Source organism: Cervus elaphus, chromosome 24, assembly GCF_910594005.1.
Source record: "Cervus elaphus chromosome 24, mCerEla1.1, whole genome shotgun sequence".
Taxonomy (NCBI): Eukaryota; Metazoa; Chordata; class Mammalia; order Artiodactyla; family Cervidae; genus Cervus; species Cervus elaphus.
The window spans coordinates 25,342,661-25,631,018 of NC_057838.1; the positions used below are offsets into that span (position 1 = coordinate 25,342,661).

The 288,358-nt window shown below is 43.9% G+C and overlaps 2 protein-coding genes, 1 long non-coding RNA gene and 1 other non-coding gene across 7 annotated transcripts; 2 read left to right on the forward strand and 2 right to left on the reverse strand.

The window, feature by feature from the left end:
* The first annotated feature begins 21,670 nt into the window (after positions 1 to 21,670).
* Positions 21,671 to 239,182, forward strand: LOC122683080 (myosin VIIA and Rab interacting protein). Of its 4 annotated transcripts, none has more exons than XM_043886620.1 (17): positions 21,671 to 22,054; positions 50,847 to 50,990; positions 123,976 to 124,197; positions 160,714 to 160,850; positions 167,418 to 167,498; positions 171,296 to 171,393; positions 171,621 to 171,701; positions 172,752 to 172,895; positions 180,920 to 181,067; positions 182,802 to 183,430; positions 197,235 to 197,474; positions 217,624 to 217,818; positions 226,084 to 226,245; positions 232,212 to 232,316; positions 232,429 to 232,489; positions 233,871 to 233,989; positions 237,037 to 239,182. In XM_043886620.1, exons 2-17 carry the CDS (start codon positions 50,881 to 50,883, stop codon positions 237,067 to 237,069), a joined length of 2,565 nt encoding a protein of 854 aa, XP_043742555.1. In that variant the 5' UTR covers positions 21,671 to 22,054; positions 50,847 to 50,880; the 3' UTR covers positions 237,070 to 239,182. The 4 variants fall into 4 exon arrangements, with proteins under 4 accessions (XP_043742555.1, XP_043742558.1, XP_043742556.1 ...); XM_043886623.1 differs by lacking the exon at positions 21,671 to 22,054 and adding an exon at positions 22,331 to 22,397; XM_043886621.1 differs by lacking the exon at positions 21,671 to 22,054 and adding an exon at positions 29,530 to 29,631.
* Positions 95,084 to 95,156, reverse strand: TRNAE-UUC. The gene has a single exon. It is a non-coding gene; the product is annotated as a tRNA-Glu (tRNA).
* Positions 239,183 to 259,565: 20,383 nt separating the features above from the next.
* Positions 259,566 to 261,398, reverse strand: LOC122683071. The gene is made up of 3 exons (XR_006337604.1): positions 261,348 to 261,398; positions 261,117 to 261,205; positions 259,566 to 260,854 (listed from the first exon to the last, which is right to left on the reverse strand). It is a non-coding gene; the product is annotated as an uncharacterized LOC122683071 (long non-coding RNA).
* Positions 261,399 to 261,653: 255 nt separating this feature from the next.
* Positions 261,654 to 263,966, forward strand: EIF1B (eukaryotic translation initiation factor 1B). The gene is made up of 4 exons (XM_043886608.1): positions 261,654 to 261,792; positions 262,714 to 262,877; positions 263,094 to 263,195; positions 263,564 to 263,966. Exons 1-4 carry the CDS (start codon positions 261,762 to 261,764, stop codon positions 263,606 to 263,608), a joined length of 342 nt encoding a protein of 113 aa, XP_043742543.1. The 5' UTR covers positions 261,654 to 261,761; the 3' UTR covers positions 263,609 to 263,966.
* The last annotated feature ends 24,392 nt before the right edge of the window (positions 263,967 to 288,358 follow it).

The following is a 288,358-nucleotide window of genomic DNA, read 5'->3' on the forward strand; positions in this document are numbered from 1 at the left end:
GATTGAGCGACTGAACTGAACTGAACTACTGGGTTTAAAGTGAGGGTAGTAATAATGAAGAAACAGAAATTGAGGAAGAGAAGTGAAAGCCTCAAAAGCTTGAGAAGAATTGTGAAATAAAATTCATATTTATGGCAAAACAAGAAAAATTTAAACATCAAAATTCTTCTCTGCCCATTGCCCTCCCCTATCCCCACACGGTACATCACGTGTTCACATTATGCATGGACCACGCCGGTCCCACCAGCAGGAATACTTGCTCAATCATAAAGAGTAACATTCTCCCAGCACTCACAAGACAACTCCTTAAAAGATCACATTCCTTCTAGATGTTGGTGCTCAAATCTGGATGAAAGAAACTGTCAATAAGACATCATCTAATGTACAGCCCTCTGTCTCAAAAAACTTACATAAACTGTGTCTTGACTTCTAATGGGTGGAACAGAGCTTTCTGGGATGCTCTTCCTGAGTTATAATCCTCAAATTTGGATGAATAAAATTTTCCCATTCTTTCTTAGATGGACTGATTAATTTTTGTTGACAGGACAAATAAGTAGGAAGGGATGACACCTCTTCCACTGGCCTTGGTTTTCACTGTATTGAATTTGTAGACAGGGAAATAATTGAGCAGTAAAGATGAAACAGAGACACTTTACAGAATATTGATGATCAAACTCTTCTTGTAAAAGGACAGTCGCTTAACTTGGTTAAAACCTATTAAAGACCAAATTAGCCTTTTCTTTTCTTTTTTTTTTTAAAGAAGCCCTGCAGAGTCATTCTTTCTCTAGGCTCACATTTCCTTTGTCTAGAAGAATGCATGCTATGAATGTAAATGAACATTTTAGACTTAGTTACGAAGCGATTCCAGCCCTCTCTGTTAGCTGGGTTTCCTGGGGACTGTGTTGATCATTACTCCTCCCATGTCCAATCCAGTCTCCCCTGTGGTAGGGCTGCTGGAGGACAGGGAACGTGCGTGACTGTAGCCTGCACCCTGCCTAGTCTTAGCTAAAGTTTCTGTTCAAGACCTCTCCCTGTTTCCTTTCCCTGGTGAGAGGGGCTACAACTCTAGGACCCCTGCTTTTAACTTTCTTGACAGAGACCTAAAGCAGGTACAACTCCTGGCACTACTCACATCTTCTGGACCGAGGCAAACTCCAAACAGGAGGTACCATTAGAGCATATCAATCCCGGGAGAGAAACAGTGGCCATCAATACTCATCTTTACATTTCTAGAGCCACCAATAGTGCCTTCTAGTCATAGCTGTGCAGCAAACACTGGTTGCTTTGAACTTGGGCTCCTCTTCCCCATTTCAATTTCATCTTCAGGATCAGTGGCCAATTGTGAGTTTCTTTATGAAGCTACCATTAAAAAAAAAAATACTGTATTCCAATGCCTAGCACGTGATTTATTTATTTTTTTTTTTTTTAATTTTTTTATTAGTTGGAGGCTAATTACTTCACAACATTTCAGTGGGTTTTGTCATACATTGATATGAATCAGCCATAGATTTACACTTATTCCCCATCCCGATCCCCCCTCCCACCTCCCTCTCCACCCGATTCCTCTGGGTCTTCCCAGTGCACCAGGCCGGAGCACTTGTCTCATGCATCCCACCTGGGCTGGTGATCTGTTTCACCATAGATAGTATACATGCTGTTCTTTTGGAATATCCCACCCTCACCTTCTCCCACAGAGTTCAAAAGTCTGTTCTGTATTTCTGTGTCTCTTTTTCTGTTTTGCATATAGGGTTATCGTTACCATCTTTCTAAATTCCATATATATGTGTTAGTATGCTGTAATGTTCTTTATCTTTCTGGCTTACTTCACTCTGTATAAGGGGCTCCAGTTTCATCCATCTCATTAGGACTGGTTCAAATGAATTCCTTTTGACGGCTGAGTAAAATTCCATGGTGTGTATGTACCACAGCTTCCTTATCCATTCATCTGCTGATGGGCATCTAGGTTGCTTCCATGTCCTGGCTATTATAAACAGTCCTAGCACGTGATTTAATACAGGTTGGCAAAATTTTCAAAATGTAGATGCCTTAACTGCAAAAAAAAAAAAAAAAATTTTAGATGGTATGGTGTGTAATTCAGGATATAAAGTATGATAAGAAATAAGTAAGTTTAAAAATTATATAATTAGTTTGAAACTAGCAGGGGGCCTCCCTGGCGGCTCAGTGGTAAAAAAATCCACCTGCCAATGCAGGAGTCATGAGTTTGATCCCTGATCCCAGAAGCTCCCACATGCCTCAGAGCAACTAAGCCGGTGCCCCACAGCCATTGAGGCTGAGCTCTAGAGACATGTGCCCCAACTCCTGAAGCCCATTCCTCCTAGAGCCCATGCTCGGCAACAAAAGAAGCTACCACAATGAGAAGCTTGCACATTGCAACAAGAGAAAAGCCCCTGACAGCAACAAAGATCCAATATAGCCAAAATAAATAAATAAATACCTACTATGTAAAAATAAAAACTAGCAGTTACCAAAATGCCCTTCAATCGTTAAATGCATAAATAAATTGTGACATATTCCTGTCATGGAGTATTACTTAGCAACAAAAACAGTCTGCAGCTACACACAAAAATGTGAGCGGCTATCACAAAGATAATATTCAGGGAGTGAAGCCAAATACAAGTGGAGTATTTATAGAAAGTAAAAAAACAGGCTAAATTAATGTATGCTATTAGAAGTCATAATAATGGTTACCCTAGAGGCAGTGATTTTCAGCAGGGTATCATCTGACCCATAAGGGATATCTGGCAATGTCTGGAGAGGCACTTCTGGGTGTCTTACTGGGAAGGGTTGCTACTGGCAGCTAGGGGTAGAGCCCAGGGGTGCGGCCAAACACCCTGCAATGCACACGGCAGCCCCCCACAGCAAGCACTGTCCAGCCTGAAACCTCAGTAATACTGAGGCGAAGAAGCCCTACCCACCATAGGGGTAGTGCTAACATTCTGTTTTTTGATCGGCATGCTGTCCACACAAATGTGTGCAAGTGGAAAACTCATCAACTTACACACATATGGTATGTGTACTCGTCTACAGGTATACTGTCTCTTAACAAAAAGCTTAAAAAGTGTTAAAAAGCTACCTAAGATTTAGAAAAACTTGAGTTAACAAAAATACATGCTAGGACTCAATGAATCCTAGGACTCTACTAAATCTAGATTCAGTAGAAAAACAGAAAAAAAAAACCCCTGACATTTTACAGAAAGCCTTAAATTTTAATGATAAAACAATGTGACTATTTCACTCATCAAATCTTGTACTAAACATCAAGATTTAGAATGTACTCTAAAATGGCAACCACAACTTCAAAAAAAAAAAAAAAGCATCATGCACTAATAAAAAATGCATGAATGTTTTATTTACCAGAAAATCCTGGTGATCTGTAGATAGGAATCTGGCCAAGTCACTTAGAATCAGGATTTGTATTGTCAGCACCTGCAGAGACCAAAGAAGAAAACAGCTCCTTAAAGAACGCCTCCGGGCCTCTTACTGGGCCTTTCCCCGCAGCTTGCACATTGGCAGACTCTCCTGCTCTGTGATAGTTGGTTTGCAAACCGGGACCTGCATGCAAAGGGCAAGGAGGGACTGAAAAAGAGGAGGACCATTCTAGATCAGTAGTCGGCAGGTTTAACAAGCAAGGAAACTTACATAGGAGGCTTGTCTTGGCAGCTCAAGATAAGTAGATCTCAGATCTCATCTGCTCGCCAGAATGTTAAAAGTTTATATAGACCTTAACGGGGCTCAATCATGTAAACTATCCAGATGGTCTCAACACCTTATACTCTTAAGGCTGTATCCTTGAAACAGCTCCTGGTGTGGGCATGCTGGGCAGAACAAACATTCCAAGGTCAGGTCCAACTTGAGGCTCAATGCCACATCCACTCAATGGCTTTCTCCAACAATGATGGGGTCTTTTGCCCCCTTGAAATTGACAAAGTTTTTCACAGCATGAATTATCCTCCACATGGTATTTTGAATGAGAAAATCTATTTTGGTCATTTTGTCCACGTTTCACATTTGTGTGTTGGGTGTGTCTTTTTAATTCAATGGCCTCCAATCAAGGGAGGCCTCATGGCAGAATGGAGGTCCCCAGACTGTGGACCCCAATCCAGAGGGAAGTAGGTATTGGGAGGAGGTAAGTGTACTTTGCACAGGAAAAGGACATGAAAATTGTGACCAGACGATGGACACATGGATGGAGATTATTTATAAAATGGCCATAACGATTTCCCTCCCTATATCTAGGCCTCCATGTGATGCTTGATAGCTATTTCTACATAGAGATGAAGTTGATTTCTTCACTGCTCTAAATCTGGACTAGACTTGAGACTTGTTTTGACAACTAGAATGTGGCGGGGAGCGTGAGGCCATCCCAGTTGAGAGTCTAGTCTTCAAGAGGCCCTGCATGCTACTGGTCACTTTTCTGGAACCACGCCTCTGCCATGTGAATAAGTCTGGGCTAGTTCGCTGGATGATGTGAGGCCACTTGGACTGTCTAGTGGCCTTGTCTAGACACAAGCCATCCCCAGTGAGGCCATCCTAGCCCAGCCAGGCCCGGCTCATTCAGGGGCTGCCCATTCATGTGTGGAGTGAGTCCAGTCAAGACCAGAAAAACCATGTAGCTGAGTCCAGCTCACATTGTTGTTCAGTCAGTAAGTCATGTCCAACTCTTGTGACCCCATGAACTTCAGCAAGCCAGGCTCTCCTTCACTATCTCCCAAAGTTTGCTCCAACTCCTCCATTGAGTCAGTGATGCCATCCAACCATTTCATCCTCTGTTGCCGTCTTCTCCTCCTTCCCTTAATCTTTCCCAGAAATTCTGATGGGGTTTTTCCAACAGGTTGGCTCTTCACATCAGGTGGCCAAAGTATTGGAACTTTAGCACCAGCCCTTCCAATGAATATTCAGATTTGAATTCCTTTAGGGCTGACTGGCATGCTGTAGTCCATGGGGTCACAAAGAGTCGGACATTACTGAGCGACTGAACTGAACTGAGGGTTGACTGGTTTGATCTCTTTGCTGTTCAAGGGACTCTCAAGAGTCTTATCCAGCACCAAAGTTCAAAAGCATCAATTCTTTGGTGCTCAGCCTTCTTTATGGTCCAACTCTCACATCTGTACATGGCTACTGGAAAAACCATAGCTTTGACTATATGGACTTTTCTTGGAAAAGTGATGTCTCTGCTTTTTAATACTGTCTAGGTTTGTCATAGCTTTCCTTCCAAGAAGCTCACACTGGCAGCCCACAGAATCATGAAGTAAATACTTTGGAATGATTTCTTATGCAGCACATGCCTTTGTTCTCAGAAAGATGGCTGTAAGTAGCTCTGGCATTTATTCTATTCATGTCTGGTCTGGTTTTATTAATAGTCCCTCTTTTTCAATAGTGGAGTGAAAGTCCCTCAACTGAATATCAGTGATCTCGCCTGGGTAATTAGCTCTATCACTGTGGCCAAGGGGTAAAACATGTGGTGGCCATACCCGAGTCCTTCCTAGAGGACTGTGAGAAAGTGACAGTTGGCAAAACGTAAAAAATAATAATGCTCAATGCATGATATGCTCTGTATCTCACTGACTCTAATGTGAGGATTTGGCTGCTGTGATGTTTCCAACTGATTGATCATTCATTGCTTTGTAGATTCTGCCATCATCACGGCACCAGAGCAAATTCACTCATTACTTTATTCTACTTGCGTAATTTGAAACATAGAAGACCACGAGGAAAAAAAATCCATTAAGAACAAATTTTGTATTTTGGATGCTTTAGTATTTGTATTTCTGGATATCTCATCTCCTACCATATAATTAGTCCTGAAACATACCAGAGCTCTTCATGATTTCTCCCCAAAGTAAAGGAGGGATGTGTTGGCCAGTATTCTGCCCTCACATGTTATGGAATGAGATGCATCCATTTTTATATAACGTTGAAGGGCACTAAGGAAAATGTGAAGAAAGAAATGTTGCTAATCCTTGAATAAGTGTAGAAAGAATCAACAGATAATGGACAAAGAACTCTAGTTCATTTAATCTTACTAAGCCCTGTCTTCAAGCGTTTTGAATTTCTCTGGCTGACTTGCAGATGTGCTTGACTTGAATTCATTTACCTACAAAAATAATGAAGATTAGGAGGTGGACATGGTATGTGAGTGGAAAATCCAATGGACAAAACTAACAGGGTTTAATAATTTTTTAGCCGAGTAAGACTGTGTGGGTTCCTTCTGCTAAAACACTGGTCTTATGATGGGTAATTCACCAGATCATCCCCGTGAGTAAACCATTCTCATCCCCATGAGTAAACCAGGAATGAACCATAATATAGTCACAGGATGGGCTAGTCTACAACTGTTAAAGTAGTGTTTCTAAGGAATATTAATTGACATGGATAAGTGTACATAATTCTTTGCCGAGTGAAAAATATTTCTAGAAGTGTATTATGTCATATGTATGTATATGTATATGAAATGAAATATTACCACTGGAGTTTCTAAAGACAGATAATTTGAGCACATTTCTCCCTTTAATGCCTCTTTGTGTTTTACAGCCTCCCAATGTTATGAAGTGTTACTTTTGTAATTATGAAATATAAAAATGAAAATGCAAAATATGTCAATTAACTATTGTAGTACTACATAGAAAATCACGCTGTCAAAATATTTGCAACCAGAATAAAATAGTTCTCTAGCTCCACAAGATGTGTCCCTCTTGTATGAATTTTGAAATCAGCATTGCAGTCTGATGGTGATATTCTTCTGTGGACTGCCAGATCTAAGTGAAACTAAATCATTACTGACATCTACAGAATATCTCCTATATGCCAGACCTTGTTCTAAGTAGTTCACATGCTTAAATCCACGTGATACTCATAACATCCTATGAGGTAGTTAATATTATTACCACTTTATACATGAGAAAATTGAAGCACAGAGATTTAAGTTAAGATGGGGTGAAGTCAGACTCCAGAGTTCTTGCTCATGACAACTATTCTACAGTTCTGTCCCGTCTTGTGAGAGAGGACATTCCAGGTACTACTCATCTTGAAAAGGAAGGGCTTCTCAGAGAGAAAAGCAGAACTGTAAGTGCAGAGTTTAAGTAGTCATGAGAAGGCCTTGAACTCCTTCCCTTTGTCTATTCAAAGAGAAGCTCATCTTGAATTTTAAGGAGAGCTGAAGGGGGATGTGGAAAAGCAGAGACTCCAGAACAATCTCTGCCTTATGGGATCCCATTTGTAATAGTTGAGATACAGTGTGTGTGTTAATTGCTCAGTCACGTCTAACTCTTTGGGACCCCATGGACGGCAGCCTGCCAGACTCTTCTGTCCATGGAATTCTCCAGGCAAGATCCTGGAGTGGCTAGCTATTCCCTTCTCCAGGGGATCTTCCCGACTCAGGGATCGAAGCCAGGTATCCTGCATGGTGGGCAGATTCCTTACCATCTGAGCCACTAGGGAAGAACATACAATACAAGTATCCAAACTGATATCATAAGACATGCTGTCCATAGAATACTGGTTATATACTAAAATAAAAGAGTCTATGTTTTTGTAAACTTGAGAATCACTGGATGAGGAAAAGCTAGAGGTCTGTTATAGGACTTCTCAGCCTTTGTTATGCTCATGTTATGTTTTAGTATCTATGGAGTATGTATAGTATACACTATTTTCCAACTTTGTTCAACCACAAAGCATCTTTCTTGTGGAACATCCTCTAATAGTTCCCCAAGTTAATATTCTGTGGAACAAAATTTGGGAAACATTGGTCTCAAATAATAGTACTCTCTTTACTATAATTTCCATTTTCCTCTGATCTTTAATTAAAAAAAAAATCTTATATCAAGTGTCCTCTGGAGATAAGGCAAGGATTTGTATCCCTGTTTGGATATGTTTATTAGAGGAAGGGTAGCAATCTATTGAGGTCAACATGATAGATAGAGCCACGAGTGCCTACAGGAAATAAATTTTGACAGAATAGGAATGATGTCTAAAATGTCACCCAGTCCTCCAGGATCTCTCTCTCTCCTTGTACAGTAAACCCTGGGAGCCTTTTTGTTAATGAAGCAGTGTTTCCTTCCAGTAATATTAATTGAACTTGGGTCACTGAATTGTAGGACTTCCTTACTGATATACACAGTTATCATATGGAAGAGCTCATCATTAGAGACTTAAGTCAAAAGACTTGATGGCCAACTGTTCTTTATCCATTCCTCTGTTGGTGGACATTTAGGTTGCATCCATGTCCTGGCTATTGAAAATACTGTTGCAATAAGCATTGGGATGCATGTGTCTTTTGGAATTATGTTTTCTTCCAGGTATATGCTGAAGAGTGGGATTGCTGCATCATATATTACTTGTATGCGTAGGTTTTAAGGAACCTCTGCATTGCTCTCTACAGTGACTGTACCAATCCACATTCCCACCAACAGTGTAACAGGGTTCCCTTTTCTCCACACCCTCTCCAGCATTTATTGCTCATAAATTTTTTGAAGATGGCTATTCTGACTGATGTGTTGTAAAGCAACTATAATGCAATACAAATTTTAAAAAAAGACATGATGGCCATTATATAGGAATAATGCTACATTCTCATTTATCACATGGCAAAGAAATAAGAGAACTTCAAATAACTCAAACGTCAGTGTGGACAGCCCTTCCCAGAACCTGTCTCCTGCTCATCTTAAAAACTATTGTAGAGTCTGTAGTGTGTTTCAGTTTTAAGGTCATGCATAGAAAGATGTTGAAAATTCATGTTAGAGGGGACTGCCAGGTAAATTACAACTAGGAGCATCACTGTTATTAGCTGATAAATATTCAAAAATGATTTTATAATTGCCTTAAAATTGCAAACGTGGTTTATTTTCAGAATAGTGGAGAGAGAACAAGAACAGCAAAGGGAAAGCATAGAAAATCACTAAAATAACTGTCAAATGAGCTTAGTGAGTTAGGCCATCCTAGATCATCCAGCCATCAGTCAACCTACTTCCTGAATGGACCCAGCAATACAAGTTGAGCCAGCCCAATTCAAAGAACCACTCAGCCAACCCACAGAATGATGAACTAAATAAATGCTGTTTTAAGTTGCTAAATTCTGAGATGATTTGTTACACAACAACTAACTAATCAGTATTTGAGGCATGGTGAGGATCTGGGGTCTTTCCCTGGATGACTGAACCCCACTCTGGCTCTTAAGGTCATCACTGATCCTCTGAATTTCAGTCAAATCCTGCATCAGGTCCTGTGGTCCACCTCACATCCGCTGCAGCAGCATTGCCCAGTCCCTCCCAGCAGTGGCCTCTACAAGCTTGCTAGCTCTCAACTCCCAGTACCTTCCCTACTCTCTCACAGGGAGTATATAGAGATCTACGAATTCCTTCTCTCCTGGGTAAGGGCCAAGGGGGTACCAGGGTGCCACCTCCTGCTCTTTCTCCCCTTCAGTCTGCCACAGTCCATTTATATTTGGCAGCAGCTGCTCTGTGTTGCCAGATGGGATCCAAGGGAGGCTGTCTCTTTCTAGAATTCCAGATGGGGCTGTGGAAATAAGTTGAGACCATGTAAATAAGAATCCACCACCACCAGGGTTTGGTAGAATCAAGGCAAGCTGGAGTATAGAAAAGTGAAAGTGAAGTCGCTCAGCCATGCCTGACTCTCTGCAACCCCATGGACTGTAGCCTACCAGGCTCCTCAGTCCATGGAATTTTCCAGGCAAGAGTATTGGAGTGGGTTGCCATTTCCTTCTCCAGGGGATCTTCCCAACCCAGGGTTCAAACCCAGGTCTCCCGCACTATAAGCAGACGCTTTACTGTCTGAGCTACCAGGGAAGCCTGGAGTATAGAAAAGCTTCATGCTAAAAGAAAAAATGGAAAGCTTTAAGTATGTGCTGACTGAAGGTTTTCCTGGCATAGGAAATCTGGCTGCGGGCTAACTAGAAGTGGGGAATCTATGTGGTTGGTTTGGAAAGCATATTTGGCTTTCTCTGGTTGGTCCTCAGTTGGAAGCTTGAGCAAAAAATAGAAAAGTTGGCAATTATTAGCTTAGTGCTAATTGTTCTATGCCATTTGCTATAGAGTTTGTGTTGTTACTCCCTGAACTGGCTGCTGCAGAGGTTATGCGTCAATATTCTACTGTCCTATTTACTGCACCAGTCATCGTCTATTTGTATATTCACCCTCTCAGTCCCCCTTTTGGTCATCCTTTCACTTGCATGATGTTCAGACCAATTTCAGGAAAGGCTACATATCCAGAGTGTCACTGTTTGGCGATTGTTCAATTGTCTCCATGGTCAACTGTATTGTAAGATCATCCTGACCTTTCTGTTGTTGTAGCATCATGGTGATTTGCTGGCAAGAGAGCAATTTATCCAGTTATGATCCTGGATAAAATGCCTTAGGCCAGTATCATGATCTCTGACAAAGACAAGAATAACTAACAGTCGCTATAAGACAAGATGTCTTAGAACCAAGAACCCAACTGCCCAACCTAGGCCAAGAGAAAGAATCCCACTGGCCATGATAAAAGCCCAGTAGTTTTTTCCTGAAGGCACTAAATCGCCTGTTCTACTTTGCCTGTTTCATTAATCTCAAGAAGTGTTAGCAATGGCACAGATGCCTCCGTGACTAGCCAACAAGAAATCTAGAGCTGTGCAACCGTTCATCACTAACTTGTGCCAATGAGTTAAGATCCGTCTGGATTTCATTTAGGATGGAGATGGTGATGCTAATAACTTCTGCCAAAGTTAATAAGCTTTTTAGAGTACTTTCTACTTGAATGATTCACACCATTGGGAACATTGCTCTGATTGTTCACATAAACAATTAGTCAGTAATCTCCCCAGTTGGAATGCTTGAATCATCAAGGGTAGGCTCATTTGGGAACTTGCATCTGAACTGGAATTTTCTACGTTGGTGATATATTGAATTAGGGTCTTCCTGTATAGACAAGTCCTGAAGTGCTTGAGGTATTAGCCTGGGGAAAACAAGATCAGACATCCTGGTTGCAAGGGAAGTGGTACCCAGTAGGGGGCATGTGGAAATTCAGGAGAAAAGGAGCTGTTGGCAACCGGAGATCAGTGACTGAGTTACAGGTTTGGATCTCTATGAATCTCCTCCAGGTGACAAGTAGTTGGCTCATCATTCCATAAAGGTTGTTGAATGCAAATGTAGAACCAACGGTAACAATTGGTTCTTTTTCTTCAAGAGAGGACACTACCAAATTCACATGCTGATTTATTTAAGTTCATTTCATTATGTAGATGCAAAGGCCATTGGCCATGATTCCCTATGATCTTGCTCGATGAGACTGGAGTTGTCCAGAGGTTTTTATCATGATGATCATGGTGATGGATGAAATATACAGCAACCAGTAAGATTCAGGTTAGCGACAACTATTTGGGTGTTACAAAGTGTGCTTTGATCTAAAAATTGTAATAAAGAGGAGAGAAAAGGGGCCAGGAGGGATGGACAACAACCAGGTAGAAAATAAGAATAAACAAGTAGATGAATAACAAAATAGGAATTAGTCTGGGGTCTTAGCACCTATCTTGGGCAGAAGCTGTCTACTATCCTAGGTCCTCCGCAAATTCCAAAGGTCCTATGTCAACTGTTTACTTCCAAAGGTTGGCTGTGAGTAGAGGATTTCTGAGAATCCTAAATGTAAGGTCCCTTATTGGAACAGCCTGCCAGCTTGTCAGCTGTCTGGAATTCTGAATTAGGACTGACTCCCTGGAGTTTCACTGCTGTATTTGTTGTTACAGTACCTGATGAGGTCCTTTCCAATGAAGTTCAAGTAGGTTTTCTCTGACGTATCTTCTAATACGTGAAGTCTCCTGGTTTCAGATCATGAGGCAGCTGAGTGTGTAGGAAGATGTTGCAAGAAGATAGGTTTAACCTGTTGATGATAAGATTGAGTGCATGAGTCCCTTGCAACATTTTGCCATCTCTGCCCGACACAGGGTAGAACACCAAAGGTGAAATTTCTAAAGGCATGGGTCTTCCAGTTACCAGATCGTAGGGGGATAACTGGTATGTCCCAGAGGGAGCAGATTGTATGGCTATAATCTCTTAGTTTCATATTTTCTCTGTGTGCATGACTAAATTATCATCTAATTGAATTTTATTAAGAATGCTTTGGGTATGGCTCTTTTGCCCTAATTGGGGGGCCTCTTTTGACTCTTGAGTTTATTGTAAACAGAGGTATTCTGAAAATCCCTTTCTGCATTAGTTCAATCAGGTTTTGCCATCCAGGATTGAGCATATGAGATTTTAACCAACAGGTGTACAAGTTAACATAATTCAAGTAACCCTGAGACCTATGTATCCAAAGGAAGTCTAAATTCTACAAATAGCAGCTGGCCTTGTCTGGGTTAGGGAAATTCGGAATTATAACTGTTAATTCAGCTCAGGTCCAAGGCATACCTGACTAATGGGAGGGATGACGTTTTAGAAGCAATAGGTATATGGGGTTTTAGAAGAGTTGGTAAGAATAGGGAGGGGGTCTGGACAAGGGAATGAAGAGGGAGGAGTTGACAGACGTGTGGAGATCCGAAGGATAAGGGGGAGGTGGGAGAGTGGGATACAAGCAAGCAACTGGAGGACAGAGGGGAGATTTTATTCAGGAAACAAGTCTAGTTTGTTGTTGCTTAAGTTTGTCAGATTGCTTTTAGCTTTGGTCAAAGCATCTTTCAGTGAGGCAACTTTCGGATCAGAATTTCATTTGGAGGTCTCTGCATGAAAAAATGCTGCCCATTAAAACTGAGAAATCTTAGTCCTTTATTTTCTAAGATGTCTCTCAAATGAACAATTCTGTTCAAGCCAAGTGTTCCCAGGGTGGCTACTGAAGATTCAAAGCGTCATGAAGTCACGCTATTTAGAACAATAGGTATAAAAATTAGGACTGTAACAAGAGTTCAGCAGAAAGGAGGAGCATCTTCTGGAGGAGGGGGAGAGAATTGAGACTTCAGTGATCCTTTGAGAGCAGGCAACAGTGAATCCAAGCGATGCATGTGTACCTATGTGTTAGACCCCCTCACCCCTAACCCCTACCTGATGGTTGGCTGCCTTTGATCACAGGTGGAACACCAAAAAGAACATTCTCTTGTTTTAAATGCCAAGCTCACAGAAAAAAGCAAATGCTATAGAAGAACCACAACTAGTTTTATTTGTAACTTGGCAAATTTTGTTTAACTGGACTCTGGTTTGCTGAGAACCACAAATTTAAGTTTATAGGTCCTGTGTGTGTGTTCTACACTGTGATTCTCCTTCATACACTTGGGACACTTTTAGATGACACAACGCAAAATAGAACCACAAAAGAGAGCAACATGGGTTGGAGAAGAATGACCTGATTCCACCAAGGAAGCCAAACAAACGGGGACCACTAACAAAGCTAGGTACCAACGAACAAACATCTGAGGAATTCAACACAGAGATGGCAGCATTCAGACCCAGGGCTGTCTTGCAATTGGTGAGAACATGACAAGCCACAAGCAACCTCTGTGGGTACTGAGCCTGGCTGAAGGTTGGGGTCTATACTGATGAGCAATGCAGACTGTCTGGGTGGGACCTTTAGGAAAACTGTGGACCACCAAATGAGAACAAGTAGAAGTTTTTTATTTAAAGCTTGTGGTTGGGAGAAATTTAAAGACAAGTAGGGGACTAGGATGGAGAAGGCAATGGCACCCCACTCCAGTGTTCTTGCCTGGAGAATCCCAGGGACAGGGGAGCCTGGTGGGCTGCCGTCTATGGGGTCGCACAGAGTCAGACACGACTGAAGCGACTTAGCAGCAGCAGGGGACTAGGAAAGCTTTATAATGAGAAAAAGCAAAGTCTTCACTCTGATTAGTGGCTGTTGGCATGGGGAAGCTGAAAGTGGGTTAACTAGGAGCACAGCAGCCTGTATGATTTGTTTGAGTGCATATCTGGGTTTCTCTTAATTGGAAAGGTCAGTTTTCATTCCAATCCCAAGAAAGGCAATGCCAAAGAATGTTCAAACTACTGCACAATTGCACTCATCTCGCATGCTAGCTAAGTAACGCTCAAAATTCTCCAAACTAGTCTTTAACAGCACGTGAACTGAGAAATTCCAGATGTTCAAGCTGGATTTAGAAAAGGTAAAGGAACCAGAGATCAAATTGCCAACATCCATCAAATCATAGAAAAAGCAAGAGAATTCCAGAAAAACATCTGCTTCTGCTTCATTGACTACACTAAAGCCTTTGACTGTGTGGATCACAACAAACTGGAAAATTCTTCAAGAGATGGGAATACCAGACCACCTTGCCTCCCTCCTGAGAAATCTGGATGCAGGTCAAGAAGCAACAGTTAGAGGCGGACATGGGACAACAGACTGGTTCCAAATTGGGAAAGGAGTACGTCAAGGCTGTATATTGTCACCCTGCTTATTTACCTTAGATGCAGAATGCATCATGCGAATTGCTCGGCTGAATGAAGCACAAACTGGAATCAAAATTGCTGGGAAAAATATCAATAATCTCAGATATGCAGATGACACCACGCTTATGGCAGAAAGCAAAGAGGAATTAAAGTACCTCTTGATGAAAGTGAAAGAGGAGAGTGAAAAAGCTGGTTTAAAATTCAACATTTGAAAAGCTAAGATCATGGCATCTGGTCCCATCACTTCATGGCAAATAGATGGGGAAACAATGGAAACAGTGAGAGACTTTATTTTGGAGAGCTCCAAAATCACTGCAGATGGTGACTGCAGCCATGAAATTAAAAGATGCCTGCTCCTTGGAAAAAAGTTATGACAAACGTATATAGCATATTAAAAAGCAGAGACATCACTTTGCCGACAAAGGTCCATCTAGTTAAAGCTATGGCTTTTCCAGCAGTCATGTATGGATGTGAGAGTTGGACCACAGACAAAGCTGAGCACCAAAGAATTGTGCTGTGGTGTTGGAGAAGACTCTTGAGAGTCCCTTGGACTGCAAGGAGATCCAACTGGTCCATCCTAAAGGAAATCAATCCCAAATACTCATTGAAAGGACTGATGCTGAAGCTGAAGTTCCAATACTTTGGCCATCTGATGTGAAGAACTGACTCATTGGAAAAGACCCTGATGCTGGGAAAGATTGAAGGAAGGAGGAGAAGGGGATGACAGAGGATGAAATGGTTGGATGGCATCACCAACTTGATGAACATGAGTCTGAGCTCATTCCGGGAGTTGGTGATAGACAAGGAGGCCTGGCGTGCTGCAGTCCATGGGGTCACAAAGAATCAGACACAACTGAGTGACTGAACTGAACTAATTGGAAACAGGGGCTAAAAAATAAGAAAGCTGGTAGTCACTGACCAAGTTCACTGAGGACTGATTGCTACAGAAGTCGTGGTCTGTCGTCCTGCGCTGCTTGCTGGAAAAGTCAAGGGTCAGAGTCCTGTTATCATATGTGGTCTGGCTGTTGTCCATTTGTATTCAGTCTATCAGGGGTTCAGCTCTACTAGCTCCTTCTGCAGCATTTCATTTCCATTTTCTTACCACCCTCCCACATTTCTGACAGGACCAAGAAAAGATTTAGCCTGAGATCCTTGGGAGAGTCAAATAGTGTTTTTCCAGGGTATCCACATTCCTTCCAAATTACTCTCTTCCCCTTCTGCAAGAGGTGCTTCTTTTTTTCCTCTCTTCCTATGGAGTAGGAGCTCCCCCTACATTAAGTTCTCTTTTCCTTCACCCTTAGAAATGTTCCTGTTCCGAGTAGGATCCACTTTTCTGTCTCCTGGAGCCAGAAGCCTCTGGGCTCTTTCCTAAAGGTGGTGGTGATGCTGGTGGAAGGGGGAGTGCTGAGACCAGAAGCACCTTCCCGCACAGCAATCAGCCTACAGATTCGTCACTTCTGGAAGGAACTTTAAAATACATGAAAATTCAGGTCACCTGATTAACAGACATCGGTATGAATATTCAGCATGCACAGAAGTCTCTGAACAGTTTTGAATTGTGAATGCGGTGTAAATTTTCCCTGGCATCTTCATTCATTCAGTACATATTTATCCAGCACTTTCCTTGTGCTCGGCTCTGTCCAGGGCACTTGGAGATATTTGAGAACAAAGCAAAGAGCTCTGTCCTCCTGTAGCTTACATTCCAGAAGGGGAAGGCAAACAATAAACAGGAAACAGAAAAAGAAAGTTAATAGTGTGTTAAAGGGTGGCAAGTCCTATGGAATAAAGAAAATGCAGAGCAGGGTAGGGAGGATCAGGCAGAGGGAAAGAGGGTGGCTTCAGCTATCTCCTCTTCTTTGGAGATGCCTGCCTTTACCCTGTCAATAGCAACCTTATTGCTAAGTCTCAGTGAATAAGATCAAGACAATTAAACCAACCCTCAGGGTTTGAGCATTGTTATGAAGGAGATGCACGCTCATAAATTTGTGGGTATTGCTGCTAATTTTATTAATCCTTAGCTTAGCTGCAGGCTGAGTCAGCTGCCAAGGATCTGAACGGATTTGGGATTCAGAGAAATAGTGTATCTGATTTGGCTATAGAAGTTAAAACCAACTCTGGGCTTCATCTTAGGGACCCAATTTATAGTAAGAAAAATCCTAACAGGAGAGAATCACAAATCAAGACTTTGTGAGTCAGTAATCATCCATATGCCTGTAAAATAATACTGTTATTATCAGTACCTACCAGCAACAGGATCCCTTATTAGATGCCCTAGTCAGTGAATGATAAATTTTCTATTATTACATCTACATTGTTCTTCCAAGATAGAATCAACTTGACTACAGAAAGCAGCAAAGCTTTTTAAAAGCTGTTATTTAGTAGCAAACAAATAGCTGTATAATAAAACATTAATTGTTCTAAAAAAATGGAAATAGTTCTAAAAAAAAAAAATACTGTACTAGAAACAAATTCTTTTGTCTGCATTTCTACTTCTATTAGTCCAGTATGGAGCTGTTTCATAACTCAAGATATACATTTGGTCATGTTTTTTAATTTCTAATTCATCACTGAAGAGCAGAAAATTCAGTATTTCCAGTTTGAAGTTTTTCACCTACCTTGAGTTGTCAAAAGATGTGAGTGTATCCTTAGCCCAGTCAGGTCCATCTCGTTCCCTCATTCAACAAACAAACTAGATGTGTGTCAGGGTATTCTCCTCTCTTGCTATCTCAGGGTGGGGCTGTTGAGGGCTGGTCCTGTGTGGCTTGGTCTGTGTAAACTTCTGTGTGAATGTAAGTTTTCACTTTTCTAGGATAAATGCCCAAGGTGAAGGTACTGGGTTGTATAATAGGTCTGATTTTAGGTTGGTTTTTTCTTTGATAGGCAAGATGTAGATTTATTAACATAGGATGATTGTGAGATCAAGCCAGCAGGCAAGGGGGGCTCTAGCCCCAAGATTAAGTTGGCTGTGTGTGTGCATGGGTGCTCAGTCGTGTCTGACTCTTTGTGACCCCAAGGACTAACGCCCACTTGGCTCCTCTGTCCATGGGATTTCCCAGGCAAGAATACTAGAGTGGGTTGCCATTTCCTCCTCCACTAATTTTAGTTTTAAAACAAATAGCCAAACTCTTTTCCAGAGTGGTTGCACCATTTTACATTCCATCCAGCAATGCCTAAGTGATACGATTTCTCTGTCTTTGCCCCCAGCATTAGGTGTCACTGTTTTTTATCTTACCCATTCTGATAGGTGGGGCTTCCCTCATCGCTCAGTTGGTAAAGAATCCGCCTGCAATGCATGAGACTCTGGTTTGATTCCTGGGTTGGGAAGATCTCCTGGAGAAGGGAAAGGCTACCCACTCCAGCATTCTGGCCTGGAGAATTCCATGGACTATGCAGAGAGTCGGACATGACTGAGCAACTTTCACTTTCACTATTCTGATAGGTATGTAGTGATATCTTATTACAGTTCTACTTTACAGTTTCCTAATTGCTAATGATGTCAAGCATCTCTTCATGTGCTTATTTGCCAACTACATATACTAATATCTTGATGTCTTTTGCCCATTTTAAAATTGGATTATTTGGGGGTTTATATTGCCAAATGTTGAGAGTTCTTTACATATTCTAGATACAAGTCCTTTGTCAAATGTTATATGTCAAATGTTCTAGGTGCCCAGAGGAAACAAAGATGTGATGTGGTCCCAATCTCAATGCACTTCCAGTCTAGTTGGGAGACTGGAGATATACCCAGATAACTAATATTACATAACGTGGGCTAAGTGGCACTGAAGAGGGAGAGATACATTTTTTTGGGAAATCAGATAGCATGCTTTGGCTGGTAGGGAAGTAGTAGGTGAAAGTCTCTCCATTTCTATGCCAGAGAATGCCACAAAACAGCATAGAAATTTCCCTTATAAGCTAATTTTTACCCAGGTTAAAAATTACAATTTTTAGATAACTAACATATATTAAATCTCATTATGTGCAAAGCAATTTCATATACACTGTATCAATTAATAAAAATCTTATATCAATTAATAACAATCTTATATCAATTAATAACAATTAAGGGCACTGGAGAGGATTACAGCATACTTTACATGTAGAAATCTGGGATTCAGCAAAGTTAAGTAACTTGCCCAAGGTCACACTGTCAGGAAATAGCAAGGTCAGACTGGCATCCTGGTCTTGTGATTCTTTTAATTCTACCCAGAATCTTCCTGAGACATATCCTTTCCTGCCAGTATAAATTCATCAGTCTTATGGCTAAGAAATGGACTTTCTGATTCACATTGTAGAAGAAGATGCAACACATGTCCTTGGTGCACAAAAGTAAATGAGCTCTTCTTGATAAAGTAAGGATCCATTGAAACTCTTACAGTGGTCAAGATCATGCAGAAACTGGAAAAGCAGGCAAAACTGCTGAGCCATGAGAGGCAAAAGGAGAGACAGACAATGATGGAACTCCGTAAAGTTTTACTGGAAGACAGACCGCTCAGGATGGAGTCATCAAGGAGGTCGTATTCCAGGTCATCTTGTTACCAGTTCATTGTTCGCCAAATCATCTTCAAATGCCAAACCTTTCCTGGGGAATGCTTTTATTTTATTTTATTTTATTTTGGGGAATGCTTTTAAAAGATCAACAAGAGCTCTGCTCTGGTGAAGAACTAAAGCTATGCCTGTTTCTGACCTGAAAGTGAAAGCATTAGTTGCTCAGTACTATCTTTGCCTCTCCATGGGCTGTAGCCCAACAGGCTTCTCTGTCGGTGGAACTCTCCAGGCAAGAATACTGGAGTGGGTTGCTGTTCCCTTTTCCAGGGGATATTCCTGACCCGGGGATCAAACCTGGGTCTCCTGAAGGGAAGCAGATTGTTTCCCTTGTGGCTCAGCTGGTAAAGAATCCGCCTGCAATGCGGGAGACCTGGGTTCGATCCCTGGGTTGGGAAGATCCCCTGGAGAAGGGAAAGGCTACCTACTCCAGTATTCTGGCCTGGAGAATTCCATGGACTGTATAGTCCATGGGGTCAAAAAGAGTCAGACAAGACTGAGCGACTTTCACTATTTACCATCTGAGCCACCAGGGAAACCCCAAAGGACAACAAATAGGGAACTGGGCTCTTTCTCACTCTTAATGTCTCTGGATATCTATCTGTACTTTCTTCCTGTTTTATTTGTGACCTTGACCAAATCACTGAACTAGTCCATACTTATTTGTCTTTCTTTTAAAATGTTTATAACTTAGGGAAGACGTTAGGACCTTGATTCTGAAACAGTCTGTAAAGAGGTGAATTTAAATATTAGGTCAGTTGTGCAAACACCCGTATGACATCAAATAACCTTTGAAGCTAGCCCCCATTCTGTCATGACACAGCCACTGGCAGGCCATATGTAGAGAGTAATGCTTTCACATTCTACATGCTTAACTTTACCCTGCTGGCCTGGGATCCAGCTGCAGAAACAGAGGTCTTCACAAAGTCTGCACATAAATGAGAACGAGCATTAACGTTTAGCTTACCAGTGGCCAGTCATGAACCACCAGCAAACATATTGGGGAATTGACTCCCAACACAGTGTCCATCTCATTGTCTCTACCAACAGTCAGAATCCCCCAGGCAAACAAGCAAATACTCAAGTCCCAGACTATTCAAGGGGTAAAGCATGACTGAAACAGAGTCTTCGTGGGTGGTTTAATGTGCGCTCGGGAAAGAAAAGACTGCCTCCTTGAATTCTGACCACTGGGAAGAAAAGACTGAAGCTGTCAAGGGCCACCAAGGAGTGAGTAAGCTTAACAATGAAACCCACAGTGGAAAGCAGAGAGGAGGGAGAGAGGAATTAAGAGTAGGGGCTGAGATTCCAGTTCTACTTCTGACATCACTTGAGAGCCCCTGAATTCATCTGCACCTTAGTTAGACCTACCATTTTGTATAACAAAAGGTAAAAATAAGAACATTAGAGAAATACTCATGAAGAGAGTACTGACAGGAGGAGAAACTGAGAGGCTGGGAGATAAGGGTGACAGAGAGTCTTGTTAACTTTGTATTCATTTGCACAGTTAAATTTTCATACCACTGCCAATGCTAATTAAGCTCAGATAAGTAAAATTAAAATTGAATGCAAATAAAACAGAAACAAAACACAAACTTTCTTTCGCTTTACTAGTTTGTGGGTAAATAAAATCGGTTTGAGAGAGGAAACCAGATCTTTAGAGAAAACAACTCCTTTACCTTCCAAGTTCCCTTCTTACAGGTGTTTTGGGGGGGCTGTTGCACACAGGTCAGCAAGTGAGCCGTCCATTTCTACTGCGCAAATTTACATGGAGAGAACAGGCTCGACCCATGGTCCTGAGAAAAGATTCCCAGGGTTTTAGGAATCACGCATGTAGCTTTATTCTGATAAAGCTACTTTATCAGAATAAAGGTCTTTCGCTGCGACTTCCGTCCTGCAGCGAAAATTCATAATGTAACAGCCGAGTTGTTGGGGCTGAGGCAGTCCGTCTTAGAAAGATTCCGGGTCCAGTGCCCTAATGGATGCAAAAGCAACGAAGCCCTGGCCTGGGGAGGACCTTTAAACTCCCAGTCTTTCTTCCGGCATCTGGAACTCCAGGCAAGAGCCCAAATGCAGTCCTCACTGGCAGCAATCGCTGGGCATCCTTTGACAGTGCGAGCTCACCGACCCTGCGGTGCGCAGCTACGGGGCTCTGGGGCTTTTGGGAACGCAACCGCCTGGGGCTGCGAGCTCTCGAGTCAATCGTCAGACCAGTCAACGCGTGTTGAACGAAGGAGCGTCGCTAGCGCAGAAATTCAGGACAGAACGAAAGGAACCCAGACCAGGGGATGGGTCACCGCGGTGACTTTCAATACCCGGGCTCTGGGAAGTGAGGAAGAGCTGTCTCTGGAGACCCGCCGGCTCCGGTGAGGCTGGGAGGGGAGGGCGCCCGCAGTCTGGAAGCCACGCCGGGCCGGGATTCGGGTGACCAGTCACTCGGAGGTCAGGGAGGGTCTGGTCGCCCGGGGGTGCAGGGGCAGGAAAACTCTTATTTCACTGTTGGGAATGACCTGGGGTCTGTCGGGGAACTCTGTGGCCGAGGCCCCAACACCGCACTGAGCCGGTGAGCGAGGGGCGCGCGGCTCCGACCCCGGCGCGCAACCCGAGCCCCGCCTCCTGCTGCGCCCCGCCCCGCCCCTCCGGCGCGTGCCGCCTGCGTGCAGGGAGGGGGGCCTGAGCCGCCCGCTGGGCACCCCGGCCCCAGCGCAGGCGCGAGCACGCGCCCCTCCCGCCCGGTGCCCCGCACGCGCCCCGGCTCCCGGCGCCTCTGATTGGCCGTCGGCCCGGCCAGCAGGTGTCGGCTGGGGCTGCGGCCCCGCTGGCCCTGGTTGCCTGCGGCGCGGGCGCCTCCCTCGCACCCGCTACCTCCGCTGCGCTCCCGCCTCCCGCGCCTGCTCTGGGCTCCCGCTGCGGCTGCGGTTCTGGCAGCCGAGCCCCCGCGGCGGCGCTGCAGCTCAGATCTGCCGCGCCGACAGACCCGCGCCCCTGCCTGGCTGCTCGCAGCTTCCTAATCCACGCCGCGCGCTGCGGCAGGTGCCCCGGGCATCCCAAAGCGCCGTGGCCTGAGCCCGGAGGCCATCGATGACCCCGGTCACGTACCTACTCTAGCCCGGCCACCCCGTGTGAGTACCGTCCCCTCCTCTCTGGCAGCTTTGCGCCATTCTGCTCCTCATGTTGCCGCAACTTCGGGGGTGGGTGTATGGAGGTGTTTCTCGTCCCCGTACTACACCCCGTGCGTGTCCTGAGCCAGGGCCCCCGGGCACGGCCAGTCAGCCTCTGCGGAAGGGCATGGGGGGGGGGGCGCATCAAACTTGCTAGGGGGTCGTCACAGAATCGGGACCATCGTTTTCCTGCTGCCGGGTTGGAGCTCAGCTCTGCCTTTCCTTTGAGGTTTGCGATTCCACTGGCCACGTAGCTCTTGGGCTGCGGTTCACCGCTCACCCACTACGCTCCTTAAACCGTCAGGTAAGCGCCGGGAGCAGCCCAGTGTGGCCGACTTGATTCTTCCCACTCTTAATTTCTGTAAAATGGGACTAACTGGGGACTTGCTCAAGGTCATGGCCAGTGCACAGTCTAAGAACCGGAGTCGATAGGAATCTGGCAGGGTTCTCGGACTGCTTGGGGAGGGTTGGCTGTTGCAGGTCTGGGGGTGCTCACTTCAGCTTCACGGACCCCCTTCTCCTTCCTGCTCCCTCCCCTCCAACTCCGCCGCTTTTGGAGAAGTCTGGAGTCAATTCTAAGGTATTCTTCAGAGGTTAGGAGGTAGCCGAGGAGGGCCTACTGGGAGTGCAGAGCGGTCCCGTGTTGGAAACCCCAGGGACCTGCAGCATTCGCAGCATCCTCTCCGTTCCCTGCAACTTAATTTACTAACATCCCCGCAGAGTAGGGGTATTTGCTGGGTGCCTGAAAATTCCCCTGCTAGGGTCAGCCCTGTTCGGTTTCCTTCTCCCAAATAAACCCTATCCCCAGGGTAAGTATTTAAGAGACTCGGAACTGCACACACCAGTCTGGGTCCCGGGACTTCCTAAGAGAAGCTGTAGGTTCTACACTGGGCTCCCATCTGCTCTCGGAAAATGCTTTACGTCTAGATTATTTCTGCCCGCTTCACTCCCTACCCCTCGATCTGGATGTTTCCCACTTTCCCAGGGGAAGGCGGAGCCTAGTCTCAGAATGTATGTAAATATCGCTACACAGCTCCGGTGAGGCAGCGTGGGCGGTTCTCAGAGCCTTGGGTGGAGGAGAGGGTCGCGCCTTCTCTGTTGACATTATCACCCTGTCCCTCCAACTCAGTCTCCTTTGCCCCGCCTCAGGGAAAAGATCACCACGTAGGTAGCTTTGTGATATCTGACAAACATCTTGGAGCCTCAACTTTTAAAATCTAGACAATGGAATAATTCCGCCCCCCCTTCCCAAAGCCACTGGGGTTCAGGGTACCTGATAGATGTGAAAGTAAAAGGAAGACAGTCCAAGAAGATCTGAGCTGTAGATGGAAATAGGGGTGATTTAAATATATTTCACAGCAACTTTGGGACTGTATTCATAGGTCTAAAAATCCTTGTTTCCCGACAAATTCAGTTTAAGACTTTGAAAATACTACTTTCCATCTTCCTGTTGCTAATGCCTTGTCTGGCCATGGACAGCCCCCTCTTGCCTCATTAGGCACCCTCCCCACCCCTCCCCGCTATCCAGCACATCTGTGGTTTGTCTCTATGGACTGAAAGCTGGCTGCCCTCTGTGGGTCTGGGGGATGTGTCTGGAGTTGGGAGTTGAGTCTGGTGGTGGGGCAAAGCATGTGTGTGTGTGTGTGAGCGGGGCTGTTTCTGTGGAGATGGTGTGTATCTCTGTGGCAGGATTCTCTTTGTGGTCTAGGTGTTGCGTGTGGAGGCGGAGGGGGAATGGTCTGCTCCAGGATCTGAGAAAGTCAACTGTTAACCACCCTCAGCAATTTAAGCTAACAGTGGTATCGATTGTGTCCTGTCTCCTTCCTCCCTGTCCAGAGCTCGCCTGTGGCCATGGCCCTTAGAGCTATTGATACACAGACTGAAGTGCCTGGTGGAGAACTAGGCATGCCCCTCATTTTGCCTTCCTGGTTATTATTGTGTTTGTCTCAAAGGCCAGGTAAGGAGCGTTGACTGAATGGTCAGACCTTTCTGGGATGATAGTATCTGCACAGATCTGAAGATTTTCACAAACTGAACAGATTAAGACCTAGAATATTCCCAGCTTCAAGATTATCCCCTGCAGAAACTATCAGTTCCCTTCCCCTGAAGGTAACCACCATCCTGCTTAGTTTTGTCAGTCGGTTTTACTTTTTATTCCTATTATTATTTATCATTTTAGTTTCAAAGCCATCATTTTAATTTCAAAACCGCTTGATGGTTTTCACCTCCTTTTTTTTTTTTTTTTAATATATGCAAACAAAAGGTAATTATACCTAAGCTAGTCCAAAAAACTCAAAGGAAGCATTTGGCCTTAAGGTTTGGGTGGAATCTGATCTGGTTGTCCCCAATCTGATCATCAGTTCTTGGGTGAGGTAACAATCCCAACCCCACATATAACAGTGCTGACACTGAGGATGATTTATTCATAGAGCGTATTTGACTAATGCAGATCCAAAATAGTGATAATCAAATATGAATGAAGGAAAGATAGGAGTGAATTCATTTGACCTATGAAAATAGAAGTATTTTGAATTCCTCAAAGTTAAAAGTTGGTGAAGCAGCACCAAATTTGAAGACCGAGTGAATTATGAGCTGTTCGCGCTATTGCCACACGGTGGCGCCACATTGGCTGCATAACTATATACCCACCGTCCTTCTGAAACCCCCAGGAAGGAACCCCAGGAATAAAATCGAACAGCTCAGTATCTCCAAAAGTGATTTACAAATACTATGGTTTTTCCTGTATCTGGCAGACAGGCGGCCTCTCTGGTGCCTGCTACTAAGTCCTTTAATAGACCCCTATCCCAGCTTTTGAGAAGGGTGACTTGGGGGTTAGAGGCAGTTGTGTGTGGGAGGTGAGTGGACCTGAGACACTCTTGCCTTCTCTTTAATACTATGAAGCTGCGTTATGTCCTTGGAATTCTAAAGGGGTCAACCCAAAAGCTAACTTAAGTGCATTGTGATCCTTTTGGTCACATTTCACCCCAGAATTCTTCCAAGGGTGTGAGATAAGGAGTTCATCTTGAGTCAGGTCGCTGTCTTCACAGAGCACTGTCTGTGGTGAACTCGGAAGAATCAATAGGCCTGAGTGTAGCCAAACGGCTGCTAAAAGAAATGCCCTGTGTCCCACCGGGAGGGGGCCAAGTCACAGGGGAACCCCCCGGGTCTGGGCGTGTTGGGCCCCCGCTGTGGAGAGGCCTAAGTGGACCCGTTTAGCACCCTCCTCCCATCCACTGCCTTTTCACCATCATTATGACCGAGACTCTGTTCAGAAGACCTTGTTCATGTGATGGCTGCTGTGCCTTTGATTGCTAAGATGTTGAGTGTTTGCGTATGCTGGCCACTACGTATGTATTCACTTACTGTCCCAAACGGGAGGAGAGTGATGTTCTCATTCTATTGATGACGGTACCGGGCCTTGCCAGTTAAGCACTCTTCAGTTTTCACACTGTGTGAGCTAGGGTGAGGACGGACAGCCAGGCTCTCAGACAGCTTCCCTAGCTGAGTTGTACCGTCTGCAGGGTGAGAGGAGTCTTGCACAGTTCTCCTGATCTCTCTGGCACCTGATATAGCACGTTCTAACTTCTTGTTACAGCTTCTTGTAGTAGCTTCTTGAGTCCAAGTATGGGATTGCCATAAATAGAAACTCCTCTGCTGAGTGAGGGGGAAATCCACACAGTGAAGGATGGGGATTTGGAGCTGAGTCCATGCAGCCTGTAACACTGAGGCTAAGTGTGTGCCTGTCAGAATGTGTAGTCCCATTTTGTGTTTAAAATTTTATGTACATAGAAATAAGACTCGCAGATGTAAAAAACCAAACTTACAGTTACCAAAAGGGAAACTGTGAGGGGAGATAAATTAGGAATTTAGGATTAACAGATACATACTACTATATATAAAATAGATAAACAGCAAGGACCTACTACTGTATAGCACAGGGAACTATATTCAATACCTGTAATAACCTATAATGGAAAAGAATCTGGGAAAGAATATATGTGTGTGTGTGTGTGTGTGTGTGTGTGTGTGTGTATAACTGAATCACTCTGTTATACCCCTGAAATGAATACAACATTGTAAATCTACTATACTTCATTTATAAAAAAAGATGTTCTCAGAAGAACTCCATGTTTACCTGGAGGATTGAAGGTGGAAGGGAGAAATGCACAGAGGATTATTGATGTCTATCCTTTAATAAAATGGTGTATTAAAAATTAAAACAATAAACAGGGACTTTCTTGGATGCCTCAGGTCCAGTGGTTAAGACCCCGTGCTCCCAATGCAGGAGTCCTGGATTCGATCCCTGGTCAGGGAACTAGATCCTACATGCCACAACTAAAGATCCTATATGCCACAGCTAAAGATCCTGTGTGCCAGAGCTGGTGCAGCCAAACAAGTAAATAAATATAAATATAAAAAGCCACAAACAGATACATTATAAAAAAATTACAGGTTTCCTTGGTGGCTCAGTGGTAAAGAATCTGCCTGCCAATACGGGAGACACAGGTTCAGTCCCTGATCCCAGAAGCTCCCACATGCCACAGAGCAACTAAGCCTGTGCCCCACAACTACTGAGCCTGTGAGCCATGTGCCACAACCACTGAAGCCCGTGCATCTTAGAGCCCATGCTCTGCAGTAAGAGAAGCCACCTCAATGAGAAGCCTGCGTACCGCAGCTAGAGAGTAGCCATGCTTGCCACAACTTGAGAAAATCCCTTTTGCTATTGTAGAAAGTATTGCAGGCAATATTCTTGATAGGCTCTTGTAGAAATGCAAAGGAGTGTGTCTAAGGTATATATCCCTAGGAGCTGAGTAACTGGGTGATAGGATATACTTGCATAAGCTTCTTGCTGTTACTTCAGCCCTTTGAGGTTTTGCAAGTTGCCCTTTAGAGCCTCTGTATCACTTTACACTCCCACCAGCACTGTCCTGGAGTTCTTTGTATCCCTGTTTCTTTGGCTATGCCTGACATTAATTAGATGTTTCAACTTTGGTTAATTTGATAAGTATGCAATGTATTTCACTGCTTTTCTTTTGCATTTCCCTTAGAGAGCTTTTACAAATGTTTTGATTTCCAAGTTTCTTTTCTATGCATCACCATTTTTTAGTAAATAAAACTTTTAGATCTTAAAACTCATTTGACGTTTATATTTCTGTACTGTGTGAGGCAGGGATCTAATGTTTTCCATGTTGAAAACCATTACCACATTATCACTGAATATTTAACTATTTTCTCATTTATTTTGCTGCCACCTCTACCATATACCAATTTTGGTTACTTTTTTTTTTTCAGATCTTTTTCTTAACTCTGTTCTGTTCTATTAATCTTTCTGTGATTCCTGAGCTAATATCACTTTCATTTAATTACTAAAGTTTTACAGTAAATCTTCCCTTCTTAGCCTTTTTCTCCTAAATTGTCTTGGCTGTTCTTAATCCTCTAGGTTTCAAATGAGTTTTAGGATCTATCCTAAATATCACTTCCCATGAAAAATACTATTATCACAATTTGGTAAAATTGAAAATGAAAATGTGTTCTCTTGTTTCTTTTTCTTCAAATATAGTGCTAATCAAACTTTTTTATTTCTCATTATTTAGTCTGAAATTTTGGTCCCCATCTTAAGAGGGTTTACTTTAAGTAACTCCTCTGTGGTACCAAAGATCCTTGAATAATAAGGATCAGATGAATATAATTCTTTTAAACACAAATGAGAATTTTTTTTAACTCAACAAAATGTGAGCAGCATTAATGTCAATGATTATTCTTCTGTGTCATTATTTTTATCCTCTTAATAATCCATTTCATCTATGTACCGTAATTGAGTCAACAAAATCATTCTTTTAAAACATTAAGCACTTTATACTTTTTAATTATAGCCTAATCTTTGCATGCATTTTTTGTTTTCTTAGGATGAATTATTTCATCAAAATTTGCTTACTTTTCTTTAAATATTTGATACATATTGCCAAATGTCCCTCCAGGAAAGTGTATAAATTTGTATTGCTACTGGTAGTGTCTGAGTGGGCCAGATCCCTAGGCCTTGTTAGTGAGAGACATAATTATTCATCAGCTTTGTTAATTTCATAGGCAAAGGGAAAAAGAGAACCTTATTTTTACTTTTTCTTTTCTAGGGGGACAGAATATACTTTCATGTTTATTCATAGCCCACTTTGCTACAGAATTTTCCATAAGGGTGGTTTCTCTTTTACTTTCTGTGAAAGAATCTTGCATTATCACTTAGTGTTTTTGAGAGAACTATCAGATTGTTTTATACAGATTATGTTCATATTTTTTAACTGTTAAACATCATTCCATCGTATGAAAATACTGTATTTTATAAATCTGTCTCCTCCATGATGGATTTTAGCTTCTTTCTGTATTTCTTCTGTGGCTATGACACAGATGTGTGCAGTAAATATCTTTGAAATGTATTCATGCACATCAAAAGAAATTCATGAGAATGTATGCCCAAAAGTAGAACTATATTTATAATAGAAACTTACATATTTACATATGTAATATACATATATTACATGTTTATATATAAACATGACTATCTGGTGCCAAACTGCTCCCGAAATGGCTATACTCACTTAACATCCCTAGCAGTGTGTATGTTAGTATCTGTCACTTTAAGGAAATAATAATAATACTAGAGAAGTAGGAACAAAGATGCTAAACTGAAAAGTATGTATATGTGTTTGTAGTATATATAAATATCAAGTTCATTTAGAAATCTCAGAGTTCTTTTTTACCTTTTCATTTTGAATCCTGCATCATATAAATGATTAAGTATATAAGTCATAAACATCATGTAAATATTTACCTGGCTTAGGAGAACTGGTAAGAGTTTAAAAGGTGAGTGATTTTTATAGTGTCATTATTCAGGGCAATCTATAAAACGGGGTGAGCACTTGACAACCAGAAAAGCACCTCCACCCAGCTCTTTGCTTCTCCACCCAGGGCAGGAGTTCTAGCCTTCCTCTCCTCTTTTAAAATTTAGAAGACCTTGGTTGGTAAGCCTGAGATAATAATGTACCATTAACACCATGTTGTTAATGACCTTATGTGATTACTAGTTACTAGTGACCAGAACAGCCTGAAACCACCAGATGGTTCTTGAGGAAAAGGGTCAAAGACAGATTTATTTGGGGACGGGCTGATTACTTTACTGCTGGAAACCTCACTCACTCCAGACTTAACTCTGAGAATCGATTCGGTGTTTGTGTAGAGAGAGTCAAAAGAGTTTTATGAAACTGCCTAAAAGCTTTTTGAAAACCGCTTTTGGTGTTGTATTCAACCATGTGTTATTTGCCCCCGTTACCTTCCCTAGGTAAATATGAGTTAAATTTTTTGGTGTATGTTTATGTATCATCAGCTGAGAAAAGAAACCCACTCCATGGAAAGTCCTTCTGAGGCTATGATTTACAGCGTAATGCCACTGATGTGACAGATATGTGCTCTGCAGCTGGGATGCACAGATCCATCCTGTGGGCGGACAGTTTAATCTCACTTAGCAGACACGGGAGAAGAACAGGAAGGTGAGAGAGAGAGGAAGGGGGTTGCGTACAAGACAGAGGTCATGGCCCCCTCTAGATCCACGGTCCCAGGATCTAGTGTGGCTATTTGCCAAAGTCTCCAAATAATCCCACACTGACTCATGGCTCATGGTTCTCCCTTTTTGATATGTAATTTAACTACCAAAACTATAGCGGGTCATTTCCTAGGTTTGGAAGCCTGGATATTCCTGGAGAAAAGGAAAATGACCCAAACCCCTTTACATTATTATTTTTTTTTCCTGAAGATAGTCCAATCTGCATAAACAGTGCTTCCAGCTCCAAAGCTCTTCCTAGCCTCCCCATGAAAACCTTTGTCTCAGTCATCATTTTACTTTATCTGTGTAGCTCAGCCTCTGAGAATCTGGCAGGTTCTCTTTTTGTGTTTGTGTTATATAAATGTGGTTTTGTTGTTTTGCTTTCTTTGAAAAGCAATTTATTGATCATTAGGGACTTTGATTTACTAGAATGACATGTAAGCAGAGTATTTGAGATTCATCTCTTTCTTTTATGGCTAATTAGAAGAAAAGTTTTAAATGCTGTTTTTTGATGGAATCCTTGTTGAAAACCTACTAGAAATCCATCCATGGGTCTTTTCAGCTCCACCCACGGTTCAGTGAAGGTTGGGTGCCTCTCCCAGGACTGCAGATCTTGCAGTCTGAGTGCCTGCCACCCCCCACCCCCACCATCCTCCGTGCTCCCAGATCTGAATCCTTCCTCCCACAGCTTCCAGGCACCTGAGGCTTGTTCTTTCCACTGCCACCACCCCTGCTTTCTGCCTCAGTTCCCCTCACCTCAGACTGGCGCTGATGGTGGATGCTGAAGTAATGCTAATATTTCCCCTTCTCTTCCATAAATGATCTAAAAGCAACAAGGAAAAGGAGAGCACCAAACATCACTTTTGGCAAATTTGGGAGATGGTTGGAAGATGGAAGAGGTGCCAGAAAAAGTGAGATCAAGTTGGGGTGCATGGGGAGAGGCGCGGAGACGTGCCCTGCATGTTGTCAAGAACGCTCCTCGGGAAGGCGGGGGCTCTCTTGGGGCACCACACTCAAGTGCCTTCCAAGCCCCAGTGGGGTGATGCGGCCTGTAGAGGTGGCCAGCAGGTCCCTAACTCTTGGTCTGTCTCACCTGGCTTGTTACAGGCTCTTTTTACAAAGAAGGAACTTCTCACCTGTGTCATTATTTTTCATTTTATTTATTCTCTGTCCTCATCCTTATTTCCTTCCTTATACTTTCTTTGCTTTATTCTTTTTCTCATCTCTTAAATGTATATGATTACTCATTTAATTCCAACTTTTCTCCTTTTGCATGTATGCATTTAGCACAATAAATTTCCAAGTATTGCTTTAGCCGTATTTGTATTCCACATGTTTTGATACGCAGTGTTTTGTTACTGTTCACATATAGATTTTTAACATTTTCATGATGATTTTTTTCTTATTTGTAAGCTTTTATTTCAATTTATCTTTTAATTTCCAGAAACTTTTAACAATTATTTTTTCATTAATTCTATCTTTATTCTGGTTTGACATTTTTAATAATATCTACTTTAATTTTCTATTTTAGATAAAATATTTTAGTTTTTTTCTATTTTTTATTTTATTTTATTTTTATTTATTTATTTATTTATTTTATTAGTTGGAGGCTAATTACTTCACAACATTTCAGTGGGTTTTGTCATACATTGATATTTTTTTCTAGTTTAAATATTTTCTGTTTTAATAATGATTAGAGAATGTGATCTACTTGAGTCCAATTCTTTGAAATTTGTTGAGACTTGTTTTGTGGCCTGGTACATAGTTTTCACAAATGTTCTATATTTCCAAAGTTACTGGTTTGCAGTAATCCATATATGTTCATTAGCTTAAACTAGTTAATTGTGGTATTCAAATCTTCCATCTTCATTACTCGTTTATTTGAAGTTTGATTAATCAGTTACTGAGGGAGAAATATAGAGAATTTTTCAGTTTAATCTTAACGCTTTTTCAGTTTTTGCTTTGTATATTTTGAAATATTATGTTATTAGATGCATTATAGTTTAACTTTTTCCTGGTCAGTCAAGCATACGTCATTATGAAACAACCCTCTTAATCTCTAGCAATGTTCTTGTTTCTAGATCTGAGAAGAACAAATATCATATAATATCACTTATATGTGGAATCTAAAATAATGAAACAAATGAACCTATTTACAGAACAGAAATAGGCTCATATACATAGACAACAAACTTATGGTACCAAAGGGGATACTTGCAGGGGGGAGGATGAATTAGGACCTTTGGGATTAACAGATACACACTGCCGTATATAAAACAGGTAAACAATAAGGATCTACTGTGTATCACAGGCAACTATACTCAGTATCTTGTAATAAACCAGAACCTGAAAAAGAATATGTGTGTGTGTGCGTGTGTGTAAAACTGAATCACTTTCCTCTTTACCTGAAACACTGTAAATCAACTATACTTCAATAAAAAAATCATTAAAAATAGGCCTGTTTCTAATAGAACTATACCAATTTTCTTTTACTTAGTACTTGCCTTTCATATCATTTTATTATCCTTTCACCATCAACAGTTCTGTACATTTTTACTTCACTTGTGAAACAGTTATAAAGAGCATAAAGCAATAAAATTTGCTTTATTTTTCCAATCTGTAAGTTTTAATGTGAAAGTTATGTTCATTTACAATGTTACTATTAATATATTTGGATTTACCATTTTACTTTGATCTCTTGATCCCTGTCATTGTCCCACTTTTAATATACTTGGTTATTTTATCTAATTGCCTCTTGTATTAATTTAGATTCTCTTTCCTACTCCACATCACATTTCCCTCGTCTCCATATTCAAAAGCTGTACATTCTATTTCTATTTACTTGTATTTACTATATGATAATTTTAGCATATATATTTACCTTAACAAAATACAAACTGAATCAGTCATTCTGTCCTCCTGAGCAATTCAAGGACTTTATACTTAAAACTCTGATCACGCTGCACAATTTATATGTTAACATTGTCTGGTGTTTTAGTCAGACTTTTTAAAAACTCCATCTGTTTATTTTTTCCACATGGTAAGCATTTGTTGACAATATGATTCCACGTGTCCTCCAGTTTCATTGGTTCTTTTTAAGAATTTATCTAGTGATATGATTACTGTTATTTTGCAGTAATCTATCTTTTCATTATGGGTGATTCGAGTTCCTTTTCTGTGGTACTCATTTTGAGTTCCATGCTTCTTTTTAATTATCTCCCTCAGGATTTTCTGGACTTCACTCATGTGAGAATTGATGTCTAATTCATGTTCTGGAAAATTCTCAGTCATTATTTCTTTGAATATTGCTTTTCCTCATTCTCTACTCCTGGAACTCTAATTAGATATGCGGAATCTTTCTCCTATATCGTCTGTGTCTTTTAATCTCTGTTCCATGTTTTTCTTCCTTTCTCAGTGCTGCATTTGAGTTATTATTTCAGCCCTGTCCACCAGCTCACCTCTCTTCTCTGTTCTGAGGAATAGCCATAATTTTACCATAAAGTGGTGCCCCCATTGAGCCTACACAAATAAGACTTTTCAGTGGTGGGCCTGTTGGCATCTGTGCCAATTTTGCCATTCACGTGGCCTCACTATTTTGTTGTTATTCTTCAACTAAATGCCTGAAAATGTGTCTCAGGGGCCTTAATATTACTAACCTTAAATGTAGTCATTTTATTTCTGGGAATCTAGCTGAAGGGGGAAAAATCCTTAATGTGGAAAACACTTTATGCACAAAGATGTTTATTGTAGTTTTCTATGAAGTAGTCCAGAATTGAAATTAACCCAGAGGTACACCACTAGGAACAGGTCAACAGGTATATCCACTTGATACAATATAATGGAGCCATTAGGAGCAAGACTTGAAAGTGATCTTGCTACCATGAAAAAAAAATACTGGAGATAAAAGAGTTTAGCGGAAATGTATGCATAGCATACTTCCCTGTATGTGAAGTAGCTCGGTAGTGTCCGACTCTTTGCGACCCCGTGGACTGTAGCCTACGAGGCTCCTCCTTCCATGGGATTCTCCAGGCAAGAATAGTGGAGTGGGTTGCCATTTCCTTCTCCAGGGGATTGTATAATAAGATATAAATGACAAAAGTCCTTACAAAGAGTGGGGGAAATGAGACTTAAATGAACCAATGGGCTAGAACTAGTTGTACTTGCTTGATGATGTCAGGTGATTAATTTTCTTCTATGATATTATCATATCTTTCAAATGTCCATAAATGGGAATTTGAGGTACTGAAAACTACACAAAAGCTCTAGAGGAAAAAGAATGAGGTGGGCAGACAGCAGTTAGAGGTTCTTGCTGATGAGTGTCTGACTGGGATTATTCACCTTCAATAAGTGTTTTGCAGAAGTGAGGGTCCAGAAGCAAGAGACGGTAAAGAGATGGCTCAGGAAGAGGGCCCTGGCCAGACCAGGTTGAAGGAGTACATGTTGTTGGAGATCCCATGTCCCATCCCTGGCTGTGGAAATTCAGAGTAGGGCCACGTGCTTTATTTCTGGTTTCTGCTTTGGCATTTCTCTGGGTCCATATAGGCACCAAGCAGTGTTTGCTGACTTTAGAATCAGTGGGCAGACACTATAGCAAATTCCACTGGCCACATTATAGAATATTTCCACTATACTTTTAGTATGTTACCTTTGGATTTTTGAGAAAAAAATGAAGACAGTTTGGCTGGGAGGGTGTGGAGAGAAGGGAACCCTCTTATACTGTCGGTGGGAATGTAAATTGGTGTCTCCACTATGAAGAAGAGCATGGAGGTTTCTCAAAAAACTGAAGTTGGCATATGATCCAGCAATCCCACTTCTGGCCAAATATCCAGACAGAACTATAACTCAGAAAGATACACATACCTCTATGTTTATATCAGCACTGTTTACAGTGGCCAAGACATAGAAACAACCTAAATGTCCATCAATAGATGAATGGATAAAGATATGTGTGTGTGTGTGTGTGTGTGTGTGTGTGTGTGTGTGTGTGTGGGTGGGTGGGTGGGTGGGTGGTGAAATATTACTTGACCATGAAAAAGAATGAAATAATGCCATTTGCAGCAACATGGATGCACCTAGAGATGATCATACTAAGAGTAAATCAGAAAGACAAATACCGTATCACTTATATGAGGAATCTAACACATGACACAAATAAATTTATCTATGAAACAGACTCATAGACATGGAGAATAGATTTGTGATTGCCAAGGGGGATAAGGGGTAGAGGAGAGAAGGACTGGGAGTTTGTGACTAGCAAATGCAAACTGTGATGTATAGAATGGATAAACAAGGTCCTACTACATATACAAGGAAATATATTCACTATCCTGTGACAAACCATAATGGAAAAGAATATGAAAAAGAAGATATGTATAACTGAGTCACTTTGCTATACAACAGAAATTAATACAACATTGTAAATCAACTATACTTCAATAAAATTTTTAAAATTGAAGACAATTTGTTTTCCATTTCTATTCAATTTGAATTAAATACCCATGGGCTTTACTACTCAATGCTAAACTACCTTCCCTGACTTCTGTAAACCTTTTCAAATGCTGAACCACTTTATTTAAAATAAACCGGTAGCTTTTTGGTTATCTTCTGCTTTAGAGTTCTGTAATCTTGTCTGTAGATTTATAAAACACACCTTTAATTATCTTTGAAGTATCTAACTTTAATTAAAAAGAAGTATATGTCTCTGAACCTCCTGCGGATGGGAAGACATATTATTGAAGTATAGCAGGGTTGGTGAAATTTGCAGTGGAGCAGGTTAATGTTAAAGATCATTAAACAATTTCCCTCCTGCCATGGTGTTGAATTGTAGATTTCCTTTTTTTTTGCCCAGAGCAACTTTGCTCTCCTCTTTTTTAATCTATCCAATAGGACATTATCTAGGATCAAATCTCTTTTTAATGTTATTGCTTATATATCTTTGACTATAACCACAGTTTGAAAGGCCTACCAGCTGAACACAATATTTCATTGTAAGTGTTTCTATTTGAAACTATTTTCATTTTGAAAAATGTACACTGCAGTCCAGTTCAAACATTTATTTCAACTTTCACTATATTGAGGCTTCAAAAAAGAAGAAAGAAATCTATTTATTCCACTTGGGCCTTGGGTCACTGCAGACACCACAGCATCCAAAAAGATCAGATCAGAGAGGTGTTTTGAAGATCATCTAGTTCAGAGGTAGAAAACTGGTGAATCAAAAGTCATCAGGAGATCTTCCCTCGAGCTCACCAGGTGATGTGGTACATCAGTGAGATGCGTGAATTCCATGGATGTAAGTCCATGGCCAAACTTCATTTGCTGTAAATGAGTTTCTTGGTCAATCACAACATGCTGGGGAGGAGCTGTGACCCCCAAGTATTCTGTAAGTGATGGGTAAAGGTTCAGGCAGAGATGGGAAATGCATACATATGTATTCCAGGAAGGACTCTACCCACTCCATGATGGGAGGTCTAGTGTAGTCACTGCCACCAGGCCGTTGACTGGATTCCTCCCCTCCACATCCGGGGAGGGGCCCAGCACTGGTCTTCGCTGTCAGGAAGATGTGTCCCCAACATTGGTGACCGGTAGATTAGGCCTGCAAAGAGGAAGTCTGTGAAACTGTACCCTTGGGTAGCCACATTGTTGGACCCTCCTGCCATGTTCATTGTGTGCAAGGACTCACTGAACAAACACTGGGGAATAGCCTTCCTCACCTGATGGCTGAGAACTTCTGCAGAGACATTCAAATGACATCACACTCAGGTCCTCAGGAAGGTCTGCACACACCTTTTCCTCAGACCTCCTTGTCCCTGATCTCCCAATTCTGTTCTCTCCTATCCTGTTGTTCTGTTGGTTACTGTCCGTGAATTGATGTCAGGCCCATTCTTCCAGACATCTCGTGGTCCAGACAATGTGGAGGATCAATACACAGCTTGAAATCCTGCCCACCAGCAGGATGACCCTCACTGCTATCTTTCAGAGCCACCCAGAGTGGGGCTGTAATGCTACAGCTGTCCACTCTGGTTGGTGTCAATGATGCTTTATAGAATCATCCACGAATCCAGACTGAGGCTTTTCCTCTTACATTGGTTGATCATCAAGAACTTCCCATGAGGATGTAGGTGTGGACTAAGGGGGCGGCAACAAAGCAGAAGACACAGGAGATGGGGAGAAGTCTGAGTTACCCACTCATGCAACTTAAACCTTCTGGAATTGACTGGGTCTGATTTCTTATAGCATTCCCACTTGACAGTGGGTCCATACTGTTCATGCAGAGCCTAACAAGAGGCTCAAAGCTAGCTTCTCTTGGGCACATGGTCACTTGATGTCCTGTAGTTAGGCATTCAATAGCAGGGCCCGGTAGCCTGCAGGAGCTAATTCTCAAATGGGGACCTGTTACTTGTGGAGGAGGGTGGCACTCTGCTCTGACACCCTTGAAAGCCTTTGTGGTGCTCCTCCTAGAGCTTCCCTGAAGCCCTGGATGGCATCTCTGTTTGCTGTAGGCGCTTTGATGCCATTGGGTCTGTTGGGTCCTGCATAAACCAAGAGACAGCCTCTGGCAGTACTGCCTGGCCTTGCGACAGAGCCGTCTCTTGCTCTGGGCCCCTCTTGAAACTGGATGATAATAGTTTACTTAGTAAATGGCTGAGAGCAGCATACACATATATTTCCACATGTCATCTTCAAAATCCAAATTCTTTAAGATGCTATCTCCATTTCTTTGTCTTCCTTTCACATATTGAGGCCATTGTTCATTCATGTATAGACTATATCTCTGAGTTTCAAAGTCCTTTATTGAGTTTTAGACACGTAGGCATTTTGGATAATCTTAATCTGGCACAAAACAGCTGGCACTTACTAGCACCACTTGTGGCAGGACCTGGTGAGATTTGGCAAGGGTTCTTTTTGATAGGCTGCTCTCAGATCAATCTGAATGTTGAGTTTTAAGTCAACTAAGATCATGGCTTCTGGTCCCATCGCTTCATGGCAAATAGATGGGGAAAAGTGGATACAGTGGCAGATTTTATTTTCTTGGGCTCCAAAATCACTGCGAATGGTGAATGCAGCCACAAAATTAAAAGACGCTCCTTGGAAGAAAAGCTATGACAAACCTAGACAGTATATTTATAAGCGGCGACATTACTTTGCCAACAAAGGTCCTTATAGTCAAAGCTATGGTTTTTTCCAGTAGTCACATATGGATGTAAGAGTTGGACCACAAAAAAGGCTGAACGCCGAAGAAGTGATGCTTTCAAATTGTGCTGGAGAAGACTCTTTGGACTGTAAGGAGATCAAACCAGTCAGTCCTAAAGGAAATCAACCCTAAATATTCATTGGAAAGATTGCTGCTGAAGCTCCAATACTTTGGCCTCCTGATAGAAAGAGGTAAAGACCCTGATGCTGGGAAAGATTAAGGGCAGGAGAAGGGGGCGACAGAGGATGAAATGGTTAGATAGCATGACCAACTCAATGGACATGAGTTTGAGCAAATTCTGGGAGACAGTGAAAGACAGGGAAGCCTGGTGTGCTGCAGTTCATGGGGTCACAAAGAGTCAGACATGACTTAACAACTGAACAACAACAGATCAATCAACAAACCAAGGCCATCAACTCATGAGTAACCACCGAGCACGCCACTTGTGACAAAGGACAGAGAAGACCGGTCTCCCTTTAGATAGTTATAGTCCAGATGCCCGATGAACCCCCATGGCAGGGCCCAGCCTAGAAAGGCTGTGTGTACTGGTCTTTATTGCCAAGAGCAGTAAAGCCTGCCCCTCCTGCCAGATGCCATCTTGGGAAGGAGGGAGCGGGAAGGAGCTGCCCACTGGGAGTTGAACTTTGACCTGCCTGAATATTTTCCAAGAGGAAAAAGTTTAACTTGGGAGTAAATAGGCAGCTTTGAGTCATCGTCTCTGTTTTCTTCTCAACTTCGAGCTCCCACCTAGACCACTACAGTGGCTGCAGCTGCCTGCCTCTGTGCCTGTCCGTGTCCACCCCAGCTTCCCATCGCTACCTAAGTGACCCTGCTGCTGCTACTAAGTCAGTTCAGTCGTGTCCAACTCCATGTGACCCTGTGGACTGTAGCCCACCAGACTCCTCTCTTCCATGGGATTCTCCATGCAAGAGTACTGGAGTGGGTTGCCATGCCTTCCTCCAGGTGATCTTCCTGGTCCAGGGATCGAACTGGGTCTCCTGCCTTGAAGACAGATTCTTTACTGTTGAGCCCAAATGTTGGATCTCAGCTTGCTCACTTATTTAGGACTCTGCAGTGACTCCCAGGGCCCTCAGGAGAAGTTGGCGCTCTTTAACATGGCTTCACAGATGCCCTCTGCAACCCTGCAGCAGACATGCTGAACCAATGCATGCGTGTCACCAAGGGAAGTCTCTGCCTGTCCTCCTCCGTCAGCCTGGATACCGACCAACCCTTGCCGTCCTGGCCCCGGCCCAGGCAAGACCAACACCAGGAAGTTGCTCCATCTCTGGTTCCTGCCTTCTCTCTTTTCCCCAGTCCAGGGGCAGTGGCTCCCGGCTCATTCCTGTGGTAGCCCTCACCACTTTATGCCTGATTGTCCTTTATCTCTAGTTGTCCCAGCCTCTACTCAATGAAGGTGTACACAGTGCTCAACCCAGGTCCTGAGACTAAGTTCCAATGTTGCCCTCGGAGGTTTGCAAACTACAGACCCAGGCTCTGCAGCTGTTATTTGCTCTCACTGTAATTGTGCTGTTTAGATATACATTGATACTTCTAAGTAAGTACCTGGTAATAGTTTGCTCTCTTTAGAAGGTAAGTATTCTCCTTTTCTCACCTACTATTATTTTGTCTTAATCCCTTTGTTTTGAGAATAGTACATTTTAGCCTACGGTGTGATCACAAATTTGGAATTGATGAAGTCTGAATTAGTGAAGCTTTAATGTCCGTTTTTTCATAGTCTTATGTGGTCAAGTTTGAAATGCAGCCAGTTGCCAACTCCTATCTTGACACACTTTTATTACAGTCAGAAGAAATCTACCAGATTTTATATAACAGAGGAAGCAGAGAGCATCATTATCTAGTTGAAACTGAAGAGGAAATTCTTAGGGAGCTGAAGAGCTGTGTATTTTTATTGAGTGTTCATTAGCTGTCCTCTGTGCAGGGGATCAACGTGAAAACACCCAAAGGATGGGAAGCAAACAGAGGAAAAAGTCCAAAAGGCAAGAGAGGCATCACAGGGCTGCCACTGTGACCAAAGGCTCAGGAAACAAAAGGAGGGGACTGTAGGCACTGCTCTAACTCAAGATGGCAGAGAAACGCACTGAGCTCTTCTACAGACCTGTTAGTTTGGTCATTGCAGATGAGGACAGAAAAATGCAGTCAAGGTATATAAACCAGGTCATTTTATTTGCCAATAACATGTAATGTGTATATGTGTCCACATTCGCCAGAGTTTCCAGAAAAACAGAACCAATAGGATATGTGTGTCTATATGTGTGTGTGTGTACATAGGTATCAAATAAAAATATTTATTATAAGAAATTGGATCACATGATTATATAGGCTCACAAATCCAAAGAAAGAGAGCTGGAGACCCAGGAGAGGCGGTGATTTAGTTTCAGTCTGAGCTCGAAGCCTGAGAACCAGTGGTGTAATTTCAGTGTGCGGGCAATAGTGAAGTCCCCCGTGAACTCCGTGGAGCATTCCTGGGGCTACGGGGAAGCACACAGTAAGAGTCTGGCAGCTGGGCAGCTTTCAGTTTAGATCAGGTTTTCTCAACCTTGGCATTACTGACATTTTGGAATAGATAATTCTTTGTTGCCAAGAGCTGTCCTGTGGATCACTGGGTGTTTAGTAGCAACACCTGGCTGCTACCCAGTAGATGCCAGTAGCGTACTCCCACTAGAAACAACTAAAAATCTCCCCAGACCTTGCTAATGATCTCCTGGGAGGCAATATAGGGTACTCAGTTGAGAACTGCTGATTTAGACTTCCATTTTATGTCCCCTACCCCCTTCTCTCCTGCTAACTCCATCCACTCTGTGCTCAGCAGATGGGTAGGTATGTGCGTGTCCATCTAACACCATCTGAAACATCTCCCCATACCTGCTGCTAGCAGAGGCTATCGAAGTAGCTCCCCCACTTTTACCATACTTACTTCTGAAGAAGTTTCCATCAAGATCCAATAGGTAGAAAACACCATCAAATCTCAAATGGAGGGGGATAATGAGATCTTCCAACCTCCCACTAATTTTCAACTTCTAGAACTGCTCTCATTTGCCAGAAATAAAATTATAGTGTCAATTCTGTTTGATGGGGAAGGAAGTTTTGCCTAAAATAGCATGAACTTGGAGCCTCCATGAGGTGTCAGGAGGGTCAATGGTTCAGATGGAGCTTGTTGGGCTTATAGGAGCTGGTGCCTGGCAGTCTCAGAGTGATGGCATTCAGGCTACAGGAAGTCATGGGTTCCCTCTTACACTGCTGGTGGGAAAGTAAACTGGTACAGACACTATGTAGAACAGTATGAAGGTTCCTTAGAAAACTAAACACAGAACTACCACATGATCCGGCAATCCCATTCCTGGGAATATATCTGGAGAAAACCGTAATTTGAAAAGATACATGTTGATTTGTCAAAAACCACTACAATATTGTAAAGTAATTAGCCTCCAACTAATAAAAAGAAAAAAAAAAAAGAAAAGATGTGTTGATTTGTGTATATTGATCTTGTATCTTACAAGTTTGCTGATCTCAGTTTTTTGGTTTTAATTGGTTTTGTGTATGTGTATTCCTTTGAATTTTCTATATGGGACTATGTTTTCTCTAAATAGATATGGTCCCAATTTACTTCCTAATTTAGATGCTTTTTAATCCTTTTTCTTGCCTAATTGACCTGGCTAGAACCTCTAGTACTATACTGAAGAGAAGTGGTAAGAGTGACAATCTTGTATTCATGACATTTGACGGGAAAGCATCTATTCGTTCACATTAAGTATGATGTTGGCTGTGAGTTTTTTGTAGACAGCCTTAATCCAAGAAAGTTCCCTTCTATGAAGCAACTGGCAAGAGATTAATCTCCAAAATATACTGACAGCTCATGCAGTTCAATATAAAAAAAAAATCCAATCAAAAAAAGGGGTGGAAGATCTACATAGACATTTCTCCAAAGACATGCAGATGGCTACAAAGCACAGGGAAGGATGCTCAACATCACTAATTATTAAAGAAATGCACATCACAACTACAATGTATTACCTCACACCAGTCAGAACAGCCATCGTCTAAAAATCTGTGAACAATCAACACTGAAGAGGATGCAGAGAAAAGGGAACCCTCCTATACAGTTGGTGGGAATATAAGCTGGTGCAGACACTATGAAGGACATATGGAGGTTCCCTAGAAAACTAAACACAGAACTACCATATGACCCAGCAATCCCATTCCTAGGCATATATCTAGAGAAAACCATAATTCAAAAAGATACATGTACCCCAATGGTCACTGCGGCATTGTTTCCAATAGTCAGGACATAGAAGCAACCTAAATGTCCGTCGATGGAGGAGTGAATAGAGAAGGTGTGGTACATATATGCAATGGAATATTACTCACCTATAAAGAAGAATGAAATAACGCCATTTGCAGCAACATGCATGAACCTAGAGACTGTCATACTGAGTGAAGTAAGTCAGACAGGGAGAGCCAAATACCATATGATGTAGGTTATATGTGGAATCTAGAATAATGGAGCAAATGAGCTTATTTACAGAACAGAAATAGAGTCACAGATAGAGAAAACATACATATGGTTACCAAGGGGGAAAGGGATGGAGGAATAAATTGGGAGATTGGGATTTACATATACACACTACTGTACATAAAATAGATAATTAATAAGAACATGCCATGTATCACAGGGAACTCTACTCAGCGCTCTATAATGACCTGTATAGGAAAAGAATCTAAAGAAGAATGGATACAGGTATATGTATAACTGATTCACCTTGCTCCACAGCAGAAACTAGCACAACATTGTAACTCATCTATTTTCCAATAAAACTTAATTTAAAAAGAAAGCTCCCTTCTATTACTATATCAGAAAGTGTATTGGATATTATCAAACACTTTTCTGTGTTTATTAAGAAGATTCTGGGATCTTTGCCCTTTATATTCTATTAACATGCTACATTACACTGATTGAGTTTCACATGTTCAACCAACCTTGCATTCATGCCATAAATCCTTCTTTGTTATGGTGTACCTAATCCTTTTTTGTATGTTGCTGGATTTGGTTTGCTAATATGTTGTTGAGGATTTTTTCATCTGTATTCATAAGGGATTTGGGGTTATAGGTTTATTGTGATATCCTTGTTTGCTTTTCATATCAGGATAATACTGGTTTCTTAAAATGGATTAAGTATTTCCTCCTATTCTACTTTTGGGTGAAGGGTTGGTGTTAATTTTTCTTTTTTTAATGTTTGATTTTCTTTGTGGAAGCTTTTATCATTAATTCAATATCTTTACTAGTTATAGATCTATATATAATTTCTATTTCTTCTTGAGTCAGTTTTGGTGAGCTGTCTAGGATTTTTTTTTTTTTTTCATTTCATCTAGGTTATCTAATTTTCTGGCATACAACTGTTAAGTATTCCTTTATAACCCTTCTTGTTTTTGTAAGGTCAGTATTGATGGCTCTCTTTCATTCTTGGTTTTAGTAATTTGAATCTTATGTTTTTTTTTCTTGATCAGTCTTGCCAAAGATTTGTCAATTTTGTTGATCTTTTCAAAGAACTGACTTTGGATTTTATTTTCTCTGTATTGTTTTTCTATTCCATTGGTTTCCTCTCTTTATTATTGACTTCCTTCTGCTTACTTTGGTTCAGTTTGCTTTTCTTTTTTTTTTTTTAATCTTTTAAGGTAGAAGACGAGGTTATAGATTTGTCATGGTTCCTTTTTAATAAAGGCGTTTATATCTATAAATTTACCTTTAAGCACTACTTTAGCTGCATTCCATAAATTTTGGTATGTGTGTTTTCATTTTTATTTATCTCTAGATATTTTCTTATTTCTCTTGACCCTTTGGTTATTTACAGTACATTAATTTCCATATACATGTGAATATACCAAATGTCTTTGTTATTAATTTCTAATTTCCTTCCCTTGTAATTAGAGATATATTTTATATTATTCAATTCCTTTAAATGTATTAAGATTTATTTTATAGCCTAATGTATGGTCTATCTGCAGAATATTCCATGTGTACTTTAGAGTGTATGTTCTGCTGTCATGTAGAGTGTTCTGTAGATGTCTGTAAAAGCTACGTAAATTATAATATGGGTTAACTTTTCTATATCCTTGCTGATGTTTTGCTAATTGCTCTATTACTGGAGGTTGATATCAAAATCTCTATTATTGCTGAATTGTCCATTTCTTTTTTTTAATTCTGTCAGTCTTTGCTGAATAGACTTCCTTTAGTATTTCTTGTAAAGCAGGTCAGCTGATGGTAAAATCTCTGCATTTTCGCTTATCTGGAATGTCTTGTCTTAATTTATCCTTAATTTTTGAAGGATACTTTTCTGGATATAGAATTCTTGGATAATAATCCTTTTCTTTCAGTTCTTTGAATATATCATCTCTCTGCCTTTTGACCTCAATGATTCCTGATAAGAAGTCAGCAGTTGATCTTACTAAAGATCCTTTGTGTGTGATGAATCATTTTTCTCTTGTTACCATCAAGATTCTGTATTTTATTTGACTTCTGATTGGTTGACTATGATGTGTCTAGATGTGCATTCTTTGACTTTTTCCTACGTGGAACTTGGAGTTTCCCAGGTGGCTCAGTGGTAAAGAATCCGCCTGCACTGCAGGAGACACTGGTTTGACCCCTGGGCCGGGAAGACCCCTAGAGAAGGAAACGGCAACCTACTCCAGTATTCTTGCCTGAGAAATCCCACAGACAGAGGAGCCTGGCAGGCTATAGTTCATGGGGTTGCAAAAGAGTCTGACATGACTTAGGAACTAAACAACAACGAAGAGTTTGTGGAGCTTCTTGAATGAGAAGACTAACAACACTTTTCATCGAATTTGGAAAGTTATCCGCCATAATTTATTCGCTATTTTTCTATTCCTTTCTCTTCCTCCTGTTAATATCATTCCCAGGAGAGAGATGTAACACCCCTGGTCCAATCAACTATGCCTTGTTGGCATGACCATGTCTTCTCTGGGCCTTTGCTGTGTACAGGTAAAGAATGAGTCTTGGAGACGGGGCTATTCGTGGCAGGGACAACACCCTTGAAGGTGGAAGAATGAAAGTGAGTTCTACAGCCCAAGCACCACTTACTCCAAAGAAGTTGCAATGCAAGTACATCTCAGACCACTTGTGCTTTTCTTCCTTTCCTTCCCAGGCCAAGTTCTTTTTTTTTTTTTTTTTTAACCACCTGATAACAAGAATCTTAAATGGGACAGCCCTAACATTTTGATTCCTTTGTAGAAGTAAGAAATTTCTCTTCATCTCTAATCAAGATCTAGTTATGGTCAAAGAGGGAAGCCCCAGCAGTATTTATTTGCCCTTTATTGTCTTTAGGACTTTGGATATTCCAAGTTAATCTCTTTACCTCTTTCTGTGTATCAGACGCATCACACACACACACACACACACACACACACAGTGGATTTGTAAAGGTTCCATTAATGCATTTGTCCTTTATGCATCTGTTTTAGGTTCCTTTCTAGAATGTCACTTGTGTAAACCCTGACCCATCATGAAGAACTTCCCATTGTGTGTGTATTTCATATTCTTGGAATGTCTGGTTTTTTTTTTTGTTTTTTTTTTTCATTTGCAAGGTTTGTGCTACCTAGTTTCCTATAGAATCATCTATATCCTCCCTCTAGTTCTATTCAAGAACAGTATAAACAATTCTACCTTTATTTTGGTTTTCTATGTGTAAAGTTGTATCCATCTGCTTTCCTTTTTAAGTCATCAGCTTCTTCTAAATCTCAGATAACTCTGTAGCTTCCTATGATAATTGCATTTTAAAAACCTCAGCTAAATCAACTCAGTAATTATATTACAGTAGCTACTGTAGCTTGTCATCATGGGATGGACTTAACGGCAATAGTTCTCAAATAGTCATTTCTTTGGATGTGAAGAGGCAGTTGTTATTAAAGAAACAGGTATCTGCAGACACATGCATTTGACAAACACAGAGTTAAATGCAGACTGGCTCTTTAGTGACAGACTTCTTAGAGGCTCTGATAAGCTTATATGCCTGTGCATCCCCAAGAGGGCAATACAGTGTGAGGCATTCCTCTCTAGTTTATTTCATCTCTGAGCTCTCCTTTCTCAGAACACTCAGAACAGGAACAGTGACCCGAGAAACACTTGTTAGGGAAATGGTGGTGTAATTAAATCTTGAAGTTTATTAATTTTCTCATTACTAAATTTTAAAATGTATTCTCTCTGCTACCTTCTTATTTGAGTATAAACCAGAGAAATCCAGAAGTGGGAGCACCAAGTCTGAAAGTCAGAGCATCTGAACCAGTTTTGTGTCTGGGAAATCGTTTCCCTCTGGGCTTACACTCTCCCATCTGTAAATGAAAGAGTCAAACCTGTGTGACCTCTGACTCATGGACACTGAGGCTTTTCTAGCCCTACTGATGTCCTTTCTCCTATGATGCAGGAAATCTAATTGTGTTTACTGTAAAAAAGGGAAGACGCTTTTACTATTTCCCCCAAAGGGTTTCTCATTATTCTCTGTCTTATCCATTTACAGCTGCTTTATTTCTCTACAGAAACCATTTATGCCTCTTGAGTCCTGATCACTTAGATTTGATACGATCAAATTTGCCACTTCTGTCTCCTCCAAACTGGGCATCTTAGAATCTCACTTTGAATTCTCAGAACCCAAAAGCCAGTGAAGTGAAGGGGGCAGGCATATCACCTTCTGGGAAACTTCAAAGTGCCGTTATCACCTTTAATGAGGTGTTTTAAAGGGAGAAGTCAGTCTGCATTTTCTTCCTGCTCATCGGGAGACTAGAAGATGGCAGCTACGAAGCCTCCCATCTTGAGCAGCCCAGGGGTGGGGTCTTATTCCTGATTCACTTCCTCAGACCAGCAGGTGCTCCAGGCTCTCTTCCCACCCATATGTGATTATACCCAGCCAGATCTCTCTCCTTCACAGAGGGCCCTTTTTGTTCTGTATTGTTTTATCACATTCATTCTTAAATATATGTATTCTTGGTTTTCTGTGCTTTTGAACTTTATATAAAAATGAGTCATACAGTTTGCATGCTGTACATGCATATACATGTGGCTTGTCTGTCTCAATAGCATGTTTTATTAGAGATTCATGCATGTGGAATATACCTTTAGGATGTTCTTTTTCACTGCAGTGGAGTATTCCACTGGCATGAAACAAGCATACACTATTTGTTTGTCCTTCTTCCTGTTTATGGTTGTTTGAGATGGTTTACAGGTTTTACTTATTTATATTTTTTGCTCTTTTGAATGTTACTGTTACTAATGTTCTTCTCTTAGGATGAGCTATGTGAAATAGGAGTTTTTATAGGTCCCCATTTATTTCATATGATTCAACCCAATTCCCGTCTGTTGGTGCATATTTGCAAGATGATGTCTGAGAAATATACCTACAGAAATGCTGAGGTACATGCATCTTCAATTTTGAAAATGAGGCCTACTTGTGTTACAAAGAGACTGTACTAGTTTGTACTCACTATATCAAAATTGTCCCACCTCCTGGTAACACTGGATAAAGACAGTTTTGGTGTATATTAAATATGGTTTTAACTGCAATTCTATAACTACCAGTGAAATTAGCATCTTTGGATATGTGTATTTGCCATGTCTGTTTCTTCTTCTGTATAAAAATGTGGAAGTGACTTCAGAACTGGGTAAGGGTAGAGCGTGGAAGAGTTTTGAGCTGTATGTTAGAAAAAGTCTAGGTTTCCCTTAGGAGACTGTTAGTAGAAATATGAATGTTAAAGGTGATTATAGTGAGGACTTGGGAAGAAAAGAGGAGAGATGGAGAGAAAGCTTCTCTTATATTAGAGAACACACATATCATCATGAACAAAAAGTTGATAGAAATATGAATGTTAGAGGTGTCTGCTGAGGTTTCAGAAAGTAATGAGAAATATGTAATTGGAAACTGAAGGAAAGGCATTCTTATTTATAAAGTGGCAGAGAATTTGGTCTAATTGTGTTCCAGTGTTTTATGTAAAGTAGAATTTGTCAGTGACTATGGACTTGGATAGTTACCTGAGAATTCTAAAATAAGTATTAAAGACTGGCTTATGCTTGCTGCTATAATGAGACGTGAGAGGAGAGAGGTAAAGAAGACAGAATTGTTCCACAAAAGGATCCAGAACTTGCAGATTTGGAAAATTCTCAGTCTACTCATACTGCAAAAATGAGAAAGTCTGTGTAGAGAGAGCAATCAGGGTGTGACTGGACAACCGTTTGCTTATGAGATTAGACTGTGGCTCACAGATCCAGTCAACCGTTGCAGCAGAAATTGGAAACAGGGACGCTGTTACCCAGGACAGATCAGTAGAGGATCCTCTTGTCTGATGGCTTGGCCCCCTGAGAACTGCCTGGGAAGCTGACAAAGTTTTGGAGAATTTACATCGACAGAGACACTGCCAGCTTAAACTAAATAGAGACAGGATAACTGAGGGAAGGCTGCTGGACTTCTGAGAGGCTATAGGATGGGCCAGCAGAGATGTTTGGCTACCAACATGCATTATCTGTCAGGAAAAGGGAAGAATGATCCTGAAGACAAAACAGACGTCTGCGGGGGTGTCTCTGTCACATGGCCTGGGGAGGGCACTGTCCCTCCTCAGCTCCTGAGAGTGGGCCCCGCTGCTGTGGCTACACCCAGGGCCACGGGGGCGAGACCGCCGCCCTGCTGGACTGGGGGATAGAGCACGGAGCCAAAGAGAGTTATCCTTGAGCCTTAGACAAACGAAACAAGGAGACTCGTAGATACAGAGAACAAACTGGTGGTTGCTGAAGGAGAGGGGGTGGAGGGAGCAGATGAAATCGGCGAAGGGAATTATGAGGTGCAAACCTCCAATTATAAAATAAAGAAGTCACGGGAATGTAAAGTACACATAGGGATAAAAATATTAAAAATAAACAAATAGTAGATTATGCATGAAAAAAGTACACATGGGGAATATAGTCAATAATATTGTAACAACTTTGGATGGTAACTGGACTTGTTGCGGTGATTATTTCATAATGTATAAAAATATCGAATCACTGTGTGGTACAGCTGAAGCTAACATAGTATAGTATGTCAAGTATAACTTAATAAAAAAAACCTAATGGAATTTGCCCTGCTTTCAGACTTGCTTGAGACCTAAGCCTTCTTTCTCCTTTCCAACCCCTCCCCGCCAGAATGCAATGTCTCTCCAATGCCTGCCCCACTACACTACTCTGATAGCAGATAACTTGTTTGCTTCCACAGGTTCACAAGGGGGAAGGATTTTTGCCTTGGGATGAATCACCTATACCTAAGGTAGATGATAATGAGATGAGATTTTGGACTTCGAGTTGATGCTGGAATAGGTTAAGACTTTTGTGGCTGTTGGGATGAAGTGATTGAAATGTATATGTGAGAAGGATGTGCTATCTGGGGGTGGGGGGGTGCAAAGGGTGAAGAGTTACAGGCTGAGACAAATTCATGTGTTGGAGTCCTAACCTGAGCACCTCAGATTTTTACTGTATTTGGAGATAGAATATTTAAAGTGGCAGTTAAGTTAAAATGATGGTATTAGAGTGGACCCTAATCCAATGCAATTGGTAATCCTTATAAGAAGGAAAAATTAAGACATAGGTGTGCACAGGGGGAACTCCATGGGAAGATACAGGCAGAAAATGACCATCTGTAAATCATGGAGACGGACTGCAGGAGAAGTCAACTCTGCCAACATCCTGATCTCAGACTTCTAGCCTTCAAAACTGGGAGAAAATACATTTCTGTTATCTAAGCCACCTCATCTGTGATGCTCTGTTACTAGCCAGCCATTACACCTACGTGCATGCCAATACCACTCAGTCTTGACTAATGTAGCTTTATAATAAAGACATTCAGTATTGAGCAGAGGTGGTAAGAGTGGTCATTCTTGCCTGTTTCCTGATCTTAGGGGGAAACAGTCAGTCTTTCATCACTGAATTTGATGCTAATTGTAGGTTTTTGTTGTTTTTATTTTTTTAATGCCTTTTGTATGATGGAGGAAATATTCTCTAGTCTTAGTTTTCAGAGGGTTTCTATCATGAATGGGCACTGAAGTTTGTCAAATGCTTCTTCTGCATCTCTTGAAATAATCAGATGATTTTTCCCTTTTATTCTACTTATGTAGTGGGTTACTCTGATTTTTGAATGCTGAACCACCTTACATTGCTTAGATAAAACTCACTTGGTTATGGCATGTAATAATGCTTTTGAAATCTTGCTGCATTGGTTCCACAGATATTTTTGTGGAGAATGTTTGCATTTATGTTTGTGATGCCCTTCAATTCTGGGCACTTTTCTGGAATTATTTAATTTTACCACTGGGTGCAACCATTCACTAAAATTTTTTTTTTAATGTAGTTTCCCATAATTTTTAGGTATGCACCTCTGGGGAGGTGTTTCTTTGAAATATACTTTCTGGTGCTAAGAAAATATCTAAAAGTATTATTTTACTTTTTTTTTTGCAGAAGAGAGTTTATCAATTTCTAGTTTGTATTTCAGTCATGTGATAAAAACTTCAGGAGGTGTATAGGATATTTTTTTAAGTATGATTTTTTTTATCTTGCAATTATGTGTGATATTTACAATTTGAGACTTCAAATCACAGAACTTGAGAAGTTTTGGATATCGTTTTTTGGCGTTTTACAGAAATTTACAGCAGATCTCATGTACACCTCATTTTATTGAAAAGAATAATTTATCATTTTTTTTCTAATTTAAGAACAGGGATAAATAAGTATTGATGATCAGTTACCTTCTCTTTTTCTCTGCAGCCTTGCTGAAGTTGTCTCTAAATATTTGCTGAGTATGAGAGCAGAGCAGGAAACCACCTTATATAAACACTGTGTTTAATTCTATTTAATAACAACATTGGTTGATATTATCCGTGGAGAACTTTTTTCTTGCCCTCAATTTGTGGTCTCTCCTTTGATTTCTCAGGTCTTGTCCCACCGTCTGTGTTTGGTGTTAAATCATGGGGAGGAAGCTGGACCTGTCTGGTCTGACCGACGATGAAACGGAGCATGTCCTCCAGGTGGTCCAGCGAGACTTCAATCTCCGAAAAAAAGAGGAGGAGCGTCTCAGGTGAGATGCTCCTATTTTGCACCTGGGTACACTGAACCACGTGTGGACAAGTGAAACAGGCTTCCTGATGGTCCTTGCTGTCAGCCCTGTGTTCAAAGTGTTTATGTCACGTAAACACATGTAAGAAGAATGTCCTTCCCTCTGTAGTCAGGCGGACTAGCCTCACTGCTGGGCATCACGATGTCAGCTCAGAAATGTGACTATTCTCACTGGCAGTCAATGTTGTTGTTTGGCTGCTCCCCTGGTACATTGTTAGCTGTAGAATGGATGGAGTTTGTGATGACAGTCGCTGCTCTGAGCTTGCTCCTGGCTTTTATTTTCTTGTCCAGGTACTCTTGAAGAATAACCCAAGTGTTATATAAATGGGAGAATTAAACTCGTAGCTGTAAACTCTTCTGTTAGAGCTCTTGGCTACTCTGGCAAAGAAAGAGAGCTCTGAAGACCTGGTTCAAGGAGAGTGATCAGCAGGCTGGGATGAGAATACCTGGCTCAACCTTGCCCCCTCATTTTATAGAAGGGAAAACTGAGACCCAGAGAGGAGGGCTTGTGGCTCCTCTGCAGTTGATATTTTCTCATGGGATGTTCTTGGAAGTACTGTTGCTGCCTAAATTTGGAAGAAGAAGGAGTGATGGAAATGTGGTCAGTGCTGGGGTTTGTGTGTTAGAACCTGATGGCAAGTCCTCATGAGCTCCTGTCCTCCATAAACCTGTTTTTATGTTTGAATTTTTTTAATGTTTCTTTTTTTTTTTGTTTTAGTGTGGACCATTTTTTTTTAAGTCTTTATTGAATTTGTTACAATATTGTTTCTGTTTTATGTTTTGGGTTTCTTTTTTTTTTTTTGGCTGCAAGGCATGTGGGATCTTAGTTCCCCAACCAGGGATCAAACTTGTATGCCCTGCATTAGAAGGTGAAATCTTAAATACTGGCCTGCCAGGGAGATGCCCACAAACCTGTTATCCCTCGGGATTTCCCAGGTTTGTCATGGTACTGTCTCCTTCCTTGGCCATTGAGCTCAAAACCTGTCTTTATAATTCCTCCCTGACTTGGTTCTCACACGGGCTAGGGCCAGACCTTGTTATTTCTGCCTCCTCAGCATCTTTCATCCCAGTCATTGCAGTAACTTTCTCTATGATCCTCTCTACTTCTCCAGAGTGGCATCCCATTTCAGTTTGAACCATGCCCTTTCCCACTCTGCTTAAAATTGACATGGGTTGTTTTCTTTTGCCCTTGGAGTTTCTCAGTCTTTCTGTTTCTATAGAAGAGTAACCCCCATTTCTTGTAAGCACCCTCGTGTAATTAACTTTATTTCTACCATGTTTTTCCCCATATTGTATATATTCAATACATGCTTGTTAGATGGAAGATAAGAAATATGTTAGATAGTTAGTTGATTTAAAAATCATGTGCCACAGAAACAGACGTATGAATCAATGGAACAGAATAGAGAGCCAAGAAATAAACCCACAGACTTCTGGTTAATTAATATTTGACAAAGGAAGCAAGAATATACAATGGGGAAAAGAAAGTCTCTTCAGCAAGTAGTGTTGGGAAAGTTGGGTAGCCACATGTAAACTGAAATTGGAACATACCCTCACACTGTACACAAAATAAACTCAAAATGACTTAAAGACTTAAATATAAGATATGGTATCATAATAATTCCTAGAAGAGCTCATAGGCAAAACATTCTCTGACGTAAATCATACCAATGCTTTCTTAGGTCAGTCTCCCAAGGTAATAGAAATAAAGACAAAAATAAACAAATGGGACCTAATCAAACTTACAAGCTTTTCCACAGCAAAGGAAACCATAAACAAAATGAAGACAACCTACAGAATAGGAGAAAATATTTGCAAGTGGTGTGACTGACAGGTGTATATTTCCAAAATATACAAATAACTCATACAACAACAACAACAAAAAAAAACAACTCAATTGAAAAATGAGCAGAAGGCATTAATAGACATTTCTCTGAAGAAATAATATAAATGGCTAATAGGCACTTGAAAAGATGCTCAACATTGCTTATTATTAGAGAAACGCAAATCAAAACTACAGTGTGTATCACTTCACACTGGTCAGAACGACCATCATTAGAAAGTCTACAGATAACAAATGCTGGAGAAGATGTGGAAGAAAGGGAACTCTCTTACACTATTGGGGAATATAAGTTGTTCCAGCCACTGTGGAAAGTGGTATTCTCAGAAAACTGAGAATAGAATTAGCGTATGTCCAGCAATCCCACTCCTGGAATATATCCAGACAAAACTCAATCCAAAATGATACAAGCACCCCTGTGTTCCTAGCAATACTATTCAAAATAGCCAAGATATGCAAACAAGTGAAATGTCTATTGACGGATGAATGGATAAACACAATGTGGTACATATATATAATGTAATATAAAAAAATGAAATAATGCCATTTGCAGCAATGTGAATGCAACTAGAAATTATCATACTAAGTGAAGGAAGTCAGAAAGACAAATACCATATGATATCACTTAATATGTGGAATCTAAAATATGAGACAAATGAACCTATCTACAACACAGAAACAGACTCTCAAACTTACAGAACAGACTTGTGATTGCCCGGGGGGAGGGGGGTTGGGCGGGATGGTGTGGGACGGAAGGTTGGGGTTAGCAGGTGTAAACTCTTGTATATGGAATGGATAAACAAGGTCCTACTGTATAGCACAGAGAATTATATGCAATATACTATGATAAACCATAATAGAAAAGAATACTTAAAAAGGAAGATGTGTGTGTGTATAACTGAGTCACTTTGCTATGCAGCAGAAATTAACACAACATTGTAAATCAACTATACTTAAAAAGTTCCACATTCCAGGCACTGTTCTAGCTGTTGGGTACATAACAGTGAGCCAAACAAGCCTTCACCCCATGGAGTTTATATTTCAGCGCTATACCACCCATCCTATAGCCATCGACCACATATGGCTTTGTGCACTTATAATGGGGTGAGTCTGAATTGACATGCACTGTAAAATACACACCAGATCTCCAAATTTTAGTACCAAAAAATGTAAGCTATCTCTTTAATAATTTTGATGTTGACTACATTTTGAAACACCAATTTTTGGATACATGAGGTTAAAGAAGAAACAGTAAAATTAATCTTCCCTGCTTATGTTTACTTCTTTTTTAGTTTGGGTACTAGAAATTTTTAAATTAAACATGTCTCACGTTATATTTCAATTGTCTAGTGCTGCCCTAGACGGAGGACAGAGAGAGAGGGCGTAAATAAATAAAAATATACTTGTATGTATTAGGTGATGAGAGCCATGAAAAAGAATGAAGTGGGGAAATGGGGGCAGAGACTGGCCTGGGATGGGCAGGGGGCTCCCTAGTGCATGGGCAGCTCAGGGAAGGCCTCTGTGGTCTTGAAGGAGGTGAGGGAGGGGCTGGGCTGCTCTCTGGGGTGACCTCAAGCAGGGCGGAGGCAACAACAGATGTCAGCTTCTGATTCAGGAATGCGCCTTTATGTTTCCAGAGAAGCTGGGAGGGAGGGAGCCGGGGAGAGTGCAGTGGTAGAACAAAGTCCAAGCACTATCCTAAGTTCGAACCACTCGTAGTAAATCCAGACTCAAAACCACAGCAGTGGGCAAACCTTTCCTTGCCTCTCTGCGTTGCCTGGATTTAGGAGACGTGGACGAGTCTTGGAAGCTATGTTACAGAAGGCGTTTTTGAATTCTTTAATTTTTGTGGCAATAAGCATAAGATTCGGAATAGAATATTTTTATTATTATAAGATTTCAAATTGAATTGTGTTTATTTTCTCCTGGACAGCTGTTATTTACCTAGTTTCTCTGGTTAGGTTTTTGTAAGGGTAAGTCTCAGGTGTAGAGGTTACACAGTGTTTCTAATGATCTGTTCTTCAGTATTGACATAAAGTGTGGTAAATATATAGGTGGTGAAAGCGTGAATTAAATGCCCTCAGAACACATGATGGTAAGACAGAGCAGGCAGGGGCTGAAGCGTTCAACACAGTTAGGTCACTGAAATAAGTTCATGGAAAGCTAACTAGAAGAAGGGAAGCAGTCTGGGTGCACTGCACAGTTTTCATTATTATTTATTATTATTCCTCATTATTTCATTATTATTGATTCCTCGTAGAAGTTCCCATAAGGAGGATCCCCATGTACATGAAGGCACCAAGGCACAGACAGATTACAGAGCTTTCTCAGAAACACAGTTAATTGTGACAGAGCCAGGGTTCTGTTCCCCACATTCTCTGAATTCTATAGATTGGATCAAGCCTTTTCAAAACCGTCCTTCGGTGCAAGTAGAAGAGTCCTGTCTCCCACTCTCCACCACACCCTCTAATGAGCAGAGTCACACCACAAGTGCGTATATCAGCTCCTGCGTATATACACAGTCATAGGTCTTCCTATATAAAGTGACTCTGTGGGTCCCGTATCATTGAGACTATATGCTTGAAGCACTGAGGATGCGGTGTATCGAACATTTAATCCCATTAAAGACTATATGTATAGTAGGACAAGTTAGGGGGAAGACAGAGGACTGGGCAGGCCTGAGAACTGTGGGCATGCAGCAGCAGATAGAGGACAGGGTACTTACGTACAACTTCAATACAGTGTTGATTTCTAGGACACACCACAGTATTAAAGCTATGGATGGAGCACATCAGAGAACAAAAGACATATTGACCCTGCTCCTTCCTCCAGGTGCTTGGGGGTCTAGATGAATCAGGTAAATGTGTAGAAAATACACACTATGCTTGATTCATTTGATTCCTTGTCTTTCATCAGATGATTTCATGCAAATAGGAAAAAAACAAAATGGTAAAGAACACTTTAAGGTGAAAGGCACCAGCCCTCCGCTCCATGTTTAATCAGTTTTGTCCTTAATCCTGTAGTCCTCCTAGCCTTACCTCTGTAAATTTAAAATATGGGGGTATGTTGCTGTTTCTTGATGTATCAATATTAGGTAGTCTTTCATTTCTCTGCTCTGAATAGTGGGGACTTTGCTTACTTACTTAGAGTACTTTCCCTTTGGTTTCTTGCTTGTTATTATCTGTGGTTTGGTTTTCTATTGGTCATCTTTCAAATAGCACACAGAAACCTCTCGGTCTCGTTCCATGCGTGTTCACCCTCCTTCCTTGGTCTGGCAGCACAAGTATTCATATGATGTTCCTACCTTCTGTCCACCACCCCTTCCACTTTCTTCATCTCACATCTGTCCACGCGGTACCTTTATTCTTATGTATTCAAGGTTGAGGCCATCCAGGTGCTGTTCTGCAAACATAAATTTGAGCCTTTCTTGTTTTATTCAGAGGTTGACACTACTGTTGAAAATCAATAGTCATTATGATAGAAAATGGTGTTCGCTGCTTCCTCTTTCAGAACTTCACTGAAATCTGTAGGTGGCTGATTGGTCTCCTCCTCTTCTGTTTACTCTTATGAATCAATTACGTTTGTATTTCCTTGCTGTCATTTTAAATAAGTCTTGGGAAGGCGGAAAGGCCACCAAGTGTTAAGTCTGCCATCTGGAACTCACTGGCCACAGCAACTTCCTTGCTGGTCAGGGCCACAGAGGAGCCTGGGGAGGTGCAGACACAAAGGGCAGTCCCTGTGTGCAGCGTGGACCCAGAGCATGCTCTGGGGTCACACAGATGTGGACCTTAAAGGTCCTTCTACCGCTGTTTACCTCATCGTTAGCTGGAGGGAGCCTGACCTCCAAAACACTGGATGAGGGGGAGTTTCTGATGACCAGCAGGGGGCTTTGTGCTGGAAAGAAAGAAACTTTTGGTGGGATAAGTCACTGAGGCCTTGGGGTTTATTTGTTACAGCAGCATAGTCTAGTATGACTTTGACTAATACAGTTTCTGGGAGCTGAAAGGGACCTTGATTTTATGCCCCCACCCTTAACTTTATAGCTGTAGAAGGATTTGTGGGGTGAACACACTGTTAGTGGGTGGAGCCTGGCCTGGCCCCTCGGCTCCTGGTCTTCTGCCATCTCATATAGTATAAGACACCTGTGGAAATATCTCCTGACTTACAGTAGGAGCATAATTTATATTCTGTGATTTTATATTGTCAGGCACGTTTACAAAGTGGCTTTAAAAATAAGTGTTAATTGCATGGCACTCTGGTGTTCAGACTGAGATGTTTATGAGATAGCCACAGCGTTTAAAATTTCTCATTTAAAATGTGCTGGCCAGAAGCTAGTTAGCATCTGGATAACTTCCAAGGATTTGCTGCTGCTCTAATGGACTTGGTCTGTGGGGGAGCAGGGGTTAGATTTGATGAAATGGTTTCCCGTAATGTGACTGGCCATTAATTGGCAGGGTTTGCTGAACTGAGAGTGTGCTTCTACCTGCCAAGGACGGCTGGGCTCAGGCCAGGCCAGGCCAGGGGAAGGAAGGGAGGGGAGGGGAGGGGAGGGCAGCGTGAGTGGCAGGGCACTTCCCGTCTAGTCTTTCTTGGAGAGGCTCAGTGCCTGCAGCCCAGCAGCCACAGTATGTAAATTACTCCCCCTCTGGCCTCTGTTAAGAAGAGGATTAATACACTTGGAGACCGATTTCTGTTACTCAGTTGCTGACACAGCCTGCACCCTCTCTGCACCTTGGTGACAGGGTGTGAGGGCAACCGTCCATCCCCCAAAAGTCAGATCTCAGTGTTGTGAGAAAGTAACTAAAAGCTGCCAGGGGGTGTGGAAGGCCCACTGCAGGAAAGCAGAGCATCTCCCTCAATTTGAAATGCTTTGTGTTTCTAGTCTGTTATACAGAAACCCCTTTAAGGTTCAATTCTGATTTTATTAAATAGAAAGAACACAGAGCTTTTAATGAAATGGGTTAGTGATCTTTCTTCATTCAAAATTCAAACAAATTAAAATTTTATCACACGAATTTAATTTTTCAAGAAGTTTCTTTTTCAAAAAGTAAAATGCCTTCACTCTCAGGGTCCCTAGTTTGGACATTTAAATTTATGGAATGAATTAACAAACACTCCTGGTCATGCCCTTCTTTGAAGCTGGAGGTCAGATTGCCTCGTCTTCACTCAGTTGGAATACATAGGCCCTGTGGTTTATGAGATAACTATGTGTTCACAGAGTGCATCTGTCCTGCATTTCCTCACCGCCCCGTGTAGCCCCTGAGATGCTGCAGGAATGCTGTGGCATTCACCTGTCCAGGTGATGCATCTGCTGTCTCAGAGAGGGGGTGCTGCAAGGCCGGAGTTCCTTCCTCTGCACTGCTGGATCAGATTGACTGGCCAGTCGCCTGGTGGGGCTCCCAAATGATGGAGCCGAAAGCAGGCGCACTGTGTGGTGGAGTGGAAGGTCAGACACAGCTCTGTTTGAGCCCCCTTTTGACGGGGAAGGCCCAGCAACTCAGAGACAGCAGGAGCGGTCCTGGAGACTTGTGTAGGGCAGGTGTGGGGACCTCAGGAGTGGGACGTGAGTAGGATAAAGCGTATCAATCTCAAAGCTATCAGGGACCGCACAGATTTTTTAAATCGCCTTTTTACTTAGTACTGGTACTTTTAATAATGAAAAGGTCACATATATTAAATCAAAGCTATTGGATATTCATTCATTTGCTTCAAAATCATATACTGAATGTCAGGAGCCTCCTGGGGAAATGTGAGGGGGATGAAAGGGTAGGGGAGGGAGAGAAAGGTTCACAAAATTAGTAAGTGCCTTAACCCTTGAGGAAAAGTCCAGAAGGTGAACTAAGTCTGATATGAATAATTAGGATGCTATGCAGAGTGAGGAAAACAGACCCATGGGAATACTTTCATCTTGGAGGTGGGAGGCAGGAGAAAGGAAGGACTTCCTGAAGGAGAGGTGCATTTGATGTGATCCTGGAAGACAGACAGGATTTTTAAAGTGGATTGAGAAAAGGTCTGGGCAGCAGGGAGCATCCTGTGTATTACTCTGTCATGTCTGACTCTTTGCGACCCCATGGACTGTGGCCCGCCAGGCTCCTCTGTCCATGGGATTCTCCAGGCAGGAGTACTGGAGTGGGTTGCCATGCCCTCCTCCAGGGGATCTTCCTGACCCAGGGACCGAACCCAGGGCTCCCACATTGCAGGCAGGTTCTCTGCCATCTGAGCCTATTCCCTTTGCCAGGGAAGCCAACAGGACAGTAAGAAGGGCGTTTCCTCACTCCAATCAGGAGCCGTGGTCGGCAGCAGTGGGCGAAGCGACTGTGCTGCCAACAGTTCTTCGTGCACCACTGCTCACCACGTGGGATAGTGTGTGGTGTTCCAGGAACAGGACCTCTTCTCACTCCCAGCCAACTCTGGGAGAAGCACTCCGTCTACCCATTTCCAAAATGGGGACAGTGAGTGTCTAAAAAGAAATTAAAAACTGGCCCAGGTTGTACACAGTGAAAGATAGAATCAAACCTAGATAGTGCCACCCCAGAACCAGGACAGCACACTGCCTTGGTGCTGAAATCAAGGAGACCCAGGTGCCGGGGACAGAATGGGTAAAATTTGGGCTGTCTTAGAAACCTGGCACCTGTGCTTCCTAGAACCTGGGGTAACATCCCCAGGGAGGGGAACCCAGTAGGGCTTGAGTCAGGATATGGGGAAGTGTAGCTGGGACATCACATTAGTCATTAGCCATAGGTGCCACTGAGCACGTCAAATATGGCTTATCCAAGCATTAAGTGTAGTCTAGATGTGAAATACACTCTGGATTTCAAAGCTATAGTTTGAAAAAGAATGTAAACTGTCTCATTAATAATTTTATATTGAAAACACATTGAAATGAATCTAAAATTACATTTTAAGTAAAATGTATTGTTGTTATTCAGTCACTAAGTCGTGTCCGACTCTTTGAGACCCCATGGACTGCAGCACGCCAGGCTTCCCTATCCTTCACTATCTGTTGGAGTTTGCTCAAACTCAGGTCCACTGAGTCAGTGACATTATCCAACCATGTCATCCTCTGCCACCCCCTCCTCCTTTTGCTTTTGATCTTTCCTAGCATCAGGGTCTTTGCCAATAAGTCAGCTCTTTGCATCAGGTAGCCAAAGTATTGGAGCTTCAGCATCAGTCCTTCCAATGAATATCCAGGATTAATTTCCTTCAGGATTGTCTGGTTTGATCTCCTTGCTGTCCAAGGGACTCTCAAGAGTTCTCTCCAGCACCACAGTTCAAAAGCATTGGTTCTTCGGCACTCAGCCTACTTTATGGTCCAGCCCTCACATCCGTACATGACTACTGGAAAAATCATAGCTTTGACTATATGGACCTTTGTTAGCAAAGTGATATCGCTGCCTTTTATTTTTTTCCCCAAACTTTAAAGTTTTTGTCTCTGCTCTTTAATATGTTGTCTAGGTTTGTCATAGCTTTCCTTCCAAGGAGTAAGCGCCTTTTAATTTCATGGCTGCAGTCACCATCTGCAGTGATTTTGGAGCCCAAGTGAAATGTATAATAAAATTAAGTTCATCTGTTTCTTTTCTACTGTTTAAAACTATGATGACTAGAAGACCGTGTGTGTGTGTGTGTATAAAACCATATATATATATCTCTCACATTATATTTTTATTGGCCAACACTAGTTTGGAATGCCGTGTTAAGCAATTTGGAATTTATAGGAGTAGAAAGTAAGTTTTCTTCCCCAATTTTGTTTAAGGCTAGTCGTTTTCTTCATGAGGCTCATAGGTATCTCAAAGATCCAGTGAAAGTCTTCACTACCTCACTGTGCACTGGCCTTTGCTATGGAGAATTGTCACATCTGCTATGTGAAGGTGATCTCAGAATGATCGCCTGGTATTGGCTTTATTGTACAGTTTGAAAGGACAGCACATTGTGATCATGCCATATTCACCACGGAGGTTTGCACATCTCAGGAGAGAATAAATCCTTTGCTATTTCTTTGGAATTAATGGTTGATTTTTTTTTTAATTTTTTATTAGTTGGAGGCTAATTACTTCACAACATTTCAGTGGGTTTTGTCACACATTGATATGAATCAGCCATAGATTTACACGTATTCCCCATCCCGATTCCCCCTCCCACCTCCCTCTCCACCCGATTCCTCTGGGTCTTCCCAGTGCACCAGGCCCGAGCACTTGTCTCATGCATCCCACCTGGGCTGGGGGTCTGTTTCACCATAGATAGTATACATGCTGTTCTTTTGAAATATCCCACCCTCACATTCTCCCACAGAGTTCAATAGTCTGTTCTGTATCTCTTTTTCTGTTTTGCATATAGGGTTATCGTTACCATCTTTCTAAATTCCATATATATGCGTTAGTATGCTGTAATGTTCTTTATCTTTCTGGCTTACTTCACTCTGTATAAGGGGCTCCAGTTTCATCCATCTCATTAGGACTGGTTCAAATGAATTCTTTTTAACGGCTGAGTAATATTCCATGGTGTATATGTACCACAGCTTCCTTATCCATTCGTCTGCTGATGGGCATCTAGGTTGCTTCCATGTCCTGGCTATTATAAACAGTGCTGCAATGAACATTGGGGTGCACGTGTCTCTTTCAGATCTGGTTTCCTCAGTGTGTATGCCCAGAAGTGGGATTGCTGGGTCATATGGCAGTTCTATTTCCAGTTTTTTAAGAAATCTCCACACTGTTTTCCATAGCGGCTGTACTAGTTTGCATTCCCACCAACAGTGTAAGAGGGTTCCCTTTTCTCCACACCCTCTCCAGCATTTATTGCTTGACTAAGTAAGACTATATCATGACTTTTGAAATAATGAAGTGGCCTTAGGATGGCCTCATATACATGATTCATATAATGTCTCTGGCACCATAAAGCCATAGGTTATCACATATTTGCCTGTGGGGGCCTGCTTTTAAGAATGGCCAAGAGAGTTTAAGGAATCTTAACTTCTCTTGATGCTGCAGATATACTTATAGAAAAAGAATCGTCCTGATGCTCTTTTTAATTTGTCACCCTTCAAGATGTACAGTTACTAATTTGTCAATTCTGGATACTTCCTCCCTATAATCCCATGTTCTTTAACAACAATATTCTAGATTGTAACTCAAAGTTCCTGATATTATTTACTTTTCCACTCCCAATGTCAGAGGCTCAACTCTGCTGGGCTCTGATAAAGCTTTTGTGGTACAAATTCTTGGCTGGACTTTCATTCCTCAGATCTCTGGCTCCAGAAAGCATTTGTTTGGCATTTGGTGTGCACAGAATTCAGGACTTGGAAGAGAGTAAGAAGGAATGTTTCTGCAGTTATTGTGAAAGCAGCTTCCTTCGGCCATAGTAACTCAGGCATAGCCACAGGCACTTAGCCAGAAATGGCCTGAAATGCAGAGTTGGTGAACACAAATGGACTGTATGGAAATCAGAGTTTCACCTTCACCCGCTGCTATTGGAATAACAACTTCCTTGTCCCCATGACCTTCTTCAGTTCCTGGAAACAGGCCCCTGCCTTGGTGGCCTTGTCCCTTGCCTTCATCTCCTTACTCAGCTCCTGAAGAAAACAGGTCCATCTCAAACCCTCCTATACTGTTGGTAGAAATGTAAGTTGGTGCAGCTACTATGGAGAACAGTATGGAGGTTCCTCAGAAAACTAAAAGAAGAATTACCATATGATCCAGCAACCCCACTCCTGGGCACATACCCAGACAAAACTATAATTCAAAAAGACACATGCACCCGTGTTCATGGCAGCACTGTCCACAATAGCCAAGACGCAGAAGCCACCTAAATGTCCATCAGCATATGAATAGATAAAGGAGACGTGAACATGTATACAATGGAATACTACTCAGCCATAAAAAAGAACGAAATAATGCCATTTGCAGCAATATGGATAGACCTAGAGATTATCATATTAAGTGAAGTCACAGAGAAACATATGTATATGATATTGCTTATATGTGGGATCTAAAATATGACACAAATGAACTTATCTACAGAACAGAAACACTCTCAGATATAGAGAACAGATTTGTGGTTGTCAAGGGATTCAGAGGTTGGGGTCAGCAGATGCAAACTATTATATATAGAATGGATAAACAGCCAGGTCCTACTGTATAGCACAGAGAACCATATTCAATATCCTGTGATAAACTATAATGGAAAAGAATATTAAAAAACAGTATATATGTATGTGCCTATGTATGTGTGTGTGTGTGTGTGTGTGTGTGTGTGTATCCGAATCACTTTGCTGCTCAGCAGAAATTAACACAACATTGTATATCAACTATACTTCCAAAAAATAAATGTCAGGGAAGATAGAGGGGGAAAAAGAAAGAAAGTAGGCCCATCTCCTGGACCAGTTTCTAAGCTGATATGGTGAAGGAAATTCGTGAACCACTCTCTCTCTCAGAATAACTCTTAATGAGTGCCTTCTTTGAGATGGGCGATTTCTGCTCCAGCCTTGAGATTCCTTTGCTGGATATCTGACTGATGCCTGAAATTCCCAGAAGAGCTGGGCCCCAGGTGCCGCGTCAGTCCTAGCCCTCTGCAGTTCACCGCCCCCTGCTGGCTTGATTCATGGGCTCCTGTCGTGCATCAGCTATGCATGTGTGTGGGCCTAGGACCCAAGCCTCCTTCTCTGACTGATTCTTATCCCCTAGGCCTAAGGCTACTCAGAGTACCTGGTTCCTATGTATCTAGCTGGATCCTGGGTTTCCAGGTGTGGTGATCTTAGGAGGTTGGCAGGATCTGTGATTCCAGCCACCTCTGGAGTTAATACTAGAATGATGTATCCCTGGCCTCTGCCAGGTTCCCCCAAAAGTTCCTGTGTGTGTGGTCAGCCCCTGTAGCTGTGACAGTTACCCATAGTCAGCTCCCACCTTGCCCTGCTCAGCTTACCTTTTCCATCTTCCCGGCTAAGCGTCTCACATCCACCAGGGTCCATTCCCTGCACAGCCTGGGCTGTGACTTTGCCCCATTCCAGGTCAGGTATGTGTGTGCCCGGAGCCTGGGCTCCCTCACTTCCCAAGGTGGCCTGGTTGGAGGGACATGGTTTTGTGTTGCCTGCCAGATCCTACCTGCATGTCCCCTGCCCCACTTCCCTCCTTCCCAGAGCTGGAGCCTACCTGAGTGCTCCTGCCAGATCTCCTCCCTGCCTGGAATCAGACCTCCCATGGCTGTGGGTTGTCTGCCTCTCTGAGTCCCATTTCTGCAGGTCCTGGGCTTTTGCCATGCGGCCCTGCCCTTCTGACACTCCCCTTCCCTTCCTGCCTTCCCCTTTATTCTCTTGGGTAAGCTCCCTTGCCATCTAAATGAGAGGATCCTAAACCAGATCCTAAAAGCTTCTATTAATGTAAGAGTGTAAACAGCTTTGTGTGGTCCTGAATTAGACTCATAATATCCTACGCTGCCTGCTGTGCTTAGGGATATGCATGATAAGGAGGGGAGGAAAGTGAAAGCCAAAGTCGCTCAGTTGTGTCCGAATCTTTGTGACCCCATGAACTACACAGATCATGTAATTCTCCAGGCCGGAATACTGGAGTGGGTAGCCTTTCTCCAGGGGATCTTCCCAACCCAGGGATCAAACCCAGGTCTCCTGCATTGCAGGGGGATTCTTTACCAGCTGAGCCACAAGGGAAGTCCAAGAAGGGGGAGGAAACAGAGTCAATTCATTGTCAACTGTATTTTTAATCTTCCTTCCTTCATACAGTATTTCTTCGTTTTTATGTGAATCTCGGAGCAGAGGCACGGGAGTGGTTATTTAATGCTAGACACTCAGTGGCACTACTTATCTTGCTGAAGCATAGCTTCATTAACGATGATTTGTTTTGTAACCAGAGGAAATGACGTGTGACCTCAGGCACATCCCTTAGTCTTTTTGTGCCTCTGGTTTTCCCACTATGTGATGAGGATGATGAGGGTACCTGCCTGGACTGTGGTGGTGATGGTTTAGTTGCTAATTCATGTCTGACTGTTTTGTGACCCGCATGGACTGTAGCCCGCCAGGCTCCTCTGTCCGTGGGATTTCCCAGGCAAGCGTACTGGAGTGGGTTGCCATTTCCTTCTCCAGGGGATCTTTCTGACCCAGGGATTGAACCCAAGTCTTCTGAGTTGGCAGGCGGATTCTTTACCAGCTGAGCCACAAAGGAAGCCCATATCTGCCTGGAATGTGGGGAGGTTCAATGAATTAGTAGATGGGAAGCCCCATGGACAGTCCCAGGGGACATGGTAAAGACTCATGAGAACTCAGGGTGAGGTCTGTTTGTGCCTTTTTCTAGGCTGGTGTATCTGGTTCACCGATTAAATAAAGTTCTCTTTAAATATTCATATCTATTTAGTAAATTCAAATGGTTTTTATGGTTTAGCTTTTCCTAAAGCAAGATACTTTCCCCCCTTTTTTTTGCTATTAGATGATTTTCTACAGGCAGAATAGAAATGCTTGTTTGTTTTGCAGCTGATGCTTAATTATTTAGACCTTTGATGTCTCTCTTCATTTGTACATTCACTTGTGTGTTGACCTGCTGTGGCCAGAGAAGACTCTTGGCTGACAGGATGGTTTTTTTTTTTTTTTCTTTAGACTCAGAAACTCTGATGCCTTTTATTTGGGGTGGTGGTTCTGTGCATTTCTGTTTCCCCGCAGGCTTTCTGTAGGAACTGTTCAGGGTTTCTGTTTCTTTCTGATTACAGAAACAAGGCATTTCTGTATGAAGCAGAAAACAGGCCAGTGGGCAGATGGGTGAGTTTTGAGAAAGTCACACTTTTCTGCTTTGACAGAATGAACACAAAGGGGAAACTTTTAAATAGAGGTAAAAGTTCTGAACATACACAGCCACCCTAGCAGGACTAACTGACCTTAGATGCAGCCACTCAGAGTGTTTGCTTTCTCCTGGAGACACGTTTCTGCCATGAAAGTGGCTTCCAAAGTCTTGTGTGTTGCAGACCCATTGTATGGTGGGCCTCCCTCCTGGACTGCTGCTTCATGAATCACATAGGCCAGTGCCTACCCCTGAGCTCTTTCACTCTGACCCAATCTGTCATGAAAGGCCGTAGTGTTGTTGACGTGCTCACGGTATCACCCAACACAAAGGAGATTCTGCTGAACTGCTGCCGTTACTGAGAATGGCGGAGGATGCCTCTGGTCAGAAAAACTTGATCTGTTCTTCATGCCTCCCCTTTAACTATGGGAACCCTGTCCTAGAACTGACATTATCAAACTTTGAAGTTGAGAAAGAATATCCCGGGATAGATGATGGAATTTTAGAGCTAAAGTGAAACTTAAAATTCAGTCCTGAATTCAAGTATAACCTGCTTGTTTTATCAACAAAGCATTAAGTCTCCAGGAGTTAAGCATGTTAGATAAAGCAACACAGCAAATGAACACTGGCAGTCTCATCCTGTTTCCTCAATTGTGACAGTGTGTCTCTTGTTTAGGTTTTGTTTTCCAGTGTAGTTAAATATTCAGTTAAATGTCAGGAGATCTACACCTTCCCTCCCCTCCACAATTAGTTTCACAGGAATATTTAAACTCACTGCATTGCTTAAATGCAATTCATCATCATTTAAAATAATCCAGATGACATGATATTATACATTGAAAATCCAAAATATACTATCAGAAAACTACTAGAGCTCATCAATGAATTCAGTAAAGTTGAAGGATACAAAATTAATACACAAAAATCTCTTGCATTTCTATACACTAACAACAAAAGATCAGAAAGAGGTCCTTGGCTAAGAGAAGACTCTGCCTTGGGCCCGCCGGTGTAATAAACTGCACTCCACTATCTGCATTGTCCTTCTGAGTGAGTTTGTTTCCTGGAAAGCGTGGCTATAACATTTGGTGCATTGGCCGGGAAACTCCTCACTTTGAGGAGACAGGTCTCATTTGAGGCCACCCCGAGGCTTTGTAGCTTGAATCTCCTAGAGGGGGGAAGGCGCCTCGCCCCTCTGGAAGGATTCTGCTTCTCAACGCCCGGACCTTTCACGTCAGCAGGTAGTGGACGGCAGCAGGGGAACTGAGCGCTCAGGTGAGGAGGAGCCCACCCGGCAGGGTGGAAGAGGGGGCCTGATCACCCCCCTGGGAGGGACTAGAAGGAGCGGGGACCCACAGGAGCCTGGAATAGGCAGGCGGTGATTGCTTGGTACACAGGTCGATAAGTGTGCTAGGGTTTAGGAAGGAAATTTGTGAAGGTCATTTAGGAGGTGTGTCCACGCCGTCTCGGGGAAAATTATTACCAAGCGATCGCCAGGGGATTTTTACGATAGGAAACTGGTCCTTGTATGCTCGTATTCTGCCCTCCCCCAGGAGGTGTCCTGTCTGCTGTGAAATTCTTGACCCCCTCGGAATTGTTAGGCTAGAAGGAGGGGGATACAGAAGTGAGTATGAATTGGCTTTTCCGGAGATGGCCTGGGACATGGGATATTTAACCATGTTTTCATTCGCACCTGATCAAGCCCACCAAGGCAGAATGGACTTTAAGGGAGAAACAGTCTTGGACCATGTGATGTTCTGGTTCAGCTATGCTGACTGGCAGGTGAAGACACGCTGATCCCCCTTCTCCCTCTGGGGTCTGGCAGGTAAGGCTGTTCTCACCCCAATTAGGAAGGAGGCAGAATGGCAATTTAAGTGTCACTGAGTGGAAATATCAGAAGTACATAGGGTACTGAGAACTTCGTAGACAGAACGAAAAGGAAAAGTAGAAGAAGGTCCGAGAAGGTAAGCAAGATGGGGGAAAGTGAATCTAAGGCAACTGTATTGGAGTGCATGATTAAAAATTTAAAGAAGGGATTAGGAGACTATGGGGTGAAGATGAAGCCTGAGGGGGAAAAAAAAGAGAAAAAAAAAAGAGAGAGAGAAAAAAAAAAAGATCAGAAAGAGGAATTAAGGAAACAATCACATTTATCATCACATAGAAAAAGAATACCTAGAAATACACCTACCTAAGGAGACAATGGACTTGTCCTCTGAAAATTGTAAGATGCTGATGAAAGAAATTGAAGATGACACAGATGGAAAGATATACCATGTTCTTGGATTAGAAGAATCACTATTGTCAAAATGACTATACTACCCAAGGCAATCTACAGATTCTATGTAATCCCTATTAAATTATCAATGGCATTTTTCACAAAACTAGTACAAAATAATTTTTAAATTTGTATGGAAACACAAAAGAATAGCCAAACCCTGAATAGTCAAAGCAATCCTGAGAAAGAGTCAGGAATCAGTTGGAGGAATCAGGGCCCCCAACTTTAGAATACACTGCAAAACTACAATCATCAAAACACTGTGGTACTGGCACAAAAACAGAAATAAACATCAGTGGAACAGGATACAAAGCCCAGAAATGAACCAATGTACCTGTGATCAGTTAATCTACAACAAAGGGGGCAAGAATATACAGTGGAGAAAAGACACTCTCTTCAATAAGTGGTGCTGGGAAAACTGAACAGGTACATGTAAAAGAATGAAATTAGAACATTCTCTAACACCATACACAGAAATAAACTCAAAATGGGTTAAAGATTTAAATGTAAGACTAGAATCTATAAAACTCTTAGAGGAAAACATAGGCAGAACACTGTTTGACAAACTGCAGCATATCTTTTTGGATCTACCTCCTAGAGTAATGAATAAAAACAAAAATAAACAAACAGGACCTCATTAAACTTAAAAACTTTTGCACAGCCAAGAAAATCATAAACTTAAAAGACAACTCACAGAATGGGAGAAAATATTTTAAGTGGAGCAACTGACAAGGGGTTAATCTTCAAAATATATAAGCAGCTTATGCAGTTCAGTATAAACAGAAAACCAGCCTAGTCAAAAATGGGTTGAAGATGTAAATAGGTTTTTCTCCAAAGATGACATACAGGTGACCAAAAAAAAAAAAAAAAAAAAAAGCACATGAAAAGATGCTTAATATCACTAATTATTAGAGAAATGCAAATCAAAATTACAGTAAGGTATCAATTCACACTAGTCAGAATGGCCATCATCAATAAGTCTACAAACAATAAATGCTGGAGAGGGTATGGAGAAAAGGTAACCCTCCTACACCGTTGGTGGGAATGTAAACTCTTATAGCCACAATGGAGAACACTATAGAGGTTCCTTAAGAAACTGAATCTAGAACGGCCATATGATCCACCAATCCCACTCTTGGGCATATATCTAGAGAAAACCACAATTCACAAAGATTAAGATGTTAGCATTTTGCACAAGGCCAAAGAGTAAAATGTAAAGGAGAAACTAGTCTTGTAGTTCCTTCTGTCAAATTTTCTTGACTTTCACCATTAAGAAGGAACAGTGTAGCTTAAGGGATCAACATATAATTTGAAAAGGTCATCACAGATCAGACTGTTCTTTGTTCTTGCCCTTTCCTTTGCCGGTCACTGCTTGGCGTGACAACCATGGCTGGGTTCTGGTCCACTCATACTGAGGCTTCCTTTTTCAGCCACAGTTTAAATCCAGTGCATGAACCTATCTGCTTCCCTAATAACAGCAGCCTGACTCTGGTGTGTTAGTCTTCCACAGACAGAGCTGCCTTCAGCATTCTTGGGGCAAGATGCCAGGACAACAGAAAGGGCGTCCTTATGACTGGAATATTATCCCTATTGAAAAACAATCTTCTTTTCTTACAAGTCAGGGTCTTAGACACTTTCTCTTCACCAGGGTTTCCAGGCAGGGATTCAATGCATTTTGCTCACATCTTTGTCTCCAAACTTTCAAGAAGTAAGGGTGTGTGAACACCCAGAGTGCCTTTTCTGTGCCAGGCATCCCCTTAACAGCATCTCAGGCCAGGGTGAAGCCCCTGGATTGGGGTTCAGACACACTTCTGCTCTTTATCCTCAGAGACACACCTGTCTCTGTGATGTGGTCCACTTGGCGCTTCTGTGTTCCAGGCCTGCCAACTATCAGAGGAATCGGAGGTACACAAGAACCAGGGGAGAGAAGGATGGAAAACAAAACAGAAAAGTACTCTGGCAGTTTAGTGTGAGAGGTGCTGTTACGAGGGAAATGTAGCCTTATGAAATGTGTGCACGTGTACATCCAGTAGACAGAGCTTTATAAAGCAAACTGGCATTCCATGTACATAGTTTCCTCCTGCTTGATATTATATTAAGCAATGTCCTATGTCATTATATAAGGCTATTTTATACCATGAAGTGAAAGTCACTTAGTCGTGTCTGACTCTTTGCAACCCCATGGACTGTAGCCCACCAGGCTCCTCTGTCCATGGAATTCTCCAGGCAGGAATACTGGAGTGGGCGGGCAGCCATTCCCTTCTCCAGGGGATCTTCCTAACCCAGGGATCAAACGCAGGTCTCCCACATTGCAGGCGGATTCTTTACCATCTGAGCCACCAGGAAAGCCCAACTATATAGTAATATCACATCATTTCATATCACATCATGTAAAATCATATGAATGGGTCTTAATCTAGTTAACCATGCCTTGATTACTGCATATTTGGCTTGTTTATGATTTTTATAATATAAAGAATTGGCACAGGGAGCATCTTTGTATTTTGTGAAATTTTGTCATCCTCTCCAGTCTTTTTATCCTTAAACATCTATCCCTAAAAATAGGATGGCCAACTTCAATATGTGAAATAAAACCTTCCCAGGCCGCTAAGCCACACCATTGAGCTAGTTTCCAGAGGGTCGCACCAGTTTTGTTTGCTCACTTGTGGTACGTTTCATGTTTGCTCCTGAAACTTGTGGACAGCATCCAAGTGAATGCGCCCCACGTTGAGATCTTTATGGCAAGCACTGTTTGGCAAAGGATCTCTGTTTATAGTCAATTAAGCAAATAGACAGCTGAGTTCCACGTCAGACCTAACAATGTTAACAGCTCAATGGACTTAGTACCTCTCTGAGCTTTCAGAATAGGAAACCTGTGTTAAGTACCGGTCAGAGTAACAGAAGAGAGCCACATTACTCGAGTTTCCTTTAAACTCGCTGTGTGTCAGGACTGAAAGGCAGAAGGGACCACCACGGACCTTCTAAGAAACAACAAGCTCTTGAGACTTGGTGCCAGAATGAAAAATGTGCTCTCTGAACCCTGCTGAAAGCCTCGCGTGATACATATCTCTGAGGAATTAGTGTTGTTCATTTTAGGCCTGACATGCCAGATGTCTGGATTTTATAGAAATAGGAATTAGATAATTTGTTTTGTATCTTAGGTATATCAATGTAATCAACAAAGACAAATCATCTTTTGAAAATTAAATGAGGTACTTGTTTGCTCTGGAGGTTTCCTGCTGTGGACATGATGATGGAGCTGGTATGAACAGACTTTTTGTTCTAATGACCCTGACTCTTGTGTTCTAAAAGATATCTAGGGCACCCCTGACTGAGACTGTGTTTAAAGATAAGAAGCAGTCTTAATGCTCTAGGAATTTGGATGGGATTTATCCAGATTTGGATGACATAAACTTATTAAACTTGGGACATAATTGTTTGATGGCTGACCACAATGTATGACATCCTCCTTTGGTCTACACTTTTTTTTTTTTTCTTAATAAATCCTGTCCTTCTGTTTAATATTATAAAAGTTTTGTGGTGGCCCCATCCAGTGAGGAAAAACAAATGGAAACACCTCATCACGGTTTCGTGTTCCTTTCCCCTGGTGTGGAGGTCCTGTTCTTGGAGCAGGTCTTTAGGGTTGGAGTGGAAGTGAGCATCCTTTCCTTGTTGGGAGGAAATTCTCAGCTAAGGATGGCTGCCCCGGGGGTGGGCTCTGGGCAGCATGACTCTGTGTATTGTGGGGCTTCTGCCTAGTGCTTGAAGTCCTGTAGCTGGTCTCCTGGCTCCTTTCCTTAAGTTACCCAGTAGAAGAGCATTGCCCTCCGAGATCTGTACATTCCCCTGGAATTACCTCTTAATTAACTTTTCTGGTGCTTAATCATCATAAGCCCTATTTAATATCTAGGCAGTGTAGGAAAGTGCCAGATGGGATTTCTTTTATTAGCAATAAGATAAGGTCCCCCGGAGCCTGTTAGATCAATTCTCATTAGACATTGACTCACAGGACCAAGAGTTCACCGTTCTCTCTTGCTCTTACAATGCAGTTTAGCATTTAGATGGGCTTTGTAGAGACACTCAAACGTAATGGATCCTGGTCATTTCAGTATGTCTAAATCTGCGAATCTTTATAGCAACAGTGTGCGTTTGTTGTATTCATGTGCTTTGGGGAAAAGAAAGTGAAAGTTGCTCAGTCATGTCTGACTCTTTACAACCCCATGGACTATATAGTCCATGAAATTCTCCAGGAAAAGAGAACCAGTATCATTTAGGACGAAAACCATAACTCATCTGACTCATACTCCCATTCCAAATAACCCCACAAAACCAAACCAAAACAAATTGGGGATAGGCATTTGAAACTACCATGTAACATGCTTTGAAACTATTAAAAATCTTGCTCTAATAGGCTAATATATTCCTGGGTTGGAGCATAAATTATTTCCTTTATGGAGAGCAACATGGCTGTAACTCTCATAATTACAAATGTGTATAGCCTGTGGCCTAGTGATTTCATTTCTAAGAATTATCCTAGAGATACACTTCATACACATTTGAAGTGACGTATGTTTGTGTTATAACTGTAACATTACTTGAAATATACACCAATAAGTTACTGAGAAAATAAATCATGGTATATCCCAACAATGGAATATGCTAGTTGTTATTAAAAAAAAAAAAAAAGACTGAGGAAGCATTTATACTAATGTACAAAGATCTCCAAGATACATTAAGTGAAAAATAAGCCTCAGGAAAATGGAATAATACAGTTTCAATACAATAATACAATTTAAAAGGGACAAAATTTTTTAAAAAAGCAAAAAAAAACCCAGAATAAAGACAGAGAGAAATAGGGAAAGAAGAGAAAAGGAGGGGAAGGGAAGGAGAGGTATTCTGTATATGTATGAAATATCTTTGGAAGGATACACAGCTTTGAGAGGATGGAAATTGGGTAGTAAAAAACAGAATTGAGTAAATTTTTATATATTTTCTAAATTTTGAACCATGTCAATATAAAACCTAGTGAGACATTTTTAAGTGGATCCTAAAAACCATTCGTAAGTGTCATAATTGCTTGTTTGATGCTGCTGAATGAATACTGAGGGTTCATCAAAAGTATATTTCCTTTTCCTGACACTCGAAAATAATGTGATTGTATATATATGTGAATGAAATATTGTTTATGAGTTTCCACCTTTTCTTCTAAGCAGGGCACTGAGAGTAATATTTATGTTTGTATTTATTGTCTATCACTATGTAACCCTATGTAATCACTGCAGATGGTGACTGCAGCCATGAAATTAAAAGATGCTTACTCTTTGGAAGGAAAGTTATGACCAACCTAGAGAGCATATTAAAAAGCAGAGACATTACTTTGCCAACAAAGGTCCGTCTAGTCAAGGCTATGGTTTTTCCAGTGGTCATGTATGGATGTGAGAGTTGGACTGTGAAGAAAGCTGAGTGCCAAAGAATTGATGCTTTTGAACTGTGGTGTTGGGGAAGACTCTTGAGAGTCCCTTGGACTGCAAGGAGATCCAACCAGTCCATCCTAAAGGAGATCAGTCCTGGGTGTTCTTTGGAAGGACTGATACTGAAGCTGAAACTCCAATACTTTGGCCACCTGATGCGAAGAGCTGATTCATTGGAAGAGACCCTGATGCTGGGAAAGATTGAGGGCAGGAGGAGAAGGGGACGGCAGAGGATGAGATGGTTAGATGGCATCACTGACTCAATGGACATGGGTTTGGGTGGACTCTGGGAGTTGGTGATGGACAGGAAGGCGTGGTGTGCTGCGGTTCATGGGGTCGCAAAGAGTTGGACATGACTGAGCGACTGAACTGAACTATGTAACCCTGAAACTTTAAACATATAGTAGACTTCATTAATATTTTGCTGGAAATTAATTCTTCTGCTTTTATGGTGTTCATTAAATATTGGTACTTCTATGAGCTTTATAAAGTCTTGACTAGAACACCTGGGAAAGTGTCTGAGGAGGTCTGGATGAGCCTCCTTCCTATCCATAAGGAAGAAGAGCCCAGAGAAGTTAATGGATGTGTGTAAGGCAGGGATCACTGGTGGTTTTTATGTTTTCTTTGGCTACCTTAAGAATATGTCTTTGGCTCAAGAAATCACAAGTATCCATATGCATTTAACCTCCTTCCAAATGCCTGTTGAAATAATAGCTATTCCATCAACAAACCTGAAACTCAGGGGTAGGGGGTGCACCTTCCAGTCTCAAACCAAAGGACTTCTCTGACATTCAAGAATTCAAAATTACTTTAAAATTGTTCAGACAATGAGGAAATTCATCAAACCTCAGATTAAGGGAAAATGAAATATAAAATAAATGGTGAGTGATTAAACCTTTAAAATTTAAGTTAATGTTAAATAATTGTTCTTATGATTGTACAACTTAATGTGACATAAGAAATAATTCTTAAGCAAGAAAAAAGTATATAAAGCATTAATAATCAGAATATAAAGGTTACGATTCTTTTACTTGATGGGGGACAAAAAGAGGAGAGAAAGCCACATGGACATATCTTTAGATTCTGTTTTATTCTTTATGGGGATAGGGACAGGAATATTAAATGGTTTAAAAATAGCAAGTCATTGCTTAAAAGTTTTGAGAGACTACATATTACTTCTGGATGACCACAGAAAGCAAGAAAAAAATCAAAGTTTTGATCCCTAAAGAAAAAGATATTGGGCTGGAGGGGAGGGACAATGCAGCTGCAAGAAGCACAAGATAAAATGACACAAGAAGATCACATTTATTATCACAGTCAATGTGAATTTGTTAGACTCACTTATTGAAACATAAAGGCCCTCAAACTTAATAATCAAAAAAAAGTTAAGTGCAATCACTTTGAGAATACAGCTGACCAGCACTTTGCTTTCAGCCTTATGAGACCCTAAGAAGAGGCCTCAGCTAAAACACTCAGATTCCTGACCCACAGAAACTGAGATAATAAATTTAGCAGCAAAGCAGTGTTGTTACCAAAGTTAAAGAATGGGTTAGAGGCAACATTTGAAGAGATGAAAAGCTCCAATCAAGATATTCATGAAGCCCAGCATTCCCAAGCAGGATACCAAAAATAAATCTATACCTTGACTCATTTAGCGAAACTGTAGACCAACAAAGACCAACAGAAGATCTCAAAAGTAGCCACAGGTAAAAGGTATACTTCAGAAGACTAACAACCAAACTGACTCTTGATTGTCAGCAGCAGTGGAATGATACCTTACATGTGTGGAGAGCTATTTCAATATAAAATTGGCAGGTTTTGGTGATGGACTGACCACGAGATCATGGAGGAAACTTTTCAAGAGTAACTATCAAGTTCCCAGAATGCACACAATACCTTCACTGAGAAAGGGAATAAAGAAAGTCAGGTTTGTGTAGAGACATTCATGAATTAGCTTTTGGATGAGTTTGAGGTGCTTTGAGACATCCAAAAGAAGATACAGTTCCTTTCTGTCCATCTGTCTTGTCTGAAAACATATGATTTGACTTCCCTGGTGGCTCAGTGGTTATGAATCTGCCTGCCAGTGCAGGGGACATGAGTTCAATCCCAAGTCTGGGAAGATTCCCCATGCCAGGGGAACTTAGGGGCAGCTAAGCCCATGCACCACGACTGCTGAGTCCATACTCTAGAGCCCATGAGCTGCAGCTCCTGAGCCTGTGCACCCTAGAGCCCACGCTCTGCAACAAGAAAAGCTGCCTCAATGAGAAGTCCTCACACCACAACTAGAGAGTAGCCCCACTCACTGCAACCAGAGAAAGCCCGCATGCAGCAATGAAGACCCAGTGTGGCCAAAAATAAAACAAATAAATATAAAAATAAATTTTAAAATAACACATGAAAAAGAACTTGGTCAAATGTCTTTAACCTTTTTTCCCAATGCTCTTTAGCCATCTATTTCATTAGCTGTCTTTCTAGAATTTTAGCAGGCATTGGTCTCAAGCTTTATATTTAAACAGAATCCACCTTCTTCTCTTACTTGAAGAGTAGAGTCATATTTACTTGATTCAGAGCTTTTGGTGCCTGTCCTCAGAGACTACTGACAGTGGTTGGTTTGCAAGCTCTTTCTGGACCCCGGTTTGTGATTTGGCTCCTGAAGGTGAGCAACTTGAAGTCAGCGTAAATAAGGCACCTGTGTGATTTTTTTTTTTTTCATTTTAACTAATTTTATCTCTTGTCTGGGGTTCCAGTTTCTTATTTTAACTGGAAAATAGTATCTTCAGTGGAGAAGATGGAAGAAAAAAAGATGTTGAAGAGTTCTGAATTTCCCACTAGCATCTGCTAAATTGCAATATACCATCTGCTCCAAGAAATACCACATTTTGTTTCTTATTTCTATTGCCCTGGAACATAATTTTAGACACCATTTCTTTTGAATGTCTTAGCTCATTCTGAACTTTTCTGTAAATATACTTATAATCCCTGGCCATTAAAAAACTTTTAGTATATGCTTTTCAAAAATATGGGGTCTTCCACTTTTAGCTTATACTTTAAAAAATATGACCTCATTAGAGTATAACACTTTGCCCATGGCCAATTTTCCATGTTTGTTTGTTTGTGTGAATGAGTTCAGTTCAGTTCAGTTGCTCAGTCGTGACCAACTCTTTGCAATCCCATGGACTGCCAGGCTTCCCTGTCCATCACCAATGCCTGGAGCTTACTTAAACTTGGGTCCATTCAGTCGGTGATACCATCCAGTCATCTCATCCTGTCATGTCCTTCTCCTCCTACCTTCAATCTTTTCCAGCATCAGGGTCTTTTCCAATGAGTCAGTTCTTTGCAGCAGGTGGCCAAAGTACTGGAGCTTCAGCTTCAGCATCAGTCCTTCCAATGAATATTCAGGACTGATTTCCTTTAGGATGGACTGGTTGAATCTCCTTGCAAGGGACTCTCAAGAGTCTTCTCCAACACCACAGTTCAAAAGCATTAATTCTTCAGCACTCAGCTTTCTTTATGGTCCAACTCTCACATCCATACATGACTACTAGAAAATCCATAGCTTTGACTAGATGGACCTTTGCTGGCAATTTGTGTGTGTGTGTGTGAATGAGTAGATGAAAGAATGAACCAGAGAATTTTTCATAGAGCCACATTGGTTAAGATTTCTTCTCCTTTCCTCCTTATAAAGGTTATTCATAATTATCAGTTTTCATTTCTATATTCTGTGCCTTTTTGAGTTGTAGTCATTCCATCATGGGCTTCACCTTTTTATAATATATTTTTTCACAGTGTTTTAGAAAAATATACTTTCCTGAGATTCTTTTATGCATTTAACTGTTCTCATTTCTTTGGGCTTCCCTGGTAGCTCAGATGGTAAAGAGTTCAGTCCCTAGGTTGGGAGAAGGGAACAGCTACCCACTCCAGTATTCTTGCCTGGAGAATTCCATGGATAGAGGAGCTGGCAGGTTACAGTCCATGGAGTCTCAAAGAGTTGGACACGACTAAATGACTATCACTTTCATTTTTCATTTCTTCACTGTTATGAATTTCAAGATGACACAATTGTTTTATTTCACCTTTCTGTCACTTCAGTATCATGGCTGGTTTCAGCTGGGATGCCTAAGCTTCTTACTCCTATTTGGTCTTTCATCCTGAGCTTCTTTAGAGTGGGGGAGTCTCAGGATTTTAAGGAAAGCATGAGTAGAAGCTGCAAAGCTCTTGAAATAAAAGATCAAGGTTAGACTAATAGACTCCCAACTCTAATTTTTTAATTTGAAGTACAGTTGGTTTACAATGTTGCATTAGCTACTGGTGTACAGCAAAGTGATTCAGTTATATATATGTGTGTGTATACATATATACACATTCTTTTCCATATTCTTTTCCATTGTGGTTTATCACAGGATATTGAATATAGTTCCCTGTGCTCTACCATAGGGCCTTGTGGTTTACTTTATCTATAGTAGTTTCTATCTGCTAATTCCAAATTGCTAATTTATCCCTCCTCCACCCCCTTTTCCCTTTGGTAACCAGAACTTTGTTTTTAGACTGAGTTTGTTTCTGTTTTGTAAGTAAGCTCATTTATATCTTTTCTTAGACTTACAAGTGCTATCATATGATATTTGTCTTTCTCTGATTTGCTTCAGTTAGTATGCTAATCTCTAGGTCCATCTATGTTGCTACAAAAGGTATTATTTCACTCTTTTTATGGCTGAGTAGTATTCCATTGTGTCTGTGGTGTGTATACACACACATGCCATATCTTCTTTATCCAGTCATCTGTAGATGGACACTGCGGTTGCGTCCATGTTTTGGCCATGGTGAACAGTGCTGCTATGAACACTGGGGTGCATGTCTCTTTTCAAATTAGAGTTTTCTCCTGCTATGTGTCCAGGAGTGGAATTGCTGAATTACATGCTAACTCCAGTAGACTCAACTCTTAATGAAAGTACATGTAGAAAACTGGTGACCATATTTACCGTCTATGCTATTCGTCACGCATTTCACTTATTTTCTCAATAGCTGTTGACTATATTGGGCTACATGACGTAAATCTAAAATGAGTAAAAGCAGTGGAGTCATCAAAATCTTGCCATTCTATTATACCATTTCCAATTATACCTTTTCAGGCTTAGTGCTCTTAGCAGAAATCCTCCTTCTAGAAATGCTTTGGCATAGAGAGACTGGTTATTAGTGATAAACCTTTAATGTACTTTGGAAATATTGATTGAGGAACAGTGACCATATTGGTCTCCTTTCTTCAGGTGACAGAAGAACAAGGTGGTTTTGTCACAGATAGCCCCATTTAATCTGCCAGTGGTTTAGATTTATATCCCTGATCGAAAGCTCTTTTATTTACTAACTTTAAAAACTTGATGTGACTTCAGTGTGCATGTGTGCTAAGTTGCTTTAGTCGTGTCTGACTCTGTGTGACCCCATGGACTGTAGCCTGCCAGGCTCCTCTGTCCATGGTATTCTCCAGGCAACAATACTGGAATGGGTTGCCATTTCCTACTCCAGGGGATCTTCCTGACCCAAGGATCAAACCCAGGTCTCTTATGTCTCCTGCATTGGCAGGCAGGTTCTTTACCACTAGCGCCACCTGGGAAGTCCAGTGTATTAAAATAAAACTCCAGCCCCCTCATCTTAGCTTTATGGATGATCTAGAACAGTAATCTTGAGTCCCAGTGAAACATTAAAATCACCTAGAGAGCTTTGCAAAAACCACACTGTCCCAAGATTGTCATGTTATTGGTCGGGGGAAGGGGAGGGAAGCTGGTGGATGGTCAGTCTGTTTACAGTGTTCCTCTCCTGCCTCCACTCTTTCTTGCACTCCCCATCTTGCTACCAAAAGCCCATCGTATCAAAAGTGGGAATCGGTTCTCACTGAGCACTTATTCCCGAGCCCCTCTTGTAAAAGGCATGAACCCTGATAATAAAGCAATTATTTAATGTTACTTAGGGAGGCAAAGGTTAGTGATAGCATTTCCTTTATTTCCCTAATCATACGTAGTTCATTAAGTGGTTGACTTGCTTTCCTTCCTTCGTCCACCAAACAGAATTTTTAAGAAATCCATCCAGCTTTGCAAAGGAGCAATAGCTTATGTCTCAGTGTGTGTATTGGCACCACACACACTTGTGTTTCTTTTGGCAAAATTATAACTTAAAAAACTTGAGTATTCTGGGGCACCATGTGGTGGTTTAGCCATAACAGGTTGCAAGCGAGGGAATCAAGACAGAGGCTGACGTTGCCTTAAATGTGAGCTTACATAAGTCACATTCGTCAGCACTGGTTTCTAACAATTGCATTTCTTAGGAAGCCAGTGGTGGATTGTATCTTCCTTCTGGAAAGTGATGCCTTCCCCCTCGTGAGGGGTAGGCTGTGCAGGCAGGAACCTCCTGGTGAGGAGAGGTGTCACTTTGATTGTTGCTGTGCTTTTAATGTCACGCTGAGTGCAATCTCTCATCCACAGCAGTTTCCCCTTCTCATTCAAATCCAAGCATACAAACATTTCCCTAACTACTGTTTCAGACCATAATGTTTATCTGGCAGACCTGTGCAAGTTGAATTCTGGAAGGAAACCTAGCTTTAAAAAAAAAAAACCTTAGAACATTGTGTTCAGGACTGAAATCAAGGATCTAGTTTCCCACATGTGTTGTTTTCCAGACAGTTTTTCTCAAGGTTTTTTTTTTTTTTTTTTTCCCCCCATGAAGAACCTAGAATGGTTCTTGTAGAACCATTGTAGAGCGGAAATGATACCAGGAGACCCAGAGAGCAAAGGAATCCATACACATCTCCCTGACGGTAACTATTCTATTCATTTACACGTCAGTCTCACTTCAGGAAGGATTTGAAATGGCTTACTGATGTCACCACAGTCCCTCCAGAAGAGTTGGCAAAGGGAAATAACGGTGGAAACACAAGAGGGGTTCAGCTGACATTACTCTCAAGGGAGTCACTGGAGATTCCTGCCTCTCCAGCCCATTCTCCTCTGGGCTTCTGGGAGTCCAGGCAGGAAAGGGAAGTGTTGCATCTGGACGGTTGAGGGTCCAAGGGTCAGACACTGGCATTGGAGGACAAGACCAGCCACAATGCCCTTGTTTCCTGGCCTCACTCTCTAGAGGATTACAGAGGTGGGCTTTGAATGAACCCTTCCATTTCTAGCAGAGGTGTGTAGTGTCAGAGGGTCACAAAGCTCTATCTTTCAGTCCTATTGCATCATGCCTAGTTTTTGAATTAGCTCCTTCAGTCAGACACACTTTCCTATTCTGCTGGGAGATACTTAATTTTCCTTATAGTAATCAGCCACATGTCTTGTAGTAGGCCTGTTAGATCAGAAAGTGGGGCATTAAAAGGAACTAAAGGCAAACATTCCAGATAGGCCCAAGGCATAAGGGCATTTGGATGGAGTATCAGGGTTTAAATGTTCATTGTGTGATTCTGTTTCATGAATGGAGAATGCACAGATTTTCTTGGAAGATTTCATGAGGCTAGTTATGAGCGGGGTAGTAGAGCATGTACATGATGTCTAAGCTCCTTATTCATCAGGGTTCAAACTCTATAGATTCACCATTTTTTAGTTATATGGCCTTAAACAAGTAACTTCATTTCTCAGAGCCTCAGTTTACCCATCTGTAAGATGACTGTAATAATGCCAATCTCAGAGTGGTTTTGAGAGTCAAGCAGGATTATGCACATGAAAACTTTAGGCATCACTGACGTGTGGTCATTCCTGGTTAATGCCAGTGGTTATTGTGTATGAAATCCTGAACCTCTGGTTGCTGTTGTCACACTGTAACTCTACATTTTCATTGTTTAGGAACTGACTAGTAAAAGGAATAAAATTGCCTGTCAATCTGCTGGAAAACAGAGGTGGGAAGAACCCAGAAACACTAACTGTGTTTGTGTTCTCTGAGTGAGAGCTTTTTCACTTGTTCAGTGAAGGGATGGGAATGAAGCACCTATAAAGCCCTTTCTAACGTGGATGAAGGGATGCTGTGTGCTTATAAAGAGACACATCTTCCCTAAGAAGGGCCTCAACTGTCCTCCAAAAGGAGGGGTCAGGGGGTCAGATACAGGTACCTCTGCAGGAGACACACTCCCAGAGCACTCCCCTACCCAGGACATCCCAGTCCCGGGAGGAGGGACCAAAAGCATTCCTAAGTCTTGGATCAGGCCTCATGTTTTAAAACCCTAAAATTGTTGACTGTGGCCGTGACTTAGACTCACTGTGTAGGAAGATGGAAGCGTGTCTGCCAGCCATTTCTGGCTAAGATGCTCAGTTATAGAAGCCAAAATCATTTGCCTTAGAAACAACTTCTGTGTTAGAATGGTAGAATTCTGGAGGATTGGTTTTTTTCAATTTAGTTTCATATTATAAAGTTATACTTCAGTCTTCTAAGAGGACATATGCATAAGATGAGCCAAGGTATATTAATACAGTTATGTACAAATACTTAGATAAACCCTTATAGAAAGAGACCTCATAGCTTCTCAATGCCGTACAAATGTGAACAGAAAAAGCATATACTTTGTGTTAGAAAAGGCCTGGATTTGAACTCAGTTTCAGCACGTTCTGAGCGCCAGTGCCCGCGTATGTCATTCCTGAGAATGTCAGTCTCCTTATCTGTTAAAGGCGTGGTATTTGCCTGATTCGCCAGTTGTGCAGACCATATGAGACCACACATTTGAACTGCCTGGCAAAGTCAGTTTTCACCGCCTCGCTCCAGCCAGGGTTGGGAAAGGTGTAGGGGTTGCTTGATGTGAGGGGTGAGCTTTGGACAATTCATCAAGACTACTGTAGAAGTACGAGAGTGGAAAATGGGGGGAGAATTTTCACTTTTTTTTTTTCCATTTATTTTTATTAGTTGGAGGCTAATTACTTTACAATATTGTAGTGGTTTTTGCCATACATTTACATGAATCAGCCATGGGTATACATGTATTCCCCATCCCTATCCCCTCTCCCACCTCCCTCCCCACCCCATTCCTCTGGGTCTTCCCAGTGCACCAGGCCCGAGCACTTGTCTCATGCATCCAACCTGGGCTAGTGATCTGTTTCACCCTTGATAATATGCATGTTTTGATGCTGTTCTCTCAAAACATCCCACCCTCGCCTTCTCCCACAGAGTCCAAAAGTCTGGTTTGTACATCTGTGTCTCTTTTTCTGTTTTGCATATAGGGTTGTCGTTACCATCTTTCTAAATTCCATATATATGTGTTAGTATACTGTATCGGTCTTTATCTTTCTGGCTTACTTCACTCTGTATAAGGGGCTCCAGTTTCATCCATCTCATTAGAACTGATTCAAATGAATTCTTTTTAATGGCTGAGTAATATTCCATAGTGTATATGTGCCACAGCTTCCTTATCCATTCGTCTGCTGATGGGCATCTAGGTTGCTTCCATGTCCTGGCTATTATAAACAGTGCTGCGATGAACATTGGGGTGCACGTGTCTCTTTCAGATCTGGTTTCCTCAGTGTGTATGCCCAGAAGTGGGATTGCTGGGTCATATGGCAGTTCTATTTCCAGTTTTTTAAGAAATCTCCACACTGTTTTCCATAGCCGCTGTACTGGTTTGCATTCCCACCAACAGTGTAAGAGGGTTCCCTTTTCTCCACACCCTCGCCAGCATTTATTGCTTGTAGACTTTTGGATAGCAGCCATCCTGACTGGTGTGTAATGGTACCTCATTGTGGTTTTGATTTGCATTTCTCTGATAATGAGTGATGTTGAGCACCTTTCCATGTGTTTGTTAGCCATCTGTATGTCTTCTTTGGAGAAATGTCTGTTTAGTTCTTTGGCCCATTTTTTGATTGGGTCATTTATTTTTCTGGAATTGAGCTGCAGGAGTTGCTTGTATATTTTTGAGATTAATCCTTTGTCTGTTGCTTCGTTTGCTATTATTTTCTCCCATTCTGAGGGCTGTCTTTTCACCTTACTTATAGTTTCCTTTGTAGTGCAAAAGGTTTTAGGTTTCATTAGGCCCCATTTGTTTATTTTTGCTTTTATTTCCAATATTCTGGGAGGTGGGTCATAGAGGATCCTGCTGTGATTTATGTCGGAGAGTGTTTTGCCTATGTTCTCCTCTAGGAGTTTTATAGTTTCTGGTCTTACATTTAGATCTTTAATCCATTTTGAGTTTATTTTTGTGTATGGTGTTAGAAAGTGTTCTAGTTTCATTCTTTTACAAGTGGTTGACCAGTTTTCCCAGCACCACTTGTTAAAGAGGTTGTCTTTTTTCCATTGTATATCCTTGCCTCCTTTGTCAAAGATAAGGTGTCCATAGGTCCGTGGATTTATCTCTGGGCTTTCTATTCTGTTCCATTGATCTATATTTCTGTCTTTGTGCCAGTACCATACTGTCTTGATGACTGTGCCTTTGTAGTAGAGTCTGAAGTCAGGCAGGTTGATTCCTCCAGTTCCATTCTTCCTTCTCAAGATTACTTTGGCTAGTCGAGGTTTTTTGTATTTCCATACAAATTGTGAAATTCTTTGGTCTAGTTCTGTGAAAAATAACATTGGTAGCTTGATAGGGATTGCATTGAATCTATAGATTGCTTTGGGTAGTATAGTCATTTTGACAATATTGATTCTTCCAATCCATGAACACGGTATGTTTCTCCATCTGTTTGTGTCCTCTTTGATTTCTTTCATCAGTGTTTTATAGTTTTCTATGTACAGGTCTTTTGTTTCTTTAGGTAGATATACTCCTAAGTATTTTATTCTTTTTGTTGTAATGGTGAATGGTATTGTTTCCTTAATTTCTCTTTCTGTTTTCTTCACTTCATTTTCAGTTAGGCATGTCAGGTCTCTTTTTATCCATCCTCCTTATTTAGTCATACATTTGTGCATTAATTCATTCATCCAGCCATTTTTCTATTGAGTATCTTGCAGTGTGCAAGATACTGTTGAGACAGAGATGAATGAAAGAGCTGAGGTTTTGGGGGGAACTTTTTGGAATTAAATTGATTACATGAATGCAGAGATGGCACCTTGCTTCCTTAAGTGCTATCTTGTGTGTTGGTGTTTAGGTATAAAAACATGACAACATTAAAAACATAAAGCTTAGCTGTAGAATCAAAGACACTAGAAGTTTGTTGTTCTATATATGTCCATAATTTAGTGTGTATGTGTGTATATAAAAGACCCTGATGCTGGGCAAGATGGGGGGCAGGAGGAGGAAGGGTTGACAGAGAAATGAAATGGTTGGATAACATCACCGATGCAATGGACATGAGTTTGAGCAAACTCTGGGAGATAGTGAAGGACAGAGGAGCCTGACGCACTGCAGTTTATGGGATAACAAAGAGTCAGACACGACTTAGTGACTGAACAACAAATATTAAAATTAAAAAGCACTGTTTTCCCCTGTGATCTCATTTGTTCATTGTTAACTGCTTATTTTTACCAATCAATCCTCATATTGTGTACTGAAAACCTACATCTTCCTATTATGTACTAGCAATATACATCTTCAAAGATCAGTTATTTTATGTTTGTTTAAGATTGAGAGTAAATCCAGAAAGATTATATGTCTAGCCAATTACATGCTAGTCCTAATTTTAAAATGTGGTATTAAAATACTTTGCCATCTTCCATCTGGGGCAGTATGTGGTGCTGAGCAGCTCTCATTGTTATAGATTTCTTCTTTAGCTGTGCATTTAAATTCCTTTCTTGTGCCAGAGCCTGACATTTCACCTGAGTGTGCCACCTGGCACGTTCAAAATGGCAAAATATTAATTTTCATCCTCCTATAGCTGACTTCTCCCTGATGAATTTGTAGCTCTTAACTACCATTATGAACAATTTGGGTTCTGTTCTGTTTGTTTCACTTTAAGAGAGGAAAAAAAAAAAACTGTTTCCAGAGTATTTTAAGTAGTATGAAGAGTTTTTCAGTGGTATACGTAAGATGTGTGGTGGTGGTTTAGTTACTAAGTCGTCTTCAACTCTTTGTGACCCCATGGACTGTAGCCCACCAGGCTTCTCTGTCCATGGCATTTCCCAGGCAAAAATACTGGAGTGGCTTGCCATTTCCTTCTCCAGGGGATTTTCCTGACCTAGGGACTGAACTTGCATCTCTTGCATTGGCAGGCGGATTTTTTTTTTTTTTTTTTTTTTTTACCACTGAACCACCATAGCAGCTAAGAAATTGCTGGTGTGAATTCCAAATGAAATGATAAAAGATCTTATGCAGTGGACCATTTAACAAAGACTTTGCAGCATGGGGCTACTCACAACTGCATTTGTTATTCTAGCTTGAAAGTAATACGTGTAAATCTATGGCTGATTCATATCAATGTATGACAAAACCCACTGAAAAAATAAAGAAAGAAAGAAAAAAAAAAAAACTAAAAAAAAAAAGAAAGTGAGACGAGACAACTTTTCTGTTCTCTGAGTCTTTTCTGTTATTAACAACTATTAAGTTGTAGATAATTCAAAGTCTTCGGCTCCCCACTTTAAAACTGGATGCAGGTTGAATTTTGCTCTTGGCAAAGTCTTGTTTGGATGTTAAACTAATGACAGGATTACTCCGAGGCCTGACTGGGGTCCTGGGGTGCTTATGAAACCCTTGCTTCAGGGTAAGGCTGCAGGTAAAAAACATCGTCCAGAAGAGCTTCTGTTTTTTCAAGAAACTGTCATGAAACTGGCCCAAGAATAACTTGGAATTGTGTACTTTTTTGGAGGACACTTTAGACTGCTGTAGAATTTCATCATAGTTTTTATGGGAGATGACAATGTGTGAATAAGCTTAAATTTTTCTTATAATTTTCATTTACTCTGTATATATCTGATCAGTATAACTGCTTGGAGAATCATGCCAAGAATGAGTATTTTCAAGTCATTTTGATACAGGGATATTTTTAGTTTTGCGAAAAAGAGGACTGGTATACTTGCTAGATGTGGTAATAAAAAGTCAGTTTGCAAACTCAGTGTTTTAATACCATATCCTTTGAGACACTCTAGCTTTATAATAAAACTCATACTTTCAGCTACTTTGAGGTGCAGGGTAACAATTTGGCATTTTATATATGAATTTAGTGGAAATTATTCTTCATAATATTTTCTTCATGTCTTCCCATAAGTCCCTCAAATGAACATGTTGCATATTAAATTTTGTTCTTTTGAATTGATTAGTATTATGACTCAATTGGATTTAACCCTCTTTATATACACAGTTTGGATCCCAGTAGCCTCTCAGTTCAGTTCAGTTCACTCACTCAGTCGTGTCTGACTCTTTGAGACCCCATGGACAGCAGCATGCCAGGCCTCCCTATCCATCACCAACTCCTGGAATTTACCCAAACTCATGTCCATTGAGTCAGTGATGCCATCCAACCATCTCATCCTCTGTCGTCCCCTTCTCCTCTTGCCCTGAATCTTTCCCAGCATCAGGGTCTTTTCACATGAGTCAGATCTTTGCATCAGGTGGCCAAAGTATTGGAGTTTCAGCTTTAGCATCAGTCCTTCCAAAGAACACCCAGGACTGATCTCCTTTAGGATGGACTGGTTGGATCTCCTTGCAGTCCAAGGGACTCTCAAGATTCTTCTCCAACACCACAGTTCAAAAGCATCAATTCTTCGGCGCTCAGCTTTCTTCACAGTCCAACTCTCACATCCATACATGACCACTGGAAAAACCATAGCCTTGACTAGACGGACCTTTGTTGGCAAAGTAATGTCTCTGCTTTTTAATATGCTGTCTAGGTTGGTCATAACCTTCCTTCCAAGGAGTAAGTGTCTTTTAATTTCATGGCTGCAATCACCATCTGCAGTGATTTTGGAACCCAAAAAAATAAAGTCAGCCACTGTTTTCCCATCTATTTGCCATGAAGTGATGGGACTGGATGCCATGATCTTAGTTTTCTGAATGTTGAGCTTTAAGCCAACTTTTTCACTCTCCTCTTTCACTTCCATCAAGAGGCTTTTTAGTTCCTCTTCACTTTCTGCCATAAGGGTGGTGTCATCTGCATATCTGAGGTTATTGATATTTCTCCCAGCAATCTTGATTCCAGCTTGTGCTTCTTCCAGCTCAGTGTTTCTCATGATGTACTCTGCATATAAGTTAAATAAGCAGGGTGACAATATACATCCTTGATGTACTCCTTTTCCTATTTGGAACCAGTCTGTTGTTCCATGTCCAGTTCTAACTGTTGCTTCCTGACCTATATACAGGTTTCTCAAGAGACAGGTCAGGTGGTCTGATATTCCCATCTCTTTCAGAATTTTCCACAGTTTATTGTGATCCACACAAAGGCTTTGGCACAGTCAATAAAGCAAAAATAGATATTTTTCTGGAACTCTCTTGCTTTTTCGATGATCCAGTGGATGTTGGCAATTTGATCTCTGGTTTCTCTGCCTTTTCTAAAACCAGCTTGAGCATCTGGAAGTTCATGGTTCATGTATTGCTGAAGCCTGGCTTGGAGAATTTTGAGTGTTACTTTACTAGCGTGTGAGATGAGTGCAATTGTGTCGTAGTTTGAGCATTCTTTGGCATTGCCTTTCTTTGGGATTGGAATGAACTTATTTTGAAAGAATTCTTATACATTCCTTAAGACCATTTTATAAATGCCACATAACTCTGAATTTAAAGTGCATAAGGCATTTTATGAACTAAATGTGATTTCTGTTAATTTAAACTGCAATTTTCCAATTCGGAGCACTTTGTGATTTGCTATTTTGTCCCCTCCTCCCTCTTCCCTGAATCAACTTTTTATTTACTTAATTATAGCAATTAAGAATAGTTTTAGAATCTCAACTCTTTACTCTTCCTAGTAGATATTTTATCAGTCAGGGTCAGTTGGAGAAACAGTAACAATAGGGGATATATATTTATTGCAAAGACCTAGAACATGATTGCAAGAGCTGGATAGGCAAGTCTAAAACCCATATGGTGGATCATCATGAAGGGCAGGCTGAAACTCTCAGGCCTGAGCTGAACCTCGTGTCCATAGGCAGAATTTCTCCTTTCTCAGGGAAGCTTCAGTTCTGCTGCTAAGGCCTTTCAACCGATTGAATTAAGTTCACCCCAGATTATCTAAGATAATCTCCCTTACTTAAAGTCAACTGATTACTGGACTTACATCTACAAAATACCTTCACAGTGACAACTAGATTAATGTTTGAATAACTAGAGACTGTTGCCTCACCAAGTTGACATGTAATTAACATGGACCATCATAACATGTAAAGACAAAACATTTCAAATTCAAGAAGACTGATACCGATTTATGTGCTATTGTATTTGGTTGGTATCAGTCGAATCCAGTTTTGTTCCTTTAGTGTTGCAGTGAAATGCACACTTGTAAAAGTAAAAATTCAGGTCCCTCCTGTGTTGGCTGAGAGAATAGGGCTGTAGAGAGGTGATGTGGGTGGTTGTCACAGAGACTCTCTGCCCTGCAGACACAGCAGGCTGGCAGTTGGACAATCACAGGATTTCGAGGTAAGTTCACCCCAGAGTGCTCTGCTTTCTCTCTAGCTCCTCAGAACTAGCCTTTCCGAAGAACTCTATCTAATAAGAGAGCTTTCCTTGGCTGTTCAGAGTGTGTCTGTGGCTGACTGATTATCCAAAACAACCAGGCTTAAGCCTAGAAACTTTGGAAACCAGGGGAAGGCACTCTGAATTTTAGCAAGAATACCTGTGAAGTTGCCCCCAAAAGTGGGGGATACAGGTATTGAGCTTTTGAAAACACTAAATGACTACTAAATTTGTTTTCATCTGCTCTACGTCTCTCCCTGGAGAAGAAAGTGGTGACCCACTCCAGTATCCTTGCCTGGGAAATCTCACGGACAGAGGAGCCTGGCGGGCTGCAGCCCACGGGGTCATGAAGAGTCAGACATGACTGAGTGACTGCGCATGCTCTAACTCTCAGAAAAAAAGTTTCTTGAAGACACAGACTCTTCATTCTCAGAGCTTGTGAATCGTATAGGTGTCACTTTGGATCCCAGGAGGAAACAGTGCGTTCAAATTAGGACACTTTGAGGAAGGGTTAACAAAAAGGCCTATTTATAAAGGACTGAGCTCTAGGGAAACCCCAAATGACATTACATAGTACCCAATCACCACTGTGGGTGGTCCCCAGTCTGGGATTAAGGGAAGAGAGATACTGGAAGTCTGAAGGCAAGCCTGGAATGAGAGGATACCCTCATAGGTACTGTGACTCCTGGTTAGGCGATGAAACCAGTCCTCAGGAGAAGGAGCTGGGGGACAGGAATCTTCTGACCCTGAAAATATACCTGTCTCCCTCTGTCACCTGTGTGGGTTCCCCATCAACTGAACCCATCAAAAGTCAGAGGGCCATGGAGTCTTCTAATGTGGTCCCTCCAAATTAGTTACCTGGTGGTTACAGTGAAGGGTAGATCCAGAGGGGCAAGCCCTCTGTTAATGTTATAAACAGCTTCAAGTGCATGAACATGAACAAGAGGTATAATTTCTCTGAGTCTCAGTTTTCTCATTTTAAATAGGGTAATTATAATTAGCTGGCTAAGTTAGTTTAGGGACAGATAGTACATGTAAATTTCCTTTAACAATAGGTGGCATTTAATGTAATAGCTGCTATTGTTTATTATAATTGACACCATTACTGTCATTGTTACAGGCAGGAGGTTCACAAGCCAGTAGGGAAAGAGATAAGATATTCAAGGAGCATTTTAAGCTGTTTTAGAATAACTATAGCACCTTACATACAGTATATATTTATATACACTGTGTACTTTAACCTGGGCTTCCCTCGTGGCTCAGACAGTGAAGAATATGCCTGCAACGCAGGACACCTGGGTCTGACCTAAACTCTGATAAGAAAAAATTCCCGTCTCCCCTAGGTGCTCCTGATGACCACACATTTTCACTTTTCCCTACCTATCTGCCTGGAATAGAAAAGAACATTGGTAAACTACCCCGATTTGAATTCCTTTCCCCTCCTACCTACCTCATGGTGGAGAATTTAGAGACAAAGAAAATGGTTCCCAAATTTGGCATCAGTGGGGAGAAACGGAGACTAACGCACATTATCTGACTTTGCTGTTGCTACCTTTTGAAGTGATTTCATAAAACCATGAGTATTAGGCAGGTAATAATAGCATTGGGATATAATAAATGTGCCCACGTATGTAATTTCTCTTCTCTATGGTATTTAGGATTATAAAAGAGGATATATAGATAGAATAGTACAGATAGTAGCACATCTATAGATAGTATAGATTACTATGCTTTGTATGTCAGTATGATTTAGATCATGAGTCAAATAGAAAGCCACATGGAAACATCTTAAAAATTCATCTCAGAGGAAGTTCAAAGGGAATCCATCGTCTTTACAAGAAAGATCTGGATCATCAAGGTTCTGGGGACACCAGCAATAGCATACTGATTTTGAAAAGAAATTCTTACTCATTCCTTATGGGAAGCATTCTGTGCTGTCTGCATGGATGAAGCTCCCGGCTGTGAATAAAACCAGGTCGGAGGTTCGGCAACAGTTTATCATATTACACCTATGAATAATTCACGAGTCATCTGTTGACCATAAAGCCCGCTAAGGAATTCTAATAAATGCATGATTTCTACTTCCTGGGGTAAAGCAGCATTGGCATTTACAGCCTTTCTGAACAATAAAATGCTGGTAAAAATGTGACTGACAGTTATGGGTCTTTGCTATTCCTAAGCATTAATCACCTCGAAGGACAACATCAGCTATCTGCATTTCTGGGATTGTTAGTTACAAAATGCTAGCAACATGTTAAACCTCAGTTACTTCTTATAGTATCTTATGTTCACATGAGCAAGACTTAATGACTCACAAGACAGTTTGAAATAAATATGGATATGCACCCTGGAATTTTCTCTTTCAATGGCAATAATTACTAACAACACTAGTTTCGGAGGTAGTAATTTTTGGCAGTTTAGTTCTTATTCAGAGTGTACTGAAGATGTGATTATTATTAGTACCACTGTCTTTCCCAGCATATAATTATTCCCATATTAATTTAACTTCTTTGTTATTGGGTGAAAATAGCACCATATTGGCAGAGGGATATGATGTTAAAGTATCACTGATACAAAATGATTTTAACATAGAGTTAAACTTTGTGATGATTCTGAGTTACCTCACAAAATCATGAGTACTGCCTTTTATGACATCCTGATCATGCTGGGGAAAAAAATAAGAAAATAAATACATTTTTTAAAAGTATCAAACCTGAATCAGATTTTTGTTATTCTGATATTTTAGTTTTGAATATCCTGTCTACTTTTTGGACATAGGAATGTGCTCTGATTACCCTTTCAAAAAAGAAATTGAAGCTCACCTGAATGGATTAGGAAACAAAGATGTGTGTTGTGCAAACCTCAGGGCTTGTCACTAGCCTTCCAGTCATTTCTCTTTCCTCCCCTGTTTTTCCTTCGGACATGGCAGAATGGTATACTTAAAATGGATAACCAACAAGGACCTACTGTATAGCACAGGGAACTCTGCTCAATGTTATGTGGCCGCCTGGATGGGAGGGCAGTTTGCAGGAGAATGGATACATGTATATGGATATGACTCAGTCGCTCTGCTGTCCATCTGAAACTATCACAACACTGTTAATTGGCTATACTCCAATATAAAATAAAAGGTTAAAAACACACACACACACACACACACACACAGAAAGAGGGAAAAGAAATGGAAGAATGGACCCTTCCCTTCACAAAGGCAGTAGAGCTCTATTCCACTGGTGAGACATCTCCTTTGGACCAGAAGAAAAAAGTTCATGCTCTGCAAGTCTTGATTTTATCTCTCATTTCAACTAAGGAGTAATGTGACTGTTGGACTGTCTTGATATTTTGAAAGTAAAGATAACCAAATGCATATGTAGCAAGGCTTTGGTTTTATAAATAGAGAATGTCTATATATATGTGTGTGTGTGATTTTTGTGTTGATTTGAGAAGTTCTGAAGGAAATATTGCTAAATATTGAAAATGATTATCTCCAGGTTTGATTTTGCCGAGATAAGGGTGCTGGTGTAAAGGCACCGAAGAGGCAGCATTTCAGTTTGATACAATGTTATAAGTGGATGATGAGGTCTGTGGCTCTGGGAGTACCTGCACTGTGAGGTTGGCTGAAGTCGCACACAGCACTCTGTCTTACGTGCCTGCCATTAGGCGGCCTTGGGGCTTTGCAAAGTGAGCTGCAGCCCTCTCTGACTAAATAGATCTTGTCTCTCTCAGGTTGTAAAAATTACTGTGGGCTCTGTGTTCCACCTAGGATTTATGATTTCTCAATGCTACATGTTTGTGTTGACATAAATAGTCTTCCCAGAAATTTGGCAGAAGTCTGGCCATGTGCTGATTCTTTAGAGATCACCAAGAAATCAATTCCAGCTCCAGCTTGATCACATCATTGTATTTGAGTTTAGCCTCTAATCTTTAAGTGGGTACTCCATAATCCTGTCAAAGGCATTAATTTGAAAGAAAAAAATGCTTTATAGGTTATCTTTGTGTTTTATTGAACTCTATTGATTTTTTAAAAATGTTACCAGAATCCTCACATATGTTACCTGGAGATTTCTCCAGCCTCTTTTATGTCCTAAGTTGTAGCATTTTGGGCTTTCCCGGTGGCTCAGCTGGTAAAGAATCCTCCTGCAATGCGGGAGACCTGGGTTCGATCCCTGGGTTAGGAAGATTCCCTGGAGAAGGGAATGGCTACCCACTCCAGTATTCTGGCCTGGAGAATTCTCCATGCAGAAGTCCATAGGGTTGCAAAGAGTCGGACATGACTGAGCAACTTTCATTTTTACTTTGTAGCATTTCCCACTTTTGACATGATGTTTGATGCAGGAGTTGCTTATTACCCCATTTTTTAAAAGGTGTAAAATAGGAGCAAGTTACACAGGGGGAGAGAAAGGCTCTTTACAGAAATGCCCATAGGTTCATTTGACATTAGTGTTGACTGATGTACGAAAACAAACTCAATAGCTATCCAGTACTTAAACTCTAAATTTTTCATATACCGTTTGTGGTGAGCTCAACCCAGATTTTTAATGAGTTTGTCCCTTTTGGGATTTTCAGGATTTAGTAATTAATACTAAGTAACTAGCTTGCCCAATATGGTCAGATGAACCACCTTTTGCCACACATTCTACTGGAAGATGAAGGCAACATTTGATTTCATGGCATTTAATAGGTAATTTTTAAATGGCAAGTAAATGGGCAATTGATTATATTTTTCCAGTGAACACAACCACCACTAAAATACTTTGTCTCCTCTAATTAGCATCAGTGCCATATTTTCATAATGAAAATTATGTCAGTGGTGAAAAAGATTCTCACAAGATCTGTGTAAAGCTTTTGGTGGATGAAGATCACTGTGGCTGGTGCTGAGGAAACAAAAGTGAACAAAGATCCTCCAATTAAAAATAAAATTAAAATTAAAAAAAGTTGTAGTCTTAATTTCCAGTATTTTGACTAAATCACAAATAAATTTTATAGAAAAATAGAGACAAAAACATTTGACAGAAGAGATAAAGAACGTCAAACCTGTGAACAGTATTCAACTCACCACACACAAAATAAATATAAGTTGAAACAGAAAAAAAAAAAGTGAACACAGGAGTTCGCAGTCCAGTGGGAAGGCAGAAATCAGGCAAATAACCACAGAAGGGAGTGTAAAATTACGACTGTGGCACAGGTTATGGAGGAGAAGGGTCATTATGCTGCTTAAGACCAGTTCTCTAGAAGCAGAGCCTGAGGCAGGGATTTCAAGGCCCCTGATTTGTTGGGAGGAAGGGGTGCTCTTGGAAGAAGCGGATGTCCAGATCAGGCTGAGGCATGGAAGAGTGAGGACTCAGCTGGACTGGGTGTCAGCCTGATCCCATGGGAGTTCTGGAGCATGAGCTGCCCCAGAGGTGCCTCATTTTGAGGCACAAGGCTGGCATCTTGCAATCTCCTCAACCTCATGCTAGTCAGACACGAACCAGGGTCTGACCTGGGTTCAGTGAGTACGGCTCCTGGGCAAAGCGACTTCTGTAAGGCCAAGGGCAGTGTTCCAGAGAAGAAAGGCAGTAACTAAGAGAATGTGTACATTGAGTCATGGGCCGGGGGGCGGGAGGCACTACAGATTCTGAGAGAACATATGATGCAATGTTCTTCTTTGTTCGGAACCCACTGGTGGCTTCCCATCTCAGAAAATCTCTTGGCAAAGACTCTCAAGGCCCATGGGCACTGGTACCCACTCTGACCTCACTTCATGAATGTCCTTGAGTCAATACTTGTTGTTCGACATGATATTCATTGTTACTCTGGTTAACCTGGCTCTGGCTGGGTTTTTGGTTGCCTTTTTTAAATAAATTTATTTATTTTAATTGGAGGCTAATTACTTTACAATATTGTGGTGATTTTTGCCATACATTGACATGAATCAGCCACAGGTGTTGAAACAGCAGTGCATATTTTGGGCATTACTTTGCACTTCATTACTGTGTGCTGAGGCTTCCAGGTGGGTGTCATACATTTTTATTCCAAAGACTATAAGTGCCCTAGAATTTTAAGTTAAAACTTTTAACATACAGTATGGCTTTTCTGACTCCAGAGAAATCTCTTCTCCCAAACCAAACATGATCACATTACTATCTCCGTTTGAAATTGGCCCAGGCTTGAAGATAGAATAATAGAGAATCTTTAAGGTCAAATTCTGTGTATACAGGTGGGGTGGGGGAGGGGTGTCTTAGTTCCCCAACCAGGGATTGAACCTGGGCCTTCCACAGTGAAAGTGTCGAGTCCTAACCCCTGGACCATCAGGGAGTTTCCTCAAAACTTGCTTTTGATCTCACACAAAAAGATGACTGGATACCGGGGGATTCCTTATCTGGGACCTAACTTCTGCCTTTATTTGTCTCTAACATCTCTGCTGTCTTGGCTTTTTTCAGAACCTTTTCCATATTCATACTTTATTATTTGGTATCAATTTTTTTCCTCCTTGCATTCTTCACTTTTCTGAGTTCTATTTTTAGTTTCCATAATCAAGGGAGGTTTGGGAAATCTGGTTCTTTGTCAAAATAAAATGCTGCCTCCCAGCTGTTTCTGTTGTTAGGGTCAGGGTGCAGAGATGCCTCTTTTGATGACACTGTGATCTGATTCTCTTTGAGATGTTTTGAATCATTTTCAGGAACAGCCCAGAGGCTAGGTCTGAAACACTGCCAAGTTCCTGAAGAGACAATTTTATCCGACAGTTTTCCCTCAATCACAGGAATGTATATTGCTTACAAGACATACATCTAATGACTGATTTGACACTGGATGCTACCACATATCAGCAAACGGATGTGTTCTGCTTGTGGGACCCAGTATCTGCCAGCCAGGGGCTGGGGTAGGAGACTTTAGCACATAGGAGGAGCTTGGGAAAATATACCTAGGTTGAATAAAAGTGAACTAGCTAGGGTGGAGAACACAAGGATAAACAAACACATGATTATAATTACATGCCTCAGTTAACTCATCTCTAAACTAGGGGCCAGACCTATCTTTGGAGAGTGTTAAATGAAAGGTTGCATATAAAATGCTTAACAGAACAACAGACTTAATGATATCAGAACACTACTTAGGAAAGTTATATACAGCACAGGGTGAAAGTAATCAATTCTGTAGAGAGTAGTGTGGACAAGAGTATCTGAGAAAACTTAGTAGGCTGGTCTTGAGAATTGAACAAGATTTTGTGGGTCTGTCACGTCCATCACATCTGTGTTGGCAACAACACCCATGTCTGTTGGTGGTGTCATATACATTTGTGTAGGACGAGAAATTGGACCCTGGACCCTCTAGATAGGGTTGGGGCTTCCCAGGTGACTCAGTGGGTAAAGAATCTGCCTTCAATGCAGGAGATGTGAGTTTGATCCCTGGGTTGAGAAGAACCCCCTGGAAGAGGGCATGGCAGCCCATTCTAGTTTTCTTGCCTGGAGAATCCCATGGACAGAGGAGCCTGGTGGGCTACAGTCCATGGGATCCTGAAGAGTTGGACACGACTGAGCGACTACACTTTCACTTTTCACTTTCATGCATTGGAGAAGGGAATGGCAATCCACTCCAGTGTTCTTGCCTGGAGAATCCCAGGGATGGCAGAGCCTGGTGGGCTGCCGTCTATGGGGTCGCACAGAGTCGGACACGACTGAAGCGACTTAGCAGCAGCAGCAGCTAGGTACTAAATTTTTTCAGTTTTTCAGTAACTTCAGCTCCACTTTTTTGTTGCTTAAATGATGATCCTAATTACTAGACCTTGTTTCCTCTGATAATGGAATCTTAAAACCATTTTCTAGCTTTTGAAGGAAAAATATAAAGTGGTATATTGGCAAAAACTCCTCAGGATTATTTACCAAGTAATGTCAAACTCATAGTTCCATTTTTCATAAGTTTGAGTTGCCTAGAGTAGTATGAAAGAGCACTATTGTGTGATGAATGGGTAGCAAGTGTTTAACCAAAGATTAGAAATATTTAAAATCTAAAGCAATCGCAGAAACTTATTTCTTCAGCAATCTTTTTGAAATTTTACTTTAGACAAGGCTTAATCCATAGCCAAATAACATTGCTAAATATAAACCTGAAATACAGGTTTCTCATATTTGAAAAGGTGGGCCTGGATTACATTTCAGTCTTTGCATGATCCAGTTTCTTTATCCCTCCCAGTGCCCATGCAGTATATGGCGCACTTAACTAAACATCATCAGGAAAATGTGAAATAGTCCTGCAATAGAAGAAAATCTAAAACAAACAAAAGGTAATCTTGGTTTCCTTGGTAAAAAATGTCTCCTTCGGCATATGTGTATATATTTATACCTCTTTGCTGTATAACATGATTTTTAATCCTAAAGTTTCAGTAATATGAGTTACTGATTAGGAATATTTTCTGTCACAAATTATTCAGTTTATTATGCTTGACTATTTTGACTCTACTAATTTTAGTTCCTAAAATTAGTTCCTCTCCTGCTATGATCACCATGATGCTTGACCCATTCCAATTATCTGTTTAATCAACAAATAGCCAACAGCCTGCTATTGAACTCTGTGGGAGGGCTGGGCCCTGCCCTTCTGGAGGTTATGTTCTAGTGGAGCAGACAATTAGCAAGTAAACACAGGAATAGATATGCAAAGTCATTTGTTACAGATTGTGATAAAGGATGGGAAAGAAAGAAATAGAGCTCCCTGATGGACATGAATGAGGACATGTTCTTTACAAAATGTTTGAGGACATGAACCTTTATGTCACTTGATTCCCTAATATGAACAACCCATGAGAAATTTAATTTAGAATTAGGTGCCAGGAAATGCTGCCTTATGTATGTCTATGATGTAAGGCCACGTCCCATGACCAAAGAAACGTTGAAAAACTGAAACATTGCTGAAAGCTTTCAGGGTGTCTTGTTATTCATTCTGATTGTTCTAGTCATCATGGCCCAATAGATGACAGTCAGATTGCTAGGTGGTAGACCTTTCCCCATTTCTAAGTGCAGGGCTGCCCTCTAGTGGACTCTGAATAAATGTTGCTTGAGGATAATAGGTTATAAAAGACAAAACTTGCCGCCAAATGGCAAACTGTATGAAGACTGGTCTGTCTAAGCTTCAGTCTGAACAAGCTTCTAAAGACAAACTCCTGTAACCAGTTGTCCTCAGGATATATGTCCCTATTACCTTGAGGCTTGGGTTTTAAAGCCAGTTGGAAACTTAGTTCTCTGCTCCTACTTCTCATTTCTAGAGAAGAAACTCAGAATTCAGAGAGGTGAAATGACCTGGTCACTGTCCCAAGGTGAATGAGAACTAAACTGTAAACATGATTCTTTCTCTGTAAATATCTCTCATTTGTTTGATCAAATTTATTTAACTATTTTACTATCTCCTACCTCTGTCCCCTTCACTCACTTTTCCCTGGGCACCTTGTCCTCTGATTGTTCCCCCAGCACATCACGCAAGGCTTCCCACACTCAGATCTTTGCACTGGGTGTTTCCTCTGCCTACCGTGTTCTTCCCTCTACTGCCGTCAAGTCTTTGCTCAAACGTCACCTTCTCACTCTGACCACCCTAGTTAATACACAGGCTCCCACCAGCACTCCAGATCTCTCTTTTCCCTGGTCTACTTTTTCTTTTTTTCCATAGTAGTTATCACCATCGACCTATAATTTATGTATTCATCATGTAAGATAATGAATATAAGTGCCTAACAGTGGTAATCTGTCTCTTTTGCTCTTTTGTCACATGGACAGAGTCCATGTGCCTGGAATAGTGCGTAGCACACAAAAGGGACTTAGTAAATGTGTGTCAGATTAACCTTTCAAAAGAGATATGTCACCTAATGGAAGGGCCACTCGCTCCAGCAGGGAAGTTCAACTCTACATGACGGCTGAGAGAAGCTGAGCAAATTTCCTATGCCTCATGAAAGACCAGGCCATTGTTGCCTAACTCTACCTACCACCCACCATTGCCACCACGATTAGCCCAAGAGACCAGTTTAGACCTTCTGATTCTCTCTCCCCAAAGAGGTCTCCAGGACCCATCCCATCAAGCCTCTCATCACCCTATATCCTCCTCATGTTCATGTCCATGTTCATGTTCATGTGCAAAGCCTCCTCGGTCTGTGGAATTTCTCCCCATGCAGTGGAGTTCAGTCTCTTTTCTGCCTCCATCCCTACCACCCCAGCTCTGCCCCCATCATCAGCAGAGCCAGCCTGTCCCCAGCCTCTGAAAGCTGCCATGGCTCTTGGTCTGAAGTCTGCCCCTCCCCCAGAGCCACCGCTACCCCAAAGCTGTTTTCAAATTGTGGCTGTTTCCTTCCTTCCCCATTGTAATTCTGGGACTGCTCCAGACCAGAACCTTGGGTCCTTTGAAGCACTTGCCATGTGAATGTAATACCCACCACCCTTCCTTGTTCCAGCCATGTGTCAGTCTTATGGCCAGTCCCCCTCATTCACAGAACATTTTATTACCTGGACATCCATCTTAGTCTCACAATATTCCCGTGACCCCTCTACTTCTCTTTGGTGATTTCAGCACCCGTTCAGTGACCCAGGCAGCATCTTAGTCTCTCAATTCTCTGCCTTCCATTCATCTACCCGTCCCTGGCCCTTCCCTAGTCCTCATCATCCTCATCATCGCCCAGACTTCAAATTCTTGACCTCAAGCATCCTAGTCTCCAAACACTGCTTTCTGTCTTGTCGTGACCCCTTGCCCATAATTCTTCATCCCTGGCATCTAGTGACTTCTATCTTTTCATTGTTGAGGCCCCCTCCTGTCCTGACTTCACCTTTACTTAGCTTGGACTCCACGAGTTAATCCTTTTCTTTGCATTCACCTTCAGTTCTTTTGCTTCTGTTCCTTCCCCTGTTCTCACTGGTTAACCTCCAGTTTCCCTCTGAACCTCCCCTTGCACCTGAGTAGCTGGCAGTGGATGGAGGGAAAAGGTACCACTATGCTCATCCTCCCATCATTTCCCTAGTCAGTCTCCACTCTCAAAGATCCCAGTTATTCATACCTCGTCATCACTCTACCCCTCCTCACCCATCACCTCCTCACTCTCAGCTAATTAAACCTTTTCTTTTTTGGTCTGATGACAAACATTATTTATTTATTTTGACCTAAGAAATAAAGCTAATGTTTTATTAATAGAGGAGCCCCATCCCTCCCAGACATGGTTACTTATTAATAATAATGAACCAGTAATTGAAATTTCAACTGGAAGTAAATTGGCCCTAAGAGAAAAGTCAGCCAGCCACCACTCAAAGTTTTCTTCCTTTACTGATTGTTTTAATAGAGAATTTAAGGCTTAAGTCACATTAGTCTAATCTTTGCCCCTCTTTGAAGATGAGCAACTTCCACTTTAAAGAGAATGGGGGGCTACTTGCTAACCAAAGAAAAACACTGTTAACATTTTGATCTGTATTATTCCAATGGTTTTTTAAAATTAAATCTTTTCTTAATCCAGTAAGAAAACAATTGAGAGCAAATGACTTCCTCTTTCCACCAAATCTGCTCTATCTTCCCACTAACAGCAGATGAGCAGACATTAAGTGTGGGGGACGATAAAGCATCTATAGGCAGATGCAGTAACCCCAGCCTTTCAGGGCATGAGAGGGGTGGGTGCAACAGGCCTGGTCCCTTGGGTCATAAGATTTTTATTCTACTTAGTGCTAAATTGACTTAGTCTTCAAAGACTCAACCTTCCAGTTACTTCCTCTACCATGATTTCAGTTAAATCATGACATCATCTTGGGTACTAGGAAAACTGGACAGCGACATGTAAATGAAATTAGAACATTGTTTAACATCATACACCAAAATAAACTCAAAATGGATTAAAGACCTAATGTAAGATCTGATACTATAAAACTCTTAGAGTAAAACATAAGCAGAACACTGACATAAATAGCAGCAATATCTTTTTCGATCCATCTCCTAAAGTAATGGAACTAAAAACAAAAATAAACAAATAAGACCCAATTAAACTCAAAAGCCTTTGCACAGCAAAGGAAACCATAGACAAAATGAAAAGACAACCCACAAAATGGGAGAAAATATTTGCAAATGATGTGACCAACAAGGGATTAATTTTCAAAGTTTACAAACAGCTCATGCAACTCAATATTTAAAAAAAAAAACAATTAAAAAGAAAAAAAAAAGAGCTGAAGAACTAAATAGACATTTCAACAAAGAAGATGTACAGATGATCAACAGCACATGAAAAGATGCTCAACATTGCTGATTATTAGAGAAATGCAAATAAAAACTACTGTGAGGTATCACAACACCAATGAGAATGGCCATCATCAAAAAGTATAATAAATGCTAGAGAGGATGTGGAGAAAAGGGAATCCTCCTACATTGTTGGTGAGAATGTAAATTGGCACAGCCACTATGAAGAATGATATGGAGTTTCTTAAATAAAACTGAACTACCATGTGACTGAGCAATCTCACTTCTGTACATAAAATGATACGTGCATCCTAATGTTCATTGCAACAGGCAAGACATGGAAGCAATCCTACATGTCCATCAACAGATTGAATAAAGATGTGGTACATATATACAATGGAATATTATTCAGCCACTAAAAAGAATGAAAGCAACATGGATGGACCTAGAGATTATCATACTAAGTGAAGTCAGTCAGAAAAACGAATGTCCTGTGACATTGCTTATATGCAGAATCTAAAGAAAAAAAAATGATACAAATGAGCTTATTTACAAAGCAGGAACAGAACCACAGGCTTAGGAAACAAATTTAGGGTTACCAAAGGGGAAAGGGGAAAGGGATAAATTGCGAATTTGGGATTGACATATATACACTACTATATTTAAAGTAGATGACCAACAAGGACCTACTGTATAGCACAGGGAACTCTGCTCAATATTCTGTAACAATTTGAAAAACAGTAGACACGTGTATATGTATAGCTGAAGCACTTTGCTATACTCCTGAAACTAATACAATATTGTTTATCAACTGTACTCCAATATAAAATAATAATGACATAATTTTGAATCCTGAATCTGCCTTTTAACTTAATAATTGAAAAGATGATTTTGAATGTAACTTAAAGCATAAACACTTCTTTTATAACTGTTTTTAACCAAGTATAAATTTAACTGACTTGACTTCAAGTATGAACAAAGTGGAATGTCAAAGACTCAGAATTTTAAAAAGCAAAATGAACTTACAGGTGTAAACTTATAAACGTTATAAATAACTGTGTACCACTTGCTTACTGCAATCTGAAATATTATCACCCATAAAGATGATTCTGAGTGTTTCCAAGTAAATTGCTATTGACATTTCACTGTAGAGGCTATGCCACAAACAACATCTGTGCTTCCCAGAAAAGGCTCCTTCCTTCTCAGGGCGTGGCTGACTTGTGTCTTAAGTTCCAAAGTCAGAGAGTCAAGTAGAAAACCCATTCAGATGGCCCCTGGATCTCTCCAATCATGCATAAAACTGGTCCCCAGGCCATGTCACGGGAAGTCTCAGTGTATCCTTACACACACACTCACCCTGGAGATACATACCTGTGGGACTTGAACTTGATGGTTTGTGTGTTGCTTTCTTTTCCTTAATTTTTTGTAAGTCTTAATTTTGTGGGGTAAAAACCAGATTATAAACCAAGAAACCTGATAAGACTGTCATACTGTCTCCCTTGTGTGGCCGGTCACCCCCACAGATGGCCATGGGCAGGCCACAGCCGTGATGACAGGTATCTGCAAGTATTCCAGGTAGACATTATACACGCCTGCTCATTTTTTCTAACGGTGCTCTGAGATTAGAAACATGGAAGGTTACCACCTTCTTCCTCCTACCCTGGTTCTGAACACCTGGGAAACATTAGAAGCTTCTGCATGTCAGTCATATTTTTTGTAAATTTCTTGTAGGAGCCTTTCCCAAAGTACATAGCATGTGGACTGTGTCTGGTAGTCCAGATGAATGTGGGTGGTGTGGGACTAAACACTGTTTATATTAATAGTTATGTTTGTTTTAATGTATATTATAAAAAAATTAAAATACATATCTAGTCCAGTATTTCATGGATATAAATACTAAGAATTTATAATATGAGAATTATATCATATTTAAGATTTTGTAGGTGAGGTGCTCAAAAGAAAATTATTAAATATTAAATAGTACTAAAGTTGACACAGACTTTTGACAAAAATTGTGAAAGCGGTTGCCTGTAGACTCACAACGAGAAAGCGATGTATGCTTAATGGACAGAGGCCTTCAGACACAGTTTCTTAAATGGTAAAGGATGTGGAAACTGTTTGAGACAGTTCCATAAAACAGTAATAACTTGGCATAATCCCATATTGAGAGATTTTCTTCTCACTCAAGTTTCTCCCTCTGGAGAAGTGCAGCTGCCAGTGATGTTATCCACTTAGAGTGGAGGTTACTTTGCTGTTCTTACCGGGTTCTTGTCTCATAAAGAAATGGTAGGAAACATTGAGTTCTTTCACATTTGGAGTGAGAGAATAACCTCATGATAACTACAGCTGAATTCCTTCAGTCAGTCTTTCAACTAACACTGCTCAGCACCTTTCTGTGTCAGGCTCTGGGCCGGGTGCTGGGTTTAGAGGAGAAGGCCAGACATCATGAGATTTTAAGGCTGGGAGTGACTTACCATATCAGCATATCTGAAAGACCATCCTGGCTGTCCCCATGCCAGGCAGCAGAGCTGGCACAGACTCACAAGAGGTGATTGCGGTAGGTGACGTGGACCAGCATGGTGGCACTGGCTCTCCAGTGCAGATCCAAGGGGTATTTCAGGGTCGATCCAAAAGGTGATGATGACTGACTGGACATCACGGATCAGAGAGAGAGGGGAGCTGGGGAGAGTGCTAGGTTTTTGGCTTTGGGTGTCCCATGGAAGGCGATCCCAGGCCCTCAGAGCTTACACATCACACACTTCTGGGGGTGCGGTAATATACCATCTAGGAAATACCGCAGTTTGTGGCCACTGTATGTGTTCTTCCTCACAGGGACAAGTGGTACCTTATTCTTATGGCATGAGGCCAAGCACATCAAAGGCATTGGATCAGTGTTGACAAAAAGACACATTAAGAATTTGCAGCATGAGAATAAAAGGGTGGTTGACTTATGGTGTAGAGTGCTCCCCTCTGCCCCATTTAAAATTTCATTTTAAGGAAATGATTTTGAAACTGGACTCCATTATTACCCTGCCACTATAAAGACCTATAAGCAAAGGCAACAGAAGCCATACACTTCTGCCTCAGGGACATAAGAATGTGCTTCATGACAGGCAGAGCTGAGACAAGGCGAGCAGAAGGATTGTGTGTGTGTGAGTCACTCGGTCATGTCCAACTCTGCGACCCCATGGGCTGGAGCCTGCCAGGCTCCTCTGCCCATGGGATTCTCCAGGCAAGAATGCTGTAGTGGATTGCCATTTCCTTCTCCAGATGGTTCCTACCCAGCGGTCGAACCCCTGTCTCCTGAATTGCAGGCAGACTCTTTACCATCTGAGCCATCAGGGAAGCCCATAGAGGGAAATTAAAGCCACTCCAGGCTATATGTTAAAGCCAATCAATAGCCATAAATGATTAAAAGAAATATCTATATTTACATGTATATATGTATTTATATCCATATATCAATGCAACCTCAGTCAGTCGTGTCCAATTCTTTGTGACCCTATGGACCATAGCCTGCCAGGCTCCTCAATCCATGGAATTTTCCAGGCAAGAATACTGGAGTGGGTTGCCATTCCCTTCTCCAGGGAATCTTCCTGACCCAGGGATTGAACCCAGGTCTGCTGCACTGCAGGCAGATTTTTACCACCTGAACCACCAGGGAAGCCCTTTAGATAGATATTTCTTTCATTAGCACCATGAAACTAAACTCTAGCAATTACTAGCTGATAAAATGTCACCTCAGTTTTCTAGTTAATCCATGTAAGTCATCCAACTGACTTAATTGACAAGAATCTTAACTGATATATAGTCAGTTCAGGCAGGCAAATGGTATTTGGAAGCTAAAGAATGTGCAGCAAGAGTAGAATCAGAAAGAGGATGACAAACTGGAACAAGGCAGAGAAGGTGAGAAAGAAGCAATGTCCAAAGTAACAGTGGAGAACAACCCATTAGGATGAAATAAGGCAGCAATCTGTACCAGTGTGTTTGTCTTGCTCTGCGTGGAAACGGGTGATCTCTCTCTTGAGTGGCAGCCTGCGAGGCATCTTCAAGAACTGTACGGAGAGTGGACACCTCCAGATGACAGTGGGACCAAAGGAAGAAAACAAGCTTATGAATGAGAACCTCTTGGGGCATCCCCAGAAATAACAGGGGCACTGAAGACCTGCTTGTGCATGGGTTGAAACTCTTGACGCAGGGTTTCACTGATTCAGAACAGCTTTAGAGCTGGAGACCAGACTTAAGAAATTGGTCTGCTTGAGGCATTGAGTCCTTAACACACTGACTTACAGTGATCACTGTGGGTAAAGCATGGCGGCCTGGCCTCCCTAGTGCACTTTTCTCCATTCCAACACTGTTTAGAAATTCTTTACATTCGTTGCTTGCTCTTACATGCCCTTTCTCCTCACATCTTTGGCATGCCCTGATGTGAATGAAGATGCCTCCCCCACCAAGACAGGACCACACTCATTTAGTGCTGGGAATCTTGTATTTTTGCTTCTTCTGTCTCTGAAAAGCTCACACCTCACACCTCTGGCCACAAGGTATAATTCATACTGCTTTTCTGATGCCCACCACAGCTAAGGCTTGGAGGGGTTTGCACTTGAATAATTCGCCCAGGGCCAGGTAAGCACGGCATAGCTGATGCAGCTGAAATCTGACTGTGATGTTTATGAACTCCCTCCTCTTCCCATCTGCCGTCTTTCCCTTTGGACATGTTTTATTATTATGCAAAAATTCCCAGACAATGTCAGAGAGCTTACAGCTCTCCTAGAGCTCTGCCTCTTGAAACCCCTTAGGTGTCCATGAGCATGATTCAGCCCAGTGGATTTCAGAGCAGGCATGTCTGGCTCTGAGTTCCTAAACTTTCTGCTGCACCGCCCTGATGCCGTCTCTTCCGAACTCTTAAAGTACTATCCTCTTTAACCTTTACCTGAGGGTCTTACACTAGTCAAAGGAACCAGCGAAATGTTAGAAAGTGTCTATTTGATAGAACTTTGAGCCACAAAGCAGAAGCCTTGCCAGAAAGAAATCTGCAATGCCCAGGAGGGTTTCCACCCTCTGTCCATGATGCTGGGACAAGATGAAAGGGGTCTGTGCTATAGGGCAATGGTCCCCAGCCTTATTTGGCACCAGGACCAATTCCATGACTGGAGGTGGGGGAGATGATTTCAGGCACAATAAATGTAATGTGCTTGAATCACCCTGAAACCATCTCCCCCAATTTACTTCTCATCTAATGCCACCGCTGATCTGACAGCAGATACTGGGTTGCAGCCTGGAGGTAGGGGACCCCTGCTGGAGGGTCAGAGCTCCACTGTGGGCTATCCGCCCCATGTTGGGCTCAGGCCAGGTCATCCACATCCTGCTTCTTCCTACTCCCTCCCTTGTTTTGGGTCTTCCCTGTTCATCTGTTCCTGTACATCACCGGCGCCTGTCTTACTAGGCTACCTCTGTGACCCACAGTACCTGACATGGTGCTATGAGAAAGTCAGTGTCAAGTCAATACTTATTCAATGCATGAAATAACACTTGTTTATATCTCAGACCTCATTTTACCATCAGGAGTTATTTCTATAATTAAGTATGTTCATTCTCTGGCCTCACTGGCCAGTACACCCTCTCTTTCTTCATGGCTCCAAAGTCAAAGCAGATGTATGAAATTAATAAGCCAGAACAATCACGGTTTTCAAAATGATACAGATGAGAGTATTAAAATGCAGAAAGCAGGCTTCATAGCCAAGTGATTTGAAGCAATATGATTTGACTTCATGGGCATCAAAATGAAATATTTCGTGATGGGAGCATAGCAGTGTAGCTCCTCATGCCTAATGGCCCAGGTTTAAGCATGCTGCTTGTGTTGGACACACGTCGTGCTCATCTGCTGAGTATCTTCACTATATTTTGCAACACAGTATGTGTAATATCATGTAATACTTTCCAAATCTCCTTTGCAATTGAGTCTATAGTGGTGAAACAAACAAAATATACTAAAATATAATGCACATACATACACTTATACTTAGAAATTGTGAAATGTCTTCTGTCAAGGAGAAAAGTGCTATGAGAGAGAGTTACAATAAGACTTAGTTTACTCTGAAGGATAAGGGAAGGCCTTCAATGGGGAAATGGCAGAGAATGAATGGACTTGGGCTGAGTGAACACTGAGGAGAAGGAGCTTTCAAAATGAGAGATCATATGGAAACGCCTCAGAAAAGGCAAGACCAAGGCATTTTCAAAGAACAGCCAGAAATTGAACAGGTGGTGTGTTTAGAGCATCAGGGGAGGGGGTGTGTTTGGAGGCACACGGGCCATGTGGGCTCCTATTATATCTTGAGAAAAAACTGAAATCTGTGAACATATGCTAAGCAGGTGGGTGACCCAATCAGATTTTCATTTTTAAAAGGTCCTCCTTTGCTGTAGTTCAGAGATGGAGATCAGGGGAAGATTAGGAAGTGTCTTCAGTTCAGAAACAGGCTGTTGCCCTGGTCCCAGGGGAGATGAGACTGGGTTGGACTGGGCGTGGGTGGTGACGGCAAAGATGGAGACAAGAAGAGAGATGTCAGATTATTTTCAGCTTATGATCTTGAATGTGTAGAACCTTGGCCGGCTATTTTATGTAAGGAGAAGCCAGATCAAGATCTCTCTGGCTTTAGCAGTTGGGGAAGACGGAGGAGACCTTCAGTGAGCTCAGCAAGCCTGGGGTGAGAGCAGCTTTGCAGGGACAGAGCAACAACCTGAAACTGGTTAAATCTGAGGTCCCCATGAGGTGACATCCATGAACTCACCTGAAGGAGATGTGACTGAGCACCCACCCTTCCTAGAAGGTTTCCTGTTAAACATTCATCACGCTACACCATCAGTTTGAAGAGTCATACATGTGCAGTGGGCACTGTCTAACATCTGCACTCACTGTGGGTTCTGAGTCATGAGGACAGCTGTGTGGTTGAGTGGAAAATCACCATGGTGGTTTCCCTTACGTACAAAATACAAATGGAGTGGGGAACGAGAGCCAGTTTCTCCTCTGCATGTGTGTATGGTCTCAGCACATGTTTCAGGAAAATCTGTTTGCTTTGGAGAAATAACTCATACTGGTGTAGGCTTCTGGGTCACTTGGAGACAGCGGCAGCCTCTATTTTTGGCAGAATTCTGTCTCAAGCTAATGCATCCAGCCATGGAGAAAGCAGTTTCAAAATAGACCTGATCAGCTGTCAGGGGACAGTTCATCTTGAGATAATAGTCCTGAGGCCTTGGCCGGCCAGCATTCCTCTATGAGCTACTGAGCAGGCTGTCCTCTGATTCTGCATTTGTTTAAATGTTTCAGAAACATGCACAGAGAGCCATTTTTAAAACAGGGGATCCTCAAGGGAGGGAAAGGATGGAGAGGCAAAGGTACAGGAATTCTCCCCGCCTAGCCCAGGTGTCCTGTTCACTTTAGTGCTCCTGACCGGGGTTCAAACCCTCTCTCAACCCCTCATTGACTCCGAGTCGAGAGAAGGTCAAGTCAACCTGCATGGACCTTGGTTTCTCCTTCTGCTCATGCTGGTAAGCTGCATAGGAAGCCTCACACGACTCCTTTCTGTAGCAGGATGGGTTCTCCAGAGGAACAGGACCAGAATGATGTGTAGTGGGTGCTGTGTGTGTGTGTAAAGAAAGAGAGATTTTAAGGAAGAGACTCACATAACTATAGCAGCTTGGTAAATAGAAAATCTGCAGGGTGGGCTGGCAGGCTGGCGATCCAGGGAAGAGTTACAGCTCAAGTCCAAAGGCAGTCTACTAGCAGAACTCCCTCTCCTTCACAAAAGGTCAGTCTTTTTGTTAAAAATCCAACTGATTACCTGTTTTATATATAATAGTGGGTATACATTAATCAACAAGGACCTACTGATTGGCACAGGGAACTCTACTCAATACTCTGTGATAACCTACAAGGGAAAAGAATCTGAAGAATAGATATATGTATATGAATAACTGAATCACTTTGCTGGACATCTGAAACTAACACAACATAGTAAATCAACTATACACCAGTGTAAAATAAAAATTAAAAATAAATCCAACCAACTAGATGAGGCCTACCCCCCCCCCTTACATTATGGAATCTACATTACCCAAAGGCTACTGATTCAGATGTTCTAAAAAGTACTTTGATAGTGACATCAAGACGTGTTTTACCAAGTATCCAGGTACCCTGTGACCCAGCAAGTTGCCATCTAAGATTAACCATCACGCAGGTCCTCAGAAATGCCATTTTAGACTTTTCCAGCTCTCCTTGCTCAGTTTCACCCTCAGAAGGACCTTCAAGTAGAGTTCTCTTGCTCCCTATTATCTACCTCATGATTCTCTCCTTTTATGTCTGAATCACCTTGCATTTAGGATAGTATATGGTACCTGGTAGCATCTCCAGGTATGCTTAATAAAGAGCCACATAAATTATGTAAGATTCATTTATAAAAGCAAAGGATAGAAATGTCAACAAGGGAAGAGCTTATTCAGTAAAAAATTAAAGTAATGGATGCATTTAGATGTAGGCTTCAGGACACACATTTTATCATATTATTGAAACAGAAATGTGTACCTGAAGGCTCTGCAGGCCATGAAACTAATACTGTCCTTCTTTCCCAAATGATCTTTTGTGTATTCAATCTCAGACCCTGTTCTCTGGCTTAGCCAGGCTTTGAGTCCCCACTTTGTCCCCAGTTTTCTCTGTAGATAAACAGGGGAGTGCGGTAGGAAGGGGTTGTGGGTTAGGTAGGGAATGGACTGTCACTGTGACTCCAGAATGAAGAGGCGGCTCAGACACAAAGGTGCGTGGGTTGGAAGCTGAGCTGGGGAGAGCGCTCTTCAGCGGTGTTGGTAATTACAGCCGGGCCCTGCAGGACACCCGACATCACAGCTCTCCATGCGAACACTCAACCTCAGGAGGTCTGACAGTTCCACAGCCAGAAAACACACTTATTCCAATCAACACCCGCCCCCCGCAGTATTATTAAGGGAATGAGCAGTGGACAGAATTTCGGATTCTCTGTGCTCGGTTTTGCATCACATCTTATCATTTCCCTGTGCTCAGATAGACCTGGCAGCCTTCGGGGGTGCAGACGTGGGCAGATGTCTCTGGCGGAGACTCCGCCCAGTGAGTCTGCTTCCTGAGCCTTTTCTGTCTCCTTGCTGGAAGCTCCTGCTGCCCGCCCTGGCACCAGGATGGGGAGTGGGGTGGCAGGACTCACTAGGGAGAGCCAAGGCTATGGAAGGGTGGGATGGAAGGGGAAGTAGCAGCACAGGGGCTCCTTGCTGGGGTGAAGCCTCCAGCAGAGTCACGAGCTGTGGTGTCACGCAGATGGGGAGCTCAGCCCCCATGTGGAGCCAGCTGGACCCTTGTCTTGGGCAAGGTCACCACGGTGGAGGATGGCCCAGGGCTTCCTGAGCAGCCCTGCTGAGATGCAATCTGAGATGGGCTTCAAGGGGACAGAGGTCTTCTGGATGGACAGGACTGTCTCCTGAGGTCAGAAATCCCTCACATCACTGGAGATGCCCTGTCCTAGAAAAATTGCCTTTCTCAGGGGTTCTATTAAGAGGTCATACTGATGCTACAAATATCATTACAGTGATTTTAAAAAATAGCAAGTGATTTTATCACATGCCCATGATGTACAGGTGCTATGAATGTGTATTTCTAATCTTTGCAACAGTTCTGTGAGGTGAACATTATTGGCCCCATGGTACAGATGAGTAACACCGAGGTCAGAGAGCTGAAATACTGGCTCAGGATTCTCTCCTGGGCTTCCCGATGCCAGGCCTGTGCTCTTCACATGGCACCTTCTCATTAAAGATGATTTTCCTTTCTTCATCCAAGGGAGGATGAGCATAGGAAAGGGAACATTATCCTGGCAACTAGGAAGGAAAGACAGCAAAGGAGAAGAGTCCTGGGAAGACTGCCAGCCAGTCAAGGGAGCTGTATATCCAGGCAGGGAGACGCAAGTGAGAATGGGACAGAGTCGGTTGTTTTGAAGAACAGAGACAGGGACTTTCTGGGAATGCTGCTGGACAGCAAGGCCAAGGAGAAAAAGGAGTGCCAAGATGTGAGGAGTTTGGCCACCAGGGACTCATGGGAAGCTGGCCTCAGGAAGTGGCTGCAAGATGATGGTGGAGATCCCTCTGGCACCCAGTGCCTGGAGGGGAGGAGAATCAGGGCAGAGGAACCTGGCCACCCTGCCCATCCTAGGAGTGAGTCAGAGAGGTGACAAGGAGCAGTGACCAGCGACAGACCCCACAGGCCCAGGAAGTGATGGTCCTGATGGACAGGCCGCCATGCTTCCCTCTAGTTCCAGGAGGAGGACACAGCAGCCCCTTGTGAACGGTGAGCTAGGAGATATCAGAGGCTCTTGCCAACAAAGCTGCCTGTCTGTCTGGGTCACTTTTAGACCATCCTCACACCCAGCCCCACGCGGCGGTGGGTTTGGCCTGTTTCTACATACAACACTGTACTTTGTCTTGGGTCCCCAGCCCAGTGGGGTAACTTCAAGCTGACATCCTTCCCCTGGCCCTGCCACCACTGTGGGGATGCGTGGTCTTCGCTATGGACTTGCGTCATCCTGCTTTCCTTTTCATTCCGACCCGCCCAGAGTCCTGCCAGTCTCAGCCTCATCACCCAGCCTCCCCTCCCCGTTCCTACCTGGCCCTGCCCTCCTTTCTCAGAGTCAGGCCAATCTGTCTATGAGAGAAAAACCCAAAAGATCAATAGATACAGTAATGAAACGGTATTTCTTTCTCCCATAGAAGAAATGCAGGGCTGGGGTTCAGAACTAGTGTGGTGGCTCCCCCCACATCATGAGGACCCAAGAGCCTTTGGTTTTGATCCACACAGGTTCCCAAGGTCAAATCACAGATGGAGTTGGCGGCGAGAGCTCGTGCCATCATGAACACAGAGTGAGATGGGGAGGAATAGCGGAAAACCGGAAAGAGACCCCTCCTGGCTGAGTGAGCGCCAAGTGCCCTGTGTACCACACGTCCTTCCACTTTATCTCATGGGCCAGAACTTGGCCACACAGTCCCGTGTAGCTGCCAGGGGTGCTGGGAAGCCTGGTCTCGATTCTAGGAGGCGGTGGCTCAGCTCAAAGTCAGTGTTCTATCAGTGAGGAAGGAGAGAAGGGTGGTTATCTTCCCTTACCTCCTTCTGTCCCTCCTCTGCAGTGTCCACGCTCGCCATCAATCATGGTTTGGGTTTGTTTGTTTTTTTTCTGAGCTCAGTGTCTTAGACTGCTGAGAATGGGAGAAAATTAACACATGTCTGACCTTAATGTAGCCCCAAGATCATAGCCAGGCCGTGATCTTACCCCCCGCCTCCTTGCAGGGGCAGTGTCGCCCCCACCGTGCGTGCCCAGGCCTCCTGTGTGGACCCAGACACCTGCCTGTGATTACGCCCAGGGGAGGCAAAGCGCTGCAGCAGCTGAAGGCAGTTGCAGTTTCTGTCTCAAGTGTTCTCCCTTTTTTGTTTAATGAACCAACCTTTACTGACAGAACTAAAAGCAAGAAAGTAGAAATTCTGGGGCATAGAGAAGATAAACAATCCCCGCTCCAATGTTAGAAGTGCTTTTAGGCAAAAAAACAATTAAGTACATAAAATGAGAAATCTCAAAAGCTACAGCCTTAAGCATCCTCATGCAGTGACTTAAAATCTAAGTAAAAGGAACCATCTGAAAAATAAAACCTCAGGCTAGTTCCTAATATGTAAAGATATAAAAGTGGCTTTTTATTTCCATAAACTTCACATTCAGATGTATAAATATTTACTTATGAAGCCCATGAGTTAATGAAATGAAGCCATATTAATGAGTGAAACGATCTGAAATCAGGACTTCTAGATGTGGTCTAGTAATGATGTTAATAGCCTATTTACTTTGTACATATTTCTCATACATACTTCATAATATGATGAGATCTGGAGATACCTGGATTGGCACTTAGACGCGGTCACCCTATTTCCAGTCTGTCTCACTTCAGTTATGCTCCTCTGTCCAGTGTAAACAGCAGGTGCAGCTAGCTTGTGAATCTGCCCAGCACACGGCGGTCAGTGAGCCTGGATAGGTCAGGTTAACCTACCAATGGCTTCAAAAATACTAAAATATGGTACATACTGTTACCAAAAGTGGAATTCAACAGCTTACCACTCAAAAGCCAATAAAGAGGCAGAGTTGTTGGAAAGGGAAGTTTGCTTTCTTTTGGAGGCCAGCAAACGGGCTGGCGGGGTGCTGGGCCAGGGTGCGGACTCGCGTGGCAGCTTATGTCACGGCTACAGCCTGGTGATCACGTACTGCACTTCTTCCACTGGTGGGGGCTTCGGTATCCACAGCACAGCTCGGAGGACATGACTTAGACTGTTATCTACAGCCTGGTGATCCGTACTGCACTTCTTCCACTGGTGGGGGTTTCGGTATCCACAGCACAGCTCAGAGGACATGACTTAGACTGTTATCTACAGCTTGGTGATCACGTACTGCACTTCTTCCACTGGTGGGGGCTTCAGTGTCCACAGCACAGCTCGGAGGACATGACTTAGACTGTTATCTACAGCCTGGTGATCACGTACTGCACTTCTTCCACTGGTGGGGGTTTCGGTATCCACAGCACAGCTCGGAGGACATGACTTAGACTGTTATCTACAGCCTTTGAGAAGGAACTAAAGGCTCCTAACTTTGCTTAATGACTAAGCTATTATTACTGAATCTTGACCGCTTTGCTTTGGTTTTGCGTTTTCTCACTTCTCTGATTAAACTTATTCTTTGGCTTAAGTGTTTCCATAGACAAAAGGCAAGCGGAGAACATGGAGGGGAAGGACCATAGGGTCCCGCTCCATTTCAAACCCACCTTTTCTTTGATACTCCTCAGTCTTGAGGAGGGACAGGTGCAGAACCAGAAAGGGAATAAAGCATTGGATAGAGAGGTTAATCATAAACTTTGCAGAGGAACTTGGTGTTAGTCCAGGACTGTTCCAGTTTTCCCCAAATCTTTGAGGGAACAGGACAACAACTGCTGTGGCTCCTTCCTGCCAAAGTGGGGCACAGTCCTGCTTAAATTGGGGAATGGACACAGAGTTGGAAATAATCTTGAGTTTCAAGCTTATCATCAGTATTTTGTATTATGAAAACATCTCTCTGACTACTTTGTCATCGTACCTGGACAAACATGTGAAAATTAGTAGACATATTACAATGAGGGTAATAATCAAAACGCAGCTGTGGATTATTCTCTGAATGTGTTATTTCCCCCATAGTGGTTAAAGCAGATAAACAATTTATGGTTAATAGGCCACAAACAGCCTGTTTTGGTTAGCCTAAATGTCACATTAAATCATATATAAGCCAGGATGATTTCCCCATGCCTCAACATGTGAAAATTTCTTTCATCATTTTCCCCTTTTAATAGCACATCTTTCCATAACAAGCATTGGTAATCAATATATTTTTTCAACGTTGCCAGAGTGGTTCAGTTGCCTGCTCTGAGTCTGTTCATGTCCCTCGGTGCTAGGCCTACTGTTTATTTTATCTATTGACTTAGTTATTCACATTGGGAGAAAACTGATCAGATGTAACAAACCAGTACAGAGGTATGCTGATGGGGAAACATTTGATAGCCTATACGTTTTATCAGTTATACCCAATTGTCATACACACGTTGTACATGTGCTTCAAGCAGTAGACTTAACGCCAACAGTGCTACACATAAGTGGTTAAGTTATATTCTATGACAACTTCACTAGACAATTTGTAACTAGAAATATGATTGACAACATAATACCAGAACATATTCAAATTTTAGAAACATCATATAACTTCTAGAACACTTATATTAATGATATTTACCCATACAGTATAATCTAAGAATGTTTATCATTATTTGACCATGTTTTCCATATAATTTAATATGCCAAATAATCCTCATTTAGAAAACCTTTATTCTCTTAACAGAGAGAAACCCAAACTCAGTCTTGTATCAATTTAGTAATAGCAAAATTGATTTATCTAATTAAATTCAATCTACCTTTATCTTAAAGTGCAGTTCTTTTTCTCAGTTTTTTTTTATATATAAATCTTTTATCACTTTCTCCATATTAATTTGTCCCTTTTCTTCTCATCCAGAACAACCAGCTGAAGCTAAAATTATTGTTTTATCCCTCAGCAAAAACACTTCAGTTTTTTTATACCTTCTCTCACCAACACATAGCCTATACCTTCTCTCACCAACACATGGCCTACTTGCTTTACACTAAAATGCTTCCCTTATTATTTTTACATATTACAATTTTTAACCTTTAAAATATCTTAACAAAACCAAGAAACAAGTCATTGAACTATGTGTTATATCGGCATTCTCTGATGGGCAAACTTAAGAACATATTCCATAACCTATAACATACATTTTTCTCATAGCACAATTTCTCTTCAATATGGTATAAAATGTGGGTATATGAACCCAAACATCTTTTAAAGTTCTACTAATTAACCCAAGACCAAAGTCTTGGGCAGAGTGGGCTGTGTCTGTATCTCAAGGACATGATAAGAGTTAACATCAAGCTTTCTCGTAGGCATATTTTTGTTTTCTCGGGTCAGAATTATGAAAACAGTGTTTTATCAAACTAGCTGTCTCTAACTACATATGCAAAAAGAACCAGTATTAGAATTTCAAAAAGGGTTTTATCTTAACCAATTTTCTCTGGAGTGTGAACAATACTGCTGGCCACACAATGTTTTTCGTTCGTTTGTTTTAAACCTTTCTTTTTCTTAGTCATAGTTGCATAGGTAAACTTTTCTTAATGAATTGAACCTGAATTTCCCAGTTTACAAAAGGCAACGAGAATGCCAATCACATAAATGGAATACACACACACCAGAAGACAGGACTGTCACAAATCCCCTAAAATAATGACCAACATGGAGTCCCAAATAAACACTTCCCCACAACACAAAGGGTCCTCAAGGTAGACATGTCAGAACCAACTGACAAAAACACCCAGATAGTATCTCATAGTCACAAACCAAGGGCAGACACAAGTCAGAACCAATGGGCAAAAAGCCCAAATAGCACCCCGTCCTCACAAACGGCCCTCACCATCCAACGCACGGCAGAACCAACCGGCAGAAATGCCCAAAGGACACTCAGTGCTCACAAACAGGCTTCAACATCAGATACACGTCGGAACCAGCTGGCAGAAAGCCCAGATAGCACTTGATGCTCAAAAGAGAAGTTGGCCAGGAGCACACCGGTGGACTTACTTGGTCCTGGAGCTCGTCAGCTTGTCCAGAGGCGTCTTTCCATTCCACCCAGGATAAGCTCACGTCCCGTTGGCAGTCAGTGCCCCGCATGGGAGAAACAGGGAGAATCCCTGAATCGGTTTCGGCCGCTGTGAGGAATGTCCCCCCAAATCCTTCTCCTGGGGTCAGCGAACCGTGAGCAGGGGGCTTCTCACGGCCGCCCCAAGGGCATCATGATGGCAGCGGCTCTACTAAGGAAAACTCCCGGGAGCCAGATATCACGAGAGCGTAACCTCACGTTGGGGCCAAGCTGTTAGTGAAAGTGGGCCCAGGCGGCTCTAAAGCCAATAAAGAGGCAAGTTTGGTGGAAAGGAAAGCTTGCTCTATTTTCTTTTATTTACTTTGTACTAATATCTAGAACATTCTCTGTCAGCCTCCCTGATTCTCAGCCCCTTCCTGGGCCAAGGCTTGAGAGAAGTCATTCATAGCTATTAATCGGAGGGTCTCTTCTGTTTCATGCACAATGGCTGATTTGAGGAGGTGGAAAGTCTGATTGCCCTCCCTGCTTTCCTGAGTTGTGAAGATAATGAGTGAAAAACCCAGGAGGGTCCTGCCCCAAGCCATCATGAGGTTTAGGAAGGCAGACACAGCTGGGGCTGTTTGGAGGTGAGGGGACAATCCTGGAATGTAAGTGAGCTGGGACAATAAGCAGCTTCAGGTGGGGATGTTTCTCCCAGACATTTCCCATCTGATCTGACAAGCCTACCACACATCTCCATAAAGAGGTGTGACCCCTCTTGCAAGCTAGATGCCCTTTGGGTTTCCTTTTTCACATGTTCCCAGCCAGCCTCGGTTTGTAATGAAACTCTAATATACTGTGATATTGATGTGAGTCCAGAGTGTGAAGGTCTCAGCTTCTCTGGTGACCTGGCCATTCTTCTTTTCGAGAAAAGAATTATAATGCCCCCAGGGTGCCTTCATTTGTTTTTCTGCTCAAGGTCAGGATGGATGTGTGTCTGATTTCACCATCTTCCCTCCAAATTGCAAATGAAAGTCAGCAAGTGTCTTCCATAGTCTATTTTGAAACTGGGGGGATGTGGGAATTCCCTCATTTTATGAAACATAGAGCTTACTGTCTGTTTCCATTCTTTTTACTTACATTAGTGAATTCAACAGAGATGGTTTATATAAATGTGCATTCATTTGACAATGTTTTTTCTGAATTGTGATGGTAAATTCCTTCATAGATTATAGGCTAAATATGATAAACTATGACTCTTTTCAGTAACCCCACATTTTTCAATATCTTTATTTTTTTTATATGGTGATGGTAACCAGCAAAAATGTGTCAAGATACAGGAAGGTTTTAACCATCCCAACCCTCACCATCTTGGGAGACTAAAAAAAAATTAAAAATCACTAGTTCTTTTTAAAAGTGACTGGAGACATTAATTTTTGTCTAAACCATACTTTAAAACAAATTATCTAGTTTCCTAACCTGGTATGGGCTAACTGATTTCTAAAAAATGGCCTTTAGTCAAATATTCTGGAAGATAGGACTTCCCTGTGGTCCAATGGCTAAGAGTCTGCCCTTCCAAATGTAGGAGGTCGGGTTTGATCCCTGGTCAGGGAACTAGATCCTACATGCCACAACTAAAGATATTGAATGCTGCAATTAAAAAAAGAAAGAAAGAAAGAACCTGAGTGCTACAACTAAAATCAGGTGCAACCAAATAAATATTTTTTTAAAAAAAACAACAAATACTCCAGAAGATCCAGTGGGGAAGTAGGAGCCTTTTCTAAGCACCTGCTGTGGGGCAGAAGCTTAGCTGGTTTGAACTGAAATAATACCAGGCTTCTGTGGAGTCACATTTATTTTTTAGGCACCTGCTGGTCAACTCAGTTACATTTTTCTCATTAACTTCTGCAACAGACATTTCAGGATACTGCTGCTATCCTTCTTTGACAAAAAAGAAAGAAAGGAACAGGTTTAGAAGAGCTGAGTAACTTGTAGCCATTAGGGGAAGAGTCGCCACCATTTACTAAGCTGCCTGCAGAAATTCAGGTTGCTGGGACTCCCACAACTCCTTACAGACAATGCTTATATGAAACGTGATGCTCTGGTTTATGGGGCTAAAGGGACCACCGAAAGTTCCGGTTTAAAACGGTCTGCTTCCTTGCAGAGCTGGTAATCACCATGTACCTGGTGTGTGTCTATTAACTACCATCCAGAGGGAATCTTTAAGTGTTTATTTTCTGTACTGCTATACACTGAACTCTATTAACCTTGAATGAATTTTGATAACACCATCAGGGGGCAGCAGAATGATTCTGCCTGAAATTACACAGTGAGATCACCCATGACAGATTAAAAGCAAAACATACTTTTAAATGACCATGACTGTTATTATCCTATCAATTGGGTTCACCCGCTGGAGCCTGGCTCTTAAAAGCTTTTATGATATTCCTGGCAGAGGTATTCAGTGACTGATCCACTGCTTCACCTCCTGTTCACTCTGCAGTCCATGACAATGACTCCTGCCCTATCCCCACACCACTCCATGCCCCGCAGTGAAATTGCTTTTGTCGGGGCCACCCTTGACCTCCATGTCGCCAGATCCAGTGGACCCTCCTCTACCCTCATGGCAGACACAGTCGGCCATTCCGTCTCTGAAACGTCTTCCTTTGGTGTCTTTCTCAGTCTCTTTGTCAGGCTTCACCTCGTCAAGGTTTCAGCCTGAATTTAAACATTTGGGGTGTCCCTGCTTGTTTCTAGGCCCTCTTGTTTTCCGCTTGATGTCCTGTCTCCCCTAGGGTGGCTCATCCATTCCCGTCTTTATGGAGATGTGTGTGAAGATGATTCCCAAACTTACACAGCTGGCCCAGATCCATCCTCTGAGATGCACAAATACCTATCAGTTGTCCACGTGGCAAACCCCTTTAAATGCCTCACAGTTTTCACTTAAACATGCTTCCATCATCGTCATCTCCCCTTGATCCATAAATGGCTTCACTTGCTGCAAAAGCTGGAACCCTGAGACTGGTTCTTGGTTCATTCTCTCCCTCCACCTCTGCATCAGATCCTTGGGCAGGTGTGCCATGCGTCTGTCCAACCCTCTCTGTCTCCTATCCCGGTCCAGACCTCACCCGTCTACCTAGATCACTGCACTGCCCTCCAGGCTTCCTCGCATGGCTGTCGAGAAGTCCACCTTAAGGTAACAGCAGGTGCTATTACAATGAAGAGTGGATCCTGCTCTTGTTCCTGCTCACCAGCCTCATTGACCTCCCACTGTACGTAGGATAAAATCCAGACACTTTTCCAGGGCCTGTGTCTTATCTTCCCTCCCCTTTCTCCAACATTAAGTTCTTTTCCTTTGCTGTTTTTTTTTTTTCTCTTGGCTCAGCCCCTTCTCAACCTGTAGCCTCCACTAAACTGTCACCTCCCCAGAGAGGACTTCTGTCAGCACCCAGTCTAAAGTAGGTTGCCATGTCGTCCTCAGTCTGTGTCCTGCCTATTCTGTTATTGAATGTCTTACAACTTATAATTGTTTTATATTTTCTTTAGTTTTTAATCATTTGAATCCCTACTTTAATACATGTTTCATGAAAGGGAGGGACCTATGTCTTTTTATCCCTAGTGCCTAGAATAGTATTATGGGTGTCCCCAGTGACTGTGCCATAAAGAATCTGCCTGCAATGTAGGAGTCACAAGAGATGCAGGTCCAATCCCTGGGTCGGGAAGATCCCCTGGATAAGGGCATGGCAACCCACTCCAGTATTCTCACCTGGAGAATCCCATGCACAGAGGAGCCTGGCGGGCTACAGACCACAGGGTCACAAAGAGTCGGAAGCAACTGAAGCGACTTGGCATGCACACACGCTAGAATAGTATTATAGCTACTCAGTGAGTGTGAACTGAGTGAATAGTTGGCAATCTAGATAACAGTGCCTGTAACATGGAGACTTGTAGCTATGGGCTAGAATTACTGTCTTTTTGATAGCAAGCAAGTGACATATAGGCCATCACTTCTCCCTGCTGTGCCCACGGCGGATGCTGCTAAGTTATGGCACTCTAGCCCTACTGAGCCTGCATGCAGTCTCAGCACGTGGTGAGAATCAGAATTGGCATGTGGACCCAGAAACCGTGAAATGTTGATAGCTTTTCATAGAGAACAGGCTAGGGTCTTCCCTGGCAGTCCTGTGGTTACGACTCCACGTTTTCACTGCAGGGGGTGCGGGTTTGATTCCTAGTTGGGGATCTAAGATCTCACATGCTAAAAAGTAAAACAAACAAAAAAACCCGAAACCACAGTTAAGATACTACTTCACAACCACACTCAGTGCTCAAGCAACAAATACATATTGAGCCTTCCTGCCCAGATACTATCACAAAGCCTTCTTCACTAAAACATCCGGCAACTCCGTGAAGTAGGAATTACTATTGCTGCTCAAAAGGTAGAGAGGCTCAGAAAGGTTGGAAGGGTCTTTGGTAGTAACAGCTCAGCTGTGCACCCTCACCTGTGATGAAACCCATCACTCTTTCCCGCATGGCTGACCATTTGGGGGCCTGGCCCCTCCCAGGACATTTCGGTGCAGGTACCGGTCTTGTGTGACTCTTGGTTGATCCTGCAGTCAGTCACTATAGTTTATCCTATACAATTCTCTTTAAGGACTTCTGCCAGGAGGTCCTATAGAGTAGTAAAATCTGAGAAGGGAGAGATGATCCAGAAGAAGGGCATTCTTATTTCCTCCTCCAAGTCTGTGATTAAAAATCCTCGATTTGCTTGGGACAAACTTTGGAGGAGTTGGTAAATTTTATTATTAGACTCTCAGTGATTTTTTTAAAATGCCAATTGGCATTTTGTATATCAGGAAACAAAACTCATAAAGCTCAAGTGATCTTGTGCTTGAGTTCACGGAGTTTTTTCCTTTTGATCCCCAAAGACTTTCTTTCCTGGATGTTTTATCCCATTTAATTTAGTGTCTTTGGAATGTCAGTAGAAGAAAGTCAGTTGCTGAGGCTGTTCTTATATTGTTTACAGAGGTCAGAGTGTTGATAACTTAGCTCATCTTCTGTTTTAAATCTGAGGGACTGGGTAACCTACATCATCATGCCTTAAGGAAAAACCTTCTGTCCTATTTCCCTGTAAATATTTTATTCAGCCAACACTGTGCACTAAGTCGCTTCAGTTGTGTCCGACTCTTTTATGACCCCATGGACTGTAGCCCACCAGGCTCCACTGTCCTTGGGATTTTCCAGGGAAGACTATGGGACTGGGTTGCCATGCCCTCCTCCAGGAGATCTTTCCAACTCGGCTTGAACCGAGGTCTCCCGCATCTCCTGCATTGGCAGCAGAATTCTTTACCACTGAGCCACCTGGGAAGCCCACATTCAGCCAAGTATACATATATAATATTTTACCCTGTAGAATTATCAGCAGGCCTGATATAGTCTCTCTCCCCTTCCAATGCTCAAGCTACAAATGAGTATTGGACACTGCAATGCATAGCAGTAAGCCTGGGCATGTATTGGCAGCTGTGTAAGCCGGCCCAGGGCACCTGAAAGCTAAAGCTGTAAATACTCTTTGAATTTTCATGGAAAGATGTTTACGGTGTTTTGTTGTTAAGTGAAAAATTAGAATATAAAACCATACATAGATTTCCAATTCTAGTAGCAGGTTGCGATGAGCTAGCACAGCCCTTCTTTGTACTAAAAACACCTGAAAATCCTAATGAAATATACAGTTTAATATAATAAAGGGAAAATACTTGCAAGTCATATATCTGATATTGGACTTGTATCCAGGATATATAAAGAACTCTTATAACACAACAATGAAAAAGACAAATATTCTAATTTTAAAATGGGTGAAAGATTCGAGTAGACTTTTCTCCAAAGAATATGTGCAAGTGGCCAGTAAGTACATGAAGAGATGCTTAATATTATTCCTCATTGGGGAAATACAAATCAGAAGCACAATCAGATACCACTTCAAACCTCCTAGGATGGCTGTCATAAAAAAGGCGGACAGTAACAAGTGTTGATGAGGATACAGAAAAATCAGAACCCTCATGGGTTGCCAGTAGGATGTAAGAAGGAGTAGCCAAACTACCAAACTGTCTGGTAGTTTCTTTAAAGTTTAATCATTTAATATTACCATTTGACCCAGTAATTCTACTCCTGGGATTGAAATTATATGTCCACACAAAAACTTGCCCATGAATGTTGATAGCAGTATTCAAAATAGCCAAAAAGTAGAAACAACCCCAATGTCTATTAGTCGATGAATAGATAAGTAAAATATGGTATATCTGTAAATAGAATATTACCTGACAGTAAAAAAAGGAATGAAATTCTGATACACACTATAGCATGGATGAACTTTGAACACATATGGTATAGTTCCATTTATATTAAATAGCCGGAATAGGCAAATTTGTAGAAATAGAAAGTAGATAAGTGGTTGGTAGAGGGTGGGAGATGTAATAAGCAAGATGTAAAATTTAGAAGCCGTAGAAGAAAAGACTGACAGATTTAACTATAGAAAAATTAAACACTTCTAAATGATGAGATGCATTATATGAAAAGTTGGAAAAACAATTGCAAAATGAAGGAAAATATTTGCTACATACATCACATCATATTTCAGCAGGAGCTAGTAATAGAGAACCTGCCTGCCAATGCAGGAGATGTAAGAGATATGGGTTTGATCCCTTGGTCAGGAATATCCCCTGGAGGAGGAGATGGCAATCCACTCCTGAAGGAGCCTGAAGGGCTATAGTCTGTGGGGTTGCAAAAGAGTCAGACATGACTGAAGCGACTTAGCATGACGCACGTACATCATAGATTCATCTGGGATGAACTGTGTGATCATAAAATGCATATGGAAAAATATAATTATTTTCTGTTCCTGCTTGGGGGTGTCCATATTTGAAAAGAAAAAAACAAATTCAAAACCTTTCAAGTCAGAATAACTTAGTTACTTCCGGTCAGTTTTATCCTGGGTATCTCAGTGTGTTTGGGGGATTCCTTATCTCTCAAGGTTTCTCCCTTGCTTCTAAGAGTATAGAGAAAACAGTGCATGCAGTTTTGCATAAATATGACCAGTTGTGTGCCCAGAATACCCATGAGCTCTTTGGAAAAAGGGGAGTTAACTTTTATCCAGCTCTCGAGTCACCAGTGTTTAGGATTAGCCCATCACCCAGAGAATCTTTATTGACTTACATTGATTTGAAAGCTTTTAAAATCCTCGGTGCTTGTTTCCAGGGATATTGAGGGCCAGGACTGCATTTATCATATTCCCAGCAGGGCTGTTGTGAGGATTAATGTTTTAACATAAATGATCTTCTGCTCCTTTAAAAAGGCATTAATTAAGCTAAAGGGTTCTTTTTTAATGTGCTTAGTTTTACAATAATTTATATTTCAATCTGGTGTCTGAAATATAAGTAGTAAGGTTTTGTGCTTTCTTATAGAAAACATGACATATGGAAGAACATACAATTAATCCACCATTAGGGTTCCTCTCTGGATAGTATGTCAAGCCACTGGACTTCCTGAGTTGTATTGTTTTACAGGAAGATCCTACCTGGTAGCTTGGCAGACGGGGGGCCAGGGTGGGCCTCTTTAGGGAGGGAGCCCCCTGAGCTGATGTGCTGTTTTCTCTTCTCCTCACCCTCTCCCCCCACCACCCTCCGGCTCCCAGTGAGATGAAGCAGAAGCTGGATGAGGAAGGCAGCAAGTGCAGCATCCTCTCCAAGCACCAGAAATTTGTGGAGCACTGCTGTATGCGTTGCTGCTCGCCCTTCACCTTCCTTGTCAACACCAAGCGCCGGTGTGGGGACTGTAAGTTCAACGTCTGCAAGAGTTGCTGCTCCTACCAGAAGCACGAGAAGGTGTGGATCTGCTGTGTCTGCCAGCAGGCAAGGTAAGTGGCCGAGTGCACCCTTAGGGTCTCAGCTCACCAGTGACACCATCTTCCTTCAACCAAGTGGGGCCACCAGTGGTTGATTGGTCAGCATTATTTCTTAAGAAAAGGGAGGGTTACTGAGGAGTTTTCTACATTTGGTGTGCCTAATGCAGATAGAACACACCCAAACTTGTTTAATCAGAGCATGAAGGAAGATGATGTTAGGGAGAAGTTGGGAATTTTGCTGGGTTAATCTTATAATGATGTCTTTCTTGTGGGGATATCTCCAAGAGTCTTGGGATTAATATTGTCCAAAATCACAAAAGATGGAAAAGCTGAGCTCATTTCCTGTTTTTCCATATTATTCAAGTCCATCATTGGAACCAGTCCAGGAAAGAAGTCCAAGATTCATGGGGAAGGTTTCGCTTCTTGAAATTTTTCTAAGGCGCAATTTGGTAGAGAAGTCAGAGTGCCTCAGGTGCATATGGCCTGTGGGCTGACAGTCTTTTACATTTTGAAGGTTGCCCTAGAAGAGTTTATTTATGTGTCAGTAGTAACAAGCTGTATAACCCCTCAGCCTGATACAAGATGCACTGCCAAACTCATCATGGGCAACATTTAGGAATATTCTGACTTGAATCAAATGTGAAAAATTTCAGGTGAATAACAATTTTTAAAACCTGCCCAGTTTCTTGAAACAAAAACAGTTAATTTACAATGGACTGTTTAGGCTTTAAATACCTGGCAAAAACTGGTGTTTTACTGAGAGATTGTATTTGTGCTGCATCCACTTTGATCATCAGCTTCTCTGCCTCTCATGCAATCTGAAATTCACCTCTTGGTTTAGAAATGATTTACTTAGGGTATTACTGGGATATTCTTTCAGCATGTTCATAATCAAGCAATTAGATTTTAAAACACTGTATATGTCAAATTACGTGAAGAACACCTGTATGTATATTATGTGAAATCCCAATAAAACAGTGGATAACAGCTCTGTGAAGCTGTGGCGATGACCACTTTTTAGACCCATAGTTTACTCCCACTGCCCATGACATACTTTTTCTTTCCTGCGTAAATTAATCCCATTTTGGGTGCATTGGTTTAATTTCTAGCTGTTTATCCAGTAGCTACCATAGGCATATGGTTCTTGAGATACTATGGAGCCATGAATAATTATAACAGTAAAAAGTCCTGCTCTCAGAAAATTTAGGCGCTAGGAATTGAGAGTGTACCTTTGTGTGGTAATATTAACCGACTACATCAGAAGTGAATGACTGTCTCAAGCACCGAGGCCTGTCTATGGTGTGGTTCTACAGGTGTGACTCAAAATGTAGGTTAGTTTAAAATGTTTAGCTTTGGGAGATTAATAACAATGAATGATGGCTTACTTATTTTAGAAGTTATATAGCTAATAGGATACTATGGAATCATTTTCTTTGTCATTTTCTAATTATATATAAATTTCTCTTCTTGACTATTTATTGCAGAGATGCAGTCAAACATTATAAATAAGGACACATAATGGTTGCATTTAAGATCCTCTGCAGGGAAACCAAACTTTCTGAGTGAGCCTAGAAGCACAGGACAGCCATTATCATTTGGTGTCGAATTGATTCAAGAATCTAATGAGATTAGATCCTACTTTCCTTGGAAACAAGTCAACCTCTTAGTTCTTTGCTTCATTATAAAAAATATTCTCTCTGATTTTTGTTGTTTTGTGCTATTACCTTTAATGCAGACCAACTGGGGAGATTGTTTTCAGGGAATGAGAGAGAAAAATTACTGTTGGAACTGAAATCAAAACATATGTCCTTATTACCCGTGTGGCATTGGCTTTGGTTTTTCTGAGACAACTTAAGCCTTCATTTCTTTTCACCTTCTGTCGAATACCCTTTACTTCTATCTGATCACTTAATGTTTGATGTTCACACAATCCACATGATTCATAAATCAGCATGCTGCCCTTTTAGTATAAACTCCACAGTATGTTTTAGAGATATCCCAATGGGTTTGCAATATCCCTACAGGAGATAAGATATTAAAAAATTATCACTATGAGATGAGGACATTCGCAGGTTAACAATTATATGCGGAAATGTTCAACCTCAGTAGAAAGCAAGGGAATAGATATTTATACTTCAAGTAGCTTTTTTTCTTATTAATGTTTGTTTTCCTGCATTCTCCTCAGTGTTGACAAGGGTGGATTGCAAAAGGCACTCTCATCCATCGCTGGTGAAGTCAAAATGGGCATAACCTTTTACCAACATATATCAATAGCCATTAGCATGTTCAAGTCCTTTATCCTGTAATTTCTAAAACCTTTACCTAAAAAGGCAATGGAATGTTTTTAATACAAAAATTTTTCAGTGAAAAATGAGACATCCTGAATTACTAATAATCTACATGTCCAACAATAGAACAGAAGAAGTAAATTAGGTCACATTCTACTTGAGAGAATATGATGAGACATTTAAAATCATGTGTATTATCATGGGTACATTCTTATATTAAAAATTATATATGCAGTGGTTTCTTAGTGAAAGAAGTATTTCACTTTTTTGAACTGAGAGCATTTATCCTATATGTACACGTTGTGGAATATTTGTGACAAAGGAACCTGAATGCAATGGAATTATTTGTGTTGGCAGCACCGTGTGCCAATGTCATGTAGTTCATTTTGAATAAGGAGCTCTTGCAATGTCATCACACGCTATGATGCAGCAAGTCAAAGAAAGCTACTGTGTACTTAGAAAATCCCATCTTACCCAGGGCTGTTCAGTGAAAAAGTTGTACAGTTGACATAGCTCTTGACTAGACTGAAAAAATTAAAGGAAAAAAAAAAATTGAGGAGTGTTGGTGATTAAGTTCCAATCATGTACTGTGAGAGAGAGTCTACCCTTCCAGATTTCAGAATAAATCTCATCTTGAGGAAACATAAAAGTCACACTGAGCGGTATTATGCAAAATAACTGGCCTGAAGTCTTCAAAATGTTGATGTCATGAAAGAAAAAAGAAACTGAGGAAATGTTTAAAGACTAACAAGAAATGATAACCAAGTGGCATGCCTAACCCTTTGCAACCCTTGAGATGAGGAAAGTAGCCGTAGAGGATACTGGGACAGTTGACACCGTTTGGATAATGGTAGAACAGTATTGAGTTCATGTTAAATTTCCTGAAATTGATTACTTTACATGGTTATGTAAGAGAGTGTCTCCTTGTTCCTGGAAATGACACAGACACATCTCGCGGTAAATGAAGTATTTTTCATTTATTTCCTCCATAAATGCTTACTGGGTTCAGCCCACACAGGAGGCCTGTGCTAAAGCAATCAACTCTTTACCATCCGTCACTGATTTTCTGAAGAACTGTTTGTTCACATGTCCACTTTCGGTGTTTGTCGTATAATTTTTTGGTACAAGTTCTTGGTATTCCTTTTGTTTGTAAAGTTCCTTTTTTCTTTTCTTCCTGAAGCCTCCTTGCATAAGTTGCAGGACAGTTATTATGGGGAAGAGGCCAGCCTGAAATTTTGATCTTTTGGCATTATTTCTTTCTTTCTTTTTGTTTGTTTTTGACTGCAGCTTGCAGGATCTCAAGTTCCTTGACCAGGGGTTGAACCCACGCCATGGTAGGGCAGTGAAAGTGCTGAATCTTAGGCAGAAATTTTTACCTTTCTGAAATTTCTCTGATAAGCAGAGGCACTGGTTCTTTACATCAGCAAGCGCCCAGGCCTGTGTTAATGGCCAAGGTTAAAGAGTCACACAGATCTCAGCACCACATGAGCAGCCCTGAGTGGACAGTGCTCTACTGGAGGCCGTGAGGTCCTCGGGGGGACTGTGGTTAGAGCAGCAGCGGGACAGTATCCCAAGGGGAGGGTTGCCTGAGCTGGGCTTTCACGGGGTAGGAGTTCGGCAGGGGAGGACGAGGAAGCAAAGGCAGGCTGGGCAAAGGCAAGGGGGAGCGGTGGGCAGGCTGGAAAGCTTGGGCAAGGTAAGGCTGAATCTAGGCTGCAGGCAGTAGAGAGTGGATTTCCAGAAAAGAACATTAATTAGATGCCAGCACTCTCCCCTTTATGGTCCAACAAGGTGAATAGTACCTCCTGTTAAAGTTGTAGATGCTGAGCTTACCAAGGCATCTTACTGTTCCAATAAGGGTGGGAGCAGGATCCAAAACCAAATCTTTGACTCCAAGGTGTGCATTCTTGACAGGACTATGCCCCCCAACCACGAGGGAAGAGGGAATCTTGCTCTTTTTATTTATAAATCACAGATATGCATAGAGTACATGCACAAGCCTCGGATAAACCTGCATACTCAGTCACTCAGTTGTGTCTGACCCTTTGCAACCCCATGGACTGTGGCCCATCCTCTGTCCATAGGATTTTTCAGACAAGAATACTGGAGCGGGTTGCCATTTCCTCTTTCAGGGGATCTTCCCAACCCAGGGATCTATCTTCCCCACCTACTGCTGTGTCTCCTGCATTGGCAGATAGATTCTTTAACACCGAGCTACCTGGAAAGCCCAGGATAAGCCTAGTGATTAAAAATGTGAAGTTCCCTCAAAACAGTCCACAGAAAATCAATTTAAGAAGTGAAAAGAAGGATTTGATACCATAGCATAAGAGGGGGATAGACAGTGAAGAACATCTGTTTCACTTTACAAAAATCTTACAAAATGTAAATCCTTCTAAAGATCCTAGAAAACCAAGCCCTAAAATTTGGACAAAGCAGTATTCAGTATGAAGACAGTTAAGTTTAGCAGGAACCAATTTAGAAGATGATGCTGTATTCATTTCTGAAGACTGCAAACAGTTCTTAAAATCAAGACCAAAAGCAACTGCTGCTAAATTTCTGGAGTTCTCATTTGAGAGCAGGAACAAGTGGCCTAAGGAAGGCAAACTAATTCAGCATCCCCTGATGGGAGGGCCAATACATTTACCATATAAATGGGCTGCTTCACCCTGGAATGTGTAAGCTGTATTGTCATAAATGTTCTTAGGAATCCTGCCTGAGGTGTGAATTGCTCTCGGAATCACTGTAAAAGCATCAGAGAATATTATGGTCTCTGTAATTCAAAGGCAGCCCTGTCAGGGGAGTATTTAGAAATTCATTGGTAAGGAAAGAACTGAAGAGGCTTATAGTTTACACCCGTAGAAGTGAGAGTATGAGATAATTAAGAAAAGAGGATTTCATTTTTTTTTCTAAAGAATTGTTCTGGGGGCAGCATCCCCCAACTCCCCAATCAAGTAGCTTCCAGCGCCTCATCAGAATTAAACCCCATAAAGACATCTGCATTTTCTGGGACTCTGTGTCCTTCAGGTGATTTGCTTAACCTCTAAATTGAGATTCAAGAGACATCTTGGAATGGCCTTGTAAACTGAGGAAGTGTAACGAATTCTAAATAAACTGAGTACCTTTAAGAAATCTTTGTCAGCTGTGCCTTTTAGTTACAATCATAAAGCACTAACATTTTTGCATTGCTTCTAATCAATTTAGCTTTTATTTCTTAACTTTTGGGAAAAGACGACACCATTCAGTAGGTCTCATATGTCGTGATCATTAGGTCATTATCAAATAGAAGTAATTTGCTTCTTACCTTTAAAAAATGTCCTGTGTATTAAATTGTGTCCTGTATGTTTAAAAATGGCCTTCAGGAAAAAATAAAATCTGTTGTATATTCTCATATAAATAAAGTGTGTGTACAGTAGGTTTACTTATTTAGAATTTATGTCCCCATCAATTTACAATTCTGTTAGCTTGCCAGAAAGAAAAGGGAAGGCTTCATTTAAGCAGGGATTTGAAAGAAGGATGGAATTTGGCAGAGAGGAAGGGTAAAGCACTGAAGGGTCATGAAACAGTGTATCTTTGGGGACAGCAGAACTGGTATGGCTGAGGCAGGAAGTGCATTATTTAGGTCAAGTAGGGTAGTTGGTGGTTGATGTTGGGAATTTGAATGTGTAGAGCAACACAGAAATTGTGCGGAGGTATGAGGGTGTATTTCCCTGTATGTGTTTCCTGAAGAGGGAAAACTGATCCCCTCTCACCTCACTTCCAAGGTTTCAATGGGAAGGAATTAAAAACTGCTTGGAGAAAACTTTACAAATTTACTCAGACCTCTTCCTATTTAAGTCAGTAAGATTCTCCTTCCTAAATCACCTATGGCTAAAAATAAGGGAAGCATAATTGCTATAGCAAAAGCGAACAAATAAAATAGAACAAAACTGCAACCACTTGCTACATGATGGAACTGGGGCAAGGGGTGTCTCCATTGACTTTGTGAGAGTGTGTATGTCCAGAAAACACGTGCACAAAGATACTCACAGCAGCGTTCTTTGTAATGCCTCCAAACTAGAAACCACCCCAAAGTCTTATCAGCAGAGAGTGAATATAAAAATTGTGATGTAGTCATGTAATAAAATACTACACAGCAATGAAAAAGAAGAACTATTGATACACGCAGCACCATGGATGAACACCATGTGATGCTGAGCCAAAGAAGACAGATACAGGTGGCACGTACTATATGATTCCATGCATGTAGAGCTCTGAAATGGCCAAAGTGACCTATGATGGCGATGGCCCCTGGGGTAGGAGGGGTTGCTGAATGGGAGAGGACCCAGCAAGCCATCTGGAGTGATTATTAATACAATGTTCTGCATGTTGACTAAGTGGTCTTATGTGTGTACACACATATGTAAACATTCTCTGTGACACTTAAGATTAGTGTACTTTACTACAGGTGAGCCATGCTGCCTAAAATAATTTTTAAAATGTATTGGCACATTTACACCGGCTCTGGAACTTAACAGCTGTGTGGCTATTAGCCAGTTGCTAATAGCTTCTTTGAGCATCATTTTCCTCATCTGAAAAATGGGAATTTATGACACTGGGCTTAGCAGGTTGCTAAGGGATTAGAGAGAGGATGATTTGTGCCCACCATGGTGTCTGTCCCGTGGTTAGGAGGCTCTGGTGATAAGAACTTTTCATTTCTTTTCCTTTAAGCATCTGCGGTCCCCAGCCCCTGCCTCTCATCGTTCCGGCTCTGACGGCTCAGCTGGGAAGCCGTGCTGGGTCCCGGTGGGTATGCCAGAGGATGGCGCCTCCTGTGACAGGGACATCACTTCTCATCACACTCATAAAAGTATTCCAGCTACACTTTTTATTGCAGTAGAGGGTTTTTGTAAGCATGAGTAGAGAAAATTAGAAGCTGCTGGATAAGGCTTGTGGGTGGTACTCCAGGGAAATAAAAACCAAATAAATTCACCGGCTGATTTTGAGGAGAAAAGGTCATTCTCTGAGAATATTGCCAGAAGATGTCCTTGAAGCCCCCCCCCCCAAAAAAAACACATGACTTGGAAAACCAAATACATTCAGATCCACACACATAAAAATCAAACTTTTAAAAACTAAAGAAAAAAATTTAAATCTTGAAAGCAGCCAGGGATAAACAATATATTTTTTATAAGGGAAGATCAATTCAGGTGACAACAGATTTCTCAACGGAAACCATGGAGGTCAGAAAATTTTTAAATAAAAATTAAAAAGGTCCAATCAAACCAGGGTGTCCACCACAACACAGAAGGGATGAATGTGTTTCCCTAGTTACCTGAACAGGCTTCCCAGGTGGCGCTAGTGGTAAAGAGCCTGTCTGCCAATGCGTGAGACTTAAGACACACAGGTTCCATCCTTGGGTCGGGAAGATCCCCTGGAGGAGGTCACAGCAACCCATTCCGGTCTTCTTGCCTGGAGAATCCCATGGACAGAGGAGCCTGGAGGGCTATAGTCCATGGGGTTGCAAAGAGTTGGACATGACTGAAGCAACTTAGCACACACACACTTGGTCACGTGAACTGCCCTTGACTTAGCGACCACCTTTAAACAGAGTTAACCACTTGCTTCTCACTGAGTGGAGGCTACCTTTCGGGGGACAAGAACTATGTGGCCGTGGGGATTTCATGCCCTGGGCAGGCTCTCCCCAGCCCAGGACAGGGTATAGCTCAACCTACAGTATGGTCCCACTCTCCAGGCCCTGGGACGGGAGGAGGAGCTGCAGGGCCCGTCTAGAGGGTTACCAGGGCAGGGCCTGCGCTCTGTGGGCCAGGGGCTGGGAGGTGGCAGTGGAAATTGAATCCCGTATGTAGGGTATAGTCCCGGCAAGGCAGAAAAGGAAAGACGACCTCAACAGAAGTAGGTTACCTTTATTCAGGCAAGGAGGGGCAACAGTCGGCCTGACGACCAGGCTGAGCGCCGAGAGGGATCAGGGAGGCTTCATACTTATAGGGAGGTTTGTGGAAGCGATAAGGGAAACATTAATCAGGTGGGATATTTTGAGTATTCTTTTGTTGAGATGACATTTGTAGTTGGGCAGGGGGTGATAAGTCTTCTGGGCAGGTGTAGGGGGTGGAAGGTTTCTGGACAGGGGTTGATAAGTCCCAGATAGATGCAACCGGCCTGGAGCATCAGGGTGGAACTAAAATTCTGTTTTGTTTTCTCCGAAGTTAGATGATTCAGCAAGGGGCCTTTGAGATTGTTGTTCTCTTTTCTAGGCCCCAAAGACTCCTTCACCCAGGCCATCCAGAGGCCTGTGCCCTGCCTTACGCTCAGGATCTCTGGTGTTATGGAAAGAATGCCAGCCCTAGGGCTTCCCTGTTGGTCTTCCCAGTGGCTAAGACCCCTCGCTCCCAATGCAGGGGCCTAGGTTTGATCCCTGGTCAGGGAACTCGATCCTACATGCCACAACTAAGAGTGTGCGTGTCACAACACAACTAAAGATCTCACATGCCACAACAAAGGCTCATGTGCCACAACTAAGGCCTGACACAGCCAAATAAATAAAATATATTTTTTTAAATGCCATCATACACGCCTGACTGAAACTCTGGCTTGGTCCTTTCTTAGCTCTCCATTCCCTGGTCTGCTATCCATCAAATCAAGCTTTCGCTGGTGCAGGGAAGTGCTGGGAGTAATAAACGAGGCAGCCCTATGCCCACTGCAGTGGATCCCCAGTGAATGTTCCCAAGGCCAGGTTCAGAGAAGTGATGTGGACAGCTGTGGCCCCTGGGAGCCTCAATCCAGAGTGAAGAATGTAGCAGGGTGGGCTCTGAGGCTGGTTGACATTCAGAGGCCCCCCTACGGTGGGGACCAGGGAGCCAGCCCCACTCCCCCAGCCAGGGATGAAACTGGGGCCTGTTAGGAAAATCATAAGGGGCCGCAGAGCATAATCAACAAGATCTCTTCATATCATTGCCACATGGGTGAAAATAGAACCACGGTGACTAGTGCTGGACATGCACAGGGATGTGACCGTGGGGAGAGGGGCCATGGGAGGCTGGCAGGGCAAGTGACCCAGCGTGGCTGTGACCGGGGCGGGGGACATGGCCAAGGCGGCCTGGGTTCTGAGGCTGGCCCCACCTACCCATGGACAAGGCTCCAAAGCCTCGCTTTCCTCCTGAGTCAGATGAGTGTAACACGGTGCCAGCCTCACAGCCTCACAGCCCCGTGGACAGGACTCACTGAGAGGCATCTGCCCGCAGCCAGCCCAGAGTAAGTCCCAGGAGATGTTAGCTCTGATTGCAGTGGTTATTGCTGCCATCACTGGGGAACAAGCCAGGCAAGTAGATCATAGAACTGAGAGTACGTATGTTTCAAGAAGGGAGGGTGTAGGGACTTCCCCGGTGCTCCGGTGGCTAAGAATCTGTATCTCCAATGCCGGGGGCCCAGGTTCAATCCCTGGTCAGGGAACTAGATCCCACATGCTGCAACTAGGCCCTGACACAGCCAAATAAATAAATACTTGTTTTTTAAATGGACGGTGTCATGACACAGTAGATTTTGGTTCTGTTGTAGAGAGTGTTTGTCCAGCATGAATGTGTCAAGTTAAAAGGATGAGGTGAGGGCACTGGCTAGGGGTCAGTAGTATCCTGGTAAGTTTTTGACAGGTGGCTCTCCAGGGATAAAAAGAAAAAGAGCTTGATTTGTAGCACTTGTCAATTTCCACAGTGTAAATATCCCCACCATGTGTGTTTTTGAGCTACCAACAGATTACCAGTGAATGCTGAGTGAGGGAGAGGGGCCCACAGTCAGCTCCCCACAGCTGGAACAAGCCTGCCCAGCATAGCACCGGCTGGAGTGGAGAAGGCTGTCTCCAAGAACAACAGGAAGAGGCCCCCGCCCTGTAGGAGCTCAGAGTCTAACGCAGAAGACAGGAAGGTCCCAACCACAACCATACAGAGCTGGGCCTGGTGCTGAGACAGTACCCAGAGGCGGTGCAAAGGCCCTGAGGTGTGAGCTAGGGGCCCAGAGGGCACCCTGTGGCTCATCCTGTGGCTGAGAGCAGCTTGATGCCTGAACCCAAACTAGAGTCCAGGTCATCAAGAAGGATGCAGCCAGACCTTATTAAATTTGAGAAGCATTTTTTGCTTGCATTATGCTATGTTAATCTCTCAGCCATCCATGAGGTATGTGGAGCCAGTATTCCAATTTTGTAGCTGAAGAAACTCACGTTTGCAGAAGTTGTTGTTACAACATCGTCCTTTTTCATCGGAAGCTCAATGAAAGCCATCTCTGAGCTTAGTAGCTCTCCATGCAGGTTCTTAAGACTCAGAGATGCTCCTGGGCCTGAGACTAGGTGTATTCACATAGCAGGAAAATTTTAGTCCTCGTTTATACTAGTACATGTGTGCTTAGTCGCTCAGTTGTGTCCGACTCTTTGCGACCTCATGGACTGTTGCCCGCTAGGCTCCTCTGCCCTGGAGATTCTCTGGCAAGAATACTAGAGTGGTTAGCCATTCCCTTCTCCAGGGGATCTTCCTGACCCAGGGATCAAACCCAGGTCTCCTGCATTGCAGGCCAATTCTTTATCATCTGAACCACCAGGGAAGCCCTTCGATATACTAGGAGTATGCCAAAATACTAGATGTGGTTATTAGACTTGTTTGTGGCTAAAAAAAAAAAAGAAAAAAAAAAGTCAACCCTAACAAGAGCTAAAGACAAACAAACTGAAAGGAGCTGTGAGACAGAATTTTTACGAGAGTTTCAGGAATGCACATAATCATGAAGCTTTTATACCTTAGTTCCAAAGGAAATGCTTCTCTCTCTGTTGGATGTTTATGGGCTTATTGTATTACAGAGACCTTGGCAGCATTTACGCAGACGTGCACTTGCTTTGCTAAAAACCACTTTCTCTCAATTTCTATTTTCTTCTCTAAAATTATATTCAGGATCTTCAGTCCAAGGAGTGTGTGAGAGCCTGTGAATCTGTTTCCATGGGACAAGGTCAAGGAAAGTCACTTCTGACACCGTGTGCACCTCTGATGATAATATTAAAGTGCTCTCTCCACACTTTTATTTTTGACCTTGGGACAATCTCTCTCTCTCTCTCTCTCTCTCTCTGGGCTTTATTAATAAGTACCTCGTATGGTGTTACTGGATGCTGAAAAATGTGCCCTGAATGCTTGTTGCATTCAAAACTTCATCAAGAAAAAGCAATATACTCAGCTTTATTTCTAATCAGACTGTTTTCTTGCTTGGCAAGCTTTGAAACCTTGTGCAAAATCCCTGACCTTTTCTGGGCCCCTCCTGAGCGGTTGACAGGGATTCAGGACCTCTGCAACACTTCCTCAGAGTGCCCAGGGATGGAGCTGGCCAGATGCTCGGTGCTGAAATTTGCTAGTGTAGTGAAGGAAGGTGATTATGTTCAGGCAGCATTTTGAGCCTGGACTCAGAGGGCAGTGTAACTCCCCAAGATGGCTGGGGAAACGAGGAATCTGCCTTTGCATATGACAAGTTCGTACCTGGGTGGGGCATGAGGCTGAAGGTGGTGGAACGAGCCCATTCTCCTTATAGACCAGCCAGACTTGTCCTGTCACCATATCTGCTGAAGGGGGGTTTCTAGTCTCCAGGACCAAGTCATCTATGACAGTGTAGGCTTCCAAGTTTAGGAGATGAAAATCTAACTCAGCTGACCAGCTTCATTCATTTTTAACTCATCACCTATCAAACCTGCTGGCGTACACACTTCTCTGCCCAGAGCCACTTCAGAAATGAAAGGCCACAGGGTGACATCTATGTGGCACAGGTACCTATGCCTTCCATTGCTTAGTGGCAGCATCTCACCTCCCTTATGTAGGCTTCCTGTCTGATGTCTGTGGAGGACGTGCAGTGTTGAGTTGTATTCTAGCATGGTGGGTCTCTGGAGGTTTACGCAGGTGCCACGTCAATGCTCAGACACTCAGGTGGAGAAGAGATGAGCCTTCTGGAAGCACTAAAGAGGGCTCCTCTTTTTCCTTTCAGTCATGGCTTCCCAGGTGTGAAGTTCAGGTAAGCCAAAGGGCTCCCAAGTAAGCTAGTGCACGTGGCACCTGCCCCGCGGAGTCGGGTGGTCCTTCCCAGGAACTGATCCAGTCGAAGTTCCCCTCTGTGTTCACCTCCCCTTTGCAGCTCTGGAGCCTTCATCCAAGTCGTGGTGAGGCCCTCTGGCCAGGTCTCCAGGAGATCTCCCCAACTGGGCCGCTGAAGGGGGCAGCCACTAACAGAGAGACCGGGTTAGAGGAGGGTCTGTCTATTAAGGTGAGACCCCAGAGTTCAGGCTTCCTAGTCCAGATGCTTCATTGTGGTAAAGCCTTTCCTTCTGGTGCAAGCCACTTTTTTTTTTTTTTTTTTTGACTGTGCTGGGTCTTCATCAAGCACGTGGGTTTTTCTCTAGTTGTGGTGTATGGGCTTCTCATTGTGGTACATGGGCTTCTCTACTTGCAATGTGCAGGCTTAATTACCCTGCAGCATGTGGGATCTTAGTTCACCACCAGGGATCAAACTCATGTCTCCTGTATTGGAAAGCGGATTCTTAAACACTGGACCACCAGGGAAATCCCCCCAACCCCTTTTTAGAGTGAAAGAATATAGTATTTCTCTGAAACTGTGCTTTTCATGGCCATGTGACAACTCAAGGACAACCCATGTTTAAGTCACTAGGAGTGTATTTTAGCAGACAGTCACTAAGTATGTTCTTAGTGAGCATGTATTTTCTCTGAAATAATAGACAGGGATGGTTTAATGAGTATTAGCATCATGGCACGGGGCATTTCGGTTGTCACTTCTAATTCTCACATCTAATAACATGCTTGATCTACAAATTAGACTGCAGGATTCTGAGTGGTATCGAGGGCTGAGTAGAGGAGAGGGAATTCAGACAAGATAAAGGCTCCGTCTTGATTGTTTCTCCTCTTCCCAGAACCTCCCAGAAGGAAGATTTCATGCCGACATTGCGCAGGGAATTCTGTACCTTGCAGTCTCACCCTGGTAACAGGCCAAGGATTGAATTTGCCTGGAAAGAGATGGCGTTGCAAAGGGACATGGTAAAATGCATGTCCAAAGCTATCAGTGGCTCATCTGAGACTCTGTAGGCCTTGGCGTGGACTCTCTTCTTGCCATCTCTCTTGCGCCCTTCACGTCCCCTCTCCCCGCCTGCCAGCCTCCGCTGTTCTGAGGATGTGGCGCAGCCACTGGGCGACTGCACAAGGGGGTTCCTCGGGGCACCAGGCCTCCTTTTTGTGAAGTTTTGAAACTACCACCAACTCTTCTGTTGGTGTAGTTGTTGTTTTTATTTATATTTACTTATTTTTATTGACCCCCCCCCATAGCTGATTTACAATATTGTGTTAGTTTCAGGTGTACCACAAAGTGACTCAGTTATACACATACATATGTATTTTTCAGATTCTTTTCCATTATGCATTATTACAAGACACTGAATAAAGTTCCCTGTGCTATATAGTAGGTCCTTGTTGTTTATCTATTTTATATATAGTAATGTGTATCTTTTTTATCACATGAGCCACCAGGGAAGCCCCTACACACACACATACACACACACACACATGTATTTGTTGTTGTTTAGTCACTCAGTCATGTCTGACTTTTTTGCGACCCAATGTACTGTAGCCCACCAGGCTCCTCCATCCATAGGATTGTCCAGGCAAGAATAGTGGAGTGGGTAGCCATTTCCTTCTCCCCGGGATCTTCCTGACCCAGGGATTGAACAGTGTCTCCTGCATTGGCAGGCAGATTATTTATCACTGAGCCACCAGGGAAGCCTATATATGTGTGTGTGTGTGTGTGTGTATTCAAAGTAAAAAATCACACACACACACATATCCAGCTTTTAGGGGCTTCCTAGGTGGTGCAGTGGTAAAGAATCCACTTGCCAGTGCAGAAGATACAGGAGATGTGGGTTCAGTCCCTGGGTCAGGAAGACCCCCTGGAGTAGGAAATGGCAGCCCAGTCCAGTATTGTTGCCTGGAGAATCCCCGGGACAGACAGAATCGGACACAACTGAGCATCCATGCATGGTGTTGTCTTTTAACCTCGAAGTCCTAAATCATCTCTCCCCCACCTCCCCTTTGGTAACCAGAGGTTTGTTTTCTAAGTCTGTCTGTTTCTGTTTTACAGATAAGTTCATAGTATCATGTCTTAGGCTCCGCAGTAAGTGAAATCATATGATGTCTGTCTTTCTCCGTCTAACTCGCCTCTCTCAGTATGATCTAGGTCCGTCCATGTTGCTGCAAATGCTCACGGCCACTAACTGTTGATTCAGAGACCCTGAATGGGGCCTTTGCTGCCCGGCCATGTTCAGCACCCCCGAAGCCTCCAAAGGTGTCCTCCCCACCTAGATGCTTTGCACCCCTCCTGGGCTCTCTTTTGTCTCCCCCTTGATCACAGCCAGCTGCCAGGAAAGACTGAAAGGAGTTCACCACATGCCATCTGGGGTGGGCATATCTCCTGACCCCTCTCCCAGGGGAGTTTTATTTACATAGGTAAGTCCTTACAGCAACTCAGATGTTCTACCCTGGGATGCTTTCAGCAGCACCTGGGGCAGTCCTGGATCTGTCTTGTCACATGTGGCTCAGGCTGGTCACCCAGATTCCCAGGAAGGACTGGAGAAGAGAAGTGAAAGTCGTGGCCCACTTCCTGACCGGGAGGCAGGTTGTCTGCCTTAAATTCACAGATCCCCAGAAAGCCTCCATGGCAGGCCTGAGCCTTGGTTTACAAGGTAGGAGGGACTTCCCTGGTGGTCCAGTGGCGAAGACTCCACGCTCCCAATGCAGGGAGCTCAGGTTCAATCCCTGGTCGGGGAAATAGATCTTACATGCCTTAACTAAGAGTGTGTATGCTGTAACTAAAGATCTCTCATGCCAAAATGAAGATTGAAGGTCCCAGGTGCTGCAACTGACACTTGGCAGAACCAAATAAATAATTAAAATAAACATTCTTTTTTTAAGAAGTCTGTACAGGGTAGGAGATGGGCTGAGAGACTTGCTCAAAGTCATGTGATTGACAAGGCACTGAGCCTGGATTGGGAACCCAGCTTATTTTATTTTGAAGCCCAGCATCGTTCCACTGTCCCACTCTCTTACCTGGGAGCAGAGGACACCACCTCCAGCTCCCAGAGGCAAGTCTGGGCATCTAAGGATGCCCCGGCAGGAAGCTTAGTCTGCTTAATGGGCTTCATGCCCCAGGAAGTCCGGGCCCCTTGATGCATCGCTTTTGTAGTTAGTGATGACTCCCCACCATGGAATGGAGTCCTGAGCCTGGGCCCTCTGGCCCTCCCAGGGGACAGTAGAAGCAAGTCTGCAGTTCCTCACTGGCAGCTCCTGCCCAGGCTGGGGATAACACTGCTGTTGCTCCCTCCCTTGCCATCACAACATTGCTTTAATGCAGGTGACATGCCCTGAGCTTAGCACAGGTTGCTTCTCTCCTAATCTGTATTTTCAACTTGGCCATAACAGCATTGCATGCGTGTGTGCTCAGTCACTTCATTGTGTCCGACTTTTTGCAACCCTGTGGACTGCCAGGCTCCTCTGTCTGTGGGATTCTCCAGAAAAGAATACTGGAGTGGGTTGCTGTGCTCTCCTCCATCCCTTCTTGACCCAGGAATCGAACCCACACCTCTTATGTCTCTTGCATTGGCAGGAAGGTTCTTTACGACTAGTGCCACCTGGGAAGCCCAACAACATTGCAATTGAACGCAAAATCAGTGCAGTAATTTGCTTTGAACTCCTAATTAGCCAGAAGCAGCTCATCCATGTTTTCTTTTGCTCTTAAGATAAAGACAAAACTAAGCATCCCACAGAGGCCCACAGGGTTGGCGCCACCTGCTCTCCCACCTCCCACCTCCTTCCCTTCCTCTCTCTTCGTAATGGGGGTCTCTCTCCACCTGGAATGCTGCCCTCCTATTCTGCTTCCAGACCTCCCCTCACAGTCCACAGATGGTCATCAAGAGACGTTTGTGTCTGTTGATATTCCTCTCCCATCCATGCCCTCCCCTGTCCTGCTCACTCGTTCTAGGCTCTTGTATTGTCTGTTTGTTTTGACTATGCTGGGTCTTCGGTGCTGCCTGGACACGTTTGTCTCTAGCTGAAGTAAGCGGGGGCTACTCTTCATTGCGGTGCATGGGCCTCTCATTGTGGAGGCTTCTCTTGTTGCGGAGCATGGGCTCTAGGCTCACAGGCTCAAGAGTTGGCGGCTGCCAGGCTTAGTTGCTCTGCTGCATGTGAGATCTTCCTGCACCAGGGATCGAATTCATGTTCTCTGCCTTGGCAGGTGGGTTCTTAACTACTGGGCCACCAGGGAAATCGGTAGGCTCTTGTTTGGATGCTTCCCCCACTGGAATATACGCTCCCTCTCTGTTTGGCCCACCGTATTGTCCACAGTTTCTGGCACATAATAGGTGCTCAACAAATATGTCCTGAATAGCTGGTTAAATGTCTTAATAAGACTCCCCCTCTTGCAGGTGAATAAATGGAGGCTTGGAGAGGTGGTGTTGGAATTCAGGTCTCAGTCCTTCCATCTCTAAAGCTGGTGTTTGTTACCCAGTGACAACCCCATGTCCCGACTCCTCTGTCCCCCACTGGCCTTCCCATCTCGGCTCTGGAGGAGGCTGTCAGCTCCTCTCCTTGGAGGCACATGGATATGTGTCGCTAGGGTGCTGGCTTGTCCAGACATCTGCCCTCCCAAGTGACTGAGCGCCCCCAGGGACAGAAGCCTCGGGCTGCGTCACTTCCTCCCCCAGCGCCGGTCACTGTTCCTGCCCAGTACACTGTGGAGTCTCAGCAGGGGGCTGGGAATCCCATTCCTCTCTGTGTCAGCCATGGGTCACCAGTGATAGAAAACCCAACTCAGCTTCAAGAAAAGGGAATGTATCTGCTACGTAATCAGAGATGTTCAAGGTAGGGAAATGTGGCTTTGGGTACTGCTGGATCCAGAGCTTAAACTGTACCTTCAGGACTGTCTCTTTCCTTTCCATTGCTTTCTGCTGGTGGGCTGCAGTTTCGCACTTGTCACAAGCACAAGATGACAGCCGGAACTCTAACCCTTCTCGTCTCTCCATCACATGTCCTTAGAAACCACCCCTCTTGAGAGTGTTGAACAAAGTCCGAGGCGTGGCTCACACTGGCCTGATGCGTGTTCACCTGTCCCTCTCCAATCTAATCACTGTGGCTGGGAGCAGCGGAAGACGCCTGATTCAAGCCAGACCCACTCCTGGGGCCAAGGTCAACTCTATGAAAAGGAGTGGGGAGAGGCAGTTCTCCAAATATTTGGGGTACTGTTTTATCAGGAAGAGGATGAATGGATGCCAGACTCTGAAAAGGAAGATTTCCACTATGGGCTCTTTTCACGATTTCCCAAACTGACCTCGCACCTCCTCCAAACTGGAGTAGTCCTCACGAGGATAGAGTCCGACTCCTCCTTCCTCACATCCCTTCTGGGATGACGTCGCCAGGCCTGGAGCTGTAAACAGAGCCTGGCATCCTCATTCTCTGGGCGGAGAGGGTGAGCCAGCTTCTAGCTGCTGCCTACACAGGCTGTGCTGCTCTGAGGCACCCCAGGACGATTGTTTTCCCAGTGGGGATTGTTTTCCCAGCGCAGAGCCAGACTTTCAGGTACCCAGGTCCAGAAATCAGGCCCTGATGAGAGAAGCGGGCCCCTGAGGGGCCTCCTGATCCTCTGTCCTCAGACTGAGAGAATCCAGCCTTGCTCTGGAGCCAGTTGGAGAAGGAATTCCCCAAAGACCCTGACAGAGCTTCTCTGGGGACCTTGGGGAGGTTTTTGGGAACTGTGTAGGCAGGAGCTGTGTGTACAGTCCAGCCACTGATCAAGTTGCCACACATGTGCGCGCACACACACACACACAACTCCTCTCTTCCTTGTTCTCCGTCTCTCCCCATTCCCTTTTCCTCACACGCACTTGCAATATGCTCTTGAATTCTTCACAGTCCCTCCTCCTCTTTCCCTGCCCTCTTCTCTCCCCAGCTTCCTTCCCTCACGCACAGAGTGACATCCAGTGTCTCTCCCTGGGTCTTTGACGTGTACACTTTCCCCCTTTTCTCTCACACACATAGAGGCTGTACAACACAACACCTCACCCCTCTCCCTCTTCCCCAGCCCCCCAACACACACACACACACACACACACACACACACAGACTCCAACCCTTGGACAACATCTGTGACCACTGACCCTTCAAATGTTGGCCCCCACGTGTTTTATCCACGGGATAAACTGTATCTGTGTATCCTTTGGATACACCCCACATGGCAGTCAAACCCTAAACGCATGTCTCAACTTGAAGGTGGGGCTCATGCACCCATGGAGTGTCTCAGATAAAAAAACTAATATCAGAAGAGGGACGTGATCTGAGCCTGGTCACACAGCCACTGCGTGACAGAGGGGGACAGGGAACCCGGCTCTCCGGACCTCAAGGCTGGTATCTTTCCCATGTCTCTCTTCTGACTTAGGATGTGTCTCTTAGGCCTGAATCCTCCCAGGAATAAGGGGGACTCTGCTCGTGGTAAAGAACTCACCTCTCAATACAGGAGATGTAACAGACGTGGGTTCGATCCCTGGGTTGGGAAGATCCCCTGGAAGAGGGAATGCTGACCCACGCCAGTATGTTTGCCTGGAGAATCCTGTGGCCAGAGGAGCCTGGCGGGTGACCGTCCATGAGGTCACAGAGTCAGACACGACTGAAGCATCTTAGCAAGCAAGCAATGTGAGGATGAAGTCACATGACAAAGGCAGCGTGATAAACCAGTGGGAAGGTCTCTGTAAGTCCCTCTGAGTCTGTAAGTTCTGCTCCCCTCCAACAAAACCCTCAAATGAGTGACCAACAGAATCAAAGATTGTACCGTGTCTGCGTCACCTCTGGCCACAGGGGTGGCCAGCCCAGGCCACAATTTCTGTGTGATTTCATGGCAAGAACTGAATTAGAGGGCTGTCTGGACCAGCCTGAGGTGAGCTGCTGTGTAGGCAGCCTGGGAAGTGGGGTGCAGCCCAGCAGATTCTCCCAGAGCCCCCACCTCAGAGCAGTGGGGCTGAGGGTACGAGGCAGAAGACATCAGTATCTTTGAAAGATAAAAGCTCTCTTTGCCAGGCAAAACGACAACTGTGAGAAAAATCCGGGCGCTCTGAGAGGCGGCATCTGTGCTGCTTGGCAAGGCCCCCTGTGTACTGCTTGGGTAGAGCAAGGCACTCCAGCCATCGTCCTGACTCCTTGTTTTCCACATCACTGTGACTTGGTATCAGTGGCCTTGCCAGAACCCAGAAAAAAGGCTTCATCTGTTGCCATGGAGGCTCTCAGCTTCTTCAGAGGCTGGGCCTTGAATCACTGCCTCTGCAAACAGATCCCACAAGCACCACCAAAATAAGCCTGTGGAAAAGGGAGATTATTTTTCTGTATAAGAGCTAGCATTGAAAGCGAAAGTGAAGTAGCTCAGTCGTGTCTGACTCTTCGTGACTCCATGCACTATAGCCTACCACGCTCCTCCATCCATGGGATTTTCCAGGCAAGAGTACTGGAGTGGGTTGCCATTTTCTTCTCCAGAGGATCTTCCCAACCTAGGGATCAAACCCGGGTCTCCTACATGTTAGGCAGATGCTTTACCATCTGAACCACCAGGGAAGCATTATTGAGAGCTTATCTTTCTTTAAAGATTTTTAAAAACTTTTTTTTTTTTTGTACTGGTGCATAGCCAATTAACAATGTGATAGATTCAGGTGGGCAGTGAATTAGCCATACATACACATGTGTTCATTCTCCCCCAAACGCCCCTCCCATCCAGGTGCCACATAACATTGCGCAGAGTTTCATGTGTTACACAAGAGGTCGTTGTTGGCTATCCATTATAAATAAAGCAGTGTGTACATGCAAGCTAAGTTCCTTCTCTAAGTCTGTGAGTCTCTTTCTGTTATATACATTTATTTGTATCATTTTTTAAAGTTTTTTTTTAACGTGGACCATTTTTTGAAGTGTTTATTGAATTTGTTACAGTATTGCCTCTCTTCCACATCCTGACTTTTTTGGCCATGAGACATGTGGCATCCAAGCCCCCGACCAGGGATCAAACCTGCACCCTCTGCACTGGAAGGCAAAGTCCCAGCCACTGGGCCGCCAGGGAAGTCTCGAGAGAGCTTATTCTGTGCTAAATTACTGTGCCGAGCACTCAGTCCTCATAACGCCAGAAGGCAGATACATTGCACCCATTTTACAGATGCAGAAACTAGGGAAAGGGAGGTCAGGGAACTTAGCCAGCACTTGCTAGGAAGTGGAGGAGTCAGGAGTTATACCAGGCAGGCTGGCTCCACAGCCTATCCTCTGTACTATGATGCTCTCCAGAACTCAAAAATCTGCTGCATTCTGCGGCGCTTAGTTGAATCCTGGTCAGTGGTTTCAGTTCTGAGGAGAATTTTGTTGAAAGCCCCCTCGAAAGGCAATTTATGAAATGTATTCACGGCATCTCTGGAGAGATATTTTTGGCTCTTTTTAAATGGAGGAGCTCTGAAGTCCACCATCGTGGATAATGCTAAGATAAAATATCCCCCTCCCCACCACCTACACGTGCAAGATCTTTGGCCAGGCTCCCACCCTGGAGGTGGGGATTGGTAGCAACTGGGCATAATTCCCACTCCGGAAGGGTGCATCCTGCAGCGTGGCACCCGGAGCCTCCTGAGTGTCCCTGTTGAGAGAAATCTGCAGAGGCCGGGGCACACCACAGAACCCACGTGGAGGTCCCTTCTGCTCACACTGGGACGCTGGAAAGGGGATTAGGGATGCCTGTCGACAGCATGGACAGTGCTAGTGCTGCCGACCTTGTCCAAGCTTGTCAACTCAAGGAGAAGGGAAATGCGGCTGGAGGAACTCAGTCACGATTGCGAGAGAACCCCGCGGTTCCCCCCTGCTCTCATCTCTCCCAGCAGCCCTGCCAACTCTGATCTGAGCTCACGATGGTGCTCCCTTCAAGTCAGAATTCCTCGCACTTTCACCCCCCAATGACCAGTCTCAAGAACTGGGCGGGTCAGATGGCTTACATCTGGCCCCATCAGAAACCACTGTATGATTCCAACATACTTTTCAAGTCAAAGGACAACAGCAGCCTTTTTTTTTTTTTTTTTTTGAGATTTACATTTGAATTAACTTAAAGTACATTAACTTCTTTGATTTGCTGAATATAAATGTGTTTCCATTTTTGTAAGAGGTGGCCATCGATTTTTCCATGAAAAAGAGTGGGTGCGGCTTGTGCCTTTTCAAAGTTTGCATTTATGCCTCAGGTATATGGAGAGAACCCATTTCTGATGCAGTTCATTCCAGGAGAGTGTAAACAGAATGTTGTGCACTTGCATTTGTCTGGAAGAAAGACACACACCCACAGGCTGCAGTTATTTGGCAGTGGGCAAAAGAGAACCAGTTTCTTCCCTTCCTCAGCACCCCTGGTTTATCTGTAGATCCTTTTCTAAGTAAGTGCTTTATCAACAGTGGTGCGCTGTAAGCAGAGTGCCCTGCGTCCTCATGAATATGATGAAGCATGCACTCACACACAGATGGGAGCTGGTATGATGATCTGCCTAATAGTCTGCCTACCACTTCACAGTAAGGGGGTAGCACATCCTTCAAAATCCTGCCTAGACCCTTTAGAAGGAAGATTCCCCAGTTTTTTCCTAACAAACGTTCTGCTCCCTTCGTGTGTGTGTGTGTGTGTGTGTGTGTGTGTGTGTGTGTGAAGGCCATTCTCTGCCACACTGATGTAAAAGCAAATTAGGAAATATTTTAAATGCCAATCAGTTGGGCACAGGTAAAATATGCCTGCTAAGTTGCTTCAGTCGTGTCCAACTCTGTGCGAGCCTGTGGACAGTAGCCGGGCAGGCTCCTCTGTCCGTGGGATTCTCCAGGCAAGAATACTGGAGTGGGTTGCCATGCCCTCCTCCAGAGGATCTTCCTGACCCAGGGATCAACCCAGGTCTCATACGTCTCCTGCATCGGCAAGCAGGTTTCTTTACCACTAGCACCACCTGGAAAGCCCCAAATAAGATACAGTGAAAGTGAAAGTGGACTCTTTGCAACCCCATGGATATACAGTCCATGGAATTCTCCAGGCCAGAATACTGGAGTGGGTAGCCTTTCCCTTCTCCAGGGGATCTTCCCAACCCAGGGATCGAACCCAGGTCTCCTGCTTTGCAAGTGGACTCTTTACCACCTGAGCCACAAGGGTAGCCCAAGAATACTGGAGAGGGTAACCTATCCCTTCTCCAGCGGATCTTCCCAACCCAGGAATCGAACCAGGGTCTCCTGTGTTGCAGGCGGATTCTTTACCAACTGAGCTATCAGGGAAGCCAAATAAAATATAGTACACCCCGAAACAGGAGTAAGGAGGCTTTATGTTTATGATACGGGATGATCACCAGATGTGTTCCTCTGGAACAGTGCAAAGAGGTACTATACTACCATCTGTACAGAAAAAAAGCAGGGGTGAATATTTTAGGGAGTATTGTCTTATGTGTGCCTAGGTGATAAGAAACTGATAGCATTGTCTGCCTCTGAACTGGATGGATGGTGACCATGGTGAGCAGGAGATACATTTCAAACTCTGTGACACATCTATTCAATTTTTTTACTTAAGGAAAATTAACAAGCAAAAAACAAGAGAGCATATTGGCTTCACTGTTGACCAGCTATCTAGCCTTTGTTTTCGCAAAAGAATACTTGTCTCATCATTTAATTTTGAGGACTAAAAGGACCTGGCCGCATGCCAGGTGTGTGGTAGGCACTCAACAAGTGAGGGATCCTGTCAAGTATGTGGCAGCCCCAGCAGCTACGATCCACTGTAAACAAACAGTGACGTTTTACATTATCTTTAACCATCCATTTAATATAACAAAGTCCTTGCCTTTTCATTTTCATAGTAGTACATTGTGTGTTTATTACAGCTAAGTCCAGAATTGGTTAATATAAACAGTAAGCAGATCATCTTCCTGTCCCAACAACCAGCTTGGAACTTAAGGACACCTCACTATATGACACAATGTTACATAGGTGGTAAGTCGCTCAGTTGTGTCCAACTCTGCGACCCCGAGGACTGTAGCCCGCCAAGCTCCTCTGTCCATGGGGATTCTCCAGGCAAGAATACGGGAGTGGGTTGCCACGCCCTCCTCCAGGGGATCTTCCTGACCCGGGAATCGAGCCCACATCCCTTGTGTCTCCTGCGTTGACAGTCAGATTCTTTACCGCTAGCACCACCTGGGGAGCCCAAAAGCAATGTGTCATTTCCTTTTTTTGGCTTATTCATCAGTTTGAGTGATGGCAACATTATGTTAACAATAAGCCAAAAAGGAAATTACACACTTTTTTTTAAATACAAATGTGAAGATGTTATCAGAGCAAAGCTGGCATACCTCATTGTGTCAGGATGTGGGAGGTGAGGCGAGATACTATGCAACTGTGCGTCCCTGAAAGTTTGGCTGAAGGAAGCTGTGATCATTTGTATTCTGAGGTGAGATGCAGAAAGACAAACATGTCTTCCAGACCACACATAGAGTGACATGACTGGGGCAAGAATCCACGTGTGCTGACTGCCTTTTCTCTGCTGTCTTGGTCCCTAGTTCACGCAAAGTAGCACCAGACGAATGTGAGATTTCCCTTCTGGGCCCGCACAGTTCAGAGTGCAGATTTCTGTAGCTAGAGCCAGAGCAGTGGCTCTTCAAATAAATGCAGTTAAATTCTCTTACTTCAGGTTGATTCTGACAAGTGAAAGATGTTTAAGTCCCAATCAGCTTTACAATTAAGAAGGCAAAAGAAAAGCCGTATTCCAATGACATTTATTCCTGCCTCCAAACAGCCAACGCTAAAAGAAACCATTTCGTTCCCCACCACCCAGGCTTAATAACTGCCTGATTGAGTATCATTCCGACTCGCTGAACCAGAGAGGAATGAATCAAGCGTAAGGGTGGAGCAGAGAGCCACGGAGATGCCGGAGAGATGGAAGAGTGCAGGGCCAGGTCAGTGCCAGTGGCATCAAGTCTGGGGAGGGCTTCCTGAGGGACAGGTAGGGACAGACGGTTGGGAGGCCAGAGTGGCTGCAAAGCAGAGGCACTGTGCCCAAGACCCATGAATGACAGCTGGGAAGTCCTGGAAGGACAGAGCATGCCCTGACACTTCCGCCTCCAGACCATCTCAGAAATGTCTTCTTATTTAGACCTTCCCAGGCTTCCCTGGTTCTGATAGTACAGAATCCACCTGCAATGCAGGAGACCCGGGTTGGATCCCTGGGTCAGGAAGATCCCCTGGAGAAGGGAATGACTCCAGTATTCTTGCCTGGAGAATTCCATGGACAGAGGAGCCTGGTGGGCTACACATTCCACGAGGTTCCAAAGAGTTGGACGCGACTGAGCAACTAATACTTACTTACTTGGGTGATGGAGCTTCATTGGTTGTTTTTTTTTTTTTTTTTTTTTTTGTTGGAGGCTAATTATTAATGCAGGACCCCAGCCTCCTCCAAAACTCCTCCCCCCATCCCACACCTATGGATTCACGGGAATCTCTTAAGGGCACAAGTCTCAACAACTAGCCCGTGACATCCATGGATGTTTTTCCACTTTCTCCCCAGCTGTTCCTCATCCTTAGTGTATTCTGGGCACTGCATTCATCACCACACTCCCCTGGGTACCATCACTGTACTCTCCGGCCACCACCTTCTCCCCCTGGGGTCATCTGCTTTACTGGGCAGCTTTTCCCCCTGCCAGGGGCACAGCTGTGTCCCCCCAGGCACTCACCTGCCACCACGGAACCTACTGTCAAAGTGCCAACATGCGGCTGCCTTCTCAGGGCCAAGTTAGGGTGTGGCAAGCAAGGCACTCACCTTGGGTGCAAAATTTAAGGGAGCGACCAAAGCCAAATAGTTAAGGCAAATATTTAAATGACAGTATGTTTAAAAAGCAAAATTAATGCAAAAATTCACAAAGAATAAAATATAAGTGTTGTCACTGAAGTATAGTTAATATACAATATGATAGAAGTTACAGGTGTACCATATAGTCATTCACAATTTTTAAAGGTTATATACCATTTATAGTTATTACAAAATATTTGCTGTCAAAATGCAAACATTTTGACTAAAGACAGGGTCTATTAATAGTGAATACCTCTGACTGGAGACTGAGACAAAAGGAAATAATTATCCCCGTATGTAATATTCTTATATATTTTAATGATAATTTTTCTAGCATATTAAAGTATCTGAAAAAAATAGTGAAAAGTTGAAAAGCATGTATATATTATTTTAAGTTTAAATATTTTATTTAAAAAGCACAACTATTTATAATTTTACTTTCCAGCCTTAATGGAAGCACTCTCATCAATAATATTTTCAAGGTACCATCTCATAGCAGTTGAAACGGCCATTATTAGAAAGTCTACCAGACTTGTCTAGTGGTACAGTGGATTGGAATCCGCCTGATAATGCAGGGGATATGGGTTCAATCCCTGGTTCTGGAAGTTTCCACATGCCGTGGAGCAACTACGCCTGTATTCCACAGCTACTGAGCCTGGGTGCCAAAACTACTAAAGCTTGTGCGCCTAGAGCCCATGCTCCGAAACAAGAGAAGCCACTGCATCAAGAAGTCCTTGCATCACAACAAAGAGTAGCCCTGCTCGCCACAACTAGACAAAGCCCACAAGCAGCAACAAAGACCCAGTGCAACAAAAAAATAAACAAGTAAATAGTTTTTTTTTTTAAAAAAGGCTGCAATTAACAAATGCTGGAGAGGGTGTGGAGAAAAGGGAACCCTCCTACACTGTTGTTGGGAGTGTAAGTTGGTGCAGCCAATGAGGAAAACAGTATGGAAGTTCCTCAGAAATCGAAAAATAGAATTACCATATGATCCAGCAATCCCACTCCTGGGCACATATTTAGACAAAACTATAAATCAGAACAAATTCATGCACCCCCATGTTCATAGCAGCACTATTCACAATAGCCGAGACATGAAACCAACCTAAATGTCCATCGACTGATGCATGGATAAGGAAGATGTGGTACATATGTACAATGGAATGCTATTCTGCCATAAAAAGAATGAGATAATGCCATTGGCAGCAACACGGATGCAACTAGAGATTATGATACTTAATGAGGTGAGTCAGAAAGAGAAAGACAGGGCTTCCTTGGTGGCTCATCAGTAAAGAATAATTGTCTGCCAATGCAGGAGACACAGGTTTGATCCCTGATCCGGGAAGATCCCACAAGCTGAGGAGCAGCTAAGCCCTTGCACCATAACTACTGAGCCTGTGCTCTAGAGTCTGGGAGCTGCAGTTATTGAAGCCCGAGTGTCCTAGAGCCTGTGCTCCACAACAAGAGACGCCACTGCAATGAGAAGCCCGTGAACTGCAACTAGAGAGTAGCCCCTGATCACCACATCTAGACTCAGCACAGCCAAAAATAAATAAATATAATTAAAAAAAAATAAAGACAAATACCACATGATATCACCTACACGTGGAATCTAAAATATGACACAAGTGAATGTATCTACAAAACAGAAACAGACTCACGGACACAGATAAACAGACTCACAGAGACTTGTGGTCGCTAAAGGGGAAGGCATTGGGGGAGGGATGGGCTGGGATATTGGGGTTATCAGATGTAAGCTTTTGTGTATAGAATGGATAAAGAGCAAGGCCCTGCTTCCCAGCACAGAAAACGATATTCAATATCTTATGATAAACCATAATGGAAAAGAATATTTTTAAAAAGAATGTATATAAATGGATCACTGAACTATTTTGCAGAAATTAACACAACATTGTAAGTCAACTATAGTTCAGTAAAAAATATTAAAACTGAAAAAAAAATCTTCAAAATCCACCCCTTTATTCTCTCCTTCAGCCCGTTTCCTCTTCCATCTCCCGTTAGCCATGGTGCGACCTGGAGAAGTTGTGCAGAGAGGGCCCAGGGGCAGCTGTGGGGCGTCACCCACAGACACACAGCCTCACTGCTCTCCCAGGCTTTCCCTGCGGCTGTCTGTCGACTCCAGCTTCCCACCCTCAGCAGGATACTTCACATTAATGGCAATTGTCACGAATCAACTGAACATGACACTTGCAGCCTCCAGGCCACGACCGTCTGCAGATCCCCAGTGACATGCTCAGGGTTCCCAGTGTGAGGGCTGCCCCTCTCCATTTAGTCTCTCAGCGTCTCTTGACTTCTCGAAACTGACAGCCCTGACTCCGCGCTCAAGGGCCTCCGTGCTGTCAGGGCTGAAGGAGTCTTATTTTCCAAACACCTGCCTGTCATTCTGTTGTTTTCCCCATGGCTTGGAATCAGTAATATCGTCCTGTGTTCTTTACAACATGCCAGATCTAGCCTCAGGCTCAGTGATTCTCAAAGTGTGGACTGCGGAGCAGCAGCCTCACATCACCTGCATGTCGTCAGGAATGCTCATAGTTGGGGCCCGCCCAGACCAAACAAATCAGAACCTCTGAAGTCGGGCCCAGCAAGCTGGGTTTTAAGTTTAAGAACTGCTAAAGGTTAAGAACCACCTTAACCCTAAAGTCTAACCTTTCACTTAATATGAAATGTAAAAATTGAACGCATTTCCTGACAAGTCTATTTTTACTCTTTATCTATTGATTATACTCACATCCTGCCAAAAAAAAAGATGCAGGGGGCTTAAAATAATAATATTGATGATAATAATAATAATAATAAAAGCACATCCTGAAGATTTACACAGGGCAGGATACTGTGACAGGTGCCTCTCATGTATTATATCATTTAATCTTTAGAAAAATCTGATGAAATATTATCTCCTCTGCATCTGGGAGGGGAAAAAACCTCTGTTAGGTTAAATAGCCAAGGATTAGATTTGGGGGAGACAAAAGGTTTGTTTGTTCAGTGGGGTTTTTGTTTTGCTTTTCTAGTAAGTTGGGTATCATACTTTGAATTTATCTTAGGGACATTGTATCCAAGGAGTTACGTAGAAATCATGATTCCTAAGAGTTGAGTCTCACTCAGCAGAGGAGAGGGGCTTCCCCGGGGGCTCAGTGGACACAGGAGACCCGGGTTTGATCCCTGGGTTGAGAATATCACCTGGAGAAGGGGAATGGCCACCCACTCCAGTATTCTTGCCTGGAGAATCCTATGGACAAAGGAGCCTGGCGGTCTACAGTTCATGGGGACGCAAAGAGTTGGACATGACTGAGCGACACACACATAGCAGAGGGGGTCTGAGTGATTCTGGCGGCAAAACTTTCTCTTGTCCTTTCCTCATTACACGTGCTCCCTGAGGGGAGCGGCCATCAGCAGGGTGACAGACCTGGCTGCAAAGTTCTGGGCTCCCCGGGCCTCTGTCGGCAGGAGTAAGAGGGCACACTGTCATTCAGGGAAGTCTGTCCCCGGACAGCTGCTGTCTCATGTGACAAGCAGCCGAGGTCCACGCTGATGTCAGTTACCGGTCCTGATCCTATATTGTGGTCTACACAGGAGGAGGGGTGGCTCTCCGATTTTTACTTCCTTAGAGTTTTCTCTAATGGTCTTCTTATAATAGAACTTAGTTTAATGACTATTTCCTCACTCCCTGAAAGGCTGGGAGGAAGAGAGAAGATAGTGCATCAGTTTCTCTGCCTCGGGCAGCATCTGCAGCAGCCGCATCTCCTTTGTGGCCCCACCTCCTGGCTCCAGGATGCTCCTTCCAGCAATGCCACCTCCTCCCTGGCCCCTCTGGCCCTGGGGTGGTGGCAGCTTCCCCGCGGCTAGCCTCTGGATGCCTCACCGTCCTCTCATGGGAGTCTCAGTGGTTTCGTCCTCTATGTAACCAATTGCCTGTGTTAGAGTCGATCTGTTTGAAAGACCTGGAGTTTTCTCTCTTTTATGTCCGTTCAGTGTGTTGTTGGTGCTGAATCTTCTCATTCTGTGTTCTGTGAGGCAGAGCTCACCGATCATGGTTGTGCTTACAGTTTTTAGGAGAGATGCTTTGTTATCCATACATCATCAGGGTCCTCTTGAGTTGGTCATGGAGTTTAATTGCTGTGCTTCTTAATTCTTACCAACAAAGTAATGTTAGTTCATCATTATTAATTTAGTCTGCTGTAGACTGTTTGGGAAACTTTGCTTTATATAATGATTTGAACTTGGCTCATCAGTATTTTTGGCATTTTATTTAATCATTTATTTCTGTAATGGAAGCACATGAAATTGGAACTACCACTGTAATTATTCTATTCCTCTTCCAAACATTTTTTATCAGCCAGTTTAGTTCTTTTTCCTTGGAAAGCAGGAGAAGCAAGTGAAAGTGTTAGCCACTCAGTCATGTCTGACTCTTTGTGATCCCATGGACTGTAACCCACCAGGTTCCTCTGTCCATGAAATTCTCCAGGCAAGAATACTGGAGTGGATTGCCTTGCCTTCCTCCAGGGGATCTTCCCAACTCCGGGATCAAGCCCGGGTCTCCTGCATTGCAGGTGGATTCTTGACTGCCTGAACCACCAGGGAAGCCCAGGAAAACAGGAAGGAGGGAGGCAAGTCAACTGTTGAGAGAGACAACTTGTCCTACCTAAGTAGATTGTGGTCTAAATTAACAACTAAACAAAAACCATATGTGAACTCAGAAAACACCCAGCTAATTTCACTGGGCCAGTGCTTATTAAGCTTTGATGGACCTAGTAACCACCTGGGAATCTTGCTAAAGTGCCGTTTGATTCCGCCGGTCTCAGGGTGAGAGCAGAGGGCTGGGATTGCCATTTTTGTCGAGGCTCCGTACGGTGCCCACACAGCTGGTCCGAGGACTGCGCAGGAGGCCGGGGGATACATAGACTGTCCCCCGTCTGTGTGCATGGCGCCTGCCGTGTCGGACCTGAGGGCCACGGCGGCCTTGCTTCACCACCAGCAGCAGGATCTGAGCAGTTCTGGCGTAGGCAGTTCCTTCCTCTTCACAATCCTGTTATTTTGTCTAATGAGCTGAAATCAGTCTGGCATTCCTGGGATTGTAATTTCAGTGCTGCTCTTGTGATGTAATTTCCAGTCTGTCTTCTGATGAGAATGCACCATGTTTGTAAGTTTATTCATGTCACAGACAAAAAATTAGCAAACTGCTTATACAAACAAGTGACTTGAAGTGTTTAGTATCCACAGAATGATAAGTAGGTTGTTTGGGGGGAAATGATACAATGATTTGACATTTCCTTCTGAATTCTTGATCCCTGGGGCTTTCTATTTGCTTACACTTTGAAGCAAAAGCCATCATTTGCAGTAAGAACGCTAACTAGAGGTTCTGGAAGGAAAATAAGCTGAGCGGATGTCAAGGCGCTGACCCAAGGATGAAGTCTACAGTCTGTTCCCTGATTTGCTCTTAGTTCAGTCAGTGACTAGCAAATTACTTGTCTCCATTTTCCCTGTAAACTAGAGATAATGATTATTTTTACCTCCCTTAACCCCAATTTTTGGTTTCAGTGCTACCTGTGGACCAAAGACCACCAAATCCATTTTTCTAGTTCAGATTTCTATCTACAGACTAGTACATCCAATGAGCACCAGGTATTGCCACCTGAGGATGTGGGGGGCAGCCCAAATACAGGTGTCCTGACTGAACTTACCACCTTCCCTCCAAACCTGATCCTCTTCCTGTATTCCCTCGTTGGGTGACCATCATTTTACAGACAAACCAACGGTAGTTCCAAGGACTAAATGTCATCAGTTCCGACTATGTTGTGATTGGTGAATTTCGAAGGCTTGGCTGTTGACTTTTTTAAAGCTTTAGTGTTGAAAGAAATTATCATGGTTGGATTGTGAAACCACCCAGGACTAAGAACCTTTGTATGGGCATCCTTAGGGACAAATTGGGATCATTTACAAAATAAGCCAGAGAAATAAAGCAGGGTCCCTCTGTACAGTTCCAACTTGGAAAGTTTTTCACCGTAAGTCTCATCATCAGCACCATGGCTCCCTGTCCTTCCTAAGGCACCTCTCCTATGTGTTTACTGCAGTGAGAAGGGGCAGTTTGGGTGTCATTAAAGAAAATGCCTGGTATATCTGGGAAAGATGAAAACTCTAATTCAAAAAGATACATGCACCCCAGCGTTCATAGCAGCCCTATCCACAACAGGCAAGACATGGAAGCAACCTAAATGCCCATCAACAGATGGACGGATAAAAAAGATGCGGTCTGTGTCGGAAGGTGTGGAACAATGGAATACTGCTTAGTCATAAAAAAGAATGAAGCAATGCCATTAGGAGCAACATGCGTGGACCTAGAGATTATCATACTAAGTGAAGTAAGTCAGACAGAGCAAGACAAATATCATATGTTGTAGCTTATTTGTGAAATCTAAAATGTGATACAAATGAACTTATTAAAAAAAAAACAGAAACAGGCTCATAGACATAGAAAACAAACATGGTTACCAAAGGGGAAAGGAGAGGGAGAGGAATATATTAGGAACTTGGGATTAACAGATACTCATGAATACATATAAAATAGATAAACAACAAGGATCTACTGTATAGGACAGGGAACTGTTCTGAATATTTGGTAATAAATCATAGTGAAAAAGAATCTAAAAAATAATATGCATATATATATTTATATGTGTGTGTGTGTTTACCACTGAAACACTTTGCTGTACATCTGAAACTAACACACTGTTATTCATCAACTACACTTCAAGGTTTTAGGTCCAGAAAATAATGCCCGAGCCATAAATCAGGACGGACTCTGTTCTCACACCTCTGTGGGAATGATACAGAATCCAAAGCCTGTCAGCCATCCTGGAGATGCCTTTGGCTTGACTTCTGGTTCCATGGCATGATGCCTCTGGAACTGAGGCATCTGGAACTAAACTGAAGAGACTAGTCTGACAGCACCGCTGGGTACGAGCTTTGTTGGTTTTGTCGCCACCCATACCTGGCGGCATGTGGCAGCACAGTGCCTGCACGAGAAGCACTCAATAAACAGTGAGGAGTGAAAGAATGAGTGAGTGGACACATGAAGGAATTCACGCACAGACGCATCTTGTCCCAGTGGGACACGACATGGGGCTCTTTCCTCCTCATCTACGCTTGCCTGAAGCTGCCTCTACTCGGGAGGCGGCTGGAGATGTGAGGGCGGGCTGGGAACCCTGCAGCACTCAGCCAGTCCATCCTGGGTGTGGCCGTGCCCACAGCCTTCTTCCCACACCTCTGCCCTACAAACCGTACGTATCCTGTGAGTTTCCTCTGAGCTGTGAGTTTTAAAATAAGTGAAACAAAAGCAGTAATAGCAAATGAAGGTAATCATGACTGAGCATTCCCTGGGGCTTCCAGAGACGCTCTCCACATTAACGCGAAGTCAAAACATAATCTAAAATGCATCGGTTCTACGGAAAAGCTTTCTAGTCTCCAAATGAGGCTGCAGGTTTGCTGGTCATTCTCTAAGGATTCAGTATCTCTCATCCTGCCACCTTCCAGCAGCCCAGGCAGAGCCCTGATTCCCCTCTCTGACTTGAGCAAGCAGAGGCATTTGAGTTTCCATGTCATCAAAGTGTTTCTAAATGCCATAGAGTTTTGGTATAACCAGGGAAGGGAGAGCTCATCCTATGATGCACTTGAAGTATAGTAAATCCCCTATGTAAGAACAAGTTCCAATCTGAGAGTGTGTTCATAACTCCAGTTTGTTCCAAGTCCAACAAAGTTAGCCTAGGTACAACTAACACAATTGGCTATAATAGTACTGGACTGTAGTAGGTTTATAATACTCTTCACCCAAGGGACTTCCCTGGTGGGCCAATGGTTAAGAATCTGCCTTGCAATGCAGGGGACGCAGGTTTGGTCCCTGGTCTGGGAACTAAGATCCCACATGCCATGAAGCAACAAAGGCTGCGTGCCACAACTACTGAGCCTGTGCATCACAACTAGAGAGTCTATGCACCGCAATGAAAGATCCTCCAGGACGCAGTGAAGATCTCACGTGTCGCAACTAAGACCCAATGCAGCCAAATAAATTTTTAATCAAGAAAGAAAAAAAATAATTTCATACAAGTACATTAAAAAAATAAGCACAGAAAATAAAGAAAATATTGTTAGTATTACAGTATAGGGCATCACCAACTCAATGGACATGAGTTTGAGCAAACTCTGGGAGATAGTGAAGGACAGGGAAGCCTGGCGTGCTGCGGTCCATGGGGTCACAAATAGTCGAACACAACTGGACGACGACAACCACCTTGAAAAGTACAGTCGCACAGAACAACACCTGGCAGACAGGGGCTGGCATCCAGTGAACAGGCAAGAACAGTTACTGCGTGGAGATGGGATGGTGGAGCTGAAGGATCCCATGAGGCTTAGGGGATTAAGTAGTTTGCTCACAAGCAATGGGCAATACATGTTGGGGTCTGGGCCCATCCAGCCTGCTCCAGCACCCATGAGAATTTCATAATGATTCAAGGGAAGTTTTTGGCACAGTGCCCAACATAGAGCAAGCACTCACATAATGGTGTTCATTTTGTTAATAGTAATGATACTGATGATACAGTGCAGTTTTATGTAAAAGGATGACACCTTTGGTACATTCTGCCATTTACAGCTGCTTTCCTCCCTCAGGGAAGACAAGCCTCTATTTGCTATCTTGTCTACCAAGCCAGAGTGGAGGGGATGATGCTTGTTCTCTGCCCTTTTGTCTTGCTTCCTGTGCTTTACTTGGGGTTCAGACATGGGCTTTTCCATGGAAAAACTGGCCACTCCATCGGGGGTTTCTTGGGGTTCACATCTCACCCCAATTTGAGGACTTCAAAATCTCACACTGCGGATGAAGAGGGACATTGGTACAAACTTTCTGAAAGACCGACATGTTTGAACCGAGCAATTATACTTCGAGAACCCACAACTGTAGATATGTTGATCATTTAGCTGCCAACATATGCATCACAGAATTGCTTTTGATAGTAAATGAAATGGGCAAATTCAATGTCCAGAGACAAGAGACTAGTGACATAAAACATGCTATGTTCATACTATGGTGAATTCTGGGGCTACTAAAAATGCTGTGGGGAAGACTGTTCAACAACATTAAAGTCCATCAGGAATATTAAGTGAAAAAAATAGATTTAAAGCTGTGTCCATCCGTCACTAGATTTTATTGTCTATTATGTACACTGCAGTGGGGGAAAAAACCTGTTTTCCATGAGCATATGTTCCATTGGAAATAGAAAATAGATAATAAACAACTTAATAATTATTAATTAGAATATTAATGTACTGATTGTCTTATAAATAATAATTATATAAAATTAAACATCAGGTACAGAGAAGCACCCTAGAAATTTGGGGAGAGAAAATGGGAGGAAGAGGATAGATGTGTTGGCATGGTGGTGGTGGTTTTTAGGGGGGTCAGGGAGGGCCTCCCAAGGAGGGGACATTGGTGCAGAGAGCTCCGAGTTTGTGGAGCTGGCAGGCTTGACTCTGGGGTACATGGACAGAGTCTGGCAGGCCGGCAGGTGGGGCTCCCTCAGTGCTGAACAAGGAGGGCTTTACCACCAGGTGGTAACCCCGGTACTGAAGTCTTAATCCTCCTCAAGCAGATCGTTCAATTTTATTAGAGAACTGCTTTCTATTTTTGACTAGAGCCAAGCATCTTTGGACCAACTGTCAGTTTGGGAACAAGGATGGGGGCCCAGAGGCCTCACTGTCATCAACACAGTTACTAAACTAGCTTTGTGAGGACCATCTCATAATCCAGTCCTGCTCTCTGCACCAAACAACTTTGTTTTTTCTATGAGTCAGCTAGCTTCTTTTTTGTTTTGCTCACTAGTTTGTTGTCCTTTTTTTGCTTCCACATATAAGTGATATCACACAGCATTTGTCTTTCTCTGTCTGACTTACTTCCCTCAACATGATGCCCTCCAAGTCCATCCATACTGCTGTGGGCATGTGTGCCTAGATGCTCAGTCTTGTCTGACGCTTTGCGACCATATAAACTGTAGCCCACCAGGCTCCTCTGTCCATGGGATCCCCCAGGCAAGAATCCTGGAGTGGGTTGCCATGCCCTCCTCCAGGGGATCTTCCTGACTCAGGGATCGAACGCGCGTCTATTATGTCTCCTGTATTGGCAGGCCATATTGTGCAGATTTCATTCTTTTTTACCAATGAGTATCACCATTCAACATTAAATTTGACCTCCCGGTCTGTGAGTCCCAGTCCTTCTGACTGTTTTGCAGGACAACATTCTCCGTTACCTTTATGCTATCGCTCACTTAGAACTTTCCAGAAATCTGTCAGAATCTCTGATTCTCCTCCATGCTCCACTCTTCATTTCTACAAATTTCTTTCCCTTTGGACAACTCACATTTCACTGGCATCTGGGGAAGAAGGGCAGCGAAACATGTGCTTGTTCCTCCACTGAATTAGAAGCATTTATATTCATCTTGCTTCTCTGAACTTTTAAAATGAGTTTATGCATTATTTCCATCCATAACAAGAAAAATAACAAAAGCTATTCTTAAAATGGGAGGGGTTTAGCAACTTGTTCTCATCAGGCAATAAAGAGAAGAATCGCATCAGTGTTTCATACCAAGTGTGATAGCGCTGACCAGGAAACCTCTTTCCCGCGGTACTTCAGGCTGAATGAGTAAGAGGCTGCAGAATTTTGCCATAGAGCCCGGGGTCTCACTTGTGCTCTTCTGTCTTCCCAAGCTGAATTAGAAATGCTGTTAATGTAGTAAGACTACCAACTATAAAGCCTGAGAGCTACTAAACAGATGTGTCAGCTAGTAGCTTCAAATAGCTACATTTATCAGCTTGCTCTTCGGATGGACTCGGATGCACGGTTCTTCTGCTTGTCTCACTTATGCTCACTCATGCATCTCCAGTCAGCCAGCAGTCAGTGGCCTCGCTCTCCTGTCCAGGGGTTGGCTGGCTATTGGCTGGGGCAAGAAGGGTGATCAGGCCGAGTGTCTCTCGTCATCCCAAAGGCTATTTTGGGCTTGTTCACATGGCAGTGAGTTGCAGGGCGTCCAGGAGCAGCAAGAGAGGAAGCTGGCAGGCTCTGGACTTGCACAGCATTGCTTCCACCAGTCTCGGTGGTCAGAGCAAGTCACAGGGCCAGCCCAGATCCATGGAGCAGAGAAAAAAGCTCTGTGTCTTGACAGAAGGAGCTTGCAAAGCATTGTGGCAGCTTTTGCAATTCCTTGTTTCCTAATTCTCTCCTTTAGTTCTGATTTTCTGTTTCCTACTTCTATGTTGTCCTCAGGGTTCTCAGGACCCAGTCTCTGGAATGGTTCTACAATAACGTGAAGAGTCGCTTCAAACGCTTTGGCAGCGCCAAGGTCTTAAAGAACTTGTACAGGAAACATCGGCTGGAGACCGGGGTCTGCTTTGACATCGTGGGTACGCTGGCTGCCTGCCACCCTGGGGGTCCTTGGGGGGCTGGTGGGATAGAAGGAGGCCTGCCTTGGAGGTCCCATACACTATGACCTACTCACATGGGACACAGAAAGTGGCTTAAATACTTGACTGTAGTAAGGAGCGGAAATACGAGGGCATGTACCAAAGATTCTGAGTTTTTAAAAAATATTTATTTGTTTGACTGTGTCGGTCTTAGTTGTGGCATGTTTCAGCACTCAAGCTCCAGAGCACAAGGACGCATAGTTCAGGCACACGGTCTTCGTTTCCCCAACCAGGTATTGAACCCATGTACCCTGCATTGGAAGGTGGATTCTTTTTTTAATTAATTAATTAATTTTAATTGGAGGATCATTACTTTACAATATTGTGATGGTTTGGAAGGCTGATTCTTAATCACTGGACCACCAGGGAAGTCTCATAGTTTCCAAGTTTTAAGTCCTGTGATTCTGGCATCTCCACTGGGCTGGCTATGTTAGCAGCTGGGAGAACCAAAGTGTTTCTGCATACTGTGGACATTTGAATTCCAAATTCCTAGAAATGAAAGATCCCTGACCATTTCCCCCTAAAGATTAAAACACTGGAAAGTCATCTTTGTTTGGTCATGTAGACTAGGTCTGTTCTCAGAGGATATGCGCCCCATCCCCGCTTCCTTCCTACCCCAAAATTTTGTACCAACCAGGCCCAGAATTTGATGTCATGGGACAGTCAGAAAAGTCTCAGCTTCCTCCCAGGAAGGACGGACAACTTGGAAGGAAGGACAAATAGGATAAACAGACAAATAGGATTTATTTATTCCTAATAGACCAGCCAGTGGAAAGAAATGGTTGTCAGAATATGAACAGTATGTCTTCCCCAAAGAAGGCTGTTTTTTCTGTCTTGAAGCAGATTTTTCCTTAACTTTGCTGACACAGGTAAATGCTTTTTCTCCGTGAGAAAGAGGGAAGAAAAATATCGCTTCCATCTCATTTGGAGCTTTTTCATCATCATTATTTTACATTGCTGTGTTGTCAGTAAAGTCTTTGGTTGTGTCTTATCTAAAAATATGAGATGAGCCACTGAGATGAGCGGGAAACAGAGTGGAAGCATTAAACACGGAGAATCATTAGGGCCTTTTGCGGCAGCTGTTAGAATCTCTGTCTTTCAAACCACTCAGGAAGCCTGTAGCTAAGACAGCAGGGCCGAAGACTTCCACATACTATTTTTAATCTTCTCTTTGCTGATTTTTCTAAAAACATTTCTCAAGGAACAAAGACCAAAAGAAAAGAAAAGCAATGAAGCTTAAAAGTAATCATGTTAACAGGTTTTCAACCCAAAGAGATACGTCAAGAAAGTTCCAGAGTTGCATTGTCTCATCATTTGCATCCCATTTTTCTTTCTTGTTCATCCTCAGGTCAGCTCCATGATCTGTCTTACATGTCACCACATTCAAATCTCAAGGGTGTTCTCTACTGCTTCATGCAAAATGAGCAGAAGGGGCGGAGCCAACACATTTGGAGAATCCTATAAACAGAGCACAACTGCGATCTCTTTCTCTTTCTCCCCTGGGCCCCGCAGATGGAGCAGGGAAACGTGAATTCCAAGTGGGCCAGCCAGAGGCTTTGAAATGTTCAAGTGCTATTTTCAAAGGCAAATCATTTGCTGGGAATAACTCTGCCACTATTGAAGCAGATTTAGGTCCTGGAGCCTCTGTGATTCGCCACTTCTTTCATCTGGGCCTTAATCACCCCGCTTACCACGTTGCATTCAGGGGGATGGTTTACAAAGCTGCTCTCCTGCTGGACCTGGCAGAGGCTATAGCTTCTTTATCTCTGTGTTTCAAAAGTGTGGTCCGGTGGCTGATACCTTTTAGGTCCTCAGTATTGCACAATTCAGGCTTGAAAGCACTTTGTAGGTACCAGGACACTTCACAGAAGTACTGGCATCAGTTACTTTGATTTGATCTGTATCTCCATTTAAACTAAGATTTCCTTTTGATCAACATGAAGACAAGCGGGCAGGAGATAGTTTATGAGACGGTACTGAAATCTGTAAAGTCGTGATCATAAAACAGTGAGGTTGGTTCTACCTACCACCTAGAAAATTGAGTTACATATACCTCAAGTTTGGAGAAATCTCCCAGTGTGTGAGTGGCTTCCTGGTTATATTAGATGACTGTGGAGTCATCAGCATTAGCTCCTACCTACCACCCAACACCTTAATGTGGTTGTCATCTGCCATCCTCAAGCCTGACTACACTTTAGAATCACCTCAGGAACTGAAAAAAAACTCACAGCACCAGAGTCATTTTCCACCCCCAGCCAATTACTTCCAAATCTCTGGAGGTGGGCCCAGCACAGATATTTTTTAAAAAGCTCTCCAGGTTATTTTAAGATGCAGCCAAGACTTGAGAACCTCAGCTGGAGGTTCTGAATAAGATGTTTCCATCTTCAACTCCACCTGAGGGTATTTAGAATATTGATTGTCAGAACATAATCTACAGGGTGCAAGACCGGTGCTCTGTTCCAGGACTCTCAGCAGAAAATTCTTTTTATCTATGGAATAGCGCCACTGCATGGACCAGTGTGCTGCTGCTGCTGCTAAGTCGCTTCAGTCGTGTCCGGCTCTGTGTGACCCCATAGATGGCAGCCCACCAGGCTCCTCCATCCCTGGGATTCTCCAGGCAAGAGCACTGGAGTGGGTTGCCATTTCCTTCTCCAGTGCATGAAAGTGAAAAGTGAAAGGGAAGTCACTGAGTCGCGTCCGACTCTTAGCGACCCCATGAATTGCAGCCCACCAGGCTCCTCCATCCACGGGATTTTCCAGGCAAGAGTACTGGAGTGGGGTGCCATTGCCTTCTCGATGAACCAATGTAGTTTGCCATAAAACCAATTAGTCCATTGAAAATTCATTGAGTTCACAGAATCTTACAGACCACCCATCATATGCACCCTTGCATGACCATCTGTCGCAAGCCCTGGTGACCAGATTAGGCCTAACTGACAACACATTTGTTTTATCAGATAAATCCTAGTTGTATTCATTCCTTCAGTAAACATTTTTAGAGGGCCGCAAGGTATGTGGGACCTTAGCTCTCCAACCAGGGATGAAACCTGAGCCCTCTACATTGAAAGCATGGAGTCTTAATCACCGGACCTCCAAGGAAGTCCAGTAAACTTTTAGTGAGTGCCTGGTGGGCAAAACCTGTCCATCTCAGAGCCAACTTTGCAGTGGAGAGGTCAGAGAAATAAGCAAATAGATTTATAAAAAATATAATGTCCAATGGGAATGCGTGCTCAATGTGATTTATCTGATAGATTAATCATGACATTTTTTTTAAGTTTTTTTTAATGTGGACCATTTTTAAAGTCTTTATCGAATTTGCTAAAACACTGTTTTTGTTTTATGTTTTGGTTTTTTGGCTGTGATGCATGTGAGATCTTAGCTCCCCAACCAGGGATCAAACCCACACCCCCTGCATTGGAAGACAGTCTAACCCACTGGGCCACCAGGGAAGTCCCTCAGCATGATATCTTTAACATTTATTCTTGAGAGTTCCCCAGTGGTCAACTGCACACTCTCGCTGCCAAGGAGATCATGCATGCCTGAGATCCTTCATGCTGTGCAACCAAAAGGGAAAAACAAACAAACAAACAAAAAAAACAGCTATTCTAAGATGAAAGTAGCCCTTATGAATATACTCAATCCCTAGACAACTTGATAAATATATATGTTTATTTAGTTGTTGTTGTTTAGTTGCTAAGTGGTGTCTGACACTTTTGTGGCCCCATAGCTCACCAGGCTCTTCTGTCCGTGGAATTTCCCAGGCAAGAATACTGGAGTGGGTTGCTAGTTCCTCCTCCAGGGGATCTTCTTGATCCAGGAATCGAACCCACGTCTTCTGCGTCCCCTGCACTGGCAGGCGGATGCTTTACCACTGAGCCACCAGGGAAGCTCATTTATTTAGTTTTAGATAAGTAAAATGGGGAAAACAAATCCTACTTCTATTTATTAGTATGATATATCTATTTTTGATATGATTCTGGGAAGGGTCTATGACATCCTTCACCTGGGATTTGAGTGACAAACACTGACTCTTACAAACACTGAGCTGTGTGAAGTCGGAGGTTCCTCCGGCTCACGGAAGCTCTGACTTGGTACCTGGCTACCGGTCTCAGTTTCCAGAACAGTTCAGTCACTTTCTGCCCTTGGAAAAACCCCATCATCCTAAATGACGCACAGAAGCTCCCACCTATGACTGTAAAGGGACCCAGGGAGTGTCGTTGTGCAAGAAGGTTTATAATAATGCAAAATCAGAGCCTGTCCTGGTTGGCGCAGGCTCCCAAGGATGCTGTCAGATCTGCCCCTTCCTCACACTCCCCACCGCCCTCCGTGTTGTCTCGGGACACAGCCTCGCCGCCTCCTTCGCGGGGCAGGCCCTGTACACCTCCACATCTAACTCTGTCACTTTCCACGAAGGGCTCAAGGTCACTCAGCCCTTCCATCTTGCCTTTCAGCCTCTCCCTTAACTGGTTCCTCCCTATTGATCTGAGATCACGCCAGTCTCTCCTGTCTCCTAAGCCCTTCCTGGACTGCACATTCTCCTCTGCTTCCGCCCTGCCACCCTCTTTCTCATCACGGGGACACTCCAGAGGGCGGGCCGCACTCCCCACTTCCTCTCTAGAAACCCACCCTCTCCCTCTTCCAAGCTGTCCTCCACACAGCAGCCGGCGTGCACCTTTAGAAGCATACACCTGGCCAGATCATCCCTCTGTGGCCTTCACTGGCTTCAGGTGACTTCAAGTTGGGACAAAGATCAGAACACTGCATGGCTTGCCCCCAACCCATCTCACCCCAGGCTGTCACACAGCCTCTGCTTTAGGGCTCAGGTGCGCCCTGCTGTCCCTACTGCCTGTCCCCATGCAAGCTGTGTGCTCTGCCCCGGGACTCCTTCCCACCCCCACACCCCTTTGCCTGGTCTCTCACCATCTAGGTCAATCTTCCCTACTGAACACCCGCCCTATTCTGTGAACCACCCAGGCACAGCATTCAACGTATCTATAGCTTTCTATTTATTTATATAAATCTTTGGTTATTGAATTCTCATCCACTACACTGACAAGTTGTCGGGGCAGCGAGGTCTTCTGGCTTTGCTCACCAATCACTCTAACATCCAGCCCAGGGCCAAGCATCTACTAGGTCCCAATGGAATATTTGCTTGATGAATGAATGGATGCTGGATGCAACCAAGCCAAACTGAAATATTTGCACTTAGCTGTGTAGTCTGAGAACTGAGGTGATGACTTATCCTAAAGGCTTATTTTATAAATGAGGAGATAGAGACATAGGCAGATAAAGTCACTTCCTACGGTCACAGAGCTAGAGTAAGTGACTTCGGGTCTTTTGAAAGGCTGGTCAAAAAACACAAATACAGACAATGGTACATGGTCAGACAGAGTCACTGCAGCAGGCACACACTAATGTCGTGTCTCATAAAGGTCACATCCCACTGGCCCCGAGGCAGGAACCTATGGCAGTCACCCTCAGAGTTTCCACACCAGAGCCGCATGCAGCCCATCCAGGGAAGCGCAGGCTCTATTATTTGTATCAAAGGTCTACTGCTTAGTTTGACTTGGAATCAGTAGCATTTCCCCCTTTTGAGCTAAGACATGTAGACCCACGTTTATTCTCTTGCTTCTATCAGTGTTTTCCACCAGCATCCAATTCAAGAATTTTTCTTGAGCTCCTGCTATCACCATGCTGCCATGGGCACTGGGAATACAATATAGTAATTTTAAAAGGAAAGAGCCATGACACACACCTCACACCTTCAAAGATCTCATTTGATGAATTAATGTGTGAATACGGATGGTAAACCACCAACTGAAAAAGGGCTTAGCCAACTGCACTTTCCAGCCTGGAACTAAGGCACTAGGGTGTGCATTCAACTGACCGGAGACCAGAGAAGAGGCAGTAGGCCTTAAAAGATCAAATGCTGAGGCTTACTTTGTTTTGCTCTGGGTTTGTTTCCCCGAACTGCTAATGACAGTTAATTCACTGGCTAAAGGCAACTGTTTGGATTGATGCCATGAACAGTAGCTAAAGACCAGGCGTTCAGTGTCTCATCACTCATCACGAGGAGAATTCTGTCATTATCACAGCTTTTCTAGTAAGGAGACCCAAGTGTTTGAGTGGTTAAGTAACTTGATCAAGGTTACACAACTGGTCATTTGCAGATCCAGGAAATGACCTCATAGCTCTCAGACTTCAATCTTTTGTTCCATGTTTGATTCCATACTACTTCCAAAGAAGGCTCTGGAAGAAAGTTGGGGGTGGAAGCGATGCTACATGAGAAATTAATATGAGAAAGAAAAAATGTGACTGGTCAAAATCTGTAGCTTATTGTGGAACCCAGTAATTCCCTAAATTTATTGCCTAAAAACCCAGGAATTCCCTAAACTTATTTGCAAGGCAAATAATCAAAGTGGGTAATGGTGGTCTGCCAATTTAGTAGCACAGTGCGCCAGGCTCACTGAACACCTTGGATAATCTTATATCCTCTCTCTCTCTCAGGAGGAAACTTCTTTGAGGCAAACCTGGAGAATGAAGGAAGTGTTTCAGGCAGTGACTCAACATTTTATAGGCAGTCAGAAGGTAAGGTTGCTTATGGGTTTACACCTAATGGGAGATTGGAGGACTGGAAACTCCTTCAGATCGTCAGGTCCCTCATTGCATTGGGACCACTGATGGAACTCTGTTATTGTGTATGAGCATCTCCCTGGGTCTTCTTTAATTGCCATTTGTGTGAATGCATCATCAAAATAGTTGAATATATCTAAGGTGTAACCTAGAGAAGTGCATTCATTCCCTACCAACCACTAGATACTTAACGATCAACTAGTGTGTGTTTTGGGCTTCTCTGGTGGCCCAGACAGTAAAGAATCTGCCTGCGATGCAAGAGACCTGAGTTCAGTCCCTGGGTTGGGAAGATCCTCTGGAGAAGGGAGTGGCAACCCACCCCAATATTCTTGCCTGGAGAATTCCATGAACAGAGGAGGCTGGCTGGCTACAGTCTATGGTGTTGCAAAGAGTTGGGCAGGACTGAGCAACTTTCACTTCACTTTTAGAATATGTGTTTTTCTGGAGTTAGAATATAATAATCAACAAACTCACTTGTGCAATTCATATTGAAATACTCCTAGAAAGAACGTACCATTTATGGATTGACTTTGACTTTTTATACCAATATAATCGTTCCTTTAGAACAGAGATCAAAAGCAAAACAAACTTCTAATTACAAATAAAACCTCCTCCAACACTGCACTCCTTCCCTGAAGTGCTGGGTGTTGGAACAGGTGCTTCCTAGTCCCCCTGGTTCTCTGGTGTGCCCACCACCCACAGCTTCTGCACTCACCCTGTTCTCTCCTTAGACACCTTCGAATGAAAGTCTGGTCCTCTCTCATCCTTCCTTTTTGAATCTTCTCCCTGGGTTGACACGTGACCATGGTGCACCTCCGTCTGAATGCCTAGCTCTCACTTCAGCCCGAGGTCTAGACTCAGAGTTCTGATGCTTGACCATCAGGAGCTGTAGCTCCTCCAGGGATCTTGAGTAGCTGTAGCCCCTCAGCGTGTCCTAATCAAGCTCCTCAGCCACTTAAGCCCACCATCAAGACTTAACCTTTCCCTCAATCCCTGTCCCCACTTCCACCCAGTCTCCCAAGTTCCTATCGGTTCTGTTTGCAATCCTGTTCTTTTCTTTCTATTCCAAGAGAAATTTTCTTTTTCTTTCCAATAGAAAGTTGCACTTTTCCTTTCCAATAGAAAGTTCTTTTCTTTTTCTATTCTATTCTATGGCCTGAGCACCTTCCTGCTCTTAACATTCCTATATTAATATTAATTTCAGTGACCATTTAAATCAGCCAGGGTTCTCCAGAGTAACAAAACCAATAGGATATGTACACATAACACACATGCACACATACAAAGGACTTCATTTCAAGGACTTGGGTCACACAGTTTTGGGGCCTGGCATGCCCAAAATCTATAGAATAGGTCAGCAGGCTAGAAACTCTTTAGGAGTTGATCCTCAAGTCTTAAGGCAGGATTTCTTCTCTGGGAAACCTCTGTTTTTGCCCTTAAGGCCTTTCAAGTGATGGGATGGGACCTACTGATATTTTCAAGGGTAATATCCTTTACCCAAAGTCAACTAACCACAAGTAACCACAATGTGAACCACACCTACAGAAACCTTCATAGCCACACCTGGGTTAGTGTTGGATTGAACAGCTGCTGCAAATGGCAACCCACTCCAGTGTTCTTGCCTGGAGAATCCCAAGGACAGGGGAGCCTGGTGGGCTGCCATCTATGGGGTTGCACAGAGTCGGACACAACTGAAGCCACTTAGCAGCAGCAGCAGTTATAGCTTTACCAAGTTGACACACAAAAGTAACCATCCCTCTACCTAACTGGTCCTCTAAACTTCGGCCACTCTGCCCCTGCCCTCTTATCCCCCCCTCCACCCCCCAGCAGTTATCTCTGAAGCTGACTCAAGCCTTCACTTTCGGACCACACATCTTCAGCGCTCCAGTCCACCTTGTGCCAAAGTCTTAAATGTGGCCTCCAGAGCCTTTCTGATGTCTCCACGCTCCTTCTTTCCAGGGCTCTATGGAAGCTGGTGACTGGCCCCGTCACAGGATCTCCACGCGCTTCTTAGCTGTTACATATGTGTCTGATCACCCGATGGCTTGGAAAGCCCATGAGCGTGTGGACTCAGCTGCTGTTTACTGGGGCATCACTGGGGCCCTCGGAGCCTAGTTCTGGGGAGGTCATGGTGCACTTTGAATCAACAAGAATTTGTAGGGCACTACTTCTGTGAAAAACACATTGCCTGGCCTCTTAAAGAAGAGAGATGGGAGATACGGTGTCTGTCTCCAGAGAGCACTGAGTGTGGTGACAACTTAAATTTAATACTCTTCTGATAGAGACACCGGGGAAAGCGTGTGCTCACTCAGCCACACCTGAGGGGTGCTGAACCCTAGGCATGTCTCTGTCAGGACTCACAGCCAGCCTGCAATGTCCTCATCAGCTGCCTGGCTAGATGGCTTTGACTTTAACTGGGTTGGTTTGGGCTTCCCAGGTGGTGCTGATGGTAAAGAACCTGCCTGCTAATGCAGAGACATAAGAGATGCTGGTTCGATCCCTGGGTTGGGAAGATGCCCTGGAGTTTAAGGGAACGGCAACCCACCCCAGTACTCTTGCCTGGAGAATCCCACGGACAGAGGAGTCTGGCGGGCTATAGTCTGTGGGGTCACAAAGAGTCAGACATGACTGAGGTGACTTAGCATGCATAGCACATATGCTCGGGTTGGTTTGGGAGATTTTATTATATTTGCCAAATGCCACTTTCTGTCCACATGTGTGTCTTCAGGAGCCTAAGAAGCTTGAATTAAGTATTTTAATTTAGGGGTTGATTAATTAATGAATTGATATATTTACACCTTATCTCATTCTACAAAGAACCCGAGGCAGCTTTCAGGAGATTTGCATGTGTTCAATAATGCATGACTAGCAGATTATAGATGGAAACAGGAGGTTGAGAAGGGGAGGAGGAGACGTAGGCAACCAGCCCCTGCAGACCTCTGATCTCATTCCTGATGTGAGTTGGGCTTCTGGGGTGAACTAAGAGGAATGATAGAAATTCTCACTTTCAAGTAAGAGGTAAACATCTAGTACCTCCAGGAAACAGAACTCTTCCAAGCACTTGACTCCGAAGAGAATTCTGTCACCTGTGGAAGTCCTTTGGCTTAAGGACACTTCCTCCTGTTTGTTGCCATATGCAAAAAATACATTCACTAGATACATGATAGACTTATTTTTAAAAATCATGTTAGTTTGTATTTATCTCACTTTTGTGGTTAAAATTGGAGACAGAGAGTCCTGAATTCGAATCTCAGCTCTAACAATGTTATGTGGCAGCCTGGGTGGTATACGTATGGCTGAGTCCCTTCGCTGTTCATCTGCAACTCTATGTTGTTAAACCAAGATACTTGGTCTGTGGCCCAGTAGGTGGTTGAGCTGGGCAAGGTCGGCCAACGCTATTGACAGTATGGGTTTAGAATCTAAAAAATTCTTTTGTGGGTTTTGTATTTGCATTAAACCATGAGCACAGCCCTTAGAAGATTTCACAGTTTTCCTGCCTATCATTACAAATGATACAGTACATGCACAAAATAAAGCATCATCTCTGTCTGAGAAGGTAGATGAAGTACTGCTGTATTAAGTCCCTTTGTCCAGTCGTCTTGAAGCCACTTTGCATGTTCGGAGCTGTGCGTAGTGCCGGGCACAAGAGGACGATGGCCTAGCCTCGTCCTAGTCAGCTCATGACTTTGACACAAGGACCTTTCACTTGTCCTTGCCTTTTCGAAGTGGTCTGTGTTCTGTTTCCTGTCCAGGACACAGCATGATGGACACCTTGGCTGTCGCCCTACGGGTGGCTGAAGAGGCCATCGAGGAAGCCATCTCCAAAGCAGAAGCCTATGGGGACAGCCTGGTATGCCACCCGCACCCCCGCCCTGCAATGTCTGTCTGGAAGGTGGTGTGGGTGGGGTCCTGGCTGCCAAGAGAAAGTGCATCTTGTGGGGACGCCATCATCATATAACCATCCTTGAACTGAGCCCACCCTCCCCCTGCATTTCTTGGTCAGGGCTCCCAAGAAATCGATTGCCAAGTCCCCCAAATACACCCACAGCTCACGCCCTTCTCTTCTTCCCACTGCAGGACAAGCAGAATGAGGCCAGTTACCTGCGGGACCACAAGGAGGAGCTGGCCGAGGAGCTGGCCACAACCATCCTGCAGAAGGTAGGTGCGCCCTGGCAACCACACGGCGGCAGTGGGCCAGCCTGGCCTGGACCAGGGCCTTCGGTCAGCAGAAGCGCCGCCGTGGGTACCACTGTTGTCTCGGGCGTCGTTTGTCTTGTTTCTTCTCACTTTTGCCATTGTACTCCGGGGCTAAGGCAGAGGCGTTGCATTGCCCTGTGACAACTAGGCAGTGTGAACCTGCTTGCCCTTAGGGATTGAGCCCGTGGGGGAGGAGCCAGGAACTGGGCCCAGAGACCTCTGTACAAAGGGACTTATTAAACCCAAGTGGCCATGCCCAACATAGCAAGCGGCACAGACAAGCTGAAGCCTTCCTTCATGACATTTGGTATCTGCCCCCTCCTTAGGGCTTTCAGACCCTTCCTAAAGTCAGGGTGTACAGCCGGAGACTCTGGGTTTGAGATCCAGCTCCACTGTTGATGAGCTGTGTGCCCTTAACTGATGACCTCTGAGTTTAATTCTGCATCTGTAAAATAGGGGGAGTTATAGTAGGTAGCTCTGAGAGTTATTCTGAGAATTAAATGAGGTAAAGCATATATGGTGTCAAGCAGAGAGCATATATGGTATCAAGCAACCCCATGGACTGCAGCCGGCCAGCCTCCTCTGTCCATGGAATTCTCTAGGCAAGAACATTGGAGTGGGTTTCTATTTCCTTCTCCAGTGGATCTTCCTGACCCAGGGATTGAACCTGCCCTCCTGCACTGCAGGCAAATTCTTTACCATCTGAGCCACCAGGGAAGCCCTTGTATTATATGGTGTCAGGCACAGAGACTGGCACACAGTAGGCACTTAATTAATAGAAAAGGTTGTCAGCATCACAAAAGGACTACTTTTAAACTGTAAAGTGCTGTAGAATGTTCAACGCTTTGGTTGTGCTGCTTTATCACAAGGCAGGTCTGAAACTGGCTGGTATTCTGTGGAAGCTAAGCTCTTCCATGACTAAAAATTTCCCAAAGATGATCCCAGTTACACCACATAGCGCTGGAAGTCTCTCCAATAACGTGTCCCCTTTCTCACCTGCCTCCTCCCCAGATCATAAGGAAACAGAAGAGCAAAAGTGAGCAGCGCGTGGAAGATGATCCGGAGTGGCCGCAGCCCCAGAGCTGCAGGGCAAAGGCAGCTGACGAGGGGACCACAGCCTCCCCGGGGGGCCCCCAAGCTTCCACCACCTTCTGGGTGAGCCCCCATGCCGCGCTGGCCCACCCCGACAGGGACCCTGCTGTGTGCAGCTCAGAACCGCTCTCCCCATAGAAATGGGGCCGCCACACCTAGCATCTGTAGTCTGCACATGTGCCCGCCAGACAGCGTGGAGTGGGGGCCAGGAGGCTGTTCTCTTACACGTGGAGGTGGGTTTTTACGCAGAGACCAATTTAGGAAAAATAACACTGTCAACAAGCTTTTGAAAATTCTTCCTGAAAAGAGTTGTACTGAGTCCCGTGGGGAGAATGGCTTTCTTAGGGCCATGTGTATTCCTACAACCCGAGCACTTGCCTTACCGAGACTGAGAAGGACAGTGAAGGAATGACCGCTGCCTTCTGAGGTCACAGTGGCACGTGCATGGGGCATCGGGATGTGGAGAGACCTTTTTGTTCCTTCTCCCCGGTCACAAAGCACAGTGTTCGTCCAGTGACCAGAGGGCCCGGGCCTGTCATGTCTGGGGAGGGTCACCGAGCCCGTAAAGTCCTTTGGTGTGTGTTCCTCCGTCCCCAGAGAGGGCGTGTGTGGGGAAGAGGATAGAGGCTGGGTCCTGGGTGTGGAAACTCAGCCAGAAAAGGAGCAGAACTGGCCGGCAGGACTTGTGTTCTGTCAGCTGCAGGGACCCACAGTCATAGCAGTGGGGAGAGGATGGGGCAACACATAGGTGCAACTTAAAACTGGAAAGGCAGAATAAAGGAGAATGAAATCATGCCATCTGCAGCAATGTGGATGGACCTAGAAATGATCATACTTGGTGAAGTAAGTCAGACAGAAAAAGACAAATTATAGGACATCAATTATGTGTGGAACCTAAAAAAGAATACAAATGAACTAATGTGCAAAACAGGAATAGACTCACAGTCATATAAGATGAACTATGATTGCTGAAGAAGAAAGGGAAGCTTGGCGGTGTGTGTGGGGAGGCGGGAGATAAATTAGGAGTATGGAATTAACAGATACACACCACTATATATGAAATAACATATAAACTACAAGGATTTAGTGTGTAGGGAACTATATTCAATATCTTATAATAACCTCTAATGGAAAATAATCTGAAAAACTACATATATGTAACTGAATCACTTTGCAGTACACTTGAAACTAATACAATATTGTAAATCACGTCCAACTCTTTGCGACCCTGTGGACGATAGCCCACCAGCCTCCTCTGTCCATGGGATTTCCCAGGCAAGGATACTGGAGTGGGTTGCCATTTCCTCCTCCGGGGGATCTTCCCGACCCGGGGATCGAACTCTCGTCTCCTGCATTGGCAGCAGGGTTCTTTACCACTAGCACCACCTGTGAAATGCCATTGCATCAACTGTACATCAAAAAAAAAAAAAAAAAACTGGACAGGCAGACAGGAAAATCACCCCATCACATTATTTCTTTGACTCTCCACCAAAAGGTACAGGTATTACTGGGCCCATTTTATAGGTGAAGAAGCTGAGGCTTAAGCTGTAGGATAATTTGCCTAAGCTCCCATAGCTAGTTATCAGTGGGGTTGAGAGTTGAATGCCTTTTTCCTGCTCCATAGCTTTTGATGTGGCTTCTTCCTGTAAACAATGAGATCAATGGACTCGATCCCTAAGGCCCCTTTCATCCCAGAGATTCCAGGTCTGCACTGTCCAATATGGTGGCCATAAGACACAAGTGACAGTTTAAAGCTAAATTCATTAAAATTACATTTATTATCCAGTTCTTCAGTCACACTGGCCATATTTGAGGTCCTCCCCAGCCCCTGGAGCCAGTGGCTACGTTATAAATTGGACAGTGCAGTTACAGACCATTTCCACCCTCCCTGAAAGTCTTCTGACACAGCTCTGGTCTAGGGAGCAAGATAAACAGAAGGAGAAGGAGAGACAGAAGGCAGAAAAAGTGGAAGTGCTTCAGGACACAGGCCAGAACCTGGATATGAAAGAGCAGGCCCAGCCTTGGGTCTTGGGGACTTCGAGGCAGGTGGCTCTCCCTCTTTCCCATGAGCCGCCCTCACCCCGGACTCTCATCTTCATCACCTGTTGGCGCCCCATTCAGGGGCGCTGACTCACGGGGTCTGGAGCAGAACCTGGGCATCTGTGAAAGTGAAAGTCACTCGGTCCTGTCCGACTCTTTGTGACCCCGTGGACTGCCAGGCTCCTCTGTCCACGGGGATTCTCCAGGCAAAGATACTGGAGTGGGTTAGCCATTTCCTTCTCCAAGAGACCTTCCCGACCCAGGAATTGGACTGGGGTCTGCTGTATTGCAGGTGGATTCTTTACCAGCTGAGCTGGCAGGGAACATTGACCCAAAGCTGGTGGGGGGGTGGGCACAGGCTGGGGGCTGAAAGATGGCCTTTTCGTGGCATCTTGAGGCGGGACCCGGACCTGCAGACCCTGGAGGCCCTGGACCACTGGCCTCCTGACAGTGCTCCCTCCTGTGTCCTCAGTCCTCCAGGGATGTGGATACTCTGGCTCCGGGGGTAACTATGCAGAACCCCATAACCCTGTAGGACTCCATCCTTGGTCTTAACTGCAAAACCAAGCTTAATCCATCTCCAGTCAGACAGGACTTCTCATCTGTTCTCTTGAAAGAAAATTCAGTGTGATCGTCCCTCTTTTTAATTTCCTCTCTGATTGTGTGGCTCTCCGCCAGGAAGGAGGTCAGTGCAGTCTGATTTTCAAAGCCTTAAGATGCAGTATCCTAACAGGCACCAGCGAGGGGCTTATCATTCATTTAGTGCCTGTCTCCTTGGGCGCGTGTATGTAAAAAGTCACCTCTGTATTAATGTGGTGATCCTAATGATAACAATGATGATAGCAGAGGGTGGGCATGCAATGTGCCCAGCAACTGAGGTGTGTCTCTGTCTAACCTTCTCTGTCTCTTCTCCATCCTTTTCTGTTTTCCTCAGCCAGTTCTCTTTGTGTTTTTGTCATTTTCCTCCCTCACATTTGCTCTCTCCTTTAAATGACTATAGTACAGACCTGAAGTATTTTTCATTACTGTTGCAATTATTGGATTGAATTTAATGGCTGTGCCTGACCCCAGAAATACAAAGCAAAGCTATGTCTCAGCTGTTATTCATTCAAACACTGTTGCTGACCCCTTTGCCCACAAACCCTTGATACTAAAAACTTTCACTCTCTGTTCACCCCTGATGTAGGCTCCTTGAGAGCAGAGACTATTTTGAAGCCATGATCAGTGCCCCAGGGAGTCTGCCCTGTTGGCGATGATGGTAATCATTGCAGTCATAGCAACAATATCCCATCCCAAGAGATACAAGGAGGGTGGGATGCTGCGGCCCACACAGAGGACCAGCGACTGCAGAGGAAGCTTTAACAAAAGTAACTGATAATCACCCTGTGAGTTTTGTCTAAAGCTTCAGAACCAGCTGGTTTGGATGGCATGTCCTGCTGGGCTGAGGCCTGTTAGCCAGGAGTGCGTTGTCCCCAGGCTTTCAGGAAAGGGTGTCAGGTGCAGCACCAAGAGGCCACAGCAGAGCATCAGCTTGGAGCCAGATAGACCCAAGGTCGAGCCCTGCCTCCGCCCCTCACCAACCATGTGCGTGGGCAAGTTGGTCCAAGCTGCCGCAGGTCACCCGCGTGTCCCCAGCCGGACAGAGTGAGGGAATGGAGGTGTTGCCCTGGCTTGGTGGCAGAGCTTAATAAATGCTGCTATTTTGACTGATACTTACGGAGTGCACTCTGTGTGCTTGGCATGGCATTGATCCCTGAGGCTTAGAATCAAAGTGTTAGTCGCTCAGTCATGTCCAACTCTGTGCGACCCCATGGGCTGCAGCCCACCAGGCTCCTCTGTCCATGGGATTCTCCAGGTAAGAATACCGGAGTGGGTTGCCATTTCCTCCTCCAGGGGGGATCTTCCTGATCCAGGGATCAAACCAGAGTCTCCAGCACTGCAGGCGAATTATTTACCTTCTGAGCCACCAGGGAAGCCCAGGAAGAGGAGCTGGCACGGGACCCCTTACCCAACATTCTACACTTTCATGCCCAAGAGTTAAGAGGTGGGGCCGGCTTGAAATTCTCAGTCCATCTTTGCAAGGCCTTGCTGTCATGATAACACTCCTGGACCCGTGGGCTCCACCCACCACGCCCAGCCTCCCAGCATAGATGTGCAGACACTGTAACTCAGGCCGGCCCTTGCTGACAAGGCCAGCCTTGTTTCTTCCATGGACCCTAGGGTGGGTAAGAGGAAGGAAAACAGACGCTGTGGATGGGAGTGGAAGGATGGGCACAGAGTGCCCAGCCAGGATAATAAAGCAAATAAATCAACCGAGTGATCCCATCACTTCCCAAGAGCGAGGAGGTGGAACCGACTGGCAAGTAAAAATGTCGTGGTGGCGCCATCTTCTGGGCCATATGTTTATTGCAATGAACTTGTGGCAAAGCTGGGTCTCGGTCTCAAAACTGGGGCTTTTCCACCCTGGCCGGAGACCACAGACCAGCAGTGTCCTGAGATGTGCTGGAGGCAGCTCTCTAGGGATTTTTGTGATTGTCAGGATGTAGTTTTTTCCCCTAGTGTGAAACAGTGGCTTTCCTGAAATAGGTTATGAAAGCCTGGCATCCTTAGCTCATGAAAAACACAGATCTCATCTTCCCTTTGGGACCAGAGAAGGGCTTTTCCTGTTTTGATCTTGGCTTTTATAAGTAAGTGAACCTTTTTGTCCTATAGAAGTGGAACCCAGCCACCTCTTACAGACACACACATACAGAAATAAAATATTGTTTGAGCCACTGCAAAATGAAATACTATCATTTCCTCTCTCTTTTAAACATGTATTTTTTGATTTATAGTGTGACATTTTGAAGACAGAAAAATAAAGACCAGGATATAGAAAACAGCTCAGGGGAGGCTGCAGGAATACTGCGCCTGGCAACAGGCTATCAGCTCCTTAGAATCAGACCGTGTTATAATCCTACAAATTGAGTCACAAACGTGGGACTGAGGGTCACACCCAGAAGACTGTCTTCAAGGAGCTCACAGTCCGTGGAAGAGACGACAAGTTGGAATATGACTGTAGCAGAGACAGGAAGATCTGTGTGATTACAGGAAGGGGGGGTTCTTGCCAGTCCAAGGTGGGAGGCATGTCAAGGCTATGTCCCCCTAGGACTTCCCTGGTAGTCCAGTGGCTAAGACTCCACGCTCCCAGTGCAGGGTACATGGGTTCAATCCCTGGCCAGGGATTTAGATCCTACATGCCCCAACTAAGACATGGCACAGCCAGATTTTAAAAAGAAGGGTGTATCCCCCTGAATATATGGCAGTTTGACATGGATGGATTTTTTTGCTTCATTTTTAATAACTTCACCTGCCAACAGACTGTCAGCCTTGATCTCTCCTCTATGATCGCCACTCATCATCTGTCAAGGATTTCCCAAAATTGTAGATGGCTCCCTGAATACCCAACCCCAAGAAAACCTTCGTTGTTGCCAAGTATCAGAGCTGTTCAGGGCACTAGAAACAGGATCAGTGCTTGCCATGCCCTTGGAATGACGCAACTGACCCTGGGCCAAAAATCCACTGGATGAGTGTGTTAGCCTGGCTCTCCTCCAAGTAAGACGTTGCCCTCCATGATATGAGTGAGGATGACAGCGGGCTTCTTCTTTGTTTCTCTTGCTCCCCAGTGTCACCCAAGAAGTTAGGAAGGTCATCACCATCAACAGGCACTTCTGAAAAGCTATCCTGTGCCCTACCTCAAGTGACATCCACTCCACAGTAAACATTCATTGATCCCCGGTTCTATACAAGTTACTGCGCCAGGAGCTGTCACCATTAACCGTCCTTTAACTGCCCTCAGTTGATTGCAGACTAGTGGGGACACCAGCAGAAAAACAGATGTTGCAATAGAGTGTCATATAACAGAGTATTAAAGCAGCAGGACTCTCAGCCCAGCTTGAGGAACGGGGTTTCCCACAGGCCACCACCTGTTTGAACTGAACGCACACAGACTCTTATCCGATCAATAAGAGAGGGAGAGCTCCTCCGCGCCTGGGCTGCATTAACCTGTGACTGCTGCATCGAGGCCCGTCCTACTCTCCTCTGTAATCAAAGAGGAGTCGGGTCGTGACCCTTGGCACACAGCTTAGAGGGCTCTGTATTGGTTCTGCAGATGCATCTTCCTCCTGGATCGGCCTCAGGGTCTTGTGAGGGAAAGTAGAAGAGGCTTCCTACGACTCTTTCGGGGCCAGAACGGGCTGCACCACCCTTTCCAGCAGAGCGTGCAGACGCCCGGTGTCGGAGGGCTGTGGGCCTGTGATTAGGGGATACTGGGCCCCAGTCCTCAGCCCTCTTTTCTCAGACTGGTTAGCCATCCTTCTGGGTGAGGCTACAGAGTGCATTGTCCTCTCCCCAAACCCTAGGCATGATGCTCAGTTTTTCCACCCAGATACTCTGCAGCTGGTGGTTGCTATTCTCCTTTGTTATTCTCAAACGGCTTTTTAAAGCTCCCACTTAGTATACATTTACTGTGCGCAGAGCAAAGCTCTGTGTGTGTGTATGCACTTAGTCGCTCACGTAGTGGTGTTCAACTCTTTGCAACACCAAGGACTGCAGCCCGCCAGGCTCCTCTGTCCATGGAACTTCCCCAGGCAAGAATACTGGAGTGGGATGCCATTCCCTTATCCAGGGGAGCCTCCCAACCCAAAGATCAAATCCGCGTCTCCTACACTGGCGGGTGGATTCTTGACCACGGCGCCACCTGGGAAGCTAGAACAAGATTAGGTTTCTGCTTCTCAGGAAATTCAGTCACTCAGTCAAGGTGTTGCACCAGAAGTGATCTTGGAGCCCAGGTTCAGATGACCTGGGCTCATCTGAACTCAGATGACCGAGTCCAGCCTCAGCTGCCTGGGGGCCCTGCCCACAACTCTCCAAACACGCTCCCCGTTTGCCTCCTACTCTCAGCATCTGTGGTGGGAAAGGAGGAAAGCCCATTCGTTTCTCCCAGGGAGAGAAGGCAGTAGGCCTGTTAGTGTTGATGTTGACCAGCAGGTGGCGCCAAACTGCCTAAGGCCGAAGTCAGAGATCAATACTTTGCTTCATATCACAGAGATGCTTTCTGTGGCTTGGCCCTTTCCTTCCTCCATTTCACCCATATAAAAAGAGCAAAGTAAATCCCCAAGAGAAGAGAATTCTCTCATTAAATGACAATGGAAAAAATTGGTCTCTTTCTGTTTGATGGAATTCCCTGTATAGAACAGGGAGCTACAAATTCTCGAAATTACATTTGTAACATACAGAAATGATACAGTTCTAACATGTTTCTTGTCAGTCATTTCTACCACTTGTCCTTAGGTTAGAGTTTATTTTAACTAAATGGGAATGTGTTGCAGAGTCTCTGGGATTGTGGACTGACCGTCATGGCTCACTTATCTATCTCAGCACTTACATTGTACTACAATTTTCTACTTACACTCCTGCAATGCTCAGGTTTGGAGGTCTCTGAAGGGATATGCTCTTATTTTCATCACACACAATTGGCCCTAAGAAATCTCAGCTGGAAGAATGACTGGGTAAGTAGGAGCCTTGTAAGAACCAGCTCTGTTGGATTCTGCTACATCTCTGATGCTTTCTGGGAGGCCTGGCCACTTGCAGTGGAATAAATGGGGAACCACTTGTGCCATTATATGGCATGATGTAGCATCCCTGGTGGCTGAGACGATAAAGAATCTGCTTGCAATGCAGGAGACCTGGGTTCAATCCCTGGGTCAGAAAAGATCCCCTTGAGAAGGACCTGGCTACCCACTCCAGTATTCTTGCCTGGAGAATTCCACGGACAGAGAAGCCTGGCGGGCTACAGTCCATGGGATCACAAAGAGACAGACACGACTGAGCAGCTAATACTTTCCCAGCAGGAGGTACTGATTTGAAGCTTCTGAACCTCAAGATGAGAAAAGCCATTACCGTCAGCTGCGTCATCTCCATGCGGTGGGGTACCTGCGGATCGGAAGGCAGTCCCCCTGGGAACTGTGCCTGACGAGGTCACCCCTCCCCCTCTTTTCTTTGCACAGCGGTCGCAGTCTGCGTTCTCACTCAGCAGAGAAGATGCCCTGAGGACCCCTTCGCTGGAGGCTGCCCCAAGGCAGCCAAGGGGCCAGCAGCCGAGGGAGGAGGAGGCGTTGCCCAGCTGGAAGAGCGTGGACAGGCTGGACCAGACAAGTAACTGTTCTGCGGGGTTCAGAAATGCTGTCGGGAGGCGGCTCAGCCCCTCCTACCATCAGTCTGAGTGGGGGGTGTGCCCATCTGGGACAGCTGGGCCATCAGGTCATGGGGTCTCTCGCACAGCACACTGTATATAAGGCGGGCATGCTTCCCATGTGGGTGGTTTGCTTGCTGAGACCTTCGAGACAGTGGGCAGGTGGGTTCAGATCACTTGGCTGCACAGCCCCACTTCAGCTGCCTGTTCTGTGTGGACAGGAGCAGGTGTCTTATTAGATGTAGGCCAGGGACACCAGGGCTTCCCAGATAGCTCAGCTGGTAAAGAATCCGCCTGCAGTGCAGGAGACCCCGCTTCAATTCCTGGGTGGGGAAGATCCACTGGGGAAGGGAAAGGCTACCCACTCTAGTATTCTGGCCTGGAGAATTCCATGGACTCTATAGTCCATGGGGTCACAAAGAGTCAGACACGACTGAGACACTTTCACTTTCACAGGAACACCAATCCAACCCAGCAGGCATTCATTTCAGTGTTCAAGCTAATGTGACCCAAGCGTCAGAACTCAACTATGCATGTTAACAAGTGTCTCCGCAGTAAACAAATAACAAAGAAAGAGCATTTCAAAATTTAAACGAAGAAATTGACCAACTTAGGAGGTTTTATAATAAGCACTTCTAGCAGACAGTACATTTCACAAAACAGTTCCTGCTGGGTTAGGAGCATTCCAAATAAATTTGCAAAGGATCTTGGTTTTCAAAACATGTTTTGTGCCTAAATTGCTCTAAACTAAGGCACCTATGTGTAATTTTATCATTGCGTAGAAACAAAAACTTAGCTCGACAACACCACACACAAAAAAGATTTCATACTCAGCTCAAAACTCCATGCACCTCTCAGGATGGAGCCTTAAAGAACAGAAAGCACTTGTGTAGAAAACAGCTGGTTTTTCTGAGGACCACTCGGCCCTTGACATGCTAAGCTGTCCAGACTAACCCCAGAGGTCTTGAAAGATGTCTGATCTGTTTCGCAGGAAGCAGGTTACTCCTTGGGGGCACCTCTCCATCTCAGCAGAGCAAAAGTGTAGAACAAAGGAGGTACAGAGGTCATCCCAGAAGGTTAATGTCCATGGACTATTTTCAGAAGTTCTGTTTATGCCTCCGGGAAAGGGCCGGCTCTGGGGCCTGTTGGTCCATGGCTGAGGTCAACTGTAGGGACGCTGAGTAAACCCACCTTCAGTCTTCAGTCTTGACAGTGCCTTCAACACATTCATATCCCCCCAGACACACTCTCACTTCCCAGACCTTGACTGAGCGTCTGCCGTATTCACACGTGCTCGGTGCGGGGAAATAAAGATCTGAGGACAGTCCCTGCTCTCGAGTTTCTCGGTGTGAGCTGGAGGTGGGTTTACTCAGCCCACAGCATCCCTACAGTTGACTTCCCAGCCTCTGCTCTTTCCTCCGCACGAGCTATCTTGGGAACACTTCAGGATGACTGAGACCCAGCCCCTGCCGCAGGGCCCCTGTCACCAGGCCGGGTCAGCCAGAAGCCAGGATGGATACTGGAGTGAACCAGAAAGGCTGTCACAGCAACTCAGGGAAGCAGGAGCCCACGGCTGGGTGGGGAGACCAGAAAGAGCTCTAGGAAGAGGGGGGCAGAGGACGAGGGCTGTCTGAGGGGCCCCTCGCTCTGAGGCGCTGACGGTCCCTCTCTGGCTTCTCTCTCCCTCCTGCCCACAGTTGTGGCCCCAGTTCTGCAGAGCCCTGATGGGAATTGGATGGCCCTGAAGGATGGGGCTCTGCCCCCAACCTGCCTGCTGGCCAAACCTAAGAGCGGCACGTTTCAGGCCCTGGAGGCAGCCTCCAGCGTGGCATCCGCCTACGATGAGCTGGGCTCCGACAGCGAGGAGGACTTTGACTGGAGGGAGGCCCTGAGCACGCTGTGCCTGCAGCCCCGGGCTCTGCCCAGGGAACCCCAGACTCAGCCCGCACAGGTTCCGGGCTCAGACCAAGGCCCCTCTGCCTCCTCTGGGCCCTCGCCCAACCCCGAGGCCATGTGGTCCGACTCGGAGACCTCCTCGGTGGGCTCATCCCGGGAAGCTGGGCACCGGGCCAGGCTGTCCTGGTTGCAGAGGAAGGCCCCCCGGAACCCCGCAGCCGAGAAGATGCGCCTACAGGGAGAGCTGGATGTGAACTTCAACCTTCAGGCAGCTGGCAGGGAGACCTCAGACAGCAGCGAGCCCGAGGAGGCCCCCCACGCCGCAGATCGGAGGGCCCGAAGGTGGAGGAGGGCCCGGGGGGGCTCCGAGGAGCTAAGCAAGGAATTGCCTTCCCCCAGTGGCCATCCCCCGGAGCTGGACACACATCAGGTAATAAAGCGGGGTGCACATATGCACCCACTCATTTTTAAGTAGGCTCATTTTTAAGAGTGGCGTGGAGAGTCCTGGATTCTGAACCCACAGATCCAGGTTGTTATCTTGGTTTTGAGGCTGACATAGGTCACAACTCTCGGAGGCGTACCCTCCTCTCTGGAGATGAGAGCTTAGAGTTCAAAGTGGGCTTGCAAAGTGTGGCCCCCAGACCAGCCACAACCATAGCACCTAGGAACTTATTAGAAATGCAGATCCTTGGGCCCTGCCCCAGAGCTGCTGAATCCAACATTCTGGGGATGGAGCCCAAGCTGTCTTGGTGATTCTGCTGTGCATTAAAGTCTGAGGACCCCTGGCATGGAGTTAAGGGGATGGGGTCTAGAATCAGCCTGCCCGTGTTCACATCCAGCCATGTGACTTTGGACAAGGCATCCTCTTAGGTCTCAGTTCTCTCATCTGTCAAATGGGGATAATATTAGAACCCACTTCAGAGGATGGTTGTGATGAGTGGAGAAGATAACTTTGTAAAGAGCTGAGCTCTCTCCTAGAACACGAACAAGGACACAGTCAATGTTGTTTCGATCTCATAACTGAGGGCGCAGTTTACTAACATTCTGTGATTCCTGGTTCCCATCACAAGCCATCTCAAGAGTCCTCAGGGTCTCCTCCCTTGTGGTTTAGCTCATGAACCCCCTTAGAGAATCTGATTAAAGCTACAGAATCTCTCCCTAGAAAAACGCTCCTCTATACACACACACTCACTCCCTCTCTCTCTCTTTACTTACAGTGTCAGGTAGGTCATGGACTCCCATCCAGATTAACTTTATATTCTCTGAATACACCCTGCTCATCCGCAGCTCTGGGTCTATGATCATGCTGTGACCTTGCCCTCACCTCTCACATCCATGGTGATCGCTTCCACAGTGATCACCGTGGACTGAGTATTAAACTCTGTGATGCCAACTCAGGCCTTCCCATAGTGATATTTTCTGAACTCTAAAGTAACACAAGTGAAGCCTGGAAAGTTCAAATGCCCTTTTGAACTGTTTGAAACTGCAAGCCTGTGGAAGATCTAGTCAGGTTGCCTCTGTCTTCTGTAGGCACATCATCATTGCCACTCACATTACTATCAACGTGACGTTTTATGCTCCTGGGGAAACCACACCCACTTTCTGAACATCGTTGTGTCTCCCATAGTACCTAGCTACCGTGTCCTGCATTCTCAGTTTGGGTTCCATAAAAAGCAGGTCTGGAATTAAAATTTTGGTTGTAGAGTTTGAGAGAAGCAATCCCAGGAAACCCAAGAGTGAAACCAAGAAATGAGAAAGGCCGGTGAAGATACAACATAGGCCACTGGGGCTCCATCCCACCAGGGACCGGCTGAGAAGTCATTTGGGTCACAGCTCAGAATTCTCCCCCTAGAAGATGCTAACCCAGTCTCCTATCTCCCACTGGTAGAGAGAGGTCCCACCCAGGGTGGGCATAAACTTTATACACAGGTTTGCATGAATGGTGCTTGAGAAATCCCTCAGATGGAGAAGAGAGAGACTGGATCTGAGGTGGAAAACCATGAGTGGGTCAGAAATTGTCCCCCATGGCTGTGGGCAACTCATGTAGGTCTAGGGGGATACAGCCCGGGACATCACCAGCATCTGCTACAGTAAATGTATCAGCTTCTATGAATGTGTCAGCCAGGTCCCTGATCCTGGGGCCCCCTTTAAGGTAGTCGTGACCTCAGAGGTCCTCAGGTCACAGAATTTAGCAACAATGCTGCCTCATCTGCTAGTATATTACTTAGAAGTTTGGTCCAGGCTCTCACTTTCGCCTCTGTAAAATAAGAGCATTACAAACCTGCCATGTGAGTTTGTCGTGATTGTAAATGAAAAATTTATAAAATTCTGTTCAACTGTGATTCAGTATCATCTAGCTCAAGTGGAGACAATTTTCCAGGGACTCTGAGTGACTTGCCTCAAGGGATATTCTTGAGGGTTGTCTGTGTGATTGAAATGCAGGTATAAAATGCCACCTATCCATCACCACTAGGTGCCCGAAGTTTCCTGTTTATTCTAAGGTGACTTGTAAGTTGTCTTCTGCTGATGAGTCTTAGGAGGCATCAACAGGGAGAAGGCGAGGGCCCACAGAAAGGATCCAGGACCAAGGCGATCTGCCTCCCTGGCAGTGTCCTCTCCTCCCCACTAGGTGGCGATGGCACTGAACTTCTGGGGACGTCAGAAACCTGGCCCTCCTCTTCGTCCTCCCTTCTGTTCAGCTTACTAGGGCAGCTCTCCTCTCAAAAAAGAAAAGGTATATAAACGTGTATTTTTAACTATTTACATACTTATAAGGGCTTCCCAGATGGCATAGTGATAAAGAACTCTCCTGTTGATGCAGGAGACACAAGAGACGCAGGTTCGATCCCTGAGTTGGGGAGGTCCCCTGGAGGAGGGCGTGGCAACCCACTCCAGTGTTCTTGCCTGGAGAATCCTCACGGACGGAGGAGCCTGGCGGTCTACAGTCGATGGGGTCGCAAACAGTCAGACACGACTGAAGAGACTTAGTACGCACGCACGCATACTTATAAATATATGCACATATGTAAATATGTAAATATATAAATAGTATAGACGTTATTAAAACATACAGATATAGTCAGGCTTCCCTGGTAGCTCAGTCGATAAAGAATCTGCCTGCAGTGCAGGAGACTAGGGTTTGATCCCTGGGTTGGGAGGATCCCCTGGAGAAGGAAATGGCAAACCACTCCAGTAATCTTGCCTGGAAAATCCCATGGACCCAGGAGTCTGGCAGGCTATAGTACATGGGGTTCCAAGAGTCGGACACAACTTAGTGACTAAACCACCACCACAGATACAGTCTGCCTTGACCACAACCCTACATCCCTGCTGTCTCCCACCGCATGCCTACAGTTGTATTTGTGTGTCACGTATGTATAGCACATTTAGAAATATTATTCTGTAAATGTATCTGTGTTTCAGCAAAATTGGCATCCTGCTCCCTCTATTCTTCCACCTCTTCTTCCTAACAGTAAGTGGTGGAGAGGTCAGAGCACACAGCTCTCTGCATCCCAGGGGTCCCCAGGGGGGAGTGTGGGAGTGGGAGCAATTTGTCCAGGACGCAAGCAATATGGAAGCATTGCCTGATGAGAATTTTAAAACAACAATAAATCGAATCCAAGTCCGCCTTTTTATTATCACCTTGCACCAGGCACAGACAATTCTAAGTCATGCTGATGATAAAAGAACTTTACCAGTGTTGCTCCGAACATCCCACCCGACCCCCTCAGTTCCCCAGTGTTCCAAGGAGGGGAGGAATCCACAATCAATAGTTCCTATAATGATGGATATTCAAGACTTTTTCAGTGTTTGGTGTTTTCAACAATACCGCAGAAAGTACCAGTGTGCAAACCTCTTTATACAAGGACAGGAGCAGACTTGCTGACTTGAGGCATAAATGGATCTTTAATTTTAATGAGTACTCCCCGAATTAAACTCTCCAAACCTCACAGCAGTCTGCACAGCCTCGCGCCGTGGAGCGCATTTTCTCATACTGTCAACAATACTTGGTGGTGTCAGTCTGTTACATTGTTGCCAACTTTATGTGAGGAAAAAAATTATATTTCTTTTTAGTTGACATAGTTACTACTGAAATTGAATATTTTTTCCTATATTTACAGCTATTTGCATTTTTTTCTTCTGTGAAAGACACATTTGTATGTTTCTTCTATTATTTTTTCAGACTTTTTCTTCTTGGTTTTTAGAAATTAGTTTTATTTTCTAATTACACGGTAGATCTTAGTTCTTTGATGGTCACACACTGAAAATACTCTCCCCTTGTCTATCACTTTCTCCTTAACTTTAAGTATATTTTACATGCAAAACATTTTGTTACTAATAATCAGTTATTTTCATTTCCTTTAAACTTTGTGTCTTGGTTGAGAAAGTTTTAAATCTCCAAGGTTTTAAGAATGTTTTCCTGTTTTTTTTTCTAATACTTTATAGTTTTATATTTTACATTTAGCTCTTTAGTCCATCTGTACTTTACTTTGGGGGATAACGAGAGGTAAGAAGTGCTTCTCCGGTGACTCAGTGGTAAAGAATCTGCCTGCACTGCAGGAGACTCAAGAAACGCGGGTTTGATCCTTGGGTTGGGAAGACTCCAACATGGAAGTGCCATGTTGGAATGTCACAACATGTCAGCCCACTCCAGTATTTTTGCCTGAAAAATCCCAGAGGAGCCTGGCGGGCTACAGTCCAAAGGGTCACAAAAGAGTCAGACACGACTAAGCACAGCACACACACAGCATGAGGTAAGATCGAACGTTGTTATTTGTCGTCAAATCGTTATTGAATAATTAAACTTATATCTGCAGGAGACTACGAGCAGTTTTCTGAGCCATGGAAGCCATGTTAGAATCATAAATCCATTCCTTAAAAGATGCTGCTCCGGGAGCTGAGATCCCAGAGCAATTTATCCCACGGTTCCTTATGGAGAGAACATAGGATACAGCACCCTCCCCATAAACTGCTTCAAATCAACACGCACTTTGGAGGCTGCTTCTCACAGAGTCACTCAGTGTGGGCCAGTACATCACTCTAAGGACAGCTCAGTCAGTTCAGGTCTATGAGGGCCCAAAATAACCTGACCTCTGCTGGTCCGAGCTGCTCCTGGATCGGGTTGGGGGATCTGTCAAGGAGTGGATGGCTGCCTCCCCCAAGTCCTGGTTCATGAATGCTCTACAGCTCTGAATTCAAAGAGAGGCACTCTGAGACGTCTTGCAAGACCATGCATTGTTGGTTGTGGAGTGACAACACCCCCCACACCTGTGAACAGCTCCTCCTACCTCTGAGGTGTGTTAAGAGAACACTCCCAAGCAAGCCCTTCAGTCTAATTCAAATTGTATCTGAATTTCCTCCAATGCACAGATTAAAGGGTGAGAGTCCCCACTTCTCCACCCCAATTCTTCACCGCTGATTTTCATAGCTTGTTAGCACGGAACCTTCCTTTACATGAAAACTTAAAGAACTGCTCTGAGACAAGGCTGCCAGTTCCTCATGCCTCTCCCTCCCACCTCCACATCAGCCTCCGCAAGTACAGATCGTAACTTGGAAACAGTTCAGAGCACATATGATCAAATACCCGCTGCAGAGAAGAAAAATCTTAGACAATGACCTGTCAAGTGATTCCCCTTGTTAGAATTTCTGGGTGCCTCCATGACTAGCTGGTTGCAGAGAACAAGCCTAGAAAGCAATGAGATATTTACTGTGTATAACAGTTTTTCTTTAACATTCTTGCGTCATAGGCCCTGATGAATTACTAAGTTTTCTCCCTAGTGGGGAGAGAAATGTGCATGAACACAAGTGCTCAGAGCTTTACATTTTTAACCAGGACTCTGTTGGATATTAAGGAAATGACAGCCCACTCCAGTACTCTTGCCTGGAGAATCCATGGACAGAGGAGCCTGGTGGGCTACAGTCCATGCGGTCCCAAAGAGTCGGACATGACTGAAGGGACTTAGGATGGACGCACCAAAAATGATGACTTTCGTTTCGCTGTAGTTAAATTGTGGCCCTACTTTGGGCAGATATTAAACATCAGGGCTACCTGTCAGTTAAAGCCTTTACTTACTTGTGGCAGTAAAGGCGTGCTCACCCCGTGAGGGAAATGTTGAGCTCTCTCTAGAGCAGGGACTGCTTCCCAGGTGGCTCAGTGGTAAAGAATCTGCCTGCCAATGCAGGAAACATGGGTTCTATCCCTGGGTCGGGAAGATCCCCTGGAGGAGGGCATGGCAACCCACTCCAGTGTTCTCGCCTGGAGAATTCCATGGACAGAGGAGCCTGGAGGGCTGTAGTCTATGGGATCGCAAAGAGTCAGACGTGATGAGTGACTAAGCAACAGCAATACAGCAGGGACTGGAATCCAGCCCACTCACAGCAGGTAGCAGGTCGTTAGCAATGAAAAGAAGGGGATCGGGAACAGCCCTCAGCCCCACTATCCCAGCCCCTGACCTGAAGTTCAGCACATGATTCTTTAGGAGCCTCTCTGTGCCCCTTCCAAGATTCTGACCCTCATGCTGGCATTACTGTCCAGGTACTGAATCACTATCAAAATCCAAGGACCATGTGACTGAATCTACACCCAGCTCCAATGCTGAGTCAGAGACAGGAAAAAAAAAAAGATGAAGTTCACTGTTAATGCTTCTTCCTTCCTAAAAGATGCTTCCACAAAGTGACAGGCCAACTGCAGTCAGTATAAAATAACTGTGACTTAAATGCCTATTCCTCATGTAAATACTGACCTGAGAAGTCCAGGCTAATGGTTTTCTGCGTATCTTGTACAGATTACCATAATTCCAGGGAGCAAATGGTTGCTGTTTCAACAAATGGCGTAGTTAATTCTGCCAGACGGGAGATTCCAAAGGGGAACAGGCCGGGGGCACAGCCCACCCGTCAGAGGGACCTGGGCTCTGGAAGAGGGGTCTGGGCCCCAGATTTAACTGAGGTTTCCTGTGCCTCCGACGGTAAAGAATCCGCCTGTAATGCAGGAGACCCAGGTTCAATCCCCACATCAGAAAAATCTCCTGGAGGAGGAAATGACGACCCACTCCAGTATTCTTGCCTGGAGAATCCCAAGGACAGAGGAGCCTGGTGGGCTGTTCAATCCATGGGGTCACAAAGAGACAGAGAAGACTGGACGACTAACACTTTCACTTTTCTTGTTTATTTTTAAATCAATTTTATAATACGGAGGACTCAGAGACCAGCTTGGGAATCACACCAGGACAACCGACCTGTAACTATAAAGGATGAAACTGAGCCTTCCAGCGGACATCCAGGTGCTGAGCTCCCATAACCCCCTTCATCAGACTGGTCCCCAAGGCCCGGGCCTCACACGTCCCTTCCGTGCGGCTCCACTGGCCCAGCTGAGACCCTTGCACAGGGAGGAATGCTCCTCGAGGCAGGCAGATGTATTTCAGTATTAAGTCTGATAAAATTTCAAGTTCCACCTTCCCATTTCCACCCTGTTAAGCTGACCAAGCATTTGACGTATATTTTTGTAGGTATGACTGTTCTTATCACACCAGTTATTTTAAAAAATGCCTTATTCACCAGAGTACACCATGTGAATAAATCTAGTTTGGGGCTAACATCAATACATCGGGAGAGGACAAACCTCCACCTTAAGGCACCAGAGACAGAGCTTTCCCAGGCCCGCAGAAGAAACGGGACATAGGTGGAGTCAGCCAGCCCCAGGCTCTTTCTGCTCTTCTCAAATTCGGGATCACTCTGTATGCCAAGGGATTTGCAAGTAGAACCATGGCCATTTGCTGTGTAAAGAGTCTCTAGGGTTGGTTAGCCTGTTGGGGCTTTTCTCTGTAGTTGACTGAAATAATATCTAAAAGCAAGCTGCCAAAATTCTGATTTTTAGGTCAGGTTCAGAATCTTTCATCACCAGGGCTGACGAGGGCCACCAGGACACCCAGGTATACTCAGTGAAGGCTGACGTGTGACATCTGAGCGTAATCCTTTAGCGGGGCTCCTTTGAAGAAGATGGAGGAGACCCAGAGGCTCCCACCGCCCCACCTCGAGTGACCTGGCAGTTGAAAGGCAAGCTCTGGGAAAGTGATGCTAGGACTGGGGTTGTCCAGCCTGGAAGACATTGACTTTCCTCCCTTAAAACGTGCGGAGAATCTGGATGATGGTGGTGATGAGGCTGAGGTGGAGAAAAACTGCTTTGAACTAAAGCAGGCAGGGTTCCAAGGTCTATAAAGACAGACCACTAGGCTGACTGAAGGGAAGGGGGACTGAGAAAATCTGAGAGTACCCATCACCAGAGTGCCGCTAGAAAAAGGATCGCCTCACTCCTTTAAAATTTCCCCTTATGAAACAAGAGGTTAAATCCTTTGCATCTTGGATTCTTCCCCGGTTCTGTGGTTCTGCAATCTGATCTCCTTCCAAGGAGTGTGGTTTAGTGTGGAGCTTCTAGCTTTATCTTGGAAGAATGCAAAGAGCTTGGCCTTTAGGGTCAGGCCATCTTCAGCTCAGCCACTCTCTAGCCACATGACCTTGGACAGCCTACTCAATGTTAGTGTCCTCAGGGATACAGAGGGAACGACAGGACCTCTTGAATGAGATTCTGTGTGTGCAGCACCCAGAGCAGTGTTCACCCATACCACACGGCCGTGCTCAGCCACAGGAACCCTCCAGTTCCTTCCTCCACCCTTCACATACCCATCACCTCCATTTATGTCCACCTCTGTGTTTCTCTGGAGAAGGAAATGGCAACCCACTCCAGTGTTGTTGCCTGGAGAATCCCAGGGACAGAGGAGCCTGGTGGGCTGCCGTCTATGGGGTCGCACAGAGTCAGACACGACTGAAGCGCCTTAGCAGCAGCAGCTGTGTTTCTCAATCTTGAGAATTCATGGATCACCCAAGAATTTTCACAGGGTATCTGGTTTGAGAATGGCTGCATTAAAACTTAAATACTGTCAATGTAAGAGACCTGTTAGCACCACCAGAAGCATAAATCAAACAAAGGAATGGCAACCCCCTAGCAGCACTCAATGGTAAGGTGGCTGCCCCGGTAATCCACAATGTGCTTTTTTTAGGGTATCAGTGAAACAAAAACCAAAATTTAAAGATTAGTATAAAGAACTTGCAGACCACAGAAAGTGGTTTTCTTGGTTAAGAAGATATGCTAGTTTATCTTAACGAGTATTCTGTCATCAGGTATTTAAAATTTTACCATACAATTGCCCTCATGTCACATGCTAGCATGGTAATGCTCAAAATCTTTCAAGCTAGGCTTAGTACATGAACCAAGAACTTCTAGACAAACAAGCTGGGTTTGGAAGAGGCAGAGGAACCAGAGATCAAATTGCAAGCCTTCATCAGACAATAGAGAAAGCAAGGGAGTTCCAGAAAAACATCTACTTCTGCTTCATTGACTATACTTTGACTGTGTGGATCACAACAAACTGGAGAATTCTTAAAGAGATGAGAGTACCAGACCACCTTTCCTGTCTCCTGAGAAACCTGTATGCAGGTCAAGAAGCAAGAGTTAGAAGCAGACATAGGACAACTGACTTGTTCAAAATTGGGAAAGGAGTACAACAAGGCTGTATATTGTCACTCTGCTTATTTAACTTGTATGCAGAGAACATCATGGGAAATGCCAGGCCGGATGAATCATAAGCTGGAATCAAGATTTCCAGGAGAAATATCAATAATCTCAGATATGAAGATGATACCATCTAATGGCAGAACGTGAAGGCGAACTAAAGAGCCTCTTGATGACGGTGAAAGAGGAGAGTGAAAAGATGGCTTGAAACTCAACATTCAAAACACTAAGATCATAGCATCTAGTCCCATCACTTCATGGCAAACAGAAGGGGAAAAAATGGAAGCAGTGACAGATTTTATGTTCTTGGGCTCCAAAATCACTGGAGACAGTGACTGCAGCCACGAAATTAAAAGACACTTTCTCCTTGGAAGAAAAGCTATGACAAACCTAGACAGCATATTAAAAAGCAGAGACATCACTTTGCCAACAAAGTTCCATATAGTCAAAGCTATGGTTTTCCCAGTAGTCATGTACGAAAGTGAGAGTTGGACCATAAAGAGGGCTGAGCACTGAAGAATTGATGCTTTTAAATTGTGGTGCTGAACAAGACTCTTGAGACTCCCTTGGACTGCAAGGAGATCAAACCAGTGATCAAATATTAAAGGAAATCAACCCCAAATATTTATTGGAAGGACTGATGCTGAAGCTGAAGCTCTGATACTTTGGACACTTAACGTGAAGAGCCAACTCACTGGAAAAGACCTTGATGCAAGGGAAGACGGATGGTAAAAGGAGAAGGGGGTGGCAGGAGATTAGATAACATCACCAACTCAATGGACATAAATTTGAGCCAACTCCGGAGATAGTGGAGGACAGAGGAACCTGGCATGCTATAGTCCATGAGGTCGAAAAGAGTCAGACATGACTTAGCAACTGAACAACAATAACATCATCCTTATTTAGCCAGAATCTCCACATTAGGCGGAGAAGGCAATGGCACCCCACTCCAGTACTCTTGCCTGGAAAATCCCACGGATGGAGGAGCCTGGTGGGCTGCAGTCCATGGGGTCGCGAAGAGTCGGACACAACTGAGCGACTTCAGTTTTACTTTTCACTTTCACGCATTGGAGAAGGAAATGGGAACCCACTCCAGTGTTCTTGCCTGGAGAATCCCAGGGACGGGGGAGCCTGGTGGGCTGCCGTCTATGTGGTCGCACAGAGTCGGACACAACTGAAGTGACTTAGCAGCAGCAGCAGCAGCCACATTAGGGGCTTCTTAGGTGGTTCAGTGGTAAAGAATCGACCTGTCAATGCAGGATCCTCAGGTTTGATCCCGGGTCAGGAAGATCCCCTGGAGAAGAGAATGGCTACCCACTCCAGTATTCTAGCCTGGAGAATCCCACGGACGGAGGAGCCTGGTGGGCTACAGAGCATGAGGTCACAAAGAGTCAGACACAACTGAGCATGCACTCCACACACTAAATATAAATGTGCAAAGAAAGGGTAACTTTTTGTTCTTCTGTAACTGCCTTAAATTTCCTCATCAGTCTCCCCACTCTGAAGAGCCAGGAATGTAAAACCAGCCAATCCAACAGACACTTAGCCGCTTGCAATTTAATCAACTTTCTGTTTAAAACTATATTTTTAAAGTAAATAACCAGTCATCTAACCCCGCCACTTTCTCCACCTTCACCGTCGTGGGTTGTGAGGGGCCTTCTGGTGTCCTCTGAGAAGCGAGCAGTGTTCTGGTCCCTGCAGGTCTCTCAGTGATAGGGCCCCTGTTCATCAAGTCATCCTCTGCACGGCCCCCAGCCTGGGCATCCCGCCAGTGTCTAAGGCTCTGCCCTTGTGTGCTCAGTTAGAACCCTGGATCTCTGCCTCAGGCCCCACCTCGGCTCTCACTTTCATCCGCTTCCACCCTGTCGTGCAGCTCCTGGGCAGCTACCTCATTTCTGCTCTAGGGAGCTCCTGCGTGCTCACCTTCCAGGAACACCCAAGGTCTTCCATGAGCCAGCTTCTGAGGGCCCTCGGTGCCACCCGGCAGCCTGGGGAGACGCAGGAGCCGGGAGACACTTGACAGGTAAAGCTCACTCCTTAGACAGACGCCTGCTGTGCGGCGCTAGGTCACTTCACTGGTGTCCGACTCTGCGAGCCCATGGACTGAAGCCCACCAGGCTCTTCTGTCCATGGATTCTCCAGGCAAGAATACTGGAGTGGGTTGCCATGCCCTCCTCCAGGGGATCTTCCCAACCCAGGGATCAAGCCCTCATCTCTTACGTCTCCTGCATTGGCAGGTGGGTTCTTTACCACTAGCGCCACCTGGCAGACGCTTACTCCTCTGCAGTCTGACCTGGGCCTGTTTGCTCCACCCCGAAGCTCCCCATGCTCTCCACCTCTGAGCCTTATTCCTCTAACTGTGCCGAGCAGCTTCATGCACCCTGGGTCTTAACCATCCTGCTGCTTCCTCATCAACAATGCCTATCCCATGTCAACACATTAAAATGCTCCTCATCTCTCAAGAACCTGCTCAGAGACTGTTCTTCCCGTGGAGCTCCCCCCAAGTCCTAAGACCATAGGATTCCTCCTTCTCAAGTGTGCTGGGGGCATCAGCCACCTCTCATGAGGTCCTCACCACTGATTCTTATTCAGGCCCAGAAAAAAAAAAATCATCATCCAAAGGACCCTGTTTATCAGTCCGGTGATTTTTTTTTTCCACTTCTATCATCTGTCTCCTTTTAATTGCCTTTATATAAACAGCTCCCTTAAGCATTTGCCCAATTATAAACTGAATCAAGCAAATTTGATACATGAACTTCATAAAGAATCTGCCACACCATTTTAGCAGAACAGGATGGTCCACATTCTTGTTTCGAAATGTTGTGTGATGAAGCTGTTCCTGTCGAATGAGGAACTGAATGAAAATACCATCTTTTCTCTTATCCTGATAGATACATTGTTTACTCAGTTTTTCTTTGTTTACTCATCGATTCTTTGTTTACTTATTGATTCTTGGGTTTGAGAAAATTCACTTAGGACACTGTCATCTGAAGACTCTTAGTCTGAGATTTTACTTAGACAACCAATTTCGTCCATCATCGTTACAGTCTGTGGAGCTGCTCTCCAACTTCATCCTCTGAGTCATCTAATAATTGTGAAATGTTGTTCTCTCAGTTATTTTCCTTTGCCATTATGAAAAATTTTGAATTCCCAACTGTATACAGTGAGCTAAAAGCAGACTCAAAATGGTGATGATTTATTTCCATGTTGAATCATCCTTCTAAGTAATTCCATTTTTCTCTTTTGTTATTCTAGTCTCTTTTTTAGCATAATTGGAAGTATTTGATGAGTAATGATGAAAGATAATTCCCAGGATGATAAAACAGCAAAATATTTCCAAAGATAAGGAAAATGAGATCATAAAAATCTCTTCATGTGTCTTAGATTTATAAAAGGGTCCAATGAACCCAGATAATAATTGCAAGATGGAAGGAGTTTTATTTACAGAATTAATACATTTTCTCTTTGTTCTTTGGGAGTTCTTCAAGAAAGAATAAAAGTCATGAAAGACCAAGCCTTTTAAATGGACAGAAAAACTCAGAGGAAATTCAAAAGCTAATATTGTGTGCAGTGGACCCTGATGGTACGCTGAGGGTTATCTTGTTAAAATTCCATACACATCTGTCCAACATGAGGTGAATAATAGAGTGAGGCTTAATGATTTCCAGGTCTTCCTGGAGTTCCCCAGGCCCGGTCAGGGCTCTACTCACAGAGGAAGCTCCAGGAGATGGTAGGAGCCAGAGATGTAATTGTGTGACTATCAAGGGAAGGTGGCATAGTATTCCTTACGGATGCACAAGAACCTCACACCATCTCAAAATCTTTGTGATCTGCCTGGAATAGGTTCCTTCCTCTCTCCCTTTTAGCTGGGTAACTGCTGCACTTTGAATCTCAACTGAAACACCACTTCCACTTCCAGCCTTCCCTAACCCCCAGCCCTCCCATCCGGTGCCCTTAGCAGGGCTGTCAGAGCCTCCGCCCCCACCCCTGCCTCTCTGCACTTAGCAGGGTTTTAGTGTCTCCTCCACTGGGAGCTGGTGGTGGTCTGCTCAGACTTGCATCCTCAGTACCAGCACAGTGTTGCCCTTAGTAGCCACTGGATAAGTATTCTGCAAATGAAAAACACTGAATTCACTTTTCTGACTAAGATGCTCACCTGCCTAAAGTTTTTTTTTTTTTTTTAATTGAAGGATAATTGCTTTACAGTATTGCATTGGTTCTGCCTAAAGCTTTAACAAAGTATTAAGATGCATATGTTTGAGAAAGTAAGAATAAAAAGTAAAAGCCCATCCATAGGGAAAGCAGATCAAGTAAGAGCCTCATTTTCCTGGTTTAGTTTACCTTCATTTTCATTGACCTTTGGTGGTTTAGTAGCTAAATCATGCCTGACTCTTGCAACCCCATGGACAGGAGCCCACAAGTCTCCTCTGTTCATGTGATTTTCCAGGCAAGAATACTGGAGTGGGTTGTCATTTCTTTTTCCAGGGGATCTTCCCAACTCAGGGACTGAACCCACGTTTCCTACGTCTCCTGCCTTTTAGGCAGATTCTTTATCCGCTGAGCCATCAGGGAAGCCTGATGTAAAGGACTGACCTTTACCCGGAGATTATCGGGAACAGCATGGCTGTAGCAGAAGGGTCTTCAGCTCATGATTCTGGCTTTCCTTCAGGTGTCAGGTGATTTATCAGAGACTGACATCAGCAGTGAGGCTCGGCACCCCCGGGCCAGCACAGACACTGCAGAAGAGAAACGGAGGAACAGGCTGTACGAGCTAGCAATGAAAATGAGTGAGAAGGAGACTTCTTCTGGGGAGGATCAGGAATCCGAGCCCAAGACCGAGTCTGAGAACCAGAAGGAAAGTCTGTCCTCTGAAGACAACAGCCAGAGTGTCCAGGAAGAGCTGAAGAAGGTAAGGGCTGTGAAGTCACAGCAGACCGCCCTGTCTCTGCCTGGTCTCTTGCCGCTGGGGCGGGGCTCTGTATTTGTGCTGAGATGTGCTGAGACCCCAAACAGCACTCTCTAAAATGTCCATCCCTGTGCACTTGGGAGAGCCCAGGAAAACTTGATTAATGCAGAGTTATTCAATCAGGAAAACAGCCCTGCGTGTCCTTGGATATCTCCCAAGACCTCTCATATCCCATCTTTCATCAAGACAGCCCTTGCCTTTCGAGTCTGTAATGTAGTACCCATAGTCTCTCTTACTGGTAAGAGCTGTGTTATTTCACACCACCCTCCCCACGAGGAATGTTTCCTGTGGATTGAGGGCATCTAGCCAGCCCTCTTTTAGCCAGTGATAAAACTTCGTCTCATCTTTGCACTGAAAGTTGCCTTCTAGGTCATTATCTCTGCAGTTTTCAGATCTGGGCTTGACTTAGTTAGAACCTTTCCCAAACAAACCTTATATGGAATCCCAGGGTTCTAATCAGATACAAACGCTGCTGCTCCGAGGGGTCCCCAAAACCCCAATCACTTGATCTTCAGTCCCACCGTCCTCTATTCCTTCCAAGCCCAAGTAGGCCACTGAGTTCCAAGGGATGTGGTGTGAAAACCACAGAAAACAGACCCTACCTCTGGCAGAAGGGGATCCCAGCCTCTCTCCCGCCATCCTCCCTGACATGCCTGGGTTCCCCCTACAGCTCCTCCCTAAGTACGTCCACCCTAGACGTGAGCCCTGCTGCCTCCGGTGGAAGGGGAGAAGCCAGCATTTGTTCAGCATTTGTCTCCTCTGCGTCTGGTGCTCTGCGTGTGTTAGTTCATTTAGTGTAAAACCTTGGAGGCAGACACAGCCCCGTGCTGCAGAGGAAGTAACTGAGACTAGTCGTGGAGGTCCCCACTCGAGGCCCACAGCTAGTAAGTTTCAGAGGCTGCATCACAAACCTCTTGGCCTCAAGTCACAGGCTCCTTCCTCTATAGGCTGCTGCTTCTGAAACTCGGATTAGATCTTGTCTGGTAATATCTTGAATTCTTTGTACTTAGGATCCATTTTTTTCCCTATTCTGAGAGCAGGCTCTCTAAGCTAATGACTGCGGGTAACCCATATATATAGTCCATGAGCCCCCTTCATCTGCTCAGCAGCCATGCTGGGGTGCTAAGCAAGGGGCTGGCCAGCCCAGGAGGGACCACCATAGAGCAGTCTGCACTATCATGACTGAGCCCCTGAACCTTCCAACACCTCACACTCTGCCTTTCACTCATTCCCAGCCCATCCTCCATAACCACTGAATCCTCCCTCATAAAGCAACCACGTCCTGAGCCTGGGGATGGAGTATCCCTCTTTCCCCGGCATGTCTGTTGGTGAAGAGCAGATTCTGGCCTTCACAGGCAGCCCTTCCCTGGGATGCTGGCTCCAACCCCTTGCCTCCTCTACGGTTATGAGCTTTGATCCTCCCTGCTGCTTGATCCGATGCCCCATTACAGTCACATTTTGTCTGCTAGGGCTGAGAGCCAGATGGCAACTGAAGCATAGTGTGTTATTTCTTACGATGGCCCCACAGCCTACTGACTCTGCTGCCTGGTGGTCCCAACTCACGCTGTGCCAGTGGGGTGCTAGGCTGGGATGAGTCCGGCACATTCAACCCCCACTCACCTGCGAGCCTCACCTCCTGGAGGCACAGCCACCCATCTGTACTGGGCTCTCCTGGGCAGAATGTGAGCAGGAAATGGAGGAAAGTCCTGGGCACTTTGACCCTTCCTGCCTCCACCCTGCCCTGTGCCCTCACTGAGTAGGAAATTAGGGGCGTTGCTTTTATCCAAACTCCCAAATGTGCCAGTTTCCCAAAGTTAAAGTCTTTCCCACCATCAACCATGAATCAGTGTATATAAAAACACAGATAGCAAACCAAAAGAGAAAATTAATATATCTTTCTCCATCAAGAATGGGTTACTCTGATTAAAGGAAAACAGAAATAGAGGTCCATCTATGGAAGGTTGTTTAGAATCAGAAGGGTATAGAGATAGGCTTCAGGGTGAGACAGAATGTGAAACACAACCATGCAGTTTGCAAACTCTGGACTTTGATTCTAAGTCCAGGCCTTTTCTTGTCTGCTCACTACACCTCCCTCCTAGCTGCCCCCTCTGGCCCCTCCAGTCCTTTCTCCACTCAGAGGCTGGAGCTGCCCTGTGGCCCTTGAACTTGCTCCCAGCATGTCAACAAGCCCATATGCACCTTGTTTTTATATCTATCCCTAGGACCCTGTCTGGGTCTTCATGGTTGATTGGGCAAATGCACATTGGCCTCATCTGTACAATGGGTATAACCATGCCCCCTTATAGAGTTGAGACAACTGAATTTTACAGCATAGGGGTAACACAAAGCCAGAGCCCAGCAAATAGTAATAACCTCAGAGCCCCCTTAACAACCTCAAGGAAAAGAAACGTCACTGTTGTGAAGTAACACCCCTGTGCCAGCACTGAAGGAAGAGGTTAGTGCCTGTTTCCCATCCGTGCGTGCAGTGTCAAGCCAGAGTCCTAACCACATGCGGTGCTTTGTCATGCTCTGAAGAATGGGATGGGGAAAATACTGCACCAGAACCTCCCAGGTTCCCACCTTCAGGATCAGAGTAAACTTCCCTTGTAATAGGATCACAACTATCTGTCCAGTGCACACATGCAGACACACACACACCTTGGTTGGGGAGTGGATCTGGGCTAAAGAGACTGTTCCAGAAGCTGTTAGTGCTTCTTATCTCTTTACCGTGCTGCTGCACATTGGCCCAAGGTCCACCTGCCCAGGGGTCCCTGACACAGCAGGTGCGCCCCTTCCTGTGCAGAAGGCAGGCTGGGAGTGTCTAGACTCTAGACGCTGGTCTAGAAGCACAGTCTAGGCAGTGCTCCCCTCCCCGAGAAGAGCCCTATCCGGTGACTGATAGGAACAATATAAATCCTCCAGCTCCTCTGCCTCTGCGGGGGCAATGACCCTGGGATGTATGCTGCCCACTGACGCCCCGACTTCCCCAGTAGATCTTGCTCTGGGCACCCGCAGCGAGGACCAGCTCGAGCAGGCTGTCTCCCCTTCCCTGCCTCTCTTCTCCACTCCTCCACTGGTTCCTGGGACCACTTCTCAAATAAACTCCAAGCACTCGAAGCCATGCCTTGGGGTCTGCTTCTGGGGAAACCAGACTGAGACAGTAACCAAACCAGAGATCACATGGAGCCCCCAGATCACAAACACTCACTGCAGTGTTTGTGACTGAGCAGTGGGGAAACCTAAAAGCCTAGCTGACTGCTAGCAGCCTCTGCCTGACCCGGAGGATCCCTCACACAGACAGAGCCTCATCCAGACTTCACATCCCTCCTGCCTCTACCGCGGATTCTGCAATCTGGGGTCCATAGCAGAATAATGTGCATATTCCCATCAACACAGGGACATCAGCAGCAGGTCAGTGTCCTTAGTATGACAACTCATGCAGAAATTAGGGCTTCACAGTCTTGTCTAGCAGCAGAAGAATCATTTTAGAAATAGGCTTTTTCTGGATGGGAGTCAGCCCTTGGCTGCAGAAAGAACTGGTACCTATAGTTGACTCACTTTGGCTGGGTGTTCGGGGCCTGAGGATGAGTTAAGGATGATCACTGCCATCTGAGTTTTAACTACCTGAAGAACCAGCTTGTAAAGCTTGGGGCTAGTCCAGGAATCTGGACTCCTAGAGGGTCATGTTTTTAACTGAAGCCATCTTGGTTCCATTGAACCTCACTGGTCAACCTTCCATACCTTGGGATCCTTCAAGCCCAGGAATGAGCATTTGCTTCTCCTCCACTGCTAGGCAGGTGACCATGCCAATGGTTACGGGAGAAAGGGCTGGCTAAAGTGCTTCCTAGAACCGCCTGTCTCTAGATATGTAGGTGCTGTGTTCCTGAGGGAAGGATGCAAAGAAGTGCCAGGAACTCCTGGCCAGAGTTTGGAGGCTACCTGCAGGGGTTGGATCTCCCACAAATCCCTTATCTCCCAGGCTTACAGCAGAGACCCCCAAGGTCCCTTCTGGCTCCAAAGTCTCATGGCTCTAGACATGTCATGAATTAAATACACTTTTGTTTCCTGAAATAAGTGTCATTTATGACACTATTTATATGATAGAAGATGTTCTGTGTGTCAAACTTTTGGAAAATGAGTGTTTGTTGAAGACCCAGATTAGTAAATTCTTGCATTATAGTCAAATCTGTACATGCAATGTCTTAAAGGCATTATTTAAGTGTCTTTGTTTATTAATTATCACAGGTAGCTGAATCATTGTGTTTTATGTTCACAAGGGAATCACAGACCAGCAGGTATCTCCCCTATCCATAGTTTCATGAAACAGTTCTCATCAAAGTACTGAGCAAAAAGTATTGAGTACCCTTCTCTGCAAATAAGAGACAACTCTGTACATCTTCCCACAGCCACTCCTCATAAATTGGTATCAAGTCACATAGAAACACAGTCCTGGTCAATGGTCAAGCAGACAGATTGACTGTTGTCTGAGAAAGCCCAGAGCTGTAGGTCTCTGCAGTTTAATGTGTTGTGAAACACTTGTTGCTATCACAGTGTTAACATAAAGTCAAGTACTGTCCACACGTGTCTCACCCTTGTAAAATTGCTCACCATCCACATGAGGGTTCAGTGTCTCTCACTCGCAGTAGCGTTATTTGAGAAGCGTGTCTCCGTCTTCAGTTGGTGCGAACGTGAATGTAAGGTTCAATCCTAACTTGTGTCTTACAAGCTGTACTGATCTCGGTAGGCCTTATGCCTGTTGAGGAATCAACACCTCTTTTCTAAGATCCTATTAAACAACTGGCTGCAGGGGAAAACAGAAGCTTTACCACTTGGAGCTACAGCTCTTATCCACAGTGCTTGAACAGGTGAGGTTTCATCTCACCCTGTTGCCATTGGCAGCCCTCATCCCCACACTCCTGTCCTCCATGTTTGTGGGAGGGGCCTTTGAGGTTGGGAAGAGACCTCTGGGTTCTCTCCTGGATCACGAGGACTTCAGCAGAACATCTTCCTCCCTAGGCAAAAGATGAACTAAGCCCTCAAGAATTAATATTCTCATAATGCTAGTAGATAAAAGGGCAGTCTACATAAGCAGACAATTCACCAAAAACAACAAAAAAGAAGAGGGTAAATGACCAATAAGCATATGAAAAAAGATTCAACTTTCACTGTATCTCAACTGTATTCAGTGCAACACCCAGCCCAGAACTTGGCATATGGTTTGTACGTTCATTCATTTCTTCCATTCAGCAGAAGCACCCTGAGGCAATGGGAAGACAGCCATGAACAGGGCAAAGTGTAGCATTTGTTCAGACCAGCAATAAAAATGCAAACTGAAATAATGAAATGCCACTTGCCTAACAAACTGATGGTTAAAAAGGATGATAATTTATGTTGGTAAGAGTTCAGAGGACCAGGCAAGCTAACACACACAAAGTAGCACATATTAGCACATGGGTGACTTGGTAACTCAAAGCGATCAAAGTGTGCATACCCTTTGATCCAGCAAATTTATTTTCCATCATTTATCCTAAGGAACAACTAGGCAAGCAGCCAAGGTATATCACAATGCAGTTCATCAAGTGTTATACTTTTATATTAGGAAAAGTTTGAAACAACCTAAGTGTCCAACAATAAGGGAGTTTTGGGAAAATGGAGGGGATGAGGTCCAGAAAACAGGTGGGGTATCAACATTGGAACAGCAAAGACAGAATGGTCCAGATACAAGTAAGTGGGTAAATCTGATGTTTAAGAAGATGAACAAAATTTGTTTTATGTTCTAAGCCTCCCCAAACCCCTTGCCCCACTTATTGAAGCAAACTTGACCGTGCACAGTAAAGCCAACCCACCGACACTGGGCTGTGAAGGGAAGTTAATGTTTATTGCAGGGCCCTAAGCAAGAGTAGGGGTGGCTAATGCTCAAAAGGTGGGAACTCCCCGATGGCTTTCAGGGAAAAGTTTTTAAAGACAGGGTGAGGGAGAGGGTTGCAGGGTGCATGATCGGCTTGTGTACATTCTTCTGATTGGTTGGTGGTGAGGTAATCGGGAATCAACACCACTGACCCTCTGATTCCATCCTGTCTGGGGCCTTCATGATGGTGGTCAGCATGCAGTAAATATGGTCCGCCTGACGGGGGTTTCAGTGTCTGCAAAACAGCTCAAAGGACATGGCTCAGAATATTATCTATAGCCCTTGAGAGGAACTAAATGTCTTTGACTTTGTTTAATGGCTAAACTGTTATTTTGTCTTGCTTGACTGTTTTCCTTTGTTTCTCCATTTTCTCACTTCTAAATGTATTAAATTTACTCTTTAGAACTCAGGCTTGGCTTAGGAAGGTAAAGTCTTTCTATAAACAAGAGGCAGGCAGAGGACATGGGAGAGTCTGTCCTGGGAATTCCCCGTAGGGTCCTGCCTGGTTACATCTCTAGCCCCCCGAACTAGAAGGCAAGTCTGCCTTCTGAAAGTGAGGGGATGGTGAAATTGGGTTGTCAGGATTGTGGAGAGGGTTTGAAATAGCTATTGCATAGAATGGGAGAAAAATGTGTGGAGAAATATAAAGGACCACCAGGGTAAAATCAGAGATCACAAACATTTACTGGAGTTACAAAGAACCTGTAAAAGAAGACAGCAACTCTGCACTCTAAATATAAAACAGATAAACAATCCAGACCTACAGTATAGCACAAGGAACTATATTCAATATCTTCTAATAGCCTATAATGAACCCGAGAAAGGACAGATAGATATGTTTAACTGAAGCACTGTGCTGTATACCTGAAACTCATACAACATTGTAAATCAACTTCAATTTTAAAAAATAGAATATAGTAAATTTGATGCAAATGAATGCAAAATACAAATTCATCCTATTCAAAGAAAAGGTCTATTCACAAGTCCCGATCATTCAGCACACTACACAGTACAGCTCAAGGGGTTCTGGGGTTTACATGAGAACACCCCATTTCATAATTAAGATGTACAGATATGAATCTCAAACCAGATTGGAGGGGTGGGGAGATAAAACAGAAATTCCCTGGTGGCTCAGTGGTAAAGAATCCGCCTGCCAATGCAGGAGACATGGGTTTGATCCCTGTGTTGGGAAGATCCTCTGGAGAAGGAAATGGCAACCCACTCCAATATTCTTGCTTGGAAATTCTCCTGGACAGAGGAGCCTGGAGGGCAACAGCCTATGGGGTCGCAAAAGAGTTGGACACGATTTAGCAACTAAACAACAATTCATCCATAATAGGAAAAAAAAAAATGTGAAGTTAAAATTTAACAAGAAAACTGCAAATCTCTAAGAAAACTACCAGTTTGCTGGTAGGAAAGACAATGCAAAGAAGAATTCTTCCAAAATGAGGATAGACATTTAGTGTAATTCAAATAAAAATCTTTTTAAAAGGATTCAAAAAATCATCTGATAAATTTAAAGAATAACTTAGAAATTTTTAGAAAAAGAAAAGAAAGAGGAACGATTAAGACAGTACATTTTGTTTTAAAGGCAGAGTAATTAAACTTATGAGTTATTAGTAAAGGATGCAATGAAATAGTCCAGAAGTATAGTCTAAATTCTTAACTTATCCCATGATTTATCTCATACTTACCACTCACCCACCTCTTACCCCTGGTCAGGCAGAGTTAAGACATATGTGCACTTGCTTTTTGGGAGGAAGTGATGTGGCAGGAGAGGAAGGTCCTTAGTGTTCACCCAAACGAAGGAATCCGATGGCCATCCCTGGTTGGCAGGCCCAGCATTATGTACAGGAGACACTAGCGGAAAAGATGCCAACTTCCCGTGAGAAGTGGTAGCACAAGTTCTAGAGTTTGGATCCCTATTCATTTACCATTTGTTCAACAAATAATTGTTGAACTATTCTAAGAGCTATAATACAGTAGGGACTGGCGAGGAAAGGTCCCTGCTCTGGTGGAATTTACCTGCTGTTGAGGGGTGACAGCTGATAAGTATGTAAACACACACAGCGGAAGATATGCACAGTGACCAGTGCCAAAGAGAAGATTCAGCAGGACAGTCACGGACGGAGCTGGGAGGAGGACGTGTCCTGGATAGCCCTGACTTATCTGACTGCCTGTGCTTTCCACTGAAACCCAAAGGACAAGAAGAAAAATGTCAGGCAAAGATCTAAAGGAAGGGCTTTTCAGGCAAATACAAGCAAGGCCTTAAGGTGGAAATAACCTTGATAAGTTCAAGGAACCGCCTAAAGATGTAGAGTAGCTAGGGCAACATAGCCAAGGAGAGAGATGAGGAGACGGGAGGGCCAGAGCAAGCCAGCCATGTGGGCCATGCAGAGAACATCGGCTTCCGTTCTGTGTGAGACAGAAGAACCTGGAAAGATTTCAGCAGGAGGATCCTATATTTATGAAGATTGCCTCGGTTGCCAGGTGCCACCTCCTTTCCAAGTGAACGTGGAAGGTGGTTTCCTGTGTCACCAGGCTACTTCAGAGCCAAGCGCGTGCCCTGGCAGAACCCTGTTTACCGAAAGCCATGGGTACGTGTTTCCAGTGAGTATCAGGAACTGATTTTCTGAAGAACAGCCAGTGTGCAAAAAGCAAAGGAGATGGACGACCATGAATACCTCCTCTGCCAGGACAGGGAGTCCTGCCTGCTGAAGACTTGCCCGGGCAGGTTTGGTCAAGGGCAGTGGCCCCAGCGTTCCCTTCCTCTCTCATTGTCAGCAGGAGCAGCCACGCTCAGGTGCCTACGTTACTAGACTACGGGGACTCCACCCAGGAAGGAAGAGAAAATGACCTCAGAGAGACATACAGACCAGTGGGTTTAACTCTGTAACTAAACTAAGTGTGCAAATAGCAGACTCTTAAATACTCATTTCAATCATCACCATCAAAAATAATCTTTTCTTTTTCCCACATATAACTTTGACCATCAAAATCTAGATGATTTCAGAACCCAAACATCCCCAGAGGTCCATTCTCTAATCTCTGTTACATTTCTTGTCTCAGTTTATTACACATGCTAATTTATTAGGTCCGTGCTCCAATTTCTTTCCACAATTCTGTGCCACCTTCTTTCATCAAGTCATTCTCTGGGGACGTGAGTCTGTTCATGGAGAATGTATTTTGACGGGTTGGTAGAGGCATCACCGGAGCGCCTTATGTTTCATGAGAACTGAAACATATTTGCACTGAATTTTTCTAACAGATTTCTGTCATCTATTTAGGATGACATATGGAGTTTCTTTTCTTACCTTTGAGGAAGAAAAAAAATACATGAAATCAGGGCATTTGGACAACTTTCCTTGCTTGCTCTGGTGATTTGAAAGAAGCATTTCATAGAGCCAAGGCGGCACCTGTGATGTGGGACAGAAAACTAGTGAGCAGGCTGGGACGTCTGGATCACATTTGGAGCAGGTTTCGTCAGAGAACACATTCTCATTCACTCTGGTTGCCCTGGTGGCTGCACCTCAGGTAGGCTCAGTAAGGCCCAGAACAGGAGCTGGTCCCTCGGGAGCTCTTAGGTTTTGTTGTGTGGCTTGCTCATTGGTGTACAAGTCAACGTGGGCTTCCCTGTGGCTCAGCTGGTAATGAATCCATCTGCAGTGCGGGAGACCTGGGTTTGATCCCTGGGATGGGAAGATCCCTGGAGAAGGGAAAGGCTACCCACTCCAGCATTCTGGCCTGGAGACATTCCATGGACTGTATAGTCCATGGGGTCGCAAAGAGTCAGACACGACTGAGCGACTTTCACTTTCACTTCTTTCCTGATGGCGCTAGTGGTAAAGAACCTGTCTGCCAACGCAGGAGACGTAAGAGACTCAGGTTCGATCCCTGGGTCAGGAAGATCCCCTGGAGGAGGGCATGACAACTCACTCCAGTATTCTTGCCTGGAGAATCCCATGGACAGAGGAGCCTGGTGGGCTACGATAGGGTCGCAAAGAGTTGGACACAACGGAAGCAACTTGGCACACAGCCCATACAAATCGACAAGCTCATTCCGATTGGTGGCATTTGGTGGAGGCTGCAGGCCCTTCTCTCTGTTGTTCATGGATTTGATTATTCAGTTAGATTCTGTTCTTCCATCACTTTCTGCAGTCTGTTACGTCCCGGGAATTATGCTGGTGGAGGAGGTGGTGTGGCTGGTGGGAAGGAGCGTGGGCTTCAGAGACCAGAGTCTCTGGGCTCCAGTCCCAGCCGTGCGTCTTCTTCCCCGAACCACGGTTTCTTCATCTCTCAAGATGGGATGAAAACAGCCTCCACGTCAGGTTGTTGTGAGGGTTACATGAAACCTTGAGCAGTCTGGGGTCAGACCCAGCACAGGGGGGGGATGTACATTAACGCTGAGCTGGCATCCTTCCTTCCTTCTCGCTTCCCCTCAAAGGGCTTTCTCAGGAGCGAGATACCCCAGGAGAGAAAGTGAGGTCCTGTATGCATTTTACACAACTTGAGCACTGAAGACTTTTCTCCTCTGCCTGTAATTCCTTCGTGAGAGCCCACATGTCTTTAGAAGGTTCTGTTAAAGTTTTTTCTGTTACTTGGGATGTCCACAGTGCCCTGCTCGCCCCTTAAAGAACATCCATTTGTCACAGGGCTGAAAGAAAAACTGGAGAGCCCCGCATGTGTACCATGTTCTTGTTTTTACTAAAGCCGCTACGAAGATTGTTCCCCTACCCCAAACCTGCACAGAAGACTTGACATCAGAGTTACTGAATTCAGGGACTGCCCTGGTGGTCCAGTGGTTAAGACTGGACACTTCCAATGTAGGGCCTGTGGGTTTTATCCCTGGCCAGGGAACTAGGATCCCATATGCCCTACAGGCAGAGAGAAAAATAGCTAGATTCAAAATATAGACTGAATCAGTGATTTGGGGGTTATTCCAGTTTGACATTTGGTAATCACTCTGTCTCCTGGGCTGTGAGAAAGGAGCTTTGAAATCTTATGTTTTTTCCTTATTTCAAAAATCTAATGAGATTCTCTCTCTCTCTCTCTTGATGTTTAAATCTCCTTGAATGGCATGAGTTTCTTCCAGAGCCCTCAGCTGGAAAGCGCAGCAGCAGCTTGCCCTCTCGCTGTTCGCTCCGCGGTCACAGCATTCTTCCTGTTTTCCTGCCAGAACAGTGTACCTTTCATCCATTTGTTCCCACTGCAGCTGCCCCACCTCAGCCCTTGTGACCTGGGAGTCAAGCTGCAGCAACCGTGTCCTACACTCACCTCTGCCTCTGATACTCCCAGGCCCTAAATCTGTCCTTCCTTTAGCAGTTAGAATTACCTTCCTAAAGCCTCAGCCTCTCAAGCCGGCATGTTAAGAACCTAGGCTTTGAAATGGGGCAGACCTGCGTGCGGTTCTTGGCTCCTTCAGGGCAAGCCATGTCACCTCTCTAAGCTCAGTTCCTCCTCTGTAAGATAGAGTAGTCATAGTTCCTACATCATAGGGAGGTTCCCAGATTAAACGAGGCTCTGAGAGCCTGGCACACAGTAAACACTCAGTAAATGACAGCTTTTCGTTCTTCAGCTCTGATGCGAAGAGCTGACTCACCGGAAAAGTCCCTGATGCTGGGAAAGATAGAAGGCAGGAGGAGAAGGGCTTGACAGAGGACAAGATGGCTGGATGGCATCACCAACTCAATGGATGAGTTTGAGTAAAGTCCAGGAGATGGTGAAGGACAGGGAAGCCTGGTGTGCTGCAGTCTATGGGGTCGTGAAGAGTCAGACACGACTCTGCGACTAAACAACAAAAAAGGACAGCTCTGGATAACAGCAGTGAAAACCTGCAAAGGCGCTGAATCACCAGCTGTTCAAGATGCAAATGCAAACCCCCGAGCGTGGCCTTCAGGGCACTGTGGGACCCAGGCCGCCCTCTCTTTTCCCACCTGTCATCCTCTGCACACCCTGGAGCACAGTACCATTCCCTGTGCACATCACGCCGTCTCATCTCCAAGGCTTAGGTCTACTCCCATCAGCCGGAAGTATCCTTCGCATCTTTCTTGTGCTTCCAGACGGACTCCAAAGTCACATGTTAACGGAACCTGCTTGTCCCTCTCCAGGTCTCAGCCTATGGCTCCCAGGGTAGAGTGGGACTTTCCTGCTATCTGCTGGGCGTCTTCCTACCCTTCTCCTGTCTCTGTCCTCTGAGGACAGGGACCATGCTTACTCACTCTGCATCCCCTGCAGGGCCCAGGGCAGTGCCTGGCAGAGAGCAGATGCCTCCTGAAGGCCTGAATTAAATTAGTGATGATAGGAAACGGCAGATGATGTTTGCGTGCCTGGCTTGTTCAGTTGCCCAGCTAGGCTATGACATACCTGGCTTTTCTTGCCTGTCAGCATGTATGGTTCAGTGTGCTGAGTGCCAGGAAACAGAGGGTCCTGTGTGTGTGTGTGTGTGTGTGAGAGAGAGAGAGTGTGTCAGTGTCAGGTTGCCAACTGTTGTTTCTTAGGACAGACTGTTCTGTATTCTGATATTATGTCTTCTACTTTTGGGTGTTAAGGTATCTCTTCTTTACAAAATGATGGTGAGGGCAGACAATAGTACAGCATGGCAGCTTTTTAAAGAATTATTCTTACTTAGCAAGAGAAAAAAATTGGGAAACAGCAGCAAAGTGTAACTTTTTTGGTTAAAAAATACTTTTAAAAAGCATTTTTTCAAAGCACCAAGTATGGGTTTCCACGGGGGTCCGGTGGTTAAGAACCTGCATGCTAATGCGGGAGGCACCGGTTTGATGCCTGGTTAGGAAGATTCCGCATGCTGCGGGGCAGCTAAGCCCATGTGCCACAACTACTGAGTCTGTGCTCTAGAGCCTGTGAGCCACAACAGGAGAAGCCAGCACAATGGGAAGCCAACACACCACAGCTAGAGAGTAGCCCCCACTCGTTGCAACTAGAGAAAGCCCACGCAACAATGAAGACCCAGCACAGCTAAAAATAAATAAATAAGTAACGTTTAAAAGTATTGGAAAGAAAGAAAACAAGTAATCGAGGAAAGTTGTTTCAAGAACACAGTACCTAATAAAAGGTGTCTAAGCCACCAGCCTTCACCAGTGATGTGCCCACCTTGAGCCAGCAGGGCAGGTGGCAGAGGTTTGAATAGACGCGGACAGCTCTGTGTTCTGACTGATTCCATCTTCTCGAAAACACCTTGAGCTGGATGGTGTTATCTCCATTTCACAGCTGAGGCTCAGAGAGATTATATCCCCGAAGTCATACAGTGTAACCTGAATTTCCTAAGCCTCATGGCCTGGTGTGTACACAGTGAGGAGGTCACCTTGGGATCCATCTCCACTAGGAAACCACAAGACCAGCGCACCCACTTATTCCCAATATCTCCCTCCATTATGTGGGGGAATCTAGGGCGAGGGTCTCCCACATGTTCATGATCCTCTGCTAGGGGCCTGCCTGCTCAGGGCCTTCACCAGGCTGTTGCTGCTCATGACCACTGCAGGAACCAGCCCTGCCCAGACACCTCCACAGAGGCTTCAGATCAGCAGGACCAGGGCCAGCTGATGACTTCTGTGGGCCTGAGCACTCCTGCCTTTGTGAACCCTTTCCTCCACAAAAAACATTGAAAACCATATTTTACAACTATGTTGGCATAAAGATTAATACTATGTATTATGTATGCTGGGCTGGATGAATCACAAGCTGGAATCAATATTGCCAGGAGAAATATTAATGACCTCAGATATGCAGATGACACCACCATTATGGTAGAAAGCTAAGAGGAATTAAAGAGCCTCTTGATGAAGGTGAAAGAAGACAGTGAAAAAGCGGACTTAAAACTCAACATTCAAAAAACGAAGATCATGGCATCTAGTCCCATCACTTAATGGCAAATAGATGGGGAAACAATGGAAACAGTGACAGACTTTATTTTCCTGGGCTCCAAAATCACTGCAGATGGTTACTGCAGCCATGAAATGAAAAGACACTTGTTCCTTGGAAGAAAAGCTATGACAAACCTAGATAGCATATTAAAAAGCACAGACATTGCTTTGCTGACAAAGGTCCATCTAGTCAAAGTTATGGTTCTTCCAGTAGTCATGTACAGATCTGAGAGCTGGACAATAAAAAAGACTGAGCACTGAAGATTTGATGCCTTCGAACTGTGGTGTTGGAGAAGACTCTTGAGAGTCCCTTGGACAGCAAGGAGATCCAACCAGTCAATCCTAAAAGAAATCAACCCTGAATATTCATTGGAAGGACTGATGCTGAAGCTGAAGCTCCAATACTTTGGCCACCTGATGCAAAGAACTGACTTCACTGGAAAAGACCCTGATGCTGGGCAATATTGAAGGCAGGAAGAGAAGGGGACTACAGGGGATGAGATGGTTGGATGGCATCACTGACTCAATGGATATGAGTTTGAGCAAAGCCCAGGAGATGTGAAGGACAAGGAAGCCTGGTGTGCTGTAGTCACCATGGGGTCGCAAAGAATCAGATATGACTGAGCAACTGAACAACAACAAAATGTATTTAAGACATGTGCCTAGACCTAAGAATTCATTTTTCCTTCCGATTTTCGAAGAAGTTAAGACATTTTCATGGGCCCCCTAAAAGAATGGTGCACCCTAGGTGCCATATCTGTTGAGCCTGATGGGTAAAGGAGGCCTGTTGCAAGACCCTGTTGCCCACTTCTAAGTCTCACAAAAACCCTAATATCAATGCCCCTTCAACTTCTACGTGTTCAGGGCTTGTTATAGGTGTCAGAACCATCCTCGAGGTGGAACCAGGAAATTCCCTCCTTTGCCCCAGAAATCTGAACATATCATTTAATCCTCAAAGCTTTTTCCCCCACACTGTATTAGGCGCTGTCATATCAAGGCTTACATCAGGTCACATGAATAGATGCCCCAGGCCTTTGTCACAGTCCCAGTTCACCACACAGCCAGACCCTGGATCTGATTTGGCGCAGCTGAGACTGGCAGACACGTGTGCACGCACACACCCAAGGGTGGAGACGGACCTGGGATCGGCCCTCCGACATTCCAGCCTGTTCTCTTCCTATGAAGCCAAGCACCTGAGGAGCCCCTGCTGCCCACATGTTCACAAGCTTGAGCCACTCCGGCAAGGAGCATGCATGCTTATTCCAGCTTGGAAGGAGTCTGTAGTTCTTTGTCCAACACAAAGCTTTGAAATGAATGACGACACTGGGACATTCTGAGGAGAATTTGCAAGGGTCGCAAATAAGCAGGGATTTCCAGTGTTTAGGATGGAGGTATTTTCTTCTTTTGAATTCTAAAGACTCGGAATCTCCGCCTGGTGACACCTTACGTGCTGTGAGTCTTTGGAAAACAGTTTATAAGGAAGAGTAAAAGGAGGGAGAATTTGTTCCTAGAAACATGTTTTTATAGGAAGAAAAAGGGCATGAGCTTCAGCATCAGTCCTTCCAGGGAATATTCAGGGTTGATTTCCTTTAGGATTGACTGGTTTGCTCTCCTCACATTTCAAGAGTCTTCTCTGACAAAATGTAGTAAGAGTTGGACTGTGAAGAAAGTTGAGCGCCGAAGAATTGATGCTTTTGAACTCTGGTGTTGGAGAAGACTCTTGAGAGTCCCTTGGACTGCAAGGAGATGCAACCAGTCCATCCTGAAGGAGATCAGTCCTGGGTGTTCTTTGAAAGAACTGATGTTGAAGCTGAAACTCCAGTACTTTGGCCACCTGATGTGAAGAGCTGACTCATTTGAAAAGACCCTGATCCTGGGAAAGATTGGGAGCAGGATGAGAAGGGAATGACAGAGGATAAGATGGCTCGATGGCATCACCCACTCGATGGACATGAGTTTGAGTAAACTCCGGGAGTTTGTGGTGGACAGGGAGGCCTGGTGTGCTGCGATTCATGGGGTCACAGAGAGTCGGACACGACTGAGTGACTAAACTGAACTGGAGAAGTGGAATGGCAGACAATTTCAGTATTCTTGCCTTGAGAACCCCATGAACAGTATGAAAAGGCAAAAATAAGTTTGTGGGTAGTGAGACAAAAAGTAAAGGCAGAGTCTTCTCTGCCCCGAGGTCCTCAGAGAGAAGAGAAAAGATCCAGGTGGGATTTATGACTGGGTCCTGACATGGTCTTCTTCCTCTAGTCCATTGACATGGCCACTGGGGCAGGCTCCTGCCTCAGAGTGGTATATTGCCTCCTTAAAGGTCTGAGCTGGTCCTGTTGTTGGTTACGGTCAAGCAGGAAGCTGAGTCTTTGTTGAGATGGACACTTGTTTCATTGCCTCACTGGTGAGTGATGGAGGAAACACTGGAGGTTTCTCATCACCTTCTGGACCCCAAGCGTGGACTACTGGTTATAGTCTGGTGATTGTGAAGTTGATATTATGGACTCAGTGTTCCACAAAGGGCTGCGACACAAACCAGACCCTAGAGGTGGACACCCAGGCTCTTAGTGGTGGTGAGCACATGTGGTCAAGAGACTGGGGAGTGTCGGTGCATCACAAGAAATACATCCCTGCCAGGTCAACACCTGAAAGCCCCTGTTCCACCCAGGAAAAGCAGTACTGGCTACCCTGAGCATTTTGAAAAGGAGTCGTGCATCTACCTGGAACTTAGTAAGTTTGTTGTTTGTGTTTCTTTGATCACTAGAAGGTTGAATTTGGTTACTACTTAGGCTCACTGGCCATTTTCATTCTGTCATCTGTGGGGCCCTTGGCTGTGAGTGTCTTTGAGTCCAGCCTTCCTGTTCTGCAGTGGCCCCTATTCTGTCAGCTGATTTTCTCCACACGTTCACCTCTCCCTTATCTGATACCATGGACCTGTCACATTTGATCCATCTTACAGTGAAAGTGCGGAGTAATGTCAGCTGCCATCGCAGAAAGCCCTCTCTGGCTCTGGGATCATGCTTTGTTTTTGCCATTCCGCTCATGTCTCTGGGGCTGTAAGCAATAAAGCAGGAAGGCTGCTTTAGATTTTCCTTTCTCCCCCATACAGGGCTCCCTGCCAGCACCTCTGAATCCTTACCAGCTTTTTCAGCTGAACAAAACCCTGTCCGGCGCTAAATATAGCTTTATTTCACACAATTGTAGACGGTGCTTTCGACTTTTAAATCTAGACTGGGCAGAGAACAGGACATTTACATAACAAGACAGTGTGAGCCTTGTGACAAATCTAATCTCTTCTTAGGCTAGTGAGTTAACTAAGGAATGAGGAGGTTGGGTGCCCTGCTCCTATCACACAACTAATTAAATCCCACTTATCTTCACTCCCAGTAAGTGCCCCGTCCACTCCTGTGCTCACATCCAAGCAAGTCAGCAACACTCCTGTAGAACAGGCAAGAAACATCTGATTTCCTAGAGATGGGATAAATTCCCTCCAAGTGCTCATGGGTTCCAGTTTGTGTTTCCCAGTAGAGAGCTGAACTGGGACACCAACCAACCAGAGTGATCTTGTCCAGTTTCCATGTAATTTTTTTTTCTCAGTCCCTTCCCCAGCTGGAGGCTGGTTGCCTTCTGAATGGGACCACAGACCTTGTGAGCAAAACTCTGGTGCTCTCCACAGACCAGCTGCCGGTGACTGCTCACTCTCAATTAATGACAAATGCAAATACTTTCAGGGGGTCAGGAAAGTATGTCACCATGTCACGTCACCTGGATGGAGGTGAAGACATGCCATGGGGGCAGGGACTTCACCCACTGTTCACTGCTTCTTCCCAGCACCTGGGGTAGAGTCAGCACATCACCAACCCCCAATAAAAGATGTAGACGAATTAGTGGCAGGGACTGCAGAGAACCGGGAGGCGCTCATCTCACAGAAGGCATGCTTGTCAGGGGAAAAAAAAAAACCACATGCCTCTAGGCACTATTTGGCTTCCAGCTGGCAACTCCTATGATTGAATAAACAAGGCTATTTATGGATGGAAAGGAAAAATGACTACCAAGCAACACTGATGTCCAGCTCATCACTTTGATATTGTATGTTCTGTGGGCATCAAGATGCAGATAACTCTTTCTGATTAAGCACCTCTTATGTCCTTCCCATTCAGGTCCTTGGCCCTTTAATGACCCTAGAGCAATGGGAGGTGTGTGTTAATGTTCACACTTGCCCTTCCATCATGCTACCCTCTAACCTTTTCTTCTGAATCCCTTAGTTACACGTCTTTCTTCTCAAAAGATGTACAGAGGCACCTCTTCTACCAAATAAAGGGCAAACTTTCTAAATACAAGCTTTATCTACTAAGAGAAGGGTAACACGTCTGTTTTCATATGTACAGTGTTGTCTTTTCTAAAATAGACCTCAGCAAATGATGGTGGTTACTTCATGCCAAAATATTTTGAGTCCAGGTCATCTCTAAAACACTGAGTTACAGGATTCTGGATAATGGAGTACAGCCTCTGCAAGTTTTTCCTAAGGGTTGGCTTGGCTCTTCCTCGGACAGTACCTTTCATCTGGCGGATCTGCGTTGCCTTCCCTCCCTCTCATCTTCCTGATAATTCAGACCGATTTTTTGGTTTGTAGTGATGTCCCTTGGACCAAAAGAAGCATGACTCTTGGATGAGTCAGGCAGCTATTACAGACAGACTGACTGGAGAGCTGCCCCCTGAGCACATGCGCCTTAACCCTAGGAGGACTGACAGATGCCAGGGTGAGACTCTAGTATGAGATCATGTGCCAGAGCCCGGAGCCAGCTTCTAGACTGTGAACTCAGCCACAGACTTGTCACTCAGACACTTTCATTTCCTAGTGAAGTTGCAGGGCCACTGAAAACTTCCTCCAGTGAGATGACACCTGTAGTAGAATTTACCTGGAGAAACAAACTTTGCAAGATCAAGCCAGAGCTATCATTACGATTTGGTCCAGATTATATGAATCAGATAGATATCTTGGGAAGTACCAAAGACATTAAAATTCCAGGCTTTCCTGGAAATGGGCAATATTTGAATTTCCAGTTTGCAAACCCTGTGATGGGCTAAGTAAAATTGATTATAGATGGACACCATTACTGCCAAGCAACATTGATCTCCTTCTTATTTCTTGGTGCTGTATGTTCAGATGAACTCAAAGATGCAGATGATTCTTTGTGGCTGAAGTACCTCCACTCCATCAAAGACCTTGGCCCAGATCTGGACTGATTATAACTTTGAGTCACGAACACAAAAACTAGAAGTGAATTGTGTCAGCCAGAAATGTGTTCAACCATAAATAACAGAAAGTCTGGCCCACAAGGGCTCCAACAGGCAGGGAATTATTTTTCTCATGCATTTTCAGAGGCAGGGAGAGTCGCAGCAATACAGCTGATCCAGGGTCTATGTGGGCCAGGCCCTTTCAGTCTTTCTGATCCACCTGACTTAGCATTTTGATATCATCCTCACTAATGCTGACTTCCTAACTGCACACCTATGATCGAGGCAGGGGCAGGAGAGCATCTGTATCTGTTCACCCGATTAGGAAAACAAAAGCTTTGCTAGAAACCCCAACGGGCTTTCCCTGCAGGTTCACTGGGCAGAACCATGTCACATGACTGCCCCTGGCTGCAGGGGAGGCTGGGAAATTCCTGTTCAGCCTCAGTGCTGAAGGAAGGCAAGGAAGAATGGGCTTGAGAATAGATGTGAGTGAGCTAACAACACAGTGGCTACCAAGCGGCTACAGATACAGTCTTTCCAATCCTTTCAATGTACAGATGACAGAACTGAGTTCCAGAAACGGGAAGCAGCCTGACCAAGGTCCCACATCTGGATGAAATTACAGCCAGATCTAGAAAGCAGACCTCCTCACTCGCTGTCCAGAAAGCAACCCACTGAACTACATCATGAATGTAGTTTGACAGAGTCTGTGACTGAAGGTTTGCTGAGTAAAGGGAATATTATCCAGAAAACGAGGTGATGAATATGAAACTATCAGCAGTGGGCAAAGGGCCTAGTAACTTCCACTTGAGCTCCCCTTCCTCTCTCCCTAAGATTCTGGAATAATTCACTGTGAGCCACAAAAGCTTAGCCAAGTCACATCAGGCCTCCTCTCAGTCCTCTCAAACTGGGTAGATATTTTAGAGATTCTCATTCCTTCCGCACATTGATGTTTGTGTGTGTTATGACAGAATCAATCTCATGATGAGCACCATGATGATGTAGAATTTCCATGTCATTGTTAATGTTGTTCTTGTCTTCTGTCCCCTTCTGTTATTGGACCAAACAGAAGTATTCTGCTGTTTCTCTCTGCAACATCTCCACAGAAGTCCTGAAAGTCATCAACGCCACGGAGGAGTTGATCGCTGAGTCTGCAGGGCCCTGGGAGTTCCCACCTGTCCCTCCTGACAGAGAAAAGGGGACATTTCCTCTTGGGACAGACCAAGTGAGACTGGATGAGCAGCTGACTTCCCTGGAGGAAAATGTAAGACAATGTGGATGTGCTCTGCTTAGGGCACACATGTGCAAAGGAGAAGCCGATGATGTTGTAACTCATCACAGAGGGCGAGGACACAAACACATCACTGGTGTAGCATATATATTCTCAGAAGGGTCTTAGATTGGGTTCCCCAGAAGCAGGCCCCAAGATGAGGATTTCTATGCAACCAATTTATTAGGGAAGTGCTCCCAGGGGAGACTTATAAGGGAATAGGGCAAGGGAAGAAGTCAAGCAAAGCTATAACCTTAGATAGAGAGTAAGCCCAAACCTGCAGGCAACTCCCAGAGTGTGAGTTGCATCTAGAGTTGTCCTAAGGCAAAGGAACCCGCCCTCCTACAGCCAGCAGGTACCTCAGTCTCTCTTCATGCACGCAAACTGTCTGCTTCCCTGGCGACTCAGACAGTAGAGAATCTGCCTGCAATGCGGGAGACCCAGCTTCAATCCCTGGGTCAGGAAGATCCCCTGGAGAAGGGAATGGCAACCCACTCCAGTATTCTTGGCTGGAGAATCCCATGGGCGGCGGAGCCTGGCGGGCTACCGTCCACAGGGTCCCAAAGAGTAGGACACGACTGAGTGACTAACACTTTCAAAGTGTCTACAGGAGCTCAAAGGTAGTCTTCTGCAGACGTTTGAGCTACTAGAACCAAAAGCACACCCCAGCTTGGGAGTGGGGAGGGCGGTGAGCAGAACTTATATAAGGGATCCGTGGGGATCCATGTGGAATGTTGCCAGTGCCACTACAGAGAGTGAGAGTGGATGCCAACAGAGCTTAGGTTACTGCAACTGGTCTGCTGTGCCTCACAGATAGGTCTGCTTGTAATGGATTTTTCTGTCCTTCCAACTAGTGAGGGAAGAAAGAAATACATTCTTACAGACAGATATCTACAGTTACTTTAAAGACCTCACTGAAGGGTCAATGAGAATTTTCCAACAACGCATTGCAACCAGGGGTGACACAAAGAAATTTGGACATGACCACTCAGGCCATCACTGCCATCACAGTTGGCATAGTCCCAATATCAAAGCCAGTCAGGTGATTCCATCTTTCCAGACTCAGCAGAATCAACCCTAATTTGGAGATGCTCTAATGAATGGTGTTCTCAGAAACCAGGAAATGTTATCAGCAAGATTTTTTTTTTTTTTGCCAAAAGTTGAAACAACAAATATAAATGATTCAAAGTTAAAAAAAAAAAAAAACAGATTAGTTTTACTTGAAAAGTGGAAGACTCTCTCCGTTTGGATTCCCATAAAACCTACGCATGTGTCTGCCTCACTTCATGGCCCTTTCTTTTCACTCATATATCTCCCATTAGATCAGCACCAATGACATCCTGGGTTAGATAATTCTTTGTCGTGGGGGCTGTCCTGTACATTGCAGGATGGGATGTCTGGCAGCATCCCTGGTCTCTGCCCATTCAATGCTGGAAGCGGCACCCTCCCAGATTTGACAGTCAAAAGTGTCTCCAGACATTGTCAAATCTTAGTGGGGGCATGAGAGAAGACTAAGGCACAGTCATGCCCAAGTTGGAAACCAGAAATATAAATTCCTACAGAAGCGGATCTGCTGCCTTTCCTAGTGATAGTCCTCGCCCTTGGTCCTGAGCCTGACACAGAGGAGGTGCCCAAGAAATGTTTATCTGATGCATGACTGCATGCGTGCATGTGTGCTCAGTCGCTTCAGTGGTGTCCAACCCTTGGCGGCCCTATGGACTGTGGCCCGCCAGGCTCCTCTGTCCATGGGGTTCTCCAGGCAAAAATACTGGAGTGGGCTGCCAAGCCCTTCTCCAGGGGATCTTCCCAACCCAGGGATCAAACCTGAGGCTCATGTTTGCTGCATTGGCCTCTCCCATGGTCTCTTTACCACCAGCGCCACCTGGGAAGCCCAGTACATGATTACATCAGATGGATATGGTACATTTTTAAAAGCACTGTTTTACTTCTAATGTGCAGGTCTCTGTTCTTTAAATATGTCTGTAACAATGCTTTCAGGTGTTGTTAGTCCTCAAGTAGCCCTAATCCTGCACACACAGAGTTGAAAAGATTAAAGATGTGGTTAACCAGGAAGGGATGAATTTTCTTTTTACAAAGTATGGTATCAAAAAACTTACAATGCATGAAATAATCCAGATTTAAATGACAACGGCCAGACCCCATGGCACATTGAAAGCAAAGACAGCATGTCTTTTTCTTTTCCTCTAAAGAGTGTATTGAAAAATACAATGGCCTTGGCAGAGTTTTCATATTGTAAGATCCTTTTATTGTACATCACATTTCTTTTTGTGGGCACGTTAACACTTTGAGTCCGAAACTCATCCTCTTAGCCGCTGATTCAGGATGTCAGAAAGGCCAACAGTGGAAGGCTGGGAATTACAGTGCCCTGCTCCCTGTACAGACCCTCTAAGATGCCTCTCTTGTTCACAAAGAGTTAACTGCCTACTTCCACCTCCTTCCCTACCCCGTCCAGCTTTTCAAATTTCACCTCTAAAGAGATTATTACATCTGTGTTCCTTTGAATTCTCTGGGTCTTTGAGTCATGGAAGGGATGACTTTTTTCTTTATCTCCTCAGTTCCCCAGATCACAGAGCCATGGGCAGGTCGCTTGCTCTGCTGTTTCCAGGATGGAATTCAACTGAGCAGCAGGAGAAGGGCAGAGCTGATTCTTAAACTGGCGTCTGGGTGCAGCTGATTTAATTAAAGCAGGGCTTTTGTCTGTCTGTGTTCTAAAGAGCGCTCCTGCTCCTCATTCCTCTGCTGCCTTTTTCTTTTGTGCCAAGGAGCCTAGGGACCAGCAGAACTAGAAATGGCAACACTTAGTCTGCTTTCTGAACATTGGCTTCTGCAGACCAAGACTCTGAGATAAAGAGAAGATTTTCAAGAGAATGTCCACCTTTATGTAGATTTATGAAGATTTCAGAGCTACATAAAATGAAATATGTCACATCCACATGTCAAATCTCCTGTTTCCATGAACTGCCTTGTTAATCCACTTAATTGGGGGGAGAGGGGCATGGGCTCATTGGAAAAGACACTGATGCTGGGAAAGACTGAAGGCAAAAGGAGACGGGGGTGGCAAAGGATGACATGGTTAGGTATCATTGCCAACTCAACAGACATGAACTGAGCAAACTCCAGGAGATAGTGAAAGGCAGGGGAGCCTGGCATGCTTCAGTCTATGAAGTCACAAAGAGTTGGACACGACTGAACATCAAATAGGGATTTTAGAATTTCCTTAGTCTCTTAACTTTGACACTTCTAACCTGCTGCCTGGCTGTAAAGTCAGCTCTGTCTCACCTAAAGGTGGCAGGAACCTCAGACCAATGCCAGCCTTCCCTGCACACACACAGTGGAGACTCAGTTTCTCAGACTGAACACCTGGGGACCTCTGAAGCACAGGGTCCTACTGTACCTTTAGGGGTCTGGCTGGGAGAGGAGTTTCAGGAGTGAGTATTGACTCAGGTCTGGGTAAGGTTAAGGGATGCTGCAGTGCCCAGAGAGTAGCAGTAGGAGGAAGTAGCCACCGCCCCCAGGCCATTATAGCCCAGGGGAGAGCTGGAGCCTGGAAGAGCATCCCCTAGTGGAAGCTGTTGCCAGAAAGGAAAGGGGATGGGGGGAGGCTCCAACTTCTTTCTCCTCCTGCCTTTGATCTTCTCATTGGCTAAACCCATCCCTGCCAGCGAGGGATCCTTGATGGTAAAGTCTGTATAGGTCAGCCTCACAGAGAACAGAACAGAGCAGAGAAGAATGGAAAATGGATCTAGGGATCAACAGAGAATAACCAGCTTGACCATTCTCAAACCTGTGGTGTAAATGGGGGAACCCACCATGGCCACCTTGTGGGATTATGCAGGGTTGGGAGGGGGCAGGATGAGTGGGCTCCCTCACCACTACACCCCCATCTAAAGATCTTCCTCTGACAGAGACCACCTGGGGTACCCCATAATTCCCAGCCACAGACCCAGTGGAGGAACAGTCTCAACTTCCTTTTCAGTTCAGTCCAGTTGCTCAGTCATGTCGGACTCTTTGTGACCCCATGGACTGCAGCACGCCAGGCTTCCTTGTCCATCAGCAACTCCCGGAGCTTGCTCAAACTCACGTCCATTGAGTCGGTGATGCCATCCAACCATCTCATCTTCTGTTGTCCCCTTCTTCTCCTGCCTTTAATTTTTCCCATAATCAGGGTCTTTTCCAATGAAGTCAGTTCTTCGCATCAGATGGCCAAAGTGTTGGAGCTTCAGCTTCAGCCTCAGTCCTTCCAGTGACTATTCAGGGTTGATTTCCTTTAGGGTTGACTGGCTTGATCTCCTGGCTGTCCAAAGGACTCTCAAGAGTCTTCTCCAACACCACAGTTCAAAAGCATCAATTCTTTGCCACTCAGCTTTCTTTATAGCCCACTCATCCATACATGACTACTGGAAAAACCATAGCTTTGACTAGATGGACCTTTGTCGGCAAAGTAATGTCTCTGCTTTTTAATATGCTGTCTAGGTTGGCCATAGCTTTTCTTCCAAGGAGCAACCATCTTTTAATCCCATGGCTGCAGTCACCATCTGCAGTGATTTTGGACTCCAAGAAAATAGTCTGTCACTGTTTCCACTGTTTCCCCATCTATTTGCCATGAAATGATGGGACTGGGTGTCATGATCTTAGTTTTTTGCTTCTGCCCTAAAACTTTCACCAAAACCAAATACTCTGTAGGATGCAATTAGTGGTAGCAGGCACAGTGGGACAGCCATGGGGGCACCCACCTCTGCCGCACAATCCAAGACCAGGCAGAGGAGGTTGATCTTCCTTCTCAAAGCCCTTGAACAGCCCCCACAGCACAGGTGAGGTAGAACTTCTGGAAGTGATCATAGCTCTCTGCTCTCAGAGAACAAGAAAAGAAATACTATCTGTTACTGCCTAACCTTAGTCCCCTAAAGTGTATTTCAAGGAAGTCAAGTCCAACAAGATGTTCTAAGATCAAACAGGCTTGAGAAACCCATAAATTCTTACTAGGAAAATTGAGATACATGTTAGCACATTAAAGTCTCTGAGAAGTTCTACAATAAGAAATCTGTTTAATGTTCTGTATCCTAGGGGCTTTGACCATAATGTCCTTCCTTAATGAAACACTTATTCTCATCCATTGAACTGTTTAAGAAAGGCTTGTTGAACCAGGAGCCAGTCAGTCGGGACACAGGCACCAGTGACTAGAATTTGGAGGGGACATAGATTACTCAGATGTGGTAATCATATTTCTTGCCAAAAGTTCACCGTAATTAAGCAAGCAATACCAAGTTAACAGCTTTCAAATGGGTTATTTTTAAGACTAGAATAACATTTTCATTATATAGCATGTTAACTTTTGTTATTTCAGCCTGCCACAGAGCCAGTATCATGTCCATCTATAACCACAGTAACTCTAGTACCTTTATGCCAAAGTTTGAAATGTAAATTGTCATAACATTCCAATTGAGATTAAGTATCATGGTAATCATAGATTGGACTTCCCTGGTGGCAGAGTAGTAGAGAATCCACCTGCAATGCAGGAGATGTGGGAAACGGGGGATCGATCCCTGCGTTAGGAAGATCCCCTAGAGGGGGAATTGGCAACCCACTCCAGTATCCTTGCCTGGGAAATCCCAAGGACAGAGGAGCCTGGTGGGTTCCAGCTCATGGGGTCCCAAAGAGCTGGACGTGACTGAGCACACCGTCGCAGGGCAGGGTGGGTAAAGGCTTGAAATCAGGCACCAGCCCTCTGGCTCGATAAATACCTGTCATGATCATTGTCAGCGTCACCACCATCGTCGCCCTCCTCTAATCCTTCAGGCGCCACCCCCTTGCCTGTAAGTTCCTGCGGAATGGGTGTCAGTGCCAAACCTCTGAACTAGTGCCGGGAAAGCAGGCTTTCAGGGGACACAGAGTTAAAGATGAACATTCTGGCCTTGCTAAGGACTTGCAGCGATTTCATACTGCTTTGTCTTGGCAGAGAAAATAAGGAATGTTGGTGGATGACTATGTTGGCAAGAGAACAACAAGATGCTATTAAGTTGATATGGCCATAGGGTATGATGACATTTAGTTTTCCATGTTCCTGGAAATATCAAGGTTATGAGACCTCATGTCAAGTCACGTTTAACCACTGACACACTTAAATTATTCATTTTATTTAAATCATAATTACAAATTTTGGTTCATTGTGCAAAGCTCTGTTTATGTTTTAAATGATCATATCAAAATAAATTCACCATTTTGGGTGTGGGTACCAAAAATATAATATCCAAACTCAAACTGTCATGGCCATCTCTCTGATCTTTCTCCTCTCTCCCCCTCCCTCCTCCTCCTCTTCCTCTTCTCCTACTTCTTCTTTCCTCTCTCTCTGTCTTTAATTTTTCTCCCTCTCTGAAGATAATTTTTCAACCTCACAGCTTTTTCTCCCCTCAAATAGCTTTGAGATAGCCATCATTTTCTTCATCGGACAAAAATTAAAGTTTTTCTTATTTTGAAGATAAAGAACATATGGCTGTATTAAACTGTGAAGATCTTTTAGAAAAAGAAGTTCTCTAATACTTGCATGTGATAAAGAAATATAACACTAAGGGCAAACTGAAATAGGGCGATGGCCAGCAGACATTCGACGTATGACCCCTGTGTGACCGATGAATCACCCGAAGTGATGCCAGACGTGGCAGTCACTGCTGGAAGCTCCCACAGCCCAGCTAGTTGTATCTGGTGATGCACAATCGAATTTGCTTTCATCACACCTGCACTTGCTTTTGTTCCACACTGGAAAGTTTTGTAAAATTGCCAGTTTTCAGGCAGATGTATGCATCATGCCAAGGAATTGACCGAGTTGGAGTATCTCAGGGGCCTTTGCCCTCCTCGTCAACACTCAGCATCACTCGCTGCAAGTGATCTATGTGCATGGCTCTTGCAAATATAACTGTTATATTTTTACCTCAAGTTAAAAGAACTGTTAAAGAAGGGGTGGTGCATATCATTCAGATAAACTCAAAATGATTGTGATTACATGTTTAGAGCTTTATATACATTGATTAAACCTCATGAATCTCTCTTTAATTAATTACCTTCTCTAGATACATCTGGTTCCTGTGTTTCATCCCATTGTTAATTAGGCTGAAGGAGCATTTGTTTTATTCACCCTGTCTGACATCCCTCGGCCTGAATTATTCCAACGGCCTCAATTATTCCAGAAAGATTTACTTTCTGTTTGCCCACGTTTTTGTTTTTTGACCTCTCCACATGGTATGCAGGCTTCAGGATCTTAGATCCCTGGCCTGGAATCAAGCCCGTGCCCCCTGCAGTGGAAGGTTGGAGTCCTAACCACTGGACCACCAGGAATTTCCTTGTTTGCCCACTTTTATGAGAATCACATTATAAACTCATAAGCCAAGGTAATTTTTCTTTTAATTTTCCCTCAAATTACTTCTATCTTATTTTCTTTTTAATTTTCAGTGAAAGTGAAAGTGGAAGTCACTCAGTCGTGTTTGACCCTTTGTGACCCCATGGACTATGAAATCCATGGAATTCTCCAGGCCAGAATACTGGAATGGGCAGCCTTTCCCTTCTCCAGGGGATCGTCCCAACCCAGGGATCAAACCCAGGTCTCCGGCATTGCAGGCGGATTCTTTACTAGCTGTCTTACATTAAACAGATTTTACATGCTTCTCAACATCATACTGTTTTCTCAGAAATAAAGTGTTACACATTTCAGATTCCTTTTCATTCCCTTAACCTGATTCAAGAAAGCTAATAGTACCTGTTCAGAGATAATTCACTCAAAATTTGTAATTGTTTTAAATTAATTTCACCTCTTTAATGTTCTCTGAATTTCTCCCAATTACTAAATGCCAACTAAAATTTTTATTGGAAAAACTACGTCATGAGTTTTTCTCCTTGTTTCCTCTGTCTTGATACTATGGTTGTTATAGTTGCTGGACAAATTCACCATTTATGTAGCTTATCTCATGTATTTTAATACTATGTTATCATATTTTTAGAGTTTGCAAACTATATTTTCTTGCAGGAAAGGTTGGGGGAAGAGGGTGTGTGGCTGACAGTGAGGGGGTGGCAAGACCTTATGTTACCACTTGAGTGTAAAGAATGTTTATAAATGCGGGATTCCCTGTCTCTTTTTCCCAATGTCGAGTCTAATTCTTTCTCACTCCCCTGAATTATAGCATCCCCTGAAAGGGCCCCACCAGTCCCGGGTCCACAGACCTGAGCTCAAAGGCCATGCCTCCTCTGCAGGTGTACCTGGCGGCAGGCACCGTGTACGGACTCGAAGGCCAGCTGAGTGAGCTAGAGGACGCCGCCCGATGCATCCACAGTGGCACAGATGAGACCGAACTGGCGGATCTGGAGGACCAGGTGGCCACGGCAGCAGCCCAGGTCCACCACGCCGAGATCCAGGTAGGAACTCTCCTCTCTGCCCCAAAAAAGGGGGTACCTCATCTCCCACAAGAGTTGTCTCTAAGCCTTTGTGTCTGTCTGTTCCTGCCATCTCCAGCAGACTTCATGGACATGGTCCTCCCAGGATGCCAACAAATCCTCCTTTCTAAAGTGCAGCCTTCCCTGGAGAAGGAAATGGCAACCCACTCCAGTATTCTTGCCTGGAAAAGTCAAGGGACAGAGGAGCCTGGCGGGCTGCAGTCCATGGGGTTACATGACTGAGCGTGTGTGCACGAGGGTGGAGGGAGATGGGTTGGTAGCAATAAAGTGCTAGAACTAAAAAAAATAAAAAATAAAAGGGCAGCCCTCCTCTCCCCCAATTACAGCCTTGATAATATATGTCTTCCACACCTACGCCATCTTCCTCTTTGACAAATTCTCTGACCCTTGCTATAGAGGCTCCCACTCCACCCCAAGACCAACCTCCCTAACCTTTATCACGCTGTTGATTACCTATTTAATGCCAGTGTTCCCCATGATAGACTGAAAGTTTCTTGAGAACAGGACTCTAGCTGTCTAGCTTAACACCATAAGTCCAGTGCCTAATGTAACACCTGACACGGGTTTGGGGCCCAATAACATTGAGAGGAATAAATGAATGAAAAATGAAGTGTAGAATTCTTAGACCAGTACTTTGCATGATTTTCAATGTGGCTGTTTTAGAACTAATTACTATATTATCTGTAACTTTCTGAAGATGCTTGTTTGCAGTTTTCATGGATAACCTCTTAACCTCTGATTCTGGATCAGAATCGACTGTGGACTAAGTAATTGATTCCCAGACTGGGATCTGTGGACATGTGCATATTCAGGGATCCACGAAACATGCTGGTCCCCGCAGCATAAGCTGAGTGTAGACCCCTGGTTCACTGGTATTTCTGTAGACCCTGCATCTCAAAACTTGCATCCTTTGGAGAATGGGCATCAGTAGAAACCATCTCTGGACAGAGAAGATGACAGTGCTGGGTGATAATTATTTTAAAATAAATATTTCTATTTTAAAGAGTCAAAAATCACAACAACTGCTGATACCATTAAGCACTCTCGAGAATGGGAGGGCACCAGTTCTGTGCTAGGAATGGCCTGGGAATGGCCACATCACATATGACCCTGTTGACTGTTTATTACCAGCAAGCATGGCTGAAGAGCAACTTTCCTCAAATAAAAATCATTTTCCACAAAAGCCCCTCAACATTTAATCAATTTATAGTCAGTATCATATAAAATAGAATCAAATCATTTGTTTTCTGGGGGTGTATTTTGCAGCAAATATTTCTCAAATGGCTTGGCAGGAAGTAATATTGTTTATGGATGACTGGGAGGGTTTTATTGGATAATTAGTTATTTGTGCTTCCAATTTTTTCTAGGCTTAAATTACTGGAGCCATATTCTATGGCAGAAAATCCTGGCATCCAAAATATCTATTTTCCATGTGTTTGAATGTGCCTTGTTGTTGTTTAGTAGCTCAGTTGTGTCCAACTCTTTACGACCCCATGGGTTATAGCCTGCCAGGCTCCTCTGTCCGTGGGGCTTTCCAGACAAGAATACTGGAGTGGGTTGCTATTTCCTTCTCCAGGGGATCTTTCCAACCCAGGGATCAAACCCGCATCTCCTGCATTGGCAGGCAGATTCTTTACCACTGAGCCACCAGGGAAGCCCCTTAAATGTGCCTATTAATTATTTTCTGTTAAATATTACAGTAACGTCATCAGTAATGTCACCAGTGAGCTTACTTTGGGCCAGGAGTTGGGTTTAACCTTTGAATTCATTATTGTATATAATTCTCTCAGCAACCCCAGTGGATGGGTATTATTATTTTCCCCTTTTTATACCTGGAGAAAATGAGGCTCAGAATGGTTAAACTGAACTCAAATGCTAGAAAGTGATGAAGCCAGGAATTTAAGCCAAGTCTTTCCAACCTCACAGTCCACATTCTTTACCAGTCTGTGCTGTGTGGTTTCCTGAAAAAAAAAATGTGCTGGTCCTGCCCTCAGGTATATCCGCTTGCATAAGAGTCTTTATTTGCATAGGAGGTTGTCAGCCCTGCCACCATCTTTACGAGTCTTCTCAATGTGGGAACCTCTATTTGGAGACTCTCCTTGTCCTGCAGTTCCTGCCAGAGAAGGATGCCTCATTCCTTGTTGTCTGTCCTTGTCCAGAGCAGAGTCTCACAGGAAAGGTCACAGAGGGTGCCCTGCGGGATGGTAGGAGGGTCCGCCTGGAGGGTAGATGTGCTGAATTATGTTCTTAGATTAGGTCAGATTCCAAGGACGCTTTCACCTTGGAGTTTACCTTTGGGACAGGCTTGCCCGGTGCTCAAGGAGACTGCAGGACAGTCCACGGGGCAGCGTGCTAAGAACAGCTGTCCACTGTGTCCTACAGGGTCACCTCTGTGAGCATTCCTGGGAAAAGTCTCTATTAACTCTTAATATCAGGAAAAGCTGTTCTGCTAAATACTTGGTCTTTATCTGTGAACACGGAGTCCTACACTGATCTTTTTGCTTTGGCTCCCAGAAAACTCAGAACTGAACTGGTCACCCCCTTCTATTAAGAGTGAGGGTAAGGGTCCCTGGATATTCGGTCTTAGGAATTAATGGAACACAATAAGACAGAAAATGATAGATAGATAGGCAGATAGATAAAATGCAGGCAAAACCAACCCTGAGCAATCTCCTTTCTTCTTTCTTCATCCTTTTCCCGTTTACTAAAGCAGGAAAAATTAACCCTTCTTATTCCAGAGCCTGGCAGTCAGCAAATCAGGAGATCAGCAGCTTGCTGTCTTCAAGGGGAGGAGCCCTCTGAGCAGAGCCCTCTGAGCAAATCCCTCCATCAAAACTGCTTCCAGGAGAGAGTGTGGGCGTCTCACTCACACCAATTGCTAATGACTGATAAGAGCAATCTCAGTTCAGTTCAGTTCAGTCACTCATTCGTGTCGGACTCTTTGTGACCCCATGAACCGCAGCACACCAGGCCTCCCTGTCCATCACCAACTCCCGGAGTCTATCCAAACCCATGTCCATCGAGTTGGTGATGCCATCCAACCATCTCATCCTCTGTCATCCCCTTCTCCTCCTGCCCTCAATCTTTCCCAGCATCAGGGTCTTTTCAAACGAGTCAGCTCTTCGCATCAGGTGGCCAAAGTATTGGAGTTTCAGCTTCAGTATCAGTCCTTCCAATGAACAAGTCCTTCCAGGACTGATCTCCTTTAGGATGGACTGGTTGGATCTCCTTGCAGTCCAAGGGACTCTTAAGAGTCTTCTCCAACACCACGGTTCAAAAGCATCAATTCTTCAGTGCTCAGCTTTCTTTATAGTCCAACTCTCACATCCCTACATGACCACTGGAAAAACCATAGCCTTGACTAGACGGACCTTTGTTGGCAAAGTAATGTCTCTGCTTTTTAGTATGCTGTCTAGGTTGGTCATACTTTCCTTCCAAGGAGTAAGCGTCTTTTAATTTCATGGCTGCAATCACCAGCTGCAGTGATTTTGGAGTCCCCAAAAATAAAGTTAGCCATTGTTTCCACTGTTTCCCCATCTATTTGCCATGAAGTGATGGGACCAGATGCCATGATCTTAGTTTTCTGAATGCTGAGCTTTAAGCCAACTTTTTCACTCTCCTCTTTCACTTTCATCAAGAGGCTCTGTTGGTCTCTAAACCAAGGGAATGCCCTCCTCAGTGTGAAATTTGAGGAATCAGAATAGGAAGGCATCTGGGGGGCAGGGAGGGACAAGGACTGCACAGTGGCCCCTGTTGGGGACTGGCTGCTGGGCAGCTTCACTAGAGTTCTTTCACCAGCTGCACAGTCCTGGCCTTCACCTGCCTCCTCCTCCTTCTCTGAGAAAGACTGCCAGGATAGGGGAAGCATCTCCCATATTTGCTGCCCTTTCAGACCTTCTCTCTGCATTTCCTAGAACAGCTGTCCCCATGGGCTTCATCCAAAGAAGCCCTCAGTAAATGACAGTGGAATTAGAATTTGTCTTGCGCAGCACAAAATAGCTTAGGGACAGGAGAGGCAATGGGCTTTCCAGGTGGCTCATATGGTAGAATCTCCTTGCAATGCAAGAGACCCAGGTTCAATCCCTGGGTCAGGAAGATCCCCTGGAGATCTTCAGTACCTACTTCAGTACCCACTCCAGTATTCTTTTTTTCTTAATTAATTTATTTTAATTGGAGAATAATTACTTAACAGTATTGTGGTGGTTTTTGCCACACATCGACATGAATCAGCCATGGGTGCACATGTGTCCCCCTATCCTGAACCCCCCTCCCTCCTTCCCCACCCCATCCCTCAGGCTTGTCCCAGAGCACCAGCTTTGAGTGCCCTGCTTCATGCATCCCACTTGCACTGGTCATCTATTTCACAGATGGTAATATACATGTTTCAATGCTATTCTCTCAAATCATCCCACCCTCACCTTCTCCCACAGAGTCCAAAAGTCTGTTCTTTACATTCTCTGTCTCTTTTGCTGCCTTGCATATAGAATCATCGTTACTGTCTTTCTAAATTCCATATATATGTGTTAATATACTGTATTGGTGTTTCTCTTTCTGACCTACTTCACTCTGTATAATAGGCTCCAGTTTCATCCACCTCATTAGAACTGACTCAAATGCATTCTTTTTTATAGCTGAGTAACATTCCATGGTGTATATGTACCACAACTTCCTTATCCATTCGTCTGCTGATGGACCTCTAGGTTACTTCCATGTCCTAGCTATTGCTCCAGTACTCTTGCCTAGAGAATTCTATGGACAGAGGAGCCTGGCAGGGTACAGTCCATGGGGTCACAAAGAGTCGGACATGACTGAGCAACTGACAGAGGGAAGGCAGTGAAGATGTTGGGGTGGAGGGCACACACGCTGGGCTGGGCCCGCTTTCAGGTCTCCAGTCTGATGCCCCAGCACACTCAGGCTGCGTCATCGCAGTGAAATGGCTGTGGCCTCAGCCTCCTCCCTCAGCTCTGCCGGCCTCCTCCAGGGTTCCCCATGCCAGGTCTTGGCAAGGCCCCCGAGGATGGGACAGCATGGTGAAGGCATGGGCACTGGCATTAATTCTGAGCTCTGCTGTGAGATGTTCGGTGCGTCATTCATCCCTCTGAGCCACAGTTTCCTCGTCTGTAAAATCAAGAGGACGGTGCCTGCATCACAGGATTGTGACCGAAGCATGAGTGAGTTCACATACTTAGAGTGCTCAGCATGGTGATGGCACATAGTGATACCCTTTTCTAAGAGCAGGGACCGTGTCTTCTTCACCCTTGGGGACATGGACGGACAGGGATTCTTTCCTGGCACTGAGTAGACACCTGTTCTCCGTATCTACCTTAAGACATTGCTGGAGAAGAAATCTGAGCTCCTTCTGACCTTCCGATGTTATAGTGAAGGAAACCGATGCCCAGAGACTGGAGGGAGTTTCTCAAAGCCACTTGGCCTATTCATAGAGGAAACGGACTTGAACCAGATGCTGCTGGGCCTCCCACCTAAGACCTGGTGGTGTGATTTTGGACTCTCGGAGTCATGGGAGAAGGAAGGTGGATCTCCAGCTCCTACTTGCCTTTCAAAACTCACAGCGTGTTGCCTCCCAGGGAAGCCTTCCTTGACCCCACCCCCACCCCTATGCTGAGCCCGGTGGCCCTGGACCAGAGTTCCCACCATGCCCCAGGCTTCCATTTATCCCTCAGGGACCTCTGACAGGGGTGACATGCTCGAGAGCTAACAACTGGAAAATTAAATTTACAAAGAGGGACCTGTGGCTTATTTTCTTCACTACAGTACCAGGTGGAGATGTGCCTGGTGGAAGCTGAATGAATGAATGAATGAGCATATATCAAAGCAGATTTGTTTTCCATAGGTTCATAACACTGTTAATAAAGAGTCTTTCCTCCTGGACTTTGTGCTTACTGATTCTGTCTTTCTGTTGCATTAAGATTTCTGATATTGAGAGCCGGATTTCAGCCCTGACCAATGCAGGGTTGAACATAGCACCCTGTGGGCGCCTCACCAGAAAACGAAACCAGAAGCAAAGGAACCAGGTGAGTCTGTCCCTCGCTCCATCTGCTGGAATACCGCATGACCTGGACAATGCAGAAAATAAAACCCCTGTGGCTTCACAAAGGTGTACTGATGCCTGTGTTCTGTTTTCAGGTACAAACCATAGACACATCGAGGCAGCAGAGGAGGAAACTGCCTGCTCCACCAGTGAAAGGTATGCTTACATCAGACCACAGAGCCACCCAAGAGTCAAGCCTGGCTCATTCACGTAGAGTAACTCAGAGATCTGAGTTTGAGGACCAGATCTAACGGGGTGTTCTCACCCAGAATTACCCTTGTGGAGAGTCTGTCTTGATTTGGATTCCTCCAAGAGTCAGACCCTGGGACAAGGATGTGATATGGGAGATAACTCCAAGAAACACAGATATGGGAAGAGAGAAATGATTCAGGGAAGGAAATTAAGCCAATATGGTGTACTTTGATTAGTATTAATAGTTTGCTTCTTTGTGCAAATAATGCTTAAACCCTGATGGGGACTTCTGGGAGACAGTATTAACCGTACCTCACACTTTCCTGCTCAAAGAATTAGGAAGATGAGGTTTTTCAAGTCTCATCTTTGCTTGAAGGTTATTTTGGGCAGGGACATTAACTCCCTGTTACTTCTGATCGCCCCATCACTCATGGGCTCAGAGAGAGTGGTGTGCCTGCAGCAGAATGCCGTCAGAGTGGGCTGGGACGGGGACCGTCAGGGAGGTGTGAGCACACGCCGACAGCATCTAACTCAGGGCCCAACTTAGAGGGATTCCAGTAATGCCAGTCCCATCACCCTTATCTACTGGTCGTTTTCAACCATCTCCCTGGATTCAGAAGCCACAGAGTGAGGATGCCAAACAAGAAGTTTAGACCTACAAAGTAAATGAGTAGAAAGTCAGTGGATACATGTTTGAGTTCTGGCTTCACCCTTCATTGTTCCACAAACGTTTACTGAATGCCTACTTTGTATTCCACGGAGCCCTAAACAATTAAAATATACTGCAGATCCATGAGCTCTTACTTTGAAACCCTTGGGTCTATATGTGTTTCAGAATCATTTGGACCTTAGAAAGGTAATGTGGTATGTGTGCTGTGTACTTCCCGACAGCCCCCTCCCCGTGGTGATAAACACATCAGTAATCCTGCAGCTAAGAATGAGAATGCTCATGCTCTGCGGGTGGGACCAGGACCTGAAACAGCCACTTGTCAGCTTACGTCAGGTTTTGCCATTAGGCAGTTTTGACTCCAAAGTCATAAAAATTTGCCTTTTTTGTTTTTGAGCCTTTTATATTTCAGAATTGCAAATAAGAGTTAGTAGACTGTATTGGATTCTCTCCAAGCTACCTTTTTGCCAGAAAGCCACCAATGGATGATGCCTTGGTTTATTTGATCTACCTCAAAATAAATAAACAGAACAAAGCGTTTCCACAGTCAGACCTATGGACCCAGAATGAGATGCCAAGTCTAGAACAAAAATCTGGGTAAACTGGACAGCTGCTCTTTCTTCCTTAACCAGCAGTCAAGCTTCCAGATGATACTTATGCCTGTGTGTTTCCTTTTAGCTGAAAAAATTGAGGCGTCTTCAACAAGCACCATTAAAACATTTAACCGCAACTTCATTCTCCAAGACTCCTCAACAAACGGGACTAAAGAAAGGAATAGCACCCCCAAGGATTTGATAGTAAGTCATCTCTGTCTTAATGCCAGTTACTTTCACTATTGATGGCACCTCCAGTCTGCAGCCATTCTTTCTGTAGATCCCCAGTCAGAACTTCCTTCATGGTCTGTTGGTCAAGTGACAGGGTTCCTTATATTGCTAAACTTCTGGGTATGTGGATACATTCTCTCAGCTCTATCTCCAACTCCTTTTAGGAACCAGGTTTAATATAATAGAAATAAAAATTTAAAAAAAATAAAATAAAATAAAAATATGTAGACAAAATGTAAGGTCTGATTGAGGTGTACAAGTTTTTATTCTGTTTTTGGTTCATGTTCACTCTTCCTTAAATTTCTTGTTAGCCATTAATTACTTGTTTTTCTGAGAAAAAAAAAAAAAAAAGCAGCTGCCCATAAATGTGTCAAAGGAAGGGATAATGGATAATTTGCATAAACCTGGAGATCATGTAAGAGGGCTAAGGGATTATTACCCTAACACCAACATGTGCTTCAGAATTTTGTAAATGCTTGACGCTGCTTACATGGGAGGTAAAGATCCAGCTGAACTGCCGCAGGGATACTGATAATGCTGAGGGGGCAGAAGATGGCTGGTGACAAGACTGAAGCACAGGCAGACCTATTTGGTTGCCTTTTATGCGTCACCTGTTGCTCCCGTCCCATTCCTCCCCCTGCACTGTCCCTGTGTCGTGAGCGCACAAACACCAGGATATGGCATAATGGAGGGCATGCTCTTCTGAATTACAAGTTACTGCATCTCTTAGGCACCATATGGCAACAGACCATTACCCCGACCTTCCAAAGTCCAATTACCTGGCTCCTGGCCATTACTGCAAAGACCTAAAAATATGCATTATTACTCTAAAAGGGCAGACCACTAGGGCCAGGGAAGGAATCTGTTATAAATAAGACAGTTAAAAATAAATTGCCTTAGGGGAAAGCGGGCGGGTGGGGAAGAGGGATAAATTAGGAGTTTGAGATTAACATATACACACTAGCATATACGAAATAGACAACCAAGAAGGACCTACTGTATAGCACAGGGAGCTGTACTCCACCCATGAGGGAAAAGAATCTGAAATATATATACACACATACACCTGGGCTGCCCAGATGATGCTAAGGGGTAAGGAACCCACCTGCCAATGCAGGAGATGTGACTCGGGTTCAGTCCCTGGGTCAGGAAGATCCGCTGGAGGAGGGCATGGCAACCCGCTCCAATGTTCTTGCCTGGAGAATCCCATGGACAGAAGCTTGGCGAGCTGCAATCCAGAGGGTCACACAGAGTCAGACACGACTGAAGCGGCTGAGCACGAAGCTCACATACAGACCTGAATCACTTTGCTCTATACCTGAAACTAATACCACACTGTAAATCAACTCCACTTCAACACAATGTTTTAAAAAAATTTAAGGAGAATAAAGCTCCAGGTCCCCCTCTCTTAAAATTTAAAAAATAAATAAATAAAACAATAAATAAATTACCTTCCATAGAGACAGAACATAGATAAGTGGTTGCCAGGGGCTCTGAGGAGGGAGCATAGCAAGAAATGCGTAAGGATAAGAGGTTTTACCGTAGAGTGAGGGTATGTTTTGAAACTTGACTGAGCTGGTGGCTATGTAACATTGGGAATGTACTAAATGCTGCTGAATTGTTGATTTTTAAATGGTTAATTTTATGCTTGTGAATTTCACCTCAGTAAATTGTTTTTTTAAATAAATTAACTTTAAATAACACAGAAAGGTTAAAAATGAAAGGATAGACAATATTCGCTAAATAAATGGAAACAAAAAAGAAAGGGCAGGAATGCTACTTTCAAACAAAGTAGAATTCAATGCAGGAAGCACACGAAAGAAACAGCGAGGGAGGATGTTTTAGATATTGATAAAATAAAGGCAGTCACGAGCCTTTCTTGGACTGGCAAACAACGCAATTTAATGTGCCATGGTTAATGACTTTAAAATTCCCTTAATCAGCCCTTGGAAGCTCAGTACACCAGAAATACATACAAATTAGATAATTGGAATAGTGTAATTACTAAGCTTTAATTAAGAAATATCTCTAAAAAACATATCTAACTTTATACTTAACAGAGTTCACTTTCTTTCCAAACATCAATGGGCCATTTATAAAAACTGATTTTATACCAACTACAAAGAAAGCCTCAATAAATTCCCACAGGTAGAAAGCATAAAACTACCCTCTGTGACCCCAATCCTCAAGATAATCTCAGATGTTCTGAAACTGTTGAAACCCCAACAACCAAAGCCTGATGAGGCTGGCAAGTGTGTACACATCTCCATGCTCACTCACTTGCACAGACACATACAGATCACACACCAGTAGTGCTTCTTCAGAAAGGTGAGGCATGCTAAATAAAATATTAGCAAATTAAATACAGGGGTACTTTAAATAATAAATTACCAGATAAATTTTACAGGAATGCAACGAGACCTTTAATACTGAGATAATGATTAATAAATCCCACAAAAAAATTCGTTTCTTTCCAAATTAATTTATAGTTTAATTCTCATAAAATTCTTAGTGAGGTTTCCTTGGACCTAAAGTTCATACAGGAATAAATATGAAAGAATAGACGAGGGCAATTTGCAAAGTTAAAATGGTTTTCCTGCCAGATTTTAAAATGAATCAAAAACTGTAAAGAAATTGATAGTTAATGAAATAGAATAGAAAGCTCAGAAATAGATACAGACACATATGAAAATCTGTTTCATGATTTTTTAAAGCCTTAGGAACCAGTAGAGAAGGTATAGATAATTTAAAAAAAAAAAAAAAAACTGTGCTTGGCAAATTAGCCAATGGGATGTAGTCGGAAGGGACTCAGTTCTGTCTTATTCCATATACCAAAATGAATTTCAGATGGATTAAGAAGTACGTGTAAGAAATGCATCACTCTTTGCGTACTGTGAATGATTTCACTGGGCAAAGGGCATGAACACCTTTAACGACACAGAAAAGCAGCGGCCGTTGTTAATGGCCTGTCTGTGCTCTCACCAAGGGGCTGACTGCACCTGCTCGATTTCTCCCCGCAGGAGCCCACCCTGGAGTCCGCTGTGATGTATTAGCACCACGGCACTTCTCTACCAGTGACCCACTGCCTCCGGCCATACACAACAGTGCCTTGACCCAACAGCCATCGAATTACTGTACGGATTTCCACCTGAGGAGAGGGCCTGGGGAGGCCACAGCGCGCCCCTGCACAGGGCTGTCCTGATACCTCAGCTGGAAAGCAGACCCAGACTTCAGCATCAAGGTCTTGCCTATGCTCTGCCTTAGGCTCCCAGGGGAATCCAAGACAGAAAACCAAGACGCTGGCTTCCAACAGCTGAGCTCCACGTTCAAAAGATGCATCCTTTCCCTGTTCACTTTGCTACTGTGTACTGTCTTTAAGACCTTATTTTTTTTTTTTTACCCTTTTGATTCAACTAGAATTACATGTCAACAGTTTGTCCCAAAATACAGTGCTGGGGTCAGGAGATGGTGGAGGGAAGCGTATTAACATTTAGGTCATCAGTTCTCATTACTCTCTCATAGGCATGTCTGTCCTACAAATGCTTAGGAGAAAAGTGAAACGCCCCTGTAGTGAGCACTGGGGACTGTTTAACTCGGGGAGCCCTCACCTGTCAAAAGTCTCCCTCCAGCCACCTCGTTCCTGCTGGCTTCTCGCCCACCACACCACCAGTTCCTCCCATCACTTTACAGTCAGAAGCCACAGGACGGAAAGCTCTCACTCACCCACGCCATGCCCAGGTCTGTCTGAAACAATGTCTCATCAAGAATTCAGGGCTCTTCCTTGGACTCTCTGAATCTCCCCACTCTGAAGGGGAGAGGGGCTTGAGAAAGCCCACCACTGGCTTAACTTTAGTGCATTGTCCAGAATCAGTAAGATGTGGTTTAGCAATGACTGCGTCTAAATGAGGTTTTAGGTAACTGGATGACTGCGGAGTACAACCACACAAGGAAATGCTGTACTCCAAAATTTACCTCCCAATAAATATTCAGCCGAAGTAGTAAGATGACCCTAAAGATAAAAATGGTTAAGGAATAGCCTGAGAAAACTCGCATGTCTGAATAAAGCAAGGACAAACTCTGAATTCAACAAACACGAGAGTTGAAGCTAACTCCCCTTGTGTGGTCTCAAACGCATGACTATTTAGAGTGTGTTTATAAAAGCAAATGGAATTGGAATTTCACTCAATTAATTGAGTATTAGCAACCTTTTTTAAAATTTTCTCCTTGTATACTTTGAATCTGAGGAAGAAGGCACAAGATGGGAAGTAAGGGAATAGCGTGACTGATGTTTATTAAGGGACCGCTCTGAAGGAGGCAATAGACTTATCATTCTAATCCTTATAGCAACCCTATTCAGTAGGTATCCTCATTTTTCAGATGAGGAGACTGAGGGCCAGAGTGATTAATTTGCCAAAATCAGACCGTTAAGCTAAGTATAATTTGAAGGCCTGACAAAGCCTCATTCTATGTTGTTTTCAACTTCTATGTTCTTTTGCTGCTGTGCACATTTCCAGACCTGACTTGCTGCTGATATGTGTGTTATGATCCATTCCTGATGGGGGTCTACCTATCTTCCAGTAATATTCCTTGCTGATGCTGTGTATGTGTTATCCAACAGAAATGAGTCCTTTGAAATAAAGTAAATCTTTGGCTTTTTGTTCTGTTGGTGTGGTTAAAAGCAAACAAATACACAATTTAAGAACACAACAAAAAAGATCTGAGTTCCAAACAGAGCGTTTTCTTTAAGAGGCATGAAAAGCAACTACTGTTGTGTTACAGTGTTAAAATATTCAGTTTTCCTTGACAAAAATGTGTACTGTGTAAGCCTTGCAAAAAAAAAGAAGAAGCCTGCTCTATGGCATTTGAATTTTTATAAGGTTTCCTTGTGCCAAATAAGTGCAAAGATTTAATTTACTATTAAAATCCATAAGCATTAGTTCCAGAAGAATTATTTTGTCATCAAGTGATTTTGATCTTCAGTGTCAATATTTATATTTAGATTAATTTTTATAAATGAAAATATTTTAATGGTTTAAGAAAATGAGGCCAATAGGACCATATCTTTGATGACTTCTGAAAGTATGCTTGCCTTCATGTTATATGCACATTGCCAAGAATTACTGTCAAGAAAAATGATAAAGAAGTAAAAGTCATTTATGAAAATAATGTTTGTGGGTGTGTGATTTTTTTTGTTTTGTTTTGGTTTTGGTTTTGGTTTTTTTTGGTTACAGAAGACTGGGAATGAAGAAGGGGTAGGGAAGTCAATGGCTATTCATTGGCAGGGCCAAGATTCAAAGCCATGGTTGCCCCATACCCCATGTTCCTTCTGGTTATACCACTCACCTCTCCACTGCTTGTCTTCCTGAGAACTGAATCGCCCAGGACCACCTCTATTGAGGGGTCACTCAGATAAGACTAGCAGTTCTCAAAGCAGGAGGGGCAGTGTGATTTTTATGCCGCAGGGGACATTGTCACAACTTGGGGGCAGGACATGCACAGAGTCCACAGGGGCCAGGGATGCTGCTAAACAGCCTCTAGTGCACAGGACAGTACCTCCCAAAACAAAGAATCATCCAACTCAAAATGTCAACGGTGCCGAGTTTGAGAACCCTGGGTTAGACCTCGGAGGGAAGCTTGGACACCTGTGGAAAAGCCACTCCCACCTCTGTGGGGACTGTGTGGCTGAGTGGGAAGCAGGGCAGCGACTCTCTCAGAGTCTTTCACAGGCTCAGAGGCAGTTGTTGGTCCTCTGAGGCTGGCCTGCCCACACACTGGCCCCTTCCATCCCCGGATGGGAGTAAGAACCCATAACAAACCTGCAATGAATGAGGGAATAAAACAGCAGCAAAGAGCAGCAACGTGGATGGGCCTAGAGATGGTCATACCGAGTGAAGTAAGTCAGACAAAGAAAGACAAATATCATATGATGTCACTTACATGTGGAATCAAAAGAAAATGATGCAAATCAACTAAGTAATGAAACAGATTCACAGACATAGAAGCCAAATTTGTGGTTACCGAAGGAGGAGGTAGGGAAGGATAAATTAGGAGTTTGGGATTAACAGACACAAATCACTGTATATAAAATAAACAACAAGAATTTATTGTATAGCACAGGGAACTATTTCATTTGCATTTCATGCAAAGATGGGCTCGATAAAGGACAGAAATGGTATGGACCTAACAGAAGCAGAAGATATTAAGAAGAGGTAGCAAGAATACACAGAAGAACTGTACAAAAAAGATCTTCACGACCCAGATAATCACGATGGTGTGATCACTCACCCAGAGCCAGACCTCCTAGAATGTGAAGTCAGGTGGGCCTTAGAAAGCATCACTACGAACAAAGCTAGTGGAGGTGATGGATTCCAGTTGAGCTATTTCAAATCCTGAAAGATGATGCTGTGAAAGTGCTGCACTCAATATGTCAGCAAATTTGGAAAACTCAGCAGTGGCCACAGGACTGGAAAAAGTCAGTTTTATTCCAATCCCAAAGAAAGGCAATGCCAAAGAATGCTTGAACTACCGCACAATTGCACTCATCTCACACGCTAGTAAAGTAATTCTCAAAATTCTCCAAGTCAGGCTTCAGCAATACATGAACTGTGAACTTCCAGATGTTCAAGCTGGTTTTAGAAAAGGCAGAGGAACCAAAGATCAAATTGCCAACATCCACTGGATCATCGAAAAAGCAAGAGAGTTCCAGAAAAACATCTATTTCTGCTTTATTGACTATGCCAAAACCTTTGACTGTGTGGATCACAATAAACTGTGGAAAATTCTTAAAGAGATGGAAATACCAGGCCATCTGACCTGTCTCTTGAGAAACCAGTATGCAGGTCAGGAAGCAATGGTTAGAACTGGACATGGAACAACAGACTGGTTCCAAACAGGAAAAGGAGCACGTCAAGGCTGTATATTGTCACCCTGCTCATTTAACTTATATGCAGAGTACATCATGAGAAACGCTGGGCTGGAAGAAGCACAAGCTGGAATCAATATTGCCAGGAGAAATATTAATAACCTCAGATATGCAGATGACACCACCCTTATGGCAGAAAGTGAAGAGGAACTAAAAAACCTCTTGATGAAAGTGAAAGAGGAGAGTGAAAAAATTGACTTAAAGCTCAACATTCAGAAAACTAAGATCATGGCATCTGGTCCCATCACTTCATGGAAAATAGATGGGGAAACAGTGGAAACAGTGTCAGACTTTATTTTTGGGGGCTCCAAAATCACTGCAGATCGTGACTGCAGCCATGAAATTAAAAGATGCTCACTCCTTGGAAGGAAAGTTATGACCAACCTAGATAGCATATTTAAAAGCAGAGACATTACTTTGCCAACAAAGGTCCATCTAGACAAGGCTATGGTTTTTCCAGTAGTCATGTATGGATGTGAGAGTCGGACGGTGAAGAAAGCTGAGCGCTGAAGAATTGATGCTTTTGAACTGTGGTGTTGGAGAAGACTCTTGAGAGTCCCTTGGACTGCAAGAAGATCCAACCAGTCCATTCTAAAGGAGATCAGTCCTGGGTGTTCATTGGAAGGACTGATGCTGAAGCTGAAGCTCCAGTACTTTGGCCACCTCAAGTGAAGAGTTGACTCATTGGAAAAGACCCTGATGCTGGGAGGGATTGGGGGCAGGAGGAGAAGGGGACAACAGAGGATGAGATGGCTGGATGGCATCACCGACTTGATGGACATGGGTTTGGGCAGACTCCGGGAGTTGGTGATGGACAGGAAGGCCTGGTGTGCTGCGATTCATGGGGTTGCAAAGAGTCGGACACGACTGAGCGACTGAACTGAACTGAACAGGGAGCTATATTCAGTATCTTGTAATAATCTATAATGGGAAAGACTCTGAAGCTGCACACGTGAAACGAACACAATATTGCAAATCAACTACGGCCTAAACAAAAAGAAGCAGCTGAGAGCCTTCTCTGCCTGAGAGGCTGACACAATAGTACCCAAGCTTGAGTGGGCATCACAGTCCCCTGCAAAAACACAGATTCAGGGAATAAACCCAGTCACCTCCCATCCTCAGTCTACCTTCCTCTATGCTCCCATGGACAGCAAGGATATCAAACCAGTCCATCCTAAAGGAAATCAACCCTGAATACTCATTGGAAGGACTGATGCTGAAGCTGAAACTCCAGTATTTTGGTCATCTGATGTAAACAGATGACTCATTGGAAAAGTCCCTGATGCTGGGAAGGATTGGGGGTGGAGGGAGAGGAGGGCGTCAGAGGATGGGATGGCTGGATGGCATCACTGATGCAATGGACATAGACTTGGGCAAACTTCAGGAGAAGGTGAGGGACAGGGAGGGCTGGCATGCTGTAGTCCATGGGGTCGCAAAGAGTGGACACGACTAGGTGAGTGAACAACAACAACAACGCTCCCGTTAATGTGCCTGGCACAATATTTGCTAAACATTCACAGCAAGTTAACACTTAGGTTGGTGGGGCATTTCAGATGGGGCCGGCGGGGAGAACACCACCAGGAAATCCTCTGAGAGATTCTCTGGGCAGCATTTCCAGACCAGAATTCCTGACTTCTCCACACTGCCTCCCATCCCCAACCACATTCCCATAGGACAGCAAGACATGGAAACAGCTAAGAGGGTTCAGACACACTCCAGTTACCCAAGCATTTGGCTACCCTAACCCAGAAGCCCAGAAAACTTGTATTGAGCAGCCAATGTGTGTTGACACTCCAAGTATTCAAGAGAACCAGTTTGAATCAACAATTTGAATGTCAAGCGTGATAGGCAACTAAACTCATAGAAAATTTACAGCTCTTCTTGTATCCAGGATAAATAGGAACAGAGCAAAGATAGTATTTTCCCCTAAGAAATAAGAGCTTGATTTGCCATGCCAAAAAAAAAAAAAAAGTGACCCAGTATTCATAGCATTTGAAGGCTTCCAGAAAACACTGAGCTCTACTCTTTGACATCCCACATGCCAGCTCGGTGACCTATCACCTCATCTGTAAAATGGAATTAAAATAGCTACGTCATGGCATTGTTAAAAGGTTCCGTGAAGGGCTTCCCTGGTGGTCCAGTGGTTAAGAATCCACCTTGCAACATTGGTTTGATTCCTGCTCCAGGAAGATCCCGCCTGCCATAGAGCAACTATGCGCCACAACTACTGAGCCCACGCCTAGAGCCCATGCTCCGCAACAAGCAAAACCACCGCAATGAGAAGCCCATGCACTGCAGCAAAGAGTAGCCCCCGCTCACTGAACCTAGAGAAAGCTGGTGTGTAGCAGCAAAGACCCAGCAAGACAAATAAATAAATAAATATTTTTAAAAAGATAAAAGGTTCAATGAAGTAACACACAAGGAAATTCTCAGCAGAATGCTTGGTAACTATAGGTCCTCAATGTCCTCCTTTTTCTCTTGGAATACAAAAAGCATTTGCATATCAGCACTAATGATTTATTTTGCAAAATGCTGTGCCTCAATTTTTCTACTCATGGTAGAAGAGATTATTTTTCTGCAAATATTCACTCCCTTATCCCCCTAACTCTGGGAGGAGTGCGCTGCCTCACCCCACTGGAGTTGGGCTTGGTCATGTCACTTGCCTTATGGTTGGTGGAGCACACTTCTCTGTCTCTGGCTAGTATAACAAAAATACCAAAGACTGGGAAGTTTATAAACAACAGAAATGTATTTCCCACAGTTCTGGAGGCCAAGAGTCCAAGATCAGAGTGCCAGCATAGTTGGTTGTGGTGAAAGGCTGCTGCAGACTTCTCATGTGTCCTCACATGGAGAGGGATCTCACTGGAGCCTCCTTTAAAAGGGCACTAATCCCAATCAAGAGAGTGGAGCCTTTCTGACCTAATTACCTCCCAGAGGCCTTACCTCCTCATATCACCACTTCAGGGGTTAGGTTTCAACACATGGATTTTGAGAGGACACAAACATCCAGACAATAGCATTAATGAACCCTTGGTTTGGATTTGGCCATGTAACTTGCTTTGGCTTATGAGATGTTATTAATAGAAGAAGAGCTACATAAGGGACTTGAAATATGTTTATGGAGTTGGGCTGGTCCATTTATATTTGCCATTCACTATGAGAACATGCCACAGGCAGCCCACTGATCTGAGGAACAGACTCAGATCCAACCTTTAGCCAAGCCTATTGAGCCCAAGAGGTCATCAAAGCCACCCCAGCCAACACATAGACATAAGAACAAGAAAAAATCATTGCTCCCTTAAAGCACTGAGTTTGGGAATTGTTTATTATGGAGTAAAAGCTAACTGATACACTATGTGAAAAATTAAGTTTTATAACCTTAGATTAATCCTTGTGTTAGTGATGAAATGAAGATGAGTGGATACCAAAAGTAAAATCACATGCCAGTATAAAAGGTATATAAGTAACTATTGAACTACTTGTCTTTGACATTTTGTTAAATATGGAACTTCTGTTACATTTTGAAGTATCTTTCTGTGTATGTGTTGCTCTTTCACAAAGGGTCCTCTATTCCTTGAAGTTTTTGACAAAACTTTAAAGTACAGGAGGCACTAGGTACTTTCCTTTAAAAATAACTTTTCGAATGACAGCCACTTCATTTTCTCCCAGGGGAAGTATTTCCCATACAAAATTTGCATTTTACAGAACAGTAGGTTTCATGAGCCTTCTGTCACTGCAATTGAGTTGTAATTATGATAAAGTGCAGGTAAAGGTGTTGCATTTTAAAGAGCTTTCAAAGGACTGGAAAAACTTTAATATACACTTCAAACATTGGAAATCCCAAAGAAGTTATTCAGAAGGATCAGGTATGGTAGAATCAAGTCCTCAAATATAGAAAAATATGTTTTATATCAAAGTTATCATGTTTGATAAAGATGAAAGATTAAAGGCAGTGCTTCCCAAACTTTAATGTGCAAATTCTGATTCAGCAGGCCTGGTGGGACCCATGATGCTACATTTCTAACAAGCTCCCAAGTGATGCTGCTGACGCTGGTCATACTTTGAGTTGGTGGTGTTCAGTCTCTGACTCATGTCCAACTCTTTGTGACCCCATGGACCGCAGTATGCCACGCTTCTCTGTCCCCCACCATCTCCCAGTTTCCTCAAATTTATGTCCACTGAGTTGGTGATGCTATCTAACTATCTCATCCTTTGTCACCCCCTTCTCCTTTTGCCTTCTATCTTCCCAAGCATCAGGGTCTTTTCCAGTGAGTCAGCTCTGCATCAGGTGGCCAAGGTATTGGAACTTCAGCTTCAGCACCAGTCCTTTCAATGAATATTCAGGGTTGATTTCCTTTAGGACTGATTGGTTTGATCTGCTTGCAGTGCAAGGGACTCTCAAGAATCTTCTCCAGCACCACAATTCAAAAGTATCAATTCTTCAGCACTCAGCCTTCTTTATAGACCAGCTCTCACATCCATACGTGACTACTGGAAAAACTGTAGTTTTGACTATACAGACTTTTGTCGGCAAAGTGATGTCTCTGCTTTTTAATATGCTGTCTAGGTTTGTCATAGCTTTTCTTCCAAGAAGCAAGTGTCTTTTAAAAATTCCACGGCTGCAGTCACTGTCCACAGTGATTTTGGAGTGCAAGAAAAGAAAACCTGTCACTGCTTCCACTTTTTCTCCATATATTTGCTGCAAAGTGATGGGACTGGATGCCATGATCTCAGTTTTTTGAATGTTGTTTCGAGTCAGCTTTTTCACTCTCCTCTTTCACCCTCATCAAGAGACTCTTTAGTTCCTCTTTACTTTCTAGCATTAGAGTGGTATTATCTGTATGTCTGAGGTTGTTGATATTTCTCCCAGAAATCTTGATTCTAGCTTGTGATTCATCTAGCCTGGCATTTCGCATGATGTACTCTGCATGTAAGTTAAATAAGCAGGGTGACAATATACAGCCTTGACGTACTCCTTTCCCAATTTTGAACCAGTCAGTTGTTTCATATTCAGTTTTAACTGTTGCTTCTTGACCTTCATACAGGTCTCTCAGGAGACAGATAAGGTGGTCTGGTATTCCCATCTCTTTAAGAATTTTCCACAGTTTGTTATGATCCACACAGTCAAAGGCTTTATTTAGGGTAGTCAATGAAGCAGAAGTAAATGTTTTTCTGGAATCCCCTTGTTTTTCCCATGATCCAGCAAAAGTTGGCAATTCGATCCCTGGTTCCTCTGACTTTTAAAAACCCAGATTGTACATGTGGAAGTTCTCAGTTCACATTCTTTGGCATTGCCCTTCTTTGAGACTGGAATGAAAATTGACCTTTTTCAGTCCTGCGGCCACACTTTGAGCAGCACTGCTCAATAGAGTCCCTCAGAGAGTCCCCTGCAGGGTTGAGGTCCAGGTACCAACAGTGGTAACCTGTTCATTGATGCTTTCTTGTGACTTTTTCTCCCTTCACTCTCTCACATTCTCCCTCCTCAGCATATACCCTGGGGGTCACCTCCCAAATTAACTACTCAATGCAGAATCTCCTTTGAGGAAACCTCCAAGTAAGACATTCCCTGCACCACATATACATATGTGATTATCTTTTTCCTGCACTGACCTGAAAGCCCCTCGAGGAAGTGGGTTCCGTTCATAATCACACAGAGCTTGGCATAGAGCAGGTGCCTGAAACAAATCTGGTTCACCTATTATGGCCATGGCGGTCCTACCTCTAGCCTGTGGTCACCCCATGACCAACCGACTCAACTGAAGATGGTACCCCACAGGCACCTTCACGCCCATCCAAGGCTGGAGGTGAGCATCCTTCCGACACCGAAGTGTACAGAAGTGATCTCAACACCAAGGTGGAGAAGCAAGAGGCTCCCCCTAACCTCTACTTCACTCCCCTCCCTTTTCTAAAGACTGTGGAGCAACTTCAGGGGGCAGTGAAATGGTCCAGGCTACCCATTATCCAAAAGCACAAGCTCCTGTATCCATAGATGCTCACAGTCTGTAGGCCCCAATGAGACACCAGTAACTTTGAGTGGGCCTCTTAAAGCGCTGTCTCTAAGCTGGGTCAAGAGTTCTTGGCTGCCAGCACTCCTTCCTGCCATCAATGATGAGGCAGGGAAGACATTGAAAAGTGATTTTTTTCACTGACTTCTGAGCAAAACCTGTGTTCCCAGCCATGACCCATGTTTTCTCTGAGTGGATTTCTCTCCCTCATCCTTTGCCCAGAAAAAAACAGAACTTGGGAAGAACTCTAATGTTAGAAAGGAGTTTCCAAAATGAGGGACAGATTGCATAAGGGGTACAGAATATGGCCCACTAGGGTCAGGTGAAAGAACATATTCACCCTTGAACTCATTTTTTATGTGGAAGTAACCTTTACCAATATTAAATACATGGATAGATGCAAGTGCATGTAATAATTTATAAGTGAACATACATATTTTGGGGATGCACTGTCAAACAGTTTTTACTGATGGGATGTGTGGCCCAAAAAGTTTGGAGACCACCCACTAGTTAGAAAACCTTGTAAGCTTTTCCTTTTTTGGTGCATTGTGCAGTTTGCAGGATCTTAGTTCCCCGACCAGGGATCGAACCTGTGCCCCCTACATTGGGAGCACAGAATCTTAAACACTGGACTGCCAGGGAAGTCCCCCTCGTAAACTTCTGATGAGTCAAATTTCTCCTCCAACCAGTCCCCATCACCATCCCTGTCAAGGACAGTGCTACGCTCAAAATGTAACCCAGTGCTTAAAGAGCAGCTGAGAGAAGGGCAGAGGGGAGGAGGTAACACAGAGAGCCCCATCCATGGGTTGAGCCCTGGGATGAGTGCTGTTCCATCCCTCTAGGGAAAAGCTTTCTTCTGTCTCATCTGTTTCCTTTGCTCGCCCCAGCCCAGGGGAGAAAATGTCAATTCACTATCCAGCCATCTTAACTGAACTTCCTGGAGACACTGGGTTACTGTTGCCTGAAAACAACCCAGTGGGCAGCCTTGAGGAAGGGGGATTTCCAGTCACGTTTCCCTGGGGCTCTTTGAAGTGGACCAAGTTAAACCTCTGCCTGGAGAGCCAGGTGAGCTGGGATGGAGCCAGGTGGACCAGGTTGTTACCTGGTCCTCTACCAGGACCCCCTCCTCTACCCAGCCCTGCCTCGCTTCGTATCATAGTGCCCAGAGCCAGCCAGCCAGGCAGGGGCAGCAGAGTTTACAAGTGCAGCAACCTGAGCGCCCCCAGGAAGCCTGCTTGTGCACGAAACACCCTCTGCCCACCTGTCCACTCTCAAGATTTTCCACGAGTCCAGGAGGCTCTGTCCTCTGCTGTGATTGGAGCAACCTGGGGAGGGTGCCTTTGGCGACTCCTACACAGCACCACCAAGTTTGCAAGTTCTCAGCTTTGTACTTGCTCAGGAGAGAGGGGGCTGGGCGCCTGGGGACCTTCTCCTCCGTGTATCAAAAAGACAAGAAGCAACACTGACCTGGAGACAGGATGCGCCCCAACCATGAGGTGCTGGGTGGCAAGGTGACAGGATGAAAAGGCATGTAACTGCTTTCCTCATCCCCTGAGCAATGTGGTAATTACCTAATTGAAGATGAAAGGGCTGTCTGCAGGCAGTGGTGGTGGTAAGCGTTTTCTATCACACTTCTACCTTCAGCATGCCCTCTCCTGCTTCCTGGTAATGACAATAATTTGCACTTTCAAGCCTGTCCTTTCTGATTTATTCTTCCCTACTATTTCATTCATTTCGTGACAAACCCACTGGGAAGTCAGGGAAAAAAAGGATTTTTATCTTTAAAAGGGAAAATCTGGACAAGTATTCTTTGTCCTGATAGATGCAGACCATGTGTCATGAATGCTCTGCCACTGAAAACAGACTGTGAATCAGCGCTTCCACCCTGTTTGTAATTTGGGTCTTTGTAGAACCATCCTGGCAATGAATGAGTTCCTGTCATCGGTCTGGCAGAACTGAGGTTCTTCTTTGTCTTTAAATGACACTGTTATTGTTTTTTCTGTGCCCAGTGGCAATTCTTCTTAGTGACCCTGGTCTGTTGAAACGCTGACTGTCTGTGGTACAACAGCTCTGCTGATGCCACTTGGCCAGATGTCAGCCTGGTGCCCATTGATTGTTAAACTGTCTGATGACAAAGGAACAAGTTACCACTTCTTGATTTGAGGCAGTTAGGATTCTGCTCCCCTGGCCTCCACTCTGTCTTTGATTGCAGGGGAAAATGGTTGTCTTGGCTAAGGTTAAAAGACAGATCTAAGCGTGGTTGGAAAGCCTGTTCCAGGCATTGTCAGCGCTGGGCTGTAATAGTGTATAACTCTGGACCACAGCTCCTGGTAGGGCCCCATTTACCCTCTGTGGCTCACAAACCACTCAAGCTAGGACCCTTCTCAACTCTGCATCTTCCCACATTACATTCAATCCCCTGAAATGCCTCCCTCTGACTTTGAAAACCCTCACCTATCCTTTGAGAAGGCTCGGTTCAAAAGTCCCCTCTTATGGTTCCTGACCCCTCCCCAGCCCAGAAGCCTAGTGTAGCCCAGATGTTTGGAGGTAAGAGTAAGCTCTATGCCAGGAAAAATTTACATTCCAGTCTACACTGCTTCAAACCCCCAATTCTATTTCCCTTAAAGCCCAAAGCCTTTCCCAAAAGCCTGTGAATTTGAGCTTATGGTTTTACATCCCTGTTGCAGCCTGTTTTTTCCTTAATTTATTTATTTTTAATTAGAGGATAATTGCTTTACAATACTGTGTTGGTTTCTGCCATACATCAGTATGAATCAGCCATCGGTATACCTGTGTCCCCTCACTCCTGAACCTCCCTCACATCTCCATCAAAGATGAATGGATAAAGAAATTGTGGTACATATATACAACGGGATATTACTCAGCCATAAAAAGGAACACATTTGAGACAGTTCTAATGAGGAGGATGAACCCAGAGCATATTGTACAGAATGAAGTAAGTCAGAAAGAGAAAAGAAGCCTCTGTTTTATACTGCATCGGTCTAGAAGGAAAATGTAACCCCTCCAACCATTTGCACTTAAAACAACAGTAAAAACAAAGAGATCAACCAGCCCTGTAGTAGACCTCACTGAAGGACTGATGGGCAGCCGGGGTTGGCAGAGGATGGGGGATGGGGGAGAAGTCAGGGGGCAGGGGCACACAGTATATCACCTAATAGGTGACAATCTAATTTAGACATTCCTGTTCCTCAAAAGCCTTTTTTCCAACCAATAGCAGTCTCTCCACATGGCACCAGTCTCCTACTGTGTCCTGACTTCTTGTCTTTGACTAGAGAATTGCTTGGCCAACTCCTGGGGCCTCTCTGATGCCCTGGCCCCACTGAAAATTCAGGGTTTAAGTGTCCTAAGTTCTGACCCAGGAACTCACCCTGGGACTAGTCTCTACTTGCATAGAGCACTGGGACTCACTGTTCAGATATCATTTCCCTCCTAGTTATAGGATCCACTCCTTCATCTGTATACAGAGCATTTTGCATGTTTCCCTAAGGTTATCCCATTCATCACAAATATACATCATTTATGTGCATGCCTGGATTGAGGTGGTGCATTTTGTCTTTAATCCATGATTTGCGGTGAGACACTGAAAAGTTCAGGAGGGAAGTGACCTGAGCAGACTTGTGAGTTTAATAGCTCTGATTTTTTTAGTGTAAGGAATATATTGTATAGGGCAAAGAGATTATAGACAGACAAATTAGGAGACTTCCTATAGAGTTCAGGAAGGAATCAAGACAGATTAGATTAAGACAGTGAGGAAGGAGAAGTTTTTGGAAGCAAAAACGGGATTTATCAATTGGCTGGATATGGGTAGTGAAAAAGATGGAAGTGTGAACAATGCACACAGACCTCTGACTAGAACAGTAAGTTCTATTCATTGAGCTGGGGATGGGGAAGGAAGGCTCCTTTTTGGATATGTTTGATGAGAGATGTTGGCCAAGCGGAGAGGTCTGAGAGGTGAGTGGATCCACAACTGTAGAACTCAGGCTGGTAGAGATCAGAGAGCTGTTGAGACCTTGATGGAGCTGGAAGCCATGATCCCCTGTGGATGGGTTAGGACCGAGGGAACTGGCCCTGTGGAATCGGACTGGCAGAGGAAGAGCAGTCAGAAAGGTAGACGGAAACTCCTGACCCAGGAAATAAGGACTTCTAAAGAGGAAGCAGTGAGTTTGTGGCTACTGAGCAGTCAAGTATTACGAAGGCTGGAAAACATCAGCTCCCTGATTGTGTGTCTGGATTCCACCAACCAATATAGAAACGGAAACACAAGGTTGAGCAGAATCCTGATAAAAGAATCAAGTCAAGTCACATTGAGTTTAAGGTGCTTCTGGGGCATCCTGATGGAGATATCTGTGTGAAGATTATAACCAGACATCTCTCCCTGAATTCAGCAACATGCCAGGCTGGTATGTGGCACTAGACAGATAGAAAGAAAAGATACAGTCCTGCCTTCTGGAAGCTTGCAGTCTAGGAAAGGAAATGAAACACAGAATTAATGATGTTGGCAGGCCCTTTAGAGGAGGATGCACAGCCAGAAGCGGGCAGAGTTGCACTGCCCAGAGACAGGAGGGAGAGGGGTCAAAGGTGTGTCTGCAACATCTCAAATTCATGTGTCTGGCTTGGTCTGCATTCTTTCTTTCTTGTTCTCTCACGGCTCCTTCATGACGCCTTTTGTCCCTTTATTTTGACTGAATGATGCATGTGGGGTTTGGAAAACCTGTTCCTGCCACAAAAGAACTTGTATTCCCCATGATCTTGAGCCTCTGTATTATACCCTGAGGTTTTGAACTCCATGGGGGAAAGGAGATTCAGAGATCCCTGAGGTGCCTTTTAAGAATACACATGCCATATATCTGGAGGAAACTTTAATTTGAAAAGATATATGCACCCCAATGTTCATAGCAGCACTATTCACAATAGCCAAGACTTGGGAGCAACCTAACAGAAATGAATAAACAAAATGTGCTACATATATACAATACTACTCAGCCATTAGAAAGAATGAAATAGTGCCATTTGCAGCAACAGGGATGGGCCTAGAGATGATCACGCTAAGCAGACAGAGAAAGACTATTATCTTATGATGTCACTTACATGTATAATCTAAAAGAAATGATACAAATGAACTTATTTACAAAATAGAGACAAACTCACAGAAAACAAAATTATGGTTACCAAAGAGGAAAGTAGGAGAGGGATAAATTAGTAGGAGTATGGGATTATACAAGTATAGACAATACTGGTATATATAAACTAGATAACCAACAAGGACCTACTGTATAGCACAGGGAACTATACTCAATTTCTTATAAAAATATATAAGGGAAAAGAATCTGAAAAAGTATATTGTACACACATATATATGTGTGTGTGAATCACTTTGAATCACTGAATCACTTTGTTGTACACTTGAATCTAACACAACATAGTAAATCAACTATACTTCAATTAAAAAAAGTAAAGAATACATATGCCAATTCCCACCCCCCCCTTATAAAATCCAAACATTTCACAAAATTCTAGTCCCTAATCAAAATTCTAGCCCCACCCTGGCCCAAGACACTAGATGATGCTCAAAGTAGGTGTTCCTGAGTTGGAGGCCGACTCAGAGACCAAGCAGACAGAGCGGAGAGAAGGGAAGAAGTGGCAAGGTCCCCAGGTTTCCCACCAAGGCTGCTGGGTCAGTGATAGTTTCAGTAGCTGAAAATGTGGAAACAGATTTGGGAGTTTGCTCAAATTTTCACATGAACTGATTTTTCAGTCTCCATATTTTGTAATCAGCCACTGTGAAAGACACCTAAAATGATCATCCTGAGTCACTGAAAGAGGGCCTTCATGGACTGCTTATACCACTTCCTCCACTGTTTTTAACTGAGCATTCCAGCTCTGCAACATGGTGACTGAGTTTATAGCTAATAATTTCTAATATTTTCACAACATCCTAGCCCATGCATGAAGACAAATCTCATCCCATCTGTTTTTCCTGCTAATGGGTCAGTGATGTCCCCACAGCTAATTATAGCAATTGCATACAAAATAACATGTTTACTTTGGAAAGCCAGACTTGGTGTTTGTGACTGGGTAGTTCTGACAGATGCATAGCTGTTTCTAAGAGGGTGAAGGTCTTTACTCTTTTTCATCTGTAAGCAAAAGCCACATGGAACCCCTTTTGGCAATTACCAGGAAAAAAATGCTACTGAGGATTCTGTTACACTGCCTGGGGTCCTTTATTTATTTAGGAATTATACTCCAAGAAACAATGACACTGCCCTCCCAACTCATTGCTTCACTGACAGCTCTGCAAATTCTCAAGTTTCTATAAAAAAGAATTATTACTAAAGATGCCTAATATTCAAAGGGAATTGAGGTGAGCTGAACTCAAAAGTAGGTTTTCTTTCATTTAATCTGTTTCCTCACCCTCTCTCCGTGTCCTATCCATTTCTCAAAGCTGAATGGCTTTGTTTACATAACTGTCCATATTTGTTTCCCTTCTTTACAGATGCTTTTGATGCAGAATAATTTCCTCTCCATGTTTGTTTTCCTTGAGCTTAAGGGGAAGTTCTAACGCGTTCCCTCCTTGCCGGTTGCTTATGATAACCAGTGTAACCTAAGTGGAGGGGATCTGAGATCCTCCCTGGCCGCATGAATGTTTGGAAATAGTCAGCTCGACTACTTCAGCTCTGTCCCCTCATCCTGACACTACAATGCCACTGAATGCAGCCAGGAGGTTGCCAGTCTACCGGGCTCAGCTGTCCGCAGCTGGTGACAACCACTCATAACCCAGCCTTTGGGATGCACACTTCCTTTCCTTGACTTCCAACATACCATCTTTTTCCTCTTATCTTAATAAACACACTGACACAGTCTGAGCAGAGAAGGAGTCAGCAAAGCAGTTAGAAACAGCATGACCAATGATATGGAAGAAAAGCAAGAGACGATGAAGTCACAGCAGCCAACAGAAGAAAAGAGTACTTCATGCTGTCAAATGCTGCAAAGAGGACCAAGTCAGAAACAGTGAGACAGCATTGGGTTGGCAATATGGGGTCAAGCACGCTTGGGCATGGATGATCTCAGCATAGCAGTGGAGATGGAAGCCTGTACGGAGGAGTTAAGGAGAGATGAATCATGAACAAGCAGAGACAGTGACCTTAGACAACTCTCTGGAAGAGGAGAGAAATGACTCCTGGCAAGAAAAGAATATTCAAAGGAATTTTTGTTTTCGTCTATTAAGACGTAAGATTCTAGAGCCTATTTGCATCCTGGTGGAACTAAGTCTATAGAGAGAGACATTATAGATGCAGGAGGGAGAGGTGGATACTTCTCCCAGGAGCAACATCCTTGAAAGGGCAAAAGAGGAAAACAGGGATTCTCAACCAGGGTAACAAGTTGGCAAGGCAAGGAGCACAGGGACAAATGCAGGGAGATTTGGAGATTTGGTGGCTGGTGTCTGTTTCCATCTGATGGCTTCTATGGTCTTAGTAAAGTACAAGCAAGGTCATCAGCTGAGAAGGAACATGGGGGAAGGAATTTGGGTTTGAGAAGACCGATGTATGAAATCATCATTGCAGAGAGTGAGAAAGAGGAAAACATCTGAGTAAGTGCCGTAAGAACTGTGACGCTGAATGCCCATTTGGGATTTGTGGTCCAGAATTGAAAATGAGGCTAAGGAAAATACAAGAATTGTGTGGAAAGCACTTAGCCCAGCACTTAGCCCCGGAACATATTGCACACTTAGTAGGTGCAAGCTATCACTATACTGCCACATGAATATTTCTTTTTTCTTTGCTTAGATGAGATACAATCCTGTCAAAAAAAAAAAGAAAAAGGAATAAAGAAAGAAACTGAATCTCGGCTGAGATTGTTTTACCAGCCTTGTAAATTCACTAAATAAAGAAAATGTTTCCAATGAAGGTGATTGAACTCAAAAGTCTTGAAACCACAGACCCGAGAAACTGACAAACTATGAGGAGCATTATATCAATTAAATAAGATTTTATAAAGACATGGTGCTACAGGTTGATATCTCAGTGTACCTATTACCAGAGCTTTGGGCAGCCCGGTGACATAAGGACATGGTTGTTCTAGGATTACATACCATGATGGGCAGATTATGATACGGGAATATTGAATATTAAAAAAAAAAAAAAACTGATGGCTCAGTTAAAAGAGTAATACAATTGATTAAGTCGCCCTCATATTAAAGTGAACTAAGAAAAGAATTCATGCAAGCTGTTATTACAATGAAAGCATCAGCATAAATTTGAGACTTGGAAAGGTCACTGGTCTATCCTTGAAAGAAGAAGCAACAACCTGTGTCGTCCACTTCCAGAAACTATGAGCTCACGTAACATGCAGCCTTACCTCCCACGCTGTGGTCCTGGCTCTCGCCTCACCGAGTGGCAGAGGGGGCAGTGTCTTTGGAGAATAGAGCCAGGTCATCAACTAAAATCTATTTTGTTTTCATCTTCACACGACCATAGAGTTCATGTCCTGTCGTTGGTCAGGGTATTGAGAAGGGGAGAGATCAGCCTCTTCACAGCGTGGTAGTTCAGATGGGGCCTGTACCTACAAGTTAAAGCTCAGTGAAATGACACCACGCACCTTTCCAAAGAGGCTTTTTTGAAGCTAGCTGACCCACCACTATGGTGTCCATTTTCTTTCCCATGCTGTTAAAGGGTTTCATCTCCTCTGAGAGACAGGAAGTTTCTATCAATTCTATTTGAGTATCACCAGATCTCCATTCCCCTTCTCCATGTCCCAAGCCCCCTCTGACCCTACTGACTAAAATGCAACTCTTGGGAATGGACTTGGTTGAGTCTGTTTTGTAAGTCTGTCATTTGGATTTGTTAATGACTTGAGGTATGGAGAATTCCTCAGCTTCTGGCTGGTGAACATTTCTCTGTGCTTCTACAGGATGGCAACACTCCATTTAAAGTTTCATATGTTAAATTCTGAAGTATATTATTAAAATATACTTACTTATGATTGGTCATCTCGGCATATCTGGGTTAATACTATTCTTTTGGGTACAGTGCTGACTTGATTTGGTAATATTTTATTTACTACATTGACAGTGAATCAGAGAAACTTTTTTTTACTTTTTTGTATCTTATCTTTTTACCACCATTTTATTGAGATATAATTCACATCCCATACAATTTATCCATCATCATAAGCAATTGGGTGCTGAAGAACAGATGCTTTCGATCTGTGGTGCTAGAGAAGACTCTTGAGAGTCCCTTAGACAACAAGGAGATCAAACCAGTCAATTCTAAAGGAAATCAACCCTGAATATTCATTGGAAGGACTGATGCTGAAGCTCCAATACTTTGGCCACCTGATTCAAAGAGCCGATTAATTGTAAAACACTCTAATTCTGGGAAAGATTAAGGGCAGGAGGAGAAGGCAGGCAGCAGAGGATGAGATGGTTGGAGAGCATCACTGACTCAATGGACATGAGTTTGAGCAAACTCCGGAAGACAGTGAAAGACACGGAAATCTGGTGTGCTACAGTCCATGGGTTGCAGAGTCAGACACGACTCAGCGACTAAACCACAATAATCAATTTTAGAACATTCTCATTAACTCAAAACAGAAACTACATATTCAGTAGCTGCAACTACCCATTTCCCCTCAAACACATCCCCAGTCCTAGGCAACAACTAATCTACTTTCTGTCTCTATAGCTTGGCCAATTTTAGACAATTCACCTAAGAGGGGTCACACAGTATGTGGTCTTCTGTGACTGGCTTCTTTCATTTGGCCTCATGTTTTCAAAGTTCACCCATATTGTAACATGTATCATTCCTTTTTTGGATGGATGTATTCCATTTATGGATATACCAAATGTAGCTTATTCATTCATCAGTTGATGGACATTTGGGTGTCCTGGGTGTTTGAACACAATTGGTATGCTTTGCACTGGGTACAAAGTATTACATGTTATCTATTGTGCCAAACATATACATTATATTATTAAACGTATCTATATCTTAGTTTTTGTTTACTGTACATGTTTCTGAAACAAATGTGTTACTGTATTCCATTATGTCAATTTCTCAATATTTTTATTTTCTTTTTTTGTCACATATGCATTTTGCCAAGTTGTAAGGAATATAAAAGTTTGTGACTCATATTCTTGGTCCAATATAACTATGATCCCGATAAACCATTCTTCTTTGTCCTGCTTGATGTAATTCTTGAACTCAATTTTCCCCAATAGTAATATTGTTATACGCCGCTTTTCAACTAGCAGTTGCTTGCAATAACTTTTTCACTCTCTGTCATTTGACCTTAAATATCATAAATAGCAACTAGGTAAAGTTTTACAGCCAGTTTTAGTTAACAGAAAAATAAAACATTCATGCTTGTGATTGCTGGTAATTACGTACATTTAACCTCTTTATTATGATTTAATGTTTTAAATTTACTGTATGATTTCTTGCTGCTTTTCTACATTTTCTTACCTTTTGTTGGATTGAAAAAAGCATGAAATTTCCATTCTTCTAAAAGTCACCCATAAAATATTTCACCCTCATTACATACCAATATGATTTAGACATAATCATAATCTTTACTGATTTCTTTATGCACCTATGTTCTTTTATTCCATATCTTTCTCTTGAGTTTTAATTTTTCTGGAGTGTGTCATCAATACTGTCCATGGGAGTAAACTTTCTGAGTTTTTAAACATTTTGAAAAATGCCTTTGTCTTCTTCTTGCATATTATCTTGCCAAAATATAGGATTTCAGGCCCATAATATCAGAATTTTAAAGATGTTTTATAATCTTTAATAATCCAGTGAAGCTAGTATTTCAGCATTTCCTCCATCAACCGATTTGTTTTTATTTCCTTTAGGAGGAAAGAAATGTCTCATCTGTTGATGACATACCTGTATTGTTCAGCACTGAATTTATTCTTCCCCAAAACATCTATTTTCTGACATTATTAGGGATCTTTTGATAGTGAAGATAACAAGCCAGCCATTTTGAGCAAATTACTATTCCCTTCTCTTTAATGATAGCATAACCCTTGATTATTACTATTAATTTCAATGATCTATCATTCAAGTTCCCACTGCAGGTTAAGTAGGTTTCTGGAGATGTGATTTTACTTTTGGCCTATGCAAATACTCATAATAGTGAGTTCTGCTCTAACACAATTCTACTATCTTCAATGACAAAAAAAGAATTGAATGTCTTAACTGATAATGTTTTCAAGCACTTCCTTTGTATCACACATTGCTAATATAACAATCAAGTGTTCACGATAATAAGCTGAGGTTGTAAAGTGGCTTTTTCTGACCTAGACACTAGGTGTAGGTCCTCCTACATAAGGAGTCCCACATCTCTAAAGAACCGGCCTGGATCAGGATCCTTCTTGAGTCAACAGGAACAGCTGGCAGGAGAGTTGACCTCAGCGATGCTGAATTCAGAGTGCAGCAGCGGAGACAGATGGTCAGTTACGCTCACTGAAGCAGAAAACCTGAGTGCCACATCATCACGAGGCCGCTGCAACCAGCAACCTCTGGATGGACAAGGACCCGAGGTCCTCACCTGTTAGCATCTCTTCCTGACTGGCTGATGAGAAGCAGCTGCATAAAACCCACCATTGTCTTCATGGTAGGCAGGCTACTGGGGACACTGCCCACTACATCACAGTGTCCCCTTTATGAGAGCCCAAGAAAAACACCAGCTGTGGCCCAGAGCCAGGCAAAATCATTCCTCCTGCACAACTGGTATGTTTTCATCCTGTAGACGTATGGATTTTCTAGCTGATTTTCTCTTTGTCTTAACCATTAGGAAGTTAAAAGCCAGATCTGAGGTTTCTCTTTAGCTTTGGGGGCTTTCATGTCTCAACTATTCTAACATTAAAAAAAAAAAATCTTCCCTGATTCCTTTAGTCAATACTACTGTTTTCTGCAAGTGATCTAAATTCCCTTTGGAAATAAGGCATGAAATAATCACCTTAAACTAGGTTGATATTGTTTAGAGATATTAATAAAAATAATAGATTTTAAGTGTTTTAACTTGTTCCTTTTATAACTTTACATATAGGTCAAATCCTTTCACTCTGAACCAGTGCTGTCCAATAGAAATAGTATGTGAGCCATATGCAGTATTACATTTTCTAGTAGCCACATTCTAAAAAGAAACAGGTGAAATTGAGACAATTTAAATTTTCCAAAGGTGTATTTTAGAGTCAGAGCACATCACAATTTGCAGTAGCTACACTGCAAGGGTTCAACAGCCACACGTGGTTAGTGGTTCCTGTATTGGACGGGTCAGGTCTAAATATAAAGTCAGAATGATGACTGGAATCAGAAGAGTTTTCCAGACTATCATCCCAATTGTATCTGACCTGTATTCATAGTTGCCTTTGATTTCTGAGCTCCTGGGGATCTCTGATGTAAACAGTAGGTTCAAGAAAGTATGTGCTCTCCTGACACAGGTAATGATCACGAAACCCCAAGATTTCTGGATCTTTTTTAACTTCTCTCTGTTATTTTTTTCCTTGACTGGACCACTCTTGGCTCCTTCTAAGAAAAAATGTAATATAAAACAGTTTGAGATGTCTAGTAACAAAGAAAGAAAACAGAAATGGTTATGCATTTGTTTATTTTGAAATTTCATCCAAATAAGTATTAAAAATTACTTTAAAGCACACTGATAAAGGTTCAAAACTAGAAAGCCTCTGCAGGAATAATCAACAAATGAACAACAAATGTTTGCTTCTCCTTGTTTCTGAACCAGTTCTAACACTTTACACTTTAGTTTGGATAATAAAAGTGTCATTCATTCAAATCAGGACTAAAAGCCCCAAAATGTAGTTCAGATTTCTGAGAGTTGCAAATTTGATTCTTCAGGCAAATAGCCTCCATTTCTACATGAGTATAAACAGAGGAATAACTATATTATAGAATGGCTATGAAGATTAATATACTGTGTATAAAGCTTACAACAGGCAAATAGCATGTACTCAATAAATTATCCATTTACTATTATTTCTTATAATAGTAAATTATTTATAACAGTAAATTATCCATTTACTATTATCATAGTTAATCACAAAAGATTTTTAAATCCAGGTTCCTAAACTGGGGTCTGCAGATTGTTGATCCACAGCTAAAACTGTGTGTGGGTGGGGAGGAGGGTGGATTCCTAAAACCGGATGGAAAAGAAGACTCCACCTACACTTTCACTAATCTCTATAAACAAAAGTTAGCCTTTGCTACACTATGAATGCTGGCAACATAAACGTAGTATCTGAAGGATCTATAATTTTGCACCAGTAGACGTAACTGATATTTTCATATTACACTTCTGATGCTTACAGACATCTCAAAATATTTGTCACCTTTTTGAAATTCCAACCTTTGTGAGATCTGCTGCTAAATCTTCTCAATTAAGGCATTAGTAAAGGAGCAATACTATGTTATCAATGCATTGGTTTTAATTTCAATATATTGTTTCCTTTGTAATCCAACATTTTTTATTTCACGCACTTAAAAGGATTATTCTGAGAATGGGTCCATAGGCTTCACAAGACTGCCGTGGCACAAAACAAAGTTAAGAATCCCTACCCTTCAGTCTATCTCTTTGCTTACAAAAGGCCAGCCAAGTTTTACAATTGAGCACCTGACTGGGTGAGCCCATTGCCGTAGTCTCAGGTTTGTTTTTCTGTTTATAGCTTGATAGGAAGATATTACTGTTCTGGTGTCTGACTCTTGTCAATCAACCTTCGTGTTCAAGGTTCTGTGTTAAGCTGGCAGGTTGATTTTCTGGTGCATTCGGTCGAACTGGGGAATATACGTGACTCCCACTGGATGCCAGGCCCTTGGTGAAGCTGGGCAGTGGTTTTGAAGCGAGGTTCCAGATCAGTAGAATTAGCGTCTCCTGTCAGGTTGTTAGAAACGCAAAAACTGAAGCTCCGGGGTCTATTAATCTGTATTTTAAGCCCTCGGGGAGATGTACGCTAGAGTCTGAGAACCACCGTGGTAGACACTTGGAGGACAGCACAATCCTGGGTAGGAGGCCCCCCGCCTCGACCCAACCGGACGAGGCGGGAGATACGGAAGGGAGGTGATGAGGGGCGGCCATCGAGTCGAAAGCCGGGACTTGGGGCCTTGTTTTGCTCCTGTACCCCGATTTTACTTACATTACCCAAGGCCTCGAGGGTGACTGATGCAACATGATCCGCCTCCCCTCCCCCGGCCCCGCCAGCACTGACCCCTCCGCGCTGTCACCCTACGGCGAGAAAAGACGAGTCAAGGAGAGTGTGCGAGAGAGCGGGGAGGACACCTCTAGACTACGAGGGTTCTAGCCAGACAGATCAGCAGCCCGCTACACCCTTCCCTGCCCAAGCCACCCGGCCCTGGGAGGCGCACACCTTGCTGGGAATTGAGGTCCCGGAAGCCCACCCGTTCCAGGCTTTCCAGACTGTCTTGCCTCGAGAAAACTACAAGTCCCAGAGCGCTCGGCGCGGGCGGGGTCACGTGGGAGGGGCCGCGGGCGCGGCTAAATAGTCTCCATCGGCCATTTTGTGGGAGAAGCCGCAGCGCCGCCTCTTCTTTCGCGTCTTCGCATCCGTTGCCGCCGCCTCTTCCTCCGCCTCCTCCTTCGCCTCTTCCTGCCTCCTCCCGGCTTCCGCCGCCGCCGCCGCCGCTCAAGCCGCATCCCAGCCCCGGGGCCAAGCGTCTCCGTATTTATTTCCGTTTTTTCCGCCACTGCAGCGTCCTGACACGGTGATCCGGGCGGGCCCCGCAGGAATTTTACCCCCACACCGGCCTCACACTAGTATCGCATGTCCACTATCCAGAACCTCCAATCTTTCGGTAAGAGCGGGTTGCCCCGCCGCCGCCTCCCGCCCGCCGCGTCCTCCGCGCGCCTCTCAGCTGTCCAGCCGCCGCTGCCCGCCCCCGGCGGGGCCGCTCGTCCGCTCCCTGGCTCGCAGGGCCCCCGGTCGCCCTCCCCGCAGCCCGAGTGGGGCTTTGTCTCGGCGCCCGGAAGATGGCGACTAGGCCCCTGGCGACCCCCTCCCTGAGGACGGCCCCCGGAGCTCCGGCCGGGGACCCTGCGCCGCCCCCTGTCCTCTCCCGGGCCGGCCTGCGCCTCGTTTCTGCCTCCTGCCACCTCTGCGACCCCGTGCCGCCCCCAGACCTGCCCTGCTGCTGGCCAGGGGGACGCCGGCCCGGGCCGGGGTATCGGCGTCCATTAGCGGTCAGGGCTGTTTTGTGAGCGGCTCTCGGGGGCATTTAGTAGAAGATGCGGCCGATCAGGCCTCTGATCTGTTATAGGGTAGTGGTCCAGTTCTCTACGTGTAGTACTCTTGATTGAGATATATGCATCTTTTTACCAGGCAGAGTTACTGTTAAACGATTAGGAGGTATCTGTGAATCTTTCTGTTGTCATCAGAATGTAATCGAGATGACGCACATTTTTTATAGTGGCTGTAAAATTAAGGTCTTAAAAATCTCAGGATTATGTTCAACGATAACATTATCCACCTGTAAGCGTTTTATCTTCCGCTATTGGTGGGCATACCTGTTTAAAATTTCATTTTGTGAGAGTACCTTAGCGGTTTCATTAATAACCTACGCTATGACTCCCCCCCTCCCCATCCCCACCTGCAGAAAAAAAGCAGAGGCACTAGAACCTTCTTTGCTGAGTGTCTAGATTGTAGCGAACCATATATCTGGAAATTACTAACTAAAAGATATTTTCCTGCTTTGGATTTTTTTGTATTCCCTTTGCAGACCCCTTTGCTGATGCAACTAAGGGTGACGACTTACTCCCGGCAGGGACTGAGGATTACATTCATATAAGAATCCAGCAACGGAACGGCAGGAAGACACTGACTACTGTTCAGGGCATTGCGGATGATTATGACAAAAAGAAACTTGTGAAAGCTTTCAAAAAGGTAAAGGTGTTAGGAAAGAGAGATTAAAATGTAGTTATTGAAGCACACCTCTAAGTAGGATTATGGTCCACACCTTTACTTGACTGTCAATGTGGGTGAAAATGATTGGACCCAAGGAAACTATGTTCATACTCTTAATTAACATCTAGGTAATCTTAGGGTGAAAATAAAATATCATTGTTATTTGATTCAGTTATGTTGAATCTACTTTTCCAGAAATTTGCCTGTAATGGTACTGTGATTGAACATCCGGAATACGGAGAGGTTATTCAGCTTCAAGGTGACCAAAGAAAAAACATTTGCCAATTTCTCTTGGAGGTGAGTGATTGGGTCCTTTATGTACAGACTTGAGATTGCTTCTGACATTGTATTTAATGGTGACATGAATTATAACTTTATCCTCTTTAGTAAAAAATCATGTGGATGAAGCACATTAGTTGTACTTATTTTGAAGACAGGAGTACCAGTTTATTTTGTCATTAGAATGACCTGATCATTCCTGGGTCCACTGAGGATGTTTTGCGGCTTGTCATGATATTCAAATGTGTGTTGAATTTTTATTAGCAGTTTATGCCACAAATAATAGTGTTGCAATGACCTGTTAACAGTGATACTTTTTAATGACTGCTCTGTTTTCTTAGGAATGAATTTATATGTTAGTGATTCTGCTAAATTTTATTTTGCAGGTTGGCATTGTCAAGGAGGAACAGCTTAAGGTTCATGGATTCTAAAATGAACCTAAATACGTGGAGAATTTCTTGAATAATTTTGTTCTCTGACCCAGTTTGGCTGCCTTGTGAAATGATTCTCTGCAGTAAATGGACTTTTCATTTATTTAATCATTCAAACTTCCATTCACATCTGCATGATTACAGAAAACATGGGGTATGTAGGCTAGTAACACATAAGAAAATTGCAGTAAGATGGTAATGAAACCCCGTATTCATCTTAACATGTTTCCAATGGAAAATATTTTGTTTTGAGTGTTTGTTTATTGTTCAGTTTATTACTTTTCACTTGATTAAATGTTTTTTTTGTTGTATTAAACCATGTATGTTGCAGCTTAACAATAAAAAAAAATATCTATGAGTCCTTTTGTGAGCAGTTAGGCTCCCAGATCTAAGCAAGTAATGTACACCTATAGTTTGTCTTTCATAATTGGCGTTCTTATTTTGTTTATTCTTTCTGATTAATTTCAGATGCTGTTAAAGCTAGAGGAGAACCTTTGTTATATGTAATTTTGTTCTTTACTCACTGACTTAAAAATAAGAGTAGAAACAGTGTAAACTCAGTCAAAACCAAGAATTTTTATCAGAAATTGCTGTTAAATTTTTGAGAAGAAAATGAAACATGGTTTAAGCTTAAGTATTAGCACATAGAGTTCTTTTGGTTCTTTTATTGGTTATGTTACTGGGATGCCAACATAAGTCTGTCTCTAAGTGCCAGACAATAAAGTAGGCTCCTGACATAAATTTAGTCCGAGGTGCTGCCCTGCAAGTGTGGGTGGGTGGTACCACTGTTCTACAGATGGAGAAAGACATTGTTTGGGGTTGGGGTTAACTTCCCTAGAGTGCTAGGAAGTGACAGAGTTGGGGTGCCAACCAAGGGCTTCCAACCAGAGAAGTCATGTTCTTTCACTAAATCCTGGTTTGGTATTTGTTTCACCAGAAGAAGTAAGAACCACAGCATGGGGACTGGGAGTAGTGTGAGAAATAAGAGTTCTTATTTATGAGATTGCTGCTGCTTATCCTCTTTTTGAATTCCAGACTTATGCTTTTTATTGAGCCATCATTAGTTGCTCAGTTAAACAAGGGTTCCCTTGTGACTCAGATGGTAAAGAATCTGCCTGCAATGCAGGAGACGCGGGTTCAATCCCTGGGTTGGGAAGATCCCCTGGAGAAGGGAATGGATACCTCCTCCAGTATTCTTGCCTGGAGAATTCCACAGACAGACAGCCCGGCAGGCTACAGTCCAGAGAGTCACAAAGAGCTCGAAGGACTGAGCAGCTAACACTTTCACCAGCTGTGTCCTTAAAACCGTTCAGCCAAGACAGAGAAATGCATCGACAGTAGTCTCCCCTTTATCCAAGGAGTATCTACTCCAAGATCCCGAGTGGATATCTGAAACTGCAGATAGTATCAAACCCTATATACACTGTGTTTTTTCCTATACTACGTGGTAAATAGCATATACTGTGTGGATATGCTGGAGAAAGGGATGCATCAGGTCTTGCCCATAATGGAGCAGATTGAGATGATTGAGATTCCATCTCATGGTGCCCAGTATTAAACCTATGAACTGTTTATCCCTAGAATTTTCCATCCAATTTTGTTTTGGACCACAGGTAACAAACCACAAAAAGTGAAATCTCAGATAAAGAGGGAACTGTTGGATGGACGTATGCTTTTAAGCTAAATGCAGTGGGATAATGATATGGAAAATGTCACTACATTCTGTTCCAGCTGAATTCTTGCTCATGATGTGATGATACTGCTTTTGGAAAATCAGCCCCCCCCCCCCCCCCACCAGTTTACCTCTCTGGAGGATACCTGATAGGCTTTGTGACTTTCTCACCCCATCCTACCTCTAAGTGAGAGAGACTAGGAATACTGAGAAGGGAGTACTCCAGGAAACGGTGCCAGAGTTGGTGAGCTTGTTCCTGAAAACAGTCATTTGACCAAGAAGGTGGAGAGGCATGGGAGAATTTTCTAATTTGAGAAATCTTCACTTTTCTACTTGTAACATTTTGTAACCATTCCATCTCACATTGAGAGGTGCTGGGGAAACAAAAAACAATACAGTAGACACATTAACACATTGAAGTGTTGCTTCATCTAGGGAGATCTGTGAGGCACTGCAGGGAAAAGAACTGTGTTGAGATTGATCGAACAGGAACATAGGCGGATAAGGGAAAGCTTGTTAAACTGTTTCCCTAGAGATAAGCTCTTGGCCTGATCCTTCAGCCTGTGAGCCCCAGATACATGCTGGGACTTGTCACCTATAGGGCAGTCCTCATCCTTAGAGCAAGAACAGTATTGTGTACCCTTCTTATCTTTGAGCAATACAATAGAAATAGCTACACATTTCTACAATTTTACTGAAACCAGTCAAAGTCAATGTCGCCTCAAGTGGGGAAGCTGTCTGACAGGAAGCCTTAAGGATACCTAAGAGCAAAGCTCAGTGTTCTTGTCTGCTTCCAGGGCTGCAACACTTGTCTGCAAAAGGGACGAGGTGGTATTGTGGAACAAGTGGGAGAAAACGTCCTACAGACGCAGCTATGCAGCTATAATACCGAGCCAAGTGGTATCTCCTTGTGCCTCTGTGGGAAGGTTGTGATCTGCAGATTTTTAGTGGTCTGTACTTTTGACAGTGCAAAATGAAAACTATTGCGTAGAGGACTAGTAGATTTGTCCCTGAACATCTACACTCAGTAGAGGTTTTGGTGAAGCCAATGGGAAACTGACCTTTGGTTGGTTGAGGCGCAGCCTGAGTAGACTGCTGCTATAGCAACGATGCCCCCTGCCCTTCGATCTTGGCCCCACAAGAGGCAGAGGAAAACCTGGGGGTTGGGGGTGCCCCCTTCCTGTTGAGGAACTCAAGAGCTGTTCTCTGAACCACCCTAGAAAGAGGGTGGCTCTCATCTTAGGGAAGGAACAGTCCTAGTCCCAATCAGATACACTTAACCAAGATAACTTGAGACGTACAGAATGGTAACAGCCGTCTGTGTGCCTTCTGTTACCAGCTGGGCTCCAGCGAAAGGAATGGGCAGTTAGGGCTTAGAAAGAATTGAGCTCATTAGATTGCCTACACAGACTTGTTCAGTGGGCCTCTGAGGTTTCCCCACACCAAGCCAGAATTGGGCGTGGGAAGGAAATGAGGCAGGCAAGGCCCTGCTGTATCTAAAACCAAAGACAATTCTCACTTGCGGTGGACAGCGACCAGCCACCCTCGCTTGACATGCACCATTGTGCTTGTCTGCGATCACGGGGGCCGAGAGTCGGCGAGTGAGTCAAGCAGGAAGAAATCCACGGAAGGGTGCCTTCAGTATGGATGGCGCCTTTCACGTGGCTATGTGGGCATTTAACTCCCTTTCCATCTGGATAGTAGACGCTTGGGAAAAGAAAAGCCCTGAGCCGGAGAAATGTCTGTCTGTCTTCACTCCTGGAAAACCATTCATGGTGGCAGGAGTGCTGGCAGAGGAGGAAACACCACGCTGTCCTTGGCTGTCCCTAACCCAGGCACGTTATGTCAGGTGACAGGTGGCTGTGGGGTTCTCTGGCCTATTGTTCAGTCACTTAAGTCATACCCAACTCTTTTGTGACCCCATGGACTAGCCCGCCAGGCTCCTCAGTCTATGGAATTTCCCAGGCAAAAATACTGGAGTGGTTTGCCATTGCCTTCTCCAGGGGCTCTTCCTGATCTAGGGATCGAACCCACATCTCCTGCATCTCCTGCATTGGCAGGCAGATTCTTTACCACTGAGCCACCACGGAAGCCCTCTCTGGTCTTTATGGAGAACATAAACGGCAATTTAAACTCAGCATAGGCGGTGAGGATGCCAGTGTGAGGTGGCCTGTTAGCTCATCAGCCTGATTTTGAATCTAGCAGGGGGAGCAGTAGATCTGTCAATGAACTGAGGGCAGGATCTGAATTGTGGTGCTTTCATCTCAAACCAGTGAACAACCTGCAGACTTCTTTTCATGCCAAAAGCAATTACATAGAGATAAGCACCATTCATTCAGTGCACAAAGGGGACTAAAGTTCAAAGCTAAATTCCCCTACTAGAAATCTAAGTAATCTTGATCCTCCAAGCTGGGCTTCTGCTTCAGCTCTCTGCTCTAGCCTGGAGGGTCTCTGGGCCTACAGGATGATCCAGAAGGAAGCTAGCTGTAACCACTATGTTTGTCTCCATGTGTCTTTCATCCATCATCAGGATCCCAGGCCCACCTCAATTACTGGGCAAGGAACCACATATAGTCTGGAGAGTGGAGATAAATCAGAAAGCACTTTAATCCACATCACCCATGACAGATTCCACAGGGAAAGCATCACCAAGGATTTAGAGAATGGTATAATCCCTTGAGGGATTCTGGGTCCATCCCTGGGTTGATTCCCACAGAGTAGGAAATGGCAACCCACTCCAGTATTCTTGCCTGGGAAATCCCATGGACCGAGGAGCCTGGCGGGTTACAGTCCATGGGGTCGCAGGGAGCTGAATGCACCTGGGCACACACACATAACCCCTTGAAGTAGGGAAAGACCCATCTACCCCCTGGTCACTAATGTCCACTTGAAGAACCTAATCGCTATTAACTTGTTAAAAATTCAGGAAACATTAACCTGATACTCAGAAACTATGAGAACCACTAGCAACCTACACAATGGATTAAGACTGTTGAAATGAAACACCATAGGGTACCAAGGGAATGATTTTATGGAAATAAGGGCATGGATCAACAGAACTGGTTCCAAATCGGGAAAGGAGTACGTCAAGGCTCTATACTGTCACCTTGCTTATTTAACTTATATGCAAAGTACATCATGAGGAATGCTGGACTGGATGAAGCACAAGCTGGAATCAAGATTGACAGGAGAAATATCAATAACCTCCGATATGCAGATGACACCACACTTATGGCAGAAATCGAAGAAGAACTAAAGAGCCTCGATGAAAGTGAAAGAGGAGAGTGAAAAAGTTGGCTTAAAGCTCAACATTCAGAAAACTAAGATCATGGCATCTGGTCCCATCACTTCATGGCAAATAGATGGGGAAACAATGGAAACAGAGAGACTATTTGGGGGGGGGGGGGGCCCCAAAATCACTGCAGATGGTGATTGCAGCCATGAAATTACTTGCTCCTTGGAAGAAAAGCTATGATCAACCTAGACAGCATGTTAAAAAGCAGAGACATTACTTTGCCAACAAAGGTCAGTCTAGTCAAAGCTTTGGTTTTTCCTGTAGTCATGTATGGATGTGAGAGTTGTACTATAAAGAAAGTCAAGTGCTGACAAACTGATGCTTTTGAACTGTGGTGTTGGAGAAGACTCTTGAGAGTCCCTTGAACTGCAAGGAGATCCAACCAGTCCATCCTAAAGGAGATCAATCCTGAATATTCATTGGAAAGACTGATGTTGAAGCTGAAACTCCAATACTTTGGCCACCTGATGTGAAGAACGGACTCACTGGGAAAGACCGTGATGCTGGGAAAGATTGAAGGCAGGAGGAGAAGGGGCCAACAAAGGATGAGATGGTTGGATGGCATCACAACTCAATGGGCATTAGTTTGGGTAAACTCTGGGAGTTGGTGATGGACAGGGAAGCCTGGCATGCTGCAGTCCATGGGGTTGCAAAGAGTTGGACACGACTGCACAACTGAACTGAACTAAACTGAACTGAAAGAGGAAGATGGTAAGAGCAAGTATGCAGTCCTTTACCACCCCCTTGTGGCCACTTCAAAAAACTTGTTCACTCTGGACGGGAAGCTTTAAGTTGTTGCAGGCATCATTAAAGCATCAGCTGATGGGTTTAATTTTGTCATCCCTCAAATGTTATGCTGAAATTGATCTAGCCAACATTCCTTTATCATTGCAATCCATAGAAATATATTTCGGTTTGCTTTTACCTGGGAGAGATAAGAAAATGCTTTCATAGTCTTGCCCAGGGGATGTATAAAGCCACCTCACCTACTATCTATCCCAGTGTTAATAGAAGGAATTTAATTCAAGTGTAAACAGAGACATCTGTTAATGGCCTCCAGAGAATGGATGATTAAGCTAGAAAACAACCAAGGCTTCTGCTAAATTGTCACCCGTTGGAAAACACAATCTGGAGTTTTACACACACAAGAGACTGACACAGACTTGGTCGTGAGTGTCCAGGAGTCTCTGGCAGAGGCGTGGGTCGGCGGTGGCCTGCTGCCGGGTCGGGGCACTGAGTGCAGCAGTGTGTGCGGGAGGTCGCCATTATCTTCCTTACCTCCACCATAGTTTGGCCTCAGGTCAAACAACAGGGAGGGTACACAGCCTCGCCCATCAACAGAAAATTGGATTAAAGATTTACTGAGCATGGCCCCAACCATCAGAACAAGACCTAGTTTCCCCCTCAGTCAGTCTCTCCCATCAGGAAGCTTCCATAAGCCTCTTATCCTTCTCCATCAGAGGGCAGACAGAATGAAAACCACAATCACAGAAAACTAACCAAACTGATCACATGGACCACAGCCTTGTCTAACTCAATGAAATTATGAGCTATGCCATGTAGGGCCACCCAAGACGGACGGATCATGGTGGAGAGTTATGACAAAACTGGAGAAGGGAACAGCAAACCACTTCAGTATTCCTGCCTTGAGAACCCCGGGAACAGTATGAAAAGGCAAAAAGAAAGGACACTGAAAGATGAACTCCCCAGGTCGGTAGGTGCCCAATATGCTACTGGAGATCAGTGGAGAAATAACTCCAGAAACGATGAAGAGATGGAGCCAAAGCAGAAACAACACCCAGTGTGGATGTGACTGGTGATAGAAGCAAAGTTTGATGCTATAGACAGCAATATTGCATAAGAACCTGGAATGTTAGGTCCATGTGAAGTGAAGTGAAGTTGCTCAGTCATGTCCAACTCTTTGTGATTCCATGGACTGTAGCCTACCGGGCTCCTCCGTCCATGGAATTTTCCAGGTAAGAGTACTGGAGTGGGTTGCCATTTCCTTCTCCAGGGTTAGGTCCATGAGTCAAGGCAAATTGGAAGTGGTCAAACAGGAGATGGCAAGAGTGAACATCGACATTTTAGGAATCAGTGAACTAAAATGGACTGGAATGGGTGAATTTAACTCAGATGACCATTACATATACTTCACACATACACACACACACCATAAATACATAGTGCCCTCGGTTTAAACCTCTGTCTTGGACCAATACACAGGTGAGTGGGACTTTCTGGCCACTGGGGTCACACCCACTCAGAGGGTCACTTGAATACTAGCAACTTTTGTCTGGGAAAAGTAGTGTCTGGGCTCCCTTAAAGCCCTGACATCCTCAGTGATGGCACTCCCTTAGGCCTAAAGAACCTGGAACATGACTCACGTGGCAGATTAACCATTAGTAATTTGCTCACTTGGAGAGCCTCTGGCAGATCTCACCTTCACAAGTGAGGGAAGCCTAATGGGAGGCTCATTGGTAGCCTGGAAATTATTCAGGGATTTGATTCTATGTGAGTCGAGGACGGCATCACAAGAGGGCATCTGACCAGAGAATCTCCCCAGGGAGGTGTTGGCAGGTATAACTTCAGAAAATGTACCCTAACAATAGATCCTTTGACACTTCCGGATTTTAACCAAGCATTGTCCCTCATTTTCTCACTTCCCTTGCGACAAAAGTAAAAAATGTCTAACCTCTTTCCAACACTTGTAACCTAGAGTTCTGAGTACCTTTTGTACATCGGCTCATGTAATTATCACAGACTTCATGATGCGGCATAGCTTCCCTGGCTTACCATTATAGTTATCTCCTTGCAAATACTCTTGTCTCCTTTGATCTTGTCTCCTTCCTTTGTACTCATTTGTCAAAACGCTGCCCTTGTTAAACTCACCTCCTGGCTCCGTACCTACACAGGACAGCTGATGGTGGCTGGCGGAAAACAACGGTTCCGCGCCCTTTCCCTTCATCCCCGTCCTCCGTCTTACACAGCTGAAGCCTTTGCCTCATCCTTCACTGAGGTATTTGAAACTCCTGCATTTTTCCATCTTCAAATCTTCTCATCTAAGGCAGTGGTGTATACTCTCTGTCTTCTTTTCTGTTTATGATGGATGAAGGGTACTTGCTCACATTAAAACTAAACCCTCAATTTGCATCCTCTTCTCAATGAATTATCACTGTCATTACCCTCCTTTTTCTGAATCATCAACTTCTCCCTCCCTACTGGATCCTTTTCTGTTTTTTTGCTTTTAAAACAAAATATTTATTTTTAATTGGAGGATAATTGCCTTAAAATATAGTGTTGGTTTCTGCTATACATCAGCATGAATCAGCCATAGGTATGCATATGTCCCCTCTCCCTTGAACCTCCCTCCCACCTCCTACCCCATCCCACTCCTCTGTGTTGTTGCAGAGCGCTGGCTTGAGCTCCCTCCATCATACAGCAAATTCCCACTGGCTATTTCATATGTGGCAATTAAACTTCCATGCTCCTCTCTCAACTTGTCCCACTGTCTCCTTCACCCACTGTGCTCACAAGTCTGCTCTCTATGTCTGCGTCTCCACTGCTGCCCTACAAATAGGTTCATCATTGCCATTTTTCTAGATTCCATATATATGTATTAATATGTGATATTTGTTTTCCTCTTTCTGACTTACTTCACTCTGTATAATAGGCTCTAGGTTCACCCACCTCATTAGAACTGACTCAAATGCGTCCCTTTTTACATCTGAGTAATATTCCATTGTAAATATGTACCACCCAACTGTATCATTTTCATCAGATACAAATATCCCCTAATATTTCCCATCTTTCAAATTCAGGCCTACCTCCAGAGATCTTGTGGTTCTGCCCCAGCCCACTGTAAGAAGGAGAACATCACCCTGCAGCCACTATGGAAAACAGTACGGAGGTTCCTCAAAGAGCCAAAAACAGGGTTGCCATATGATCGGGCAAATATCCAGACAAAACTAACTCAAAAAGATCCATGCACCCCTAAGTTCATAGCAGCACTATTTACAATAGCCAAGACATGAAAACAACCCACACATCCATCAGCAGATTAGTGGATAAAGAAGATGTGATCGTTAACATAAACAATGGAATATTAGTTGGTTATACAAGGAATGAAATAATGCCATTTGCAGCAACATGGATGGAGATTATCATACTAAGCGAAGTCAGAGAAAAAAACCATTTGATATCACTTATATATGGAATCTAAAATACAGCGCAAATAAATCTATTTATGAAACAGAAACAGACTCAATGGAATTTTTGGATCTGTCCTCAAAAGCAAAGGCAACAAAAGTGAATATGAACACATGGGACTACACCAAATTAAAAAGTTTCTGTGCAGAAAAGAAAGCCATCTACAAAATGAAATGGCAACCTAGTGAGTGAGAGAAGATATTTGCAAATCATATATCAAATAAGGGGTTAGTATCCAAAATATATTAAGAATTTAAACAACTTAATAGCAAAAACAAACAATGTAATTTTTGAAATGGGCAGAGGATCTAGATACTTTCCCAAAGACATAGAGATGGTCAACAGACACATGCAAAGATGTTTAGCACGATTAATTATCAGGGAAATGCAAATCAAAATCACAATGGGATATTGCCTCATACCTGTTAGAATGGCTATTATCATAAAGACAAGAAATAACAATGTTGGAGATGGCATGGAGAAAAGGGAACCCTCATACACTGTGGGAATGTAAATGTGCACAGCCGCTATGGAAAACAGTATGCAGGTTCCTCAAAAAATCAAAAATAGAGCTACCATACAATCTAGCAATTCCATTCCTGGATAGTTATCCAAAGAAAATGAAAACAGTAATTTGAAAAGATATATGCACACCTATGTTTACTGCAGCCAAGACATGGACGCACCCTAAGTGTTCATCAATAGATGAATGAATAAAGCTGCTACTCTTTAATTGCTAAGTCGTGTCCGACTCTTTGCAACCTCATGGACTGTAGCTCTGCCAGGCTCCTCTGTCCATGGCATTTCCCAAGCAAGAATACTGGAGCGGGTTGCCATTTCCTTCTCCAGAACAGGTAAAGAAGATGTGATATACATACGATGGCATCCTCCTCAAGCTAGATCACTGTCACTGCATGCGTCACTCTCCTCAACTAGTGTCTTTGGAGATAATAAGGTGTTAATGTAATTCTCTGAAGACAGCGCTGCTTTTTCACTTTCTAATTCTCTGTTAGAGTGTGGCAGGGATATCTTTTGTAAATTAAGTTGGAAAAGAAGAGTAGCTGCAGTACCCGCATATGGCCAATAGATGATGCTATTGACCTATTTAAATCCAGCCCTTGCAGCCCCTGGAGAAGGGCATGGCCACCCACTGCAGGATTCTTGCCTAGAGAATCTCATGGACAGGAGAGCCTGGTGGGCTACAGTCCATGGGTCACAAAGAGTGGGACATGACTGAAATGACTTAGTGCAGATAGCACACGTTAGTGGCAGTGTTCGTCGCTCAGTTGTGTCTGACTCTTTGTGACCCCATGGACTGGAGCCCACCAGGTTCCTCTGTCCATGGGATTCTCCTAGCAAGAATCCTGAAGTGGGTTGCCATTCCCTTCTCCAGGGGATCTTCCTGATCTAGGGATGGAACCAAGGTTTCCTGCATTGCAGGTGGATTCTTTTTTTTTTTTTTTTTCAGGCAGAGAAAGATTTATTATAGGAAGAGAGAAAGTGACTGGCTTTAGAGAGAATGTAGGTGGATTCTTGACCATCTGACACAAGGGAATCCCTTTGCTTGTTTTTGAGTTTGTTTTAGAGAAAAGACCTAAAAGTCAGAAGAAATGGAGAGGTTATACAAAACTGGCTAAACTCTCAAATGCTCCAGGCACTCAAGAAAAAAAAAAAAACTTTGGTTTGAAAAGTACAGAAAAATGTCCCTCCTGGGATTTAATCCCCTTTGTTGTGATGTCTAAGTGACGTGCTCGGCCATTCCCTGGAGATGCCTCCCTTGGCAGTCACCTGGCTGGCTTGTTTTGGACTGCAGAGGAGCAGGCCTCCTGGAACTCACTTTCAAGGGTTAAAAAGAGCCTTTGTGTAAATCCATGGCTGATTCATGTCAATGTATGGCAAAAAACACTACAATATTGTAATAATTAGCCTCCAACTAATAAAAATAAATGAAAAAAAAGAGCCTTTAGTTGGGAATAATTTTCCACCATAGTGAAATTGAACATGGGAGTGATGATTTCTGAGGGATATGTATCCTCTTTGGAGCAAATGTAAATCACTATAACTTTCTGGAATGAAACTTGAATGAATTTCATTTTAACACAATTACATGTTGAGGGGCCTTAACTTGTTGAGATCTTCCGCCTTCAGGTACTTTTTTTTTTTTAAGGAAATCATCAGAGGGAAGTGTTAGGAACAATGGAAAGGTTTTGATAGTTTTTTTAACAATAAACTCCCATCTTTCTGAGCGCAAGGACTAACTCTGGCAGGCATCATCTCACTGGCGCCTCCAGCAAGGTAAGGCAGGTGAGCTAAGCCCCATTTCACAGGTGAGAAGACTGCGGCTCCAGGAGCTGCTGGGCCTCATGGAGAGTTCCAGAGCCAGCGTATGACCAGAACAACCCTTGACCTAGAAGGTGCCTCTGATGGTCCACTGAGCTTTCTGAGCAGTTAGTTCAGCTTGGCAGTGGACCTAACAGCCACCCAGCAGTTGGAACAGCGTCTCTGTGGCGCCTTCCATACTGGGTTCCATGCACACATCAAAGTGCCTTTCCTCCTTCTTGATTTTGTCTCCCAGCTATGCAGCCCCTCCTGTTGGTGCTCTTACTCAGTCAGCTTTAGGTGGTTTGTGAGGCCTGGACCAGTCCACCCTGTCTCTGCTCTGCACGGAAATCCAAAGCCACCGAACTGGGTGCACCCCCTCCACCCCATGCCCACACCCACAGCAGGGGTATTATCTGGCTAAGTGCGCCTTGATACGCCTGAGAGGCAGGTCTGGCCCCAAGAAACCCTTTCCATCTGGTCTTTCAAAGATGGCTGTGTGAGGGGCCCAGGACAGGGAGTCTGCAAGGCATGGGGACAAATTTGATTATAAACCTGAGAACTACTTTGCATTTGCTACCCCAGACTCTCTCCACACTGGTTCTCTGTGTTTTCATTACCATATTTTTCAACACCTTTTCATCCTCTTTGCAAGAGAAAAAGAAAGGTGTCCCACAGAAGTGCAGGGGAAACTGATTACACACAAGCCCAGGAGGGAGGTTGATTATTACCCATCTGCACTAACGACCCAAGAGAAAACAGGCAGCCCCATCTACACTGGAGTTTTACCTTTAATTAAACTTTAATTCACTCATGCTTTGTCCTTGGGGCCACATGCTGCTGGGAATCAGTGCCAAGTAAACTGGACTCAGGCCAGGGCTCCTGGAAGAACACCCAGAGGCATCACTGAGTAAAAATAGCTTTTCCTGACTATTAAATCCAATGATCTACTCAGGGGGCCAAAGAGAACTCTTCCAAAGGAAGCCCCTGGAGCTGCCTACAGGCAAAAAGACAGATGCTTTCAGTAAACAACCCTACCCCAAACACACACACATACACTTGAACAAATGGTTATGCAGTTTACCCATTTAAATTCATCTCATCTCTGGTGGAAGCCATTGTTAATACCTTGCATCTACACAATTTTCTTTCATAGTGGAATTATACTGTGCATACTGTCTTGGAATCTGATCTTTTTAAGTTCATAGCATATCATGAACATTTCCCTATGCCATTAGACATTAAGATGTGATTGGTTACAGTCACACTGTATTTCCCATAGATGCCAGCACTAGCATATTATATATCCCATCCCATGTGCTCTTTCTACAGCGTGACACTGACATGACTCTATCAAGAGATGGGGTCTGTGTTTCCTTCTTTTCAACCCTGCCAGGCTTTCGTAACTGCTGCGGTAAGGAGAATGTGTCATAGATGACGCTGTGTGATTTGCACAGCAGGTCATAAAAGGCAATATGGCTTCTGCCTGACTCTCTTTCTTTCTCTTCAGTCTCGGAACCAAGACACCACATTGTGAGGAAGTCCAAGCTGCATGGAAAAGCCACACGTGACGGTTCCAGCTGACATACCCAGTTGGGCTCTAGCTAATTATCAGCATCCGCCAATATGAGAGCAAACAAACCTTCATATTATTCCAGCCTTTAAGTTCTCCAGCTGAGGGCCCAGACATGGACATGGAGCAGAGATGAGCCATCTCCAGTCTGTCCACAAAAAACCATGAGTGATGATAAAGGATATGGTTAGATAACTAAATAGTGTTGCATTGCATAATTCCCCTTTTTTGGGCTCCTGGTTGTCTCCGGTTTTTTTGCTGTTGTTGTTGTTATTATAAATAACACTGAAATGGGTCTCCATATAGTTGATTCTTTGCCTAATTAATCATCTGTTTATTAGGAATAAATTTAGAGATGTGCAATAACTAGGTCAAAAGCTATGATCATTTTACCAGGAAGCAATGACTGAGTCAATTTGCACTCCCATCAGTTGTATATGAGAATATGAGAAAGCATCCAGTGAGTTATTCTTAGTCACCATCCTCTGGCAACTTCACTTTTCTTTTCCTCAGACTGACATCTCCAACCTCTGTTGGTCACATTTTTAAGTCTATAATTCTGGGGTTCAGAAACAAATTACTGGATGCCATTTTGGGAGTTGCTCAAGTCCAGGAGTGGAGGGGAACTGCTGGTGGTGGGAACCTGGGGCCCAGCAGCTTTGCTCAGAACAAAGGGTCCTAGGGGCTGTCAAGGCTGATCACACTACAGACCAGAGGCTTTTTCTGCCCTGATGAAGCATGAATTGTATTGCAGTTAGTCCCAGCTTGAGGCAAGAGGGCTGGCCTTTTATACTCATGTCAATCACTCATTGGCTGTGCGCTGCCCTGGGCAGGCTGGGGGTATAATAGTACAGGCCAGACAGCTCCTGTCTGTCAGACCAACTCTCTGAAGGGGGCAGTTGTGAAGAATTAGTCATCAACACTCCCAGCTTCTGGGGTTGTGTCCAGTCGATAGGTAGAGGCATCTGGGTGTGACGCGGACAATGTCCACCACAGAGAGGATGATGCTGACTTCATTTTTCATTATGAAAAGTGTAATGCCTATTTATGCATTGGACAGTAGGTTTTATTCAATTAGTATTTAATTATTCAATTAGTTAAATGATAAGACCAAACAGCAAAATAATATCAAGATTAATATCATATGGGGAGATGAATTAAAACCATCTTTAAGCCTTTTGTAGGATCTTGGTGATTCTTTTAGGGAAAATAATAAGAAAATTAAATCCACATTGTTAGGCTGAGTCTTTCTCAGCAATGCTCAGGGTAGTGAGGCAATCTAAGGGAATGAGGTTGAATACTGTAAATTGTGCTTGGTAGCTGAAGAGTGACACATTTACCAGGAAATCTTTGCACCCTAAAAAATGGAGTGTCAGGACAAGTACAGCCATTAATCACGTGTAACTAAAAGCGTATAAGAGAACAAAATGGGAGTTGAAAATTCCAAAACTAATTTGTCAGTAATGGACAAAAGATTATGTCTTTTGGGACAGCCATTGCAGATAAACAATGAGCACTATTGGTCCAAATCTTATGCTTTCTTCAATTTAAATTGACTTTGCTCATTAGGAATCACAGTCCCATTGACTGCAAAAACTTTACAAGCATTAAGGAGATGTTGAACCATTAACTGCTTGCTTAGAAAGACAGCTCAAAGCCTTGGGAGCCCAGAGTGAGCAGTCCTACTGTGGTCAGGGCAGAGGGCTGGAGGTCTGCACCACGGTGAGAAATGACCCAGCTCAGTTTTGTTTTGATGAACTAAAACAAACACAGCCCACGTTCCCTGTGCACACAGAGCTTACTGTCTTCCTTAACATGACTTCAGTATTCCATCACATGCATTAGTATAACTGCTATGCCAGGAGACTTCTCAGGAAAGTAACGTGAAAGTTCATTACGTGAACCTCTCAAAAGACACAGCAATGCCTCTAAAAGAACCATCAACAGACAGCTTACTCCCTAAGATTCTTCGAATCTCTCACCTCAAAGTGCTCACCTTGCTGTCCCACCAATTCTAAACCATTAGTTATGTGTGAAACACATCGCCAGTCCAGGTTGGATGCATGAGACAGGGTGCTCAGGGCTGGTGCACTGGGATGACCCTGAGGGATGAGAAGGGAAGGGTGGTGGGAGGGGGGTTCAGGATGGGGAACACATGTACACCCATGGCTGATTCATGTCAATATTTATGTGACAAAACTTTACAATACTGTAAAGTAATTAGCCTCCAATTAAAGTAAATAAATTTTTAAAAAATAAGCCATTAGTCATGACTTTTACCCAATCCTGATCCAGCAGCACACTGAAAGACCTGCTTTGATAAAACTTTCAGTTCTCAGTGAGACCCAGCTTTGCCTTTGCCCCTTGGAGACAGAGCTGAAGTCCCGTTGCAGCGCTGCTGGTGTTCTCCCTTCCACAGTGAGCGATCAGTTTAGCGTTGTCTTAGCAACAGGCTGTGTTGGCGATATTTGGGGAGCTTGCATTTGACGGCTTTTAATCACTATAGCTTTTCTCAGGCCTAAATCTATTCTTTGCTTATCTCTCATCTTCCATCTCTTACTCTCATTTCTTTCCCTGTCCTTAATATTGTGGTGTTTTCTATTTTACTCTAAGTCCCCTCAAAGAAAACAACATGGAGATAAATAAATTTTAAAAGTAGAGGACAGAGAAAGACAAATATCATATGATAGCACTCATATGTGGAATTTAACTTCTAAAAAATTACATAAGTGAACTTATTTAACAAACAGAAACAGACTCACAGATTCTGAAAACAAACTGATGATTACCGAAGGGAAAACATGGAGAGAGGTATAAATTAGGAGTCTGAGATTAACATACACTACTAGACAGTACATAAAAGAGATAATCAGCAAGGACCTACTGTATAGCACAGGGAACTCTACTCAATATTCTGTAATAATCTATATGGGGAAATAGTTCAAAAGGAATGAACATATGCATCTGTATAACGGAATCACTATGTTGTCCACCTGAAACTGACACAACATTGTAAATCAACTATATACTCCGATAAATGTTTTTAAGGAAGATCAAACCTATACACAAATTTTGTAAATTTTAAACCAAAAAAAATTGGTAGAAAAAATATAGAAGTAAATCATTATGCATCTAGCATTAAAGCTTTGAAATATATAAAACAAAAATGGTAGATATACATGCGCAAATGGACAAATCCACAATCTCTATGACAAAATTTAAAATATCAGAAATTGACAAGAGTAGATACAAATGAAGAATTTAGAATATCTGAATAACAATTAACAATATACAGTAAATATTATAACCTCAAAACAAATAATATATTGCCTCCCCTTGATTCACTTTCTACACTTGACCTCCATGACCCCTCCTCTGTTTCCTCACACTTCACTGGTGCCTCTTTCTCAGTCCTTTGCCTGTTCCTTCACGCTCCCAGATTTAACACGTGTGTGCTACATGGTTTAGTCCTTGGGCTCTTCTTCCCTCCAACCACACTCATTCCCTAAGTGACCTCATCTAGTCTCTTGGCTGTAAACACCAACCACCTCCTGACAGTTCCGAGGGCTTCCGTGGTGGCTCAGACACTAAAGAATCTGCATGCAATGCAGGAGACCTGGGTTCAATCCCTGAGTAGGGAAGATCCCCTGGAGAAGGAAATGGCAACCCACTCCAGTATTCTTGGCTAGAGAATTCCACGGACGGAGGAGCCTGGTGGGCTACAGTCCACAGGGTCGTGAAGAGTCAGACACGACTGAGCAACTAACACTTTCACTTTCACTTAATTGACAGTTCCTAAATTTATATCTCATTCCCAGCCCTCTCTCCCAAATCCCATATTCATGGATCCAATTAGCTACTCGAAACATCTCTAATTTAGCATTTCAGAAGTTGAGTTCCTGATCTCCAGCTCCCAACATGACCCATCTACAGTCTTCTGCATCTCAGTGAATGGCAGCTCTAGAAAGCCACTCAAGCCAAAACCTTGGCACAGTCCTGGACTTCTCTCTCTGATTCTCCATCACCAAACTGTCCGGAAACCCCACTGACTCTACTTTCAAAACATATCCTCAATCCACCTCTCTTCATCTCTACTGCTGTCACCCTGATCCAAGCCCCCATCATCTCCCACATGAACAATCTCAATAACCTCCTAGCCACCTCCTGGCCTCCACTCTTGTTCCCCTACAGTCAAATCTACATAAAGTAATCAACGTTACTTCTGAAAAGCTGAGATTGTGGCATCTTTCTATCCAAACCCACTTCACTAAGGGTTCAAGTCCTGCAAAACCCTACAAAGCCTTTCAGGAAGTGTGCACACCTGCATACACACATATACATACATACCTCCTCTACCCTCACACTTCAAGTAGGCCTTCCCTGACCACCCTACATTAAATTGTGATCTGTGCCCCCACCCTGTATTCCCCATCCTACTTTACTATTTTGTCCCTTTCCATAGCACACGTAACGTTACTTTATAATTTGTTTATTCTATGTGAATATTGCTTTCACTTGTGTCCTCTCACTTAAATTAAAACTCCACAAGGGTAAGGATGTTTATTTTGTTCACTGATAACATCCTAAGAATTTGAAACTGAGTGGTCGCTTAGGCTCTCACTAAATATCTGTTGAATGAATATGCACTTTCTCATGCTAGGAGGAACATTCACAAATTTTGACCATTAGGCCACACAGAGAATGTTGACAAATTTCAAAAAGTGGAAATTACAGTGACCAAAGTGCAATATAATCATAAGTTAATAACTAAATAGTGTTTTAAAACTCTTGGACATTTTAAAATACTTCTGATGTCTTTCTTTTCTTCTTCCTTTCTCTCTCTCTGCCTTAGCTGCCTTATAACCTCCTAACAAATCTGTGACTCCCCAAGGATACTCTGTGTTTCGTTCTACCAACAGCCACTCACACCCTAACACAGACCATAGCCTGTTCATGAACTCATCGGCTCAATGATCGAGAAAATTGCCAAGGAGGTGATGCACAGGTTCTGCACAGAGACAGTGAGTACTCTGATACAATCTAAGATGGGATGTGTCCTGCAGAAGGGAGTCAGGCAAAGAGCCCACACCTGGAGACTGGACTGGGCTTTTCACAATGGCTCATGAGCACTGGTCTATCTCTGTGTAAGATGTTTATGTGGTCCCTGTGTCTCCAAGAGCAGCTGTGAGCATGGGACTTCTGACCCTTGTCATGTTCTCATTCATTTTACTTTACTGAATACACTTTTAAAATTAAAGTATAACATACATTAAGAGAAATGTATGAATCATAAAACAGATAGCTCTGCTATGGACCAAATTGTATTCTCCTCACAGAAAATTCATATCTTAAAGCCTTAGTTTCCAATGTGAGTGTATTTGGACATAGGGCCTATGAGGAGATGATAAAGGTTAAATGAGGTCATAAGGGTGGGGCCCTAATCCTATAGGACTGGCATCCTTATAAGAAGGGGAAGACCTGAGTATCTATCCAGAGTGAGTGAGTGAAAGTTGCTCAGTCATGTCTGACTCTTGGTGACACCATGAACTATACAGTCCATGAATTCTCTAGGCCAGAATACTGGAGTGGGTAGCCGTTCCCTTCTCCAGGGGATCTTCTGAACCCAGGGATTGAACCCAGGTCTCCCACATTGTAGGTGGATTCTTTACCAGTTGAGCTACCAGGGAAACCCTGGGCATATATCCAGAGAAAACCATAATCTGAAAGGACAGATGCACCCCAGCGGTCACTGAAGCACTGTTTCCAATAGCCAAGACAGGGAAGCAACCTAAATGTCCATTGATAGGAGGAACAGATAAAGAAGATGTGGTACACATATACAATGAAATATTACTCGGCCATAAAAAGGCATGGAACGCCATTTGCAGCAACATGGATGGACCTAGAGGTCATCATATTTAGTGACGTAAGTCAGACAGAGAAAGGCAAATATAAGATATTCCTTACATGTGGAATCCCAAAAAATATGGTACCAATGAAATTATTTACAAAACAGAAATTGAGTCACAGATGTAGAAAACAAACTTATGGCTACCAGGGAGTGTGCGGGGAAGGAATAAATTGGGAGATTGGGGCTGACATAGACACACTACTATTCATAAAATAGATAACTAATAAGGACCCAGAAGGGCTTCCCAGGTGGCGCTAGTGGTAAAGAACCCACCAACGTAGGAGACATAAGAGATGTGGGTTTGATCCCTTGGTTGGAAAGATCCCCTGGAGGAGGGCATGGCAACCCACTCCAGTATACTTGCCTGGAGAGTCCCATGGACAGAGGAACCTGGTGGGCTACCATCCATAGACTCACAAAGAGTCGGACACAACTGAAGCAACTTAGACGCATGCAGGCAAGGATCCAGAAGCCTTCATTATCTCCCCTCCCAATCCTCTTCCTTCCAAAAGTTAGTCAATATACTAATGTCTAACATCATAGATCAGTTTTGCCTATTTGGGGTTTTTAAATAAACAGAACCATATAGAGATTAAAGTCCATTTTTCTAAACAATTCCTACTCTAAGTACCAAAAAAAAAAAAAAAAGGGAAACTACAAATTATTATATTAGAAATAAAAGCACACACACACATTAGGATTAGCAACAGGGAAACAATTATAAATATGGGAGAGTTTTCTTTTTTAATCTATCCTTCTTTATAATTTTATGTGTTTACTGTCTGTGCTGGGTCTACATTTCTGCGAGGGCTTTTCCCTAGTTGTGGAGAGCGGGCCTTTCATCTGGGTGGCTTCTCTCGTTGTAGAGCAAAGGCTCCAGGGCGTGTGGGTTTCAGTAGTTGTGGCACATGGACTCAGCAGTTGCAGGTTCTAGGCTCTGGAGCACAGGCCCAATAGTCACGGCTCACAGCTTAGCTGCTCCATGGCATGTGGGATCTTCCTAGATCAGAGACTGAACCTGCGTCTCCTGTATAGGCAGGCAGACTCTTTATCACCGAGCCATCAAGGAAGCGCTTTTGAAGAGTTTTCTGAAGGATGCATCAATGATGTGAAACTTTATATGAATAAATAAGGAAAACTAGAGCAGATAAATAATTTATAGGGCAGCAATTCCCTGTGGCTCAGCTGGTAAAGCACCTGCCTGCAATGCAGGAGACCCGGGTTCAATCCCTGGGTCGGGAAGATCTCCTGGAGAAGGAAATGGCAACCCACTCCAGTATTCTTGCCTGGAAAATCCCATGGACGGAGAAGCCTGGTAGGCTACAGTTCATGGGGTCGCAGGAGCCGGACTCGACTTCACTTTCACTTTCTTTCATGGATGATAAAAGGGCTCCCCTCTGACCCAGTGGTTCAGTGGTAAAGAACCTGCCTGCCAGTACAGGAGACCAGGGTTCGATCCCTGGGTTGGAAAGATCCCCTGGAGAAGGAAATGGCAACTCACTCCAGTATTCTTGCCTGGAAAATCCCATGGACAGAGAAGCCTGGAGGGCTACAGCCCATGGGGTCACAAAAGTGTCGGACATGACTTAACGACTAAACAACAACAACATAGATGATAAAAGTGATTTAAGAAAAATAAAACAACCTGAAAAGAAAAAGCAAAGATCTACCCTAAACAAGGCAACTGGGGCTAAATAATTAAATAGAACCAGCAGATTTTCATATTACATAAATTGTTCTACAGCATAGGAAAAGATGGACATCTCCCCACTTATGAACCTCGCATAAATCTGATACCAAAATCGATGAATTAGAAGAAGGAGATCTGTTTATTTTACTTAGGAATATGTATGAAAAAGTATCCTAATAAAATACTAGCAAATTAAATTCAGCAGTGGATTGAAAGAATAATATATTGTGGGTTTATTCTAGAAATAGATGATTGAACATTAAGATATCTATTACTGCAATTCGACACAGAGATTAAAGGGGGAAAATATCATTATCTCACTATATGCTGACAAAATTCAATACTATTCTTACATTAATTTTTTAAAAAGCATCTCCTAGCAAAACAGATATTAAAGGAAACTTCCTTAACTTGATGATGGATATCTTCCAGAAATTTGCAGCCAGCAAAAAAGGGAGGAGCAGTCAGACACAGCTGAATGCAAAGAAGAAGGATTTGGGGGTTTTATTTTTAAATTTTAAGTTAAGTTATTTATTAGTAGATAATGTCTCATGCTTAAAATTCAAAAGACATTAAAGGGTATAGAGTCAAAACCTCTCTCCCCGCCCATTCTCCAGTCACCCATTTACCCTCTCTGTTATTACATTCTTGGTTATTTTTCCAGAGATATCTTTCTGTGCATTTGCAAAAAAAAAAAAAAAGTGTAAGTACTTTTTATACATTGACAGAAAACACCAGTCCTCTTTAGCAGTATATAGATGGTTACATAAAATGCTTCTTCATTCTTTTTTTCTGACTAAAAATTCTTACCTTGGGTAAATATATCTTAAATTTGTTCAACTAGCACTCTGCTGAGAAATACTTAGGTTGTTCCAAACCTTTGCTATGACAAACATGCTGTGGTTAATAAGCTCTGTATGTGTGTCATTTTGTACATGTGTGAATGTGCATGTAGGACTGTGTACTAAAAAATTTGCCTCTTTCCAAAGAGATGGTGTGGCTTTTACCTTCAGCTTCTGGAGGGTTTGGGATGTGTGAGAGGTCAGACTTTTTGTGGTAAGTTAGGAGAAGGAGAAATGGAAGATGGCAAGCTTCCTCTTCAGACAAATTTACATCAGGAAGCAGCACATAAAGAAGTGGAGGATCTTGAATCCTTTCTTCTCTCAGGAATCCCTTGGTCCCACCCGGGAGCATGAGCACCGGGTTTTGAAGGTGGCACTCTCCCGCCCCATGATTTTGTCATGTCCTGTTCCACTTTGCTCTTGATGTGGCCACCATTTGTCTCTACTTCCTCAACCCCTACGCTTATCTCTTGCCTCAAACACCTCTGAGAATACTCTCCCCACTTCCTTGCCTTTAACCCCCTGGTGTCTACCAGGGTGCTCCCCACCATGACATTTTATTCTCTCACAATCCATGGTAGAGTTATTTTTTTTCTCCCCACCCTCTTATAAAAAACTCTGCTCTGTTCCTGGTGGGAATATAATTTGGGACAATCTCTATGGGGCCATCTTATTCATCTTGACCAAATTTGCAAATGCACATATTTCTGACTCAGAAATTCTACTTACAGGGTCTTATGCTTGTGAGGGGTTTAGGGCCAACTCGAAGAAGGCAATGGCAACCCACTCCAGTACTCTTGCCTGGAAAATCCCATGGATGGAGGAATCTGGTAGGCTGCAGTCCATGGGGTCGCACAGAGTCGGACAGGACTGAAGTGACTTAGCATGCATGCATGCATTGGAGAAGGAAATGGCAACCCACTCCAGTAGTCTTACCTGGAGAATCCCTGGGATGGCGGAGCCTGGTGGGCTGCCATCTATGGGGTCGCTCAGAGTCGGACACGACTGAAGTGACTTAGCAGCAGTAGCAGTAGGGCCAACTACAAGCTTAAAGGATATAGTCTCCACAAAGACCACCCTCACTTCTGACACCAACTGCAAGTTCAGAGGTTTCCCAAACCACCAGGGAGCTTGATAATTCACTAGAGAAACTCACAGAATTCATTGAAAGTCATTATACTCATGATTACAGTTTATTGCAGTGAAAGGATGCAGATTAAGATGAGCCAAAGGAAGAGAAGCATAGGGCAGAGCCCAGGAGGGTTACAGACATGAGCTTCCACCATCCTATCTCTCATGGAGTTAGGGCACGCTCCCCTCCGAACGTCGCTGTGTGACAGTACACTTCGAGTATCATCAACTAGGGAAACCCACTGTTCAAAGTTCTTATAAGTTTACGTAGGCATGCTTGATTGAGTCATTGCCTATATGGTTGAACTTAGTCCCCAGGTCAACTGATAATGCAAGACCTATAAGGTTAGTCTTTCTGGCGTGGCCAGCCCTACCCCAGGACTGTTGGGTGTGGCCAGCCTCCACTCTGAACAAAGACATTCCTACTACTGAAGCTCACATGCCTAGACCCCATGCTCCACAACAAGAGAAACCACCGCAATGAGAAGCCCACGCACCACTACTAGAGAGTAGTTCCCACTCACTGCAACTAGAGAAAGCATGTATGCAACAGCAAAGACCCAGTGCAGCCAAAATAAATACTTAAATCTTTTTTTAAAAAAAGATAAGTCTGTAACAACAGTGTTTTGATAAAAATATATTTAAGGCTCACATATGTATATTGGGAGACTTTATCTTTTGCAGTTGTTTAATCTTAAGATGAAAAAGAATAGGTGTTAACTTAGAAATGTGTGAAGGGTAGACAGCTTTACAATATTCTTTAGGCACAAGAGGTAAAAGAAAGCTTCAGTAGAAGTCTGGTAATGTGGACACTAGCTAAAGAAAATAGAGATTTGAATGATTTCACGGGGGTGGGGGTGGTGGTGGGGTGGACGTTAGGTTGGAGAGCTTGATTCATCTGAGTGGGGAATGGCGGAACCAGAAATCTTGGACTCGCCAGCTATTGGGGATGGGGGAGGGAAGTTTAGCAGCAGACGGGGAATCCTCATGCTCTTCCTTTGAAATCTCACTTGTCTCACTTGAGAATGTGTTCCTTTCCTTCTCTTTCTCTTTGGGTCTCTACCCGCCACCCTTGTTCTTCCCATTTGTTCATGTCTTGACCCTATCCTTCTCCCTTCAGATTTGCTTCTCTCCCTTTTGACGCCCCTCGCACTACTCCCACCCTTGTTGCATTCCAGCGACCGAACTAGCAATAGTGCTGAACAAATGACTACATTCTACTGTCAACTGCATGTGCTAGAGTTTCAGGTTCCTAATTCTTACTTCTGAAAATTGAGTGAGATGTACTTTCTGTCTCTTTCAAAAATGTAATTTGTCTACCATTGACTTCTGAAAGGTGCATGCTTGCTTTATTCCCTGTGGATCAGAAGCTCTTGACGAGGCAGCAGAAAGCTTCTCATCCTCAACTATAGTATATAAAATGCTATGCCTTTCCTTTGGGGACAATGCTTTCCTTTCTCATAGGGACCTGTGAACACAGTAGTCCCAACAGAGTTCCTCCTTAGTGCATGACAAACTTCAGGGCTCCCACCCCTTCTTTCCGCATGCTTTCCCTTCTTTCCTCCACAATCCATGGATGTTACTCGAGACTTTTTATCTCTGGTTTTTGTACTTCCAGATTCTCCCTTCACAGTTTCTGTGGTCCAGCCGTCACTTTCTGGCTGCCATGGCTATGCAGCTGGCCTAGAGGGTCAGGGAGGTTTCTGATCCCTGAGGGTAATTCCCTTCCCCTTAACATAGCTGTTAAGTGAGTTGTTCAGTCTGAAAAAGTCAAGAAGCCCATTCAGTCATGTTTCCAGAAACTTACTATGAAGAGAGTTATAGAATGTCATAGTCTACAGATCTTTTACACCTTTGCTAATATATCACATGGAGGCAACCAGATTGGAAAGTGATTTTCATCTCAGTTCAGTAAATACCAGTGAGGCTCTGGGCCAGTTGTTTAATTTCACTGGGCCCCAGCTGGAAAGATAATGTCTGAGGAAGCTTCCCGCTCCAGAATTAATGATTTCATTAAGTCCTTTGGTTAGCTGGCATCACAAAAAATAAAGAACATCTTGCCAACCAGCCCCCTCTGCCTCACTCCTCCTCTGTCTAGTTCCTAAATGTAA

Coding starts and splice junctions, on each gene's coding strand:
- LOC122683080 (XM_043886620.1), top strand. CDS start 50,881: ATGGGGAGGAAGCTGGACCTGTCTGGTCTGACCGACGATGAAACGGAG. Junction 172,896..180,919: donor AAGCTTCCACCACCTTCTGG/GTGAGCCCCCAT, acceptor TTCTTTGCACAG/CGGTCGCAGTCTGCGTTCTC. Junction 181,068..182,801: donor GGACAGGCTGGACCAGACAA/GTAACTGTTCTG, acceptor TCCTGCCCACAG/TTGTGGCCCCAGTTCTGCAG.
- EIF1B (XM_043886608.1), top strand. CDS start 261,762: ATGTCCACTATCCAGAACCTCCAATCTTTCG. Junction 262,878..263,093: donor TTGTGAAAGCTTTCAAAAAG/GTAAAGGTGTTA, acceptor CTACTTTTCCAG/AAATTTGCCTGTAATGGTAC. Junction 263,196..263,563: donor TTTGCCAATTTCTCTTGGAG/GTGAGTGATTGG, acceptor TTTATTTTGCAG/GTTGGCATTGTCAAGGAGGA.